The sequence below is a fragment of the Hoplias malabaricus genome, chromosome X2 (assembly GCF_029633855.1).
Source record: "Hoplias malabaricus isolate fHopMal1 chromosome X2, fHopMal1.hap1, whole genome shotgun sequence".
Classification (NCBI taxonomy): Eukaryota; Metazoa; Chordata; class Actinopteri; order Characiformes; family Erythrinidae; genus Hoplias; species Hoplias malabaricus.
Genome location: NC_089819.1, coordinates 28849711 through 29093503, shown reverse-complemented (window position 1 = coordinate 29093503; position 243793 = coordinate 28849711). Strand labels below are relative to the sequence as shown.

The window sequence follows — 243793 nt, the reverse complement described above, 5'->3', positions numbered from 1 at the left end:
GTTTAAATCTATTTTCACTATATCTGAGACTGGGTACGTGTGTTAGTTGTCTACTGACGTGTGTGACTTGGTGAATGTGTGACACTGTCCACTGGTGTGAGTGTGACAGGGTGAATGTGTGACACTGTCCACTGGTGTGTGTGTATGTGTGTGCGTGTGTGTGTGTGTGTGTGTGTGTGTGTGTGTGTGTGTGTGTGTGTGTGAAATTGTCCAAAGGCATTTGAAGGAGATATTATACCGTGGGAATGAGATTTCTGAATACCTCATCACACATTATTAATTCGTTCCCATGCCTTATGAAGCAGTTCCCACGCATTCTTTATTCGTTTCCATTAGTTCGCTTTATTTGAACGTGAATTGATGGCCCCACCAGTGCTCTGTACCCTACTGTACTGGGTGTCTGTCCATAAACGTCATAGAGTGGACTCGGACGAGGCGCCATTTGGGACATGGTAGGGAAGAGTCGATTTAATGAACCGACTCTTTTATGAACAACCATGCCTACGGTGAGGAGCCGAGTTGAACTTTGACCGGATCAGCGGCAGGATGAACCGAGCCAGGAAATGGCGGATTTTGAGGAGTTACGGGTAGGCGAAAGTGTTCTGATCGCTGCCAGCCGCTTTACACTTCTCTCAGGCTTCAAAAAAACAACAGCTCTATCCGCTGTCATTTTTTAATAACCACTCAGTCGCTTTAACGCGGACTGGGAGTGTTCTTTGTAACAAAACACCGATATACTTCTCGGTCTTAGGCCGAGGAGCTAGAGACGTTAACGTTACAGCTGCTTCGGTAACGGAAGATTATTAATGGCACGTCTGTTTATCTTTGTTCCTGGCCCAGAGCTCTCTGTTTTTTTTGCATGAGAATTATGTAGAATGCTCTTTTAGTAGCTTTTCACGCCCAGACACAGGTAAAAAAAAAAAAAAACACACACTTGTCTCTTCGCGACTGTTTTGGCTTTCCTTTTGTTGTGTTGTGCCAGGATCAGCCCTCTCAAATAAATCCAACTTAAACGTTAGCTGCTCAGTTGAGACCATGTAAATTTACACAGTTCTGACCTCAGAAGTATTATAATTATTTATATGTAAAAGAAACTAAAGTCAGTTTTGCTAACAAAGCTGAAGTTGGCCGCATAACCGAAATCCGAGGTCCACCTTAAATCCTGCAGACGGGTCTGTGACCGAGTCTATTTACGCTGCAGCATTTAAGGTGGACTTGAGAAATCTTGAAAGAACTTTTGACGACGCATAAAAGCCCAAGTCAGTCGGTAGCTGCGGTGTGTGAATGTGTGTAGCCTGTTATTTCTCATTGTTTGTAGTTATTGATTATTGATTTACTCTAAACCAGGAATCTGCTCAGTTAACTGTCAAATGCAACATGTTCTGTCTTGTTTACAATGCTCATCTAATGGGTTCTGGACTTATTCCCAACGTTTTTAGATGCATTTCGCTCACATTTGTAAAGGATTTTTAAAGAAAAAAGGATTAACAAGTAAGAACAATCAAGCATGGACCATATGTTGAAGGGTCAGTTGAGATTTTCTTATTTCTCTGGGGAATTTTTGGTAGGGGGCATATTTGGGTGGGGTGTTACTACAGTTACTACACATTTGGGTTACAGTGTTTAGACATGTATCTAAAAAGTGTAAGAGTAACTTAATTATATTTATTGACTTTATTTTGATGAATGTGCTTTCTTTTCTCATGTTTAATTCACATTAATTCTATAATGGTTAAAGCTTGCACACACCCTACGCATTTGGAACTGATTTTCACCACACGTTCTTTGCTTTATCTCCTGTGGCCAGCCTGCACCTTGCACTGCTCAGATTTCCTCAGTCTCTTCTCTTTACCGCTGTCTGTATTTGTTTTGCAGAATATGGTATCAAGTTTCCGTGTCTCAGAGCTCCAGGTGCTGCTAGGTTTTGCTGGAAGGAACAAGAGCGGTCGCAAGCATGAACTTCTTCTGAGAGCTTTGCATTTGCTAAAGAGCGACTGTAGTCCTGCCGTGCAGATTAAAATCAAGGAGCTTTATCACCGGAGGTATCCCAGAACGTTCGACAGCCTCACTGAACTGTCAAGAATTAAGTCCTACTTTCAGACGCAGGACCGGTCTGCGGTCGTGTGTCCGGATCTTTCTCTTGGTGCTGTTCACACCGACTTGGTGCATCCACACTTGGTGACCTGCGACTCTTCGGTGTTTCATGAATCCAAACCCATGATGAACATGCAGCAGCCGAACTCGCTAATGCCCCCCGTCCACCCGGACGTCCAGATGAAGCCCTTACCCTTTTATGATGTGTTGGATGTTTTGATCAAGCCCTCAAGTTTAGGTAATGCTGGATTTGATTTATCATTGTAGAAATCCTTCTTTGAAAACTGGGCTGTGTTTCACTGTGACTGTACAGAAAAGCTCATTTAAGCCCAAGCCTGTCTTTGCATGTATTTCTTCTTTCACCCAGGACCCAGCACTGTTCAGAGATTTCACCAGGAGAAGTATTTCATCTTTGCCTTGACTCCACAACAAGTGAGAGAGGTTTGCATTTCACGGTAAGGATTTAGATCAATTCCCTTTATTGTGTAGTTTTCCATGCACTGTTTTTCTTGGATTGGTTTATCTCTCTGTTCTGCTGTGTGTTTGGTTTTTTCTCATCTGTTATTTGTTGTTAAAGGGATTTCCTTCCTGGTGGCAGAAGAGACTACATGGTTCAAATACAGTTACGGTGAGGTTGTTTGTGAGTTTAGCAGTGTTCGTTAGTTCAGCTTCAGTGAAATGGGTGTTAATGTGGGGTTTACTTCTGTTTTGTCGACAGGTTCTGCCTTTCAGAAACAAGTTGCCCTCAAGAAGATAACTATCCCAATAGTCTTTGCATCAAAGTCAATGGGAAGCTCTTTCCTTTACCAGTAAGTGTTTAATGGCATACGCTGCTGAAATATAGGACACTCAAAAGTCTTGTGGTTTCAAAATGTTAAATGGGGGCTCCTGAGTTCTTGGCGCCATCGTTGGGAGGTTGCCAGTTAGCTGTGTACTCTTGGTGGATGGCAGGGCGCCCTACCTCCCCTCATAACAAGGCACAGTGCCGGCCAACACAGGTGTCTGTCAGCTGATGTGATGAACCTTCAGTTCCGCTAACGGCTAACTAAAGGGGTGTAAGTGGTGATCTCTAATAATTGGGTAAATATTTGTGAAAACAAAGAAAGTAGACCTTTAAAAAATATATTTTCTCTTTGATTCCTTTAATCTATTTATTAGGAGTACAGATAAGATCGTGGTGACTGTTGTGTTGTATTAAAAATGACAATTATCATCATATTCAACAAAAAAAATAACCTTAAAATAAAGTAGTGTAAAAGTGGCGACTGAAGGATTCATTGGTCCCTGTCAGGACCGGAGTGGGCCCCTTTTTCAGCCCGGGAGTTTCATGCCCAAACCCGACCCACTTTCTTCATGGAGCATTGGTAAATTAACAGAAAACACTTCACTTAAACAATCAGTTTAATTCAAATTTAAATCACATGAACATTTAAAAGGTCAAAAATGTGGTAAAGATGAAAATGTATTTCCCTCTGTACTGGAGCAATACGTTGAAATTAAAATGGCATTTTAGTAGGGGTTTGCTCAGACGCTACAATAACATTCCATTAAAGAGTTCGGTGATTTAACGTATTACACGTCTAAATTATGTTTATTATTTTCAGCTTGAAACAGGATATTTGTGATTTATGGTGTGAAAAATAAACTACGCTAAACTGACCTTACACGTAGACCTGTCGCGATTATTACGTAATCACATGATCACGATTATTTCAGCTGACCGCGATCATATTATATTTCATTTCAATCCCAACAAACAGAATATCAGTTACGTGTATTACTAAATAAATAGTGTTATTAAACGGTGGCTGTAAAAAGTGCCAATAAAACAAACCTGAGAAATCGTCTGTGGATCCACCACCGCACTTCGCTGAACTTGGGAAGACAGCGGCATCAACAGATTCTTCCCGGCAGCTGGGAGTATCTTAGGCTACGTTCACGCAGCAAGTAAAAGGGACCAAATCTGATTTTTTAAAACTGAGCCAAACGCACAAAGCCCGATGCTTCAGGCTCTGAGCAGAAGTCTGTTTCATACAAAGACCTTTCATTTTTTAAATGAAGGAATCGGACCGGACCGATGATTTACTGCAGCGCTGTGTCCCAGAACATCCCTCTTCTTTACTCCAAATGAGTTCTGTGTTAAAAACAGAGTATTAATTAAAGACTCTGTAGAATATTAAAACGTGAACTGATTTTTCTTTCACTCTAAGCACTAATTTCCCAGTTCTCTCACGAGCACGAGTCTCAAAAGAGAAGACGACAAGCGCAAGACATAATGAGTTTAATATTTCCAGGAGCCACATTTATACAGTTTCATACACGAACAATATCAGACTGATATAGAACGAATAAATAAGGTCTTCACCTAAGGTCTTTTATTTAAAACAAACCCACCTTTATACAAATTTCCACGTGTTTTATTTTCTCGTAAAAGACAGGAGTTTCACAGTTTTTTTGTTTCCCAGTATTTTTTACAAAACGGAAATCCTTACACTTGGCCATTTCCTAAACACCTCAAATAAAAAAAATAAATAAATAAATAAAAGCTTTGGCCCGTAGTCCGGAGAGTATTCTCAGCGGCCGGAGTGACGTAAAATTCACATAAATTCAGACCTGGTCTTTCAGACAGAGTCGAATTTCCACAGAGGGACGTGGATCATATGAAACTCCCCAAATCTGAGGTGGAAAAAGTCAGATTCAATGTGAATTTGTGCTGTTCACGCAGCCACATGAACGACTCGTGTCACGTCTGACTGGGCCTCTGTACCCCGCGGTGTGAACATAGCCTTAGTCCCAGAATTCGCCGAGACAGTAAACAACCGATGTTAAAGCCGTAGTACATTTGATTGTTTTGCTTATTTAGAGAATTTTCAAATATCAGTTTCAAACACACAATTTTAATTATAAACAGGAAAGGGGCAAATATCTTCACACATCTTTATGAATAAACATTCTTTACCATAATAGTGTGTGTACCTTATGTTTTCATTAAACACAAAGGCCTATTAAAATACTGCGGGTGTAAAAAAAAACAGACAATTAAATCGTTAATTGTAATTACTTGTATGACAAATAATCATCAGTTAAAATTTCATGATTGTGAAAGCCCTGATTGCAAGCGCTGTGCAGTAGCCTTACACTGACCATGCACAATTATTTCCCTATCTCTCTTTACTGGCTTTAACTGGGGTGTGTCCTCTGGAAACAGCTCTGTTAATTTCGCACATTTGGCAGCAGCATCTTCCAACATCTTTTTTTTTTTTTTTTTTTTCCCCCCCGACCTTTTCGGTTTTCCCCTGGCATCTTCCTGCCCTCCACCACCACCACCGAGTGACGTTCCGACTTCCCTCAGGTGGTAGAAAAAGTGCTTACAGACAATGAACGAAAAAATACAAACTGTCATTTTTAATGCTTTGCAATGCTTTTTTTCGTAAAATGACAGAAGAGCGGGGAAATGTTTTTATTTTTTATTAAAATAATATTACACAAAAATGCTTTAAAACTCATTTGCACACCTAATATTTGTTAGTTCTTGCTGATTTCTCCTTGATTTCAAATTAAAATCTTTGTGTAATGCCATTTTGGTTAAATACTTGACCCTTCTGATTAAGTGCAGAAACGTATTCAAATAAACAACATCAGCTGTGTACTGTTTGTATGTGAAAGTGATGGTGATTCTCTGATGTCTGTTTGTATCTTAGGGCTATGCACCACCTCCTAAGAATGGTGTCGAACAGAAGAGACCGGGGAGACCTTTGAATATCACTTCTCTCGTCAGATTATCATCTGCATTACCCAATCAGATATCAGTCACATGGGCGCCTGAAATTGGAAAAGTAGGCCGTGCTCCTCAGCGTTAAAACAAAAGTTTAAATGTTAATTTCGTGTTGATATTCCTGCGGTTTGTTCACCGTTACGTGTTTTTCAGACTTACTCGATGTCCGTTTACTTGGTACGACAGCTGACATCCCCGCTGTTACTCCAGAGATTAAGAATGAAAGGAATCAGGAACCCTGACCACTCCAGAGCACTGAGTAAGATGTCAACTAACACTTTACGGAAGTTATAAACGGACTTGTGTCTTTTGGTTTTAAATAAATCAGTGTAACGGGGAGTACAGGGAGTTTTTTAACTTGCACTGTGTGCTTGATGTGTACAGGTTAATATAGGTACCACTTTCATCTAATCAGTTACCCCCTCTCTTTACTTTGTTCTCAGTAAAAGAAAAGCTCACAGCCGACCCGGACAGTGAGATAGCCACCACCAGCTTGAGGGTGTCTCTTATGTGCCCAGTAGGTTCTGAATACACTTTATAATATTTATCTCACTCTTGTGTTTTTTTATGCTACACTCATTTAAAGTCTGCTCATGTTTCACACAGCTTGGAAAGATGCGACTCACAGTTCCCTGTCGAGCGGTTACCTGCTCTCACCTGCAGTGTTTCGATGCTGCGCTGTACCTGCAGATGAACGAGAAGAAGCCCACCTGGATCTGCCCTGTGTGCGACAAGAAAGCCACATATGAGAGTCTGATCATAGATGGGTGAGTACCTTTCCCGTCTCCACTGTGGTGAACCAGCTCGGAAATGTGGCCACACACTTGCCCAGTGTTTTCTCTGTGATGTTAATGAGGAACAGTCTCTACTCTTCTTCTGTGAAGGCTTTACTCTAGCTGTTGGAAGATTGCTGTGAGGATTTAGCAGCGTGTAGCCATGAGAACGTTAGTGAGGTCAGGTGCTGATTAGTCCAGGATCCACTGTGACAGCCCAGTCCACGGGGGCTTTACAGTCCTCTAAAGCTTTGCGTTTCCACTGCATGGTACGTAGACTACTAGACTCTACTGCCTGTTTGTTTACTGCTTCACTTTTCACTGTCACAGACCCCAATGAAAAATCCGGTCTCTAATGCCTGGCCCCCACAACAGGAAAGTTGTGGTGATTTGCTCCTCTCGACAATCACAAGAGGTCTCTTGATTTTAGGGAGATCGTAAACAATTATCTTCTCATGTTCTCCTGTAGTGTGGGGAGTCCTTAATCCAATCCTTACTCCTGTGATCTTCTCCCAGAGCAGCCACATGTTCAATATTTGCAGTGTAGGGTGGACACCAAGAGACTGCTGTGAAACGCAACATTAACGTTAGGCCTGAAAGACCGCAAACAAATGAGAGCTTAGCTGGTTTATTTCACTGTCATCCGCTGTGTTTGTTTACATCCAGGCTGTGTCTGACATGACCAGAGTGCAGTATTTAATGCTTGTTTAAAATGCTGCCTAGATCTGGCAGTTCCAGACACTTCCACCCACAGTGTGGGACGAAACAGTACAGAAGCGGTACGACAGGTGCTTCATCCCATCTGCTATCAGACTGTTTAACAGTAACTTACTGTAGCACTTTATTTCTCAAACTAGTTTCCACATAGACATCTAAGCTGCTTGCCGCAGTGCTTAGTATTATTAGTCTTTCTCCTCAACCCATATGCAGTTTACTTGAACTGTGTCTCATCTTTGTTTTTTTTACCACTCGAATATTCTAACCATGTCAATTTATATTTATTACATTTATTCAAGTGCAGTGTTCTCTCTGCGCAATTATAATTACACACACACACACACGCGCACACATATGCACGGAACATCTAGTGCCACACAGTGTGTGTTAATGTGTGTGATTATTGATTGATTTTTGTGTTTGTTTGTTTTTGTATCTACCCCGAGGGGATCAAAAAAGTCTTATCCTTTGCTTTATTCTACAATTTCATTTGTTATTTCAGGCTCTTCATGGAAATATTAAATGACTGCACAGACGTTGATGAAATCAAGTTCCAAGAAGATGGGACGTGGTGCCCAATGAGACCAAAGAAGGAGGCGCTGAAAGTGTCATCGCCCTGCATTCCCAAAATTGAGTGTAAGACTTATTAGCTGTGTTTATTCGTTGCTGCTGGGGCTCGTCACAAACTCCGCTGTCTGCTGATGGAACGGGGGTCCTGTGGTCTGTAGGGCTGTCTGCAACAGACACTGGAGGGGGGAGGGACAAAACGCAGAGCGGCCAACTGGGCTAAGGCATGCCTCACTTGGCCGCAGCTGTTCATGTTTAACATATGGCTAATTAGGGTTGTGTGCTGTACTGGTTTGTTCTGTATACGTTTTAAAATTCGTCCTATGGTCTGCATTTCTTATGTAATATAATACAGAGTTATTAGTAAACAAATACAGCACAGAACAAATATATATATTTTTATAAAATAGAGAGAGAGAGCCCTGTCTACATTGAGGGGTTATTATATTTTATATTGTTTTGTTTGACTTTAGTTGGATGAATTCAGAATAATCTGAGAATAAAGTCTGAATAATGAAGAGAAAAAAATTCTTTAAATATTTAGATAATGATCATAACCCAAACGGTGTTTCTCTAATTAATTAATTAATTATTTTCACAGAATCATTCTCACATTAACCTCAGAATTCAGAATTTATTCTCTATTTTTTATTTTATTTTTTATTTTTTTTTTTGCAGTGGTCCTAAAACCATTACATTTGTCTTCAGGACTAACGTTTTTCTTTACACTTTTAGGTGCTTCTCCCATCCGACCGAGTGCAGTGGTTCCACACACAGAGCTCAGCAGCACAAAAAAGGCAGACGTGATTGATCTGACCATTGAAAGCTCTTCAGATGATGAAGCAGAACCAGATCCTCCTCTGAAAAAGCGCTGTGTCTATATGGTTAAACCAGAGGAGATGCACAGTAAAGGGTCAGTGGGAGCTCTCCCTTACATCTCTTCTCTTCTGAAAGTTGGTTTAATTACAAAATATGGAATCTTCATCAATCAGGCAACATGTAAATTATACTGAACAAAAATATAAACACAGGTGTGTTCTCCCTGTGTCTGCGTGGGTTTCCTCCGGGTGACTGTCTGTGAGGAGTGTGGTGTGTTCTCCCTGTGTCTGTGTGGGTTTCCTCCGGGTGACTGTCTGTGAGGAGTGTGGTGTGTTCTCTCTGTGTCTGCGTGGGTTTCTTCCGGGTGACTGTCTGTGAGGAGTGTGGTGTGTTCTCTCTGTGTCTGTGTGGGTTTCCTCCGGATGCTCCGGTTTCCTCCCACGCTCCAACAACACACGTTGGTAGGTGGATTGGCGACTCAAAAGTGTCCATAGGTGTGAGTGTCTGAGTGTGTCTGTGTTGCCCTGTGAAGGACTGGCGCCCCCTCCAGGGTGTATTCCCACCTTGCGCCCAGTGATTCCAGGTAGGCTCTGGACTCACCGCGACCCTGAACTGGATAAGGGTTACAGATAATGAATGAATATCTATGAATATGAGGGGAAAGCTGGGGGCAGAGTACTGCTTGTTTTCATGTACTGAATCTGAATTATGATTTACGTTCAAATCCCCACTTGTTATTTCGGTGCTGTGTTTTCAGTGCATCTGGATCTGGAGCCCACCAACTCACTGACTATAAAACAAGACCAACCAGTTTTCGTGGGCAGCTTAAGTCCGAAAGCACAGGATAAAACAGACTGTTCTAAAGTGTGCTGCCTTTTCCGTAGAGTGCTGAAACTTTAAAATTGTACCGCGAGAGCACAAAGACAAGGTTGAACGCAGCAAAACAGACACAGTGAGCGTGAGAAATAAGAGCACTGAGTAAAAACAGACCACCAGGTGTCAGTATAAATAAATAATATATAGATTCTGAGACTCATCTGAGAAGACAATTTCTTGCTCCTTTCAGTGAAGTTCCAATGTGCAAGGATTTAGATGTGTGTGTTGTGTGTGAATTATTCTGAATAATTTTTGGTGTATTTCTGTCTCCCTCAGGGTGCTGACCTACCAGCCATCAACGGTTCGAGTGCCAAGCGTACAGACACTAGACACCTCATACTTAACCTCCTCCATAGCGGACTATGCAGTTCCATTCCACCATTCAACACTGTCCACTATTCCCACAGATATGCACAGTATGTCAGTTTTCTGTAATGGAGTCTGTCTGTTTCTTCTCAGGCCTAGTGAGTGTTTGAATTGATCTCACTGTGACTGTTAATCTCTTGCAGGTCTTGATCTATTTACATTACTTCAACCAGACCCACAGGTATGTGTATAAAAATGTTATAGAAATCTTTTTGTAACACCAGCGATCTAAGGTTTAAGGTTTTCCAACGCTTATAATGATCCAATTTTCCCGGATAATCAAATCCCACAAAAATCAGATTTTCTCACAGTTTTTCAAAACATATTCAAACTGGATAAAGTTATTCCAGGTCACACAGCTCCAGAGACCTGGAGGTTGTGGGTTCGACCCACTCCCTGTGAGGAGTGTGGTGTGTTCTCCCTGTGTCTGCGTGGGTTTCCTCCGGGTGACTGTCTGTGAGGAGTGTGGTGTGTTCTGTCTGTGTGGGTTTCCTCCGGGTGACTGTCTGTGAGGAGTGTGGTGTGTTCTCTCTGTGTCTGCGTGGGTTTCCTCCGGGTGACTGTCTGTGAGGAGTGTGGTGTGTTCTCTCTGTGTCTGCGTGGGTTTCCTCCGGGTGACTGTCTGTGAGGAGTGTGGTGTGTTCTCTCTGTGTCTGCGTGGGTTTCCTCCGGGTGACTGTCTGTGAGGAGTGTGGTGTTCTCCCTGTGTCTGCGTGTTTTTTGTTTTAAACAAATTATGAAAATGTTTATTATTTTTGCCAATATATTTAAGTAAAAGTAATCAACTTATGTTACGTTGTCTAAAGATCTTTTAAATGAATTGAAATAATTTTTTAATAATATTTGAGTGTCTCTTAAATCACCTTCACAGAACACAGGCTAGTTTTAAAGACATTTCTGTACAAAGTGTGTCCTTAACACTGTCACTCCACCTTCAGTCCACCTCTCAAGTTGTGATAGAAATCATCCCGGTATCAAAAGGTTTCTGCGTACAGTTCTGAAAAACCCAGTTGTAGCATTTAATCCTACTTAAAGTTTGTACTGGATTACAGAACGTAGATCCAAATCTTCAGGATCAAACGGCTTATCTGTTTTTACAGATCCCAGCTTTCAAGTTTAATCCAAATAGACTGCTTTAATTTAGTCAGATACCTTTTAAAAAACCAGTCACAAGTTCAAATCCAAGTGATTCCTTACTGCGTGAGATCTGGGAAATTCAGTGACAGTGTGGAGAAAATCCAGCGAAAACTGGGGTTAATACAAAGGGTATAAAATATTCACTTCACAAAGACTACTTTTTATTAATCTGTTGTTGTGATGTGGAGGGGGAAGTGGATTCTTTTTCAAATTAATTTATATTGTGTATGTTCATATACCCAATAATATATTTAATAAAAGAATGTATTGTTATTAAAACATTTATTTATTTTGAAATAATACATGTAATTTATTACATGGAATCTAAACCTCACTGTGTCTGCACTGACAAGTTAACACGACGCCCCCACAAAGCTTCAGCTCAAGAATAACTAATAATTTTAATAATAACAACAGAGCTCTGATAATGACATATATGGAATATATGACTTTGACAAAATGACACCCCACAAATGAGCAATGTTTACTGTGTTTCAGCAGCATTACCGGAGCCCTGTGTTCCTCGACAACCTCTCCAGCAGCATCCAGAGTGCCACCACCAGCGCCGGCTTTGTGTCCTCTTCAGTCCCATACGAGACCACCTCGCACAGCGGAAGCTCCAGTCACGAAACGGGAGTCATCACTGGAGGGTCCTCCAGCCTCTCAGACATTATCTCTTTGGACTGAGTCAGTGTTTCTCTATTCACAGGCCAGCGATGCACAGTCTACACAATCACAGAGAAAACTGCCATGGCCAACGGTTCCGCACACCGAAGTTAATCGTGGTTAAATGTCATATTTACCCTTTTGGTGTGCATTATGTAACGGACACAGATAATTGCAGCCAGGGGAAACGCATGTTCTGCGTATAGATGTTGGTAGCACCAGACTATTTTGAAAAATCCAGCCCTTACATGTGCTCTCCCTCTGAAGATGATACTCTCTTTATTTTTAACGTTATAACAGTGACTCATACCCATTGCCTTTTTTAACGGAACAGACCGAAGAAGCGGAACGGTCAGTGAAATGGTGGACTAGGAACGGTGAGGATTAACTGAGCATTGAGTCGGATGTTTCCGAAAAGAAGCGGAGCGGTGTACCATGAGGAAATGATGCGGAAAGCACTCTGGCAGCTCTGTTTTTATCGTAGTAACTAACAAATTCCTGCGGTGCGATTTTATTTCATTTCAAAGGTTCTAAATTAGCATCTAGCAATAAAAACGAGCTTCATATATATTATGTCGCACATCATGTCGTATGGTTTATGAATTATAGGTTGTAATTGAGTCTCAGCGAAAAACGTCAGCAGGTCGGATCTTGTGTTTGTTTTTTTTTTGTTTTGTTTGTGAGTTTTTTAAAATCATTTATAATTGTTTTTTGCACATTTGCGTTTTATTAGGGGGCTGTCAGATGATCGGTTGATTTATTAATTAACAAACCTGTTTGTGGACCTGCATTGTATTTGTATGTGGGAAATTTGTCCTCTTTTTACTATTTAAACTGTGTTTTTTGAATATTCACCTCAAAACCACTGACCCCCAAAATATGTTTATAATTAAAAAGAAAAAAGAATAAGAACTGTCCCTGACATGTCGTGTATTGACTGTTTGTCGCAAACGGTGAGAGCAGAAGAGAGTTGTTGAGCTCTTTGGGCCAAGTTCACGAAGAAGACGATGACACACCTGTATTGATCACGTTGGGGAAATTGTTTCTCTGCATTCAAGCCCTTCATGACTGAACACACAAACACACACCAGTGAGCAATCCTTCACATGCACTAGGGGCAGTGAACACACACACAGCCGGAGCAGGGGGCTGGGATCGCCTCGGGGAGCAGTTTGGGGGTTAGGCGTCTTGCTCAAGGGCACTTTAACAGGGAATGAATTTTTGGAAAAAATGGGTTTACAGAGTGGTGACTGGATTTTAGAAATAGATTCTAATTCTGTCGCTGAAACACCGTTCTGTTTTAAAGCCGTCGCTCGTGTTGAACACATGCTGCAGAGGCTGGCTTTTACAGGAATATCAGAAACAAAAGGATTGTTCATATTAGAGCTGTGTTTTCCTCCTTCAAACTGGTGAAACTTCATGTGCAGCTCAGGAAAATACTCAGACGTGTTAAATATATTTGTGCTGTTTAGATTTGTTTAAATCTGTGTTAATTTGTCTTTTTTTACCAAAATGATACTAAATCTCTAATGTTGCTGAACTGTTTTCACAGAAGAAAACTGCAGATCTGAATATTTAGTTCATAAAAGTTACAAGCTCCTCGTGTCATGGCGAGCCCCTCTCTGTTTGCGAGCAGAACCCCAGCCCGGAGGAGCAGGGCAGCCATGCACCGGGAGCGTCTCACACCCTGCTTCCCCCTGAATCCCCAGATACAACCATCAACTCACCAGAGACGGGAGGCAAACCCAGTTGGATCAGTTTCTCATGATGACCGAACGTGGTTTGCGTGTTTGTAAGAGTTTGAAATGATTGTAGCTGCTCCTTCAGACCACCTCCCCTCTGAAGCACTGAGCTGTAATAACTCGAGACTGTGAAAGCACAGCTGTAGTAAGTGTGTAATTAGTGTTTTGTCTCCTGTGAACAGAGGACACGGTGCTGAAGGTGATGTTTTAAAGTGATGAAATACATTGATGGATTGGAAAGATCTACTTCTATTTGAGTCAAAGGGCAGTGTTTGGGTGTTTTTTTTTTTGTATTTGGAATGAATACTTTAACCCATTTCACTCTTCTGTATTTTAACTTCTGCTTTTAACCTGATGTAGTGCATATTAATGAATAACTAACTTCATTTTTCAAACCAGATATGAACCCTACAGCACTTTGTCATCACCGCTGTGATGTGAATGGTATAGTTCTGTTCAGTGGAACCTACAAATGAATTACCAACAACTCAATCTCTAAATCCATCCTGTGACCCTCCCTCCCTCCATAACAAAATGCCAGCAACACTGGGAGGGTGAGGACAAGCAGGTGCTTCCTCTGAGAAACATGATGCTCAACAACCCCCTCATAAATAAATAAATAAATATATATATATATATATATATATATATATATATAATTACACACAGTACTGTGTAAAGGTTTTAGCGCCAGAGATTGAGATTTAAAAAGCTATTGATCTGAGCAGTGAGTGTTTATTTGTGAATAAACTTTAGAATAAACCCAGTCACATTCCTCCAGTGTGATCCTCTGTGTGTGACTGTGTTTAACTTTGTCCAAGGCTCTCTTCGTGGAGTGTGTATTATTGGAGGTCATCATCCAGTGCCTAGTTTTAGTGGTGAATTAATAATGATTTTAAATAAAGTGTGCTGTGGATTTAACAAATTCATGTGAATCAAGGAGAATCTGAACAAAACACTGTTCTTCAAACTCACTCTCACCCACTGCTTTATAGAGAAATATATATATGTGTGTGTTTTATATTATTATTAGTCTGTGTTTACTGTGATTACATATAACTTTATACCAGCCCCACACTCACTGAGAGGCTTTAGTTTAAATATATATCACTATCTTAGGGGCATAAGACTTCTGCACGGTAGTGTGTGTGTGTGTATTAGGTGTACAAATAAGATTTAAAGCACTTTTTTTGTAAAAATTCAAGCATCCTGTTCTTTTGTCGTAACTGTTGGGTAGCATTAAAAATGAAGCAGTATGAAAGCGGCGAGTTGAGAGTTTATTGGGCGCTGCATTGGTTCTGAGCTCCATCAGGAAAAAGCTGGAGAAGACTGTGATGGGTTTGTTCTGTTCTTGGGGACAATACTGTGTCCAAACGTCCGTGTGAGTGTGGGTTTAGACCAGTTACGGATGGGGATCATGAGTAGGGCTGTGCCATATCATACCTTTCACGATAATATCATAATTCTTAAAATGATATATAAAAAAAATCAATATTGTGATATTGTGACTTGTTGACTGTCTGTGAGGAGTGTGGTGTGTTCTCTCTGTGTCTGCGTGGGTTTCCTCCAGGTGACTGTCTGTGAGGAGTGTGGTGTGTTCTCTCTGTGTCTGCGTGGGTTTCCTCCGGGTGACTGTCTGTGAGGAGTGTGGTGTGTTCTCTCTGTGTCTGCGTGGGTTTCCTCCGGGTGACTGTCTGTGAGGAGTGTGGTGTGTTCTCTCTGTGTCTGCGTGGGTTTCCTCCGGGTGACTGTCTGTGAGGAGTGTGGTGTGTTCTCTCTGTGTCTGCGTGGGTTTCCTCCGGGTGACTGTCTGTGAGGAGTGTGGTGTGTTCTCTCTGTGTCTGCGTGGGTTTCCTCCGGGTGACTGTCTGTGAGGAGTGTGGTGTGTTCTCTCTGTGTCTGCGTGGGTTTCCTCTGGGTGACTGTCTGTGAGGAGCGTGGTGTGCTCTGGACCCACCGCTGCCCTGAACTGGATAAGAGTTACAGACAATAAATGAATGAACAAAAACACTTTAATACTTATTTGTACACCTAATAAAATACACCTGAGTGTCCCACACCTTCTGTCATGTCTTGCTCATTCAGTTCATTGATATTGAGAATATTAGAGGATGTGCAGTATGGAGATGTCTCAGTTTAGCAGGATTAGAAGAAAAAAAGCTGAGGGATGTAGTATCGCCTCAGGTTTTGGAACAGATGGTACTTGAGATGTCATTTAATGATTTCAAAACAGCTCTTATACTTTTAATTCTTATTGTAATCCCAAACTCTACAGGCCAAGCATGACTTCTGTGGAACTCCGTACTGTAGTGAGGTTTGTTTTTAAAGCAACTGCTAAAAATTCAGCCGGAGCCGTAGACTGTTCACGTAACTTGAGGTGCTTTGTTTTTTATTTGCAGTGAAGATTGCGCAGTGTGAGAAACTCAAGCTCTGTCATGTCTCACCATTTCATTGTGCTCAATGTAAAGATATTGTACACTTTAGCTTTATCACAACATTGATAAGGAACACCGCGAGTGTGAGAGCTAACGGTTGCTTAGATGTTAATTTTTTGATCGTCCGGGAAAATTATAATTTGTCCAGGAAGTTGTCTAAAGCTGGGATTCCCTCTTTCAGGCCTTTGCGCTTGCGGGTCTCAGCCACGACCTGCGCGGGTCTGCTGTTGGCGTCGTAGGGGTCTCCGGGGAGAATCTGCCAGTGATCAAACACACACTGAGGAAAGGCCTGTCCTCCGGTGTTGGACCTCAGGTCTGCTGTGAACCCTGGACAAAGGAGTTGGGCGTTAGAGAAACAGACGTGTGGATTGTTAATGTCCTCCTCAGAGGAGAGTGTTTGTCCAGGTAACGTGACTAGACAGAGACCACATTTCTGTATCCAGACAGCTACGGACTGAATAATTACTAAGAATATCACTGAATGGTGTTGGTGTGCCCAGTGAGTTGGTGTCTCTCTGAGTTTTTAAAGAAACACTAGGTAAGGTTTGGGATTTTCTGGCTCCCCCTAGTGAAATACACTTTTAAAGCACTGTGCTGAAATCAAAGGGGGAGTGGGAGGGAGGCGGGTGGCTTGCTACCCTTCTCAAATATTACATAGTACAGTTTCTGCAGTGCTGTGCCCAATGCTCTGTCCTCCCTGTTACAGCTCAGTGGAGCGTCACAAAGATTTTGAGGCTGTAATTTTAAGGTAAAAATTACATACTGCTCCTTTAACTGCACATGGGACAAAGATCAGGCTGCAAATTGCTTCTGCTGGGTGAGTGTTTGAGTGAGTGACTGGGTGAAAGCAAAGTTGTCCAAAGGTGTGAACGGGATTGAGTGACTGGGTGAATGTGTGAAAATGTCCACAGGTGTGAAGGTGTGAGTGAATGAGGGTAAACGTGTGAATGACTGGATGAGTGTGTGAATGAGTGCATGTTTCACTTACCAAATGATTCGTTTACAGGGAGGTACGCCTTCACAATGAATATAGGTGTTCCTGCCACTTGAGACTCTTCAAAGACGTGTCCTCTCTTCCTGTTCAGGACGCCATAGATACCTCCCACCACCTGCTCTGGACACTGGACCCAGTGTTGGTGATGACAGATTTCAGTGTGACATTCTTCAGTTTATTACGTACGGTTCAGTTTATCACGTATGGAAGTTTGTGGACACTTGCTCATACAGCATTTCAAATAACAGTATTCAATCTGATGCTGCAGTAACAGCTTCTGGGAACGCTTTAGATAAGCTTTAATAATATCTCTGTGAGGATTTGATTGCAGTCAGCCATGAACACTTCACAGAGGTCAGATACTGATATTTGAGAATTAATTCTGGATCATAAATGGACATAAATCACCCGGACTCATCCCAAAGGCATTGGATGGAGCTCCATCACTCCAGAGAACAAAGTCCCAATGATGGGGGAGTGTCTACAAACCTCTGAATGTATAGAGTACGTGTTTGAAGTGTAGCCTAAGCACTAGGTCATGTCCTTCAGCAAGGACATTAACTCACCTGAATCTCCACCAGGTAAATGGGCTCCATGAGTCTGGGCTGTGCGGTCAGAACAGAGGCGTACAGGACCCTTCGAGCGGTGGGAATGATCTGACCGCCTCCTCTGTGGATGGCATCAGCGTGCAGCGTGACGTCATGGATGTCAAACCTCACTGACCTCATGTTCTCCTCGCACAGAGCTCCCTACAGAGGTACATTTAAATCATGTCCTTGCAGTTAATTATTTGAAGGAGACATGTTTTTAAAATACATCACTTGTTCAGTGCTTGTGCACATTATTTTGGGGACATGGAGCCCTAAAATGTGGGGGATATGTTTATGTGAGCACTCAAAGACAGGGTTAATCCGAGTGAAACACACAACGAGTGCGGAGAGAGTGGTTACAATGATGGCTGAGGTAGTTATTCAGTGGGTAAATTAAGAGCCACTTTATTATGGACTATAATATTTTTGACTGATTATTGAATATTAAATTAGACTAACTACAGCAATGGCTCTGAAGAATGCCTTTCCTCTAGAATCTGCACCAACAAATGGGATGTCCCTTGGATTTCCATTGAGCTGTTCCTTGCCTTGGATTAGCTGCCCACCCTCCACTGAAGTATTCATGGACTCCTAACTATTACTGCTACCGCTACTATGTGGTATGAGGGTAGGGTGTTTTCTTCCTCAGCTCTGAGGGAGTTTTCCTTGCCACTGTCGCCCCTGGCCTCTCTCATCTGGGGGTTTTACGTCTCATCTTAAACGTTGTCATCCCTGGAATTCTGTGAAGCTGCTTTGTGACATCATCAGTTGTAAAAAGTGCTTTACAAATAAATTTGATTTGATTTACAGCTTGAATTAAAATTCCTGTCATTATCCAAACGCTGCACTGGATTGGTGTTTCGGTGCCTGACATAAGAGCCGTGCAGAACCTTGTGGGCTTCCTCACCTCTTTGGTCGCCCACTGGAAACCAGCCACCACGCTGTCCTTGATCTCATTCAGATACTGGACTCCCTTTGTGATATCCACCAGGATGTTGGGTCCCGTTCCGTCTGGTCCGAAGCACCAAATCTTACGGGCCTCGGCTACCTCCCACTCGTATTTCTCAGCCAAGTATCGTGCTCTCTGCTTCAGCTCTTGCCTCGCCGTCACATCGCCTTTATCCACGTCCTCAGCCAGGCCGTCCGTCAAGGGCCGAGCCTTCATGTACAGACGGTTGTGCTTGTTCGGAGACTTGGACAAACAAACCTGATCAGAGTCATCGCTCACTGTCTCACGATATGACACGACTGGATCGGATTTCTGTAAAAAAGCCAATCGGTGTTTAAGAACCGCGTCACAAACAAGGAAACAGTCAGTGCTCACCCAGTCACTCACACACTCACCCAGTCACTCACATCTATGGACAGTTTCACACACTCACCCAGTCACTCACACACTCACCTAGTCATACACACACTCACCCAGTCACTCTCTCACACTCACCCAGTCACTCACACCTATGGACAGTTTCACACACTCACCCAGTCACTCACACACTCACCTAGTCACACACACACTCACCCAGTCACTCTCTCACACTCACCCAGTCACTCACACCTATGGACAATTTCACACACTCACCCAGTCACTCACATCTATGGACAGTTTCACACACTCACCCAGTCACTCACATCTATGGACAGTTTCACACACTCACCCAGTCACTCACACCTATGGACAATTTCACACACTCGTCCAGTCACTCACACACTCACCTAGTCATACACACACTCACACAGTCACTCACACCTATAGCCAGTTTCACACACTCACCCAGTCACTCACACATTCACCCAGTCACTCACACCTATGGACAGTTTCACATACTCACCCAGTCACTCACACCTATGGACAATTTCACACACTCACCCAGTCAATCACACCTATGGACAGTTTCACACACTCACTCAGTCACTCACACATTCACCCAGTCACTCACACCTATAGCCAGTTTCACACACTCACCCACACACTCACACCTATGGACAGTTTCACACACTCACCCAGTCACTCACACACTCACTTAGTCATACACACACTCACCAAGTCACTCTCACACACTCACCCACACACTCACACCTATGGACAGTTTCACACACTCACCCAGTCACTCACACACTCACTTAGTCATACACACACTTACCCAGTCACTCACACACTCACTTAGTCATACACACACTCACCAAGTCACTCTCACACACTCACCCAGTCACTCACACCTATGGACAGTTTCACACACTCACCCAGTCACTCACACATTCACACAGTCACTCACACCTATGGACAGTTTCACACACTCACCCAATCACTCACACATTCACACAGTCACTCACACCTATGGACAGTTTCACACACTCACCCAGTCACTCACACATTCACACAGTCACTCACACCTATGGACAGTTTCACACACTCACCCAGTCACTCACACACTCACCTAGTCATACACACACTCACCCAGTCACTCTCTCACACTCACCCAGTCACTCACACCTATGGACAGTTTCACACACTCACCCAGTCACTCACACACTCACTTAGTCATACACACACTCACCCAGTCACTCACACCTATGGACAATTTCACACACTCACCCAGTCACTCACACACTCACTTAGTCATACACACACTCACCCAGTCACTCACACATTCACACAGTCACTCACACCTATGGACAGTTTCACACACTCACCCAGTCACTGTCACACACTCACCCAGTCACTCACACCTATGGACAGTTTCACACACTCACCCAGTCACTGTCACACACTCACCCAGTCACTCACACCTATGGACAGTTTCACACACTCACTCCACAAGGAACCACAGGAAACCCACACAGACACAGAGAAAACACACTACAATCCTCACACACAGTGACCCGAGGAGGAACCCAGGACCCTAAGACCCTGCAGACCCCGCCCCTGAAGCCCCAGTGTGTCACTCTGACTGAGAATCATTTTAACTGTCAGTCAGAAAAAGCTGTGGAACTAAAACTACCACAACATATAAAGGTATATCGTCCGCCATGTTACATATGGAAGACTAGGGTTCAGTTCCCAGCTTGGGTAGTAAAGGACTTTACAGACAAGAACTAAAGATATAGTTTTAGTGTCTGTGCCTGACCGACGAGCTCTACCTTCAGAGGGATACAAGCATGATCTTCTTCCAGGTCTTTTAGGCAGATTTCCAGATGGAGCTCTCCGGCACCAGCCACAATGTGCTCCCCAGACTCCTCAATAATGCACTGGGAAAGCAAACAGAAACTGCAATATCAGAGAAAAGCCCTGTGCAGGTAAAGTGTTGTTAAATAAGGTACAAAGGGTACAAACTGTGAATGTAGCTTAGAAGGTACCAGCACGGTCCTGAGGTCCAAATGTGTGTGTGTTTTGTTTACATTCTGAAAGACGTATAAGGTGTGAAAAGAGGAGTCAGTGCCATGGCTGAGCATTTCCGTTTAGAAACTGCAGCTTTCCAAATTTCAGATTCAGACCAACAGGTGTTCTTAAGTGTTAGGAGAAGCCTAGATGCTTATAGATTAGGTTTTAGCTAGACACTAGACTTCCACAATACACACTCCAGCCACTGGGGGGGGGGGGGGGGGGTCTCACTCATCTTGAGATCCTGAAGTGGATCCTTTAAGAGGGAGGGCAACACATAGTCCTGAGGCTAGGTACCCTAGTTAAATGACCTTTCTTCCTCTAGACAGATCATTGTGTAAAGGGGTTAGCTAGTGTTTTGTAGCATAGGGCACACAGCAAAGGAACCCTGGAGGGTAAAGTGGAGCTAGAGGTGGAGACTAATTACACATTCATAGATCGGGGCGTACTGAATGAATGCAATGAGTTACATCAAAGGCACCTAATGGAACACTATGTAATATTTCTACCTTAAAATGACAGCTTCTAAAAGCCTGTAATGTTCCACAGAGCTGTAACAGGGAGAATAGAGCCTCTGCGGCCGCTACGCTGGGTCCTCTGCTGGTTGCTGGACTAAGCTACTTCTGAATCACGAGGCCGAGGGCTCTTGTGAGAAATGCGTAACGATTTATGGCACATATCTCCTATCTACAAAAAAAATTTTGCTCGGTATTCACGGTACAGACATTATATGGCACTGAGCACTGAGCCAGGGTTTGCAGCAGCTAACTTTAGCCGGATTAGCTCACTTCTGGTAATAAGTGCTTTACTGTTGGTTGCTGTAGTTATAACGGCAAGAGTACCACCCAAGTTACACTTTATGGTTGTAATAACATGGTACAGTGTGTATTTTGAGTGATATGAGTTTTATCATGTAGTCCACATTATTTTTAATCGATTACACCCAGTCCCCCGGCTCAACATCAGCTGGAGCCCAGAGAGCCGTTCGCTACTTATGTAAACATCACTTGGCGAGTGAATATGTAAGATAGCGAGAGAGAGAGAGAGGGACACAATAAAACAAATAAAGCAACACTAGAAAATATTCTATATTTTTGGGCTCCCCAAGTGTAAGAGTGTAATTCACAGATTTCTTCTGAAATCATGAAGGGGTAGGTAGGGTTGTTTCCTATCCTCCTCCAAAAGTTACATAGTGTAGTTTCTGCAGTGCTGAGCCTGGAGAAGCATCAACAGAGGCCCTTTAACAGCTCAATGGAGCATCACAATGATTTTGAAGCTGTAATTTTAAGGTAAGAAATACTACTCAGTGTTGCTTTAATGCATTTGGAGATTTTGTTCTTGGAAGTAACTTCCGCATCTGTAACATTGATAAACAGTGAGGAGTTGCAGGAGTAGCAGATGAGATTAATCAATGACCTGAGGGGGACCTTAAGAATTGCAGAGGATTATTGTACAATTATGTGGCTTCATTGAAAGGTGCTCAGGACCACCCCAGTGGAATTTCATTGCCTTTGTTTTTGCGAGTGAGCTCTCAGTGTTTACCTGAACCATGGGGTCAGACTTGGCCAGGCGTTTAAGGCCTTCCACCAGCTTTGGAAGATCTGCTGGGTTTTTGGCTTCCACAGCCACACGCACCACAGGACTAACACTGAACTTCATCACACGCAAGTTGTGAGCATGTTCAAAGGTGCTGATGGTGCCAGTCTTCACTAAAAACTGATCAACGCCAACCAGCCCCACGATGTTCCCACAGGGCACGTCTTCAATGGGTTCCACATAGCGGCCCATCATCAGGATAGTTCTGCAAGGAAATAAAAATGAATGTATATATTTAATAAATATTTACCTGTGGTGCAGCAGGTCATGTCTCTGTCACAGCTCCAGGATCCGGTAGGTTGTGGGTTCAAGTCCCCTCCCGGGTGACTGTCTGTGAAGAGTGTGGTGTGTTCTCTCTGTGTCTGCATGGGTTTCCTCCGGGTGATTGTCTGTGAAGAGTGTGGTGTGTTCTCCCTGTGTCTGCGTGGGTTTCCTCCTGGTGATTGTCTGTGAGGAGTGTGGTGTGTTCTCCCTGTGTCTGCGTGGGTTTCCTCCAGGTGACTGTCTGTGAGGAGTGTGGTGTGTTCTCCCTGTGTCTGCGTGGGTTTCCTCCGGGTGATTGTCTGTGAGGAGTGTGGTGTGTTCTCCCTGTGTCTGCATGGGTTTCCTCCGGGTGACTGTCTGTGAGGAGTGTGGTCTGTTCTCCCTGTGTCTGCATGGGTTTTCTCCGGGTGACTGTCTGTGAGGAGTGTGGTGTGTTCTCTCTATGTCTGCGTGGGTTTCCTCCGGGTGATTGTCTGTGAGGAGTGTGGTGTGTTCTCCCTGTGTCTGCGTGGGTTTCCTCCGGGTGACTGTCTGTGAGGAGTGTGGTGTGTTCTCTCTGTGTCTGCGTGGGTTTCCTCCGGGTGACTGTCTGTGAGGAGTGTGGTGAATTCTCTCTGTGCCTGTGTGGGTGTCCACATGTTTGTAGGTGGATTGGCAACTCAAAAGTGTTCATAGGTGTGAGTGTGTCGCCCTGTGAAGGACCGGCACCCCTCCTGGGTGTGTTCCTGCCTTGTACCGAATGATTCTGGCTCCCGACCCACCACGACCCTGAACTGGATAACGGTTACAGACCCTTATGAATGAATGAATGAATAAATAACTGCTTTTTATTTTCAGGCTCCTCTCAGATACATTTATTTATTTAACCTTTAATTTAACCAGGCAAGTCATTAAGAACAAGTTCTTATTTACAACGGCAAGCAGCATGAGCTACGTGAATACACATACATACATACAGACAATAAAAATGATGAAACAAACGTTTAGTTAGTGTTAAAGCAGGTGCAAGTATCAATACAAATCTTTATAATGTGATTTTTAAAATTAAAAATTGAGATTAAAGATTCCAGTTTGAGAGTTATTTTTTAAGTGTGTTCCAGCTGTGAGTTCATTGAAATGAAGAGGAGCCATAGCAAGTGTATGTTTTAGGGATTTTTAGCTTGATCTAAGGACAAGACTAGACCTGGGGTTGAACAGATTGTTGTCAACACAGATTCAGAGGAAGTACCAGTAGCATATAAGATGGTGTCATCAGCATATAAATGAATGAAAGCATTACCAGCGGCAAGGGGAATAGAATTAATATATAGAAGAAACAACGTAGGGCCTAGTATTGACCCTTGAGGGACACCTTTTGTAATTAACCGAGGGCAAGAAAGAGTATCATATAATTTTAAATACTGTGACCTTAGTGAATACATACATGGTGAAAGGCAACTTACCTTTGGATTGGCTTCAGGTATAAGTCCTCCTTCTTCCCTGGTGTATAGTTTGGGCCCATGATGCGCACCTTTTGCCCAGTGGCAACAATTCCAGAGAACACACGACCAAAAGCGTAGAACCTGCCCTTGTCGGTGGTAGGCACCATTTTGGAGACATACATCATCAGTGGGGCTTTAGGGTCACAGTTCTTGATGCCTGAGAGGGGCATGTGTTAGAAACAAGGTTAGAAGTGTCTCTAAATGTAGCCGCTACAGTAAGAAAGGGTTGTCAACAAATCTTCTATTGGCTTTGAAGGGAACATCCATTCTTCAGTTCATGTGCATATTAATAATAAAACCCAGTCAGCTTATTTTGGGCTGCCTATGAGCCATGTTTCTTACATAGTGTCGACTCTTTATTATTGTCCCGCCCCCTTTGTCTGAGCCTGTCCAATCACAGTGCTGGACCTGTGTTTATGTGAGAGTGCAAAGACGAGATTTAACACAGCAAAACAGACACAACAACAAGCGCGGAGAAATAAGCACTGAGTAAAACAAAGAAAAAAACCAGAGCTTCTGCTCCTCGCTCCTCACTGCTGTGCGCTCGGGGTCGGGGTGAACAGCGAGCGGCTCATTATCATTTAAAGGAACAGGCGCTCTGAACCGGGCCGTTCAGACAGGGGGAGGATGCTGCTGTGGGGTTTAATTCTTGTGGTATTTTGACCAGTGCAGGTCATAGATGTTTCAGTGAGAATCTGAACTATGTTCCCTTGTGGAAAATGTGAGAATATGACCCTATTAAAATAAAGAACAGTGCATTTATTCAGCAGATGCCAGAGACTACGTTTTGCCCTTCCAGCTGGAGAACAGAGGCTGATGGAGACAGACAGCTGCACTGGAGCGTTGTATATTATCATGGCTGGAAACCATAAGATCCTCACAGAAATGTAACTAACCCATGGCTGACTCGTCATCCCCAGGGCCTTCATACAGCAGCTCACAGCGGTATCTCTGAGCCGTGACGGGTGAGGGAAGGTGGATGGTAATCATCTGCAGCAGAGCATCACCTGCTGGCAACCAGCGCCGCATCACAGCCTGGACCCAACACAAACTCGTACATACAGTGGGTACAAATACGTTTTCTCAAAATATTGTACTTTTTCCTTAAAATCTTGACTTTATTCTCAAAAGCGAAAGGTCTATATTTTTGGAAAAAGTGATAATTTTTACTTGTAACTGAAAACCTGAGACTTAAAAGTTAATTTCACCTTAAGAAGTTGCTTCCCTTCCTTCTCCTTGTCCTCAGTGTCAAGTTTTACATTCAGTTTTTCAATTAGTTTCTGTGTCTCCTCTTTCCTGAAGTTCATGATGGCGTCAAAGACCTTTACAGAACATTTAAAAAGTCACCACTGACGGAATAAAAGCTTTTAATACATGTTCGTTTTAATGAAATAACTGTTCGGCGTTTTTAGGCAGAGGTGGCTCTGTTAATACACACCTTAAAGATGGGATCTAAGACGAGTTGACAGAAAGTGCGTGGGAGCTTCTTGCCCTCTGCATTAGTTGCTGTTTTGCTGAATTTTCCATTGGAAGGGTCAAAGAACCTGAGGAAACCAAAATGATACACTGAATTAAATTGAAAATGTCCTGATATATTTTTAAAATTCAAAAACAGAACATAAATCTCAGATGCTGAATACACTCTGAAGTAAGTCTGCTCTCACTTGTCTCCCCACAGCTTCTTCATCATCTCTTCCACCTTCTTACAGCGCTCCGCTGGGTTGATATCACCTTTCTTCTTTTCACCTTTGGCAGCAAACTTGGCCACATACATCTCAGCAAACTGCTTGAGGGTGAAGGCCCAGCCGTGGAGACCAGAGCCAAACCCTACTGTCCCCACAACTGGATCCACCTGAGAACGCAGTGCAGCACGGGTTTACAGCGTTACACCGGGCCATGATCAACAACCTGGGCTTTTGTTCGGTAACTTGGCCATAACTGTCACTTAGTGTTCTCCTCACAGCAGAACACACATCCCCTTGTTTTTGTTTTGCATTCAGAAGCTGTGCATCTTTTAAGGTGGAGCAGTGTGTGTGAGTAAAAAGCGACTGTATCTTGTTGTTTCATTTTTACTCATTTGTAACTCAAGCTGTTTAGTTTTGTAGCGCTTTCACTCTGTGTTTACTTTCATGGACCGTTAGACTCCTGAAGTTGGGAATCTCTTTGAGTCAGTCCCATCTTAAGTAATGTAACTGTAACTCAGCCAGCCAAGCAGAGAGAGACCTCTATTTGTTTGTTCCCTATTTACTGAGCTAGCTCTGTGTACAAACACCAGAGCTTCTTCCAGTGTGCGGACAGATCGGAGAACTGTGAGGAAAACTTCTCTGAATTTTATAAAATGTTTGTGTTTAATTAGTGATTAAGATTATATTAGGTGATTAGTACCATGATGTTGCCCATTGGTCCATGTTCTCCTTCTCCGTAGGTGGAGATGATGACGTTGACGTTCTCCACGATGCGCTGAAAGGTCTGAAAGAGCTCGTCCGGCTCCAGCTGCAGCTCCAGCAGGGCACGGTCCATCTTGTTCATCATCAAGACGGGTTTGATGCGTTCTGCAATGGCCTGCCTCAAAACGGTCTCCGTCTGCACACACACACCTGCGGCACACATTGAAACACATAGCATCATTCATTCATTCATTCATTCATTCATTATCTGTAACCGCTTATCCAGTTCAGGGTCGCGGTCACTCAGCATCAGCACGATGATAAACACTTTACTGCAGGTATTTATTTATAACGTCAGTGTCACCTACGTAAACAACACATTTTTACACATACAGCAGTGTGCAAAAGTTTTGTGTGTGTGTGTGTGTCTGTGTGTCCTCCTCGTGACAGTCTAGTGTTATTTGAGGTTATCCTCTAGTCCCAGTTTTTATGGGTTAATAATTACTTTATTGAGTTAAATGAAGTGTGCTGTAGATTTAACGAATCCATACGATCAGGAGAAACATCTGGAATCACCCTTTGTCCTTCACTTACTCACAACTGCTACCTTTTAGAAACAAAAAAATAATATATGTTTTTTATTTATTGTAACTCCATATCAAGCCGTACCTGACACACAGTCTACTACGACGAGAGCCCCGTCTGTGACCCTCAGAGCAGCCGTCACCTCCGACGAGAAGTCCACGTGTCCTGGAGAGTCGATCAGGTTTATGAGGAAACCACAGCCGTCCTTGCACTGCTTGATGAAGGCCAAGTCGTTCTCGCTGAGCTCGTAGTACAGAGAGATAGCTCTGCCATGAAGATAACACATGAAGGCTTTTAATCATTCATTCATTTGGAATAGAAATTGAGGGCACAGTTTATCAGCCCAGGAAATCAGCTCTCAGGACTCATGACGGCAACTTTTACAAACACAGAAACACACTGCGCAGCTACGTGATCATGGTTTCACAGCATCAGTAAATAAACATGAAGCCAGGGGGCAGATTTACTAACATTTAGCATCACGGTTTAGTCCCTGCTCCGCTCGCTTGGAACCACAAACAAGCAGGTACTAAAAAAGAACCCGTCTCCATGCGCCAGGATCAAATGTAGCTAGTGGCGTAGGTGGAGCCAGTTTGGCCTCATTATGGGATAAAATTGTTGTTTTCCCAAATTATGTTATGGGGTGGTTACGCCAGATTCTATGTTAAATGCTCGCTCATACAGGGGTTGGACAATGAAAGTGAAACACCTGGTTTTAGACAACAGTAATGTATTAGTGCGGTGTAGGGCCTCCTTTTGTGGCCGATACAGCGTCAGTTGGTCTTGGGAATGACATACACAAGTCCTGCACAGTGGTCAGAGGGATTTGAAGCCATTCTTCTTGCAGGATAGTGGCCAGGTCTCTACGTGATGCTGGTGGAGGAAAACGTTTCCTGACTCACTCCTCCAAAACACCCCAAAGTGGCTCAATAATATTTAGATCTGGTGACTGTGCAGGCCATGGGAGATGTTCAACTTCACTTTCATGTTCATCAAACCAGTCTTTCACCAGTCTCGCTGTGTGTATTGGTGCATTGTCGTCCTGATACACGGCACCGCCTTCAGGACACAGTGTTTGAACCATTGGATGCACATGGTCTTACTGGTGCAGTGTGGAGTTAATGAAGATTGTCCACCAGGCTGCTCCAGTTTAGCCCTGAAACCTCCCACACTACAATGACAGGTGTTTCACTTTCACTGTCCAACCCCTGTGTTGTCTCTGCAGCCCCTGCCGTTTTCCTCTGTACAGTGGAAACAGGATTTCATGCACAAAGCGAGTCTTTCAGTTGGTAGCTACATTAATTATGTTCATTTTCATGGATGTTTTCAGTCGATACTGAAGTGACCAGCAGCTCTTTTAATAACTCTGCTGTGAGAGAGAAGGCGCTGGTCCTTGGTGTTGACCTCGAGGCAGGTCGGAATACCTACGTTGACTTGATGGTGATGCACCTTTCCTGTTCGTCTTTTCTCGTGTCTGTGAATCTGGTCTCTCCCGCTCGAGCAGAGGCGATGATGCCTGCCTTACACACGAGCGAGTCGGTGAGAGTGGACTTGCCGTGGTCCACATGGGCGATCACAGACATGTTCCTGATATTGGACTTTTTGTCCATGATCTCCCTGATCTGGTCTACTGTAAAGTTCACCTGGGGGTGGGAGAGAGAGAGAGAGAGAGGGAGAGATTTTTAGATCTGAGTAGCTTTGCCAAAACGAGACTCAAGGAATTCACAACAAACAAATGCTCTATTGATTCATTTTTCCACTGAGCTATATTTCTCTTTAGGTGTTTCAGATGTTTATTGACTGAAGGCATCAGCAAATAAATCAACGCAGAAAACATCTCTCTATGAAGAGATGAAACCATCGGATCTGGAACAAATACCCTTCACGGCCTAAAGATTGTGGACTCCTCCTCGTCCAGTATTTCCTCACCCCCACCCCATCCCAAAATCACTTTACTGTAGTAATAACTTCTACTTTTATGGGAAGACTTTACACCTCATGGTGAGAGAAAAATCAGATGTAGAGATAAGTTATAAAGTGTTTTTTGTTCAATTCAAATATTAACTTTTGTTATTTTATTGTAAATGTTTCCTAGTAGAGCAGCACGGTGGTGCAGCAGGTAGTGTTGCTGTCAGGGTCCTGGAGGTTGTGGGTTCGAGTCCCGCTCTGGGTGACTGTCTGTGAGGAGTGTGGTGTGTTCTCTCTGTGTCTGTGTGGGTTTCCTCCGGGTGACTGTCTGTGAGGAGTGTGGTGTGTTCTCCCTGTGTCTGCGTGGGTTTCCTCCGGGTGACTGTCTGTGAGGAGTGTGGTGTGTTCTCCCTGTGTATGCGTGGGTTTCCTCTGGGTGACTGTCTGTGAGGATTGTGGTGTGTTCTCTCTGTGTCTGCGTGGGTTTCCTCCGGGTGACTGTCTGTGAGGAGTGTGGTGTGTTCTCCCTGTGTCTGTGTGGGTTTCCTCCGGGTGCCAGTGTGTGAGTGAATGTGAGAGTGTGTCGCCCTGTGAAGGACTGGCGCCCCCTCCAGGGTGTGTTCCCGCATTGTGCCCAATGATTCCAGGTAGGCTCCGGACCCACCACAACCCTGAACTGGATAAGGGTTACACATAATTAATCAATGAATGTTGCATAGTATTAAAAATGACAACTGTCATTTTATTTAGCAAAAAATAACCTAAAGATGAAGTATTATGCCATGTTCACGATCACTAACATAACATCAAAATTGCCATCTTTAAATCGTCTAAACCAAAAGTGCTCATAAGGAATGGAACTCATAACGAATGCAGCAACCAAAAGGTTCCTCACTCGCCATTTTTACACTATACTATTTTTAAGTTATTTTTGTTGAATAAAATGACAATTTTCATTTTTAAAACGACAAAACTGTCATCGTAAAATGACAAAAAACAGGAGAATGTTTGAATTTTAAATTATAATCATACTTTACACAAAAAATGCTTTAAAATCTATTTGTACACCTGATATTTAAAGGGGACTGTTTGTGGAAGCTGATGTTCAGTTTTGTCGACAAAGCTCATAGGATCTTCATAGAAAAGAATGGACTGAAATCGCTTGCTCAGAAGCTACCCATGTGTTTAATGTCCCTCTGCCCACTGCCCAGTGTCAGCAAGAGGACTACACAGTCCCACAGCAGTCGCTCTGTGTTCGCTGGAGAGATGGAGCATCATCCAAAATCTTTGGGGTGAGTTGGAGTGGCGTTTGTCATCAAAAACCAATGATCCAACACCAGTCCCAGACCTCACTGATGTTCCCGTGGCTGCAGGCCGTTTAATCCTCAAAGAATTGCTCCGAATCTAATGTGAAGATTATCCCAGAAGAGCAGAGACTGTTACTGCAGCAAAGAGGGAACCCACACCCTATTAATGCCCTTGATTTCAGAAGACGTACTGGATCAGTCTCTCTATCTATAGAGGTGTAGAAACCCCCACCCCTAAGATCAGTGCACACGAGGCTGCATGTGAGTGGGTGAGTTTCAAGTTCACGAGGTGATCTGCAACTAAAAATAGCTCCATTAGATCGTGTAGTTTGGTGTTCACTGGCTTCACAGAATTTTGCGGTTCATCTAGAAACCTATTGGATTAAGTTATACTTCACTTGACTTTCTATGGCTCTGGATACTGCCTTTTTTATTATATTAAACACAACTACAACAACCACAGAGACGTTAATCACATTAGTGTTAGAATCACCGACTGAGTCATTGGTACATGCCTTTTTTATTTTTATTTTTATTGTAAATTTGTGATATTTTGTAAAATGCATTGAAAATAGGAACCTGTTATTTATTCATTCGTTTGAACCTTTATGTAACTTTACTGTAAAAAAAACTCCAGAGAGTTCTCAGTCTGTGTCACACAAGGATAGAAATCAATGTAGAAACAGTGTGACCTTCTAGCCCTCAGACTGCACTTCATTAGAAACTGTCGTGCTACTGCTATGAGAACACCCACATTGTGTACTTTGGGAGTCTACTGTCAAAAAATGATTACGAAATGAAGCCTGACAATCCATTGTGCAAAGATCCAGGGTCCTGGGGCTGTGGCTTCAAACCCTGTTTCGGTTCACTGTCTGTGAGGAGTGTGGTGTGTTCTCCCTGTGTCTGCGTGGGTTTCCTCCGGGTGACTGTCTGTGAGGAGTGTGGTGTGTTCTCTCTGTGTCTGCGTGGGTTTCCTCCGGGTGACTGTCTGTGAGGAGTGTGGTGTGTTCTCCCTGTGTCTGTGTCAGTTTCCTCCAGATGACTGTCTGTGAGGAGTGTGGTGTGTTCTCCCTGTGTTTGCGTGGGTTTCCTCCGGGTGACTGTGTGTGAGGAGCGTGGTGTGTTCTCTCTGTGTCTGCGTGGGTTTCCTCCGACTGACTGTGTGTGAGGAGTGTGTTGTGTTCTCTCTGTGTCTGCGCGGGTTTCCCCCGGGTGACTGTCTGTGAGGAGTGTGGTGTGTTCTCCCTGTGTCTGCGTGGGTTTCCTCCGGGTGACTGTCTGTGAGGAGTGTGGTGTGTTCTCTCTGTGTCTGCGTGGGTTTCCTCCGGGTGACTGTCTGTGAGGAGTTTGGTGTGTTCTCCCTGTGTTTGCGTGGGTTTCCTCCAGGTGACTGTCTGTGAGGAGTGTGGTATGTTCTCTCTGTGTCTGCGTGGGTTTCCTCTGGGTGACTGTGTGTGAGGAGTGTGGTGTGTTCTCCCTGTGTCTGCGTGGGTTTCCTCCGGCTGACTGTATGTGAGGAGTGTGGTGTGTTCTCCCTGTGTCTGAGTGGGTTTCCTCCGGGTGACTGTCTGTGAGGAGTGTGGTGTGTTCTCCCTGTGTCTGCGTGGGTTTCCTCCGGGTGACTGTCTGTGAGGAGTGTGGTGTGTTCTCCCTGTGTCTGCGTGGGTTTCCTCCGGGTGACTGTCTGTGAGGAGTGTGGTGTGTTCTCCCTGTGTCTGCGTGGGTTTCCTCCGGCTGACTGTCTGTGAGGAGTGTGGTGTGTTCTCTCTGTGTCTGCGTGGGTTTCCTCCGGGTGACTGTCTGTGAGGAGTGTGATGTGTTCTCTCTGTCTGTGTGGGTTTCCTCCGGGTGACTGTCTGTGAGGAGTGTGGTGTGTTCTCCCTGTGTCTGCATGAGTTTCCTCCAGGTGCTCCTGTTTAATCCCACAGTCCAAAAAACTAACAAAATGTCCACAGGTGTGAGTGTGTGAGTGTGTGATGCCCTGTGATGCACTGGTACTCTGTTCAGGGTAGTTTTCTGCCTAGTGCTTTGGCTGAGACTGTTTTTTTTTTTTAAACTGTTTTGCGTTTACATTTGACTTCTTTTTGTTCAGTGTTTTTTAAATTAAAGTCAAAACACAACACGTCCAAACCACAGACGTCTTTCTTTGGTACGAGCTCGAGTCGCTCGGTTGGCCTCTGCGTTTAGGTTGCTTCCATTAGGTGTAGAATCATGTGACTACAGCTTGGTAGCTTGGTTTTAAAGGGACAGTACATGAACACACAGTGGGTACATAACAGAATAAAAATAATCTATAGAATTGATACAGACAAGATTGTGTTGATTAGAAGTTCTGAATGTTGATTTCGATTAGTTTTCAATTAATTGCCCAGCTCTAGTTCTGCCCTTGTGCCCAATGTTTCTGGGCAAGGCAAGTTTATTTATAGAGCAGCTTTCATACACATTGGCAATTCAAAGTGCTTTACAGAGAAATACAGAAAGATTACAGTAGAAGAATTTACAAAATAAAAGATAGTAAAAACACTTAAAAAGCTATTAAGGGAGAATTAAAACAAAAAATCAATGTTTGGTTAATCTCAGGCAGGGTGTCAATTACTGTCATAGAACTAAAACAATATCAGAGTGCTAACACAGTTAAACTCACTGTGTACACGAAAATTCTGCTTGTGTCAATAGACGAGGCTTCTTCCGCCTTTATTGTTTGGGGAAACCAATGCTTTGTTTTTGTATCATGAAATGGCCATCAAAGGATTATAAGTGAAAGATGAAAATGCCAACGTCTGCCTCCAATGGTGTGGAGGGAGCATTAGTGCCCACTGCATGGCTGACTTGCGTATGTGTGCAGATACCATTGATGTGGAGGCCTATGGTGAGTTTTAGAGAGACATATGCTGCCATCAAGACAACGTCTTTTCCCAGAAAGTTCATGGTTATTTCAGCAAGACAATGTCTGGCCTTTTTCTACACGAGCTACAACATCATGGCTTTGTAGACACAGAGTGTGTGTGTTGGACCAGCCGGCCTGCGGTTCCAGATCTGTCTCCTGTGGCACATCCTGAATATAAAAATGCGCCCACAGACTGTTGAGCAGCTGAAGTGGTGCATTGACTGACAGTGAGTAAAAATTCCACTCACAAAACGCAGTAATTAATCTCCTCAGATCCCAAACACTTACAGCATCATATAAAAAGGAAGAAAGGAGCACCGCATGTATGTATGAAACATGTATGTTTCTAAACTTTTTTGGAGTGTGTTGCAAGCGTCAGACACTAAATGTACTTATATTTAAAAAATACAACTGTGTTTTTTAGTGACAACATTAGAAATCTTCTTTGGCTTTTGTTGTTAAATAGAGCTTCAAGATAATTACTTGTTTTTATTGGATTTTTAGAAAATGTTCAAATTCTTCTGGAGAATAGGTTGTAAATATAACACACATTTGAACAGTATGATTTACTATAATAATATGTAATAGTGTCCTTTACGGTAATAAAATATAATATTGTATAATATGTACTATGTATTTTAATTCTATAATAAAGTACTGTAATATAATATTGTATTAAATACTGTACTATAATTTAATATGATACATTATCAAAGGCTGTACTATAAAGGTATATAATACCACATAAATTAATCTGTACTACAATAATATATAATACTGTAATAAAGGCTGCACTATGGTATAATGCTGTGTAATAAACTATAACATCATGCTTTATTAATATAATACTGTGGATCATATTGTTCTATAATAATAACAATATATAATTATTATAATAATATTATTGCTATATTATAATATGAACATTAAATATATATATGCTTTACGATAAGATAATGCTTATAAAATATATAATACTTTGGTACTACAGTCACTGATGCTCCAGATATGTCCATATTAACATTTCATACCATACAAGCAACCAGTTCAGCGCCTGCGCAGTGGTGAAGCGGTGGTTCATGCTGCGTTATTTGTTTTCTACCCGTATTCCAACATGCCACGCCCACTGCATCGTGATTTGCGAGCAACAGTTCAGTAACCAATCGCAGCGCAGAAAGCAGTTGCGCTTTGACCAACCGCAAGCTACGCTTGGAAAAGTAGGCGGGGCTTATACTGAAAACGGGTGGGTTGCTTGTCGGAATAGAGGTGGGATAGAGACGCGGTATCAACCACTGCCAGGCGTTCGGACACAGTGCCAGGAAAGCCGACGGTGGGCGATATGAGGGGAAGGTCGAGTTTAACACAAAAACACACACTTTTATTTGCTCCAGCGCGTTTAATTATCACTAAGGATAATCAATAACAAGCCGCTGTTGCTCAAGCTGAGCCTATGAAACTTTAATGAACGCGGTGGGCGTGACGGTGCTATTTATAACAGCGAAAGGTTCTGAAGGGAGGGGGGACTTTATTCCAATTTCTGTCACAAAAATAACGCAGCACACTTGTACTCCGAGTACTTAAAGGAAACATTTATACACCCACCTCAAAAAAAGCCTGTGTATGCTGCCTTAGTCATTATAAAACATTATAAATAGAGAAGTCAATACATATTTATTGGGTATTACTATCCGTGAGGGGACTCTGAAAATACCCATGCGTCATAGCCACTGACAATATGCTTAGTAATAAAAAAGTAATAATAAAAAAATAATAATAAAACGATATGAAATCCCCTCGAGCAGACCGTGATTACGTCACTGACATGAAATCAAACTAGAAATCATAATATCGTCGAAGCTATCACACAGCACCTGCTATTCCTGTCATTATGAAGTATACGTGCTCTTTAAAGTCGGGTTATGGTGGTCTGTAGTGATTAAAGTCAGTGTTAATGTCCTCACCATGATGGCGGGTGTCCTGCGGCGCTGTGTCCGGCCTCTGAGCTCCTCTCTGCGGCTGCTCCTCTGCTCCTCTCCGCTGGAGGACTTTGTGGGGAAAGAGGCAGAGGGTGACGTCGAGTCTTAGTTTATGCAGCAGTGGAGAGTCATGTGGAGGAGTCATATGGGTCCAGAGGAGCTGGACAGGCTACCTGAGGCTCTCCTGCGGGGAAATAACCAAATGAATGTCCAAAGGTTTGTAGACAGATTCAGAAGAAATTCAGAACCCAACTAGATTCAGCCAGGCACACAGTTTACAAGCTACAGGCTCTGGAGAAAAACTGGAAATGTAATGGGACGCTCTGGAGCAGATAAACATTAGCATGTCCAATGCCAAGTGTAAGCCAGAGGGGTTTAAAGCCGCACAGGAGCCATAGACCTGTGTTTCCTGGAGTGATAGAGCCCCATCTATTACCTTTCGGATTCCTACTGGTATTTGACACACTCCCCTTGACCTCATTAGACCTCACTAAAGTCCTTAACCTCCATCAAATCCTTACAGAAATGTTTCAACACCTCTGTGAAATAGCTCATCCAAAATTACCCTGTCTCCTTCTCGCGGCCTTCTTGCGGTCCTGGGGAGGATTTACTAAACATTTTGGACCATTTACTGTGAGAATTTGATGTTGGACGATTAACTGTAGATCTCCAACTCTTCCCAAGGGCACTGTTCATGTAATAAACACAATGATATGTGTTTACTAACAGTTTCAATAGTGATATTAATGTGTGGAACAATTTACTACAGAAACTTAACAAGTGAATAAAATATACAAAGTCATTTTTTGTGATATGCCTCAAAGACATAATGAGAACAAAACTCATTTAAGTATTTATTACACTCCATCACGGTATGTCACATCACACTGCATTACATCACGTTACATCATATTACATCATGTTATGGTACATGACATCACAGCAGATTACACTACATCTCATTGCCATTGACCTTCCATTACATTATGTAAACTGCCCCATGGGAATCACAGTGGATTCAATTCAATTAAATTATGTCACGCAATGTACCATTACATTACATTAAATCATGCTGAATTCCATTACATCATATAACCTCACATTAAATAGGTGTGTCATTTTCAGTACGGCAGTGACACTGACCTAGTGGTGGTGGTGGTGGTGGTGTTAGTGTGTCTGCTGCAAACGGTGAGTGGTCACAGTTTTAAAAACTCCAGCAACACTACTGTGACTGATCCGTCCAAACAGTGCCTTTGATTCAGTTTAACTGCAGTAATACAGAGAGCACGCGGTCGGTGGAGCTGATAAAATGGAGAGTGAGTGCAGAAACATGGAGGTCATTTTAATGTTATGGCTGATAGGTGTGTATTACTATTACATATGAGCAAATTGTTGTAAAATAATTGTAGTATTATATGGTATGTTCATATGGGGTGGGACTTTTATTGGTGTTTTTGAGGCGCACCCAGCACAGCAGGGGGCGCTGAGAGCTTATGTTTACAAGAGGCGGAGGGAAAGTTCAAATTAGGAGCTCGGCCGTTTTCGGCACATTTCTGTGTCTTTATTTCTTATTTGATCAGTTTAAAGTTTATTGTATGTGGAGTTGAAGCGGATATGTCTATAACCCCGTGTCTGTTTGGCAAATGGAGCGAGGACAACAACAGCATCGTCAGAAAGTGGAAGGTAACACGGGCTGTGTTCCAAGCTGTTTTTACCCCCTACAAAGTGCACTATATAATTCTAAAAATAATAGCCCCCCGCACACAAACATAAAACTGAACGGTATCTTATGTATAAAACAGTCATTCTGAAACCCTGCTGTGTGTAGATACTGTTTTTGGTGAGAAGGACCAGAGTTTCTAACTCACCTAGTGCCCTATTTAGGGAGTAGGGAGCTTTGTGAGACGCGGTTCTGCTAGCGTTTTGATTAATAACCAATTGCTGTTTTAGTATTAAAGTTACAAATTATCACATGAAGTATATTTATAATTATTATATATTTCAGGAATTTGAAAAACGACGCCAGCCAAATCGAGACCTAAACAAGCAGTGTTACACCGAGCTCCTTAGACTACAGAAAAAAATACAAGGTACAGGACTTTTATTACTTTTTTGACAATATAAATTGACCTGTTGTGGTCACCTTCTCATCTAGCACTTCTTCTGAATTTATAGGTGTTAATAAAGACTTGGTTAACCTGTTGCTGTGAGGATTTTAAAGTGTTCAGCCGTATAAACATTAGTGAGATAAACCACTCCAGCTCACTCAGAGTACAGTCATTACAAGGGGTGTGTTAGTCTTTAGTATAATTCCCAGATGAAAACCAGTAAACACACACACATACATACATATATACATACAGAGGTTGGACAGTGAAAGTGAAACACCTGGTTTTAGACCACAGTAATGTATTAGTGTGGTGTAGGGCCTCCTTTTGTGGCCAATACAGCGTCAGTTGGTCGTGGGAATGACATACACAAGTCCTGCACAGTGGTCAGAGGGATTTGAAGCCATTCTTCTTGCAGGATAGTGGCCAGGTCTCTACGTGATGCTGGTGGAGGAAAACGTTTCCTGACTCGCTCCTCCAAAACACCCCAAAGTGTCTCAATAATATTTAGATCTGGTGACTGTGCAGGCCATGGGAGATGTTCAACTTCACTTTCATGTTCATCAAACCAGTCTTTCACCAGTCTCGCTGTGTGTATTGGTGCATTGTCGTCCTGATACATGGCACCGGCTTCAGGACACAATGTTTGACCCATTGGATGCACATGTTCCTCCAGAATGGTTCGGTAGTCCTTGGCAGTGACGCGCCCATCTGGTACAAGTATTGGGCCAAGGGAAAGCCATGATACGGCAGCCCAAACCATCACTGATCCACCCCCATGCTTCACTCTGGGCATGCAGCAGTCTGGTGGTACGCTTCTCTGGGGCTTCTCCACGCCGTAACTCTCCCGGATGTGGGGAAAACAGTAAAGGTGCACTCATCAGAGAACAATACATGTTCCACATTGTCCACAGCCCAAGATCTGCACTCCTTGCTCCATTGAAACCGACGTTTGGCATTGGCGTGAGTGACCAAAGGTATGGCTACAGCAGCCCGGCCGTGTGTATTGACCCTGTATAGCTCCCCACGGACAGTTCTGGTGGAAACAGGAGAGTTGCACATTTAATTCTGCAGTGGTTTTATGTGTTTTGGACACAATCCGGGTCAGCACCAGAACATCTCTTTCAGACAGCTTCCTCTTGCGTCCACAGTGAATTCTGTTGGATGTGTTTGGTTCTTCTTGGTGGTACGCTGACATTACCCTGGATACCGTGGCTCTTGATACATCACAAAGACTGACCGCCACACAGCCTCGTGGTCCTGGGGTTGTTTTGCAGTCCCTGGCTGTGTTCATTGTCTGTAAGGGGCTTGGTGTGTTCTCCCTGTGTCTGTGTGGATTTCCTCCTGGTGCTCTGATTATATCCCACAATCCAAACACACTTTGGAAGGTGGATGGGCTTTGAGAGACTGGCCACGCTTGTGACTGACTGGGACTGTGTGTGAAATTGTGCACAGGTGTGAGTGAGTGATGGACTGCCACCCTGTCCTGTGTGTGTTCCTGTCTTGCACCCAGTGATTCTGGGTAGTGACTGTGAACAGAATTGTTGTGTACTTTAAAAAGTGTTGGTATTGATAATTGAATATCAGCCGTGGATATCCTGTGTGTCCAATTGAAAAAGGACAATAATACGGTCATATATTCTCTTATTTGTGTCACCGTTTGTTCTGTCTTCTCTAAACACACAGGTTTACCAGCAGCTGCAGAGCAACTTCGTCTTGAAGTCACTGTTTCATACAACGCCTTGCTGTTTTCCCTGAGTTTCTCCAAATCAAATGAGACACAGGATAATCTCACCCACAGCCTGGTCAGAGGTACTCATCTGATTCATCTGTAGTAAAGTCGTACAGAGCATTTCCAAAAGCTCCTTTTGTTAATATTCATGCGTTCATCCGTTGTGTGTAACACAGAGCGTTTAATGTAATGCTTTCTTTATAATTCTACAAACCAGAACCAGAACAACCAGAAGTTTGTTTTCCACAAATATGTGATTTGCAGTGGATTTTTAAAAAATGGAGATAGAAGGTTATGTCCTGACAGTGACGACATGCTTTTCATCCTTTGTGTTTTTTAGCTTTAGAAGCTGTGGGTGCTCGGGGAGCGTGTTCTGACCCGGCCACGTTGTGGCAGCATGTGCTGAAGGCTCTGGGTGGTACGGAGTTTGTGCCTTGGATTGAAAAGTTGCTGCTGATCCAGTGGACGATCTGGCTCTCGGAAAGTCACCTTGAAGGAACCCTTCATCTGCTTCAGCAAATTCATTCCACAGTAAGAAGGGGCTCACAGAGGGTTCTGCTCTGGAGGCTAGAGACAAAGTAGTGTTTGTAAATAATAATATTACCCTGAGAAATGCCTCACAATTACAGCTTCAAAGTCATTACAGCTCCACTGAGGGAGAATATAGCCAATGTCGTTGGTACCTCAGGTTCAGCACTGCAGAAATAGCGCTATGTAACTTTTGTAGGAGGGAAGGAAACCACATCTGCTCACTCCTCCCTTTAGGACAGTGCTTCAAATGTGAATGACACTCTGCAGCTTTAGGGGAGCCCAGGAGAAAAATACCAAATCTTACCTAGTGTTCCTTTAAACAATGTGGTTATGATTGTGGCAGTTTTAATACATAGTGGAACTCACATTGTCACACAGCGTCCTGTGTCACTGATGAAGGACTAGAGGACTAGCGACACACATTGTGCAGCGACAGATGAGCTACTGTCTCTGACTCTACATCTACAAGGTGCACCAACGAGGGAGGAGTGTCTCACAGAGTGGACAGAGAGTGGACACAGGGTTTAAAAACTCCAGCAGCACTGCTGTGTCTGATCCACTCTACACCAGCACAACACACACTAACACACCATCACCACGTCAGTGTCACTGCAGCGCTGAGAATGATCCACCACCACATCACACCTGCTCTGTGGGGGTCCTGAGCGCTGAGGAACAGGGGGAGAGGGGGTATAGAAAAAAATGCAAATGCAGCAGGTTTGCAAAGCAGCTACTCTCAGTTTCTGATTGTTTCATGGCCTTGTGCCATCTGTTTTATCTAAAGGAAGTGAAATGTACTGTCAGTGTGGTTCATTTTTGAATGACTAGTCAGAAGTGTTTTAAACAGGGAAACCTCTGTAGTAGCTTCAGTGGCCTGTTCTATTAAAGCAGTGTTTCTGAACACTCGTTCACTAATGCTGTGACTGGGCTGATGCTCTCAGCAGTTATATCACCATTAAATATGCATTGGAATTAATTTTGGAGGAAGTGTTTGATGAGCAAGCACAACATTTGACCAGATGGTTTAGCATCATGTCTGCTTCCTTTAGAGACACCGATCCTTACCGAGTCCTCGTGCTGCAACAACAACAGATTTAAAGAGGAGGATGTTCTCCCCCTTTTCCAGTGACCTGTTTTGGTCAAAGTACCACAAGGATCTAACCCCACAGCAGTGTTCTCCCACTGTGTAAACAGCCCTGTTCAGAACGCCCGCTTTCAGCACCTGTTCCTTTAAATGATAATGAGCCGCTCGCTGTTCACCCCGACCCCGAGCGCACAGCAGTGAGGAGCGAGGAGCAGAAGCTCTGGTTTTTTAGCCGTTTTCACTCTGTTTTCTTTCTTCTCCGTTTTTACTCACTGCTCTTATTTCTCTGCGCTCGTTGTGTCTGTTTCGCTGAGTTTAACCTCGTCTTTGCGCTCTCACATAAACACGGGTCCATAATCCGGAGCAGAATCAGAACCGCTTTCCTGACTTAGTGTTTTTTTTCACAGTGTAAGAGTTGGTGGGCTCCAGATCCCAAAAAAATGTGCACATGCACTGAACAGAGGATTTCCTTTTTAAAATGTCCCCTTTTAAGATGTAAAAGCCACCTGCACAGAGTAAACCCTTGTTATGATGTTAGCTCTCTTATGGAGGATGCAAAAAAATAACAAAAACCTGTCATTCCCTGTTCTTAATAAGGAGCTTGCGTACTGAGAAGCAACAACCAGTTTTCACTTCCCTTTGCACCATAACATTCCCTTTTTTATTATTATTTACTGATCAATGAGGGACCTTCCTTTCTCTGGTTCCTTCTCCTCAGAATAAGACCTCATCTGCAGGGGATCTGCTTGCGGAAATCCGACACCTCACCTTCTCTGTCCAAGAGGACGCCTCCCTGCTTGTTGCCGTGGCAGCCAAGGACCTCAAGGACCTTCTACTTATCTGCACTTTTATTTCCAAAGGTACGCTACCCCCAACACCCTCATAATGTGGGAACATCAGCTGCTTTAAAGGAACACTAGGTAAGATTTGGTATTTTTTATCCTGAGTCTCCCCCCGAAGGTAATTCGTTTTTACAGCACTGTACTGAAATCAGTGGAGAGGGGGTGTGTTTTCCTACCCTCTTCCAAAAGTTACATAGCTCAGTTTCTGCAGTGCTGAGCCCAGAGAAGCAACAACAAAGGCTTTATTCTCCCTGCTACAAGTCAGTAATGCATCACAGCCATTTTGAAGCTGGAATGTTTAGGTAAAAATATTACGTAGTGTTCCTTTAAGGTGCATGCACTCCACAGAAAAGCACATGAAATTGGGATGTGAAATTGTGTTCTCTGTAGTGAAAGAGCACAGTCCAGATGTGAGTCCCTAACATATATCCAATGTCTGTGTGGCTGGATGCCTTCAGATCCTCACAGAAATGTTCCAACATCTTTCCAGAGTGGTAGAAGCTGTTCCTGTAGTAAGGACTGTCTCCATACTAATATCCTTCCTTCGAGAAGGTGTCCACCAAACATCATGTCTTCACTGAGCACTTTATGGACATTAACACATTGAATTCACCTGCTGTAACAAGTAAATAAATGATCTGTGTTTCAGGGGTGGAGCTGATGAAGGAGGAGAATTATGCTGAGGCTCTTTTGGCTTTTCAAGAAGCGTCCATTCTCCCTTCACCCAGAGCTGCGCTGGCTCACGTCCACACTCTCACAGGCCTTAGCTTCACTAAGCTGGTAAGAAGTACAGGGATTAATAAAGTCCCTCGTTTACTGTACGCCGTTAAAGCAACAGTAGGTAATATTTATACCTTCAAATTACAGCTTCAAAATCTCTGTGATGTTTCACTGAGCTGTGATAGGGAGAATAGAGCCTGACTTTGTGACTTCAGGGTCAGCACCTCAGAAACTGCATTCTGTAACTTTTGGAGCAGGGTAGGTAACCACTATCTTACATTGCACCCTGCCTGTCCAACAGTGTTGGATTACACTCTAGAACTGTAGGGGGAGCTCAGGAGCAGAAACACCTAATCTTTCTTGTGTTTCTTTAAGCTTCGAGTTAAGCACTGATTACCCCCCACTCTTTTGGAACCACTGGACTAGTGTGTGTTTCTGTGTACACTATCAAGGATGGGTTAAAAAGTCCTTGGGGCTTCTCTGGGTGTGTGTTCACAGCCCCTTGTGTGTGTGTGTGTGTGTGTACATTATAAGGTGATTAATAAAGCTTCTCCTCCTCAGTGTGTTTTCTTTAACTGCTCTGAATGCCGCTGTATGTCCAGGGACGGCCCCAGTCTGCTCTCCAGTGTTATAGGAAGGCCTTGGAAGTGGACTTCAGCTGCCATAGGGCACTATATCAGAGCTCACTGGTGTACAGACAACTGGGCAACAGTCATGCTGAGATAGAGGCTCTGCTCCTTCTTCACTCTGTAAGTGATCTCTACCAGATTTCATTCAAGCTGATTAACCCCTAAGAGCCCAGACTTAGTTCACCATGAAGCCAAATGATGAGAAATATAAAACAGAGCAAAGAAGAAACATGGAGCACATTTATTTCCCCCACATTTCTTGCCTTATTCTGTAATTATTTAGGGGTTAAAAACCCAATATAACAAACATCACTTCAACCATTTTGTAACTTGTATTTCAACGTGTTGTTCCTGAAACAGGACCAGAGCGTGTCGTGTGTGACACAGGAACAGCTGAATAAAGCATTTGAATTATTAAAAACGTTGGAACGCACATTTTAGAAACAAAAGTATACTTTTAAAATGAGCATTTCTGTGATCTCCATGTCCTCATGAAGCACACCGCCACGCTGTAAATAAAGCCATGCATACACACACTCACACACACACTCACACACTGTCATGTGACTACACCCAGGATGTTCAGCACATGTCACTTAGGGACATCAACATTTAAGGTGAAGGAGTGTTTGTGACACACACGTCACCACGAGCTAATTCTGTATCGCTGTTAGGGCTGTGCCTTATTGTATCATGCGCAATAATATCGCAGCATGATATTCTGACTTTTTATGTAATGATGTCATGCAGTTACTCGTAATATGGCATACCTTCATTGCACGAGTCATTTACACATAGAACTCTGCTCCAAAAGACGAGTGACTTCAGTCGTGTGGAGGTGGTTTGGAAATGGATTATTAATATTTTATATATGTTTTTTACAATCACCAAGAAATATAATTATCACCAGAATACCCTGAAATATCATGATATTATTTTAGGGCAATATCGCCCACCCCTAATCGCTGTAGATTCTCACTCTAGTGAACTGTACTATTTTTACTGAGATTCAAACATATTGTGACCTTTTACAGTCGGTTCTGAAGCCCATTTCAGAGATACAGCCAGTGAATATTTTTCTTATTGCCTGTTTTTGTACACATTTTAAAATCTGCTGATTACATCAAGATCACTCGGGTTTATTTCCGGTACGGACTATAGTCCGAGGGCAGCACAGTGGGGCAGCAGGTTAGTGTCGCAGTCACACAGCTCCAGGGAGTGGTGGTTGTGGGTTTGATTCTCGCTCCGGGTGACTGTCTGTGAGGAGTGTGGTGTGTTCTCTCTGTGTCCGCGTGGGTTTCCTCCGGGTGACTGTCTGTGAGGAGTGTGGTGTGTTCTCTCTGTGTCCACGTGGGTTTCCTCCGGGTGACTGTCTGTGAGGAGTGTGGTGTGTTCTCCCTGTGTCTGTGTGGGTTTCCTCCGGGTGACTGTCTGTGAGGAGTGTGGTGTGTTCTCCCTGTGTCTGCGTGGGTTTCCTCCGGGTGACTGTCTGTGAGGAGTGTTGTGTGTTCTCCCTGTGTCTGTGTGGGTTTCCTCCGGGTGACTGTCTGTGAGGAGTGTTGTGTGTTCTCTCTGTGTCCGCGTGGGTTTCCTCCGGGTGACTGTCTGTGAGGAGTGTTGTGTGTTCTCCCTGTGTCTGTGTGGGTTTCCTCCGGGTGCTCCGGTTTCCTCCCACAGTCCAAAAACACACGTTGGTAGGTGGATTGGTGACTCAAAAGTGTCCGTAGGTGCGAGTGTGTGAGTGAATGTGTGAGTGTGTGTTGCCCTGTGAAGGACTGGCGCCCCCTCCAGGGTGTGTTCCCGCCTTGCGTCCAATGATTCCAGGTAGGCTCTGGACCCACCGTGACCCTAAACTGGATAAGTGTTACAGAGAATGAATGAATGAATGAATGAATGAATGAACTATAGTCAGAGCTCACTTTATAAATACCTAACAGTTGTGGTCTATAATTGAGAGAAGTGGGCTTCATTTAAATCCCCTGGACTGGCTGGAAAAATGTGTGCAGGTGGAGTGCTGCACCTGGAACACTGGAACAGCACTTTCCCATGAATCATGAATCCCTGCTCAGTTCAGTAGGAAAAGAAAAGTGACTGTGTTCTTCTTGTGTACTGTTCACAGGCTGTGTTATTGCGCTCTGAGAGAGACTCATCAAGACCACCACCCCCCCTCATATCCCTTGACAGGCTGCTTGGGAGTGAAAAAATGGCTTCCATTAGCCAAACCCCCTCACCTCTTCTGATACTCCACACTCTGGCACACAGATGTGTTCACAGTGACAGGTAAGATTACAGTCAGACACATCTGGAAGAGACTGATCTGTTTATACTGATGAGTTAATCGAGGAACAGCTGGTTATTCGCCAATGTGCTTTTTTTTCTTTAACAGGAATTCAGAAGCTGCAGAGTTTTATCTTGACCTCTTGGCCTGTTTACAGTCGGACGCCAGACCCTGTGTGAGTAGGAATATGAATTGTAAGCTCATGAATAGACGTGCTGTCAGTGTCTACATTAAGCCTTTATGATGTATCCATAGGTATTCAGTGGTTTGGTGTGAAAACATTCTTATTTAGAGTTTAATAAAACATTCCTACAGTTTTATAAATAATTTGCTTAAACAAAAAATAATAAATTATTCATTCATTCATCCATTATCTGTTTTTGGACTGTGGGAGGAAACCGGAGCACCCGGAGGAAATCCACGCAGACACAGGGAGAACACACCACACTCCTCGCAGACAGTTTCCTCCGGTGTGTTCTCCCTGTGTCTGCGTGGGTTTCCTTTGGGTGACTGTCTGTGAGGAGTGTGGTGTGTTCTCTCTGTGTCTGCGTGGGTTTCCTCTGGGTGACTGTCCAAAAACACATGGTGGTAGGTGGATTGGTGACTCAAAAGTGTCCGTAGGTGTGAATGTGTGAGTGTGTGTTGCCCTGTGAAGGACTGGCGCCCCCTCCAGGGTGTATTCCCGCCTTGTGCCCAATGATTCCAAGTAGGCTCTGGACACACCGCGACCCTGAGCTGGATAAGGGTTACAGATAATGAATTAATTAATTAATGGGGCTGAGGAGTACGTCGCTGGGTTGGTCTCGGTTTGATTTTCTCGTTTTCACTTTGCCCTTTTTGCAGTAAAGTCCTAATCACTCACGTCTGTCTCTAGCCTTTGCTAGGGTTCAGTAATAAGCTGAAACTGGGCTTTCTTTAGACGTTTTTCACAAACACTGGGAGATCGCGTTCCCTCCCTGGAAATAAGAAGCGGGGGAACGCTGCAGCAGCCCTTCTCTTACAGACTGAACTACTGTAGCCCGTGTTGTATTTATTTATTTTTAAACACAGTTATTATTAAAGCTTAATTATAAAAACCGTAAAACATTATGTAGTTTACACGTGAACATTTCTCAGTTGCAAATGTTCAGTTATTAATTAATTTAAATAGTAATTTTTTTAAGGTCATCTGGCATCCTACCACTCGCTGCTTCACACCACAGTTTGAGAACCACTGGTGTAGCACCTCTCAAATTTGGTTATTGAGCCTGGCAACGTTAGAGGCTTGTACAGTTACTGCAGATCACCTTGTTCCATTACCAGAGCACTGTGTCTGAGCGCCTGTGGACATAGTGGGTGCCCTATATATTAGCCCCAGTTGTTTAGTTATGAGGGGTGTCGACCAACCTTTGTTGTAAAGTACATTTCACCTCCTCTGTCTCTGTGAACACTGAAGCCATCAGGCCCCAAAAACCAGCGCAGAGTCCGACTCCACTCACAGACCCTAATCACCTTTGTTTATTTGTGTGATGCAGGTTTCTACAAGCGATGACCTGCCTTTCCCAAGAATCCCAGTCGTCTACCTAGAAGCAGCATTTGCAATGTTAAAAGCCCAAAGGTCTTGGGATGTTCTTGCTATTTGTGATGAGGTCATTGCCAAGACAGCAGACCTTGTCCCAGAGAGACTTCTCCTTGAGCCGTGTGACCGTCTGGGACACACTACTATGAACCTGGAGTCTGATCCTGTGGGGGACAAGCTGGACTGTGTGCTCTGGTCTGGAGCAGCTTACTTCCTCCAAGGACATGCACATCTACAGCTCAAAGACACGAAAGAGGCACTGAGCAGTTTCACCAGGTGCAGCACATTTTACCAGGTCCAGCACACTGATCTTGCAGACTGTTTATTTCAGTGCTCTCACCTGAAACTCTTTTCTGTTGTCCTACATTTACAGAGCCATCAATCAACTGGTGAAAGTGTTTGTGAAACAGGAAGGTCAGTATTTATTGTCTCCCATCAGCTCCATTTCTCTTCTCTGCTCTTAACACTTAAGTTCAAAATATTGCAACAGAGCCACAGTATTTAGATCTGATTTTAACAAATATGCTTTTAGATGTAAAGTTCATAAAACAGCGTAAAACTCACTCACTCATTCATTCATTAATTGTCTGTAAGAGCTTATCCAGTTCAGGGTCGTGGCGGGTCTGGAGCCGACCCGGAAGGGGTGCCACTCCTTCACAGGGTGACACACACTCTCACATTCACTCATACACTCACATGGACACATTTGCGTTGCCAGTTCACTCATATGTACTCACTTAAACATATACTACATGTTGCAAGTCCCTCAGGACCCCCACAGAGCAGGTGTGATGTGGTGGTGGATCATTCTCAGCTCTGCAGTGACACTGACGTGGTGGTGGTGTGTTAGTGTGTGTTGTGCTGGTGTAGAGTGGATCAGACACAGCAGTGCTGCTGGAGTTTTTAAATAATCTGGATTGGTATTCTCCTCTTTCAGACTGGACAGTGCACACTCCAGGAGAGGCAGCAGATCATAAAAATAAAGTGAGGACCCTGGAGGTTCTGAAGGGGCAGACACTCGGAGGCAGAGGATTGTGTTTTGCAGAGAGAGGCCAGTTGAAAGAGGCTCTGAGGGACTTCCAGCTCAGTCTTCAGTCTTCTCCAGGTGTTCAAGCTGCTGACTAATTTTTCACTGCTGTAACATACACCTGACAGTCCACTGTAATGTAACTCCTGTCATATTTCAGTGCCGTCTCCATGTGTTACATTCAGTTTTGCTTTAGATACCAGCAATTACAACCCGGATTATATGACTTCCGTTTGGATGGGTGTTTATAAGTTTCCTTTCTGAGATAAGATTAAGCCTTTAGTCTGTTTGTTAACCTCAGCACAATTAAAAGTTGAGTGTCGTTACATACAACTCCAGCAATAGCTTCATTAGATTCCAGTTTATAAATGATAACCCGTTAACCCATTACTGTGCACTGTACAGTGTAAATGTGAATGACAAAGTGTCTGTCTACAGTGTGTTGGTCACTCTGATTTCTTAGATCAGTTTGGAGTCATTAAATGTTAAATCCGATAAAGAGATCTGGATTGTGACTGATTAATGGGTTTACTTTTCCTCTGATTACTGATTCCCAGAAAACTCTAAACACTAAATGCTTATTTTAGCACTTCAACTGTGAAATGGTGACAAATTACACTTATTTAAATGGGACACGCTGTACCCCTGTTTCCACAAGTGAAGACAAGATGAAACAACACAGCGATTTCTCTCCCTGTGCAGGTAAACTCAACACTTCTTTTGTTTACAGGGGGTAGGAACACTCAGATGTGGCTGGTTGAGATTTTGTGGAGGCTGGACCGTAAAGAGGAGGCAGCTGCCGTGTGGAAACAAACCAGCAGTTCCTCAGATTCAGTCACACTAGTGTAAGCTACTGAATCAGATTAGTTCTACAGATGAATATATAGTACAATGTAAATGTCTCTGTTTTTTAAAGATAAATAACTCCTTGAGTTTTTGTTTCAGAGACCTGCCCCTCTATCTCCAGGCATGGAAAGAGGATGCCATGCACCTGGACCACAGCAGCCTCAATAAGAAACTGGAGGACTTCACTTGTAGCTGTGATGTAAAAACACAGACGTGAAACATATGAACAGTCCGTTATCTGTGTTGCCTCTGAATGTTCTCCTGTCTATTCTGGTTACACATGCACTTTTTCTGTTGTTTTGTCTGCTGTAAATACTGGAGAAATAAACATTTGTATGAAAGATGTTTTCCTGACAGATATTTGGTCCTGTTTTATCGTACTGTAAAATCTGTTTTCTGACCCATTATAACGTTGCTATGGGGGTTAATTAGCAAGTTAGTAAGTCATAATAATGACAATGATTCTCGTTTCAAACTAAATAGTTACAATCATGAGAAACTTCCTTACTAAATGATTGTACATGAAATATTACACTCAGTAGTCCATCTGTGGCTTTGCATATTCTTTTTAGCCCCTTTCACCTTGTTCACTCAGGACCCCCACAGAGCAGGTGTGATGTGGTGGTGGATCATTCTCAGCGCTGCAGCGACACTTATGTGGTGGTGGTGTGTTAGTGAGTGTTGTGCTGGTGTAGAGTGGATCAGACACACGAGTGCTGCTGGAGCAGCAGTTTAAACACTTCATTTTCCATCAGACACAGCAGCTCCTCTATCGCTGCACAGTTTGTGTTGGTTGTCCTTTAGTCCTTCATCATTGGACGCAGGATGCTGCCTATAGCAAGATGCTGAATTGGTGGACTATTGTTTAAAAAACTCCAGCAACACTGCTGTGTCTGATCCACTCTTATCAGCACAAAGTCAGTGTCACTGAAGTGCTCAGAAAGATTCACCTCCCAAATCATACCTGCTCAGTGGGGGTCCTAAGCTGAAAAACGGTAAAAGGGGTCTGATAAAGTATGCAGGGCAACAGATAGACTACGGTTTGTTATTGTAGAACTACAAAGTGCTCTTGTATGGTCAGTAAAGCTGATAAAATGGTGTCACGTCTTCTTTAAACCCTGACTCTGAAACCTTTAAACTGGGACTTTCTTCTTCGCCAAGGATGTCGCCTCTAATTGGTCGGATTGGTACTCAGAGAGCTCCGTTGCTTGTTCTGATTGTCTGGAGCATCGCAAGTGGAGCTCCGTTCCTCGCTCTGATTGGTTGATCGGTCGGTGGGCGGGCCGTTGGTTTCTCCGCAGAAGATGTTAGCAAGCTGAGCTGCCGTTTGAAACTCAGTGCGGAGGTGAAGCAGGTTGAAGTCCGTTGGCGGAGAAAGTAGCTCTTTATACGCTCTTATTTATATCATTTTGAGGGGGGAGAAACATGGCTTCGGGTGGAGAGTAAGTACAGCATCTCTATTTTTTAACAAGGGTGTTAGTATATGTATTTTTTATCTCGGAGTTTAGAGCTTTAGTGGCCACCATCGCGGAATAGGGTTCGTGACAGTTTGGTGATGTTTAACGGAGATTAAAACGAATTTACCCTCAACGCGGCGTCAACAAATTAACATATATAACGTTAATCCTTTTCTCTTTGGTTTTCGACGTACCCTTTCTCTTCAAACAATCATAAAAGCTGTGTAATTTATTGTGATATTGGCTCGTTAGCTGCCTGCTAACTGAGTCATTCTGGCTTTGGCCTACCGGCATCAACACCGAGTTGAACTTGGCTCCGTCTATCCGAATTCTTCCGTTCCACCTTAAATCACGCACCAATTAACGCTTCATTGGCACTATTTAAGGTGGAACGGATAATTCGAAACAAGAAGCTGGCGAATGTGAAGCCAATTTTCAGCCTCATTGCCCCTGAAAGAGTCATTTGTATAATCTCAAAGCTTCTCATCAGACAGCTGACTTAATGTAAGTCACGTAATTTGAAGGAATATAGTTTAATATTTAAACTTTATTTATTTTTTTTTTAATTTGTAGTTACACTACTAGCTTAGCTGTTAGGGATGTTTCGTTAGCGAACGAATCGGCACTTTGAGCCGACTCTTTTTTTTTTTTTTTTAATGTTGAGTCGACACGCCGATGATACTTTTAATCAAACCCTTAATGATTGATATCTGTTCAGAATGAAAGATATAGAAAAATCCCATTATGTCTTTAAAAGTAGCTTGGATAACTACACCTGGGCCTCCATTCAGCGCACAATCTATGAGTTGTGAACGAGTCCTCGCATCTGTCTTTAAAAGCCTACTTGACAGGATTGGTTTCTTGGTTTAATAATGGTTCAAACCTTGTCTGTCTGAATTTACATGTATAAGACTTTTATAGACTTCACTTTCACAATGGAAATGCCCAGCCTTGATGCTGGCTGCTTATTTCACTCATGACACACATTTGTAGTGTGTAAACAGCACACAGACACATTTTAACACTTGATTTTCACAGAAGGGTGTCTTTTTTTTTTTTTTTTTTTTAAGGGGAGTCAGATGAAAAATGTATAATGGAGCCCCATTTGAACTAAGAGCATTAAATGTTTCTTTGGTGTGAAGTATCTCATTTAAAGGGGTAGTAACTCATATACTCACTCGGCTTTAACCAAGTGCTTCACAAGGGGGCGCTGTTCAGTGCTATGTGTCATTGACATGGTGCCTTTTAATATGCCATGCTGGTTATGATTCCAGTGTGTTCACCTCCAAATAGAAGTTACAGCTAGATTAACTGTCAAATCTGCACATTGCCCACTGATACAGTGACACTTTTATTCAAAGTGCATCTTATGAGACTTCTTATCCATAATTAATACTTACACCTACATCCTCGATCTCTCACAAAGTGAATGTTTGATTTAAAGTGTGAAAAATGGTGAATAATTATATTGGTTCTTTATTTAATGCTGAATCAAATTAAAACTGCTATCAAACCAAGGACATGGTGATTTATAAGTTTAAAAAGTTATGTATTGTTAAGTTTTTGCTATATCGCCATGCTTTACATTGAATTCCTTTTTCCAAATGGTACAGAATATACATATTACAGAGAATAGGTGGCCTCTGATGCACAATTCACCAGTCAGTGTTTTGTATAATACAACTGGTAAAATAATAGTAATAAAATAATATATTTCATCTTTTATGAACAACTTATAAAACCAGCATCAGCTCAGGGTTTTCCAGAAAGCTCAAAGTTTAGAAGTACCAAGTCATAACCAAAAGAGCCAAATGAATTGATTCTGTGAACCGACTCCATTTAAATGACTCGCTGATAAGAGCTAGCTGGCTAACGCCGTAGAGTCTGTTTTTAAGACCTCTGCTTTTCGTGTTCGCAGCTCGTTTTGTGTAGGATTAGACTTTATAATATAAACCAGATTTATTCTAGTAAATGTTTTGAAGCGGTTTAGAAGCGGGAATAAGCGCAGTTTGGGGCTGAAGCGTAATTTCTGCTCGTTAGCTTGTTATTGTTATTGCTAGCGCGATGTCGGTGCATTTGCTGTGTCATTCGGTCATCTGTCCGAGCTCATATAATGATGTAACTGGAATTTAGCTGGACACTAGTCCCTCTGTGTGTCGAGGGATTGTGTTAGAGGGATGAACAACATATAAGCACTTCAGTTTTTCGTTACCGTTAAATTAGGCTGGTCTAATTCTGTGTCTAACTCTAGCACAGGGGCTAATGTTATCCTTATGGACTCATGGAGCCCGTTGTGGCCTTTTTAAAAAACACACGAAACCCGTTCCTCTGAGTGGTTTGTAAGCGGTTAGAGCTGCGAAAGTAGACATACAATATAAACCTATCCAAGCTTTAGGTCTGTCCATTTTAATGTACGCTAATTTAACGTTTGTGAGAAGCAGGATAGCGCCGCCTCTCGCCCCGGACCTCCACCGTCTTCTCTAGAAAGCTCTAGAGGCTCAAACGTTAGAGCAACATCTGGTTAGATAACCCTCAATACTGACTTAACTCGGGATTTGTCCCCTTTAAACAACAATGTTCTCAAAGCAGCGACGTGTTTACTGAGTTACCGACATACCTTTCACTTTCGACTTCTCAGGAATGTGATTTCCTGCTAACGACTATTTATATTTATAAGCCACTTGTGCACAGACGTTTAGTAAAGTCCCTGAGATTCACTTATGACTTGCTTTGCCCTTAACATCTCCTAATGATCTCCACCCAACAAACACTGTTCACTGTACGTAGGCACGTCATAATAACAAATGTGTCTCATGAAGGGACATGGACAGGTCCTCAGTTTTGTGTTGTCCTGTCTTTACTGAAGCCATACAATTTGTAATTATACACAGGATAAGATGTAAAACAGCCTGTGCTGCTTCATTAGAGCTTCACATAGGGCTCAGTTCACTATCTTCCTATGAGCCACCACCACAAATAAAACATGAGAAACTTTCTCAGTGTAGTACAGAGCCCCTAATATGGCGAGGGGGAGGAAATTGATTTAAAGCTTTTAAAAATAAAATGATTTCACTATTACATAATTCCCTCAGTTTAGCTAACGTAGCTCATTTATTTATTAATTATTTTCCTCAATAAAGCATCACTCGCTCCAATCAGACACCGGTCGTTATTCTTGGACCACTTTGTCAAACTGTGTGGTGATTTTTATTAAACAGAGGGTTTATTAAATTGAGAGAACAAATTGTTACAGCTGTTGAATTTAGGGAGTGTTTTAAACCTCTGTTCTTTAAAGCTCTATTTTATGATCAGTAATAAGTAGTTTAATGGCTGAAGATGTGTTACTGAAGGTAAATGTGTGTATTTATATTTGAGAAACAGGCTTCATTTTATTGATGACTTATAATTTTTGAGCTTTTTTTTCCCTCCACTTTCCGCCTCTTAATTTTACACAGATCCAAAAATGATGATCTTTCTACTGCCATTCTGAAGCAAAAGAACAGACCTAACAGGCTGATTGTTGATGAGTCCATTAATGAAGACAACAGTGTGGTGTCCCTCTCTCAGGTATGACCTCCATAGTCTAGGTCTGTTTTTTGGGGTGTTTTTGTTCTCCACTTGTTATAAGTGCCGTGTCAGAGAGTGAGGAGTTGGAGGACACATTTTAAGAGCTTGTATCAGTTATTCATGTTTTTGCAGAATTTCAGGTGAACAGTCTGTTAGGAGGTGATTAGTGTGAGATCAGTCAGTGTGGATTCTGTTCTGTTCAGCAGTTACGTGGAAGTAACACATTTGCTTCCAAAATGATTTATAAATTATAACAATGTGCCTCCATTTGTCCCTCGCACTCCCCTCTTGTGTTCCCTCATGTTTCCACACTGAACAGAAAAGCTCAGAACCTTGTAGTAATTCTTTTTTTTGTTCAGTCCAAGAGGATAAGCCCTAACAGTTCATATCTGACACACACAGGCGAAGATGGACGAGCTTCAGCTTTTTAGAGGGGACACCGTGCTGCTAAAGGGAAAGAAAAGGAGGGAAACTGTGTGCATCGTGCTGTCCGACGACACCTGCTCTGATGAGAAGGTGCGCATGAACAGGGTGGTCCGCAACAATCTTCGGGTTCGCCTTGGAGATGTCATCAGGTAACCCGTTAATTACCTTGTCTTATTACAGTTGGTTCCTGTGTCAGACTCGTTTGGAGTTACAGACCACTTTATACTTAGTGTAGCGCCTTAAGGCACAGTGTAAAAGAATCAGTTGAGTAATCAATAACAGATAAACAACACTTTGTCTTTTCTTTTACTTTAAAGCAGGTTCTGAGCAGAAAGACTGACAACTTTACCTTCAAACCAAACTCAGTCTGAGGTCATAAGCTCTTAGCGAGGTTGTTTTTTGATAGTTATTGTAATATGATTGACGGTAGGAAAGAGAGTAACCAAGAGGAAGGAAGATGTCACTTACAACGTTGATTTCCTGGTTGGAAGAAATGGTGTGTAGAGGCGATTTACGAAAGACCTATTATGGTCCAAAATATTATTTTTGAAACCCCCAAAATGAATGAACTGGGCTGGATAAAGAGCCACAACTTGTCCCTATGCCTGGTGCTGATTGCATGCACTGAACCACTTTTCTAAATCATTCTGTTTGCAGCATTCAGCCCTGCCCAGATGTGAAGTATGGGAAACGCATCCATGTTCTGCCCATTGATGACACAGTGGAAGGGATCACCGGAAACTTATTTGAGGTGTACCTCAAGCCATATTTTCTTGAGGCGTACAGGCCAATCCGCAAAGGTAAACACTTACAAAGTGTTCTAGCTTCAAAATATAGGTTAGAGCACATCACCAGGAGGTAGTCTGTTTGAATCTAAGAGATGTCTGAGGCGGAGAGTCCTAAGGAGCACAGTTGGCCTTTGCCTTCTGTGTGGGTAGGACAGCCCCCTCCCTCCCAATCACTGTCGACTGTCTGTTAGCTGATGTGACAGATCTGGACACTTTGCTTTCTCTGAGTTCAGCTCTGCTGTGATGTTGCATGTGCTCACTCATATAAAAGGTGCAGTTAGAGATGACTGAATACAGGGGAGAATTTATGAAATCAGATTTTGCTAAAAAAAAATAAATAAATACTAGTTGGTTTTGTGGTTACACTTCTAGCACTTTTTGTTAATCTTTTTATTCCCTCCTCTCCCCTGCTGTGTGACCTTTTGCCCCCAGATATTGTTCATTGCAGCAAGTCTTCTTATTTGGTCTGGGGCTCAGAGCTGTCACTCAAACATTAGTCAGTGGGGCTCCACTTTGTCAGAACCGCATGTAACAAGTCAGAAGGGGATCTTTTTTTTGATCATTTGTGGCACAAACCCAATTCCTTTTAAAATTAGACTAAAACTTCAGGGTAAACAAACCTTTTAGAAATTGTTTAAAAAAGAAGTCTGTTTAATTTCCTCTGTGATAAATAGTTTTTCAAGTATCAGCTTCTAAAGGTTGTATCACAGTAACCCAGGATCTTTAATGTCTCTCAAGGTAAACGGGTGCAACCCTGCTGATTCTTCTCCACAGGTGATATCTTCCTGGTGAGAGGAGGCATGCGTGCTGTGGAGTTTAAAGTGGTGGAGACTGACCCAAGTCCCTACTGTATCGTGGCTCCAGACACCGTCATTCACTGTGAAGGAGAACCTATCAAGCGAGAGGTTTGTGTCGAGTGTAGATCACATTTATAGACACAACTATCCATAAGGGGACTTAAATTATGAGTTTTCTTGGTTGCGCTGAAGTCCCTCCCAGGTTTTGCAGAGTTGCAGCATTTGCCTAAACCCTGCTCCCCTGCTCCTTGGTGATAGCACTTCTTCATAAGGTTCCCTGTGGATACTTAAAGGCTTTAAGGATGTTTCAGAAAAGTCCCTCGTCTTGTAGTAATTATAATGTTGTCCCAGTGGAAGAGTTTCATTACTGAGGAGATGTGTGAAATGTTACATTACAGCCGTCCCTGTGATAAACTCCTGTACTCCAGGCAGGGCTTTAGAGACGGAGTGTGCTGGAAGGCAGCATGTTTATCGAGGTGAATGATTTCAGCATGTTGCTATTTCTGTCTGGTTCTGTGACATACCTGATGCCATCTGAGCCAATGTTAGCTCCGCCCACTAAAATACAACACAAGAAAATTGGAAGTAGACTATGGGAAGATATTTTTTTTTTATTATTATTTAAATCCTGAGTTTAAGAAACAGAAGTCCATGTGTCCAGAGTGATTGTTTTTCCACTGAAATCTCTGAGTCTATTGCACAAAAATGTACATTTATGTTAATTACTGCATGCTCATCGATTTTTGCTTTCAAACGATTGACTCCTGGCCGTCGGAACTGTTGTTCAAGGTGTCGGACGGTCTGGTGGTGAGTGGCATTTGTGCAGAGAAGCCCCCGACTACTAATAAGAACTCAAGTAATTGCTTGGATATTATAATTATTCTTGGTGACTATAGGCACTTCTAGTGCTTTGTATTTTTTTGCTGTTTGAGAATAACACAGACGTCACAGCTAGTGTGAATCTTTACTCAGGGATGAATATTATATGGACACAACTCGGTTCAGAAGCCCACATTATTCTCTGGGCTCCTTCAGAAACTAATAATCATTAAACTTTGAGATAACTGTTGATAAATGAGATAATGGTGGTTATTATTAATAAAATGATTATAGTAATAACGGTAATTATGACATTTATAAAGTGCTTTTCAATGATCCAATGATGCTGAAATGAGAAGTAAGAAAATGTGTGGACAGTTGCTTTAAATGTATATAATTTACACTCTGGTATGTATGATGTCAATGTAAATATATTGTTGCTGTCCGTGTTTAGTTTAATACTTCGTTTGAACATAGCTGTCCTTCACACTGTGTACAGCTCCATGACAAACGGAACAATAGAAATGCTCAAATTACTTGAAATTAAATCTTTATACATTGATATCCACTGAAAGTTAAGGCTTTCTCCTGTTACTATTTTGGGAGATGCATGTTTTTAATTGGACAGTGAGGATATACATTTGCCCCTTGCTGTGTATGGGATGTCAGAAGTGGTGTATTTTGAGTATGGTTTATTAAGGGTGAATGACCCGGTATCTATTCCTGTACATTAGCTTGCTCTTTATATAATAAGGTGAAGCGTGGTCATGCATCATCTTTATTTGATCGTCTATGCTTTATTTCCTCGAGATTTTGGATGTTCAGGCATTAGCTAGAGGCATTTTGCAGTCTTCCCTGCTGTCACCCTGGTATAGGCCAGCGACACTTTATTATTGTGCGGCTCTGCTTTATTCTCATGTTAATCAAATGTGATTCCTACTGACAGGATGAGGAGGAATCTCTGAATGAAGTGGGCTATGATGACATTGGAGGTGTCAGGAAGCAGCTGGCCCAGATCAAAGAAATGGTGGAGCTCCCGCTCAGGCATCCAGCTCTCTTTAAGGCCATCGGTGTGAAGGTAAGTGGTTACTCCTTGTTACGTTGAGCGTGAAATGGCGGACCTGTTGAGTGAGGCGTAACCTTGTGGTATAACCTTGATTTTTTTTTTTGTTATTCAGCCTCCACGTGGCATTCTGCTCTATGGACCCCCAGGAACTGGAAAGACACTAATTGCTCGTGCTGTCGCAAATGAAACTGGAGCCTTCTTTTTCCTTATCAATGGTGAGGGGAAATTAAATGTGCTGCTTTAATAAACTGAGGGTTATATTTCCTTTATGGCTTTATGGAATGGCACTGCATATAAACATGCCGTTTTATCGTGGCATTACCTTTAATCCCACAGGTCCTGAAATCATGAGTAAATTGGCTGGAGAGTCAGAGAGCAACCTGCGCAAGGCTTTTGAAGAAGCAGAGAAGAACGCCCCTGCCATCATCTTTATTGATGAACTGGATGCTATTGCTCCAAAGAGAGAGAAGGTGGGAGACTGTCCATGTGCTTAATTTTACACAGTTTGTTGCTGGGATTGAATAATAAATCGTTAATAGAGTATAATTGCCGATACATAATACATTTGGTGAACTGCTGAGGGCACACTCGAAGGTCAGGTGAAGAGCTCTAAAATCCGAGAGGAGCTCTGCGTTGCTGTGGATAATACCCCCTGGACACCTGCTGTGGAGGTATTCAGGTCACTTTCCAGCAACTGGCCTAGGAACACCTAGGGTCCCCTTCAAATGGCTAGGAGAGGTCATGGGGGCAGAGATGTCTGGGGTTTCTTTACTAGCCCTTTTGCCACCGTCATCCTGAAATGGATCAAGTGGTTTAAGAAAATTTTAACTTAATGTATCTCAAAGTTTTACAGGGAGAGGTTTAAATGATCACTTGTTAGTATTTTCATCATACAACAATAGCTTTTAAAACCATGGTGAAGCTCCACTGAGCTTTAATACAGAACAGAGACCCTGTTTTTGCCACTCTGGGCTCAGCACTTCAGGAACTTTACCTATAACTTGGAGGAGGGTAGGAAACCATTAAACCCTGATTTCAGCAGAATGCTGTAACAATAAATGACTCGTAATCTTGTACTAAAGTGTTCAAGCGTCAAACCTCAATAAAAATATTTCCTCTGGTGTTCTTGAAGGCTTAATCAAGTTGCATCTACATTCCATTTCACACCTTTCCACAGATATTTGGTTGTGTAGCTCGCTTATGTATTCACTCAGAGATAATTGGGTCCCTTTGGTAACTGCTGTGTTGTGTGTAATGTATTCTGAAATGAGTGTCTGCAGTGCTGTAATCTGTTTCTCCCTCCGCAGACTCACGGTGAGGTGGAGAGGCGCATCGTGTCTCAGCTGCTCACTCTGATGGACGGCCTGAAGCAGAGGGCTCACGTCATCGTCATGGCAGCCACCAACAGACCCAACAGCATCGACCCGGCTCTCAGGCGATTTGGTGAGTTTCTGCAGCACAGGGTTGGTTTTTTTTTTTTTTTTTTTTTTTTTTTAAATATATATATATATATATATATATATATATATATATATATATATATATATATATATATATATATATATATATATATATATATATATATAAACAGTTCACATTTGATGAGAGTGCCTATTGTCATCGAGTGAGGGGGAACTTTCACAACATCCTAACTGATATCAGACTCTGCATTTGTAGATTTTCTCAGCTGCTAAAGCACTGTTACTGTATTATTAAAAGCCACTATGACAGAAAACTTTATTTCCCTTAAGGGAATGTGTTGCACACAGAAAAAGCCACATTAAATATTAACACACAACACCAATAAATGAACACCTACACTCGTGAATTGATTGGCCCATGGCCCAAATGATGAACTTGGCAGTTTATTTTGGTCAATTGAAACCTGCATCCGAAGGAGCAAATGTGGGTGGGATGCGTCGTCCGATATCCTCAGAGCAAGGTTAATAATTTACTGGGAAATGCTTTTAACATTAGGTCTGGTGACTTTTCTACTGACTTTTGTGTCTTTAACTTTATTTTCCCCCTGATCATGTTCTGTTCATGGTCTGTTTTAATAAACAAGATGACGATCTAGCTTTAATTTTGAGTACCGAATGTTGAAAGCCAGCCTGTCGTTTAGTTGTGGCTGTTATATAAAGTGTTTGGTTGCCTATGATTGATCTAACTCAGTCTCTCATAAAAGGTAAAAGTCCTTCACGTGTTGTTTTTGATAATACAGGCTGCCACTGCCCCGAACAGATTATTAAATTTTCTGATTATGGTTTCCTAGAATGGATGAATGTCTTTAGCAACTTGCTCACTTCAGAATGCTTGGGCTACGATCGTGCAGTAACTGCCACAGAAATTGGCTCCGGATTGAATGGGTCCGGAGCCTGCCCAGAATCACTGGGTGCAAGGTGGGAACACACCCTGGAGGGGGCACCAGTCCTTCACAGGGCGACGCGACACTCGCACCTACGGACACTTTTAAGGTCTCCAATCCACATACCAATGTGTGTTTTTGGAGTGTGGGAGGAAACTGGAGCACCCGGAGGAAACCCACACAGACACAGGGAGAACACATCACACTCCTCTCAGACAGTCACCCGGAGGAAACCCACGCAGAAACAGGGAGAACACACCACACTCCTCACAGACAGTCACCCGGAGGAAACCCACGCAGACACAGGGAGAACACACCACACTCCTCACAGACAATCACCCGGAGGAAACCCACGCAGACGCAGGGAGAACACACCACACTCCTCAGACACTTGAACCCACAACCTCCAGGACCCTGGAGCTCTGACAGAGACACTACCTGCTGCTCCACCATGCCGTCCCAGAAAGAAATTGATGATTTAAATTTGAGTATATAATGTGATCGTAATGTAACATTGTGTTTTGGACTTTTGTGAGGTTTTGCACAAAGCCAGAACCTTTGTAGTTTGTCTTTGTCTGCATGACTCATCCACAAACAGAATAATGTAATTTCCTCTCATCATGGGTTTTTCACCTGAAAAATCATTATTGTGGTGTCTGACTTTAGCACAGAGAGCTCAGCCTGTCAGAAATTGCTTGAACTCTGCTGTTATCACAGAGTATTTTGAGCTAGACCTCCAGAAATAAGCTTCAAGTAAAACCAGCAAACAAAGCGTAAGCTTAAGTAGTCGGAAGCCTGCCGTGTGCTGCCCTGACTTTAAAGTAGCCCGAGTTCACTCCATGCTCAGTCTGATTAGCGTGACTGTCTGGGAAACAAGCAAGAGTAGAGTAATTAAATATCCCCTCTTCTTACAGGGCGCTTTGACAGAGAGGTGGACATCGGCATTCCTGATGCAACAGGCAGACTGGAGATCCTGCAAATCCACACCAAGAACATGAAGCTGGCTGACGATGTGGACCTGGAGCAGGTATGGGAGTTACACTTCTGCAGTGCTTTCCTGGAATCCAATGCACTTAGCCTTCTCTGGGACATTAGCATCAGCTTTCACCAATGCACAGCTTCCGCCTGCATGATATGATGGAAGCTGATCTGCCTAAAACACCGCACACCAGCTGTTGAGTAGAGAGATGTGAGAGTGTGTGCGAGAGTTCTGCGCTTATTTGTGATTATTTAAGGCGACGCGTGATACGGAGAACAGAAGTGACCATAGTAGTACATTGGCTGGACGTCTTGGTCAAACCTTAACTGTTCTCAAGGAAAAAGACACAGGATCTTTTTAAATTTAAATTCCAAGCAAGCTAAGCAGGGATTATAATATGTGATGTGCAAACCTTGCAGAGCACTGATTGGTCAAAGAGAGTCGTCCCTCCACGCTGAGCAATGCAGACGTCCAGCGCACACTCTCGTCTGTAAAATCTCCCAGCTACAGCAAAAATATCAATTGTTTTTATCCACTTCTTTCAAAGTCTACCTGAGTCTTTTGAAGAGTTCAAACGCTGCAGCAAGGAAGAAACAAACTGCTGAACTGATGACGGAACTGTGTTCAGTCTCGAACAAGGACACCACGCATATAATGTTAACGCTGCTGTGTTGTGGGAACGCGCTGTTCCTGTTAGTGCCCATGTTTTGTGATGTCTCGGTGGGAGCTGTGGTAGTGGAAAGTGAGTCGGTTACCAAAGCGAGTGGTGTAGGCACCACACAGTTACAAAGTGCAATAATGCAACCAGGGCACGAATGAAACCCACTGAAATGATGCATTTGCAAAGAGGTGCTTATGATGTATAAAAACTACTGATCACTGCTTCCTTCCAGGTTGCCAATGAGACCCATGGCCATGTGGGGGCTGACCTTGCCGCTCTGTGCTCAGAAGCTGCTCTTCAAGCCATCCGCAAGAAGATGGACCTCATCGACTTGGAGGATGAGACCATCGATGCAGAAGTCATGAACTCTCTGGCGGTCACAATGGATGACTTTAGGGTATGGATATTACATGTTCTTGACTTATTACTTCAGACTCAGGTTCAGTCGGAAGCTAGAGCTTACGGAACTTGTCTTACTGCCAATAACTAAGTCTTTGTGTTGCTTTGTAGTGGGCCCTGAGCCAGAGCAACCCATCTGCTCTTCGCGAGACTGTGGTTGAGGTGCCCAACATCACCTGGGAGGACATTGGTGGGCTTGATGATGTCAAGAGAGAACTTCAGGAGCTTGTGCAGGTAAACGGCTTTTCTTCCTGAGTGTACCTTTCTATAGGATTTATGTCTTAAACCTCCTAACTTTTATGACTTGTGCATTTTGTTCTGTCTGTCGTGCAGTACCCAGTGGAGCATCCAGACAAATTCCTTAAGTTTGGTATGACTCCATCCAAGGGTGTGTTGTTCTACGGTCCACCAGGTTGTGGTAAAACTCTCCTGGCTAAAGCTATTGCCAACGAGTGCCAGGCCAACTTCATTTCCATCAAAGGACCTGAACTGCTCACCATGTGGTTTGGAGAGTCTGAGGCCAATGTCCGTGAGATCTTTGACAAGGTAAGAGGAACCTGCAGATTCCTGCACACCCCCAGCACTTTTGATGCAGCTCAAAACGGCAGTGAATGGATATGTCCGAATATCTTAAAATTCCCTTCACCCTAACACCTTAGTCTTGAACTCCAGCTTCAACAATGCCTTACCTCCATTGGCCTCAAAGTGGAGGCTACACATTTTTAATCAAATTTAAATCATTAACATGTAAACAGGCTGATTAGCAGCACCTGACTTTTATCTTCATCATTACTCACTACCTTCATCAGTGACACAGGACGCTGTCGGCTGGATGTTTTTGTTCGGTGGACTGTTCTCAGTCCAGACACTGAGGGGTTTAAAAACTCCAGCAGCACTGCTGTGTCTGATCCACTGTACACCAGCACAACACACACTAACACACCATCACCACGTCAGTGTCACTGCAGTGCTGAGAATGATCCACCACCACATCACACCTGCTCTGTGTGGGTCCTGAGCGTTGTAGTCTACCTGGTTCTCCTGTATGGTCAGTGGAGCTGATAAAATGGACAGTGAGTGTATACTGTTCTTCTGTAGAGAAGCCATTTTAAACAAATCAGAATTGCTCTTGTGATCACACACACTACATAGTATTTTTACATTACAATTATAGCTTCAAAATTCTTACTCCACTGACCTGCAAGTGGGAGAAAGAGCCTCTGTCTTTGCTGCTCTGGGCTCAGCACTGCAGAAGCTGTGTTATGTAACTTTGGAGGATTCCAAGAAACCCTCTCTCCCCTCCACACAGATTTCAGTAGGGTGCTGTAATTATGAAGTACACCAGGGGGTGCCCCAGGACCTTTTTAAATCACCTTGGTTATTTATTTTGTTCGTTAAGTGTCAGACGGACATGGCTGACTCCTTGTTATCTCGCTCTAAAGGCTCGTCAGGCTGCGCCTTGTGTGCTGTTCTTTGACGAGCTGGACTCCATCGCTAAAGCCCGTGGTGGGAGTGTGGGGGATGGTGGTGGAGCAGCGGATCGTGTCATTAACCAGATCCTGACCGAGATGGATGGCATGTCCAGCAAGAAAAACGTCTTCATTATTGGAGCCACTAACAGACCAGACATCATTGACCCTGCCATCCTCAGGCCCGGCCGTTTGGACCAGCTCATCTACATCCCACTGCCCGACGAGAAGTCTCGCATGGCTATTCTCAAGGCCAACCTCAGGAAGTCTCCCATCTCTAAGGTAAATCAGCAAGAAGACTAGTTTTTGTGTTTTTCCCCCTCAGGTTATGCACTCAGGTCACACGAGACATTCACTTATCAAAGTTTCACGAGCCTTATCCCATTTTTGATGTTCAGTTTCGTGAACTTGTCTTTAGTCAGTGCCCCATCATGGGCAGGGGTCATGGCCCTAACAAGCATCATTCCTTTATCCTGCTTTGTTCTGCTCCAGCTCATGTTCCTCAAAGCAATCTTTATTGTAAACGAACTGGAAGAGGTGCAGTTTTGTGATCCTTATTTCTTTCACTCAAGGACGTGGACCTGGACTTCCTAGCCAAGATGACCAACGGCTTCTCCGGTGCCGACTTGACAGAAATTTGCCAGAGGGCCTGTAAGCTGGCCATCCGCGAGTCCATCGAAAACGAGATCAGACGGGAACGCGAGAGGCAGACCAACCCCTCGGCAATGGTATGTTTTCCTGTTTTTAATACAGTAATTGTTCAGGGCTTAATCCAACAGTGGCTACAAAAATCAGACTGACTTTTAGTTGTGGGTTTAAGTGCTTCAAATAAAAATGCTGTGAGAAGGCCTTAATCTTGAGTGGGGTTTTTGTCTCTGTGTTCAGGAAGTGGAGGAGGACGACCCTGTGCCTGAGATCAGAAAGGACCACTTTGAGGAAGCCATGCGCTTCGCCCGCCGCTCCGTCAGTGATAACGACATCCGCAAATACGAGATGTTTGCACAGACCCTGCAGCAAAGCAGAGGCTTTGGCAGCTTCAGGTAATGACCTAGTGGTGAAAGAAACGGCTCATTCTCAGCAAAGTTAAATTAGCTTAAAGAACATTTTTAATTACTCTTTAATGAAATTTACTCATGTAAGGAATCTGATTAGTTAGTGTGACACACTGAATTACGGTGTAACCACAGACACTCGTGGTGTATAAATGGATGGTAAGATCAAGACATTGTTGCACAGAATGATGTTTTCGTTCCCCGTGGCCGATCAGTGTCACTCACCGATACGATGTTACGCTCATGATCTCGACACACAGTGAAAACACTGGTGTTCCTCTCAGAGCTGCATCCTCTTCACTCGAGGTCTTTAATACTTTTTATTACAAAAAAGACACTGTTTTACTCTAAAGTGGCGTCCTCAGAGCCGGGTTTCTCATACACGAGATTTTAAATGTGTTTTATTAATGAAACGGGGGCTGTGGGTGTGATAGCGTTCTTTTAAACAGATTTCTTACGGCTGAACGTGTACGGGTGTGTGTAATTATACCACAGTTAGTACCGACCCTGCAGGTATCACTCCGCAAAACACATAACCTAGCAACGACACCAGCGCTTACAAGACAGAGCTGTGCATTTTCCATTTTCGGACCTTATTTTGAACAAAGTAAAGTAAATATATAAAAAACAACGATCTGAATCTTCTGTAAACGGTGATTAAACCATGACGGATTTACACAGAGAGCAGCTCTGAATATTGCAGCCTTGTTTTCCAAGAAATTTGTTGTGAACACGGACTGGCTCCTGGAGAGAACCTGAGTTCAGAAATCCTGGACGGGTCCAATATCGAACAGTTTAAAAATCCAGAGTTCATTAAAAAGAGCAAAAAACAAATGTGTGACGGAATGGAGATGTTCTACTTCACGGAAGGTTGATTTTTACAGTGGTCTTTATCTTAAATCCTAATAATAAAAGGCGATAATGAACTGTGCTATGATCACAATAATACACTAATAAGCACACCTCCTAGCACCAACCTCGAGTGTGTTATTGCGTAAACATTTAAGTTATAAGTTAAAGCCGCGTTAAAACTTGAACACAGCTGCAGTTTAGTTTCCCGTGGGGCCGTGTGTAGCCGGTGCAGCTGGCCACTGAAGAGCTATGAAAAAGACCAGATGGTTTTATTTGGTTCCTTATTTCTACTGAATCCTCCTCTTGCAGATTCCCCTCCAGTAATCAGACAGGAAGCGGACCAAGCCAAGGCTCTGCTGGTGGCAGTGGAGGAAACGTCTTCAACGAGGACAACGACGACGACCTCTACGGATAAACGTGACCACATCTGACACAGGCCACGATGTACAAACAAAACCAACCGAAAAATTCCACATTTTTAGGACTCTGTGCTTCTTTAATGGATTTGTTTGTTTTCTTTCTTTTTTTTTTTTTTATTTTTTTTTTTATTATCCTCCTCTTTTCCTCCTCTCCTCCCTCTCTGTTGTTGGAGAAAAGCATGTAGCTGCTTGTATTTTGCTCCGGTTTGTGAAAGGATGATTATTGCAGAACCTTGATCTTAACGTAATGTGGGTGGGGCGCGTATAAGTGAATAAACACACGGTAGAGTGGCTTCATTCTTAACTTTTCACAACCTCTACAAGCAGCTTTAGTGATGGGGTTTAATGCTAGCCTGTTGGAAGAATAAAAAGAGAAAATAAAAAAAAAAAAGAATTGCTAATGACTTCATTTTTTTATGAATGTAGCATATAATGTATTACAAGTTTGAAAAAAAAAATGTAAAAATAAAGTTCACAAAATGGGCCCAACTTTAACTGTGCCTCAGATCTCTACTGAGCTGTAGCCTGGAGGAGTGTGTGTGTGAAGATGGTGTGTTATTCTTGTCTTCATTTATCAAGATACACTTTGAGAGAGATGGATATTGCAGATCTTTTAAAGAGGAGTGGTTACATTCCTTTAAACTCTTCATTTCAGGGAGAAGTTTTGTTTAAGTTCTTTTAGATTAAAGGTGCAAATTGAACATATTTTTATTTCACGAATGGCACAAATTAATGGTAAAATATGGTGAACATGATTTTTCAAAAGTGTATAGCAGTGATATTTGCATGAGTTAAACTCCTGGAAAAACCTGTTTGGACACCTGTATTTGGCACTGGAGTGACTCTGTTGTTGTGGTTCACCACCTTGGCCACTAGAGGTCACACTTGAGTAATGCTGCAGTGCAATGTAGTGCACACAATTATTTCCAGAGGCTAAACTCCTCCCAGCAGGGTCTAAACCTCAGAATCTGCACATTTCTGCTCTTGATTAAGGCCGTGCTTAGGGACCCTGTAATAACCATTGGAACTAGAACCAGCCGCAGGAGAAATGATACATGGCAAAAGTAGCTTGTGTAAAACTTTTTATTTTAGGTTTTACTTTCACAAAAACCACCTTCCTTTTCAAAACAGTTTGTAATGAGTTTAAATGTGTGAACTGTTTCAGTTGTAATCTGTTAAATGGGGACAGGTTATGAAAAATATATGTATTTAATTTGTTCAGTGTAAGTTCACATTAATATGGAGATCTGTTGCCCACCAACCTCCACACTGTGGAACAAGCACCCCCCCCCCACACACACACTCCCGGTCAGTTGTCTGTATTGTCTAAGTCAGAACACATGGGATGAAACAAGTTATGATTCTGCTCCATTTCTGATGTCAATGGCCCCGCCCCCTCATCTGAGTCTGTCCAATCACAGTGCTGGATCCGTGTTTATGACGATGTTAAACGCAGCAAAACACACAACGAGCGCGGAGAAATAAGAGCACTGAGTAAAAACGGAGAAGAAAGAGAACGGAGTGAAAACGGCTAAAAACCAGAGCTTCTGCTCTTCGCTCCTCACTGCTGTGCGCTCGGGGTCGGGGTGAACAGCGAGCGGCTCATTATCATTTAAAGGAACAGGTGCTGAAAGCGGGCATTCTGAACAGGGCTGTGGGGTTTGACCCTTGTGGTTTGTTGACCAAAGCAGTTCACAGAATTTTCATTAAGAACCAGAACTTGAGGAAAGGTGTGAGAATGAGTCCCCTTCATGTGACCGCTACTGAAATTACTTAAAATCTTTGTGAAGAGAGTGGGGCGAAGAGAGACGAGAAAACTCCAGATTCCAGTGTTTTCTGCTGAGGGCTAATTCTGCTGGCGCTGGTCATGCATCATGAAAAGGAAAATGAGGATGGCTGGCATCCCTCCACACCTTCTGTCCATCCTTCTGCAGAGAGAGAGAGAACACAATCAGCCACACATCTCACGCCCAGAATCTTTTTATAGCACTCTTTATTCTTAAAAAAACGGTGGAGAACTCACCTCTGTTTTGGGAATGATGAGTCTCTCGTTTCTGTTAAAGGACTCCATTTGCTTCATGTCCTCATCACAGAGCTCAAAATCAAACACCTGCAGCGAGGGAGGAAGAGACGTGAGTCGCCAAAACCTTGGTGGACACCTGCTTTTGTTCCAAAAACAGTTTCTACTCTCATTAGAAGGCTTCCCACTAGCTGTGGCATCATTTCTGTGAGGATTTAATGGCGTTCAGCCATGAGAACCCTATAGTAGATAGTAATGGGGCAGCCGTGGCCTGGTGGTGAGGGAACTGGGCGTGTAACTGGTTCGATCCCCAGAGCCAGCAGGTCATAACTGAAATGCCCTTGAGCAAGGCACCTAACCCCCAACTGCTCCCTTGGCGCTGTGGCTAGGGCTGCTCCGGGCATGTGTGCTCACTGCCCCCTAGTGTTCACTAGTGTGTGTAAATGTGTGTTTCGCTGCATGGACTGGGTTAAATGCGGAGAACAAACTCCTCTGTGTGCAGCACTATGGCCTGAACTGATAGGTCACTTTCCTGTGTTTTACAGAGTGAGAGACTTTCTGATATATTGGGAATGGCCACCAGAGGGCGGTAATGTCCAGGTGTCGTCAGTTTTGAAATGGAATCACCCTCCAAACCATCACCCAGTCCGCAGCTTACCTCAATATTTTCTTTAATCCTGGATGGAGTGACACTTTTGGGAATACAGGAGACTCCCCTCTGTACATGCCACCTGTATAAAGGTAAAACATACACCATATAAACCATAACATAACCACCGCCTTGTTTCTACACTCACTGTTCACACAGAAGCACTGTGTAGTTCTACAGTCTGTTGCTCTGCATACGTTGTTAACGCCCTTTCCCCTTGTTCCTCAGCGCTCAGGACCCCCACAGAGCAGGTGGGATGTGGTGGTGGAAACAAGGTATGCAGAGCAACAGGTGAACTACAGTCTATTTTTTTTTTTTTTTTTTTTAGTTCTAATTGTAGAACTACGAAGTGCTCTTGTGGACCTGAGAGAATGGACAGCGAGTGTAGAAACAAGGAGGTGGTCATAATGTTATGACTAATCAGAGTATACATCATTATTAAAAATGATGACCAGTAAATACATAGACCCAAAATAAAGTTGCACACACTAATCTTCTGTATTTTATCAACTCCACTGTTAATAAACATGCACTTTGTAGATCTGCAGGACTGGAGTCCATTAGTAGTCCAGTAATGTTTAAAATACATTTAGTACTCTGTCACACCATGACATTAGAGTCTCTGACACACCATGGCCACTAGGTGTCAGTGTAATGACTGTATCATAACCTGAAGAAGAGTCACTGGAGACAGTGATTGAGTGCTCCTTTAGCATGTCGCTAACCTGATGATCTGGGCTGGGGTTTTGTCGTAGCGTTTGGCCATGGACACGATTCTGGCGTCGTCCAGCAGCAGTGGCTCCTCCGAAGAGGCCCAGGGTCGATCAGGGGAACCCAGTGGACTATAGGGAGTCAGAACCAGGCCTCGACTCCGACAGTGAGACAGCAGCTCAGACTGGGTCAGGTACGGGTGACACTCCACCTTAAAAAATGAGGCAGAAGGAGAATTATCAGTTTACACGGGCAGAGGTGGAGGAGTGTGGAACCCTATTCTTAACTGTTTCTTCAAAACTGCAAAATTCGACCATGGGCAGCACAGTGGTGCAGCAGGTAGGTGTCGCAGATACACAGCTCCAGGGTCCTGGAGGTTGTGGGTTCAAGTCCCATCCGGGTGCCTGTCTGTGAGGAGTGTGGTGTGTTCTCTCTGTGTCTGCGTGGGTTTCCTCCGGGTGCCTGTCTGTGAGGAGTGTGGTGTGTTCTCTCTGTGTCTGCGTGGGTTTCCTCCGGGTGATTGTCTGCGAGGAGTGTGGTGTGTTCTCTCTGTGTCTGCGTGGGTTTCCTCCGGGTGACTGTCTGTGAGGAGTGTGGTGTGTTCTCTCTGTCTGCGTGGGTTTCCTCCGGGTGACTGTCTGTGAGGAGTGTGGTGTGTTCTCTCCCTGTGTCTGCGTGGGTTTCCTCAGAGACAAAGAGAGAACACACCACACTCCTCACAGAGTTTTTTCACCTGGAGGAAACCCATGCAGACACAGTGCAGTTACATATTTCCACCACAGGGGTCACCAACTCACAAAAAGATCTATGCTCTGAATGTTTTTCTGAATTGTCTTCAGATTGCTGCAAAAGATTGATTTAGAGGTAGGTTTCGGTGAGTCATTTCCAGGTGAATCTTGTTTGGAAGAAATGGATGAATCTGGAGGGACCTCATTTAAATCAACACTTTCAGGTCCTCACTCCAGGAGAATGGACATATGTCTCTGAGGTAAAGCTCTGGCACTGACTGTACTGATGTACATGATATTTTTAAATGATACCTGGTTGACCACTGGTTTGTGTTTTCCAACACTGAAGATATCATCAATCTGTCTGGCGTTAAAGTTAGACACACCGATGGATCTGACCAGCCCCTGGTCCACCAGTTTCTCCATGGCTGCCCATGTGTCTTTATAGTGGGTGTCTGAGTATCGAATAGAGCCGTCAGGTCTCCTGGGCATCAGCTCAACTCCCCTCCTGAAAACACGAGTACAGACGACACCGTGTTACAGAACAATTCATTAAAAAATAATGTCAGCAAAGCCACCACAGCCATTTCAACATTGCGTCAGTAGGGGGAGCATCAACCAATACCTACATAAACTATAACAAAGAAAAATTGTGTTGATTTCATAAGCCTCGTTTTATCTCCAGGACTTTGTTCCTTCCTTTTCAACAGTTCTAAAAGGGAGGGGGGTGTTTTCAAGATCGTGTGAAGGCTATAAATATTGGTAGATGTGGTGAAGCACGAGATTGGAAATTGATGGTAGTTTTAAGAAAAAAGCTGCGGGTCCCAGAGTGCATCGTGTCAACTACACTGAGGCCAGACATGGGGCTGTACTCTGAAAGTAAACGGATAGTTCATTCGAAGCATTCGAAAGGAAAAAAAACAGAAGTACGTGGACTTGGCGGCTGAGGTGAGGGAATACGGGTGGCAGGCACATGTTAGACCAGTGGAGATAAGTGTTAGGGGATATTTAGCCAAGTCTGCCACATCCCTGCTTGTGCATCAGGGGCCGGAAACTAAGGGCAGCTGTGAAGGAGTTTTCAGAAACAGCAGAAAGGCCCAGTGAGTGGTTGTGGATAAGGAGAGCACAGATTACTTGGGGAAAGTACACCGTAGAGCTTCTGTTGTGATTGTTGGTTGTGTAGCATGTAAAGATCACATAGAAATGGTGGGACTGAATATGCATTAACGGTGCCAGTGGGGCTAGGTACAGTCTTAGTCACCAGTGAGGCCAGTGTGGATTTACGGTTGTTGATAGTAAAGGGTAAGGTAGGACTGTATAGCTGGCTTGGAGGTGGGTGGGTCTGGAATGGCAGACTTAACTGCTGAGCCTTCTGGAGGTGTTGTAAGCTGGTTAACGAAGGCGGAGGCCAGACGGGACCACAGGGTCAGATTATTCCAGACACTAAGGTCACACTCTGACTCTTTTCAGGAAATGCCCTGGGATATTTAATGACCTCAGAGTGTCATGACCTTGATTTTGGATCTCATCCAGAGGATGGGAGTGTTTATATTAATCTAGAGGAACTCTGGAGGAACTCCGGTACAGTGGGAAATTATCTGTGTCAGACGTGCTCTTGCAGTGCGAAATGTGCCTCATGCTTTAGGCATGAGATGGTGACTGTGCAGTGCATACAGAAGATACACAAGAGACTCTGATTCTTTACTAAGGTGCCAGGAGTATAAAGTCCACCTAAAACCTGGGTAAACTTGGGAACATTTCTGGGCGACTGTGCCTGTGTGAAAGGGGCTTAGAAAATCTTACCCTTACAAGTACTGTCCCAGACCCAAACCTGCTTAGCTTCAGTGGATGTGCACGTTCTAATGTTCAAGTGCTACGGCAGAAGTGGTTACTGAGCTGGGAGGAAGGATCAGCTCAGCCTTTTAGAAATCCACACTTGAAAATTGGAGGAAAAAAAAAAAAAACAAAAAAAAACATCCAAACAACATGATTGTGAGTGGCACACAGTTTGCCTCTAACCCGGTCCCGGAGATTACTGGTTCAAATTCTGATCCGGACACTTTTGGAGAGTTGTAGATGGCTGTGAAGTCCTGAGGCCATGGTTATCTCTAACAGAAAGATGGCATGCTCTCTCCAAGTAGGGGGCGAGAAGAACAAGAGAGAGCTGAACCATTAAGCAAAGCTCTCATCCCTACTTCCACTGCAGGTCAGAAAGAAGGGTTTGTGGATACAGCTGGATTGCATTTAGCCCCCTAAGCATCAGTGAAGTCAGGTACTAATTTACCAATCACTGTCTGTTTCAGTGGTGAATACTGTTTTTTTTTTTTGGCCTGACTTGCGTCTGCACCTGTGGTATGTCATGATGGCGTTATAATCTCGCGAGTGCAAGGCTGCTGCTGCTCCAGAGCCAGCCACTGCAGTTGCTCTGCAGGAGCTGCGGGAGATGAGAGGCAGCCTGATGATGACAGATCTTAATCCTCATTGGCTAGAAGCTCCACTGAAACGTTTCTTTTAGTTCTCAAATGTAAGTCTCAGTTATCTCTCTTAAAGACCATGTGTGTAAAGTAATAACGCCATGATCTCTCGTAGAGTGAGTTTATTTACTTTATTATTTTAAATATGATGTAGTACATGTCGTGAAATGCCGTGAGATCTGCCAGAGCACACGTGGGCTGCAGGTGGCTACTGTCCCTGTTGATGGCACTTTTCTACCCTCCCCTCCAACTGCAACCAGCTACTCTCACTGACCACCAGGGGGAGGTACATTTCATCTTGTACATGCCTATTTTTTCAGTACTTCCTACTTGGCTACTTGTATTTATTCACAGTCCAAGTTTACCTCCCTACTGAATCCTAGAGGACGGAAGGAGGTACTGTACAAAACTGTCCTGAGCCTAGTTCACAGACAAGAGCAGCAAGTTTAAGATTTCACTTCTTTTTGCATTGACATCTGTTCTCAAGGGTTGAAAACACTCAAGGTTATTACTCTTTGTGTAATTATGGTAATATAAAGATGTAGAAAACATACTCAAATGCCATTGGCCAGTGCATAAGATACAGGTCCATAAATTTAAGCCCGAGGTCAGATAAAGTCTTCTTACAGGCTGCCTCCACGTCATCAGGGTGGTGCTGGGTGTTCCACAACTTTGACGTCACAAATACATCTTCTCGTCTCAGCGGCTGGAGAGGAGAGAACATCACATCCAGAAATGTTGGGATGTCACAAACAGCACAGGATACAATATCCCCACAGGACCCCCACAGGGCAGGTATGATCTGATACCTGAATCACGCCTGCTCTGTGGGGAATAAAGAATGGAGGGCTACAGAGTGCTCCTTTGTGGTGAAGTGGAGCTGAGAGAATGATCAGTGAGTGGAGATACAAGGAGGCTTTTTAAAAGTTGTGTAATGATGCAAATTTGTTGCCTGTAGCATGTTCCAAACGCCTGGGACAGGAGACTGTGTTGCATCATATTTCCTTTTAACAGCTTTCTAATAATTATTATAAAACTGCTCCAGTTTGAAAGTTATTCAACGTTTCTGTTCATAAACAGCCCCCGTCCAATCGAACATGTATTTATTCATTCATTCTGAAACCACTTTATCATGATCAGTGTCGTGGTAGTTCTGAGTTTCACACACTCACCCAGTCACTCACACACTCACCCAGTCACTCACCTGTGGGCAGTTGACCTATAGGGACAGTACAGCACCAGCGTCTAAAGGTTAGGGGCTTATTCCCCATCTCGGGTGAGTAGTGCGTCAGTGACTGGGTGAGTGTGTGAAGCCTTGTGATGAACTGGTGTTTTCCTACTTTGCACACAATGAATAAAGGCCTGATTTATTAACTCCTGTGTGGATAGCACCCTCAGTTTGTTACCTTCCCTGGTCCGACTCGGTCAGCTATGGCCTGTCCGACCTCCTGTTCGTTACCGTACGCCGCAGCACAGTCGATGTGTCTGTAGCCACAGTCCAGTGCAGACAACACTGCTTGTTTCACCTAAAAACACCAAGACACCAATTCAGAAATGTCACAGACTCATACAGCAGCAGTATTAGGGTCTGCTCCCATCTCCCTTATGTTCTCTTCTCTCGCTCGATCCTGCGGTGGAAACGTGGCAGGCAAAGAAACCCAGAGGTCTCTGTCCCATGCAACCTCTTGTAGTTCCTCTTGAGTTTTTCCCCGATAACCAAACCACCTTAGCTACCTCCTCTTAATGTGAAGGAGTAGCAGCTCTCCTCCAAGCTCCTCCCAGAGTTCAGAGAGTGTGTCCAGCAACCTGCTTCTACTCGTGATCTTGTTCTTTCAGTCTTTACCTAGTGCTCATGTTCATAGTTTGGGGACATAGATCCACTGTGAGTGTCTACCGTCTCCACAGTGTTATCTACTCTAGGCAGTAAAGTGCTAAACCTGGGGCAGACAGGAGGACAAAAAAACAACAATGTCACTTTAAGACATGTTCACAAAATTCAACATCACACATTAGCTTTGATGAGCTCGTAGAACTCACTCTCTCCATAACACTCAGCATGATGCAGGCCAACATGGGTTCTGGAAGTGGGTTTTTGTTTAGTGGCTGTTCTCTCGTGGTTCAGAGCGAGTCAAGTAGGGACTAAACCGTGGCGTGTAAACCTTGCAGAGCGCTGATTGTCCAGAGAGAGTCGTCACTCTACGCCACGCAACGCAGACGACCAGCACCAACTCTCCATCTGTAAAATCTCCTGCTGCAGCAGAGATCACGTTTGTTTTTATCCGACTCACGACGGCAGCTCGTAAAATTACTTTTGAAGAGGTTCAAACGCTCCTTGGATCGGTGGCTGATGAAAGAATCCAGCGAGAGCTGGACGCTGCAACAAGGAAGGAACAAACTCTACTGATCTGTCTGAACTGATGACGGAGCTGTGTTCACTCCCAAACAACAACAACACGCCGATACACCATGAGTAAACACCGCTTAACGTTACCACCGCCGTTGTTGTGGTTTCCAAAGACCACTCTTCCCCTTAGAGATGGGGGTTAGAGACAAGATACATTTCTGGAGGGAGCTGTGGGAGTGGTAAATGAACCAGGGACCAAACAGAGAAGAGAGTCCAGCAGAGTGAAAACCATGCAGTGGATAAGCATCATTAGTGTACTTTATGTTTGGGGTCCTAGGGTCAAAAAACCTAGGGTTACAGTTATTTCCCCCAGTCTAATAACTAGGACTAAAGGGTCAAGTTGAACTGATCTACGTAATAAAGATTCTCCCCATAAAGTTAAACATGTGAGAGTGAGCCCTGGTTTACTTTGATCTGATCGACATGGTTCCAGCTTCTTTAGCTTCTCGGGGGTGATAACCTGTGGATAATTTTAAACAGCTTTTCTATAAACTGGTTAGAGACTAAGACTTCCTCCCGCTTGTTATACAAAATCACCATGTTAAAATATCCCCATTAAACTGGGGAAGAAGACGGGTCTCTACACCTGGTCATATTTACAAAGACAGTGAAGTCTGATGAGATTTAAGGTCAGTGTAAGTTTCACAAATCTGTGACTAGATCTGGTTAATGGTTAATTCTGGAAGCAGTGTCGGTCATTGATTTCAGACCCATGTTCATACACACCTGACCTGCTGCACTTTTCCACGTTCCCAGCCCCAACACTGGCATCTGCTGACCATTGCTGAGGGTCGTGGTAATCAAAGCCATTATCATTCGGGGTGTTTCCTCTCAGGAAATATAGGGAGGGACCTTCCTTCTGCAGCGATGGAGTTGTAGGTCTATAAAACAGTGAAATATGACAATGCAAATAGCAAAATTATTCTCCAGTTTCACTGGTTCACTTTCAGCATGGAGTGACGACACCTGAGCAGACTCCTGTCTCTTGTCACGAGGGCCACGTAAACATCAGATCAAGGTCCTGTCAACAGAAGTCACTGCTTGTGCTACTCTTCTCTCACAAAGTCAGCACCGACATATTCCTTCCACAGTGGGCGAGGAGTGTTTTAAAATGTGGATCAAACACGTTTTCAATATGGTTGCTGTCCAAAGAAAAACGTTCACTCATTCATTGTCTGTAGCGCTTATCCATTTCAGGGTCGCGGTGGGTCCGTAGCCTACATGGAATCACTCGGCACAAGGTGGGAACACACCCTGGAGGGGGCACCAGACATTCACAAGGCGACACACACTCACACATTCACTCACACACACACCTACGGATGCTTTTTTTTTTTTTTTTTAGAACTGTGGAAAAAAACAGAGCACCCGGAGGAAACCCACGCAGACACAGAGAGAACACACCACACTCCTCACAGACAGTCACCCGGAGGAAACCCACGCAGACACAGAGAGAACACACCACACTCCTCACAGACAGTCACCCGGAGGAAACATACGCAGACACAGGGAGAACACGCCACACTCCTCTCAGACAGTCACCCGGAGGAAACCCACGCAGACACAGAGAGAACACACCACACTCCTCACAGACAGTCACCCGGAGGAAACATACGCAGACACAGGGAGAACACACCACACTCCTCACAGACAGTCACCCGGAGGAAACCCACGCAGACACAGAGAGAACACACCACACTCCTCACAGACAGTCACCCGGAGGAAACCCACGCAGACACAGAGAGAACACACCACACTCCTCACAGACAGTCACCCGGAGGAAACCCACGCAGACACAGAGAGAACACACCACACTCCTCACAGACAGTCACCCGGAGGAAACCCACGCAGACACAGGGAGAACACACCACACTCCTCAAGACAGTCACCCGGAGGAAACCCATGCAGACACAGAGAGAACACACCACACTCCTCAAGACAGTCACCAGGAGGAAACCCATGCAGACACAGAGAGAACACACCACACTCCTCACAGACAGTCACCCGGAGGAAACCCACGCAGACAGAGAGAACACACCACACTCCTCACAGACAGTCACCCGGAGGAAACCCACGCAGACACAGGGAGAACACACCACACTCCTCACAGACAGTCACCCGGAGGAAGCCCACGCAGACACAGGGAGAACACACTACACTCCTCAAGACAGTCACCCGGAGGAAACCCATGAAGACACAGAGAGAACACACCACACTCCTCAAGACAGTCACCAGGAGGAAACCCATGCAGACACAGAGAGAACACACCACACTCCTCACAGACATTCACCCGGAGGAAACCCACGCAGACACAGGGAGAACACACCACACTCCTCACAGACAGTCACCCGGAGGAAATGTTGTAGAAAACAATTTTATTACTTTGTGTTTGTTGACAAATATCCTTAAATGATGATTAGTTAAATTAGCATACTCATTGTGTGAAATCCTGTACCTTATATACATTTATATGAATGACTAACCAGCATTTACATTATGTATTACTTACACATGTAGTTAAACATTTTTGCTTGATTCTGCACTACTAACTCATATGATAATTACTCCTAAAGACATATTATAAGCTAACTTCATTATAAGGCATGATAACTTGATATTTACACATTCTAACCTTGAACAGATGTGCACTCCAGGATTGTAACACACTGACATCTTAGTGTTGGTCACGGAGGCGCTGATCTGTAGCTTCTGTTTGTGGCCTTGAAGTGTATTTCTGACTCCCTAAATTTTAGTCTCTTGGGAAAAGAGGACTGGGAAGAGAGGCCCATTGTCAGCCTGGCCAAATAAAGAATGTCTTCAGGGTCACAACAGGCACCTGAATATTGCACGTGAAGAGCTGGGTACTAACACGTGAAATTATGCATATTAATGCATAACCCACACAGACACAGAGAGAACACACCACACTCCTCACAGACAGTCACCCAGAGGAAACCCGCGCAGACACAGAGAGAACACACCACACTCCTCACAGACAGTCACCCGGAGGAAACCCACGCAGACACAGGGAGAACACACCACACTCCTCACAGACAGTCACCCGGAGGAAACCCACGCAGACACAGGGAGAACACACCACACTCCTCACAGACAGTCACCCGGAGGAAACCCACGCAGACACAGGGAGAACACACCACACTCCTCACAGACAGTCACCCGGAGCAGGAATCGAACCCACAACCTCCTGGACCCTGGAGCTGTGTGACTGCGACACTAGCTGCTGCACCACTGTGCCGCCCCAAAGAAAAACATGTATCTCCAAAATAGTAACTTTACAAGAGAAGGAAAAAACTAACTTTCAGCGGAATCAATGTAAAAAAATTAATTCCCAAGGAATTTTGAAGCATTTCTATTGTTCCATTCATCGTGAAATGTTCACACAGTGTGAAGGACAGCTGCTGTGTTCAAATGATGAGGTAAACTAAACATCACAAACACTGAGATGCATGTTCTTTAGACAGAGACGATATGTAGACCACGTGCAGTTCACATGCAGTTTACAGCACCGACATTAGGCCACTAGCACCGTACCTCTGCCAGAAGTCACCCAAATGCATAATCTATCTGGGAATGCAAGCTTCTACAGCTAGTCATGGGACTGTTTGAGGAAGTCATATCTGGATTGCAACACCTTTTTTTACAGTCGCAGTCCAAAGAAAAACGTGTATCTCTAGTTTTGTGGATGTTTAGTTTACTATATCAGGTGAACATCGCAGCTGTCTTTCTTCTGTTGGTGAGAATGGCTCCTGTCCTTACTGATTTGTTCACCTTTTACATCCAACACAGAGTCTACAACTTTGCATTCCTTCATGAGCTGCATTTAAAGATCAGTTCTGAAGCCAGAAGCTGCATTTTTTAAACTGGATTTCCAGTGAAAAAGGGTTCAAAACTCAGTAATCAAGTTTTATAATCAGAAACATGAAGGTAAAACATAAACCTGATTTTATGGTCAGTGCACTCTAGTACAACATAAGTGTACCGCTGCATAGCAGTAAACAAAACACACACATACACACATACACACACAACTAGAGCAACAGGTTGCCGACTCAGCCCCCACAAAGCAGTTGTCTTCCTCATGGGCATCTCAGCTGTGGATGTTGAGGGAGGAGACAGTGCTGTTCCCCCAATGTTCCTGCTGGCTGAGGGGATTAAACCAGAGACGCTTCAGTCCTAATCCCATTTCCCTAACGGTTATGTCACGGTTGCCCTGTGCCAGTCAATTCAGCTTCTTTAAGGTGCACAGCTTGTGTTTAGAGGCAGTTGTGACCTGTGTATGTGTGAGGGGGTGGTAGTGAGGTCTCCTCCCTCAACATCCTTTGCTTTCGTGGTTCAGAGTGAGTCGAGTAGGGACTAAACTGTAGCGTGTAAACCTTGCAGAGCGCTGATTGTCCAGAGAGAGTCGTCACTCTACGCCACGCAGACGACCAGCACCAACTCTCCATCTGTAAAATCTCCAGCTGCAGCAGAGATCACGTTTGTTTTTATCCGTTTGTCCCAAACAACAACAACGACGATAACACGCCAATACACCTTGAGTAAACACCGTGTAACGTTACCTTCCATATCATTGTAATAGCACACATATGTTTGGCTGCTTTCACTGCTCTAAGACTGGCTGCCACACTGTTTTCTCATTACTGAGTGAAATGATGTAGGTCATTTCTTGCCTGACTTTGTGAGCAGGACAGAATTTCATGCTCCTTTTAAGCACATTGCAGAGATATGGCTTTACACCACAGCACATACAAACAAATAAACCTCTTTTCCCTATCGGCTTAAACAAGCAGTGTATTTTTAGAGCACACCGGCATGTTTTCATGGGTAAAACATCTCCTCTCTCTCTCTTTTCTGGTGTGAAGTTAATGCAGATCTTACCTTCAGAGCTGCTCCTGTTCAGAATGACTACGGTTAGCACGGCACACAGGTCAAAGTCTTTGTTTATATATCACTCAAACAGACAGGCTGTATATGAGAAAAGTGACTGGGTGAGAGTGTGAGTGACTGGGTGAGAGTGTGAGTGACTGGGTGAGAGTGTGACACTGTCCTTATGTGTGTGTGTGTGAGTGACTGGGTGAGTGTGTTATGCTCTGTCCAGTGTGTGTTCTTACCTTGCCTCCAGTGTTTCTTGTCAGGCTTAGGACCCACCAAGCCTCTGCAAAGGTTACAGAAGGTGAATGGATGGATGAATGAATGGATGAATGTCCCCCTATGGAGGACCTGCTCTATTGGGGCATAAACTGGTTTGTTTAAAAATATATATATATATATATACAGTCATGTCCAAAATTATTCATACCCTTCTCAGTAACTATTTCAGCAATCAAACACTTCCTGTAATTGCTGACATGCTTTTTGCATGTCTCCACTGGTATTTTTGCCCATTGATCATTAGCAGTGAGCTCCAACTCTTTGAGGTTGCCATCACCCTGATCTTTAGCTCCCTCCACAGATTCTGCTAACCATTTCTTCACCACTTTTGCTGTGTGTTTTGGGTCGTTGTCGTGCTGAAATGTCCACTGGTTCCCAAGGCCAAGTTTCTCTGCAGACTGCCTGATGTTGTTGAGAATCTTGATGTATTGCTCTTTTTTCAGTTCCCTGGTCCATGGGCTGAAAAACACCCCAAAACATTAGGTTCCCACCACTGTGTTTGACAGTGGGGATGGTGTTCTTAGGGTTGAAGGCTTCTCCTTTTTTACGCCAAACGAAGGACACGTCATTGTGGCCAAACAATTGAATTTTTGTTTCATCTGACCATAAAACACAAGACCAGAAGTCTTCTCCTTTGTCCAGATGAGCATTTGCAAAGGTTAAGTGGGCTTTTGTGTGCCTTTTCTGGAGAAGTGGAGTCCTCCTCGGTCTGCGTCCGTGGAACCCAGCTGTGTGCAGTGTCCGTTGGACTGTCTGCCTTGAGATGTTGCCATCAGCAGAGCCCAGATTCACCAGGATGGTGTTGGTATGAAATTTTCCACAGTGCGGAACTTCTTGTATCTTTTAGTAATTCTTTGCACTGTAGCCACTGGAACTTGAAAACGTTTTGATACGGCCTTATAGCCCTTTCCTGACTTGTGAGCGGCCACGATGCATAGCCGCAGGTCCTTAGTGAGCTCCTTAGTTTTAGTCGTGACTGTCTGCAGAGAGCTGCTGTTTTTCACCTGCTGAGTTGATTAAAACAGCTGTTCCCAATGAATCAGGGTAATTAGGACGCTTTAAAACAGCTTGGACAATTTGGAATGGTATAGAATTGGATTTTCTCATAGACTGTGACAGTTTGAGAAGGGTATGAATAATTTCGGGCTTGACTCTATGTATATATTTATTTTATCACTTTTTTGTGTAAAAAATGACTGATCCCTTCTTTGATTCTGCATAAAATTAGAGAAATTTGACTGACCACTCTTCAGTGTAATCCAGGAAACACACATCTCTGCCACAAGATGGCAGTCATGATCTGACCTCTCTGAAGCTTGCTCCATGTGTGAGCCCAGGGAGAAGGAGAAGGGCACGTGTTCTGGTGGAAACGTGCTCCTCACTGCAGTGTTGAAAGATTTCAAGCTCAGATGTAATTAAAACTCTGATTATAACCGTGTTATAATCTCAGTACTGAGTCCAGTGTGAGATGCCGCTGAGACCTCCACTCAAACTCCAGAGGAAATTTCTGGACACACTCTCTCTCTCTCTCTCTCTCTCAAGAAGCATCTGAGCATGAAGAGACACAGGCTACAGACTCCACCCTCTCTCCATCTGACCTCAGTGTTGTCCAGGCCATATTAAAGAGACACTACAGAGAAACTAAGGAGAAACTACAAAGATGTTAACCTAGAACTACAGATATTAAGAAGATATTACAGAGATGTTAAGGTGGAAGTACAGAGATATTAAAGTGGATCAACAGAGGTTTTAAGGAGACGCAAAAGAGATTTTAAGGAATAACTACAGAGATTATTAAGGTGGAACCTTTGAATTATTAAAGAGCATCTACATAGATGTCAAGGAGGAAAAAAGCTAAACGTTAAAGAGATGTTAAGAGGACAGTACATGGCGGTTCGAGAGATATACTCTCCAGTTGTTTTAGTATGAGTTGTCATACAGTAAGCTGTCAGCAGGTTTACCGATGGACTCCTTGCTTTGGGACTCCGTGGTATAAGCTGTGAGCATGGAGAATGTTCTAGAACTTGGCAGCTACAGTGTACTGGCCTTTAGGATTTGGATTATGCCCAGAGCAGAGCTGATTCACTGTCAGAGACACAAGCCCACAGCTCTGTGTTATTGTAATCGCTGATTAGTCACGAGTCTCTATGTTTTTGCTTTGACAACAGCTCTCTGAACATGTTCTCGGCTCCTAATCTCAGCTCTGACGTCTCCATGAGTTTGTGTTTCCTTACGCCACTTGATTACAGTGAAAATCTCCATTCTCACAGTCCCGGACGGAAGGCATTACATCATGCATACCATTCACACATTCCCAAAAGCCCATTTAAACATGTTTTGGGAACAGATTTCTATTTATTATTCCATTATACTGACATTTCTCCATATTTCTCATAGCCGCTGTCATGGACAGGTGATAACAGATCTGGAGAAGCATAGGCTTCCTAAACACGGGTTCTTTTCAAACTGCTTCTAACACAGTGTCAATGAACTTCAACACACTTGGAGGAGAACACTATCAGCCCAAAAATCTAAGGCTAACAAACACCCATATTGGTTCATATCAAGGCAGGGCCATCCTGCCCAAATCTAAGGGGATTTTAGCACCGTGCTTATACACATTCATTTGGTGATCTGTAGCCCACCAACCCACACACTGTGAAACAAGACCACTATGTCAGTTTTTGTGGCCTGCTTAAGTCTGAAAATTTTGTGCTGTGTCTCATGTCAAGTGCAGACACTTTAGAATGGCCCCGCCCCCTCGTCTGAGTCTATCCAATCACAGCGCTGGACCCGTGTTTATGTGAGAGCACAAAGACGAGGTTAAACTCAGCAAAACAGACACAACGAGCACGGAGAAATAAGAGCACTGAGTAAAAACGGAGAAGAAAGAGAACAGAGTTAAAACGGCTAAAAACCAGAGCTTCTGCTCCTCGCTCCTCACTGCTGTGCGCTCGGGGTCGGGGTGAACAGCGAGTGGCTCATTATCATTTAAAGGAACAGGTGCTGAAAGCGGGCGTTCTGAACAGGGCTGTTTACACAGGGGGAGAACACTGCTGTGGGACTGGATACTTGTTAAATTGTGACCAAATCAATCACTCAATCAAAGTTTATTTATATAAAATTTTCACAACAGAATGTTGTCACAAAGCAGTTTTAGAGAGATCCGGGTCCCAGCCTCCTATGAGCGAGCCAAGGGCAACAGTGGCAAGGACAAACCCCCTCAGCGCACGAGGAAGGAACCAAGACTCATAGGGGGAACCCATGCTCCTCGGGTCGACACCGGAGACACAACAGAGAACAGAACAGAAGTAAAAGTGAAGTGACGACAGATGAAGGGGTTATAGTAATGTAAATGTAGAATATTAGTGATGTATGAGTCTGAGGAAGGAGGAGGTGGTCAGTTCTGTGGGAGGTAAAGGCAGGTGCAGAGTTAATTTGAGATAAAACTGAAAAAATCAGGTCACAGACGTTTCATTAAGACCCAGAACTATGCTTACTTTTAGAAAATGTGCTCCCTTTAAAACCCGTACAGTACATTCCCATCACTGTGACTTTCCAGTAGTTAATCAATAGAGCAGCTGTCAGTTTCTCACTCTGCTCCACATTTATCAGCACCAGTCTCACTCAAGCACTGAGGCGCCGAGGCCAACATGCCGCACTTTTCTGTGAGTGACAACCCACTGTCCATCCTCTCAGCTCCACTGCCCATACAGCAGCATGCTGTAGTTCTAGAGCTACAGAATATTTTGCATATGTTGCTCTGCATACTTTGTTTGCCCCCTAACAGCCTGTTCTTTAACCATCAGTTCCCCCACGAGACCACAGAGCAAGTATGATGTGGGTGCTGGATCGTTCTCGTCCATTTAAATAGACAATTACCCACATTTCACCAATCATCCGTCATCTCCTTTTCCTCCCTTTTAGCTTTTGGCTGAACTCCCTCATCATACACAGGGCCACCAACGCTGTCCCAGAGAAGAGCGCCTACAGCCCATATCACATTAGCTGATGTTCTGGCTGCCACCATGTCGTGTGATAAGGAGAGGGACGGGACCATGGCATCAACCCAGAGAAAGAGAAGCCAGCTGTACACTGTAGGACTCCCAGCCTCAGAGAGCTGAGCAAACAGTGGGGATGCAGTCATCTATTTCCCAATAATCCACAGCCTTCTCTTTAAATGGCGGTGTCTCTCAGCCCTATGTTTTTACATGAATGTTGCCATTTGAGTGTTCAGTAATGACCTGGTAAATGAGAATATTAATAAATGAGTTCTGTGCATCTCCTGTGAAGGTACGGAATAAGACGCTGACCAGCTTTGTATAATTACCTTAAGGGAGACCTTCCCAATTGTTAAGGAATTATTTCCAAATTACCTGTTTAAATTTTCTCATTCCATCTTCAACAGTGCAGGTGCCAAAAGGTAGCATCAGCACAATTTAAAGTGGAAAGGGAAAAACAGAACAAAAGGCTGGGGAATAAGAAGCTGACAGTATATGAGTTTAATAACATTCAGAGAATGTTTACTCATCAATTAGCTGCACTCTGCTCCGCTGTTTGCACTGGAAAAAGGTTCAGTGTTTGTACGCAGCCCTGAATCTGTAAATGGGAGACATGACACTGTCTGAAAAGGCTCAGGGTTGCTCTCTCTCTCTCTCTCTCTCTCTCTCTTTGAGGCATGGTCAAGAAACAGCATCTGGAGGAGCTTGGACAGTGATGAGTTCTTTGAACACTGAAAAGCATGAAGAAAAGATGCAGATGTTGCTCTATTTTTGAATGTTACATAAAGAAACACTATGTAGTATTTCTACCTTAAAATGACAGCTTCTAAAAGCCTGTGATGTTCCACAGAGCTGTAACAGGGAGAATAGAGCCTCTGCGGCCGCTACGCTGGGTCCTCTGCTGGTTACTGGACTAAGCTACTTCTGAATCACGAGGCCGAGGGCTCTTGTGAGAAATGCGTAACGATTTACGACACATATCTCCTATCTACAAGAAGAATCTCGCTCGGTATTCACGGTACAGACATTACATGGCAGAGTAAACAAGGAGGAGAAAGAGAGCGAGATAATGAGCAGCTGTATATATATATATATATATATATATATATATATATATATATCAGCTGACTGATATTAATATCCCTCAGTGTGTGTGTGTGAGTGAAAGTGAGAAAGAGAGATAGATGAGTGTTTAAAACATGACTTACACTCAGCAGCAGGTAGAGGGAGCTCAGGAGACAAAAAAGCCAATTCTTACATTCTATTCCTTTAAGGAGAACTGACTCTAAATTCAGGAGAGCGTTAACTTCAGGAATGTAAACACACAGCAAAAGTGCTACAAAATTAAACAGCTTGAGTTACAAATGAGTTTATGTTATAATTCACACCGTTTCCTCTTAAAAGAGTTTGTTTTTCTGTGAGAAAATTAGTTCTCCATAATCCTCCATGTTGCCTTTAAAAATGGTAAAGTGTCCATTACAGTGCTTAAATAAAGCACTTCAAGGCTAAAAACTGCTGTCGTGTCCTGTTCACTACATTTCACGTCATTTTGTAGTAGCGTCCAAAAACATAGTGGACAAGTGCACTTAAACAATCCCATAATGCACTGCAAAAGGAAGTGTACAACCCATGTACACCCCCTGACACCTGCAGATAGAGAATACCCATAATGCACTGCACTGTTTGGTAAAAACCTGCTTGAGTTAGTGTCTGAAGTCATTCACTACTGAAATCAGTTCCCTATAATAGTGCACTATATAATGAGTAATATGGAGAATAGTGAATAGGGAGCCATTTCAGACATAGCGTGTTTCTCAGGTAAACACAACCTTAGGAATCTTTGCTTTTTGATTGGCTACTCAGTGTGCAGCGCACTGATTGGCTAGTCAGTTCAAGTGTCAAAAATCTGCAGTTGCAAAACTGTTAAAAAAACAAAAGTGTCTCTGCGTATGGTTTTGTTCAGTCACATTTGAAACCTCAAAAAACTGTCTATATTCATTCATTCATTCATTATCTGTAACCCTTATCCAGTTCATTGTCACTGAACCACAGTCACTCTTCTCAGTGGAAGCGGCAGAATGGTGTGTCCAGGTAATGTTAATAAAAATAAAAATAAATCACGACAACATAGTCCATGTAGTCAAGATATTTGGTTTATTAAGTCTTTGTAAAATCATTTTCCTTTACACCAAAAAGGGTCATCGTATAATAACATTGTAGCCTACTTCACCCCAGCACATTCAGAACGAGCTTTAGCCCTGCCAAAGCACTAGTCCAGAAGGCCTCGACACTGAAATCACAGTGAACTGACACACTGCTTCCTCCCTCCTCAACGTCACTTGCTTAGCAAATTCCACACACACTTCAACCCAGTTACAAAGCTGGATTTCCTTAAGTACAGGAGTTCAAAGACATGTTACAAAAACCGACATATCCAAAAACTGATCAGGGACACAGGAGCCAAGCGTCAGAAGGTTCAATGTCCCAGATGATCACATTATATTGCAGAAGACATAAATAATGTGTAAAAACTATATAAAATAAATAGGACTCCTAGCAACAAACACTACGAGGTCGTCCCACGTCGGGAAGCCTCCCACGGCGACCGACAGACTCCGCTTCTCACGCCGGTTTCGCCAGGCCCAGCTGTGTGGACACGTCTGGTTCAGTGGAGGCTGAGGACAGATTCTGACTGCGTTAGAGACGACCTGATAGGTTTGGAAGTGTGGGCTGAAGCTTGATTGTCTGTAGAAAAGTCTAGCACTCAAATGCAGTCTCTATTGCAAAAAGGCGATAAATCTTTGCGAGGGAGATACAAATGCATATAAACCTTAGTCTTGTGTCAAACTCAAAGCTGTAGCTAATACTTCACACATCTAAAATCGTAAAACGTCGAGTATCAACAGTCATACTAAAACCGAGAGTATAAACATCTTTTAGAAACGTGTATTTCCATGAGGGCGTGGCCCATTTCGCAACAAACATATATTCGGACTACTGCTGTGCGCATTCTCCACGCTGTTTGTGGAGCGAGGACTAATCAGGTGTAAAGATACGTTTTAAAGTGTTTTTTTTGTGTAGCGTATAATTGTAATTGCGAAATGAACAATTCTCCTATTTCATTATTACCTTATGGTAACAGTATCGTATTAAAGATGACTGAAAAAATTGAATCATTTAATAAAAATGAAGTGTTTTTATGATACGTTCACCGTCTCCAACTTTGAAATCTGTAACTCGTCTCAACCCAATCTCATACTTTTGGATACAGTATTATCCCCAGGAACAAAACAAACCCATCACATTTTTCTTGAAGCAGCCCATGTTTAGGGTTGTTTTTTTGAATAAAAGGACAATAGTAATTTTGAATACTACACAACAGTGACCAAGAAATGACGAGTAGGAGAATGTTTGAATTTTAAATTACAGTTATACGTTACACACACAAAAAAAGATTTAAAACCTATTTGTGCACCTCACACATCTTCATCTTCTGACTTCACAGATTTCAGAAACAGACACTCAGCATTTGCTCAGACACATCGCACACAAGCCTTTTATACAGAGTTCATAATGAATCCTTATGTAGTGAAGCTCCACTGCTGCAGGTGGACTATATACACCGCTGTATGTTGACATTCAAATCTCCCTCCGGCCCCGGCATGAAGAGGATGCATGATTGTCAAAAATCTACTATAAATAGACCTCCTGTTCTGCATCTGTTACTAAAATAAAAAAATAACACTGATTAAAAAATACTGACTTCCTAAAAATACTGTAATACAGTGCTGAACAAACCCGGTCCTGGAGGTCTACAGAGTCTAATTCCAGCCACAATCCACCACCTGCTCCGGCTGATTTATTTCCTCCCAAGACCCTGATTGGCCGGGTCAGATCAGTGAGAGGGTAAAGAGGGTGGGGTACAGGGGCATAACAGTTTTCTGATGAGTAAATTAAAAGTGTCATCAACGTGAAAACTGTGTGTGTGTTTAAAAAAAAACTAAACAAAACAAAACAAATAAAAAAAAAAAAATGGCCTGTTTGGGGAACATCATCAGTGATTTCTCATAAATTATCATGGCCACCTAATTTGACATAAAAGGTGAATTTGACCGGCCTTATTGCTATTTCCATGTTATGTCTATGATGAATTTCAAAATAGGGCTACAACAAAAACACACCCGAGTGAAACAAACTGTTCTACGAGCACAAGGAACCCCCCTGAACTACTGCTGAATATGTTAAAGGACCTTATTTTACCATCTGTATGAGATAAGGAGTGCTACATCTGAATCTCGAAGAGCTATTTAGGAGAAAACAGGTTGGTTGATCTATGCATCTGCTGTGAATCAGTTCAAGTACACGCCACAGCCTCCGCAAGAGCCCTATGCTGTTGTGCGTGTTTATATTTGTGTGTTGGTGTGTCTTTGTTATTCTGCAATTACACCGCCAAAACACTAGGGCTGAATCTTATATAACCTTCCTCTACCCTACGTAGTGTGCAGTGTGGGTCATACAATGTGTGGATTGGAGACTCAAAAGTGTCCGTAGGTGTGAGTGTGTAAGTGAATGTGTGAGTGTGTGTTGCCCTGTGAAGGACTGGCGCCCCCTCCAGGGTGTGATCCCGCCTTGCTTCCTGTGATTCCGGATAGGCCCCGGACTCACCGTGACCCTGAACTAGATAACGGTTACAGAGAATGAATGAATCATTATTATATTCTTGACCTGAATTGAACTGATGAAGAACACTGTTTGGAGAGGTGTGTTTCTTGGAACTAAACTCTGTAGGAAAGTAGATCTCCAGGAGAAGGCATTGTGAGCGCTATCCAATTCTACCAACAAAACATCAGCATCTAAATGTCCTCTCAGTTACAGCACATGACCAGAACCCCCTCTCAGAGCATCTGCACATGAACAAATACACTCTGAAACACAGGACACATTGATTAGGGTTTCTTTGCCTCCCACTACTGGGGAACAGAGACAGTCCTAGTGGAAAAACATAGTGTACTTACATTATGTTAATTTGGAACCATTCATTTGTACTAAACCACTACTAATAAGTAATTTAAATGATATTAAATTATAAATAAACTGAGTGTAGATTATATGCTTATTGTTGTATAACACTTTTAATTTATAAATGTTATATATTCTTCACACTCTTAAAAATAAAGGTGCTACAAAATGTCCTTGGAGTGATGCCGTAGAAGAACCACTTTTGGTTCCATAAAGAACCAAATATTTTCCCTTATGTTTAAATTGTTAAAGACCCTTAAGACCGAGTGATGGATGTTTAAACCTTTAAAAGGTTCTTTAAACACACATTTCTAAAACAAACATGTTTCCTCATGGAACCATAAGTGGTTCTACTAAGGCATAGCTCAAAGAAACCTTTATATTTAAGTGTGTGTCATTGTATTTTGTGTTATTGCTTCCTTTTTATTAGTAACTATTTTGACATGTTTTTTGTTTTTTACTGACCTTTGCTTTATATTTTAATAATAATGTAACCACAATTCGGATTTCAGTGTGGCAGTTAGTACACTCATTCATTCATTCATTCATTCATTCATTCTAGTATATCCACCCATCCATCCATCCATTCATTCATTCTAGTATACTCATTCATTCATCCATTCATTCATTCACTCATTCATTCATTATCTGTAACCCTTGTCCAGTTCAGGGCGGCGGTGGATCCAGAGCCTACCTGGAATCACTGGGCGCAAAGTGGGAACACACCCTGGAGGGGGCGCCAGTCCTTCACAGACTAGTATACTAATTTAAATTACATATTACTAGTGACAAATAATACAAGTTATTGGTTCCAAAATAACAGTTTAAAAACAATCTTTTCCACAAAGGAGGGTCATGAATGCAGAAGCATTTAAAACCTGTGCTGACGTAATCTATGTAATGGTTTTTGCGTATTCAGTGGAGCGTACAGTACCATAATAGGCCTTGGTTGAGGTGAAAACACTACAGTCCTGTGATTACAAACTGTTTTAACAGTGCGCTTGAACCTAGTGGGAAAAAAAACGAAAAGGACTGTTAGTTTGAGCCGTGTTAAGGCACTCAAAGATTCTGAGATTGGTAAAATGTGGTAAAGACCTGTAATAAATGACAGCACCTAAAAATCATGTCACAGAGAACAAAGCACCTTTAGACCGCTGGGTTGGGTCTGAGCTTAGAAAAGGATCAAGGCTTTCTCTCCAACTCGGTCGTGCTAAGGCAGCCCATCACTCTAAAGGACCCAAAGGCTTATCCCTAAGCTCTGCTCTATTCCAGGTTCTAAGTGGACCTTCGTATGGTTTAAACCAGGGGGCAATAAATAAGCACGACTGTCTTTAAAATCAATGCAGAGTCCATCCGGCGTGCTTTTGAAACCAAGGTAGCAACTCTTTCAGTTCTAGGGTAGGTTCCAAGTGTTGTATTATATCCATGTTGCGTTATCCAGGTGTGTTATGGAAAAATATCTGAGGGAAACCAAAAAGGGGAAGCTCAGGATATTCCTAAAAGTGAAAAAGGAAAAATCCCAGAAGCTTTATGGTGTCGTAGAGAAGGAGAAAAAAAAACACACACAAAAAAAAACAACATCAATTCACCTGCTCACAGAAATTTAAGAAAACATGAAATGGACTTCAGCTCCGGCACATTCCCTCCTTCCTCTGAATCAAATGTTAGTGTCTGTGTGTGAAAAGACTGGCTGAAATGTTCCTTTAAGACTGGGGTAAGTGCTGCTTGATGATCTCTTTGGACTGAGGAGGTATCCGGTCTGGAAATCGAACATGGAATTCCACTATCATGTCCCCGCGCTGGGAGGGGCTCTTGGGGAAAGGCAAGCCCTCGCCCCGCAGTCTTTTGATGGTGCCAGGTTTGATGATGTCATTACAGGGAAGTGAGATCACCCGGTTCTCCATCGTGGGAATGTTCACTGTGCAGCCACACAGAGCCTGGGGACAGAGGGACACACAGCGAGAGTCAGGTCAAGAAACACAAACTGATCTGGAAAGTTTAGTGGCATCATAGCTTTCAATCTCATGATTCCTTTTGTGTTTTGTAACTGATAACAGTTGAGTGTTCTACAGCCACCAACATGGACTGAGATGTAGTTTCATTTCAGTTGTTTACCTACAGCACTGTGCAAAGGTTTAGACACCTAACGTTGTTATTGTTAATTCATTCATTCATTGTCTGTAACCATTATCCAGTTCAGGGTCACGGTGGGTCTACCTGGAATCACTGGGCACAAGACAGGAACACACACTGGAGGGGGCACCAGTCCTTCACAGAGCAACACACACACTCACACTTACGGACACTTTTGAGTCACCCATCCACCTACCAACGTGTGTTTGAAGGAGGAAACCCACGCAGACACAGAGAGAACACACCACACTCCTCACAGACAGTCACCCGGAGGAAACCCACACAGACACAGAGAGAACACACCACACTCCTCACAAACAGTCACCCGAAGGAAACCCATGCAGACACAGAGAGAACACACCACACTCCTCACAGACAGTCACCCGGAGGAAACCCACGCAGACACAGAGAGAACACACCACACTCCTCACAGACAGTCACCCGGAGGAAACCCACGCAGACACAGAGAGAACACACCACACTCCTCACAGACAGTCACCCGGAGGAAACCCACGAAGATACAGAGAGAACACACCACACTCCTCACAGACAGTCACCCGGAGGAAACCTACACAGACACAGAGAGAACACACCACACTCCTCACAGACAGTCACCCGGAGGAAACCCACGCAGACACAGAGAGAACACACCACACTCCTCACAGACAGTCACCCGGAGGAAACCCACGCAGACACAGAGAGAACACACCACACTCCTCACAGACAGTCACCCGGAGCGGGACTTGATCCCACAACCTCCAGGACCCTGGAGCTTGCTAAATCATGTTTAGATTTATGTAAATGTTTTACACCTGAACACCTGTGTCAAGAGTTTGTGAACATTAAAATATAGAAGACCACAAATACGTGGTTGTGTAATTCAGTGACTGTTCTAATATTCAGTGTGTGTGTGTGTGTGTTGTGAGGGGTCTTTGTTGTTCAGAAAATCTGCTTCCGATGCCTGCTTTAAAATCCTGAGTCTGTGCTGCAGCTCCCGCTAACTCGTTCCCTAACTCACACACACACTGTGTGGCTAAGGGCACAGAGCTTCGTGGAGGTGGTATCAGAACAGCCGAATATTCAGGGCCAGCCCTCGATGATACAATGCATTTTCATCTCAGTGTATATAGATAAAGAATTAACACATTAAGGATGAACAATGCTAAAAAGCTCATGTGATAGGACTCCATTCATCCTTGATCCCTTTCCCCGACAAATAATATGACCATTCATCACCTGGAGATACATCGGCAACCCCCAACACGGCTGTGAAGGTGAGGTCAAGGCTAAAACAGTGCAGTCTGCGTGAGGAAATTAGCATCAAAGCACAGCAGTGGGAGTAGTTAAGTGAGAATGACTCAGTAGAGGAGGATTTGTGATGCTGTGTCTGTGAGAGGGTTTTAAGGCTGGACTTACGTAAACGTGGATAAGTGACTGTCTGATGTCTGTTAGCTAAGTGAGTGTGTTGGCTGGTGGGAGCGCGGGCTAATGGTGCGCACTGAAAGCTAATTTTAGCCGCTGCTCTCATTTTGCAGTGCTGATGGTGTAACTGAAGAATCAGCAGAGGTCATAAATAGTTGGCAAGTTTGTCAGAGAGGTTTAAACAGATCTGTGACTACAAAGAACCTTCCTCAGAGTTGGGCTCCTGGCATTTTCCATTCATGGATGGCAGGCACATAATGGAGCAGACGGCAGGGTTTAAAATGAGGGGTATGAATCATAATCATTACCTGGCTGACGTCGAGGACAAGAGAGTGATACAGAATTAACTTTTATTCTGGGACATTAATAGTTTATATTCAAGGCCTGATCCAAAGACCACCACCCACCAATTCTTATGGTACTTTTCCACTGCATTTTACTTACTCCACTGGACTCTACTCTCTGATTGGTCCCTGGTTGGTTTTCCACTCCCACAGCCCCCCCCCTCCGAAATGTATCTGGTGTCGTCTCTAACCCCGTCTCTAAGGGGAACAGTGGTCTTTGGAAACCACAACAACGGCGGTGGTAACGTTAAGCGGTGTTTACTCATGGTGTATTGGTGTGTTGTTGTTGTTTGGGACTGAACACAGCTCCGTCATCAGTTCAGACAGATCAGTAGAGTTTGTTCCTTCCTTGTTGCAGCGTCCAGCTCTCGCTGGATTCTTTCGTCGGCCACCGATCCAAGGAGCGTTTGAACCTCTTCAAAAGACCACGGCGTCATTTTACGAGCTGCCGTCGTGAGTCGGATAAAAACAAACGTGATCTCTGCTGCAGCTGGAGATTTTACAGATGACTAGACTCTCTCTGGCAAATCAGCGCTCTGCAAGGTTTAAACGTCATGGTCTAGTCACTACTCGGCTCTTTTGGAACCATGAGAGAGCAGCGACTAAAAAGGAACCCAGTTCCAGGACCAGGACCAAATTTACCTAATGAAAAAGCATAAAAGCAGAGTAGAGTAGTGTGTGTTGTGCAGTTAAAAAAGTGCAATTACTTTCTCCACCATCTTCCAAAGTCAGGTTACGGAAGGTACACCAGTTAAATCCGAGAAGTTCAATCTTTGACAGCTCATTACACATCCAGCTTCCAAGAGTCTGCATTCTTCCACCATTAATTCATCTCAGCTTTAGGAGGGACAGCTTATCTTGGGCTTTCTCACCATGAAGGCTACTTAGCAGCTGCCCCCAGAGAGAAGGGAGATGTGTTGGCAGTGACATCAGCTCCTTCCTTCAGGCAGCAGCAGCAGCTACATGAGGGGGTGGGAGGGGGATTCATGAAAAGAAGGCTGTGGCTGAGGCTAACACAAACATTTGGCCTTGACCACATGCCAGGCCTCTCCATGGCTGACCTAATGTGGAACAACTGCTGAGGAGTGGAGGATTCCCAAATGGTGCTAAACGGCAACTAGGCCATTCGCTGAAAGGAACAAACTCTGATGTAGATATGGTGCAATTACGGTTAGGACACAGTGTAATTAAGCAAACGTATAGAACCACAGTCAGCCTTCAGAGACAAATTTAACACCAAGTAGCCAAGGCTTCTCTGAGGTCTGTGAAAAGATGGCTCTAGAACAGGGTTCTCAACTTTCCCCACATCTGGGGCCACACAGTTATCACTAAACTATGAATCATAAAGGGGCACAAGAAAGCAAAATGATCTGCTTAAAAATATAATATTGGGAATGATAATTGGGATGCGCTAATGTCGCTAACAAACACTGGAAGTGAATAGTCACCGAAATAGCTTTCATGAATGTTCATGTTTACTTCAAAACATGTTGATAAGCTTTGTTAACTTGTTTTTAACTGCAACGTTTTAGTACAATTGCACAAACTGACTTTATTTACACCAAGACATTTCATCACTGCTATTTAGACTTATGTTGTTTTTGGACAAATTTTCTCCTCAATTATGAGTTGTCTCCAATTCTGCTTTTTCAGTGAGTCTCCCACAATCGTACAGAGTGCCCCTAGTCTCGGGTAGGGGGAGGTAAGCATGTGCTTCGTCAAAGACCCGTGAACGAGCCTAGCTCTTTGCTTCTAGCTGCCACTAACACAACGTCACTGAAAAGTTAAGCTCTTGGGAAGAAAGCACAAATCAGACCTGGTGTATCAGCTGAGAAATGCCCATCTGGGAGCGGGCGCCGTCGTAACCACACAAAGAGCAGTGCCAATTCTGCTCTCTAGGACTCTTGGCCTCGGAGGGTTGGTGCAAGACCAAGGCTCAAACTTGCCATATCCTGATGATAAGGCCAGTGTTTAGGCCGCTGTCCCACTCAGGAGCACTTAGGCTAAAGCGGTTTTACACCAGAAATTAAGCAAGACACTCATTGTGTCAGAAACTGCACCCTATTCACTACATAGTGAATGAGTGTCTGAAAACCTAGTGCAGAATTTTCAGTGCACTCAAACAATCCCACAGTGCACTGCAAAAGTTAGTGTACAATCTATTTCCCATGTCTGTGTGTCCTTCTGGTTCTCTCCTTTTAGTTAAAGCTGTCATAGTCAGATCTGCCGAAGTCATTAGCCACACTCTGCTCTACATTCACCCAAACAGATCACAACTAACTCCATCCCTCTACCTTTTTCTGAGTAAACAATCCCCACTGGACACTGATGGACGTCTGTCGGTGCTCCTCCTCCACGCTTCAGAACAGCTGCCCACGCTCCAGCCACCACCACTGGCCTTGGAGCTGCCCCTACACTGATGTTTTTCACTGACTCCTATCTATTATTACCAGTAGATTCAAATGGAGCTTTTCCTTTCACTGGATTCTTTCATCTTTTCAAAAGACCACAGCGTCATTTTACGAGCTGCCGTCGTGTGTCGGATAAAAACAAACGTGATCTCTGCTGCAGCTGGAGATTTTACAGATGGAGAGTTGGTGCTGGTCGTCTGCGTTGCGTGGCATAGAGTGACGACTCTCTCTGGACAATCAGCGCTCTGCAAGGTTTACACGCCACGGTTTAGTCCCTACTCGACTCACTCTGAACCACGAGAGAACAGCCACTAAACAAGAACCCGCTTCCAGAACCAGGACCTGATTCACCTGGTGGAGGAGGAGGAAAGTAGAGTCAAATAGAATAGTGTAGTGCAAACATGCCCTGCAGATCAAGTTGGTTGTGGTAGGAATTGATATATCTTCATTATTTTCAAGTAAAATATATTTTCTCACTTTACAACAATTGAACATGTCTACACCACTATGGACACTTGTTTACCCTCAGTGTTTGCCTGAGGACCACTCTTAAGATGCTTTGCAGCCCACATGGCCCAAGGCTTGGTGGCCAGAAACCAGGGAAGAACCTTCTGCAGACACTGTGTTCCTGAAACAAGTATAACCTGCCTCCAGTATTTCTCTGAAAACTTGTTTACGGCTCACAGACAGACAGAGATTTATGAGCTGGGTCAACACGGCCATGAGAGAGCAGCAGATGGCAGAACACTTTATTGCCTCCGTGATATTATAACTGCACTAATGTCTCATCAAGTTCCAAAGTGGGCATCTAACGAGCATGATGAGGAGGAACGGCATATCTGTGCCATCCTCTTGGCCAGTTATTAAACCCTGTCCCAGATTAGCAGTGGAACAAAATGAAAACATGTTTTCATTGCACTTTGGCTCTGAAGACCACATCAGAATTAAACTAAACGCAGTGCTGTCTATTTTAGGTAAAGTCTGGTATGTTTTTTTAGAGGCTTAGAGGCCCTGCAGATGTTGCTTTAAATTAGACAGCTCGAGAGATCCTCCAGCTTTACTGGGCTGGCGTTGTCATATTTCCCCTTGACTACAGCAAATTGTTGAGCTTTCCAACGACCAAGTGAGGGAGGAATATCTACTTTTTTATTAACGTATCTCATATGCGCTGACAGAGACGCTCTGAAACACATCAAGGAGAATCGAGATGTGCATTAAATCTATTCTGAGCCTGTGGCCGATGTCTGATGTTGTTTTTTTAGGTCAGAAGCAATCATAGAAAGATTACATGTCACTCAAACAAGGTTAGCCAATCACTCCTTCTTTTACAAGTCTTACTAATCTGCTGGGATACAGTTTGGAAGCGTTTTTCTTGGGTCCACTCCACAGTCTCACTCAAGGTCATAAAACACTCTCGTGGTGTGTGTAGTTCCATGATGTGACTGTGATGTTCATTCATTCACTCATTCATTCCTGTAACCACTTCATCTTGATCAGGTGGGCAGTGGGTACAGAGTAGGGTTGGACTTTAAAACAGCACTAACGTACACCACAGCATTTAAATTAGGGGACGATATCTCAAAATGAAGGCATTTCAAAATCACAATGTTTCAAAGTTCAGTCCTGTGTCTGATTGGTTAGTTTGGTTACGCAAAATCGAGCGTGACCACAGTGACAAATTTAGCCACCTTCAAGTTTGGCAGTGCTGAGTCCAGAGCAGCAAACACAGGCTCTACTCTCACAGCTCAGTGGAGCTTAGGAATGAAATCAAATGTGCAATTATTTGTCATTGTGCCATCTGTGGCAGTGAACACACACACAAACACACGCTAGGGTCTGTGAACACACAAACACACGCTAGGGGCTGTGAACACACAAACACACGCTAGGGGCTGTGAACACACAAACACACGCTAGGGGCTGTGAACACACACAGAGCAGCAGGCAGCCATCACTGGCACCTGGGGAGCAGTTGTGGGTTCGGTGCCTTGCTCTGAACTGAGGGAGGAGGACAGTGCTGTTCTTTCACTCCCAGCAACCAGATGTAGGATTCGAACCAATGACCTTTCAGCTCTAAGCCCTCTTCTCTAACCTTTAGGCCACGGCTGCCCAAGGCACCTGCTTTAAGGAATGTGTAAGTGCACCCAAAGTGCATTTGAAAGAAGGAGCAGAGACATGTTTGTGGTGTACCAACTGATTTGTGTGTTTCAGTTTGTAAATGCATACAATCTGATCAGGATACAGTCTGGACACTAGTCTCATAAAGCAATCAGGTAGAAACAGGCTCTACTTCCACTCCTGGGTAACTCTGCCTCTCTCAAATGAGCTAATTCCAGATTGAGTGTTAATTAACCCCCCCTCCCCTCCCCGGCACTAACATAGCTTTCTTTGTTGGTACTATTTCCTACTCTGATCTTTCCTTCTCGTTTGATTCAGCAGAATGTTGCTTCTGAAATAGCATTCGCAATTAAACCTGCCGCCAGAAATACTCAGCACTCCTCGTCTGCTGCAGTTGCACGACAATCTTGTCTGGTGGCTTTGCCTTTTCAGAGCAAGGAGCACATGACACCACACCACCACATTCCTGGTCCCTCACACTGTAGTGGGAGAGGGTAAATCATGCGTCCGGCTCGAGCAGCGGAGAAGGAGCTGCAGTTAAAGCAGTTCATAGCCAGGAGATGATCCACAAAGGTTTCTAGATCCTCACGCATTGATCCCAATGACTGTAGAATCCAGAGTACCACAGGAAAAGTTAACTGCAATGTCCACTGCTATTGTGTCTAAACATGGACAGTCTCACCTATTCTCCTGAGGCTGACCTGCCACGATGTGATCGGTGTCCTGAATGTGCTTCTTTGGAGCTACAGCTAAGAGTCTGCAGGTAAAGGAAGTTTGTTTGGACTTCCCTTGAGCCCAGCCTCCATGATCACATCAAACTGCACGGAGTAACCCAGCTCATCGTGTCAGACCCAGTAGACCACAGGCCATTTTTGTGGGTGATATATTGACACAGAAATCATTGGGATGAATGATATTATTGTCATTTTAAGATTATTTTATGTTACTGACATCATGATAATATAATAGCATAATAATGCAATTACACCTCTTTAAAGAGGACTGAACTTATGGTATGTACACGGTGGTGCAGCAGGTAGTGTCTCTGTCACAGCTCCAGGGTCCTGGAGGTTGTGGGTTCAAGCCCCACTCCGGGTGAATGTCTGTGAGGAGTGTGGTGTGTTCTCCCTGTGTCTGCGTGGGTTTCCCCTGGGTGACTGTCTGTGAAGAGTATGGTGTGTTCTCTCTGTGTCTGTGTGGGTTTCCTCCGGGTGACTGTCTGTGAGGAGTGTGGTGTGTTCTCCCTGTGTCTGCGTGGGTTTCCTCCGGGTGACTGTCTGTGAGGAGTGTGGTGTGTTCTCTCTGTGTCTGCGTGGGTTTCCTCCGGGTGACTGTCTGTGAGGAGTGTGGTGTGTTCTCCCTGTGTCTGTGTGGGTTTCCTCCGGGTGACTGTCTGTGAGGAGTGTGGTGTGTTCTCCCTGTGTCTGCGTGGGTTTCCTCCGGGTGACTCTCTGTGAAGAGTATGGTGTGTTCTCTCTGTGTCTGTGTGGGTTTCCTCCGGGTGACTGTCTGTGAGGAGTGTGGTGTGTTCTCCCTGTGTCTGCGTGGGTTTCCTCCGGGTGACTGTCTGTGAGGAGTGTGGTGTGTTCTCTCTGTGTCTGCGTGGGTTTCCTCCGGGTGACTCTCTGTGAAGAGTATGGTGTGTTCTCTTTGTGTCTGTGTGGGTTTCCTCCGGGTGACTGTCTGTGAGGAGTGTGGTGTGTTCTCCCTGTGTCTGCGTGGGTTTCCTCCGGGTGACTGTCTGTGAGGAGTGTGGTGTGTTCTCTCTGTGTCTGCATAGCTAACAGTAATAGTAGAGGACTGAATTTGGATCTGTATGTTGGTCTATTGTTGCACTTGCAAACCTGTAATTCACCAATTCTTTCAGAAGCCAATGCTGCTGTTTCCATATTGCCCACGACCACCCTCTTCTTCTGAGATTTATTAAGAATTTATTCATCTTTTCCAGTCATTCAAAAGGGAGGATAATAATACGTTTTAAAGCATTTGTGTGTAACATAACACTGTTCTTCAGAATTCAAACATTCTTGATTTGAAATGAACATAAGAAAATATAAAGAACGTTATAATGCTGTTACTGAAACTGAAAACTAGTCCTCCTTCACATCGTGTGGAAACAAGCACTGGAAAAGAAATCCTTTTACATTAAGAAGTCACATTGTTCTCCTCCTGTAACGTTACCATTCTGGAGATACGAGGAAATGGGATGAAGAGGAATGCCCTGCGGTGCCTGGTGGAAACGAAGGTCACGGTTTTGGTAAATTTAGTAACCAGCGAGGTTAAAAGGGTCAGATGTTATTTTGGACACAGTGGGCTGGTGCCAGCTAAGCCCTGTATTTCATTCCTTGAGTCGATGCAAATGAGGGGACAGTTGCCAAATGGTGGTCCGGTGATTAGACCGCAGTAAACCTGTCTAATCTCTGTCTGCGCCTCATTGATTCACGGGACTGCAGCAGCCAATTGATAAAACAACTCTGGCTCTGGCTCTGTCTCTGTTTTAGAGGCTCATGTGGGTTTAGGTCAAATGTCATGAAACGTAGGTGTAATTCACATTCCAGGATATTAAAGAGACTACAGAGCTGTTAAGGTGGAACTACAAAGATATTAAGGAGGAGCTACAGAGGTTTTAAAGTGGAACTACAGAGATATTAAAAAGACTACACAGCTGTTAAGGCGGAACTACAGAGACATTAAAAAGACTACACAGCTGTTAAGGCGGAACTACAGAGACATTAAAAAGACTACACAGCTGTTAAGGCGGAACTACAGAGATATTAAAAAGACTACACAGCTGTTAAGGTGGAACTACAGAGATATTAAAAAGACTACACAGCTGTTAAGGTGGAACTACAGAGATATTAAAAAGACTACACAGCTGTTAAGGTGGAACTACAGAGATATTAAAAAGACTACACAGCTGTTAAGGTGGAACTACAGAGATATTAAAAAGACTACAGAGCTGTTAAGGTGGAAATAGAGATATTATAAAGTCTACACAGCTGTTAAGGTAGTTTACAGAGATGTTAAAAAGACTACACAGCTGTTAAGGTGGAACTACAGAGATATTAAAAAGACTACACAGCTGTTAAGGTGGAAATAGAGATATTATAAAGTCTACACAACTGTTAAGGTGGTTTACAGAGACGTGAAAAAGACTACGCAGCTGTTAAGGTGGAACTACAGAGATATTAAAAAGACTACACAGCTGTTAAGGTGGAACTACAGAGACATTAAAAAGACTACACAGCTGTTAAGGTAGAACTACAGAGACATTAAAAAGACTACACAGCGGTTAAGGTGGAACTACAGAGACATTAAAAAGACTACACAGCTGTTAAGGTGGTTTGCAGAGACGTTAAAAAGACTACACAGCTGTTAAGGTGGAACTACAGAGATATTAAAAAGACTACACAGCTGTTAAGGCGGAACTACAGAGACATTAAAAAGACTACACAGCTGTTAAGGCGGAACTACAGAGACATTAAAAAGACTACACAGCTGTTAAGGCGGAACTACAGAGACATTAAAAAGACTACACAGCTGTTAAGGCGGAACTACAGAGACATTAAAAAGACTACACAGCTGTTAAGATGGAACTACAGAGATATTTAAAAGACTACACAGCTGTTAAGGTGGAACTACAGAGATATTAAAAAGACTACACAGCTGTTAAGGTGGAACTACAGAGATATTAAAAAGACTACACAGCTGTTAAGGTGGAACTACAGAGATATTAAAAAGACTACAGAGCTGTTAAGGTGGAACTACAGAGATATTTAAAAGACAACACAGCTGTTAAGGTGGAACTACAGAGATATTTAAAAGACAACACAGCTGTTAAGGTGGACCTACAGAGATATTAAAAAGACTACACAGCTGTTAAGGTGGAACTACAGAGATATTAAAAAGACTACAGAGCTGTTAAGGTGGAACTACAGAGATATTAAAAAAACTACACAGCTGTTAAGGTGGTTTACAGAGATGTTAAAAAGACTACACAGCTGTTAAGGTGGAACTACAGAGATATTAAAAAGACTACACAGCTGTTAAGGTGGAACTACAGAGACATTAAAAAGACTACACAGCTGTTAAGATGGAACTACAGAGATATTTAAAAGACTACACAGCTGTTAAGGTGGAACTACAGAGATATTAAAAAGACTACACAGCTGTTAAGGTGGAACTACAGAGATATTAAAAAGACTACACAGCTGTTAAGGTGGAACTACAGAGATATTAAAAAGACTACAGAGCTGTTAAGGTGGAACTACAGAGATATTTAAAAGACAACACAGCTGTTAAGGTGGAACTATAGAGATATTTAAAAGACAACACAGCTGTTAAGGTGGGACTACAGAGATATTAAAAAGACTACACAGCTGTTAAGGTGGAACTACAGAGATATTATAAAGACTACACATCTGTTAAGGAGGAACTACAAAGATATTAAAAAGACTACACAGCTGTTAAGGTGGAACTATAGAGATATTTAAAAGACAACACAGCTGTTAAGGTGGAACTATAGAGATATTTAAAAGACAACACAGCTGTTAAGGTGGGACTACAGAGATATTAAAAAGACTACACAGCTGTTAATGTGGATTACAGAGACGTTAAAAAGACTACACAGCTGTTAAGGTGGAACTACAGAGATATTAAAAAGACTACAGAGCTGTTAAGGTGGAAATAGAGATATTATAAAGACTACACATCTGTTAAAGAGGAACTACAGAGATATTAAAAAGACTACACAGCTGTTAAGGTGGAACTATAGAGATATTTAAAAGACAACACAGCTGTTAATGTGGATTACAGAGATGTTAAAAAGACTACACAGCTGTTAAGGTGGAACTACAGAGATATTAAAAAGACTACAGAGCTGTTAAGGTGAAAATAGAGCTATTATAAAGACTACACATCTGTTAAAGAGGAACTACAGAGATATTAAAAAGACTACACAACTGTTAAGGTGGAACTATAGAGATGTTTAAAAGACAACACAGCTGTTAAGGTGGAACTATAGAGATATTTAAAAGACAACACAGCTGTTAAGGTGGAACTACAGAGATATTAAAAAGACTACACAGCCGTTAATGTGGATTACAGAGACATTAAAAAGACTACACAGCTGTTAAGGTAGAACTACAGAGACATTAAAAAGACTACACAGCTGTTAAGGCGGAACTACAGAGACATTAAAAAGACTACACAGCTGTTAAGGCGGAACTACAGAGACATTAAAAAGACTACACAGCTGTTAAGGTGGAACTACAGAGATATTAAAAAGACTACACAGCTGTTAAGGTGGAACTACAGAGATATTTAAAAGACTACACAGCTGTTAAGCTGGAACTACAGAGATATTAAAAAGACTACACAGCTGTTAAGGTGGAACTACAGAGATATTAAAAAGACTACACAGCTGTTAAGGTGGAACTACAGAGATATTTAAAAGACTACACAGCTGTTAAGCTGGAACTACAGAGATATTAAAAAGACTACACAGCTGTTAAGGTGGAACTACAGAGATATTAAAAAGACTACACAGCTGTTAAGGTGGAAATAGAGATATTATAAAGTCTACACAGCTGTTAAGGTGGTTTACAGAGACGTGAAAAAGACTACGCAGCTGTTAAGGTGGAACTACGGAGATATTAAAAAGACTACACAGCTGTTAAGGTAGAACTACAGAGACATTAAAAAGACAACACAGCGGTTAAGGTGGAACTACAGAGACATTAAAAAGACTACACAGCTGTTAAGGTGGAACTACAGAGACATTAAAAAGACTACACAGCTGTTAAAGTGGTTTACAGAGACGTTAAAAAGACTACACAGCTGTTAAGGTGGAACTACAGAGACATTAAAAAGACTACACAGCTGTTAAGGCGGAACTACAGAGACATTAAAAAGACTACACAGCTGTTAAGGCGGAACTACAGAGACATTAAAAAGACTACACAGCTGTTAAGGCGGAACTACAGAGACATTAAAAAGACTACACAGCTGTTAAGGTGGAACTACAGAGATATTAAAAAGACTACACAGCTGTTAAGGTGGAACTACAGAGACATTAAAAAGACTACACAGCTGTTAAGGTGGAAATAGAGATATTATAAAGTCTACACAGCTGCTAAGGTGGTTTACAGAGACGTGAAAAAGACTATGCAGCTGTTAAGGTGGAACTACAGAGATATTAAAAAGACTACAGAGCTGTTAAGGTGGAACTATAGAGATATTTAAAAGACAACACAGCTGTTAATGTGGATTACAGAGATGTTAAAAAGACTACACAGCTGTTAAGGTGGAACTACAGAGATATTAAAAAGACTACAGAGCTGTTAAGGTGAAAATAGAGCTATTATAAAGACTACACATCTGTTAAAGAGGAACTACAGAGATATTAAAAAGACTACACAACTGTTAAGGTGGAACTATAGAGATGTTTAAAAGACAACACAGCTGTTAAGGTGGAACTATAGAGATATTTAAAAGACAACACAGCTGTTAAGGTGGAACTACAGAGATATTAAAAAGACTACACAGCCGTTAATGTGGATTACAGAGACATTAAAAAGACTACACAGCTGTTAAGGTAGAACTACAGAGACATTAAAAAGACTACACAGCTGTTAAGGCGGAACTACAGAGACATTAAAAAGACTACACAGCTGTTAAGGCGGAACTACAGAGACATTAAAAAGACTACACAGCTGTTAAGGTGGAACTACAGAGATATTAAAAAGACTACACAGCTGTTAAGGTGGAACTACAGAGATATTTAAAAGACTACACAGCTGTTAAGCTGGAACTACAGAGATATTAAAAAGACTACACAGCTGTTAAGGTGGAACTACAGAGATATTAAAAAGACTACACAGCTGTTAAGGTAGAACTACAGAGACATTAAAAAGACAACACAGCGGTTAAGGTGGAACTACAGAGACATTAAAAAGACTACACAGCTGTTAAGGTGGAACTACAGAGACATTAAAAAGACTACACAGCTGTTAAAGTGGTTTACAGAGACGTTAAAAAGACTACACAGCTGTTAAGGTGGAACTACAGAGACATTAAAAAGACTACACAGCTGTTAAGGCGGAACTACAGAGACATTAAAAAGACTACACAGCTGTTAAGGCGGAACTACAGAGACATTAAAAAGACTACACAGCTGTTAAGGCGGAACTACAGAGACATTAAAAAGACTACACAGCTGTTAAGGTGGAACTACAGAGATATTAAAAAGACTACACAGCTGTTAAGGTGGAACTACAGAGACATTAAAAAGACTACACAGCTGTTAAGGTGGAAATAGAGATATTATAAAGTCTACACAGCTGCTAAGGTGGTTTACAGAGACGTGAAAAAGACTACGCAGCTGTTAAGGTGGAACTACGGAGATATTAAAAAGACTACACAGCTGTTAAGGTAGAACTACAGAGACATTAAAAAGACAACACAGCGGTTAAGGTGGAACTACAGAGACATTAAAAAGACTACACAGCTGTTAAGGTGGAACTACAGAGACATTAAAAAGACTACACAGCTGTTAAAGTGGTTTACAGAGACGTTAAAAAGACTACACAGCTGTTAAGGTGGAACTACAGAGATATTAAAAAAACTACACAGCTGTTAAGGTGGAACTACAGAGACATTAAAAAGACTACACAGCTGTTAAGGCGGAACTACAGAGACATTAAAAAGACTACACAGCTGTTAAGGCGGAACTACAAAGACATTAAAAAGACTACACAGCTGTTAAGGTGGAACTACAGTGATATTAAAAAGACTACACAGCTGTTAAGGTGGAACTACAGAGATATTTAAAAGACTACACAGCTGTTAAGCTGGAACTACAGAGATATTAAAAAGACTACACAGCTGTTAAGGTGGAACTACAGAGATATTAAAAAGACTACACAGCTGTTAAGGTGGAAATAGAGATATTATAAAGTCTACACAGCTGTTAATGTGGTTTACAGAGACGTGAAAAAGACTACGCAGCTGTTAAGGTGGAACTACGGAGATATTAAAAAGACTACACAGCTGTTAAGGTAGAACTACAGAGACATTAAAAAGACTACACAGCGGTTAAGGTGGAATTAAAGAGACATTAAAAAGACTACACAGCTGTTAAAGTGGTTTACAGAGACGTTAAAAAGACTACACAGCTGTTAAGGTGGAACTACAGAGATATTAAAAAGACTACACAGCTGTTAAGGTGGAACTACAGAGACATTAAAAAGACTACACAGCTGTTAAGGCGGAACTACAGAGACATTAAAAAGACTACACAGCTGTTAAGGCGGAACTACAGAGACATTAAAAAGACTACACAGCTGTTAAGGCGGAACTACAGAGACATTAAAAAGACTACACAGCTGTTAAGGTGGAACTACAGAGATATTAAAAAGACTACACAGCTGTTAAGGTGGAACTACAGAGACATTAAAAAGACTACACAGCTGTTAAGGTGGAAATAGAGATATTATAAAGTCTACACAGCTGTTAAGGTGGTTTACAGAGACGTGAAAAAGACTACGCAGCTGTTAAGGTGGAACTACGGAGATATTAAAAAGACTACACAGCTGTTAAGGTAGAACTACAGAGATATTTAAAAGACTACACAGCGGTTAAGGTGGAACTACAGAGACTTTAAAAAGACTACACAGCTGTTAAGGTGGAACTACAGAGACATTAAAAAGACTACACAGCTGTTAAAGTGGTTTACAGAGACGTTAAAAAGACTACACAGCTGTTAAGGTGGAACTACAGAGATATTAAAAAGACTACACAGCTGTTAAGGTGGAACTACAGAGACATTAAAAAGACTACACAGCTGTTAAGGCGGAACTACAGAGACATTAAAAACACTACACAGCTGTTAAGGTGGAACTACAGAGATATTTAAAAGACTACACAGCTGTTAAGCTAGAACTACAGAGATATTAAAAAGACTACACAGCGGTTAAGGTGGAACTACAGAGATATTAAAAAGACTACACAGCTGTTAAGGTGGAAATAGAGATATTATAAAGTCTACACAGCTGTTAAGTTGGTTTACAGAGACGTGAAAAAGACTACGCAGCTGTTAAGGTGGAACTACGGAGATATTAAAAAGACTACACAGCTGTTAAGGTAGAAATACAGAGACATTAAAAAGACTACACAGCGGTTAAGGTGGAACTACAGAGACATTAAAAAGACTACACAGCTGTTAAGGTGGAACTACAGAGACATTAAAAAGACTACACAGCTGTTAAAGTGGTTTACAGAGACGTTAAAAAGACTACACAGCTGTTAAGGTGGAACTACAGAGATATTAAAAAGACTACACAGCTGTTAAGGTGGAACTACAGAGACATTAAAAAGACTACACAGCTGTTAAGGCAGAACTACAGAGACATTAAAAAGACTACACAGCTGTTAAGGCGGTACTACAGAGACATTAAAAAGACTACACAGCTGTTAAGGCGGAACTACAGAGACATTAAAAAGACTACACAGCTGTTAAGGCGGAACTACAGAGACATTAAAAAGACTACACAGCTGTTAAGGCGGAACTACAGAGACATTAAAAAGACTACACAGCTGTTAAGGTGGAACTACAGAGATATTTAAAAGACTACACAGCTGTTAAGGTGGAACTACAGAGATATTTAAAAGACTACACAGCTGTTAAGGTGGAACTACAGAGATATTGAAAAGACAACACAGCTGTTAAGGTGGAACTATAGAGATATTTAAAAGAAAATACAGCTGTTAAGGTGGGACTACAGAGATATTAAAAAGACTACACAGCTGTTAATGTGGATTACAGAGACGTTAAAAAGACTACACAGCTGTTAAGGTGGAACTACAGAGATATTAAAAAGACTACACAGCTGTTAAGGTGGAACTACAGAGATATTAAAAAGACTACACAGCTGTTAAGGTGGAACTACAGAGATATTAAAAAGACTACACATCTGTTAAGGAGGAACTACAGAGATATTAAAAAGACTACACAGCTGTTAAGGAGGAACTACAGAGATATTAAAAAGACTACACAGCTGTTAACGTGGAACTATAGAGATATTTAAAAGACAACACAGCTGTTAAGGTGGAACTATAGAGATATTTAAAAGACAACACAGCTGTTAATGTGGAACTACAGAGATATTAAAAAGACTACACAGCCGTTAATGTGGATTACAGAGACGTTAAAAAGACTACACAGCTGTTAAGGTAGAACTACAGAGACATTAAAAAGACTACACAGCTGTTAAGGCGGAACTACAGAGACATTAAAAAGACTACACAGCTGTTAAGGCGGAACTACAGAGACATTAAAAAGACTACACAGCTGTTAAGGTGGAACTACAGAGATATTAAAAAGACTACACAGCTGTTAAGGTGGAACTACAGAGATATTAAAAAGACTACACAGCTGTTAAGGTGGAAATAGAGATATTAAAAAGTCTACACAACTGTTAAGGTGGTTTCCAGAGATGTTAAAAAGACTACACAGCTGTTAAGGAGGAACTACAGAGATATTAAAAAGACTACATAGCTGTTAAGGTGGAACTATAGAGATATTTAAAAGACAACACAGCTGTTAAGGTGGAACTACAGAGATATTAAAAAGACTACACAGCCGTTAATGTGGATTACAGAGCCGTTAAAAAGACTACACAGCTGTTAAGGTGGAACTACAGAGATATTAAAAAGACAACACAGCTGTTAAGGTGGAACTATAGAGATATTTAAAAGACAACACAGCTGTTAAGGTGGGACTACAGAGATATTAAAAAGACTACACAGCTGTTAAGGTGGATTACAGAGACGTTAAAAAGACTACACAGCTGTTAAGGTGGAACTACAGAGACATTAAAAAGAGTACACAGCTGTTAAGGTGGAACTACAGAGATATTAAAAAGACTACACAGCTGTTAAGGTGGAACTACAGAGATATTTAAAAGACTACACAGCTGTTAAGCTGGAACTACGGAGATATTAAAAAGACTACACAGCTGTTAAGGTGGAACTACAGAGATATTAAAAAGACTACACAGCGGTTAAGGTGGAACTACAGAGATATTAAAAAGACTACACAGCTGTTAAGGTGGAAATAGAGATATTATAAAGTCTACACAGCTGTTAAGTTGGTTTACAGAGACGTGAAAAAGACTACGCAGCTGTTAAGGTGGAACTACGGAGATATTAAAAAGACTACACAGCCGTTAATGTGGATTACAGAGCCGTTAAAAAGACTACACAGCTGTTAAGGTGGAACTACAGAGATATTAAAAAGACAACACAGCTGTTAAGGTGGAACTATAGAGATATTTAAAAGACAACACAGCTGTTAAGGTGGGACTACAGAGATATTAAAAAGACTACACAGCTGTTAAGGTGGAACTACAGAGATATTAAAAAGACTACACAGCTGTTAAGGTGGAACTACAGAGATATTAAAAAGACTACACAGCTGTTAAGGTGGAACTACAGAGATATTAAAAAGACTACACAGCTGTTAAGGAGGAACTACAGAGATATTAAAAAGACTACACAGCTGTTAAGGTGGAACTATAGAGATATTTAAAAGACAACACATCTGTTAAGGTCGAACTATAGAGATATTTAAAAGACAACACAGCTGTTAAGGTGGAACTACAGAGATATTAAAAAGACTACACAGCTGTTAATGTGGATTACAGAGACGTTAAAAAGACTACACAGCTGTTAAGGTGGAACTACAGAGATATTAAAAAGGCTACACAGCTGTTAAGGTGGAACTACAGAGATATATTAAAAAGACTACAGAGCTGTTAAGGTGGAAATAGAGATATTATAAAGTCTACACAGCTGTTAAGGTGGTTTACAGAGATGTTAAAAAGACTACACAGCTGTTAAGGTGAAACTACAGAGATATTAAAAAGACTACACAGCTGTTAAGGTGGAACTACAGAGACATTAAAAAGACTACAGAGCTGTTAAGGTGGAACTACAGAGACATTAAAAAGACTACACAACTGTTAATGTGTAACTAGAGAGATATTTAAAAGACTGCACAGCTGTTAAGGTGGAAATAGAGAGATATTTGTAAGACTACAAAGCTGTTAATGTGGAATACAGAGATATTACAAAGACTACACAGCTGTTCATGAGAGATATTAAATAAATTAGAGACGTTAAGGAGAATCTTCAGCAATATTAATGTGGAACTAGGAGATATTACAGAGTTATTAAAGTAGAAGTAAAGAAATATTAAGGATAAACTACATATATATTAAAGAATAACTAAAGAGATATTGAGGAGGAACCTTCAAGATATTAAGGTCAAACTACAGTGATAAAGAACAGGTTACAGATATATTAATGAGACACTATGTATATGGTAAGGAGGACCTGCAGAGATGTTAAGGAGGAACTACGGGAGGAGATCCCTTCTTTAATCCCACTTTCCTATGGGAGAATTTTCTGGAACACATCCTTAAATGCATGTGTGAAGAAGTAGAAAGGAACACTCACCTCCTTAAGACTGATTTTGGCAGTGTATATGATGTTGGAGCCGTCCCTCCTAAAGTGAGGGTGGCCCTTGTCTTTGAGCACGAAGGCGATGTCAGCCGGAATGTTCTCGGGGGTCTCGTCGCCCTCCTTGGGGAAGGTGATCTTGGTCCCTTCTTTCCAACCTCTCTTGATGACGATGTTGAGGATCTTATCTTCCGTCCGCATCGTCCTCCCGTCTGGGTTGAGTCTGCGCCGAGTGATGCGCATGCGTTTGGTGCAACCATGAAAAATCTCCTCCAGAGAAACCCGAAGCTCGTGGACCACCGGAGGGTCCTGGACCTTCCTCCGGCCGCTGTGCAGAGGCTCATTGCGGTGCCGTCGGCCATGATGGAATCCGTTGATTCCATTGAACCCAAAGTGGCTGAAAGAGCTGAAAGGGTCATCGTCTCCGTCCATATCGATGTCCATATCATGGTCTCCATGATCCGCAAAGCCGTTGCTGCTTCCCCGGTGACGTCCAGAGCCGAAAAAAATATCAAAGGGATTAGAGCCTCCAAAGAAAGAGGCAAAAGTGGCATGTGGGTCCCCATGGAAGGTGTAGTGATATGTAGTCCCCTGTCCACTCGAAGAACCACCTCCTCCAGTTTTGAGTCCTGAGAAAGAAAGAAATTGTTCATTACATCATGTGCTACAAAGTGCAGAGCGCAAGTGCCGGACATCATTCATTCCCAACTGACCACTTGGAAAACTATAATTACCAGCTAAACACAACCATCTTGAAAAGACAAAGCTGGTCAGAGTCTGAACCCAAAATATTTTGTCAGCTATTTAGAGAAACCCCCAGGGAACAGGGGAAAGTGGAGTGGGTGTGGAGTAGCCTCAGCCACAAACACTATGACTAGAAGTGGATGGAGAGTCTGATACCTTCTGTGCTTTAATCTGGCCTTACTGTCAGGATTCACACTTCAGTGTATCATCTGGAACTGGCTCTGGTACTGGCCCAACGTGAATCATAAAGACTGTCTCCTCCTTAACGTCATGCCCAATAGGACACTTGTGATTGGTGCTTCTCTGTGTCAGTTAAATTTCTAGGCAGTTCTTGGCCGCGTTACGTGGCGAAAGGTAGCAGACTCTCTTCAAAGAACCTTGAGTGGAGGTATCATGACATTATTGAACATCAGGCAGTTAAAAACCAGATGGGCGAATATGTAAATATACAAAACAAAACAAAACAAAAAACGTGCTTTTGTTGGGCAAAATGCATAATGAAAGTGCACCTCCACAATGTCTCAGTGAACAGGGGCAGTTATAGGTCACTTCTGAACATATCACCCTCTCCTCCTTCAACATCCATGGCTGAGGTGTGCTTGAGGAATGCGCCTAGCCCTAGAACTGCTCCCCAGGCGCTGGGATGGATGCAGCCACTCCGGGTGCGTGTTCTCACTGCTTCTAGTTCACTGCATAATTTGCCATTTCCACAACATTCATTCATTCATTGTCTCTAACCCTTATCCAGTTCAGGGTCGCGCTGGGTCCAGAGCCTACCTTGAATCATTGGGCGAAAGGCGGGTATACACCACGGAGGGGGCACCAGTCCTTCACAGTGCAACACACACACACACATACACACACACACTCACACCTACGGACACTTTTGAGTCGCAAATCCACCTACCAATGTGTGTTTTTGGACTGTGGGAGGAAACTGGAGCACCTGGTGGAAACCCACACAGACACAGAGAGAACACACCACACTCCTCACAGACAGTCTTCTGGAGGAAACCCACGCAGACACAGAGAGAACACACCACATTCCCCACAGACAGTCACCTGGAGGAAACCCACGCAGACACAGAGAGAACACACCACACTCCTCACATTCTCCTACACAAACAGCCTATCTCACCTCTATTCTTACCCCTCGAAACTTAACCCTTTCCACTCTGAGGACCTATCAGAGGATGTCCATCTGTCATGACATGCCTAACATAGTCGTTTGGTAGTAGGCATGGTATTTTCATTCACAGAGAGTGTGAATAAAGTGCTTATAAACACTGCCCACTTGCCTGGTCCTATGGAAGCCCATGCTTCTGCAAACACCATTAATGTTTTATCATGAATAATTCTTAATTAATTTAATCGATTCCATATTTTATTATTAGGTACACATATCTTTTTGATTTGATACGTAGTGTTAAATATGACAATCGTCAAAAAAATGAAGTTTGAAAATGTATGTGTCAGCCGTTACGTTGTTTTATATTTAGTAATTTATTGCATTTGTTATGAGCTCTATCAGGAAAAAAGAACTGCAGAAGCATGTCATGAATTTGTTCTGTTCCTGGGGATAATATTGTATCTAAAAGTACGTGTGAGTTTTGATTTTATACGATTTACAGATGGAGATTGTGAACATAGTGCATTATTCATTCATTCATTGTCTGTAAAGAACACAAGGTGGGAACACCCTGGAGGGGGCGCCAGTCCTTCACGGGGCGACACACACTCACACATTCACTCACACGCTCACACCTACGGACACTTTTGCGTCTCCAATCCACCTACCAACGTGTGTTTTTGGAGCGTAGGAGGAAACCGGAGCACCCGGAGGAAACCCACACAGACACAGGGAGAACACACCACACTCCTCACAGACAGTCACCCGGAGGAAACCCACGCAGACACAGGGAGAACACACCACACTCCTCACAGACAGTCACCCGGATGAAACCCACGCAGACACAGGGAGAACACACCGCACTCCTCACAGACAGTCACCCGGAGGAAACCCACGCAGACACAGGGAGAACACACCACACTCCTCACAGACAGTCACCCCGAGGAAACCCACGCAGACACAGAGAGAACACACCACACTCCTCACAGACAGTCACCCGGAGGAAACCCACGCAGACACAGGGAGAACACACCACACTCCTCACAGACAGTCAACCGGAGGAAACCCACACAGACACAGAAAGAACACACCACACTCCTCACAGACAGTCACCCGGAGGAAACCCACACAGACACAGGGAGAACACACCACACTCCTCCCAGACAGTCACCCAGAGGAAACCCACGCAGACACAGAGAGAACACACCACACTCCTCACAGACAGTCACCCGGAGGAAACCCACGCAGACACAGAGAGAACACACCATACTCCTCACAGACAGTCACCCGGAGGAAACCCACGCAGACACAGAGAGAACACACCACACTCCTCACAGACAGTCACCCGGAGGAAACCTACGCAGACACAGAGAGAACACACCACACTCCTCACAGACAGTCACCCAGAGGAAACCCACACAGACACAGAGAGAACACACCACACTCAATTTAAAAATATTAATATGGACAAAGCAAAGAGCTCGTTGTTTGATGGTGATGTCGTGTTGCATTCAGTTCTTGGCTGTTTTTCTGTGGCTTTTTTATTGTTCATATTGATATCGGGATTATATCGTATTGACCCAAATAAAGAAATATATTGTGATATAAATTATGGCTGAATCGTCCAGCTCTAATTACACTTTACATTCAAACTCTTTAAAACGTATTCATACATATATAATAGTTTAAACAATACATTTCATCACGTGTTCCATTTCATTATAAAAATATAAATAAAGATGTATTTTTCAAAACATAAATCTATAAAATGTATAAATTAAGGTGAATGCTGCATTAACCGGTGCACACCTTGTGTGGAAAACACCACAGTCCGGGTGCTTTGAGGGATGAAGGACGTACCTTCATAAACACCAGTAGAACATAACCGTTCCTTTAGTCCCAGTAATAATCCGCACATCATCTAAACATTTATTTAATGTTGGAGAGGACTGCCTCAGAGCCATTAAAGCACAGACACAGAGCGACTGCTCCCTGGGACTTATTCTATTGTTACAAAGTTGTATCAATATACGCGAGTTGTATGAACAGGCTTTGTGTTATAACCTTGCTATTTTTTTGCATTAGGTCTATGCTTTGTTCTCTTGGTATTATCAACAGTGTTTATGTCGTGAGAATGAAATAAAATAATTTGTTATCTTCATAAATGAAGCGGACAACTGTGTAAAACTATGGCCTTTAAGGGCTTCTGTTTGTTCAGTTACAAAGAGCCTGATTAACTACATTTACACTGAGATAAAACAGGTCTGTATTCATTATTGTTGTACGCTGTGCTTTTAATGTAGCCGACAGTGAGGTGGTCAGAGTGAGTCAGACTTCCCCCGGGTGGAGGGCCCAGGTCTCTCAGGGTCTTGGTCATTCCCTGGTGATGGACAGAAGGAGCGTCAGCTCAACCATTAGGAAAGGGCAATGGCTGCAGTACTTTCTCTCAGACACACACACACACACACACACACAGACCTGTGCACTGTTTCACAAACTCACACCCGTGGACAGTTTCACACACTCACCCAGTCACTCACACACTCACCCAGTCACTAACACACACCTCTGGACACTTTAACAGAGCCTATCCACCAGTTTAACCCTGAACAAACTCTTTCTACACGATCCTCCTTTAAGAGATAAGATGTTGATCCTCTGTGGACTGACATCTTAGACACAAAGCTTAGCTCCACTTCTTCAAAGGAAGATCTAATCTCGAAATGGTAGTCTCTGTCAGAGGTCTGGGATTGCAGGTCTGTGGAGACAGCACTGAGTGTTCCTCTGTGGACTCGTGCAAAATTAACACCCGTTTGTGAAGTCGGACGATTGATGGTTTGTAATAAAGGCGAAGGCACACCCTGCTGTGTCTGAGGCTGAGTCATGTGGGTTTGCACCTCCTCTCATGTACTATATAGGCCACTCTGCATGTTTAATACAGCTATATCATTAAATATGCATCATCCCCACGGTTCTGCAGATACCTCCAGAACAGACCGAGCTCCTCCGGCCAAAACAGAAACTGGGAAAACCGTCATTAGCTCAGAAAGTGGGTCATTTGGGAATTATCATATTCCCATGTGGTTTGAAACAGACGCAGTGTTTTGAGGGTGATATCTGAGAGACGGGTTGTTGTTTCTCAGTGGTGTAAAGTCTGAAGGCTAACTTTTGGCTGCACCATAAGGCATAAAGGTGTAGTTCAGGATTGTAATAAAAAACACCTTTTATAAAATTCAGAAGCTGCTTCCTCACCATGTGCTGCTCTCCAGTTGGTTTGCGCTTGAATCCGCTCTAATGTGTTTTTACGAAGCTCCACTGTCTGTAATTAGGTAAAAAACAAAGTGTCTCAGTCCGTTAAGCTAGGCACCCCTCCCTCTCTCTCTCTGTCTCTCTCTCTCTGCTTGTGGCAGAGGCATCTGGAGTATTTTAGACAACGGAGAGACATCCAAACGTTGAAAGGCATGAACCGAAATGAGGATGTTGCTCTATTCTTGTTCCATAGGTGGGTAATATTGACTGAAGTTTTGCTGTTTCAGATCAGTTAAGGTGGAAATGTCTCCAGACTCAGGAGACGGCTAACCACATTAGCGACAGTGCTACAAAACTAAACAACTGTTACACATGAGTTTCTGTGGGAATTCAAACAGTGAATAAACACTTACAAACGAGTTCAATTTCATCCATGTACGAACAACTGTTGTTTTTTCTCCTCAAACACACCATTCCACCTTAAAGAACGCAGAGCTTAGAACTGCATTTCTTTGTTGTTTCCTTTAAAGTCTTTGGACATTTCTTGTCCTTTTTTTCTGAGATGAAAGGCATGACTAGGGAGTTCTACAGGGAGTTTCTGGATGGAGCTCCGTCACTCCAGAGAACATCTTTCCACTGCTCCACAGCCATTTAAGCCCTTTAGCTGACATTTGGCACTGAGCATGAGCACCTTGGTGCAAGCTGTGTGTACACAACTGAACGTCAGTGTCAAATTTCGGTGCACATTAATGTAGGAGATGTCACTGATTTAAGGAGTATCTACAAATCTCTTTAACTGAGTTTAAACAGCTTCTGAGCCAGAGCTTGAGCCTTGGAAGAGCTCTAATCTATCAAAGTGCTGCCTTGCATTACCTTATATATTCCGCAGCTCTGTATCAAACCCTCAGTGCCTGAAGGATTTGCACGGCTTTAAGGCTGGGGAGGTTTAAAAGCGAGGCAGCCCTCAAAAGGAATCTGTTTCACTGTGGTCAAATCTGCAAGCTGCAGCCACGACTTCTTGGAAGAGTCTCAGGCTTTCTGTCAGCTCGGTGGAATCTGTGAAATGGTGCAGCGTATAGGATCCTGGAGACGAAACATCAAAGCATTCCTCACATAACCCAAACTCACAGATGAAAACCAACAATATTGCTGTCTAAAACAGATGAGTCACGCTGGCACATGGTCTGGAGGGTACGTTGTGTGGCCAGATGTTTGTAGACAATATTTGGAATGAGTGAAGTCATGTCTTTTAAAGTCAGTGTGATTTTAATCTGATACACTTTCTGTACAATTTTATAGAATGCTGTGTTTGCGTTGGAAAAAGGTCCAGTGTTTGTATGCAGCCCTGGCTCTGTAAATGTAAGTGTCCCTCTCTAGACAGTGGAGAGAACTCAGGACATTGAAAAGCATGAACTGAGATGAGGATGTTGCTCTATTCCTGCTCCATTGGTGAGTAACACTGACTTATTTCTGTTTCAGTTGCATTTTTTAAGGAGGGACTGACTCCAAATTCAAAGGAGCGCTAAGTGCATGAAAGTAAACACAGAACTAAAAAGCTACAAAATGAAACAGATCAAGTTACAAATGGGTTTCTGTGGTAATTCAAAGTGGATAAAAACAATTTACATTTCAGACAGATCCCTTTTCTCCTCAAACGCACCATTTCACCTTAATAGACGCAGAGCTTCTGAACGTAATCAAACCCGAGAGAACTGCAGTTCCCCATAATCATAGACGTTGCCTTTATATGGAACCTGTACACAGAGAACATCAGAATAGCCCTGAGTGTGGACGCTTTTAAAGAATTAAAATTCTTTTATTTCAGCAGCATACAGCGCAGTTTAAAACACTGTTTACTTTTTGTTCTGTAATTGCACTTTAGTTCTTGCACAGTTTATATATTTATTATTTTAACTAACTCCCCTTTTTAAATGTATTATTTTAATTGTAACCATCTGTGCAAAGGCCTTTCTGAGGCTTTTTATTTATTTAATTCTTAATGAATTGCCTTTTACTGTTTCTTTTGATTCTATGAAGCATCGTGTATGAAAGGTGCTCTTTAAATCAACTTCACTAAGAAATCAACTTAAATCCTTTGAGTTAGACCTGTGCCTCACTGTTTGAAATGGTGGGTCTGGGCTTGGAGAGGGTAATAATCAGCTGTGGAGTCACATGGAGAAGGAGATGATCCTTTTATGGAGCGAGACACTGTTTCTTTTTCGCTCACGTAAATACACTGCTATGTTTCTGTCGATGAAACTGTGCAGACTCCTCTTAGTTGGGAACATACTGAACCGGACACTCCGATACATTAAAGGAGACATGTCATAGTCCTTCTCCACAAGGAAACACAGGGTCCTGGTTTAAGCCCCACAGCGGTCTAAACAGCACTGTTCAGAACAGCTACTCTCAGTGCCTGTTCCTTTAAATTAATTCATTCATTCAGCCATAGTCTGTACACCCTTTCCCAGTGCAGAGTGGCGGTGGGTCCTGAGTCTACCCGGAATCACTGGGCAAAAGGCGGGAATACACCCTGGGGGGGGTGCCAGTTCTTTGTAGGGTGACACACACTCACACATTCACTCACACCTACGGACACATTTGAGTCGCCAATCCACCTACCAACGTGTGTTTTTGGAGCATGAAAGGAAACCGAAGCACCCGGAGGAAACCCACTCAGACACAGGGAGAACACACCACACTCCTCACTGGCAGTCACCCGGAGGAAACCCACACAGACACAGGGAGAACACACCACACTCCTCACAGGCAGTCACCCGGAGGAAACCCACACAGACACAGAGAGAACACACCACACTCCTCACAGACAGTCACCCGGAGGAAACCCACGCAGACACAGGGAGAACACACCACACTCCTCACAGACAGTCACCCGGAGGAAACCCACTCAGTCACAGGGAGAACACACCACACTCCTCACAGACAGTCACCCAGAGCACGACTCAAACCCATATTTTATACTTGTGTATATATCATACACATTTAGGCATAATCTATGCCACTTTTGGCTCTTACAGCTCAGTTATGGCACTGGCAAGTGTTATGAAGGCTGGACATGGGCCAACATTCAAGAGCCAGGCTTGGCTTCGGTTACTGTGGGCCAGATGTGGACCAGATGTGGAACTCGACAATTGACCTAACCTTGCTTTTAAAAAATATATAGATTTTTCTTTTAATTCTGTTCATCCATGTGTTTTGGTGTTATTCTGTTAATACGTCCCCCACAGTTTGTTCACGTACTGTCTCTTTAAAACCACACCACCACTCTGCAGTCACATGACTCTGCCCCATCCAATCGCTCACATGGGAGGAACGTGGAGGAGAACCTAAACACGGAGGCGGACCGTGAAATAATCAGAAATATTTATCCCAGCTTTAATACTGGGGCATATTTACAGACTCACCCTGGTGTGGGCCATTAGAGAACTGCAGATGTGCCACATTTGGGCCAAACATTCACTGCTATCGAGGTTATACCTCAACATCACTGGGAATCAAGCTCCCAACCTCCTGCTAACAGGGCCGACACTGACATGACTGAACCAATTGAAAGCCCTTCTTTGCATTGGCTCCTTTATCCAAAGAAATCATCACCAAGTTTAAGGCAAAGGCAGTGACTGCCGTCCTAAAGAGAGCATAAAAAAACACATTTCACGTACCATCCTCTCCGTACTGGTCATAAATGACCCTCTTCTTCGGGTCGCTCAGGACTTCGTAAGCCTCTGCTATCTCTTTGAACTTTTCCTCAGCATTAGGATCCTTGTTTTTATCCGGATGGAACTTGAGGGCCATCCTCCTGTAGGCCTTTTTGATCTCCTCCTCGTTGGCGCCAGACTGAATGCCCAGGATCTTATAGTAATCCTTTCCCATGGCGTTGGCTGATAATATCCTTATGGAACCACCCTTCCTTCTGGGACACAATGGAGAACACAGGTTAGTCTTACAGCAAAGAAAGAGCAGGCTGGAAGTGAATGACTGACAACCAGGCAGCTATTCAAAAGACAGCTATTATCTGGGGAAAGAAAAGACAGTGTTTTGCCGCCACTGACAAAATGTAAACTTGAATACATAACGAGAATAAAAACACACCGGTGACTAAGCAGGCGAGAGCTTTTAAAAAGCAGTATGTGAAAGATGGCAATGTGGAGAATAAGGTGTGGGCTAAATTAGACTTGAATTAGAGGCTGAAAACTGTAGCTTATAAAGTGAGTAACATCTCAGTGGTTCACCTTGAAGCAGTGACAGCTTCTTTCAAACTCAACAAATTATTCTGAGACAAACGTCACTCTCTCTGTCAGAAGAACTGTCTCTGAGGTGGTACCCTGAAGGACACAAAGTCTGTACCTTTAATTAGAGAGAGACAGAGAGAGAGAGAGAGAGGGAGAGAGACAGAATGAGACACAGAGAGATAAACAGAAAGAGCAAGAGAGAGACAAAGAGAGAATGAGACAGAGAGAGACAAACAGAAAAAGCGAGAGCGAGAGAATGAGAGACACAGAGAGAGAGAGAGAGAGAGAGAGAGAGAGAGAGAGAGAAAGAGAGAGAGAAAGAGAGAATGAGAGACGGAGAGAGAAAGAGAGAGAGAGAGAGAGAGAGAAGGAGACGGAGAGAAAGAGAGAGACAGAGAGAGAGAGAGAAACAGAGAGAGAACTTCTGAGGTTGCTACTCTGGGCTCAGCACTGCAGAAACGTCACTATGGATGAGTGTAGGAAACCACCTCTGCCCACTTCCTACTCCCTCGTGATTTCAGGACAGTGCTGTAAAAGTGAGTTACACTCTGCAGCTGACAGTTCGTACACTTCTGGGCCACCGCTGCCACTGGGTTTGGCACCTTGTGTTCATGTGCAGCTGCTTCAATCAGTGCCATTCAATTAATGAATGCCATATTTGGGGGCTACACCAGCTGCGAGCAATGGGTTCACCTTAAAGTAGCTGAATTACTCACTGGGACTGTCCTCCACTCTCTCAATAGACATGCATCACACAGACAGCCTCATTTCCACGTATGTGCTCCCTGAGGCTTAAATAGAAGTGATCTAATGATCTCCAGTCTTGTAATGTCCGAGCTGCCAGGCTAAATCAGACGAGAGATGTCTCAGATCCCCTCCCATGAGACTATAGCTCAAAAAACATCTTCAAAATAACCACTCAAGCAAAGATCAAGCACACGCTAGGAACGATATCATGAGTGAAATACGTGTTTTATTTCTGCTTTGAAACGACCACATCTTGAAACCGCACACACAGACAGTCAGGGTTTCTTATGTCACACACCTGAGGAACCAATCACATACAGTTGAGGAGCTGCAGGTGTGTGTGGAGGGAGACAGAGGCAGGGACTTATTGCATATTCATACCATAAATCTGCATAAACTGAACTAAGTCTAAGGACAGAGTTACACCACTTTTTCACGTATTGGGGGACTTTTAGTCTGGAAAAGAAACTTCTACAACTGCAATTCTGGTGGTTTTAGGGGTTTAACTGATGACTGGTGGTGGTCTTTAAAGAGCCTTTCTTCTAAAGCATGCCACTGCATTTCAGCAATTAATTTTTCAGCTCTTTTAAGAGTGCACACACACACACAGCTTGTATAATCTCTATGAAACGATGAACTAAAACAGAACATTCTGGAGCGCCAAGCTCAAGATTGTGGGACAGTGGGACTCGGTTTTCTGCCATCAAATCCTCACAATCATTCAAATATCCAGTCTAAGCCTCCCCAGAAGCGCAGAAGCCGTTACTGCAGTGAAGGAGGACAAACTCCCTCTCATCACCCCTCCTTCACTGCAGCAGAGACGTCCTTCACCTGTAGAGACGACATGTGTTGCATGAGCAGGTGTCCACACACTTCTGGCCACGATGGGAATGGATGGTGGAGATCAGCAGGAGAGAATGAGGAAGACACCGCAGTTCGTGACAGCGACAAAAAAATAAAATAATAAAACCCACTCTGTTCAACAGCAGTTAGTCCCTCACTCGAACGCCGCGTTCCACCTTAAACTGCCGCACTAATTAAGGTGGAACGGAGAATTCGAGCCTGAAGCTTGCGGACTGGATCGGAACCGGTGCTTGCCGCAGCACACAGTCTCTGGGTCTCCCTCGGTTCTGTTAATGATCGACATGAGGAAATATAGAACAATTAGAGGGAAATCACTCGGCAACGCGTCTGTCTGACGTCACAATCGCTTCAAACGGAGACCACCGAGGTCCCCTGGCATTCCACCTATATATAAATAAACAGATAAATCAGCACAGGAACTGAGCACTGAGTTACACGCTGATGTCACTCCATTTATATTTCTATCTGCTGTGATATCGGCGCATAACACCGTCACAGACCGATGTGTAATGGTCAGTAATGCTTTTTAATCATGGTTTGTGTAAATACAATTACACACAATACATCATTTTTATACTGTTGTCTGCTATATGTTACCAGTAGAGATCACCTACCTGCTACAGACTATATATATATATGTACTTAATGGGTTATAAAGGTGGAATATATATATATATGTGTGTGTGTGTGTGTGTGTGTGTGTATACAGAAAATTGATGTCTCTTATGACAAAGGATTCCCCCCAAAGCAGCACACACACGAGTCTAGTCTATGAGGAATGGTCTAAGTTGTACCTCCTAATCCCTATTTCTCAATAAATACTACAGAATAAACAGCATTTCCAACTAAAGCCGCTGTTACAGCCTCCTCAGAGTCGCTGCCCTAACAGCGGACAGAGCACCGGCTAAAACCCTGTCTGAGTGTGAAAGCCTCCGCCTTTTCACCGCAATTACAGCGGACTTCACACAGCTCTGTCAAAGACACGGAGTCCACACACTGTCTGTGTAAATTCTAGTGAAGCACGAGCTTATACATCCATCCAAGGCTCTTGGGAGGGAGCAGTGTCCAAACCTTAATGTCCCCCACAGTGAGAGACATTCAAAAAGGCTGTGAAACCTACACCCTCCGGATCCGAACTCGTGTGTGTAATGTGTAATGAACCCAGAAAAATCGGTGTGTACTGAAACACAGAGAGAGAGAGGGTCTTACCGTGTGTGAGTATCTCCCCCGCTGACTGACTGGCGCTTGCTGCTCGCCTGCCTCCCAGCTTCTTTAGCCACGCCCACATAGCCCCAGACCACGCCCCCAAACCATAACATTAAAACGACCTCCTTGTTTCTACACTCCTCGTCTATTTTATCAGCTCCTCCGCTGACTATAGCCCACTGTAGGCCATCTGTTGCTCTGCATACTTTGTTAACCCCTCTTTCCCCCTGTTCTTCAGCGCTCAGGACCCTCACAGAGCAGGTGTGATGAGGTGGTGGATCATTCTCAGCGCTGCAGTGACACTGACGTGGTGGAGGTGTGTTATGGCTTTTCCACTGCATGGTACCTACTGGACTCTACTGGACTCTGACAGGAACAGAGGGCTTTGGAAACCACAACAACGGCGGCGGTAATGGTGTTAAGCGGTGTTTACGCATGGTGTATTGGTGTGTTGTTGTTGTTTGGGACTGAACACAGCTCCGTCATCAGTTCAGACAGATCAGTAGAGTTTGTTCCTTCCTTGTTGCAGCGTCCAGCTCTCGCTGGATTCTTTCGTCGGCCACCGATCCAAGGAGCGTTTGAACCTCTTCAAAAGACCACGGCGTCATTTTAAGAGCTGCCGTCGTGAGTCGGATAAAAACAAACGTGATCTCTGCTGCAGCTGGAGATTTTACAGATGGAGAGTTGGTGCTGGTCGCCTGCGTTGCGTGGCGTAGAGTGACGACTCTCTCTGGACAATCAGCGCTCTGCAAGGTTTACACGCCACGGTTTAGTCCCTACTCGACTCGCTCTGAACCACGAGAGAACAGCCACTAAACAAGAACCCGCTTCCAAGAAGAGGACCAAATTTATCTAATAGAAAAGCAGAGTAGAGCAGAGCCAGTTAGGTACCATACAGTGGAAAAGCATTAGTGTGTGTTGTGCTGGTGTAGAGTGGATCAGACACAGCAGTGCTGCTGGAGTTTTTAACCCCTGTGTCCACACTCTGTCCACTCTGTGACACAATAAATATTTCCAAGTCAGACAAAGTGATGATGCCTCATAGTTGTATGTTTTGGTTATAGCTGCTGCTTATCATCGTAAAAAGACATTAAACTAGAAAAGGCATCTGTTACATTATCATGAGCTTGTAAAATAGATATAACACAAGCTAAACACCTGAGATTCATACAGTTTCTGTTTGTCTTTCTTCTAAACAGTGCACATAAAAAATGACTGCAATGAGAAATGTCTTTGGTGCTAATTTGTTCATCATTTCTCATTCGTAGCAGAGTAACACCCACTTTAGTGTTAAATCAATGACTCTATTTAGTGTTGAATAGCCACAGCTGTGCCCCTCTCACTGATTTACGAGCAGATGGGTACAGCTTCATCCTGTGTGTAAATGCTCTAGCCTTGTGCCATTACAGTTAACAGACCCTCATTTCTCTAACCTGTCTGTTACCTGCGCTTCATTCACTTGCTTCATGTCCTCAAGCCATTGGACAATCGAAGAAGGAGGAGGAGGTGGAGGAGGAAGCTGAATGAAGATTTACAGTACAAACATGGCTCTGTGTCTTCTCTCCTCCGAGTGCTGATGTTGAGGAAGCCCTCCGGAGAGGAGGAAACAAAGACAAATTTGGATGGGTTAGCTATGGTTCACGTCACAGGGATACCTCACTGCAGAGAGGAAGCGCTGAGAAAAGCATCAGAAAGAATCATTTAAGGAGAGTTCCTCTGGACCACGTCTCTTCCAGCAACAATATCTTATACGATACCTGAACACACGTTTATAGACACACCCTACCTCTACGTCTCTTCTGGAATCAAGAATATCTGAAAGGATATGTGCTCTATTTGCTGCACTAACATCAACAATCATCACTCTACTGAATTCCACACTACCTCATACACCCATACACTGTCCTCATACTGTATACACTGGACTTATTATATCCTAGTATTATATCCTGTATGCACACTGTGAACTATGTACATATTTATTTGACACATTGTGTATATATTTATTCATTTATTCATATTTATTCATTCATTCAATGTCTGTAACCCTTATCCAGTTGAGGGCATCGGCAGATCCGGAGCCTATCCGGAATCACTGGGTGCAAGGTGGTAACCAATCCAATCCACCTACCAACATGTGTTTTTGGAGTGTGGGGGGAAACCGGAGCACCCGGAGGAAACCCACGCAGACACAGGGAGAACACACCACACTCCTCATAGACAGTCACCCGGAGGAAACCCATGCAGACACAGAGTGAACACACCACACTCCTCACAGACAGTCACCCGGAGGAAATTCACGCAGACACAGGGAGAACACACCACGCTCCTCACAGACAGTCACCCGGAGGAAACCCACGCAGACACAGAGAGAACACACCACACTCTTCACAGACAGTCACCCGGAGGAAACCCACGCAGACACAGGGAGAACACACCACACTCCTCACAGACAGTCACCCGGAGGAAACCCACGCAGACACAGGGAGAACACACCACACTCCTCACAGACAGTCACCCGGAGGAAACCCACGCAGACAGAGAGAGAACACACCACACTCCTCACAGACAGTCACCCGGAGGAAATCCACGCAGACACAGGGAGAACACACCACACTCCTCACAGACAGTCACCCGGAGGAAATCCACGCAGACACAGGGAGAACACACCACACTCCTCACAGACAGTCACCCGGAGGAAACCCACGCAGACACAGGGAGAACACACCACACTCCTCACAGACAGTCACCCGGAGGAAACCCACGCAGACACAGGGAGAACACATCACACTCCTCACAGACAGTCACCCGGAGGAAACCCACGCAGACACAGGGAGAACACACCACACTCCTCACAGACAGTCACCCGGAGGAAACCCACTCAGACACAGGGAGAACACACCACACTCCTCACAGACAGTCACCCGGAGGAAACCCACTCAGACACAGGGAGAACACACCACACTCCTCACAGAGAGTCACCCGGAGGAAACCCACGCAGACACAGGGAGAACACACCACACTCCTCACAGACAGTCACCCGGAGGAAACCCACGCAGACACAGGGAGAACACACCACACTCCTCACAGACAGTCACCCGGAGGAAACCCACTCAGACACAGGGAGAACACACCACACTCCTCACAGAGAGTCACCCAGAGGAATCCCACGCAGACACAGGGAGAACACACCACACTCCTCACAGACAGTCACCCGGAGGAAACCCACTCAGACACAGGGAGAACACACCGCACTCCTCACAGACAGTCACCCGGAGGAAACCCACGCAGACACAGGGAGAACACACCACACTCCTCACAGACAGTCACCCGGAGGAAACCCACGCAGTTTCCTCCCACACAGGTGTGTGAATATGAGCAACTGGGTGAGTGTGTGACATTGCCACGTGTGTGTGTGTGTGTGTGTGTGTGTGAGTGAGTGACATTGCTGCAGGTGTGTGTGTGTGTGTGTGTGTGTGTGTGTGTGAGTGACATTGCTGCAGGTGTGTGTGTGTGTGTGTGAGTGAGTGACTGGGTGAGTGTGTGACATTGCCACAAGTGTGTGTGTGTGAGTGAGTGACTGGGTTAGTGTGTGACATTGCTGCATGTTTGTGTGTGTGTGTGTGGTGGGGGGTGTTTGTGTGTGTGAGTGAGTGTGTGAGTGAGTGAGTGAGTGACATTGCCACAGGTGTTTATGTGTGTGTGAGCGATTGGGTGAGTGTGTGACATTGACACTGTATGTGTATGTGGGAGTGTGTGACATTGCCACAGGTGTTTATGTGTGTGTGAGCGATTGGGTGAGTGTGTGACATTGACACTGTATGTGTATGTGGGAGTGTGTGACATTGCCACAGGTGTGTGTGTGTGTGTGTGTGTGTGTGTGTGTGTGTGTGTGTGGCTGTGTGAGTGAATGAGTGACTGGGTGAGTGTGTGACATTTCTGCAGGTGTATGTGTGTCTGTGTGTGTTTGTATGTGTGTGTGTGAGTGAGTGAGTGAGAGTGAGTGAGTGACTGGGTGAGTGGGTGACATTTCTGCAGGTGTGTGGTGTGTGTGTGTGGGTGTGTGAGTGAATGAGTGACTGGGTGAGTGTGTTACATTTCTGCAGGTGTGTGTGTGAGTGAGTGAGTGAGAGTGAGTGAGTGACATTTCTGCAGGTGTGTGTGTGTCTGTGTGTGTTTGTGTGTGTGTGTGAGTGAGTGAGTGAGAGTGAGTGAGTGAGTGACATTTCTGCAGGTGTGTGTGTGTGTGTTTGTGTGTGTGTGAGTGAGTGAGTGACTGGGTGAGTGTGTGACATTGCCACAGTTGTGAGGGCCAGGGTGAGTGTGTGATGCCATGTGGTTATAAATTAAGAAATGAATGAATGAATATCCTTTTTATAATGAATTAATTTAACTTCATTAATGTACAAACTTTGTGCACATAGATGTTCAGTGGAACACAGCTTGTATTGTCTCCAACACTGGAGCAGCTGCACATGTGCTTAAACCATCTCAGCTGACTGTAGTCTGTTATTGAAATTACATAGTACGATTTCCGCAGTGCTGAGTCCGAAGCTGTATTCTCTCTATTACAACTCACTGGAGCGTAACAACGAGTTTGAAGCTGTAATTTTAAAGTAAAAATACTACCTAGTGTTGCTTTAAGTGTCAAAAAGAAGAGGTCACAGCGCCCTCTACACAGTGTTCTGGACCCTACAGCCAGTGTGGTCAGAAAAACCCAGTCTTTGGTGGAAACACGAGACGTCTGCTGAAATAAAACTGGCCTCAAGCTCAAGTCTAATTTGTCTCACTTCTGATGTGCCCCAAGGCACCCTGTTGTCAAACTGCTGCTGTGGTGATATCCTGTCCTGGGTGCACTGCCCTGGACAATATTCCTACCGTCCTGAGCCAAACAGGGCTGTGATTAAACCCCTATTAAAGTGAAGGCCCATAGCAGATGTCCTGAGCTTTGTATGCTATTGCAATTAGACAGTGTCCAAAAACAGCTTCATCATTAATGCTGACCAAACAATTGTCCAAATGTCATCACCCCCACAGTCAGAAGGGCATGATACAGTGTCCAAATATTTGTAGACACCACTTGCAAGATGTATTCAGCTTCTTTACAGTGATATTAGGTAATGTTACAGCATTTACAGCCTGTGTCCACTCTCTGTCCACTCTGTGAGACGCTCCTCCCTCGTTGGTCCACCTTGTAGATGTAGAGTCAGAGATAGTAGCTCATCTGTCTCTGCACAGTGTGTGTCGCTCGTCCTCTAGTTGGGGATAGGTTTAAAAACTCCAGCAGCACTGCTGTGTCTGATCCACTCTACACCAGCACAACACACACTAACACACCACCACCACGTCAGTGTCACTGCAGCGCTGAGAATGATCCACCACCACATCACACCTGCTCTGTGGGGGTCCAGAGCACTGAGGAACAGGGGGAAAGGGGGGTAAGAAAGTATGCAGAGCCACAGATGGACTACAGTCTGTAACTGTAGAACTACAAAGTGTGGTGTGTTCTCCCTGTGTCTGTGTGGGTTTCCTCCGGGTGCTCTGGTTTCCTCCCACGCTCCAAAAACACACATTGGTAGGTGGACTGGAGACTAAAAAGTGTCCGTAGGTGTGAGTGTGTGAGTGTGTGTTGCCCTGTGAAGGACCAGGGTGTGTTCCCACCTTGCCCCCAGTGATTCTGGGTAGACTCCGGACCCACCACGGCCCTGAACTGGATAAGAGTTACAATGGTGAGGTGTAAACAATAGTGAGACAATGAATGATTAAATATTTTATTCTTATAGAGCGAATTTCCAGGAACCCAAAGATGCCTACAATATGTAATACACAATTCAAAACAGATAAGAAGAACCCTGGAATACATAAACATCTCTATCAGGACAGGATCTGGTGGAAGAGCTGATTAGGTTTAGGTTTAGGGAAACTGTGCAGACTGCAGTGTAGACTATGCATTGCTTCAACACAGAAGCATGAATCAGCCGTTAGACATTTGTCCCAGTGATGTCCTGATGGTAGGATCAATGCTGAAAACTATACACTGAACAATACACTTTACAACACAACCCTGTGATTTACACGAAACAGCAGCCCTTTTAGTCATTAACCATTAATTATAGGTGGAAGTTGTTTATCATCTGTGCTGCAACAAACGGGCAATAGCCCCCACCCTCATTCGACCCGAACTCCCTCGGTGATTGATCCAGACCTCGGGGAGCTGTCTGCACTGAGAGAATGAGAGCATCTGGGAATCAAGGGCATTATTGACCAGGAAATCGACAGTCAGCTCAGTGTCTTGAAACTACAAAGAGCACTGGGTAAAGTGAGAAAGCCCTGAATATCCACAAGGAGGGGTCTGTCCCTCCCTGAGGAGTGTAGCTCGGAGGCCCCAGTGAAAGTGTTGTTACTTGGGTAAAGAATTGACTGCAGTAGAAGTAAGAGAACCTGATCATTGTACAGAGCTGTGTGAGTGAATGGGTGAGTGTGTGACATTGTCACTCACACACTCACACCTGTGGACAGTGTCACACACTCACCCTGTCACTCACACACTCACACCTGTGGAGAGAGTGAGTGTGTGACATTTTCCACAGGTGTGAGTGTGTGTGACAGGGTGAGTGTGTGACACTGTCCACAGGTGTGAGTGTGTGTGTGACAGGGTGAGTGTGTGACACTGTCCACAGGTGTGTGTGTGTGAGTGACAGGGTGAGTGTGTGAGTTTGTTCCCATTTCACATTAAAAGTAAAGAATTAGAAGTAAATATGTTACAGTCTAAAAACACTGTCATTAGTTAACATCACCTCCAGGTCCAGCCCCTCCCCTTCATCAGATCTCACTTCCTGTGTGTGGCCCAGCACCTGTTGTGGAGATGAAATGCAAAAAAATCCCTCACTAACACCCTTCCCTCTCCTGTTTTTACAGTTAATGGCCATTGTCAGTGTGACTGTGTCCCTGTCAGAGCTGTGAGTAAAGCCGCATTTATCCTTTCACACCAAAAGGCCACCGTGACTCAACCCAGACAAGAAGAAGAATAGAGGGAGAGTGGGTGAGAGTGCTGCACGGATGCAGTAAACGGTCCTTAGGATTTACAGATAATGTACCCTTAGAAAACATAAAAATAAAATAGATCACCTACTTCAAAATCCAGCAACCCCCTCGTGTGAGACGGAGCTGCCGGGTCTGAGTGCTCACTGCAGGATATTGAGGATCAGACAGAGGCTGAGTCAGAATTACTGCTGGATGCTCAAGAGCTGTTTAAGGATCTAGTAGTTTGCAATAAAATGATGCAGAAGAAAGAAGCGAGAACAGAGTGGTGATAGATTATGTTTTACTGGAGAGCTTTCAACGATGCTCCCTCCTTCCCCCTCTCCACTGCTCACCTGTTCCTTGTACTTATAGGGACTATATCAGCTCCCTTCGGCAGGCGATTTATTCCTCGTTAAAGCCACGGGGAGTCAGACTCGTTCCCTGCTGATCCTGTTTTCATTCAAGGACATAAGCATAGCTTGTGGACACTCCTCCTAATTAGGGACTTCTGCTACTTTAGCCTTCACACATTGGATGCTTTTCCACCGCATGGGTCCGGCTCTACACGACTCGACTCGACACGGCTCCGCTCGCTTAGCGCTTGTGGTTTTTCCACTGGCAGGGCAGTGATGCTGCATAACCCCGTCTCCAACAGGAATCGCTGGCTTTGAAAACCATGACGACAGCGGCAGTACAGTTAGGTGCTGTTTACTCATGTGTTTGCATGTTGTTTCTGTTTTTGGACGGAACCCGGCTCTGCCCCCCGTTCTCACAGATCAGATTCACTTGTTGCACGTTTAGCTTTCACTGGAATTTTTTGTCGGCCATTGACCCAAGGAGCATCTTCAAAACACCTCGAGGTAAAGGTACGAGCTGCCGTTGTGAGTCGGATAAAAATAAGTGTGAAAGCTGCTGTAAATTAAGAGATTCTATAAGCGGTGGTTTGTGTTGGATTTGAATGAGCTCTGAATTTTGTGGTGATTGAGGTGGCTCTGGCCATCAGCGCTCTGCAGGGTTTACACCTCACCATTTAGTACCTACTCAGCACGGTTGGAACCCAGAGTGAGCAGGGACTGAAAATGTACCCGGATCCAGGGACCAGGACCAGATTTTGCCAGTGGAAAAGCTAAAGAGCCGAGTCGAGTCGGGTAGGTTCCATGTAGTGGAAAAAAGCTATTTGTGGACTCAGGCGCTCAGCTGTGCACCTAGAGTTTGTATAACCTCCATATACATGAGACCCCAAGGTCTCTATTACCAATGCCAAATGTCAGCCAGAGGGGTATAAAGCAGTGGTTGATGGAGTTCGTTGCAACACTTTCGAGATGAGCTGGAGTAATGTTTGTATTCCAGCACTAATCCTCCACAATCAGGACCTGACCTCCCCAGGGTTCTTGTGACATTCAGATGAGGAGGTGCCCACAAACCTCTGTAAGCACTTCATCAAATTCAGTGGCATGTTTGGTCGATTCACTTTCAGTAAGCACTTCATCCAGTTTAGGATCATGGTGTGTATACTGCCCATCAGGATTCATTTATCCATCCATACATCCACCTTCTGTTCAAGTCCCGCTCCTGGTGACTGTCTGTGAGGAGTGTGGTGTGTTCTCCCTGTGTCTGAGTGGGTTTCCTCCGGGTGCTTGTCTGTGAGGAGTGTGGTGTGTTCTCCCTGTGTCTGTGTGGGTTTCCTTCGGGTGACTGTCTGTGAGGAGTGTGGTGTGTTCTCTCTGTGTCTGTGTGGGTTTCCTCCGGGTGACTGTCTGTGAGGAGTGTGGTGTGTTCTCCCTGTGTCTGCGTGGGTTTCCTCCGGGTGACTGTCTGTGAGGAGTGTGGTGTGTTCTCTCTGTGTCTGCGTGGGTTTCCTCCGGGTGACTGTCTGTGAGGAGTGTGGTGTGTTCTCTCTGTGTCTGCGTGGGTTTCCTCCGGGTGACTGTCTGTGAGGAGTGTGGTGTGTTCTCTCCCTGTGTCTGCGTGGGTTTCCTCCGGGTGACTGTCAGTGAGGAGTGTGGTGTGTTCTCCCTGTGTCTGTGTGGGTTTCCTCCGGGTGACTGTCAGTGAGGAGTGTGGTGTGTTCTCTCTGTGTCTGTGTGGGTTTCCTCCGGGTGACTGTCTGTGAGGAGTGTGGTGTGTTCAGGAGTATCTTCTCTCTGCTGTTGTAAGGGCATCGACAGCAGCTGGGTAAAATAGTGCAGAGGAGTTCCTCGTATCAACATTCGGCCAATGATTCAGTGTTAAATCTCTTGAAACGTCTTCTGCAGTGAGTTTGAATGTAAAATGTTAATGTTAAATAAATGCAAAATGTATTTAAACAAAAAAGTGGCCAAATTCCTTCCATTATCTTGGATTTTAATGTATTTCTAACAGTGACTTTTTAAGATATTTTTTATGAAAGTTACTAATAAATAATACCCTCTAAAATAGTAAAACCTTTAAAATATACATGACTAAAGGCAATTTTTTTATTTAAGGAACTAAAACTAGATGGAAATGTTTTTAGTTTTCACCAATTAAATATATTCCAAACCTAACACTAATTAAAAAACTAAAATGAAATGAAAACTAATACTCATTTTTAGTCAAAAGACTAAACCAAAACCAGCTGCAAATTTTAATCAAATCTGCTGCAGCAGAGATCACATTTGTCTTTATCTAACACACAATGGCAGCTTGTAAAATTAAGGTGTTGTATTTTCACGCGAATATACAATGAGTAAACAACACTTAAGGTAACTGCCACTGTTACTGTGGGTTCCAAAGCCCACTGATCCTGTTGGACGTTTTGAGGCAACACCATCTATATTTCGGGGGGGGGGGGTGCTGTGCAAATGGAGAAGCTACAAGGCACCAGTGACCAAACAGCGAGTGGAGACAAGCAAAGTAGGGTAGGTACCAAGCAGTGGAAAAACACCTTTACCCTACATGTCCAAATGTCCCAACATCTCCAGCTGTGGACACAGGGCATTCACAACTACTTCTACTGTCTCCACATGTTCTAGAGCAGCTGCACATGAGCCTAAGGTCAAATTTCTCAATGCCATGCGTGGGCTAAAGGGGATCAGAGCCTCGCAGCACAAGTCTGGAGATACGGAGTTCCATTCAATATATTTGGGATGAGCTGGAGTGGTGATAAATGGAGGAGTTATTTTAGATGTCATCATTGGGCCATGTTTTATAGGTTTATGGCAGGGTAATACTTGTGATTCAGCTCTGCAGCTAATTAGCAAGACTCTGAAGAGTTGAATCATACGGGTCAGTGTCCAGTAAATCTGGACCCTGTGGGTTTAGAGCTACCCATCCCCAGAGGCCATTAGGAGAGTTCAGGGATGAGTGGGTGTCTTTGACATGTGTTTCTTCACGGGCGCTTTGCACTGGAGTCTGCGTTCTGAGCTCGGAGAGAGAATCTGAGGAACACATCCTGTGCCTGACCCCTTCCTTTAACTATTTTGAAAAGTCTGACATGAAATCAATCAATCAATCAATCAATCAATCAGCCCTGTTCTCCTCCCAGCGCTGGCTACCTGTAACATTTCACATCGACTAGAACATTCTCCTGATGGTATTTACTTCTCTAAAGGGTTTAAGTGTGCAATATCTCTCTGAACTTCTCAGACCCTGTCACTCATCACATACACATCGCTCACAGTTTACTGGACGCCAGATTCATTCATTCATTCATTATCTGTAACCCTTATCTAGTTCAGGGTCGCGGTGGGTCCAGAGCCTACCTGGAATCACTGGGCACAAGGTGGAGCCAGTCCTTCACAGGGCAACACACACTCACACATTCACTCACACACTCACACCTACGGACACTTTAGAGTCGCCAATCCACTTACCAAAGTGTTTTTGGAGCGTGGGAGGAAACTGGAGCACCCGGAGGAAACCCACGCGGACACAGGGAGAACACACCACACTCCTCACAGAGAGTGACCCGGAGGAAACCCACGCAGACACAGGGAGAACACACCACACTCCTCACAGACAGTCACCCGGAGCGGGAATCAAACCCACAACCTCCAGGTCCCTGGAGCTGTGTGACTTTTTCCAAAAAGCTCCTCAGCTCTAGATTAGCTTCCTGTTACTGTTCAAGGCTCAAACACACTCTCAATGTTCAAATCGAGACTGAAAACCTAACATTAAACACAGGCTTTTGGGCAATCACCCACTGTTTGTAAACAAGCTACTGTTTCTTTACTGTGGTTCTAGTGCTTTATTTCCTTTTCTGGTGACCACCAACCAAACTGCATTATCTCAACCTCTCTCTCTCTCTCTCTCTCTCTCTTTCATTCTCTCACTTTCTCTCTGTCTCTCTCTTTCTTTCTCTCTCTCTCTCTCTCCCCCTCTGTCTCTCTTTCTCTCTCTCTCCATCTCCTTCTCTCTGTCTCTGTCTCTCCATCTCCTTCTCTCTGTCTCTCTCTCTCTCTCTCTCTCCTTCTGTCTCTTTTTCTCTCTCTCTCTGTCTCTCTCTCTCTCTTATGTAATGAGGTGCCTTGTTCATGCTGCTTTCCCTGGTGATCCTCTGATCCAGCTCTAAGGTCATCGTACCTAATGCCAAGAATTGACCAGATCAGTATAAAGCCCCAGAGCAGAGGTGACAAACCACTGAGTAAATCCACTGATTAAAAACAGGTGGAATGAGGTGTGGCCTCTGCTTGGTTGGAAAGAAAACCTCCATGGATCTGGCTTGACCCCTCTGCCCTAGAGCACTGAGAGCTGTGGAGCAGTGGAGCTGTGTTTTTTGAGAAATGAGAAGTTGAGCATAATTCAGTATCTCTGAGACGAACTGGAGCGGTGTTTAAGATCCAAAGCTAATGTTCCAAAATCAGCACTTGACCATGGTGGATGGCCATCAAATCCTCACAGACATGCTCCAGCACCTAGAAGAGTAGGAGCTCTTACTGCAGCAGAGGGGAAACCAGTTGATCTTTAAAAATCCCCACAATGCCCTGCACTGGTCGTCCCCTCAGACCACGCTGCCAGGCTACGCTCTAGAGTTAAAGACAAAAGAAGGGAGGGATAGAAGTGGTGCACTTCTGTAGATGAGTGTGGTCATCCTCCCATCGCATGAGGGTGGAGAAGAGGTGGGAAAAAAGGAGTGATTAACTGAGAGGAGAACATGCGTTTAGCTTTTAGAGCACTAGGCCAAACATCCTTCTGTCCCCCGAGACGCCGGACGTCCTTCTGTGCACCGAGACGCCGGACGTCCTTCTGCGCACCGACACGCCGGACGTCCTTCTGCGCACCGACACGCCGGACGTCCTTCTGCCCACCGACACGCCGGACGTCCTTCTGCGCACCGAGACGCCGGACGTCCTTCTGCCCACCGAGACGCCGGACGTCCTTCTGCGCACCGAGACGCCGGACGTCCTTCTGCCCACCGAGACGCCGGACGTCCTTCTGCCCACCGAGACGCCGGACGTCCTTCTGCCCACCGAGACGCCGGACGTCCTTCTGCCCACCGAGACGCCGGACGTCCTTCTGCGCACCGAGACGCCGGACGTCCTTCTGCCCACCGAGACGCCGGACGTCCTTCTGCCCACCGAGACGCCGGACGTCCTTCTGCGCACCGAGACGCCGGACGTCCTTCTGCGCACCGAGACGCAGGACGTCCTTCTGCCCACCGAGACGCAGGACGTCCTTCTGCCCACCGAGACGCCGGACGTCCTTCTGCCCACCGAGACGCCGGACGTCCTTCTGCGCACCGAGACGCCGGAGGTCCTTCTGCGCACCGAGACGCCGGACGTCCTTCTGCGCACCGACACGCCGGACGTCCTTCTGCGCACCGACACGCCGGACGTCCTTCTGCTCACTGAGACGCCGGACGTCCTTCTGCGCACCGACACGCCGGACGTCCTTCTGCGCACCGACACGCCGGACGTCCTTCTGCCCACCGACACGCCGGACGTCCTTCTGCGCACTGACACGCTGGACGTCCTTCTGCTCACTGAGACGCCGGACGTCCTTCTGCGCACCGACACGCCGGACGTCCTTCTGCGCACCGACACGCCGGACGTCCTTCTGCGCACCGAGACGCCGGACGTCCTTCTGCGCAACGACACGCCGGATGTCCTTCTGCCCACCGAGACGCCGGACGTCCTTCTGCACACCGAGACGCCGGACGTACTTCTGTGCACTGACAAACTGGACGTCCTTCTGCTCACCGAGACGCCGGACGTCCTTCTGTGCACCGACACACCGGACGTCCTTCTGCACACCGAGACGCCAGACGTCCTTCTGCGCACCGAGATGGTGGACGACCTTCCTTCTGTCCACTGAGACGCCAGATATCCTCCTACCCACCGTGATGCCGGACGTCCTTCTGCGCACTGAGACACAGGTGCACCACTCCAGCTCATCCGTATAGAACAGAAGCAACTCCACACCTTCCTTTGCTGGTGCTCAGTTCCCTGCGTGGGTAAGCACACTACACTACAAAGGTAAGTGTCCTTGGGCAAGACTCCTGTCACTACATTTGAGTTGTGCTGGCAGGGGTCCGAAAGCAGCGTTAGTTGTGTAAATAATTCTCCGTCATTAATTCACAAGTTACGATGAGTTTAAAAACCTCATGGACCCCCACCTCCTCCGCTGTCACCGCATTTGTTTTTGTCCAAAACGTTTGACTCTGAGCTGCACCCTCTAGTGGACGTGTGGCTTAACATCCGCGCCTTCGTGAAGGTAGCATCGTTTAAAAAGGGCAAGAAATGAGCTTTAAGACACATATTCAGTAGAACGTAAATAAGCTAAAACACAACGAGGAAACGAGGGGGGTTTGTCCCTGGACGGCTCCACACTGACGCCCCCTCTCCGCCTTTGTTTGTGAGAAGGGACGGAAGGTTCTCTCACACTGGAGACGTATGAGACATCTCTACTCAATGTTCCTCCACGTTCTCCTTTTCTACCTCTCTGAATTTCCCTGCAGGCGCACAGAGCTCATTCCAGAAATACCCAGCCTACGACAGGATGGTCTTGCTGTGGAAACAAGCCTCATCCTCTCTTCACTCCCCACAGCATCCCACTCACTCGTCTGAGACAGTGACCTGAGTGGCATTGTGGGGGAGAGAGAGAGAGAGGGGAGACAGACAACGAGAGAGAGAAAGAGACAGAGAGAGAGAAAGAGAGAGAGAGGAGACAGACAACGAGAGAGAGAGAGAGGGGAGACAGACAACGAGAGAGAGAGAGGGGGGGGGGCAGACAACGAGAGAGAGAGAGAGATAGGGGGGGGCAGACAACGAGAGAGAGAGAGAGAGAGAGAGAGAGAGAGAGAGAGAGACCATCCACAGTTATCTACTCTTAACATCAATAACAAGCCTCCCCACAGTACATCACTCAGCAGGATGAAACACTTGACTTTATTATAAACGATCCCCTGGTGAAATCCCACAGGTATCACACTGTATCATTATTATGTTTATAGCCAGCATCATCAAACAGTGTTTTCCTAACGGTGTGGCTGTGGACTGATGAAAAACTATTATTTATCACATAATTTGCTGCAATTATACATTCATTCATTCATTGTCTGTGACCCTTATCCAGTTCAGGGCGGCGGTGGGTCCGGAGTCTACCCAGAATCACTGGGCACCAGGGGAGAACACACCCTGAGGGTGGTGTTCAGGGTCGAGAACAAGCTGTTGATGCTCTTGTTCTCGTGAGCAAATCCTCAACAGGAACATCCTCAGTGGTAGTTTCATGACTGCACCAAGGCTGTTGTTGGAATCACTGTTGGAGATACGAGTTAGACCTGAGTTTATCAGACGTAATGGCTCTGTTGTGTTTACAGAAGACAGTGTGGAGCTGTGAGGTTCAGCTCAGGCCAAGTTACCCAGCTCTCTCTCTCTCTCTCTCTCTCTCAGCAGTGAGAATCTCTCTCTCTTTCTCACTCTCTCTCTGTCTCTTGCTCCCACTTTCTCTGTCTCTCTCTCTCTCTCTGTCTCTCTCTCTCTCTGTCCCTCAGCAGTGAGAATCTCTCTCTCTCTCTCTCTGTCTCTCTCTCTCTCAGCAGTGAGAATCTCTCTCTCTCTCTCTCTCTCTCCCTCTGTCTCTTGCTCCCTCTATCTCTGTCTCCCTCTCTGTCTGTCTCTCGCTCTCTCTCTCTCTCACTGTCTCCCTCTCTCTCTCTTTCTCACTCTCTCTCTCTCTCTCTCTCTCTGTCTCCCTCTGTCTCTCTCTCTCTCTCTCTTTCTCTCTGTCTCTCAGCAGTGAGAATCTCTCTCTCTCTCTCTCTCTCTCTCTCTCTCCCTCTGTCTCTTGCTCCCTCTATCTCTCGCTCTCTCTCTCTCTCTCACTGTCTCTGTCTCTCTCTCTCTCTTTCTCACTGTCTCTGTCTCCCTCTGTCTCTCTCTCTCGTTCTCCCACTTTCTCTCTGTCTCTCTCTCTCTCACTCTCTCTTTCTCTCTCTCTCTCTCTCTCTCTCTCAGCAGTGAGAAACAGGGCATCTCCTGCACTCAGACGCACTCTGAAAACACTGCCCTTGCGCATAATAATGAGCCTGAGAAACGTGCTCGAAAAGAAAAAAATAAAAAGTGCACGAAGGGAAAGCAGACTGAAACCCCATTTGTTTCATTTGGATTTGTTCTGAATCGTTCAGTCTGCGATGCACAGAGACCCTTCATCATGAAAGAAAAGGACAGTGTGGAGGAGTACACTGTGTTTTCACCGTGAACAAACAGCAAGCAAGAGCTGCAGGAGGCCAGGGGCCGTCACGTACAAATTAATCTGAAACATCCAGCGTTTCTTCTGAATCGAAGGGTAAAAAAAGCCTCCGCACCCCATTTGCTGCAGTAACGGCTTCTACTCTTCTGGGAATGTGTTAGAGCTTTTTTATTCAGCACATTTGCTGTGAGAATTTGATGACCTTCAGGCATGAGAATGTTAGTGAGGTCAGTAACTGATGTAGGATGATTAGTTCTGCCACTCCACATGCCCAATGCATTTCTGCTCCACAGCCCAATGCTGGGGGCATCACAGTGGCACAGCAGGTGGTGTCTCTGTCACAGCTCCAGGGTCCTGGAGGTTGTGGGTTCGAGTCCCGCTCCGGGTGACTGTCTGTGAGGAGTGTGGTGTGTTCTCTCTGTGTCTGCGTGGGTTTCCTCCGGGTGACTGTCTGTGAGGAGTGTGGCGTGTTCTCCCTGTGTCTGCGTGGGTTTCCTCCGGGTGACTGTCTGTGAGGAGTGTGGCGTGTTCTCCCTGTGTCTGCGTGGGTTTCCTCCGGGTGACTGTCTGTGAGGAGTGTGGCGTGTTCTCCCTGTGTCTGCGTGGGTTTCCTCCGGGTGACTGTCTGTGAGGAGTGTGGCGTGTTCTCCCTGTGTCTGCGTGGGTTTCCTCCGGGTGACTGTCTGTGAGGAGTGTGGTGTGTTCTCCCTGTGTCTGCGTGGGTTTCCTCCGGGTGACTGTCTGTGAGGAGTGTGGTGTGTTCTCCCTGTGTCTGCGTGGGTTTCCTCCGGGTGACTGTCTGTGAGGAGTGTGGTGTGTTCTCCCTGTGTCTGCGTGGGTTTCCTCCGGGTGACTGTCTGTGAGGAGTGTGGTGTGTTTTCCCTGTGTCTGTGTGGGTTTCCTCCGGGTGACTGTCTGTGTGTCCACAGGTGGGAGTGGGTCGCCTTGTGAAGGACTGTGTGTTCCCGCCCAGTGATTCTGAGTAGGCTCCGGACCCACCGCGACCCTGAACTGAATAAGACAATGAATGAATGTTATGAATTAATTATAAAACATGACTCTTTGACATTAATCTTTAGACAGAATAAAGAAGCAGGCACAAGCTGAGCTCCCCTCTGTTACCCTTTGTCCCCTACACCATATGGAGAAGTCGCATGGGGAAGTTTACACTTAACAAGGAAAGATGCAGTGACTGTGCTCCCAGGGGGAAGGAGGAAATGGTACTTTGTCTGAAGACAAGGGGAACTTTGAATAACTCAAAGGTGGGTAAGAAATTTGGACGCTGACAACTGCCACATCACTGTGAATATTACACTAAAGCAGAGAGTACAGTGAATGCTTTGACCCAGAGTATTCATTCCTCTAGCGCCCCCTTGGGCTGAAGTGTCTTACACTGAGTCAGTTTTCTGGTAACATTTAATTAACATTCTTTAATAGCCATAAAAACTTCAGTGAATATAAGGGGTGTCTACAGGTGACTGGACATTAGTCAAATGCTCTGAGAAGTGTCTCTCTCCAGATCTGTGACTAGGTTCTAATCGAAGGCCCTCGCTGTAGTCGCCTCCTGAATGGAAATGTTAGGACTTCAAGGACTCACACCTTTTAATTTTATTTCTCCTTCAATAAACAGAAAACACTGACGTAGACGGAGCTTGTCAGTGACTGCAGCCATTTGGCTCTCACTGTAGGGAACAGATGAAGGCTTGAAATCAAAGTCTGCAAATGGACTGTTAATGCAACTGCCACAAGCTAAAGCCCAGCAGGTGAAGCCTGTCTTAAAGCCCCAGCACCGCAACGAACAATCCTTAGACACACGCCTTCACCACACACACACACACACACAGACACAGACACACACACACACAATTAAAAGCTATGTTCACTTTCTATAAGATTCAAAGAACGTTTCTTCACCATGTACTGCTCTCTGCTCTGGAAGTGCACTGGAAAAAGGTCCAGTGTTTGTACATAGCCCTGGCTCTGTAAATGGGAAAAAAGTTAAATGTCTCGGCCTGAAATGACTGAGAAACGGCTTCTGGAGGCACAAACCTGCACGCACTGGGGGAAGGTACTGGAGAGGTTGCACATCGCACAAGAACACCAGACCATGCAGATCCACTGCTGCTGAGCCTATCTGGGGTGCTGGAGGTAGTGTTGTTGGGGCCAACAGTGGGCGCTGTGCCTGTGGTCTGTGTGGATCCCAATGCCTGGGTGCATCGACAGGGACACTGCACAGAACAAACAGCACCATGCTATGGATGTAACTCTCTGACCTTCTGAGTTTGTAAAAGGTCAGGGGGCAGTTTCTGGAAAACAGTGTTTAACCAGATGTCCGACATAAACTGCCACCTCTGTCCTCCTGATCGTCCCCATCCTTAAACAACTCGGGTCTGTCCTTCCCTCCCCTCCTCTCACTACCTAATAGCTGATGTGTGGCGAGGACCGGCTGCGGTGGCATCGTCCAGGTGGAGGCTACGAGCTGGTGGTTGATTGTAAAGCGCTTTGAGGGTCTAGAAAAGCACTGCAGAAGTGTAGCCATCATCACCGATCCTCTCTGGAGCTTACAGCGGGCTGGCAACTGTTGTCAGTGTTGTATCTGAAGCAGAAAGCTTGCTTCTCCTCTGACAGAGCCTTGCAAATTGGACACAAGCATATGTTTAGGGCCATACTGCTGCCATCCGATGGATGTTCACTGAATCTCACGTTCCAAGGCCACGTCTCACTCGAGTGCGCCGAATGTACAGAGGACAGCTCTGGGCCCGGTTCTCCTCAGGAGCAGACAAAACGCCATGTGTTTGAGTGTTTGGGTCTCGCACATCACAGGTTCTCAGGCTCTCGCCAAGCTGTCCGCTTCACACACGGCCGAGTGCCGCAGAGTGCAGTCAGGAGCGAGGGGAGGGTGGGATTCAGCAGGCTCTAAACAGTGAGAAAACAGCAGTGAGGACATACCTCCTACTTATCAGTACATGCATCCCACCCTCCCATCTGCTGTCTGCTTTCCCTGAGCCCGTCCTCCCTGTGCTGCCTGTCAAACTGCTGATAACCATAGCAACAGCTGAGGAGGTGTGATCAGTCACACAATGTCCCCAGTGCAAGACTAGCTTCTGACATTTACAGACGAGGATGTGGAAGTGAGACGTTCTGTGAGAAGAAGGCTGTACTCTTTACCATCTCCATCACTCTCCAACACTCTCTAATACTCAGCACGCGGCTGTGGGGCAGGGGACCTGTGTTCTCAGGAGTGTTTTAGCTCTTTCCAATAGCACTGGGATGAGTCGGAGCTGTGATCCAGAACAACTCCTATCCTTCGATCTTCACACCGTCACTGAGCTGTTGAGGAACTGTTGTTTTAAAACAACAATCGCAGCTTTAAAGATTTAAAACAAAGACACATCAGGCTCCGACACGCGACTCCGAATGATCATAGAGCAGTCTGTGGTCACTGAGAGAGCAAAACAACGCAAATAACACTGTCCACAGGGGTGTGTGTGTGTGTGTGTGAGAGAGAGACATTGTCCATAAGTGTGTGTGTGACTGGGTGTGTGACATTGTCCATAAGTGTGTGTGCACGTGGGTGTGTTAAAATGTCCACACTTGTGACTGGATGAGTGTGTGAAACTGTCTACCTGTGTGTATGTGTGTGTGTGTACGAGTGACCGAGGGCGAATGTGTGAAATTGTCCACAGGTGTGTGTGTGTGTGTGTGTGTGTGGTGTTCTGTCCTGGGTGTGTTCCTCCTTGTGTCCAGTGGTTCTGGGTAAGCTCCGGTCCCACTGTGACACTGAACAGGACGGAGTGGTTCCAGCAGAAAAACTGATGAATGAATGAATGAATAAATTAATAAATTAATGAATGAACATAAACACACTGTTGATCGAAAGCAAAGCTGAGCCCATCCTCAGAAAAGAACAGACACCAGCACTTTGTTCTTTGTGAGTATTGTATTGTAGTCAGTGGCTGTTCACATCAGTATCGCACAACAACAGCGAGGTCTGGAGCCGGACCACGGCACGATACAAAACAGCCACACACTGCAACATATGTTCACGCTTGTTTTAAGGCAAGAAGAATACGACACGGCTCCCTCTCATCGTCAGTCCCTTTCAGTGTCCTAGGCTCCTGTGAGAGGAGAAAGTGAGTTTGTGCTTTAAACAACAGTTTCCTGGATTCTGACACAAAGCCCCAGTGGATTAACCAATGGATTAACAACAAAGAGCATCAGTGTAAATACACACTCAGGTAATAAAGCATGTTTAATTAAACCCACATACCAAGCTAACAGCAGGCTCTCGCGCGTGCGCGTGTGTGTGTGTGTCTGTGTGTGTGAACACAATTCATGAAATCTTTAAAAGCATCCATCCATAAAAGATCTGCTGAATGAACCTTTGAAAGTCACTGCTTCAATAACAGCATGGAAACGAGGGGAAAGAGAAGTGTCTGGGAGAGAGAGAGCAGTATGAAGGCCGGTTGAGTTCTGGATGTGACTCTGCAGCCCGTTCGGTCTCTGTATGTGGAGCCAGTTCACGATGATCCTAGAAGAGTCAGTGGTCACTGACAGAGTTAAACAGAGCGAATGAAGCTTACAACAGGAACCTGTGGCAACTTTGGGAAATGCAGCCTATGAAAGTCCCTCTGGATTATAACAGAGACTCTCCCAAACCTCAACCCACCGACCTCTAAAATACTACATTCATAAAACACAGACATATCAAGAATATTTAGATGTTTTTGTCACCGCTGATGTCTCTCCTCCAAACACACATTGCTACCAGGCTGATGCACACGTTTCCTCAGAGACACGAGAAGCTCCACTGCTTTTTTCAGACTGCCACCTACTGGAGCTCCTCGCTGAGAGGAGAACACTAACGGCCCGACTCGGCTTTATTCGGGAGCAGACGGAACACAGGCCAAGGTTTAGGAAATTGGCCTCTTCTCAGTGAAACATTTTGACAAATTTAGCCTTTGGCTCAGGTCACACTTGGCATTAGAATCAAAAATGACTGTCGAAACGCACTAATGTTCACAACTGGCACTTTAAACACACTAATGTTCACAACTGGCACTTTAAACACGTGCTGTGAGCGCTTGTGATTGGACTGGGGGAGGGGTAGTGCACACAACACTCACAGTTTTTGTTCTAGAAATATAATAAACATAACCAAGCCGTGTTGGCTCACCAATTTACACACACAAACACACACACACACACACACACACTCCGAATGTGGTTTGGGTGATGCCTTGTACCCCGTACACATCCAGGATTTGTTCCAGTCACTGGAGATCAGATTGGATGCCTGTCAATGCCAGGTGTGAACGGGGTCTCGATGCGTCTAGAGCTCAGTGACTACATTTCCACTGTTTACCTGTCATTCATTTGCCTCAAAAAAACTCCCCAAAACTTAAGAACCAGTGAGGTTTTTACCCATGTACAAAAGAAATGACACACCCCACATGCTTTTCGTGTTTGAACCTTGGCTTGAACATGTGCTGTATTTTTGAAGAGTTGAAGATGTACTGTTTGCCACTGCTTTTTTAAATATTCAAGCTTCTTGACAGAGGTGAAAGTCTAGAGCCGAGTCATTGATTTGCTTCTCCCGATCCAGAGGCTCCCCTCCTGCAGCCAGCCATGCTTCCTTCTCCGGGTCCTCGGTGCCGTGCCTGAGGCCAGATAACAGACACATGGCCTTGGCGACCAGTCGTGATCCAGGGCTCTCTAGCGAATGATGTCCAGGTAGTGGAGCTCAGTGTAGAGGGAGTTGATGAGTAGGGATAAAAGGCGGTTGCTGTCGCGTAGGCAGTGTCCGGGGTACTTGATGAACTGAGAGGCTTGGCTCAAAATCTGCTGCAGCTCTGAGTACTGCTTATTGCCCGGCATGGCCTCCAGCACCGCCAAAGCCTGAGGAAAGAAACACAGAGACAGCAGACTTAAAAATAGAGGTCATACTTAGCCCTTTTCGACCAAATGAGCTCTGGTTCTTGACCTGGTTTCTTCGACCCAGTGAATCAGCCCAGTTTTAAACAGTAACTGTTGTAACCAGGAGAGCACCACAGCCAGAGGATAAAAGAACAGAGTGAGGACAGAGTAATGGTTCAGCCACTGTTTACAGCGCAGTCAGATCAGAGTGTGGCTCCTGTGGAGCTTGTGAACAGTGAGCAACAGCAGAGAAAAGTAATGGTGAGTCAGTGTGACCACAGCCCCAGGAATCACACACACACTGTATTTTCCTGCTTTTCTGTTTTCAGATCAGTGCTCCTTACTGAGCTCCTTTATCCTGACACATCCACGGACGTCATCACGGTTTGTGCTGGAGAACCTGGGTCTGGAGTCCAGGTCTGGAACCTGTTTATGTTGATGGAAATAGAGTTGGGCGGTAGAAATATAACACTGTATACCACAGTATTTAAAATGTGGACGGTATCTGAAAACGAGGGAATTTTTTATGATGTGTGTGTGTTGTGTAATTCGTTAGGTACAAGGCCAGTGTTCATTCATGTGCATTTAAGAGAGCCACAGAGAGGGGGCACTGTGGGACGGCACTGACTGGTGATGTCACACTCTGAAAACGTGTGTGTTTGTGTGTGTGTGTGTGTGCGGGGGGGTGAGTTTGGGGCTGAGTTTGGGTTAAAAGAGAGAGGATTGAAGCTAAAACAGACAAAACACTCAGAAGAGCCTTCACTCAACAGCTGTGAGGCTTTATCTCTAAATGTGTGTTATTTGAGCCTCAGTTTCACTGGAGAATCATCTGCTGTGGTGTGTGTTAAACCACAAGTGTCTGTTAGCTCCAACTGTGCTTCTCTGTTCCTCCAGCAGCAGGCGCTGAAACTTTCAGAAACTGTTTTTTATCGTCAATGTGTGTGTGTGTGTTTGTGTGTGTAGTGTCGAGCTGTGCTGAGCTACAACACACAGCACCTTGACTTTGTGCTCACAGATATAAGCACAGCCCGACACCAATGAAAAATGTGGGTAACGCCCACCCCCAGGTGACAATGTGCTAAACCTTTCAAAATTAGGCGCACGAACGGGAACTGAACCAGTCCCTCACTGGTGGAAAAGGGCTACATGACATGCGTCAGATGTGAAGATTCAAGGGTGGAGCTGGAGCAGTGAGGCTCTGACCTGTTGGGCTTTAGCAGACAGCTGCAGCTCTGTCCCTGGATGAATGCGTAGCTGATTTTCAGAAGGCACCTGCACCAGGAGGAATGCTGACATGCAGCGAGCAACAACTCGAAACCTGCAATGAACATGAGACAAATTCCCTATGTATTAGTAGCCAGTTAAATATCTGTTGTTAGCCGCATGTCCCCTTAAAAAAGACTATATTTATAAAGACATATACATGGTTTGAATGCCTGTTTATTGCATGGTTACTAATTAGGTTGTAAACACTATGAATGTCATTAATAATTCTTTGTAACACAGAGAAAGGAAGTGCGGCAGTGACCTCTTTGTTTGTCTAATACTGAAAGTGTGAGAATGTACAGAAAATATCAAGCGAAAGAATGAGCTCAGACCTGAGAAGGTGAATTTAGTCATTTCACGTGTTAAAGTCCACACCACATTTTCACTGATGTTTAAAAAGACACTCTGCTGGTGGTTAATTCATTAAAGGGTTAAACTCATTAACAAATCTGTGCTGGAGCTGACGGGGTTAATGTCGACTGATGGAGGAGGCACAGTGAGGTCAGTATTCGGCAAGATCTGAGGGTTAACAGTGCAGATGGATGTGGGTTCATTATTTGGCAAACAACAGGTCATTGTTGATTATTAATGACTATTAATGTATTAACACCATAATTAATAACTATAAATGAACAGATTTTATTACATTTATAAACCTTTATAAGTGCAGTCTTACAGTCTTAATTCTAAAGTCATACAGCAATATTTAAAAAACGTCTGCCAAGTTTAAAAAAGCATCACACTGAGTGAGTAAAAAACAGAGGAAACTGCAGTCTTTCCGCACGTGTACAATATTACTTTTGTGGTTCTGCACATTCAGTTAATCACAGGAGCAGATTCTGTAGATGGTTCTTGGGAAAAGTAAGAAGGGCACTGATAACATTATGTTATTAACAGAAAAGACTACATTAAACTGAAGAAACAGCCATGGGCCTTAAAGGGTTAAAGTCAATATCAATGAATGTTAAAGGCTGTGTTCTGAAACACGAGTCCAACTCATAACTTCTTTTCAAACCGACTCGAACCGACACATTACTGAATAATTTAGCGCATCAGAGGAGAATGCAAACAGCCCAGATCTGTCACATCAGTCACCCACTCTAGCTAGCACTGTTGGCAGTGAATGGGGACAGAGGGCCGTCCTACCCCCAGAGGAAACGAGGCCAAAAGGAAATATAATATTAGAAGAAATGAGTGTCTCTCACCTGTTAGAGAGCGGAGACTTCTTCCCCAGGCCAATGGCTCCCAGGATCCCAGAGTTCAGCCTCTCTTCACCCAGCTGAACAAGGCTTGTCTGGAAGGCCATCAAAGCCCGAATCACAGTGTCCAGTCCACATGGGTCACCCAGATCCACCTGAACCTGGAGCAGGTGCAAGGCTTTGTGCCACCACAGGAACAGCTTGGCCTCGTCTGCTGGACCACTGCAGTTAAAGACACAATCACAATGAGCAGTTCATCTCAGATCAATGTCGTCTACTGGGTGGATTCTGCAGAGCACTAAAGCGGCCAGAAAATCCCAAGCATAACATTTAGAGAACTAACTGTTGGAAGAAGGCAGATGATCTGAGTCTCATTCACGTTTGCCAAGGCACAATTGTAACAGAGTAACACCTCCTCAGGGTGTTCTAGAAAAACTGGATCGGTGGGCGTTTGAAATTAAAGGAGACATTCACGATTTTAATCAAAAACACTTTTTATACATTTCTGTGAATGTCTCCTCTCCATGTGCTGCTCTGCAGTCGGTTTGCACTGGAAACAGCACTAATGTGTTTACGAAGTTTACGGCAGAGAAACACCGTCTGGGGGTTTTTAGACAACGGAGAGACTCCAGAAGTTAAAGAGCATGAACCGTGATGTGGATGCTGCTCTATTCCTGCTCCGTAGGGGGGTAATATTGAATTATTTTTTGCAGTTTTAGATTACTTAAGGTGGAACTGACTCTAAAACAGGTAGAGCGCTAACGGTGATAAAGTAAACACAGAGTGAAAGTGCTACAAAACAGAACTCGAGTTACACATGAGCAGATAAACACCCCATAAGAGGAGCACTGACGCCCTGTGAATTATCAGCGAGACACAAAGAAACCCACAAATGTCAGTATTTTCTATAATCTCTATAACCACTGGTGTATTGTCTTAGTTTAATGCAGTGGAGATAACAGATGATTGTGGAAATATTCTGAGGCCCTAAATTTAACCTAAGTCTAGCGGCTCCTCTGACATCACTGCAGACTGGCAGAGCTGCTTCAGAGCACCGCTAGTTTCCTGGGAATAAAGCGCTGCTCTGTATAAAAAGCTACAACACAAACCTGGGAAAGACTTGGTTGATCCAGGAGCTGAGCAGCACCAGAATCCTGTTCTCATTCAGCAGGGTCTGCTCCATGTTGAGCTTCTGGAGGATATACACATAGAGCGTGAGGTAGCTGCCCAAGGCCAGGCTCTCCTGAATGAAGTCCTCCACAGTCAGTTCAGGAACCTGCAGAGAGACGAGGATGGGCCCCCAGCCCGAGTACTGATCCACAGAGCCACCTGAGAGAGAGACATTCACAAACAAGCGCTTTCAGAGAGCTGGACACGTCGAAACGGCTCGGAGACTAGCACCAAGGTCCTAGAATATTACCGTCAGTGAAGTAGGACAGCATGCAGGCCTCGGTCGTGCGCGTCATGTGGCGGACAGAGGCCAAACAAGTGCAGGCAGCGGTGAGCAGTGGTAACACCAGTGGGCTCCGGGCCCTTTTTTCCACCCAGGAGTGGAGCTTAGCTCCGAGTCCCTCTGCCGTGGACACACTCGCTCCATTGAGCAAAGTCAGCATCTCTGCGAATAGACTGCACGTGGCCATGTGCCTCTGCTGCAGGTCTGTTTCTGGAAGTGGGCAGAGAGTATTAAATGATCATGACATCATGCTTCTAAGCATTACCGGTAAGTATTCTCACATGTATACATTTATTAACTCTTTCTTTTCCTACAGGGTTTACCCACAGAGGACCCGCTCCCTCCCTGAAAGAAGCTGCCCCAGTTCCCTTTACCTCCTTTTTGCCCCATACCCATTTCTACAGAGGGATTCCAGGTCAGTATATCAAAGCTGCCTCATACTACCCTTTGTGAGCGTTGCATTAGATAATTCTGGTGCTAGCTGGGCTAGCTTGCACCATCACAGTGCTGTAATGTGTTATAACACCACCCACCCAGGCCTACTGTGCTCTCTTAGGACTACCGGCTTTGGATGGCTGAGGTATCACCAGGGATTGTCATCTCTCAACAATAGAGAATAGTTTTGTATTCTGATTTGTACTGTTTCTTGTTATTGCTCCCTAGGTCATGTGATACCCTTCTCTTGTGTTTCTAGTGTCACGTGTCTTAATTAGTGTCCAGGTGTTTCTTGTTCGAGTTGTCGTCTTGTAGTCAATGTCTCTGTTTCCTGGTTGTGGGTCGTTGTGGTTGTGTGTGTGGATTCTTGTATGTTTGTGGTCTGTGCTTCTTGTCCAGGTTTCTGATTCCTGCTGGGTTCTATGTTCAGTGTTTATCTTCTCTGTGTTAGTCTCTAGCTTCTGTTTAGTCTTTAGCCCCTTTTTCTGTCCAGTGTATTTAAGTTGTCGGTTTCTTGTTTAGCCGTCTGTGTTTTACCTTCTGTTTTATGTTCTCATCGCTGCTTTTTAAAATAGATCTTCTGCACCTACCTCTATCTACTCCTTGTACCGTGTCCTTAAACAGACATAGAGCAAACACTGAGGAGCATTGTGCTGTTTGGTGAAGCACTATTTAGTTCACCACGAAGATCTACAAACACAAGTGACTTTGGACACTCCCACTGTCTGTGGTATAGTCACAAAGAAACTCGCAATGCATCATGGTCCACATCCAGCTCATGTGGTGTGTTACGATGTTCACTATAAATTACCAGTGCATTGTGGGAGATTGTACTGCCCACAAAATCATGATCGCATTTCACTTTAGGCTTTGGACACTCAGAGAAAAATGGCAACTCACTCAACAGTGCCCTTAACGTAAATAGGGGGCCATTTTGAAAACAGTATTAAGGCCTTTTCACACCAAAAACGGTAGGGAAAAAAAAAGGACGTCAAGTTTTGAAAACAAACACATGTTTATTAACGCTGTCCTTCTCGCCGAGTCCGAAACTGACGGGCTGCGACACTGAATTAGAACCTGTACTATTTCCTGCGTTTAACGGATGCATTAAATCAGGCCGACCAATTAAAGCACCGTTGTCATGGTTACATACCAAACAAATGAGCAGGAAGATGATGGCTGAACAGCAGAACACAAAGCTGAAATGCAGAGGTTAAAGAAAAAACCCCTTTTAATGAAAGAAACCACAAGCAGAAACAGAGCCTTAAACTCCCCCAGTGAGCTTCGGAAACACTGCTGAACTCTCGTGTTGCTCTGGAGACGGGGGGCGGGGGGGTGTATGGGGGGGTTCAGAGTGGCCTTTAGCTGCAGTGTTTACAGTAAAATGTCAAATTCATCATTGTTCCTACTCAATAAATCCATTTCTTCATTTCTTTCTCACAGTGTCTTCCTGTGGTTTCAGAGCTGAGATCGGAAATGCGTCGGACCCGGTGTGAAGGTTAAAAATCACATCCGTTTTTTAAGTGCGAAAAAAAAAATCATACTCTGTGTGAAAAGGCCCTCAGAGTGCTGCCAGCCTCCTACTTTTAGCCCCCATTCTTGAAAACATTACAGAAATCCTGTATATTTGGTAACTAAAGACTGGCATAAATGTATCTGACCGGAATGACTCAAGTGTCTCAATGATGTTCGTTTGCTGACAATCTGTGACATGACGCTTCTGCAGAAGCAAAATAGCCAAAAGAAATCAGTGCTCTCTCACCAGGAGGGTTGAAAACGACGATGCACTCCAAAAGTCTCTCCATCTCTGACTCCAGGGAGGCCAGACTGATGTTTCCGTTTTGATCCAGGGACGTCAGAAACTGTACCATCAGACGTAGAAAGGCCTGACATTTTAGAGTCATATCCTATGAAAAGAGCAGAAAGGACAGGGCAGGTCCCAAAGGTCCATATTAAAGACTAAAATAAAAATAAATCTTTAGTTTCTGTGCGTTTCCACCCTCGGGGATGCGCCGCGCTAACCTTGTGGTGTAATCCGTCTAGGTTGGATCCAAAGCCAGCAGCCATTTTGAGGAGTTTAATAACAAGCTGTGAAGACACGTCTTGGTTGAGGACAAGGGAAGCTGGGTAGTGTGTGTTCACGTAGGCGGTAACGTTTTGGTAAGAAGAGAAGTCCACCAGGTGCCAGGGCAAAGAGGTCGACTGACCGAGCAGATTCAAAAGAGAGGATTCCTGGAGAGGAAGAATGACCTTGGTTATTTCACGTTAAGTGATCTGAACTTTCTAATCAACCGTGAGGACTGCTGCAGAGCATCCAGGAGATATGAGCACATTTGAAGTGTAACAACACAAAATATCATTGATGCAAAAACACAACAGCACCCCCTTGAGGAACAGTTCTTAAATGAGAAATAGAGCCTCTTTTGATGCAACTCCTAAGTGTATTTGTGTGAGTTAAATGTATGTGACAGTGATTACAATGTGAATATGAATACATTTAAAACTGTAATTTCAGTGAAAACCACTCCCTTTTCAACAGATGTTTTATCTCTGGTAGCGTGTAAAAGCCAATTGTTAAAAAAAAGATACGATACAAGATTCATTTCAAGAATAAAAGTCCTGTGGACTACTACATGTCAGTCCTGAGCATCGCGGTCACGCCTTCTGCCAAGGTTTCCATGTGTGTGTCTACACTGGGGTTTACGGTAGGTGTCTGAGCACGGAGGGAAATCTTCTCAACAAAAAAATAAATAAATAAATAAGTAAAAAAGAGGAGACTGAAAATTCAAAAATTAGATTCTGCAACAATATTACATTTACTCTACTGAGGTTTCATCACAAAAACACACACTCGAAAGCGTTATAGACCTACACTTGAAACAGGACCCAAAAAAAAGCCCAAAATATGAACTGAATTCAGTCCTGAAATTAAATTTAGAATTTTTGACTTGTTTCTTGACGTATTATGAATTAATTCTGTAAAACGTCTCTTTAGTTTTCTGTAACGCGTCCCTAAAACACTGCTGTACATAACACGAGTGAAGAAGAGCTTTAGCTGTGCTTTTATTTTAAAGACCGTGCATAAAATAAACAAATGGTCCCCATCCTAAAAAACTGACCTTCTTTATTGAAACTGATCAAATTCAGCGGAGAACACAAAAGCGATAAAGGCTCCTGACAGAACTCACAGGCTTGTTCAGAAGGTGGTCCTCTTTCGCCAGGAAGACCATCAGGTAGAGGAGGTAGACCACCATCGTGTGGGCGCTGGCGCTGGGCTGAGGGCTCAGAGCATCGCTTAATGAACTGACCCAGTTAACTTCACACAGCACCTCTCCCATGAACAGGAAGCAGCTCTTTGGACTCCCTCTTTCCACCTGGAGGACACAGACTGACGATTAGGACGGAAACCACAGAGGACAAGGATCCACGTTTTGTACTGAAGACTACACGACCCTACAGAGCTCTGACCTCACCATTCCTCATTAACTCACCTATACTCACATGGGTAAAATCAAATGACGAACCATCTGACCATTCTGTCTGAATCTGTGGCTAATTTGTAATAAATTAATGAGAATAAATAATGTTCCTGAAGCTTTTTTTCCCCAGGCAGTAAGTCGTGGAAGTAATGAAACTGACCGTTGACCCAAAGTGGCTGGTTCACTAGAGAGAGTGAGTAGGATGCTCTGTTGTTATTTTACGGTGACCGTGTGTCGTATTAAAAATGACAATTATCATTTTATTAAACAGAAAAGAACCTAAAAACAAAGCAGTGTGAAAAGTGAAGAGTTTATTGAGCGCTGTGTTGGTTCTGAGCTCCATCGGGAAAAAGCTGCAGAAGACTGTGATGGGTTTGTTCTGTTCTTGGGGACAATACTGTGTCCTAAAGTCTGTGTGAGTTTGGGTTTAGACCAGTTACAGATTTATTACAAACATTAAAGTGGACATTTTCTCCCTCTTCTTCACAGTGGAACTCTTAATGTTCTTAAAGTTTTTTAATGAAACGTCTGGAGCAGAAGCTATGGTTTTTAGCCGTTTTCACTCTGTTCTCTTTCTTCTCCGTTTTTACTCAGTGCTCTTATTTCTCCGCGCTCGTTGTGTCCGTTTTGCTGAGTTTAACCTCGTCTTTGCGCTCTCACAGAAATACGGGTCCAGCGCTGTGATTGGACAGACTCAGACGAGGGGGCGGGGCCATTCTAAAGTCTCTGCCCACTACATAAAATGCAGAACTAAATAAGAATGGCTCATTTTATGACATAGTTACTGATGTTAGCAACCCACAGAATACTGGGTGGTCTTGTTTCACAGTGTGTGGGTTGGTGGGCTCCAGATCCCAAGACTGACATGCACAGGCAGTGAACAAGGGATCTTTTTCATGATATATCCTGTTTAAATGTTGAAAGCTGCTGTATTAATAAACTTTCTATCCTACTGTTACATCCTCCTATAACTGTGTAATGAGAAAACAACATTTAATTCATTTGTGATCCTCTATTTACTAACTGCAGAATTAAACAGAAGATCTGGCACTGACTGTTTAATATAAACTGCTTTAACATCCCATATCTCAAAGAACGATTAAATCAGTAGGTGGCTGTGTATGTGAGACATTTCCAGACGGCACTCAGACCTGAGAGACATGTCAGGTGGTTCGAGAGGTTAATGCTAGGTCTAAAACACAGCATGAGTGTGTGTGGGTGTCTCACATTAAAGAACTGGCTCATGAGGGCCTCGTCTGGGTAGAGGTCCTTCCACGGCAGTCGGCTGTACTCTGTGTGATAGGTGTAGAGAAGGTACTCTGGCATCTTGGGTGAGGTACAGGTCTCACAGTAGTGCATCAGATGCAGCCACATAGCTCCTCTCTGTCCTGGCAACACGCGATCTGCTCGGATAAACCAGGGATGAGTAAAGATTATACACACATACAGGAAATGTGATGCTCATACAACAACTGCTCATTCAAAACCGCTTCTGGAATGACAGGGAACACGGCTGTTCCTTTGGGAAGTATTTAAACTAGACAGTGTAAGATTTCTGTGAGGATTTTGATGTAATCCAGCTAAAACAACATCAGCGAGGTCAGCTGCTGTCAGATGCACGATGGTGCAGCAGGTAGTGTCGCAGTCACAGCTCCGGGAAGCTGGAGGTTGTGGGTTCAAGTCCTGTGTTCTCCCTGTGTCTGCGTGGGTTTCCTCTGGGTGACTGTCTGTGAGGAGTGTGGTGTGTTCTCCCTGTGTCTGCGTGGGTTTCCTCCGGGTGACTGTCTGTGAGGAGTGTGGTGTGTTCTCTCTGTGTCTGCGTGGGTTTCCTCCGGGTGACTGTCTGTGAGGAGTGTGGTGTGTTCTCTCTGTGTCTGCGTAGGTTTCCTCCAGGTGACTGTCTGTGAGGAGTGTGGTGTGTTCTCCCTGTTTCTGCGTGGGTTTCCTCCGGGTGACTGTCTGTGAGGAGTGTGGTGTGTTCTCTCTATGTCTGCGTGGGTTTCCTCCGGGTGCTCTGGTTTCCTCCCACGCTCCAAAAACACACGTTGGTAGGTGGATTGGAGACTCAAAAGTGTCCGTAGGTGTGTGTGTGTGCCGCCCTGTGAAGGACTGGCGCCCCCTCCAGGGTGTTTCCCTGCCTTGCTCCCAGTGATTCTGTGTAGGCTCCAGACCCACCGCCGCCCTGAACTGGATAAAGTTTGCAGCACCGATCCATATTCCATTGAACCTGCTGCAATCTTAGTATGTAACTGAGGCCCTGACAGGAGAGAGAGAGAGAGAGAGAGAGAGATAATGGGCAATACTGCAGAGTGAGAAAAAAGTGGAGAAAGTAAAACAGAAAGAAAATAAACTGGAAAAATGTGGATCGGCCCGTCACTATCACAAACACCACTCCAACTCATTCCACTGGTAACCAATGGAGCTCCATCACTTCACAGAACACAGCTCTACTGCTCCACAGCACAAAGCAGGGGGGTTTAATACCTCTCTAGCCAACTGTTGGCATTGAGGATGGTGAGCTGAAGCTCAAGTTCAAATTGTGCCTGAGCTTCATTTTCATGCCTTTCTATGTAGATTATTCCATCTTAACATCTCACAGTCTAATGGATGCACCTTAAAGTAGCAGAATACATCAGATACAAGGGGTACAATTATCTATTAAAACATGTATCTCACAAAATACTGACTTTACAAATAATTCCAAGTAATTTTGTAGCGTTTCTATTGGTCGTTCGTCATGAAACTCTCACCCAGTGTGAAGGAGATGCAGTAACCAAACATCCACAAACATGGAGACACATGGTTTTAATTGGACAGTGACGATACTTGATTTATAAGGCACAAGAGTCTCTTTCCCACCTTTGAATTTGTCATGCAAGGTCTCCGCCAACTGTGTGTATAAGCCGACCAGACTGACGGCTACCGCGGTATCAGACTCAAGCCAGGGAGAACAGCGAGGGCTGCTATGATTAAAAAGAAAGCATTAAAAGCATATGCAAGAAAGTCATTATATTAGTCATCGCTTCATTTCTCATTTATGTAACTATGAGTAAGCACAAGTAAGGCTTACCTTGCGTCATCCGTGTCCAGAACCAGAATCCAGGGCCTGAAGAGCTGAGCCGTTTTTGAGTGGAGGTCCTGAAGAGCTGAATTAAATAAAAGACACACGGGACTCAGGACTGGGTAAATACATTAAGCTCATATACATCTGCCCTTGAACAGCCCATTTCAGGCTCAAAATTTTAAAACTGGAACAGGTGATTTGTCTTTAGAAAGGTTTGTGTTATAGTTCTTGCAGCACTTTTTAAATCCCGACAGCCGTCAGTGAAGGAAACACCCTGACGACATAAATACAGCCCTTTTTTATATCAGCCACAGGACTCTGAACACCCTGTTCAATCCTTTCATTCGGACTGATCAAAACAGACAAAATGTCTATCAACTACATCGTTCTGTCCTCACCATGCATCCACAGCACTGAGGGCACAGAGGGGTGCAGCACTGCTAACAAAGACAAGGAGGACAGGGGTAGAGAAGGCTTCCAATAAAAAGAGGCTGGACAAAGCCAGAGGGTGAACGTCAGAGTGTTTTCTACATGTGAGTGTGACATGGGGAAGGTGGATGGTGTCTGAAGGCGAGGCTTTGTGCTCCTCTGTCTCCCATGGCGTTCTTGTGTTTTAGGGGCGTGGCTTTGAAGCAAGGGCTGAATGTAAGGGGTGGTACTTTTATGGTTGGATTTTTTCAAAAAACGGGCTTCTACCAAATCACTTACTCCGGCTTTAACATAAGGAGCGTCTACAAACCTTTGGACATGAAGTGAACACAGTCATTCGAAGCAGCAGGAAAGTTTATTATTACTAATTTTACAGGTATTTTACGAATGTTAAACTTCACAATGTTAAGAAAAGTTTAAAAATCTTCAAGTCAAATATTAAATAAATATTTTTTTTGTTTCACCTTTGACCAGTCTCGCACTGCCCTGAGGCTCCTTGCTGCAGTGGTTCAGCTCCAGATCAATGAGGAACGTGATCAGAAACTCAAAGAGCTGCTTGACCTCCTCAATGTACGGCCTCCATTTGGAGAGGAGGCCAAAACTGCGGAAGTCCCCTTTGGAGAGGCGAAGCTTGAGGAAGTAGTTTGAGAGCCACTCTATAGTTTCTTCAACCTGGATGAAAAGGTGCCGGGCTTGGATTAAAGAGATGATGTGATGAATATTTACACTGTGCTTCTCAATGCTGTTTATTTAATGAAAAAAACAACAAAAACGGGGGGATAGTACACACCGTAACCACAGTGGAACACAGTTCTGTGTCTTAATGAAATGTCTGTGAACTGCTTTGGTCAAAATACCACAAGGACCTAAAGCAGCATTCACCCACTGTCTAAACAGCTCTGTTCAGAGCGGCCTGTTTCTTTAAATGATAATGAGCCACACACTGCTCACCCCCAAGCAGCAGCATCAGGCGAGGCACAGAGAATCTCTAGTTTTCAATATGTTATCTCATTCCCCGCAAATTAGCCGTCACGTGTCAAGCGCTGTGATTGGACACACTCAGACGAGTGCATGTGCACTGAATAACGAATTTTAATATTCCCCTTTAACTGTATTGTTTGGGCGGCACGGTGGCGCAGCAGGTAGTGTCGCAGTCACACAGCTCCAGGGACCTGGAGGTTGTGGGCTCGATTCCTGCTCCGGGTGACTGTCTGTGAGGAGTGTGGTGTGTTCTCCCTGTGTCTGCGTGGGTTTCCTCTGGGTGACTGTCTGTGAGGAGTGTGGTGTGTTCTCTCTGTGTCTGCGTGGGTTTCCTCCGGGTGACTGTCTGTGAGGAGTGTGGTGTGTTCTCCCTGTGTCTGCGTGGGTTTCCTCCGGGTGTATGCCTGTGAGGAGTGTGGTGTGTTCTCCCTGTGTCTGCATGGGTTTCCTCCGGGTGACTGTCTGTGAGGATTGTGGTGTGTTCTCTCTGTGTCTGTGTGGGTTTCCTCCGGGTGCTCCGATTTCCTCCCATGCTCCAAAAACACACGTTGGTAGGTGGATTGGAGACTCAAAAGTGTCCATAGGTGTGAGTGTGTGTTGCCCTGTGAAGGACTGGCGCCCCCTCCAGGGTGTATTCCCACCGTGCGCCCAATGATTCCAGGTAGGCTCTGGATATGGGTATTGTTTTATTTTATACAACAGTTAAAATATGAATAAAGACCCGTACCTGTTTAGGTGAGAGTAAGACTGAGTGTGTGGAGGAAGGTCTGGATGCATTCTTTTTCGAATGAGAGCAGCAGCCAAGCACTCGCAGAGAAGCCCTCCAGCAATCTGCACTGAGAAGCTGCTCCGAGGAACCTTACACGGAGATAAAAAACGGTCAGGTTTACACTTTGGCCCTGATTACACTTAACATTGTTAAAACACACACACCCCGAGTATGAATCTTGTCCCTGTGCATATTTCAAAACCAGAGTAACCATGCTTTTAAATGGGATGGTTTCAAGTCAAGCTCATTCTGAGGGATCCGAGTAGGCACTGTGATCGAGTGGAGCACTCACTCTGTGTGAGGAGTCGGAGAAAGTCACTGTAGTGGTCAGGAAACTGATAGACCAGCAGCTGTGTCCAGTGTTTGCAGAAGAGGTTGAAAGGCATGAGGACCTCCGGCTCAGGCTCCAGGCTGCAGGCTGTGAGCGCCAGGTGAATGAGCTCCATCAGTCGACTTCGTTTGGGAAACCGAGGCTGAGCCACAGACAGCCACTGGCCCAGGTCAAACTACCAGAGGAAAGAAAGGGTTAATACTGGATCAGACTTCAACTCTTTCTGCTCTACGTGTAAACATCTGACCATAGGAACAATCTAACTGTTGAAAGCAGGGTAGATACTGTGTGATTTCAGAAATCCTGTGCGTGGATGACAGCTCAGATGGCACATTAGAATCCTCCGTCGTGTACGGCCAGCGCTCCTGAATCATCTGCTCGAAATGCATGAAAAGTACTGGGTCTGAACGGCATGAGGCTGCGTGGGTGCTGAGCAACACAACCAGAGAAGCTCTACCTAAAAACTTCTGGCCAAGTCGTGTATACGGAGGTGTGCTATGTTTTGACCACACTTGGCATTGTCATAAACCACATTCATTCTGCAGTGTGTGTGTGTGTGTGTGTGTGTTATTGTGTGTTTTACGGCTCACAGACAGCTGTGTGTGAGATGCTCAGACTGCGAGAACAGCCTCCAATATCTCGGACCCATCAGACTCTTATGTCCAGCATCTCAAAGTTAATCTCACATCACTCGAAATCCCGCTGTTTGTGTTAAAGACGGGGTTTTGTGACATTATCAGCTATGTTTCAAGAGGAAGCTGTGGTAGCGAAACCAAACAGCGAGTAAAGCCGAGTGGTGGAGGAGCCATGCAGTGGAGAAGTGCCATAAGAGAGTGTACATATCCCGCTCTCTCTGAGACCCAAGGTACCAAAGAAAAGTAGACTGCCCTGGGTGGGTGCTGCATGTTTTCCGGTGATACGTACACACGATGCTTTTTGATGGTACTAGGTTTGTACGAGCTTTTTAAACTAAATAAAAAAAATCATGATTAAGAACTGGCTCTTAAGAACATAGGAAGTGGTTTATAGAAGACTTTGGACTATTTCTCCGCTCTGAAAAGAGAAGTAAATTAACTGGGACTCAAAATAAGTGCCAAGGATCAAGTGAAAATAATATCTGACCTCTTTCTAAAGCTAAGATCGCTATTTCAACAATCTCTAATCGTACCTGATCTACACATAAAAACACCCCTCCATTTGACAAACATCAACTCTATATAAACACTGCTGCACAGGTATAAACACCCCTCAGCACTGGACATATACAGTCTAATTACTTTTCTCTTCTTGTGTAAGTCTAATTAAGCTTTTAATGAACAAAAACTGATATAAACAGAGACGTACTTTGGTGAGGAGCATGAAGATAACGTCTCCACTGTCGGCATGGAGCGCCGTCACCACCTCCTCGTACAGATCCACCAGCTCAGACGGAGAGGCGTTGGGGGTGAAGTAGGGAGACAGCAGGTTGCACAGACGCCGGTTCAGGAGGATGGTCTTCAGTACTCGCCTGCACTCTGTCTGAGTGTCCCGGATAAAGACCTGCAGCCCCGTGAAATTCATATGATTTAGAAGATGTGCAAGGAGTTCATCTTTCAGAACACAATCCTAACCCTGTGCTTTTACTTAAACATCTGCTTGTGATGAAATGACAAGGCTCCCAGGACAAGATGTGTCCTATGGTCAGAAACATTGGCTATTTTATTTTACATTATTTTCTCATTTGTATTTGTATTAAATGTTTGACCACAGATAGTAGCCCACAGCTCTTTGTGAGTTCTTCAGAAACAGTCCCAGGATCTGTCACTGTTTTCTGTGTTTTGTTCTCGTGTTTTACCATGTGACCTTCTTCACTAGCCACGCCCAGCATCTGTGATAGTCATGTGACCTTCTTCACTAGCCACGCCCAGCATCTGTGATAGTCATGTGACTGAGCTCACAGGTGCATCCTATTGTTTCTAGCTACTTAAGCCCTGTCTTTCTGTTCTTACACTGTGTCCGAAATTGTGCCCTAGTCACTATATAGTGCACTATTTTCAAGTTCAACAATCCCACAATGCACCACAACAAGTAGTTTACAACCAATGTACCCTTGTGGATAGTGGATACACGTTTAACACTGCTATGTTTGGTTAAAAAACTGCATGATGTTAGGTCTGAGATTGTTCTCTCCCTCCTGAATTCACCTCATTATATTAGTGCACTATATAGTGAGTAATGTAGGGAATAGTGAGTAGGGGGCCATTTTAGACACAGCTGTAGTTTGTGGTTAATTGTGTCTGTTTCTACACTGTTGTGTTGCTCACACCCCTAGGTTTCTCTTTGGGTTCCTTAGCCTTGTTTTGCACAGGTTTGTGTTACTGTTTAATAAACATCCACCTCAACATATCGTCGCTGTCCAATTAAAAACGCATCTCCATTATTTGTCGATTTCTAATTTCCTACGTCATTTGAACAGAGCTGCTGTCCTTCACACTGTGTGAAAGTTTCATCATGAATGAAACAATAGAAACGCTCCAAAATGTCTCTGAATACAATAATTTTACCTTGACTTCCACTGAAAGTTAAAAGGTTTTTTCCGTCTCCTGTAAAGTTACTGTTTTGAGAGATACACATTTTTAATTGGACAGCAACAACATGCTTGTGCTTCTCAGACTCTCCACACACAGCAAACAGCAGATTATAGTTTATACGCAACTGTCCTTTTCTCCAAAAAGTGAGAACTCAAATTCTCATAATTAACAACAAAGTGTTGGTTGCTAAAGAATACAGTGACGTAACGACAGCATATTATTTTAGTTACTTTTCCTTTAACAACATTATAACGGCATATCCCCCACGCACCAACTTCCACACAGTCACACGTATGTACAGCAAAACCTTACACACACACCCTGTTTATTACAGAAGTGCTTCTTAACCCTGGCCCTCAGGGCCCTCCTCTGGGGTCATTACGCACTGATCTGAGTTTGCAGATTTAAAGTCAATATTGTATTCCACACCTGTCCCAGAATCTCCACGCAGGAGGTGAAGAACTGCCGCGTGGGGGGGTGCCTCTGGGTGTCCTCACAAACAAAAGAGACAATGTGATAAAACGCTGAAATGCCCACTTTCTGGACGCCAGGCGATGGGTGTAACTTGTAGACATTGACTAGGGTCCTGGAGAAACATGGAACAAGAACATTCGTAAAAATACGTAGAAATCATTCGTAGAAATACTAAATACAACACAAACACTGAGTAAATAAAAAAGTAAAAAAGTAATAAAAAAGTAAAAGTAAATAAACAAATACATCTGTAAACTCGGGCTGAACAATTTGGGGGAAGTATATTTTTGGTGTTTGAAGAACCAACTTCAAATAGTGAAGTCCACAAAACAGCAGTACATCACAGTTTATCCTGTCTGTGACCGTGAAAACACACACACACACCCAAACACACACACACACCCAAACACACACACACACACACACACACACACACACCCAAACAAACACACACACACCCAAACAAGCACACACACACACACCCAAACAAGCACACACACACACACCCAAACAAGCACACACACACACACCCAAACAAGCACACACACACACACCCAAACAAGCACACACACACCCCCAAACAAGCACACACACACCCCCAAACAAGCACACACACACCCCCAAACAAGCACACACACACCCCAACAAACACACACACACACACCCAAACAAACACACACACACACACACACACACCCAAACAAGCACACACACACACCCAAACAAGCACACACACACACCCAAACAAGCACACACACACACCCAAACAAGCACACACACACCCCCAAACAAGCACACACACACCCCCAAACAAGCACACACACACCCCCAAACAAGCACACACACACCCCAACAAACACACACACACACCCAAACAAACACACACACACCCAAACAAACACACACACACACACCCAAACAAACACACACACACACACACCCAAACAAACACACACACACACACACACACACCCAAACAAACACACACCCAAACAAACACACACACAGTCTACTGGAAGTGAACACACTCAGACCCAGGCACGAACCTCAGGACCAAGGGAGTAGTTGAGTAAAGTGTCAAAAGCACACCAGCTGTGGATTTTGAGGGAGGAGAAAGCACTGCTCTTTCACTCTCTCCCCCTACCCCTGGTTTTCCTGCCAGTGTTGAGGATCAAACCAGTCCACGTCTCTGACCTTTAGGCCGTGACGGACCCCTCAGCAACTGTGCTTTAATGGACTCGGGCTGAACAATTTGGGGGAAGTATATTTTTGGTGTTTGAAGAACCAACTTCAAATAGTGAAGTCCACAAAACAGCAGTACATCACAGTTTATCCTGTCTGTGACCGTGAAAACACACACACACACCCAAACAAACACACACACACACACACCCAAACACACACACACACACCCAAACACACACACACACACACCCAAACAAACAAACACACACCCAAACAAACACACACACACACACCCACCCAAACACACACACTCAAACAAACACACCCAAACAAACAAACACACACCCAAACAAACACACACACACCCAAACAAACACACACACACACACCCAAACACACACACTCAAACAAACACACCCAAACAAACAAACACACACCCAAACAAACACACACACCCAAACAAACACACACACCCAAACAAACACACACACACACACCCAAACAAGCACACACACCCAAACAAACACACACACCCAAACAAACACTCACAAAGTCTAGTGGAAGTGAACACACTCAGACCCAGGCAGCAACCTCAGGACCAAGGGAGTAGTTGAGTAAAGTGTCAAAAGCACACCAGCTGTGGATTTTGAGGGAGGAGAAAGCACTGCTCTTTCACTCTCTCCCCCTACCCCTGGTTTTCCTGCCAGTGTTGAGGATCAAACCAGTCCACATCTCTGACCTTTAGGCCGTGACGGATCCCTCAGCAACTGTGCTTAAATGGACTGTGCTTTTGTTGCTTCTGATTGGTCGATCTACAGACTGTTCAAGGGCTGTGTTACGGGGTTAAATTTCCCAGTTTAAAACTGCACCGCTTGCAAAATACATGACTCCTTCAGCCCCACTATGAGATCAGTTCAGCTCTGAAAGCCCCACGAATCCTGGAGAGAAATCCAGCGTCAGAGAAAAAGAAGAGAACGAGGTACTGACGTGATGAAATTCTCTGTGTGCACCGCTGCCTCGGCGAGGCTCTGAGGGGGAGCTTTTACTGCATCTCCCTGGAGCTGCTTGAGGTCACTCTTCAGAGACTGGATCTGATTCTGGACCGGCTCTAGTTTGTGCATGCCCTCATACTGTAAAGAGGCAAGGACAGGAAAGACACATCAGAAAGGTCTGTACAGGAAGACGACAGAAATCTGACAGAGAGCCTGGGCCAGAGAGTGAACTCTGACCCCGATACTTTCAAACAGTTTCACCCCGTTTCTGTGTTTTGACTCTTTTAAGGAGCACACACTGTTTATAACATTTCCAAAGAAAATGGTATCAAAACCAATATAATGGAACACACTGGTGCAGCAGAGCCCCAGGCTCAAAGCCAAGCGACGGCTGGAGCGGTGTAAAGACCCCAGCATTTCACTGTGGACTGTGTGTTCTGTGTAAAGTATGTTAATGAAATATGGTTTAGTTCTATATTTAAAATGATATTTATTTCTATTTCAAGGCTTTGGGAAGGTTTAGCTAATAGTCCACTGCAGCATTAAGCCGTTTTTAAGGTCCCTAGTATTACACATTTATAACACATACATAATGACTTATAAATAAATAAAATTAATATATAAATGTAATAATATTAATAATATAATATACTTATTTGGTATAATTGTTTAATGTAATATAATATTCAGAATGCTATAATATTAGGGTTAATGATTGTTTTTCCATTATTAGTATTAATGTTATCATTGTTATGACTCACTTTGACGGTTACGTGCGCAGGGCCCTGACACGGCTGCCCTCCTCTCCCTCTGCACTCCAGCTGCATGGACAGCTGCTCCTCGCGGTTGGCGTAGAGTTGAGGCAAAACCTCCAGCAGCTCGTTGTCCAGCGCCACCTGCTGCGTCTCTCTCACCGCGGCGAGCCTGAGACACGGATCAGATCATTATAACAGCAACAATAATAATAATAATATTGTTATGTAATATAATTACTATAATTATTATGTAATGTAATTTAAAATTATTGTTATAAATAACAGGTGTGTGTGTGTGTGTGTGACTGGGTGCGTGTGTGAAACTGCCCACAGCTGTGTGTGTGTGTGTGTGTGTGTGTGTGAGTGAATGCATGGGGATGTAATGTATATCTCACTTGGCTTGGTGCTGTAGCTTGGTGAGATCCTCCTGGATGAGAGCAGCAGATGTTTTCTCATCAGACAGACACCCTGTGGGAATATCAGGCACCGGGGCTTTCATAGGAACCAGCAACAGCGCCCCCTGGGGAGCATCGTGTTTCTTCAGGTTGTTGAGGATTCGCTCTCGTGCTGTAAGGAAACCAGAAGAGTTTTATAGTGCCATAATACCACCTACAAAACAATATTAAACTACAGAGCATTTGATCACAGCACCCTCTTAGTGTCATACACACTCTGGCCAAATGTGTGTGGACACCCCTAATATCTTTTAATAAAGCTCATTGTGTCATTTGCTGCAGTAACAGCCTCTGCTTTACCCTACGTGTGGATCTCATTCAGCTTGATAAACATTACTGAGGTCATGTACCGTCCAGAGCCTGAAGACATTCTACCCCTTTGGGGAATGCTCTAGGAAGAGCATGGCGACCTTTGATCTTGTGGAGCTCCATTACATATGATGCTTTTCTGTGGGTGCACCTTAAAGGGTACAGTTTATATCTATTTTCCACAGTTATTTCGTCTTAATGAAACGTGTGACCTAATTTGGTCAGAATACCACAAGGACCAAGCCCCACAGCAGCTTTCACCGCCTGTCTAAAGAGTTCTCTTGAGAGTGGTCAGTTTCAGCCGCTGTTCTTTTAAATAGTTAATCAGTTTTAGCTCAGTTCTCTTCCTTCTCCAATCTCATTTTCACTGTTTTAACTCGGTTCTCTTCCTTCTTCACTCTCGTTTTCACTGTTTTAACTCGGTTCTCCACTTTCGATTTTACTGTTTTATCTTTGTTCTCTTCTTTCTCCACTCTTGTTTTCAGTGTTTTAACTCGGTTCTCCTCCTTCTCCACCCTCGCTTTTACTGTTTGAGATGTGTTACTGTTTTCTTTATTCTCGGCTCACGTTTAGTTTTTTAGCGTGGTTTTGTCGTTACTTGGTTTTGCTCAGTTTTCTCCTTTCCACACCTTGTTCATGTCGGATTTACACAGTTTTACCCATCATTGCTCACATAAACGTGGATTAGAGTTAGTGAGTCTGCACTTGTCATGGGAAGTATAGGGCTGAATCAGAACGGCTTGTTTATCGTATGTTTCTAACTTAGGCAACCCACAGACGACTGACTGGGGATCTGGTTTCACAGTGAGTGGGATGTTATAAACTCCAGGTACCCACAGATGCAATATGTTCACTTTAAAGTAGGAATGAACTTTAGGACTAATACTGTATTTATGTTTTGTCTGATCTCCACAGTATATTAAATATCTGAATGTGAGAACAGGTGAACGCTCAGTAAAACAAACTGTAGCTAAAGACACAGTGAGTCTGAACCTCTTGAGCACTACACCATGTACAAACTGGAAAAACTCTTAAAAGACCTCAACAATCAGACGCCTCTTGAGGAATGATTTGTGAATGAAGCTGTACACACCAGCCTGAGGGTTGATGAAGTCAGTGAAGATGGAGTTGCTGTTGCTCTGAGAGAATGAAGGCTCACTTTTGACCTTTACCCACAGACTCAGAACTTCATTTAGCTCGTGCTGAATTCGCTCAATGTCCACAAACTCCATCCACAGCTCCTAAAAGACACATTACCATATTAAAATTAGTTTATTCATTATTAATTACCAGTAAAAACAGTCAAAACTATTCACTAATTCACCATAAGGAAATGATCAAAAGCATTTATTTAAAGCAGAGACTTTTCTGGGTTCTTAACAAATGACCTGGTTCTGTCAAAACACCACAAGGACCCAACCCCACAGCAGCATTCTATGACTGTGTAAACAGTCCTGTTCAGAACGCACACTTTCACCACGACCCGAGCGCACAGCAGTGAAGAGCGAGGAGCAGAAGCACTGGTTTTAGCTGTTAATACAAGGGACTATTCAATAAAATATACAGTTAAGATCAAGTGAGTGTTTATTTTGAATGCACAGAGGGGACCTCTGTAAAGATCTTACCTGCTGCCCCTGCATTATTTTTGCCAGGCGATGGGTGTCATACTGCTTTGGCAACGAGGGCAAGTACACCTCCTGTTTCTGAAGGTTCTCATCATCCATCCACATGGCAAAGGCACTGAAGAGTCTAGGAAGTAAGATAAAAAACCCACAGTTAATCTGTAGTACATTAGTCAGCTATAATCTCCAACTCATGGATGGACGTATGGACAGCGGCTAATAATCAGAGCAAAATCACACCATAAGACATTCACACATTATCCAAGATCAAGACAGAGACGTTTTTATTCTCTAACCCTGAGGTAAGGCACTTTCACATTACTCCAAACTGTCAAAACACAAGTCAAATAATCAGTAGTAATTAGTAATCAAGTAATTAGTAGTAATAAGTGTAACTTATTAACTCTTCATTTTTTTAAATACTACTTGGCATAACAGGTAGTGTCTTTTTCACAGCTTCAGGGTCTCACTCCGGGTCACTGTCTGTGAGGAGTGTGGTGTGTTCTCCCTGTGTCTGCGTGTGTTTCCTCCGGGTGACTGTCTGTGAGGAGTGTGGTGTGTTCTCCCTGTGTCTGCGTGGGTTTCCTCCGGGTGACTGTCTGTGAGGAGTGTGGTGTGTTCTCCCTGTGTCTGCGTGGGTTTCCTCCGGGTGACTGTCTGTGAGGAGTGTGGTTGTGTTCTCTCTGTGTCTGCGTGGGTTTCCTCCGGGTGACTGTCTGTGAGGAGTGTGGTGTGTTCTCTCTGTGTCTGCGTGGGTTTCCTCCGGGTGACTGTCTGTGAGGAGTGTGGTGTGTTCTCTCTGTGTCTGTGTGGGTTTCCTCCGGGTGACTGTCTGTGAGGAGTGTGGTGTGTTCTCCCTGTGTCTGCGTGGGTTTTCCTCCGGGTGACTGTCTGTGAGGAGTGTGGTGTGTTCTCTCTGTGTCTGTGTGGGTTTCCTCCGGGTGACTGTCTGTGAGGAGTGTGGTGTGTTCTCCCTGTGTCTGCGTGGGTTTCCTCCGGGTGCTCCAGTTTCCTCCCATGCTCCAAAAACACAAGTTGGTAGGTGGACTGGCGACTCAAAAGTGTCCGTAGGTGTGAGTGTGTGAGTGAATTTGTGAGTGTGTGTCGCCCTCTGAAGGACAGGTGCCCCCTCCAGGGTGTGTTCCTGCCTCGCGCCCAGTGATTCCAGATAGGCCCCAGACCCACCATCTCCCTGAACTGGATAAGGGTCACAGACAATGAATGAATGAATGAGAATTGTTATTTTTAACACTACACAACAGTTCCCATTAAAAGACAAAAGAGCAGGAGAACATTTGAATTTTGAATACAATTAAAATATTACACAAAAATGCTGTATATCTAATTTGTGCACCTAATAATTTAATGCTGATACGTGGACATACCTAACCATTTCGGTGTGGAGCTCAGGAGATGTCATAAAATGGTCTATAGGGGTCACAGGAGTAGCCTCCCCCTCACCAGCTGTGTCACTGGACGGACTCTGCACTTTCAGGGCTTTACCGGCCACATGGTGAAAGTCACACACCTCCACTAGTCGCTGCCTCAGATCCTTTAGCAGAGCGATGTGGGCAGCGCTGTGGAAGTAGCGCTTCCCAATGCAACCTTTAGCATCCAGTCTAAAAGCAAGAAGAACAGAAGATGTTAACGAGGAGAAACAGCTCAGTGGACAGACGCTCACTGAATATTTCTTCTGTAAGAAGAGGGTACTGATCTGTAGCCTGTCACTGTTTGCTGAAGTAGATCCTATCTGTGAGGATTTGATGAAATTCAGCCACTTAAAAACATGAGTAAGGTCAGGTGCTGATGATGGAAGATCACACCACAGAAATCCGTTGCACTGATGCACAGTCCAGTTGTGTCTAGCCCTATCCCCCTCCAGTCAATGCTTCGTACTGAGCATGTAGACCTTAGGCTCATGTGCAGCTGCTCCCAGAGGGTCCCAGATAATTTCATGCTTTCTGATGTAAAGGATACAGCTGGAATTCATACTCTGATTCAAATCTAATGGTGGCATATATGGTATACTGAGATTAATTAAAATCTGAATTTTGTATATTTCAATTGTATTTAATAGAATAATGTATGAGTTTTACTTTTTGAACTGAATTACTGAAATAAATTTTTGATTATATTCTAATTTACTGACATGCACCTGCATGTGAAATAAATTTATGTGACATTTTATCAACATATTTGAATTTTTTCTAAAATATATTTGTGTGTTTTGAAATATATCGTGGATCATGAAATATTCAGATAAAAAAACAACACATTCATAAATTCAAGTCTTAAAAATGGTGATCTCAATATTCAGGTCTCAAACTGAGATCTAACCCAGAGGTCAACCACTAGGCTTCTCAGGAAAATTAAATAAAATAAATAAATAAATTAATTAGTAACCACTTTACACCAGCGATCCCCAACCACCGGGTCATGACCTGGTACCGGGCTGTGGGCCATTGGGTAGCGGGCCACACAGAACTTTTGGTTTTTTCTTTTTTTTTTTTAATTGATTATAGATCAGTCTAAATGTTGATGTTTTATTTTGAAAAGTGACTTCTGTGTTGAATGACACACAGACTCATGCGTAACCCACGGACGGCAAAAGAATGGATCCGTGACCCATTTGTAAACAAACCTGGTGAATGGAGCCTGTCCGTGCTAGAAGAGGATCAACTGCTGGACATTGCAAATGACGGTGGCTTTAAAAGTATGTTTCAAACAACAACTGTGCCAGTGTTCTGGGTTAAAATAGAGGCAGAATAACCCTGAGATCGCCCAAAACGCATTGAAAGCCCTGCTTCCATTTCCAACCACCTCTCTTTGTGAAGCAAGATTTTCTGCAGTGACCGCAACCAAAACGAAACTACGGAACAGACTGGACGTACAGAACACACTTCGGGTGTCACTGTCTCCCATTATTCTGAGATGTTACCGGCTCGTTGCAGAGAAACAAGCTCAGGGCTCTCACTAATTGACATTATTATTATTATTTGATTGACGTGTTCACCCTTTTATACAGAAATGACCAGGTACTGTCACTGGAATCGAGTTTAGTTTTTAATTATAATTATTTATAATTTTATTATAAATATTTTCGTTTACAGAGATGTTGTTGATTATTAATTTCATGAACAAAAGGTTGTTTATTGTCTGTTGATGTTTGCATTTGACATAAGACCACTGCGGATGATTTATTAATTGATTACGTCTTTAACGATTATCGAGCAAGGCCTGAGCATATGAAACCAGTCCGTGAACATATTGTCTTAGATGAAACCGGTCCGTGGCGCAAAAAAGGTTGGGGACACCTTTACACCACGTAAGTGTAGTTTCAGTGCAGTTACAGTTTAAAACTCACCCAAACTCAGGCCCAGGTTGGCGGAGGTAGAGCTGCAGAAATTTCTGCCAAATAAGGGGCAGCAGTGGGTGGTCTGCTGGTGTGGCCAGAGCCTGATGAGCCCATCGATAAACCATCATTCGCTGCAGAGAGGGAACCACATGAAGCTTCAAGCGCACCTGAGCTTTCTGATGAAGGAGAAAAAAGGAGCGGATGAAGAAACAATGAAACAATTTAGTCACTGCCAGTTCCACCCACTTGCTACCCCAATCACAGGACCACCGAGCTAGGACGGCAAAACACATGCTTCCTCCGAGACGTGAAGTTACCCATTGCTTATTTTCCAACTGTCGAGTCAACATCATCTGACAACTCAACATGCTTGGAGGAGAACTTTAATATCCCAGGAGCTAAACAGTACCAAAACAAAGGATGTGTGTGTGTTGTTCTCTGCTCTTTGTTTTCATAGATGGGACATCCAAAGGTATGTTAGTCCCACCCTCTGGAAAGGTTGCCCTCCCAAATAAACAATAACATACATTCAGGTGAAAGTGAGCATATAAACAATGTTTTCCACTAAATCTTATAAAAAACATTCCTCAACTGAAAAAATCGAGCTCCTCAGTTTAAAACTATGCGTCTGAAAAATAATTATAACTACTCCATTGTGCTTGTCTGTGTCTTGAGGCCACGCTCTCTGGGCTCCATGCTCAGAACTCGAAAAGACGGAAAAAAGCTTGGCTGAAGTGGAGGACGTGGCGTACACGAAGCATTTGTTTTGGTCTGAGATGCTGGTGACATCCAGTGGCAAAATGTCAGATTTATCTCTTTTAAAATATCTTATTGTTTAGTGAATATTTTATTCTAAGAGTTTGAATACATTCATCCTATGTAAAGAAATATAATATGGAATCGAGAAGTGATAAGTACCTTTAGAGCCTGGTCTGGGGTGAGGGCACTGTTGGAGAGGAGCTCGTGCTCCAAGCAGCGTCGCAACTGAGAATCCTCCTCAAAGATGGACTCCATGTTTAAAACAAGCCAAGCAAACCACACCTAAAGACGGATAAAAATGTATGGTGAGAAAAGGTCGTTTTCTTAAGGGAAAAAAGGGATTTCTCAGTTATCAAAGACTAAACAAAAGCACAAACACAGGTGCACATACCTCACCAGACAAAGCATTGCCCTCGATAAAAGAAGGAGTGATGTTTCCTGCCACAATCCACCCCATTAAAGATGACAACAGACCTTTGTCTCCATGATAACCTAGTGCATTCTGTGAGGAGACAAACAAACATGACAAAACAAAGTCAAAGGCCCCTCTACGAGTGTGATCTCGACCCTTGGGGATGGGTTACAGAGTGCGGTGGTTAAAATCTTACACATTTAATGTTTAACTGTCAATTTACTGACTACAGAGGCATCAGCATACTTCAAATGGAGGGTTATGAATTCCTACACTCGCCCAAAACCTCTCCCTACCACTCAATCCCAACACGAACTAACACCCCAGTGTTGCTGTGCTGTAGTCTGTCACCTTGTGCTGTTGATAAAGGAGTTTGTGGAGACATTCCTCCTGCTGGTGGAGAAAAGCAGCACGGCACAGATGGTCCAGGAGATACAGAACGGTTCGGTCTCTGTGCCAGAGGTTCTGCTCGGTCAAAACATTCAGCCAGAACTCCAGAACCGCTACTGCTCCAACACGGCCAACCGGCGAGCTCTCCCAGATGTGGGCCTAGGACACGGACACCTTGAGTTAACTTGTGTTAGATCATGTGTTAGCTATGTATCTGGATACATTTCGGCCAAACTGTCTATGCACTTTCATGTACAAAACGGTCTGACCAAACGAGTCTGAGGGCCTGTTTACACTTGGCATTAAAATGCGTTTTTGGTGCCTGGATCATGTTTGAATTTCACTCTCCACATGAAAAGCCAGGTGTAAAACACCACAGGACACACAGTGACAGCCACGTTCAGAGGTGATGAGAGACTGATCTCCTCCACAATTAACACAAGTGTAAACAGAATGTCTTTTCCTTGTCTGGACCGAGTTGTCAGTCGACAGCAGGGACAGTGCAGTCTTGTTTTTCAGGAGATGAGTGGCCTAACTTTTTCACAGATTACTGAAATTCAAAAACAGGACGCAACTCCTTCCCAAAAGGTCTTGACTTCCCGGTCATGTTCGAACATTCATATGGAGAGTCGTGGCACTGAACACTGTGAAATCCCAGTGGCTTTCTTTTCCTTTTCCTCGACCGCCGCAGATGATTCCCTGCCCGTTATAAACGGGGACTGGGGACACATTTTAATGACAAGTGTAAACAACAGAATGCTGGCAAAGTAAATCCAGATACTATCCGGATACAAAACACCTGTTAATGAAAAGTGTAAACTGGCCCTGATGTTAATTTCCCCTTAAACAGCACATCAACACACACACATCATCGTTTCCAAGACCGCCTGCGTTTGTGGTTTGAGAGATCAGACTTTAATTTGCATCACAATGTGTTCTGGGGTTTTAATCTGATCAAATGACATCCTAAATAGGTCCATTCACCAAAAGGGCATGTTGTAATATAAACAGGCCAAAGGTCAAAGAGGATCTTACATATTACAGGCGACTGTGTTTAGATAAGTGTGATAGATTTCTTAACTGTTAAAATAAAAGCTACCTACCTGGATCACACTGTTGAGGAGTTTGATGTTCTCACAGCTGGAGGTGCCTATGAGATGCTGGGTGACTTTGTGTGTGACCTGTTGGGTCACACCCTGCGGCGTCCCACTGTCCAGCTGCAAAAACTGCTGGATGCAGTTCAGGAACCTAAAAGGATACACAGCGACAGGATATATTAGGATAAGGACAAAAAGTGTGCTAGTCGTCCCACCTGTACTGTCTGCCACTGTCTAATGAAGTTAGCCTTGTTTGGCAGGAGGCTCGGAAACTGAGTGAAGTACAGGATGCGACGGGATGCAGTCGAGACGTCAGGCCGTGAAAGCTGGCAAGAACAGAACTGAATGTGGGCCAACAGCACTGTAAGGGAGGTGGTAAGGGAAAGTACAAGCACAGTCTGGCCTCCAGGAAACGACAAACCAACACTTCTGTCACCAAAACATATATGTGAAAGTTTACAGACACTTGCTCATCCAATATTTGTTCTGAAACCAAGAGAATCAGTGGGAAGTCAGTCTCCTTTTGCTGGAGTAGCAGTGTTTACTCTCCTGGGAAAGCTTGACACCAGGCTCTGAATGCCATCAGATACTCACAGAAATGTTTCACTGAGAGCATTAATGAGGTCAGATCGTGGTGTTGGATGATTAGATCTGAATCCAGAAAGCAACAAAAACTCATCCCAAAGGTAATTTATAGAGCTTCCACACTCCAGAGGACTTTTTCTTATTTGTGTGCAGGTAAAATGATCTGGATCATGTGCAGGTAAAAGGATCTGGATCGTGTGCAGGTAAAAGGATCTGGATCATGTGCAGGTAAAAGGATCTGGATCATGTGCAGGTAAAAGGATCTGGATCATGTGCAGGTAAAAGGATCTGGATCATGTGTAGATAAAATGATCTGGATCATGTGCAGGTAAAATGATCTGGATCATGTGCAGGTAAAAGGATCTGGATCGTGTGCAGATAAAAGGATCTGGATCGTGTGCAGATAAAAGGATCTGGATCGTGTGCAGGTAAAAGGATCTGGATCGTGTGTAGATAAAAGGATCTGGATCGTGTGCAGGTAAAAGGATCTGGATCGTGTGCAGGTAAAAGGATCTGGATCGTGTGCAGGTAAAAGGATCTGGATCGTGTGTATGTAAAAGGATCTGGATCGTGTGTATGTAAAAGGATCTGGATCGTGTGCAGATAAAAGGATCTGGATCGTGTGCAGATAAAAGGATCTGGATCGTGTGCAGATAAAAGGATCTGGATCGTGTGCAGATAAAAGGATCTGGATCGTGTGTAGGTAAAAGGATCTGGATCGTGTGCAGGTAAAAGGATCTGGATCGTGTGCAGATAAAAGGATCTGGATCGTGTGCAGATAAAAGGATCTGGATCGTGTGCAGATAAAAGGATCTGGATCGTGTGCAGATAAAAGGATCTGGATCGTGTGCAGGTAAAAGGATCTGGATCATGTGCAGATAAAAGGATCTGGATCATGTGCAGATAAAAGGATCTGGATCATGTGCAGATAAAAGGATCTGGATCATGTGTATGTAAAAGGATCTGGATCATGTGTATGTAAAAGGATCTGGATCATGTGCAGGTAAAATGATCTTTGTTCTCCTTGCTCTTGAACTTATTTGTCTTTGCACAATGCAACTATTTGCACGTCTGGTGGATGCTAACTGCACTTTGTTGCCTTGTACTTGTACTGAGCAATAATGTTGAATCCTGAATCCATTTATCTATATATACCGGAAAGGGTTAAACCAACACATTCACACAGAATATCACACTAGAATAATGTTATTTGTTTTTATTCTAATATAAGGTTTTTTTTTTTTAATAAACCGTTTATACTCAGATAAATAGCTTCAAAAATGTGCAAAGTACCGTATAGTAGCTGAACTATAAAGTTGCGTCTACAAACTTTTGGACATATAGTGTATGTGTGTTGACATAAAGGGTTCCTCACTGTTCGTTCTTCAGCAGGTAGAACTGGCAGTGGTAGGCCAGTGGAAGAATGTTCTCCAGCACATGGACCACAGCTTTGAGATGGCGGGATTGAACCAAGGTCTTCAGCAGAGGAATGCCTTCACTGCAGAACTTCTCCAAACTACAACGAGGAAAACCACAGCAAGCATGAGGCGAGCAGTTAGAAAAACACTGTACAGGTGCATCTTATATTTAACCATGTGGACATTTAGAAAAATACTCATTTAACAGTTTACCATTCACACAGAGAAAAGTCATATGATCAGATAACGGTACGTCTGTGAGAGAGAGTCTATATCAAACTTACAAATTTTATTCAATGTGGTTTGGGTCAACTTTCTAAAAAGTTTATGAATGAAGTCTGCACTGTGTGGTCATGCCAGACCAGTGTGCATAATCTGTCCTATACCAACAAGCTGGAAGGGTTAAGGCTAGTAGTACATCCATTCTCTGACACAAGTAAAGCCAGCCACAGCTTCTTTTTGAACACCACTTGCTTAAAGGAGAACATTACCAGCCCAGTTCTGTTCTATTAGGTAACAGATGTCCATGCTGGTTACCATTACATTAAGAAAGAAGGGAGAGGGAGGGTCATCCTACACTATTCAGAGCAAGTGAGACAGTTATGCTCTCATAATAAAGCAATAAGATTATTTATATAGCGCTTTTCAGGATACTCAAAGTCGCTTTGCATTCATGAAAACAAGCACAAGATATTAAAGTGCACTTCACTTCATTAGAGCTAGTTCTAATACTGAAATCACAATTTGAAAGTGCAGTTTTAAATTAAGTTAATAACAATGAGCTTGAACTCTGACTCAAACCCTGTGCTGGTCTTGCTCTTGGTGGAATAAAAGGCCTGGAGCTTACTTAATAAAGACAGTCACATTTTAACCTCAGTTTCAGTAGTGGTGGGAAAAACTCTGCGATTCGTTATTGTCCCCAAAACTTTCTGCCCCGTTTACACAGCTGTGGCACTCTGGAGTCATCAGATTTCAAACTGCAAACCAGTGCTTCTCAACTCCCAACCTGTGCCCGATGGTGGTCATGTCGAGGGCCAGGAAGCAGCCGATGGGGATGCCAGCTTTAACGGCTTTGAAAACCGGGTGCATGGTGGGTGTGTCTGAGATCTCAGGGATAGAGGGACCAGAGGAGGACGGCAGTGGACACCAGGAGTCCTGGGGATTCTTCTCGTTGGTGTGAAGCTTCAGACGCAGTGCCAGGTCCCACGCCCACTGGTTAAAGGACGTCTCTGGAGTCTGGCCCAGCCGCATGATGTTGGCCAGGTAAGACACCTAGAGAAAATGAAAGGAGAAATACAGAACAAGGTAGATAATGATTCAAATAATAATTCGAAATCACTGGGCGCAAGGCAGGAAAACATCCTGGAGAGGGCGCCAGTCCTTCACTGGGTGACAAACACTCACACATTCACTCACACACTCACACCTACAGACACTTTTGAGTCTCCAATCCACCTACCAACGTGTGTTTTTTGGAGCGTGGGAGGAAACCGGAGCACTGTCTGTGAGGAGTGTGGTGTGTTCTCTCTGTGTCTGCGTGGGTTTCCTCCGGGTGCTCCGGTTTCCTCCCACAGTCCAAAAACACACGTTGGTAGGTGGATTGGAGACTCAAAAGTTTCCGTAGGTGTGAGTGTGTAAATGAGTGTGTGAGTGTGTGTGTTGCATTATGAAGGACTGGCGCCCCCTCCAGGGTGTATTCCTGCCTTGCGCCCAATGATTCCAGGTAGGCTCTGGACCCACCGCGACCCTGAACTGGGTAAGAGTTACAGACAATGAATGAATGAATGAATGTGATTGTTCAGTTTCCGCAGTTAAAGTCAAAACTTCATCTCTCTATTATGTCTATTATATTTAACAAATCAATTATTCCTGGAAATCTTAAACATATAAAAATAAAACCCATCGGAGATCAACTCACCCTGTATGGGCTTGGAAAGGATCGAATTTGAATCCAGATGAGGTGTGGGCTTGATTTACAATGAAACACACTCTTTTTGTTCATTTATTTACTCACTAGGAAGATCACAGCGTGCCTGTTTTAAAACATTACCTGTTTGATGCCCTCTGAGATGATGCCAGCGTAGGGTTTATCAGTGAGGTACTTCTGATAGGCCTCCACCACCAGGAGCGCCACTTCACTGTGTAACACAGCTGGCAGAAACAGGCAGCCATTCTGGAGATAAAACAAGATAAACATGGTCAGTAAGGGGAGTCACACGGAAGTCATAAGACCAGTGCAATAGCTTTTGCCACCAGCAGTTTCCCCCTCAACAAGACCTGCTTTAACCTGGCGTAACAAGGTAAATATATTTGTAATAGACACAGAAAATCTGTTTATACCACAATATAGTGAGTGTGAGTTTTTCAGAGCTGCACTGGAGAAAATCAGTCATTGCTCACTCACCGCTTGGAAGTCCCAGTTGAGGCCCTCCAGGATAATGCAGGCCAGCTTGTTCTCGACTGTAGACAGGTTGTAATCAAGAAGCCAACCTCGGATGACTCCCACTTCAGCTGAGCTGGGGCTCCAAAGGTGCAGAGGCAGCTCTTTAAATAAATACAGTGATACCTGGGACGATACAGAACATGAAAAAAAAGGAGTGAACACAGATGTTTAAGAATGCAAGACTGGGGATTTAGAGACCAGGACTGCGTCTCAGTTGTGAACTACTCATTAACACTATACAGTACATACACTGATCTTAATAGTGTGAGGTTGGCTAGTACACCGTTTATTACTCACAGGAAGTGATGAAACATTGATTTCATGTGATAGGACACATCCTCCATTTCTTTTTCCCGTTTGATTGTGGGAAAATAGTGTCCTTGGATTCCGTACTCAAAAATCGTCCAATCGTTTAAGAGCAACGTTTCTCAACGTAGAGTCGAGGGATTTCATCATCTACAGTCCATAATATCGTCAAAAGATTAGAGAATCTGGAGAAATCTCTGCAGTAAGAGGCGAGGCAGAAAAACCATCATTGAAGCCCGTGACCTTCGACCCCTCAGGCGGCGCTGCATTAAAAACTGATATTGTTCTGTAACGAATATTACCACATGGGCTCAGGAACACCTCAGAAAACCACTGTCAGTGAAGAACACAGTTCGTCGCTCCATCTTCAAGTGCAAGTTAAAACTCTACCCTGCAAAGCCTAAGCCATATATCAACAACACCCAGAAACACCGCCAGCTTCTCTGGGCCCGAGCTCGTCTGAGAGGACTGACGCAAAGTGGAAAAGTGTCCTGTGGTCTGACGAGTCCACATTTTAAATTGTTTTTGGAAATCATGGACGTCGTGTCCTCCAGGTTAAAGAGGAAAAGGACTGTCCGGATTATCAGCGCAAAGTTCAAAAGCCAGCATCTCTGATGGTATGGGGGTGTGTTAATGCCCACGGCATCGGTAACTTGCACATCTGTGAAGGCACCATTAATGCTGAAAGGTACATACAGGTTTTGGAGCAACACATGCTGCCATCCAAGCAACGTCTTTTTCAGGGACGTCCTGCTTATTTCAGCAAGAAAATGCCAAGCCACATTCTGCACGTGTTACAACAGCGTGGCTTCGTAGTAAAAGAGTGCAGGTACTAGACTGGCCTCCTGCAATGCACATCTGTCTAACATTGAAAATGTGTGGCACATTATGAAATGCAAAATATAACAACGGAGACCCCGGACTGTTGAGCAACTGAAGTTGTACATCAAGCAAAAATGGGAAAGAATTCCACCTCCAAAGCTTCAACAATTAGTGTCCTCCGTTCCCAAACTCTTACTGAGTGTTGTTAAAAGGAAAAGTGATGTAACACAGTGGTAAACATTGCACCTGTCCCAACTCTTTTGGAAGGTGCTGCAGGCCTCAGATTCAAAAAGAGTGAATATTAAAAAAAAAGTTAAAGTTTATCCGTTTGAACATTAACCTATTGTCTTTGTAGTGTATTCAATTGAATATAAGTTGAAAAGTATTTGCAAATCATTGTATTTTGTTTTTATTTATGTTTTACACAGCGTCCCAACTTCATTGGAAGTGGGGTTGTATGTCAGTCACATTTCTTTTCCTGCAGCAGCAGGTGGCTCTTGGCCACATTACAAGGCCAAAGGTACCAGACCCTCCGTAGAGAGTCTGTCGATGTGAGACTAATCTAGGAGTAACAGAGGACATTAGCATTCTGGAAAACAACATCACCCACTTCCATATCACTGCTGTCAAATGAAAAACAAGTATCTCCCAAAATGGCAACTTCACCTTTGTTCTGAGGATTTTCTGAGGGTTTCTATTGGTTGATTCATCACAAAACTTTCAGTGTGAAGGACAGCTGCTGTGTTCCAATGGTGTAGTAAACCAAAATGGGAGATACATGTTTTTAACTGGACAGCGACGAAATGCAAAGGAAAGTAATATATGATGTGAATATCCGCTACAGACTTCAGATACACATTAGAAAAAGCCGCTATACAGGATGAATATGCGTCACTCACCATTCCAACTTTCTCAATGGTCTCCCTCAGCCTTTCCAGCAGCACAGAGATGATATGGGAGTGAGCTGTGGCTATAGCAGCCAGCAACTCTCTCCCCACTTTGGAGAAGATCTCTCGAGTGGCCACACACACATACGACACCTGGGAGAGGTGGAACAAAACTCAGTCAGCCTTACAGTGTTTCATATATACACACACGCACACACACACACACATACGCACAGACACTGGTACCGCATTTAATGGTAAGAATGGATTACAAGAGCAATGAGAAGTTTGGAAAAGGACTGAACTATGACCCTAAGACAGCGACATAAACACTGAACTCTGAAAGGTGCACAGGACAGTTCATGTGTTTCAGATCACGGCTTGCTGTAACATACAACACATCCAGCTGTTGATCAAAGTATGTATGCTTTCAAATAATTAGTAGAACATTTGGGAGCTACAAAGATAATAGTCTAAATGTTGGCCCCATCATTAAAAGCCTGCTAGTTCAATCCCCACATCTCAATCATCCAGACCCATGAGTCCTAACAGAGCACAACTGCCCCCCATCCTCCCTCCCCTCATAACACAGTACAGTGACAGCCAGCACGGGCATGTTTCAGCTGATGTTACAGCCCTGGATGTTGGGTGATCTCCTGCTGTGCTTCGGGCGGCCTGGTCACATTAGCAGCACTGTGAAAAAAGGTGGAACTGAATCTGGGGCTTGTCCTCTCACTCCCAGTGCTGATGACACTGTGACGGGGGAGGTTTATCTAACAGCTAACAGGGCCAAACTGTAGATGGCTAAGATCTGAGTGAAAAAATAAGTGGGTATAAAATAAGTAAAACATAAAATCTATTTCAGCTCAGTAGGTTATTACATTTTCAACATTATTGTACAGAGGAACCATGAAATTTGTCAGTGAACACACACTCTCTCACACACACACTAAAGCTTTATATATCAGCACTACTGCTCAGGACCTGCTACACACACCTAAACAGGTACACACACACACACACACACACACACACACACACACACACACACACACACGATTAAGGACAATGAAAACACCTAGACCCTAGTGAAGGGCAGCCACCCTGGGACCCGTGGAGAAGTTGGGGGTTAGAGGTCTTGCTCAAGGCTGTGGATGTTCCTGCAGTTCCAGGGGATGGAACCAGGGACCTTTTGGTCACTTTTAGTCTTGCGTCTCTAAACTTTACCCCTAAATAATTATTCTACAAAATAAAAAACAAACAAACTCATGGATGGTGTTTTTAAACCCTGTGGTCAATGGATCCTCAGCTCACTTTTACAGGACCATGAAAGCACCTCGTATATCTCCAGCACGACGGTCCTGACAAACTCCGGGTCGGCGTCGGTGCGTTTCGGCTGAGCCATGTGAGCGAACGTGGTCAGCAGGCAAATCCCATCGGAGCTATTTATCTCTGCGAGCCAGTCTTTAAACTTTTCTCGGTGAGCTGCTTCTAGAAAAGCACAGAGAAAACACGGTGCCTTCAGTTTGTACAGAATTCATCTGTGAATTATTAGATTCCATTTATTATTAGCTTAACTCTGAGGCCAACCATGTGGCCTCAAGCTCATCCAAATCCTCTGAATCCAGGGTGGATTATTAACAGGTCGTTTCCCTCTTTACTGCAGTAACAGTCTCCACTCTTCTGCCAAGGCTTTACACTAGATCTTGGTTCACTGTTCACAGCCTAATGCCAAGGGATTACTACAATCTGGCCCACACTTGGCATTGGGCACAGTGACCTTAAGCTCATATGAACAATGCTGTTGAGTGGAGATTATATTAGTAATCGGCTCGTACAGTGGACATTTGCTTCTAAACTAAAGAGGCATACATCAGACTCCAAAAACGTCTCGGCTGATGGGCACCTTGTGGGTTTAGTGAAAAGCATTGCCTCTGATTCACCGCCCTACAGCTTTTACAGCGGTCTCAGGGTCCATGTGCTTTCCAGGGGCTAGATTCACAAAAGCTTTCCTTAGAAAATAGGATCTTATGGTAAACTCTAAAACGTTCATAAGACTGCTCTTAAATAAAATGCTAAAAAAATCATTATTAATTAAATCCAAGCTACCTTTACAGTCTTATCTTACCCTTTACCATCAACAACCATAAATCCACACTGGCCTCCCTGGTGACTACGGCTGTACCTAGCCCCACTGGCACCCTTAATGCATGCTCAATGCCACCAGTTCCATGTGATCTTTACGTGCTACATCACCAACCACCACAACAGCACCTCTACAGTGCATTTCCCCAACTACAAGTAAAATGTTAAGAAAAATATTTAAGAGTTTTTTTCTTCTTAAGAATTCTGTGATGCCAGTTCACACAGAGCCACTGGCTGTGAGCCTGCTCCGACTCTCAAACACACTCATCAAGGCATCATGCCATTTATCAAGGCATCATGTTTAAAATTAGCCCTCTATACACTTCCCCCTGTTTCACGACCCGCAGAAAGAGCAGTGCTGAAATGTTGTAATAATATAATGTAAAGAAAATTAAAAGTTATTAAACAAAAGATATTCTGCCAAAAGCTGTAAATGCAAGGAAAATATGTTTTTATTTAAATAGACTTTATTCCTTAAAGAAACTATCAGACCTTTCTCCTAAGATTCTTCTTTACAGTATGCAATGTTTTGCTGTTACGCTGACACCTAGTGGTCTGGGTGTGTCAGAGATTTACACTGAGTAATAACAGTATAAAAATAATAATAACTTTTATTTGTACAGCACCTTTTATAGATAAATGCAGCTCTAAATCTTAATGAATATAATGTTTTAGAGAAAGTAAACAATCAAAATGAGAAGCATTTAGCAGACTTTCTTTTCCAGAGCAACTCCAGGTAAGAATCTGTATTTTGCTCCTGCCCCCCCCCCCCCCCACAGTTGAAGACTGTAATTCACTTTTACAGCACTGTCCTGAAATCAAGGGGGAGGGAGTTGCGGTGATTTCCTACCTTCCACCAAAAGTTAAATAGTGCAGTTTCTGCAGTGCTGAGCCTGGAGTGTATTCTCCCTGACACAGCTCTGTGGAGAATCACAAAGACTTTGAAGCTCTGAAGAATTTTGAAATAGAAAAACTGCCTAGTGTTGCTTTAAAAATGCAACAATCCCATGTAGGTGACCCACCCTATGAAACATAAACTGTTTCACTGACTACAAAGACTATTGATCTCATTGTAGCTGAACATAATATAAAAGTAAACACTAAACTGAGAAAATACAAAATTACTTTCATTTGTACTGTTTTTTTTTATAAATTTGTGGTGGTAAAAACGACCTGTCGTTCCTTTAAGATGCTTTTGTGAGGACAGGAGCATAGACTTACCTCGGAGGCCCTTGATGCAGCTCTCTACACTGAGACTGCAGCCCAGTCTGTCCAGCCCATCCGTCTCCGCACACTGCATGATGTAGAAGATCTTCCAGAGCATGGCACTGGACAGTGTGCCGTAAGGCATCTCTGACATGAAGAGCCAGATGCCAAGCCTGGAGACGGCGAAGGAAGAAAGAAAACAGGATTCATGGGTGAAGAGGAGGAGCCACAGAGTTGGGAAATCCAGGACACAGGGTGAAATCGGAATCAATGATCTCCGGCTATGGGCTTCAAATCATACGTGGAATTAGTATTAGGTGAAAAAATAAAAACTTCTTTTTGTGTAACGTATAATTGTAATTCAAACTTCAAACAGCCTCTAAAACTGGCATTTTATTGTAATTACAACATAGTATTTCTTTCGCTCAACAAAAAAGAACCTAAAAACAAAGCCGTGTGGAGGGTGAAGAGTTTATTGGGCGCTGCGTTGGTTCTGAGCTCCATCAGGAAAAAGCTGCAGAAGACTGTGATGGGTTTGTTCTGTTCTTGGGGACAATACTGTGTCCAAAAGTCCGTGTGAGTGTGGGTTTAGACCAGTTACAGATGGAGAATTCGACGTTAGAGATCATAAATATTGTTTCAGATATTCGCTACACTTGCCCAATGCTTCTTCTGAAATTAACTGAAATTATTTAAGAATCATTCACAGGAAGATCGTCCTGTTTTGCTTTAGTAACTGCCTCACCTCTTTTGAGAAGGCTTTCCACCACATGGTGGAGGATTTAACGGCTTTCACACCAGAGAGGTCAGGTGACAGCTAATGATGGATGACTAGCTGTGGATCACAAACTCCACTCCACCTTACTCCATATTTAATGGATAGTGTGTTCTTTCACTCCAGAAAATGCATTTCCACTGCTCCACAAGCCCAAGCTTTACACCCCTTTTAGCCAATATTTGGTGTTGAGTACTCTGCCCTTAGTTTTTCATGCTTTTCTGTGGATATTATCTGGTATTATATGCACCTGAGATTACAAAAACGAGAAGCGGGCTCACCTCTTGGCTTTCAGCACATGCAAGACGGCGCGAAGGAAGAGGTGATCAAACTCCACCTGCAGTTTCTCCATGGAGAAGGACTGCTCCTGCATGGTGGTCCGGCTCACTCCAGTTAGACTGATGTACTGCGCCCAGTGGTCACTCACATAACACAGCGTCATCCTGGAGCACAGCAGAGAGAAACATGACCCATGAGTCAACGGCAAAGCAATGGTAGCAGTGTTTTAAAGTATAAAAGTGTTTAAGTTCATCTTTAAAAGGTATGCCACAGAATAAGCCATTTTCAATGTTATATTCAATCTATATTAATACAGTAATGCAGTTTATTAGCTCCGACAGCTCTCTGCTGCTGCGCTGAACTGTGAGGGCGGGTCAAATCGCAGAATGATTGACAGTGGCAGTCCCATTTCTTATTTTTACCCCTACCCCACTTTTACAATCATTCATTGTGTGTAACCCTTATCCAGTTCAGGGTCACAATGGGTTCGGAGTCTACCCGGAATCACTGGTAGCAATGCAGGAACACGACCTGAAAAGGGCACCAGAGTCTGATGCATCAGCAGAACAACAGAGACACCAGCGCTTCAGTTTTGCTCTGCTGCCGGTCAGCAGTGACATCAGAGAAACTCTGCAGGACTTTGGTTAAATTTAGGGCATCATACGCTTTCAAAACGTCCCACAATCCTTTATTATCACACACTCGTAACTCTCTGTGATACGAAGCTGAATTCAGCTGTTTATTCAACGTTTTTTTTTTTGTTCAAAACTTCCAGCCGGCATCTGTAACATAAATAAAATCCACAGCCGCTATGGAAAATATGTAAATGTAAGAAAAGTAAGTTTATATAAAGAGACTTAAATTATATTCCATAAAGAAGCAATCAGAACTTTCCCCACATTTGTTTCTTCACATTCTGAAATTTGATGCTGTAATACTGACACCTAGTTGCTTGGATGTCTCAGAGATTTACAGTAAGTAATAATAATAATCTTTACATTTTATAGCACCTTTCAAACATGAATGCAGCTTACAATGCTTTATTGACATCTGTAGGTTTCTTTGGAAACGTATGTGGCCAATTTACCAGAGATTCACAAGGCATTCATAGCCCTTCGTTTGAAGAGTGCCCCTGAAAAACCTCAGTTTCAGGAACTATACAGCCGTACACCTTGGCCCTACCCCTCCTTACCAACAAGACTTAAGAGCACCCCACTCCTAGGGGTAGGGTGAAGCGGTGGGGCAGTTGGGAATTGGGGATTCACCCAATAGGAACAAAGTGGTGTCAATATCAAAGCAAAACTACCAGTGTACAAAACTCTTTGGAAAAGAAAACGATATCTAGTCCAGTTAGCCTGGGTTTGGACCCCCCTGAAGCTGATAAGAGAGGAGAGGCAGTGACTGTAGTCTCCGATAACTAAACCCCACACATACACACACACACACACACACACACACACACACACAGTACCCATGTGACATGTGGACTTAGAACCTGCACTATCCCAATACAACAAACCCTGGGCAGAAAGTATGCCATGCCGGTGTACCTCAACTTCACTGCAGTGTCCGACCGAAGAGACTAGGCTTTTAACCAGTGCACAACACAAGGTACATAAAGACACAGATGATCGAGTGTGATGTGAAAGGACGTGAGGGGCCTGCAGAGCCCTAACCTAGACCCAATAGATTACCTCTGTCAGGAATTAGAGTGGAGACCTCGTCAATCAGTGTCTGACCTCACTAATGCGCTTCTGGAAGAATGGTCAAAGATTCCCATAAACACACTCCTAAACCTTGTGGGAAAGTTGAAGCTGTTACAGCTGCAAAGGTTGGACCAAGGTCATATTACACCCCATGGATTAAGAATGGGATGTCACTCAATTTCACGTGTGTGCTACAACAGTGAGCGGACACTTTTTTTTGCTGAATATGAGGAAAGAAAGTGTTTTATCATCATCATGTGTCATATTCTAACGCCTGACCTAAATAAAACTAACACACAGAGGTGGAACATTTTGCACCAAGAATGTGAAGTTACTGTTGTCCCTGGGACTTTAAAATGTCTGGTAAACATCAGAATAACAAGGCCGCAGTTAAAAGGGTCAACATTTAGAAGGGTCTAGTGTCCAGCAACAGAGAAAAATTATTCAGGAACTGAGGGAAATCAGCTGACCGGATCATGTGGCCGATCCTCTTCACAAACTGCCGATAGCGAGCTCGATTGTAGGTCTGCAGCCCAACAGCCAACAGTTCCACCAGAGACGAGGCAAAGGCAAATATCTTCATCATTTTCTGACTGGTGGTGGCTTGAGGTTGGTAGATACCTGAAAATATGTAGCAACTCGGCTGAATAAATGTAAACAACACAATGCTGTTTTATGGATGAAGATAACTGTCTTACAGACTCACTGCCCTCTTCTTTATCTTCAGAAGTTTTAAAAAATATTAAGAAACCAAATTAATGAGAGCAAAGGTTACTTGGTGAGGGCTTTAAATACCCAAGGAAACACAGTGCTATTTAAAGGTGTGTAGGAGTCTAAACTCAAAGGGCTGCTACTTTTTACCGTATTTTAAAAGAAAAATATTTAAAAATGTTGTTGTGTGTATTTTCTCAGATGTCAATCCAGAACAATGGGCTGGCAGCTGGCAGCATCCAAAATGTACTGTTTTCTGCTTATTCAATTTGACTTCGGAGGATTAAAAGGTTCATTCTCACTGCTGATAGGAACTCAGAAGCTGTAGCCTATGTCTGTCAACGTTTGAGTGAGCTACTACTGCAGGAACTAAGGATTATTTCCTCTAAAGTAGTGTTGTGTAAACTGCTGAAGTTAAACTTTGACAGTAATAAATCTATTCTGACAAAAATGATTCTGTCCACTTTTTTGTTCATAATTAACTGCCGCGATTTTAAACAGAAATATCTCAACTTTAGGGTCAAATATGAGCAAATAACTCACGCAATTTAACGCATGCACTACTAAGACCAACACTGATTTTACACGCAATAAGGATCATCCTCATCACCACACACACTTTGATGCTACCTCAATGCTTTTTTCTCACCTGTTGAGGACATTCCCAATAAGTGTTTGAAGAGTTCGTCAAAAGGAAACTGAGAGAGCAGAGCAATGAGGTCATCTTCTGATAGCAGCATCCAGCTCGTCTCTGGATCTTCATCCTGAGAATGATGAATTTAAGTGGTCTTTTAGGAAAAATAATAGGAAGGGGCTCCCAAGTGGCCAAGACGTCCAAGCATTGATCCCACAGAGTCTTAAACATAAAGGTACTACAAAAGGTTCTTTGAGCAACGCCATAGAAGAACTACTTGTGGTTTCATGAAGAACCATTTTTGTTTAAGAGATGCGTGTATGAAGAGCCTTTTAAAGGTTCAAAAATCCATCACTCGGTCTTAAGGTTCTTTACCCATTCAATGGTACTTTACGGAACCCAAAGTGGTTCTTCTACGGCATCACTCAAAAAACCTTTGAAAGCATCTTTATTTTTAAGAGCGCATCCCCTGGAGATTGTAGATTCAAATCCAGGTGAGGTCCCTCCCAGCCACGACGACCTGCTCTCCCCACAGCACTGCCCATAGTGCTAGCGACTGATGTGACAGATCTAGGCAGTTTGTGTTTTCCTAGGACACACTCAGATGTTCAGTGGCACTGCATTGACAGTGGTTTGAAAAGAAGCTGTGGGTTGGCCTTAAGTTTGCCTTCACCCTCCCGAGGCTGGTGGCCCTGTTTGAAATTTGGGGAGACTCACAGGATAAACAAAATGTCCAAAAGACAAGATAGCGATATCCCTACACTTCTTAACCAGACATTTGAATACAGCCCTCATTACGTTTTAAACAAAATGTCCAAAAGACAAGATAGCGATATCCCTACACTTCTTAACCAGACATTTGAATACAGCCCTCATTACGTTTTACTGATGCAGAACTCTATAGAGACTTCAGTAAAGGGTTATACAGACTTCAGATCAGGTGATACAAGCCACATGAGCCAAAGCCTGTGGACATTTGCACCACCAGAATTTCCTCTGAAATGGAGGGTAGTAACAGTCCCCCACTTTCTGCAGTAACTGCCTCTACTCTTCTAGTTTATGTTCAGTTTATCTTGGACTCAATGAGGATTTGAAGGTATGCAGCTTCGAGAACATTAGTAAGGTGAAGTCCGAGATCATAACAGCCCAATGCTGCCCAGTGCTAGTGGTCTTTATACTGCTTCTGGGTTAGGGTTAGAAAAGATATTGTGGCCTGATTCCCCAGAGGTGGCGTGGACTTGTTTGGAGTGGTGTCTCGTTTAAGACTCACCACTGGCCATGCCCTGCCTTAACCTTGTTGGAGAAAAAGTAATGACTTTGACCCAAGCAGCACAGCTCAAAGCCAAGCTCCTAGACACACAAGCTTAGTCTGGGCCGAGGCCACATGACTCACCTCGCTCGGTTCCAGGTCTGAGCATAAGCTGAGCTGACGGTATAAAGGGCTGAAATGAGTTGAGGAGAAATAGAGGAAAAGGGATGGAGGGAGAGTTTTGGGGGATGTGTAGCTGCAAGGCTGTGGTTATTTTCAATAATTTTTTAAATGTTCTTAAATGGCCAGAGATACACTGCTATGAAAAGCAGGTCTTATTTACTTTATTTCTCTTCCATAAAAAATGATGTCATTCTAGGAATCGTCACATATCTCCACACCAGTTCACGTGGGAAATGTACTTCTATCAAATCAAATGTTTGAAATTCTAAGCCATAAGTAAAAGCTAAATGGTTAATAGCAGAAAAGTCTCACTGTTTTAAATAAAGTTTTCAATTCAAGCCGTTTTTCAGCTGCAAGTGTTGCACAATAAAAAGGCAGGAAGTCGTAATCGTGATGATCTCGTGGCAGAAATGTGGTTTTATAAAGAGTCACCGGCTATACTTAGAACATCTACAAAGAACTGCTTTACGAACAGTGCTGCTGGCCAAAAAACAGCAGGTTCTGGACCCACCGCGACCCTGAATCGGATAAACGATTACAGATAATGAATGGATGGACAACGTCAGCTCGTAAATTTACCCAGAGGTGCTTTAAAGCTTCTTGAGACAGTGGTCACTGATAATCTCCAGCGAAAGCTGAGTGTGCAACAAGGAAAACTGATGTGTGAGAACTGGAGAGTGGAGACAAAACACCACACGAATACACGAGTAAACAGTACCTAACTTTACTGGCGTTGTTGTGGTTTTCAAAGCCCGTGCTTCCAGTTAGAGACAAGGATTTTGGATATCACTGCCTACGTTTTGTGATAAAGCGACCGGCTAAAAGTGAGTCGAGCCGAGCTGAGCCATGTCGAGTCGAGCCAGTCCCATGCAGTGGAAAAGCCAGGGACACTGTACTGAATAAATAGCACCATCCTTTGAACGAGTTGTGAAACCAAGGTCCTGACTCAGAGGTCATTAAAGATCCCTGGGTCAGTTCCCGGAAAAGTGTTGGAGTGTGACCCTAAATCTGCCCCTGTGGTAACTTCTGGCCTCCTGATCATCCCCATCTTCATTAAAAAGCCTCGGTTACTCCCTCATTCCTCCCCTCTCCCTAATACCTGAAGTGTGGTGACTGTTTGGCTGCGGCACATTGTTCAGGTGGATGTTATACATTGGTGGAGGTTGAGGAGACTCCCTAACGGCGCTGTAGAAGTGGAATTATCAGTCATCTTTCATTCACCTTACTTTAGTTTACTTTAGCGACTGACCTCTTCTCCACCTTCATCCACCAGGGTCCAGTTGGCAGATGTAGGTCCAGAAAAGCTGCTGTTACTTTTCAAATCACTGGGCTTCATATGGCAAAGAAACTCAGGACGGTCACTGAATATCACAAAACATACCACAAACAAACATCAGTGTCACAAACAATCACAAACACTCTGAATAAACACCTCATGACCTATTTATTAAATATAGATATCTCACTAAAACACAGTCTATTCGGTTACAAATAAGTTGTGAAAGGTGTTTTTTGTGTGATGTATAACTGTAATTCCTAATTCAAACTCTTGTCATTTGATGGCAGTCGTGGACCGTAACAAAGTAAATGTAATTCGTTACTTTATTTGAGTAATTGTTTGGTGTATCTGTATTTTACTGAAGTATTTCCATTTTGGGCGACTTTTTACTTTAACTTCACTACATTTCTATCGTTTCTTTTGTGTCATGTGATGAATAAAAATATTTAAATTTCAAACTGAAAGGAGCGTGTAATCACACCAATCAGGTCAGACATGTACTGCTGGGTGGGTGAGGAAAGTTAAACTATACCAAACAAATTTCTGTTTTTAAAAAAGATATCATAGACTTGTTTGGGGTGGGGTCTCTGTTTCTTCTGAGAGCTACTTGTTTGAGGTGCGCTGTTAAATTGCGTCCCCACAGAAATGGTGCTGGCAAAGCAATGGTGGGGGGTGGGGAGGTGGCCAAAGATTAATTTATGGGGCCCTTGGCTACCACCGACCACCCCCTGGGTAGGAGCCATAGCGCTTGAACACTAGAACATGCAGATCCACTGAAGGTCAGCAGGTTTGGGTCTGGGACAGGACTGGGGATTTCCAAGGAAAGCTTGTCTAACTGTTGGAGGTGGTGTTACGGCCCAGACAGAGCTCTCCAGTTCAGCAGCATCGAGAGCCAGCGGGGGAGCGTGTGCTGAAAAGACAGAGGACAATCTGAACCTTCTTCAGCAGCCCAGGATTACGAGCCCAGCCCAGTAATGTGCCAGTAAATCTTAAACCAAAACCACGTGCTCGAAATCGTAATTTCACAGCAGTTGGGTTCTACCTGATGGACAAAGTTTGCTCTCAGTGTATTTTTAACAGAGGTCAATCTCAGACTGAATAATGACACTGTATTAAAATGTTGCTGAAACCAAGAGTTTTACATAAAACGAATCGATTATTCAAGAGTCTTCTACTGAGAGCGATAATAGGACGTCAGAGCCGTAATAAATCATGATATTTTTACTTTTGATACTTTTCCCTTTGAAGGAAAACACTGTTGTCTTTTACTCGAGTGGAGATCTACAATGAGGACTTTGACTTTTACTGGAGTAATATTTTACCTTGGTTTCTGTTCCTCATCCACCACTGTTTAATGGTGACTGCTGCGTGTTATTACACATGACAACAGTTGTTTCATTCAATAAAATATAAACGAAACATTTTTATTGGTCGCTGAATTCGTTATGAGTTCCATCAGGAAAAGCGCTGTAAAGCCATGTGTATTATATTTGTCCTGTTCTTCAGGTTAATGCTGTGTCCGAAACATGTTCTGGTTTCAAATGATTTAAAGACAGTGTTTCAATTATGATTCTTTTTTTTTTTGTTGTTGTTGTTATTTTTAATACGTTGCAACAGTTATAATAAAATGACAAAAGAGCAGGAGGATGTATGAACACTCATCTGTACACTTCATACAACATCATTTCACATGAATACTTTGAAAGTTCATCATTCTCTCAAGGCGGCGGTCCTCACCTGACCGGAGACATGAGAATAGCCAGTGCCTGCATGAAGTGATAAACTCCAGAAGGGTTGTCCAGCACTTTAATCTAAGAGGAGAAACAGATGCAGTCAATAACAGTAGCATTGAGTCCATGTCAGTTCCCTCTAAAGTCAAATGAAAATGAACTGCATTTCCTCTGTTAGCCCAATGTCCTTGGTCTTGTAAAGTATAAATCTTCATGTCATTTACAAGATACATTCTTTTTTTTCTTTCATTTCTGTTAACGATGCGGAATGGTGTTTTATCTACAACTAAACATTTAATAAGCCGTTAATAAGCAGAGGAGTGAGCCGAGTCCTGTCCGACTTTAACGTCTATATAAAACACTGCCTGCACTGCGTTCTGGAATCTCCAAAGCTGTAACTATTTCGGCGAGCCTACGTTAGTGTTTCTTCATCCTGGCAACGTTGTGACCTATTGCTGCCTTTGAAGCATATCTCAAACACCCTCTGGTTCAGACACAGCCCGGCTCGGCTGAGAGGACAGTGAACTGTGCAGGACGGTGGGCTTTGAAGATCAGGGCTCCAAGGTCTCTTATCACCTGTAGAAAGGGCACAGCCCATTTCCCGACCCCTGCGGGGCAGCGCAATAGGTGGTTGAGGATGTACAGATGTTCTCCAGCAGATCCTATTCGCTGCAGCACACAGACCTGCCCAAGAAACCAGAAAAAGATCTGAAATCAGTCAATGAAAAGACTGTGTACTGTGATTCTGGTAAATCTAGTAAACAAGCAGAGAGCTTTGGGTGTCAGCAGGTGACCAGTGGCGGGTGAATCGTCTAAAATAAAGAAGTTATAGCAGAAAATTGAATTTAAAATCCATAGGTTTATCACATGTAAATGTCTCGAATTAGAGCAGGGCCATATGGTTAGAGACTAACTCAGTATCTCCCTCATTCATTCACTGTCTGTAACCCTTATCCAGTTCAGGGCGGCGGTGGGTCTAGAGCCTACCTGGAATCATTGGGCACAAAGCAGGAACACACCACAGTCCTTCACAGGGTGACACACACTCACACATTCACTCACACCTACGGACACTTTTGAGTCACCAATCCACCTACCAACGTGTGTTTTTGGAGCATGGGAGGAAACCGGAGCACCCGGAGGAAACCCACGCAGACACAGAGAGAACACACCACAGTCCTCACAGACAGTCACCCGGAGGAAACCCACGCAGACACAGAAAGAACACACCACAGTCCTCACAGACAGTCACCCGGAGGAAACCCACGCAGACACAGGGAGAACACACCACAGTCCTCACAGACAGTCACCCGGAGGAAACCCACACAGACACAGGGAGAACACACCACACTCCTCACAGACAGTCACCCGGAGGAAACTCACGCAGACACAGAGAGAACACACCACAGTTCTCACAGACAGTCACCCGGAGGAAACCCACGCAGACACAGAGAGAACACACCACAGTCTTCACAGACAGTCACCCGGAGGAAACCCACGCAGACACAGGGAGAACACACCACACACAGACAGTCACCCAGAGCGGGACTCGAACCCACAACCTCCAGGACCATGTGTGACTGTGACACTAACCTGCTGCGCCACCGTGCCGCCCTGTATTACCCTCTTTTTTTTTTTAATAAATTTTCATTTGATTTAAACTTTCAGAAAAGGCATAACAAGACTCAGAAGTGTCCAGCTGGTTGAAACACACAAGGATGTGTATAAGAATAATTCTCATAATGATGAAAACAGTGCTGCTACTGAACTTTTCCTGATGAAAGCATGACTTTTACCAGTTTCTGCAGCCACAGGTGGATGTCATTCTGGAACTGAGGATCGTCGAGGACGCGGCGGGTGAAGCTGAACAGGACACTGATGCTTTCCTTCAGAGGCTGCATAGAAGACACCTGGGATTTGGGGGTGCCTGAAAGTCCAAGAGAAACCAACGTCAGAAGTAAGATCAGTGCTGTTTTACTAATAGTCTTCGGGCTGGATGGTTGCGATGGACCCTTCTCTCCCCTCATCACATGGTATAATGTCATGCAACACTCTCAACATCTGTCAGCTGCGGTGTTAGACCTGGGGAGTCTGTGCTCTGCTCCTGTGCGCCACCCTGTGAAGTGACTGCATTAGTGTCAGTGCAATAAGTTGTCAACACGTGTCCTGACTGTCTCCGTAGAGGTGATTTCATCAGGTGCAATGACTAAAGCTTAGAAAGCTATAGAAATACATTACCAGTCAAAAGTTTGGACACTCGACAGTTTCCCTTGTTTTGGGCCGTTTTCCACATGTTGTGAATGTACAGAACCAGTCAAAAGTTTGGATACAGCCTCATTCAAAAGTCTTTCTTTGTTTTTTATTGTTTTCTTCGTTGTAAATGAATGTGGAAGACATTAAAACTATGAAGGAACACATATGGAGTGATGTAGTAAACAGAGAAGTGTTAAAGAAAGCAGACTATGTTTTATTCTTTAGACTCTTCACAGTAGCCCCCTGTTGCTTTGACGACAGCTTCACACACTCTCTCCGTTCTCTCAGTCGGCTTCGTGAGGTCATCACCTGGAACGGTTTTCAGTGAACAGCTGTGGCCTCGTCGAGAGTTAATCTGTAGAACCGCTCCCTTCTGAATGTGTCTGAGACTGTAACTGGGGCTGTGCAGAGGTAGGGGCTGGTACACAGCTCTATAAAGTGACTAGCTCTACTCCACCAATCACTGATGAGGAGGAGGTGTGTCCAGACTTTTGACTGGTGCTGTGTTTTTAAAAAGAGAAACCACACGCTCAGAATAAACACAAAAGCACTGATATAAAATGTGATCAATGCTGAAGGAACCTGTGAAGTTTGAGCAGCAACAAAAAGATATGTTCAAATCTGCTACATCTTTTTGGAGAAGCTATAAAAAAAAGGCTGATGCAAATCTGACCTCAATATCAATATACTGTGGCCGGGGGCCGTCTCATCAATCCAGCAGCTCCATGCCACGCCAGCCATCGGCCCCTCAGGGCGGGGTGAGAAGCCACCCGCGCCTGGCAGTTACGGGGCCCAGCTCCTCCTACTTCCCAGGGCGGAAGCGACGACATAAAAGACCACCGAGGGATCTCCGAGGGGTGAGAGAGAAAGGGGTAACTACTGGTCGACACGAGAGATTGACTTTTGCTGATCCGCCTAATCATTTCGCTCTCGTCTTTCTCCCTCTTTCCCCGTTTTTCTGTTTTCTCTTCTCTGGAGCAGACTGAGCTGGCGCGGACGTGCAGCCGGACGCCGCCCCGCTGTCCTAGAGAAGGAGAAGCCCTGGCGTATTCACTGGCGTCGGCGCTCGTTGCACGTGGTTCTTTTTGAACGCCTGAGATTTTCGTTGTTAATTCTTTATGTTTTGAGCATTAAAAGTAATGGCTGAGTGCTGAACTCTGACTTATGTTCTCCTGTGGTCCCTCGCCACCGTTTAGAGCGTCACAATACACACACACACACACGCACTCACACAGAAAAAAGACAACATCCATTACATTCTGTATTATTGCAGCAATCTCATGAAAACCGTAGCCCACATGTGGCGGCGTGTTACAGCGCTGTTACTCTGTGCCGCGTCGTATTAAAGGAACACTAGGTATGTTTATACCTCATTAGTACAGCTTCAAAATCATTGTGATGCTCCACTGAGCTGTAAAAGGGAGAATAACACCTCTGTGGGGTGTTATTATTATTTTTATTTTTTTTTTGGGCCCTATGCACTATGTAAATTGCACTATGTAACTTTTGAAGGAAACCACCTCCCGCCTCATCCTCCTCCCTCTTGATTTCAGGACAGTGCTGTAAAGGTGTATTACACTCAGCAAATGTAGGGGGAGTCCAGGAGCAAAAATACCAAATATTACCTGGTGTTGCTTTAAAGCTGGGACTTTTCAGGGCCACACTGGGATTTAAAAAGTCACAGGTGGAGGCACAGCCGACAGGTGAGGGTCTAATTAATCTGATGATTTAATTCAGATGTAAAGGTTTATGGCGAATGTGATTTTGTAATGTGTTTTTTAGATTCATCTTCTGCTTGGTGCATCTTAGTCTAAAAAAAACAACAATACAGCGTCTAAAGCAGCACTTTCAAGAAACGTTAATGGTTTAACTTTAGCCGAGTGGTGAGATCACACTGGCGTGATCTGTGACTCCAGAGGGCTAGTGCAAACGTGACGAATGAATGCCTGTAGACCTACCAGACTCGGCTTTATCAGAGAAATGAACGCGGTTATAGGACAATTTTGTAAATAGTCAGAAAATCACTGTTTCTCACTCTAGGACCACAGATAAAACAAAAAATAAAACCGAGCCAGAGAGCAGTGTGGTTCACCGATTTCAGAGGAAAACATCAGCCACCGCCATCAAAAGTACATCATAATTGTTGTGCAGTCAGATGGGGTGTTGTTTACACTCTCTGGTACATTGAGTAATGTCTCAGTGTGAACCGGGATTACCTCACTCTATTTGATGAGCACATATTGCAGGTAAAACTGTAAACATTGACTTGCCTGAACCTGCGTCCTGTACAGCCACGCTCCTGGTGACGGGGTTAGTGCTAAGCAGGCGGTAGAGATAAGACTCCACTTGCAGGCGAGAGAGCACAGAGGTGTAGGAGTGCAAGGCCACAGTCTGATGAAGCAGCTCAGCTTTCGCCTCAAACAGATGCCTCAGTTCAGCCACCGCTGCCTCGTTTAGCACCACCTGCTGGAAACGATGGTAACCGCACACCTTCGCCTGGTCTGCGCATACACCCTGAGAGGGGCAAAAAGCCAGGGTTATACACAAGAACAAAAGAATAGGGTTATGTTTCTCTGATGTAGGGGCAGGAGAGAGAGACCGAGACGCATTCTCCTTCACTGTCACAGACAGAGGAATATCAGAGAGGAGCATTAAACCAACACTAGGTAGCATCGTTACCTTAGATTTACAGCTTCTGAACCATTGGGATGCTCCACTGACCTGTAATAACTATGTTGTTGCTACTCCATACTATACTCTACCATACTATACTCTCTATACTCTGTAACATATGGAGGCGTGTTATTTTGACAAAAAAATATTCATTGACAAAATCTTGACAAGAACTATATAAATATATACATTTACAGATGGGAACGACAAAGTGTTTTACAATTTTCAATAAAAAAAACCAAAACAAATGTGAAAGACTTGTAAATGACTCGATATTTCTGATTTGAAAACAGAATATTGGAAGGAAATGAAAAGAGAAAATGTTCCGTGTGTTTTTGTGAGAGTGAAAAGAGCAGCAGGTCGAATACTGAAGACGAGTCGACTCCAAAAGAATCGCCGCTTCGAATCTTTGAGTTCTGGTCGACGATTTATAGTCGAACGAGTCTCAGTTTGCGATGCCTTCTGCAGTGTCTCTTTGAAATTAAAATGCTGACGTTAAATGAAGGCAAAATTCATTTGAAGAAATAAAATTCATTCCATAAACTTTTAAGCTGTTGTTTATGAAGTTTGTTATAAGTTATATCTATATTCCTAATTCCTAAATGTCCCGCGTTCTGCCCTTTTCCTTGTTTGCCATGAGCTCCTTAAGCACATGACTTTGTTTAGTTATGGTTCCAGTCTCCTCCCCCGTCTCCACCTTGGCCCCACCTTGTGATTAGTGTTCCCTGTAGTTATCCTTCTCAGGTGTTCCTGGTCTGTGGTCATGTGTAGATACACCCCCTTGTTCTCGGTGCTCAGTTGTCTGGTGTTGTGTATGTTTGTGTCTGTCTCTACCGGCTCATGGCTGTTTGCTTTTTGTTTCTATTTAGTTCTAGTTAGTGTTATAAATATTCCTTGCGTGTACATCCACCTCCTCGTCCTCCCTTCAGCTGTGAGAGTAAAATAGTCAAACTTTCACAGATTTATAGATAAAATTAGGCTCAATTAGCTCAAATATTTCTGTTTTTCTAGATTAAAACTTACTATAAATATCAGCTGCCGATATAAACACCATCCGCAACTCTAGAGCAAGCCCAAGGGCAAAAACACTACATTTGACATAGTGTTGGTTCAATCCTGAGTTTGTCCATTTTATGCAAATGAGCATGAAGTCATTGGTCAATGCCAAATGTTCGGCTGGAGATACCTTTGGGAGATACCTGTGGAGCAGTGGATCTGTGTTCTGGGGATTGATGGTTACCTACCGTTAACAACGTTAGGGTGATATGGATTGTCTTCTGCGATCTAGAACTAATCATCCTACCTCAGTAACTATTGTGTACATGGCTGAATGCCATAAAATCCTCACAGAATTTTCCAACGCTATATTTTAAAGCCTTCTTAGAAGAGAGGAGACTTATGACAGCAAAAGGGGAGACAAACTTTGCTCCTTGTCTCACCCTACAATTGCAAAGGGTGGTCCCCACCTTCCCTCCTAAAAATGTTACATAGTACAGTTTCTGCAGTCCAGTTCTGAGCCCAGAGTAGCTTTAAGGAAAAAATGCTACCTAGTGTTGCTTTAACAGTGTTTACTTTAACAGTAAAGTCAGACCGTGTGGTGATCTTCACCTGTAGCGTTAGCTGCTCGTCCCTGAAGCTCCACACACGATTCTGGGTGCTCTTGCAGTCAGAGTTTGCCGCCTGTAGCTCAGCCTGTGCCTGGCTTAGCTGCTTGCGGCACCTCCAATAGTTCAGGAGAAGCTCGTGCAGCTCATGGCCGTCCTGGTGAGCCAAGGTCTGGAACTCGGAAGCGTGAAGCTCCACGTTCTCCAGCCAAGAACCTGGCTCCCACATCCTCAGCTGCTCGGTGGTGAAGGCCTGGATTACCTGAGATTGCCGGGGCAGCTCGGGGTACAGCCTTTCCTGCGGTCTTTCGGCTTCTGTTAGTTGTACAGGGATCAGGCTCGGGGGTGAGGACTCCTGGTCAGCCAGAGGAAGAACAGCTGGAGCTGGACCCAGCTGTCTGGGCTCATTGGCAGCTTCAACCACTAACGGCATAAGGGATGCCTCCACCAGACCTGAGCTAAGAGAAGAGGGACCAGCCAAAAGCTGGGCTTCCACCGCCAAAGAGGACAGAGGAGGGTAAAGAGAAGAAACACTTAAATGCTCCACTTTAGAACCAAGGACCTTCTGATCACACCGGTTAAGCTGAGATGGAGAAGATTGGTCCGCTTCAATCGGCCGGTCTTGTGACGATGGCTCATGTCGCATGTCTGCGGTGCCAGAGGGTTCCTCCGAAACCTCTGTCCTATCACATGATAGTTCTTGGTTTTGGTCCTTCTCCACCGCCTCAGGTTGGTCTCCTGAAAGCTGGGGAACTGGTTCCTGGACAGAAGCAGGAATCTCTGGAAGACTGAGAGGAACATCTGTAAATTCAGCAGAGAGCTCAGGAGCAGGAGAACATGGTACCGCAAGTGCAGAGGCTTTCCTCACAGCCTCAAGCTGCCTCTGTTTTTTTTCCTAAGGCAGAAAAAGGAACGCAAGCAAGTAGGCACATCACTATAGGAGTTATAAAAGTATGAGTTTCTACAAAATGATTTAATTCAAAATTCAAACAGTCTCCCACTCTTTTTTTATTTAACTGTGGAATAGTATTAATAATGAATACTGTCTTTTTATTCAAGAAAATAATAAAAATGGAGTATTCTGAAAGCGGCGAGTGAAGAGTTTGAGCGCTGCGTTGGTTCTGAGCTCCATCAGGAAAAAGCTGAAGAAGACTGTGATGGGTTTGTTCTGTTCTTGGGGACAATACTGTGTCCAAAAGTCCGTGTGAGTGTGGGTTTAGACCAGTTACAGATGGGCATCTCAGTGCTCGTGATTGTGAAAGATTCATTTTTAGAATTTGTTTAAACTAAAATGATCATTTTGATTTTCACTGCTACGCAAACGTCACTATAAAATGACAGAAGAGTGGGAGAATGTTCAAATGTTTTATTACAATCATATGTTACATTAAAAATGCTTTATGATGTTTGTACACCTAAATATTTATGAAAATAAGGAACAAGAGTGAGGTCCTGATACTCTCATTCTTATCACACCCAGAGGTTTAATGTTCAATATTACGGAAATCAATATATTTCTATAGTTACATTGTTTATTACTTAGTTATCACATTGTTAACTTTACTTCTAACACTTGGCACTGAGCAGCTGCTCCAAAAAGTCCCGTTTCATTTCATGATTTATTTATTAATTCATTGTCTGTAACCCTTATCCAGTTCAGGGTCACGGTGGGTCCTTCACAGGGTGACACACACTCACACCTACGGACACTTTTGAGTCGCCAATCCACCTACCACCATGTGTTTTTGGAACGTGGGAGAAACCGGAGCACCCCGAGGAACACACCACACTCCTCACAGACAGTCACCCCAAGGAAACCCACGCAGACACAGAGAGAACACACCACACTCCTCACAGACAGTCACCAGGAGCGAGACTCGAACCCACAACCTCCAGGTCCCTGGAGTTGTGACAGAGACACTACCTGCTGCACCACCGTGACACCTTCATGATTTATTAAAAAGATTAAATGACTGTGGGTGCACTTTAAAATGTGTGTCTATAAATTTGTGGCCATATTGTTATTAAGATACAACAAACATTTTACCTGTGACTTTCCAGAGGACTTTGTTTTTGATTTCCTCGGCCTCACCGCTTCAGCCATCATGTTTTCATTTCATTTTAATGACACAGACCCCTACAATAATAAAATACATTTCTTAGATAGCTCATATACACAAAACATTATAAGTACCTTATGTTTCTACACTGACTTCTATCAGTTCCACTAACCTTATTTGTGCAATTTTTGTGTTTGTAACTACACAATGCAGTCCATCTTTTGTTCTGTACACTTTATTACCCCCTCTCCCCCTGCTCTTCATTTCTCAGGACCCCCACAGAGCAGATATGATTCTGGTGGTGGATCATTCTCAGCGCTGCAGTGACACTGTCCAGTGGTGGTGGTGTGTTAGTGTGTGTTGTGCTGGTGTAGAGTGGATCAGACACAGCAGTGCTGCTGGAATTTTTAAACCCTGTGTCCACTCTCTGTCCACTCTGTGAGACACTCCTCCCTCGTTGGTCCACCTTGTAGATGTAAAGTCAGAGACAGTAGCTCATCTGTCGCTGCACAGTGTGTGTCGCTCGTCCTCTAGTCCTTCATCAGTGGCACAGGACGCTGTTGGCTGGATGTTTTTGGTCGGTGGACTGTTCTCAGTCCAGACACTGAGGGGTTTATAAACCCCAGCAGCACTGCTGTGTCTGATCCACTCTACACCAGCACAACACACACTAACACACCACCACCACGTCAGTGTCACTGCAGCACAGAGAATGATCCACCACCACATCTCACCTGCTCTGTGGGGGTCCTGAGCGCTGAGGAACAGGGGGAAAGAGGGGTAATGAAGTATGCAGAGCAACAGATACAAAACTACAGTCCGTAATTGTAGAACTACAAAGTGCACATATATGGGACTTACAAGGCTATTTCTGTGTTTGTGTATTTCTTAAATTAATGTAATTAACACTGTAAATACCCGATAATATTAATAACTGTGTGATATGACCTCACCTCAACCGAAATAAAGACAGTTTCATAAGTAGAATTCTTCAATAACAGAGGACAACTCTTTTGTGTTTTGGAGAGGTATTACATCCTACTGTAAATCAACCGGTACCTGTATTGCGTAGACTAGCATTATACAAACGTACTAAGGTGTTTAAACCGATATTCCCTTCTATATATCTATAGAAAAAGGCTGGTTTTCTAAAAGTTTTTGCCCAGCCTTCGGAGTTCCTGCTGTCTCAGGCTGAGGTGAAAACAACAAGCCTTTGCCCTTAAAGCTCTATTGAACCCCTAGGTTTCGCTTTTAAAAACACATCTGTCAAAGTCGTGTCGCTCCCAGAACGTCCCAGAAGCGTTTAGAGAGGGAATAATCACGAGTACTCACAGTAAAGGTGTGTAAAATGTGAAATAAAAGCCTGTAAAAGCTGTAAACACCGTGGTCTGCTCGGTTTGTTTTGGTTCGGTCCTGGAGGTCTATCTCAGATCTGCACTGTCACATGACGCTCCGCCTTTCTACGGCAACTCGGAGAGGGCCAGCCCACAGTGGCGGTGGTCCGATTGTGTCATTGAGCCCTAACACCCTCGGTGAAGTGCACACTTTTGAGATGGCAACGAACGAACTGGATAAGGCTCACAGACAACGAACGAAGGAATGAATTACTAGGTTAAAACATTAATTCTTACGTTTATTTATAATAAAAACAATATGAATTTTACCAATAATATATTTATTTAAGCTAATGAATGTTAATTATATATTACATGACTGTGTTGATGGCTAAAATAAATAGAAAATGATCAATAATATGTTTATGTATGAAACTGTAATAAAACCACATGAAAGCATATATGGCACTTCATTGTATATTGTCTGATAAGCAGTGAGGTAATAGCAAGAGTTTCAGTAATATTCCGGAATATTAAAGAACAGTGAGCGTGACGTCACAGTCCCCGCCCCTCGCTCCTATAAAAGAGCGGGAGAGTCGTTGTGATGTCATTTCAGAGCGGAACGTTTTCGAGTGAAGGTGAGTCTCCTTTTCTCTCTTTCTCTGATTCTCTCACATTTTCCTACAGCTGAAGATTTAACGGAGGTTCATTGTTTTTAAAACTCTCCATTTACAGTGTAAACGAGAAAACAAAATGCCTGAGCAAACGATCAACCCTATCACTGCTGTGTGTGAGGAGACAGGAAGGTGAGTTTTCAATGATAACGCTAACGTTTCCAGGTATTTGACTAATTTAAGAGTGTTTTTAAAATGCCCTGTTAGGCGATTATGACAGGATGGCCAGGTTACAGCGCTGAAATCTGGACCTGTATTTGTCCTGTTTTGACCGGACATTTGATCATTACCAAAATCCAAATGTAGTACACAAAATGGCAGCGAGAGTGTTATTGCAGAGACCAGAGAGTGTACTATAGCCACCATTCATAACTAAATAAGCATTTCTACATGTGTAGGAGCGCGGCTGGCGAGGAGACACCGGGCGGCCGTGACGACTTTCTTCAGCAGAGGATTCTGCCAGGAGTCCTGTTCTTGCTGAACAGTCGACTGGTGGAGTCCCCAACTTCAGATGTCTCCAGGAGGGATTTTAATGAAGGACTCGCCCTGACCATCACAAACGAGGTAATCCAGGTCATTAAGAACACCAAAATGTCTCTTTGTGATGGTCGTCACTGTCCAGTCAGTGAGGGCGAGGACACTGTGAAAGAGGAGGAAGCCGCGGAAGAAATGCAGAGAGAGTCCTCAGAGGAGATGGAGGAAGAGGACGCTTGGTATGAGTTTTTGGAGAACTGGAGCCCAGAACTCAGGCAGGGGAGAACAGTCCAGAATGTGCTGGACTGTTCCAGCTGTTGCCCAGGCCTCAGTAGAGTGTCTGCTGCCATCAAAAATAGGATGAGGAGGATGTTCAGAAGAGCTGCTCAGTTCTTCAACAGACGGACAGCTCCTGCTCCCTTTGCTCCCCCACACTTACCACAGCAGGGAGCCAGCGACACCTCAGAGAGCCTGTCTACTGCGTCCTTTCCTAGCATGGACATTATTCCTGCCTTCAGACAGTCCCGGATCCTCCGTATCAACAACATGGCCGGTGGAGATCCCAGTGTTGAAGGGGAAGCTCCCAACAACTCCCTCCTGAGGGCTATGGAGCCTTTCACTGAGGAGTCAGTGAAGCGCTTCCTTCAGGAGGTGTTGGACTTTATGGCCAGCAGAGGCCGCAGAGCAAGTGTTGATGAGATGTACGATCATCTAATGAGCATGGTCGGCTCTCTAGAGCGTCTGCGGGAGATGGCGGAGAGACCAAGCATGGAGCTGCACGACATCATCACCGAGGCCACAATAAGGACCACCTTTAACGTCCCACCTAATGCTCTGGTGATCTGGGGATGTCCGGAAGGGCCCTTGCCATACCCAGAGATTCCAGAGTCCTGGGAGCGTGAGCCAGTGGTGGAAGCTGAGAATGAGCCCACTAGGAGAACAAGGCTCCGCTGGCCATTCAGGTTCCCCAGAATCAGATTCAGCCAGGTGTGTGAGACTTTTTATCGACACTAAGTCACTAACATTACAGTTAAGGTGGATTTTCAAAGCTAAACAACCTTTAAAATGATAAAAATAATTAGACAATTTGAAGATAATTTGGCATTTGGATGATGACAGGTAATGATTGTTACTTTTCTGCAGAGTGCTCAGGTGGTGTACAGCTGTGATTTTCTTTAACAGTTTTTCAGGAGGCGCAGACAGTGAGGTTTGCGATGTGCTCGTGGAAACACTGAGCACCGAACCTCAAGAATCAGATCTAAACCGAGCCTGGAGGTGAGGCTGAGAGCAGAGGTGGTGGTCAGAGTGTGGGGGGGCTGCTGCAGCTCAGGATGTCTTCCAGTGTTTGTGGTGCGGAGAGAGGGTGAGGACGCTCTTCACTAGCTAATTTTACGTGTGTGTAGTTACTCAGTTACAAATTCTGTTACGTTTGTGAGTATTGTTTTACAAAGTCAGTCTTTTTGACCCTTTTGTGACTCCGTAGATATCAGTTATACACTGTGCTGTTCGCTCTAGTGCTCAGTTGGTTGATAGTTGTGATTTTTCTTTCTTTAGCGGTGGCTGAGGAGGTGCAGGATGTGACGGAGTACTCCGTGGGAAACAGATGCAGTACTAACCCTAAAGGTATGTGAGATTTCTTTGTATTTACTGACAGCGCAGGTCACTATTAGATTAAAACTAGATAGCGAAGGATGAATTTAATGATGATTGAAGTTTAACTGAGTAAAATAATCTGAGGGACAAAACAACAACAACAGTAAATAATAATAAAACACAGCGGTTCACTGGAAAGAACCAAGGTTCCAAGAATCAGGAACGGAGTTCTCTTGGTGGAAAAGCGTTACATTGAGTGAGTCACACATTCACGACATTTGATTTCTACACTGTGCTGTTCTCTCTAGTGGTCAGTTGGTTGATAGTTGTGATTTTTATTTCTTTAGCGGTGGCCGAGGAGGCGCAGGACGCGAGGGAGGACTGTTACGGTGGTAAGGTGGTAAGACTGGGCGGCACGGTGGCACTGCAGGTAGTGTTGTTGCCACACAGCTCCAGTGGGTGGATGGTGGGTTCAGTCCCTGCCTCTGGTCACTGTCTGTGAGGAGTTGCTGTGTTCTCCCCGTGTCTGCGTGGGTTTTCTCCGGGTGCTCCGGTTTCCTCCCACAATCTAAACACATGCTGTAGGTGGATTGGCTGTGACACTGTCCACCGAAGTGAGTCAGTTTCGGACCCACCACGGCCCTGGTGAGGATGAAGAATAAATGCGAGGACTGGTATGTCCTCGACATTCAGAACGCTCCAGATCTACAGAAGTGAGGATTGATTACAGCTGAGTGGATCTGTCTGAGCAACTTTATGAAACTGATCTGAAATAAAACAAAAATAGAAGTAAATACTTTGTTTCAGATATTTTTTCCTGAGACAGAGACATTTTACATGAAGACTGCATTATAACTGAACAGTGAGGGGGTAAATAAAGTAGTGGTGCCATAAACGAGACGTCAGAAAAATCAGTGAGTGGTAAATGAGTGAATAAAAGGTTGAATATGGAACTAAATTAATTAAATACATTGATTATTGGAAATATATTTTTCTGAAATCTTAGGGGTTGAAATATTCAGATTTTCAAAAATATAAATTCAAGTCTTAAATCCAGACTGAGTTCAGCTGTGAATTTACCCAGTGGCCACAGGTCAGTGGAAGTGACGCTGGAAATAAGGTTAAATTCGGACGATTTTTAGACGTCTTTTTCCTGATGTCGGTGTGACGTCCTCATATTTGTTGTTTACAGAAGTTCATTTCAAGTCATTTTCACGTCGCATTTCATTTTAATAAGTTTTCTTTCAAACCACACTTTAGTCACAAACAGCGCTGTGTGTTTAATCTTTCCTCTCAGGAACACGTCTGTAGCCACAAAATCACATTGAAACAAAGAATAAAGGATCATCGTCATCTTTGCTGCGTAATCCATTTCAGGGTCGAGGGAGAATTAAATACATAACGTCTAAATAACTTTTAAAAAAATATGTGAAAGTGCAGTTTTCAGTTATAAATAATATCTATTTACATCTATACACCACATTTAAATATAATTAAGTTAATAAAACATTTAGATTAGATTCAACTTTATTGTCATTGTGCAGAGCATTATTACATAATTTAGATAAAGTGCAGTAGTGATATGACATTGTGATTATGGAAGTTAAAGTAACCATATATACATATTGAAATATATAACATGTAAACAAAGTAACATTGTGTAGCATTGTTTACTGAAGGATGAATGAAATACAGCTTTACAGAAGGTGCAGTGAAATGATTGTGCAATGTTTGTTTAAAGTGCCTGAATGGTGTTCATCAGGATAACAACCTCAGGAAAAAAAACTGTTACGAACTCTGTTAGTGCGGGAACGGAGGCTCCTGTAACGTCTGCCAGATGGTAAAAGGCTGAAAAGTCCATGATTTGGGTGGGTGACGTCCTTGACGATGTTTCTTGCCCTGCCCAGGCAGCGTTTGTGGTAGATGTCCTCGATGGTAGGTAATTCGGTGCCTATGATGCGCTGTGCTGTTTTTACCACCCGCTGGAGAGCTTTGCGGTCTGCAGCACAGCAACTGCCGTACCATACAGAGATGCAGTTGGTAAGTATGCTCTCGATGGTACAGCAGTAAAAGTTCACCAGTATCCTGGGAGACAACTGAGCTTTCTTCAGACTCCAAAGAAAATAGAGGCGCTGTGTCTTTTTGATGAGGACGGAGGAGTTCAAGGACCAGGTGAGATCATTGGAAATGTGGAGACCAAGGAACTTGAAACTGGGCACCTGATCCACTGCGGTTCCATTGATGTAAATGGGGGCGTGAGCTTGGTTCCTAGTCCGTCTGAAGTCCATGATGATCTCCTTTGTCTTGAGCGTGTTTAGTACCAGGTTATTGTTGTGGCACCACAAGGACAGATGCTGTACTTCATCCCGGTAGGCCGTTTCATTATTGGCTGTAATCAAGCCTATCACCGTGGTGTCATCTGCGAATTTGACTATGGTGTTTGAACCATAGGCAGGTACACAGTCATGGGTGAAGAGAGAGTACAGAATCGGGCTCAGAACACAACCTTGTGGAACGCCAGTGCTCAAAGTGATGGTTGATGAGTGAAGGTTGCCTAATCTAACAGATTGGGGTCTGGTAGACAGGAAGTCTAAAATCCAGTGGCAGAGTGATGTGCTGATACCCAGTTGGTTGAGTTTGGATATCAGCACAGACGGAATCACTGTGTTGAAGATCATTTATATTTCAATCAATTTATAAGATCAATCCCCATAACATTAAAACCAGTTTGTAAATACACAGTGGAGAAGAACAGTCCTGGATGGCCGTACTGAAGCGCACATTAACTCAGTCAGGTTTGGTAACCATCTCTGAGTGGTTTTAATGTTATGGTTGATCGTTTTATAACGTACTAAATGACTTTATTTGAAATCATAACTTCATTTTTAATCACCAGGTGTATAATATTGTTTGTTTATTTTATACAGTGGAGGACAGAGTACACAAACCCTGTGTTTGAGTAAAAGTACAGAAACTTTGTATCGACCCACACTCGGGCCGATTACGGCATGCCGGTGTTGCACCGAATTCTGTGACTCCAGAGGACACTACTTCATAGCTTTAGCCACTGAATCTCCATATAAACCTTATAAACATTCAGGTTTCAGTACATTTATGTAATTAATATTCAGTGGAGTCACAAATTCTGATTGCAGCTGTCAGAAACTGTGTCCCCTACGCTGGACATGAATTAGCACCCTCTGGGGTCAAAGAATTTGGTGAACCCCCTAACTAACAAAGGAGTCATATGTTTGTGGAATTATATTTAAAACGTTACACCAAAAACCAGCACTGAGATTGAAAATGTATTTTAAACTATTTATTACTTTGTTGGGCGGCATCGTGGTGCAGCAGGTAGGTGTTGCAGTCACAGAGCTCCAGGGTGACTATCTGTGAGGAGTTATTTTCACATAAAATTATGAGATATCTATGAGAAACCAAAAACGTGTTTATGAATGTGACTGTATTTGTACAAACTGCAGACTGTGAGACACAGAGTGGGATGTGTTCATTTGTGGATTAACATTTACACAGTTGTAAATTACTTTGAGACTAATCTCTCCTTACGTTCCGGGCACTGGAGATTCCTGATAAGATGCTCGTCCCAGCGGTGTTGCACATCACGCACGATGACAAGGTCCAATTATTCAAAACCATAGCAAAAGCACAGAGGTTTGCCGAGGAAATACAGAAAAACAAAACATGAAGGTCAAATGTAGTACATAGTCTCACTATCATCTGTTGGCTGCTACATTTGGTAATTACATTAATTAATGTCAAGCGGTCTTACGATTGAGTTTATCATACATCCAGTATGCCTCAACAAACAATTAACATTGGTGAAGAGATCACAGGTAACTACTATTGCATTCCTTATTATATGCTGTAGTGTAACGACTAGAGAGAGATACATTGTACATATACAATCTCTGAAGAATATTCTTATATAACGCCAGGCCTAGGGAGCTCTGTTCCATCCGACTAATGATTGTTTAGTTGTGTAAAGATGTTAGAAGCTAAGAGGTTTCTCATGTCCCCTTCAGATAAGTTAAAGCCACAGCAGGTTTGTTGTTTTTGGTTTTTATTGTTTAAATCTGTATCTAAATGTGTTTTGTTACACAGTCTTTATAGATATCCAGAGCTTAACCAGAAGGACCCCAGAAAAGGGGGTAATAAATAGACGTAAGCAATTATTAGATGTCAGATACAAACAAGGTTAAATTTTGTACATTTAACGTGAAAGGGATTCACCACTCAATAAAACGGAAGAAAATAAAAAAGAAAAGGCACAGATATATGGTGACCAGACATCCTCTGTTTTAGACTTAAAAAAATGTCCGGGCAGAATTTCACAAACGTCCGGGATATTGTTTTTCTAGAGCTTACATAGAACGTCGAGAAGTTTCGTTCACAAACTAGTCCCGCCCTACCCTACTCCGATTGGTTCGCTTGAGTGAGAAGGGGGCATGGTGAAGTAGCCTAAAATCTTCTGATTGGACAGTCTGACTGTAGAGCTACCGTTATTGGTCGATAACCTTCTCTGTAAACATTTAATTGGTCAGTCTGCACGTCAGTAGTCCTTGTTTACTTTAGTAAAGGTGCAAATAAAAGGCGAGAGCTCATCTCCTCTCATGTCCTCTTTTTCACCATCGCATATCCGGTCGACCTACCGAGGGGTGGCCATATTCATTTGCAGGAATATCCCATTTGTACTACGTGTGTTTACTAGGGACCCTGAAGGTAGATACCTCCTTGTTAATGGTGTTAATTAATGGTGCATGTATCACAATGATGAACATATATGCCCCCAATTCACCATCCCCTTTATTTTGGTCTACAGTAGCTGCAGTTTTGGAGGAATATAACTGCCCTTGTACAGTGCTGGAGGGTGACTTTAACTCACAAATTAGACAGACTTCCAGTAGGCGCGCACACAGAAAAAAAGAGAAGGTCCTTATCTTGCTGAAATGCTTAAAGACATTCATTTTATCGTTGTCTGGAGAACTCTGAACCCACTGACATCAGACTTCACATTCTGTTCTCACCCACACAATACCTATTCCTGAATAGACTCTTTTCCGATACCAAAACAGAACATAGGGCGGGTGACCAAAAGTAGTATAGGATCTGTCCATATCAGCGGCCATGCTCCAGTTTATTTGGAACTGATTATAAGTGAAACTACAAACAGGACACAGAAATGGAGATTTCCACCATGCCTAATTAAAGATAAGGACTTTAAAAGAAAGATGGAGGCAGAGATAGACATTTTTTTTTAATAATCGATAACGGTGAAACAAATCCAGAGTTTCTTTGGGAATCTGCAAAGGCTTACCTTAGAGGGTTTACAATTTTATCCACAGGAGCTGGTCATAAAATTAGAATATCATGAAAAAGTTGATTTATTTCAGTAATTCCATTCAAAAAGTGAAACTTGTATATTACACTCATTCATTACACACAGACTGATATATTTCAGGTGTTTATTTCTTTTAATCTGATGATTATAACTAATGAAAACCCCTAATTAAATTTCTCAGAAAATTTGAATATTATGAAAAGGTTCAATATTGAAGACACCTGGTGCCACTTTAATGAGTGAATTAACTCAAAACACCTGCGAAGGCCTTTAAATGGTCTCTCAGTCTAGTTCTGTAGGCTCCACAATCATGGGGAAGACTGCTGACGTGACAGTTGTCCAAAAGATGACCACTGACACCTTACACAAGCAGAGCAAGGCACAACAGGTCATTGTAAAGAGATGGGGCGTTCACAGAGCTGTGTCCAAGCTCATTAATAGAGAGGCGAAGGGAAGGAAAAGATGTGGTAGAAAACAGTGTACAAGTGATAACCGCACCCTGGAGAGGACTGTCAAACAAAACCCATTCAAAAATGTGGGGGAGATTCACAAAGACTGGACTGCAGCTGGAGTCAGTGCTTCAAGAACCACCACCACACAGACGTATGTAAGACATGGGTTTCAGCGTCGCATTCCTTGTGTGAAGCCACTCTTGAACAAGAGACAGAGTCGCATTCCTTGTGTGAAGCCACTCTTGAACAAGACACAGTGTCTGAAGCGTCTTGCCCCTGGGCTGAAGACAAAAAGGACTGGACTGCTGCAGAGTGGTCCACAGTTATGTCTCTGATGAAAGTAAATTTTGCATTTCCTTCAGAAATCAAGGTCCCAGAGTCTGGAGGAAGAGAGGAGAAGTACAGAATCCACGTGTTTTCTGAGGTCCAAGGTCAACTGTCACGCCTTCGTCCTGTCAGTCTGTTGTCCCCGCCATGTGCTTTATTTGCACATGGCTCTGTTTTGTTTATGTCCTTGTCTCCGCCTCCTCGTCCGTGTCATCTGTTAACCCGTCCTTCTCGTTATCTGTCTCAGGTGCGTCTCGTTTGTGTGAGTATTTAAGCCCTCTTGTCTCTCATCCGTTTGTCGTACATTTCTCATTTCTCTTTTCTCATGTCTAGTCGGTCGTGTTTTCGAGTCTGTCCGTCTGTCTCCACAGTTTCTCCGTGTTTGTTTCCCTAGTCGTTGTTTCGTGTCGTAGTTTCTTTTCCTCTCTCGTTCCTTCGTTTACTCTTTAGTCTGTCAGTCCCGTTTGCCCTGTTTAGCTCCCCTTGTTTAGTTTAGCCTGGTTAGCTCCCTGTTTGTTTTCGTTTTGTTAAGGTCTCTGTTTTGTTGTTTTCCTTTATTAAAAAGCTGTGTTTTAGCGAGTGCGTCCGCCTCCCTCAATCCGCCCCTCGTTCCTGACAGAATGTACGACCCCCAGGACGCAGCTAGCACAGACTATTATCTCAAGGGATGTGCCGTTCGCCGGACTCCATTCCGCACAGGCCCCAAAGATCCTGTGGGGGAGGCTTTGAAAGCGGCCTCGGAATGGAGTCGCCGGCTCCAGCTCCTGCCTGGCGCTGCTCCGGATCCTATAGCGGAGGAGTCGACTCGGGAATCGAGTAGTTGCGCCAGCGGGAGTCGAAAGAGTCGGCGGAAGAAGCGTGCTGGAGTTCCCCCCTCGCTGGAGGATTACCCCCTCAGGTCCGGGGAAATTTTTGGGGGGGCGTTAAGGGTAGGGGCTGTTAGCCTCACCTCCGTACCTCTGAGGTCTGAGGCTAACAGGGGCGCACCTCGAGGTGATCTAATGGGTGCGCCTGTGAAACCCCCTAAACCCTTTACAGCCCCAGCGCGAGCCCGGCGAGCAGCACAAACCCCTGTCCTCGAGAGCGCGGCGCGCGCCTCTCCTGTCTTCAGGGACGACGTCGCTGCAGGTTCCCCTGCCTCCGTGGACGACGTCGCTGCAGGTTCCCCTGCCTCCGTGGACGTCGTCGCAGGGTCTCCAGTGTCCGTGATGGCGGCACCCGCCGCTCCAGTGTCCGTGATGGCGGCACCCGCCGCTCCAGTGTCCGTGATGGCGGCACCCGCCGCTCCAGTGTCCGTGATGGCGGCACCCGCCGCTCCAGTGTCCGTGATGGCGGCACCCGCCGCTCCAGTGTCCGTGATGGCGGCACCCGCCGCTCCAGTGTCCGTGACGGCGGCGGTGCCCGCCGCTCCTGTGTCCGTGACGGCGGCGGCGCCCGCCGCTCCTGTCCCCGTGACTGTGGCTACGGCCTCTTCTGTCCCCGTGACTGTGGCTACGGCCTCTCCTGTCCCCGTGACTGTGGCTACGGCCTCTCCTGTCCATGTCCGTAGGTCGGCCCGAAGGACTTCAGGGCCGATCCCCAGAACTGTGCCCAGGCTGGTTCCTCAGACTGCCACACAGACATTAGCCAGTCCTGGGCACCGCCCTGTTATTTTGGTTCCCTTGTCTGTCCCTGTCATGGTTCCCGTCTCTGTCCTTGTCCCAGTACCCGTGTCAGCCTTTGTCTCTGTCCCTGTACCTGTTACTGTATTCATGTCTGTCCCCGTAAACGTCTTGGTCCCTGTTCCCCTACCAAGTCCAGTCCAGTCACCTGTCCTGCCTCATGTCCAGTCCCCTGTCAGCCCTGTCCAGTCTCTGTTTCAAATCCCTGTCCAGTCTCAAGCCCCGTCTCCGTTTCAACCCTCTGTCTTGTCTCATGTCCAGTCCCCTGTTAGTCCTGTCCAGTCCCCGTTTCAACCCTCTGTCTTGTCTCATGTCCAGTCCCCTGTCAGCCCTGTCCAGTCCCTGTTTCAACCCCCGGTTCAGTCCCCTGTTAGTCATGTCCAGTCTTCGTATCCGTCCAATGTCCAGTCACCCGTCTTGTCTCCGGTCCAGTCTCTGTTTCAAATCCCTGTCCAGTCTCAAGTCCCGTCTCCGGTCTTGTCTCTGTTTCAACCCTCTGTCTTGTCTCCTGTCCAGTCCCCTGTCAGTCCTGTCCAGTCCCTGTTTCAACCCTCTGTCTTGTCTCACGTCCAGTTCCCGTATCCGTCCAATGTCCAGTCACCTGTCTTGTCTCAGGTCCAGTTTCCCTTCCAATCCCCTGTCCAGTCTCCAGTCCCGTCTCCGTTCCAGTCTAGTGTCATGTCACCTGTCCTGTCTTCTGTCCAGTCACGTACCCCTGTCCAGTCTAACGTTCCTATCCTGTCCAGTGTCTTGTCACCAGTCTCTGCTCCCGTCCAGTCCCAGCACCAAGTCATGTCACCTGTCCCGTCTTCTGTCCAGTCCCTGTTTCCATCCAGTGTCATGTCCAATGTCAAAAACCCTGTCAAGTCCCATGTGTCCACTCCTGTCCTGTCCAGTCCGTTCTCGTCTCTTGCTGCCTCCCTTTGTCAGTCTCCTGTCATGTCCCATGTCCCGTCTCGTATATTCGGTCCTGTCGTGTCCCCAGCTCCTGTGTCTGTTCCCGTCCTGTCCTGAGTCCTGTCTTGTTTTCCGTACCCTCTCCAGTGCCAGCTCCTGGGGGGTTTAGGAGTACGCGCCCGGGAGTTGCGCGTTCTTGGGGGGGGCATCTGTCATGCCTTCGTCCTGTCAGTCTGTTGTCCCCGCCATGTGCTTTATTTGCACATGGCTCTGTTTTGTTTATGTCCTTGTCTCCGCCTCCTCGTCCGTGTCATCTGTTAACCCGTCCTTCTCGTTATCTGTCTCAGGTGCGTCTCGTTTGTGTGAGTATTTAAGCCCTCTTGTCTCTCATCCGTTTGTCGTACATTTCTCATTTCTCTTTTCTCATGTCTAGTCGGTCGTGTTTTCGAGTCTGTCCGTCTGTCTCCACAGTTTCTCCGTGTTTGTTTCCCTAGTCGTTGTTTCGTGTCGTAGTTTCTTTTCCTGTCTCGTTCCTTCGTTTACTCTTTAGTCTGTCAGTCCCGTTTGCCCTGTTTAGCTCCCCTTGTTTAGTTTAGCCTGGTTAGCTCCCTGTTTGTTTTCGTTTTGTTAAGGTCTCTGTTTTGTTGTTTTCCTTTATTAAAAAGCTGTGTTTTAGCGAGTGTGAGTGAGATTCCCTCAATCCGCCCCTCGTTCCTGACATCAACGCAGCCATCTACCAGGAAGTTTTAGAGCACTTCATGCTTCCTGCTGCTGACCAACTTTATGGAGATGCAGATTTCATTTTCCAACAGGACTTGGCACCTGCACACAGTGACAAAGCTACCAGTACCTGGTTTAAGGACCATGGTCTCCTTGTTCTTAATTGGCCAGCAAACTCCCCTGACCTTAACTCCATAGAGAATCTATGGGGTATTGTGAAGAGGAAGATGCAATATGCTAGACCCAATAATGTAGAAGAGCTGAAGGCAACTATCAGAGCAACCTGAGCTCTCATAACACCTGAGAAGTGCCACAGACTGATCGACTCCATGCCGCGCCGCATTGCTGCAGTAATTCAGGCAAAAGGAGTTCCAACTAAGTATTGAGTGCTGTACATGCTCATACTTTTCAGTCGGCAGGCGTTTCTAAAAATCCTTTTTTGTACTGGTCTTAAGTAATATTCTAAATTTCTACAAACCGGATTCCAAAAAAGTTGGGACACTAAATAAATTGTGAATAAAAACTGAATGCAATGATGTGCAGGTGCCAACATCTAATATTTTATTCAGAATAGAACACAAATCACAAGTTTAATCTGAGTAAATGTAACATTTTAAAGGAAAAATATGTTGATTCAATATTTTACAGTGTCAACAAATCCCAAAAAAAGTTGGGACAAGTAGCAATAAGTGGCTGGAAAAAGGAAATTGAGCATATAACGAACAGTTGGAAGACCAATTAACACTAATTAGGTCAATTGACAACATGATTGGGTATAAAAAGAGCTTCTCAGAGTGTCAGTGTCTCTCTGAAGCCAAGATGGTAAGAGGATCACCAATTCCACCATTGTTCAGCAGAAAGATAGTGCAGCGATACCAGAATGGTATTACCCAGCGTAAAATAGCAAAGACTTTTAAGTTATCATCATCAACTGTGCATAACATCATTAAAAGATTCAGAGAATCTGGAACAATTGCTGTGCGTAAGGGTCAAGGCCGTAAAACTCTACTGGATGCTCGTGATCTCCGGGCCCTTAAACGTCACTGCACCTCAAACAGGAACGCCACTGTCAAGGAAATAACAGAATGGGCTCAGGAATACTTCCAGAAAGCTTTGTCAGTGAACACAATCCACCGTGCCATCCGCCGTCGCCAGCTGAAACCCTACAGTGCAAAGAGGAAGCCATTTCTAAGCAAGCTCCACAAGCTCAGACGTTTGCACTGGGCCAGGGGTCTTTTAAAATGGAGTGTGGCAAAATGGAAGACTGTTCTGTGGTCAGATGAGTCACGATTTGAAGTTCTTTATGGAACACTGGGACGCCATGTCATCCGGACCAGAGAGGACAAGGATAACCCAAATTGTTATCAATGCTCCGTTCAGAAGCCTGCATCACTGATGGTATGGGGTTGCATGAGTGCTTGTGGCATGGGCAGCTTGCATGTCTGGAAAGGCCCCATTAATGCAGAGAACTGTGTTCAGGTTCTAGAACAACATATCCTCCCATCTAGGCCCAAGACGATTGAACAGTTAGAGGCCTGTATTAGACATGAATGGGAGAGCATTCCTATTTCTAAACTTGAGAAACTGGTCTCCTCTGTCCCCAGACGTCTGTTGAGTGTTGTAAGAAGAAGGGGGGGTGCCAAACAGTGGTAAAAATTGGCCTTGTCCCAACTTTTTTGAGGATTTTTTGACGCAATGAAATTTTGAAACAACATTTTTCCCTTAAAATGATACATTCTCTCAGTTTAAACTTTGATCTGTGATTTGTGTTCTATTCTGAATAAAATATTGACATTTGCCACCTCCATATCATTGCATTCAGTTTTTATTCAATATTTGTTTATAGTCCCAACTTTTTGGAATCCGGTTTGTATATAATAATCTAAATATATTATACTTCCACAGTAAAATTTCTTAATTTTCAGGATATTAATTGTCTGTTATATTCTATCTTCAGTGAGCCTTTCAGATTTTTGAGACACTTTGAAAATTGAGATAATGTTCAATAAATTTAGCTAAATGTGCAATTTCTCCATGTTCTCTATGTTCACAGGGCCATTGCAAAAAATGTCCACAGTAAAAATCTGTGTGTAGATTGTTTGAAAGAAAATGTTTTTTGATAAAAGTTTAAGTAAGTGCCAGTACTGCTAAGATTATTAGCGCCCCCTAACTTCAATATTATTTAGATATGTGATTTTTTTTTTGCTAGACTGATGTGTAAATGCCCTACTAAAGCACGAACTTAAGTTTTATTGTTTTACTCACTGCGACTGGCGAAGAGAGAGAGAGCGGAATCGCACCGTATACGGCAGTGGCCGGAAATAGGGGGGCGGCCGGAGTTAGAGGGAAGACTGCTACGTGGTTCTATGGTGAATTTTACAAGACGATGTGATCATTTTTGTGGGCTTGACTTGCTAAACCCGGTGGCTCAGATTATACTCGGCTACGTAGCTGCATTACGGAGGTTTATAGTGTCGGATGAATTCGAGTTCGACTTCGATCACATTTACAAGAATAACGGTACCTCTAAATTTGAGTTTAGCTTATTGCTAGGCTATTGTCATGAATAATGTTGTTTTTGAGATAAGTTCATCAAGCCATTAAGGAAATATTGGACAAGAACTTCAGTATGTCACCATGTTTACATCTTTTAAAGTATAGCCCTGATGTGGTTTTAAATGAAAATCTGAATATTTCAACCCCTTAGATTTTAGATAAATATATTTCCAATAAACAATATATTTAATTAATTTAGTTCCATATTCAACCTTTTATTCACTCATTTACCCCTCACTGATTTTTATGACGTCTCATTTATGGCACCACTACTTTATTTACCCCCTCACTGTTCAGTTATAATGCAGTCTTCATGTAAAATGTCTCTGTCTCAGGAAAAATGTCTCAAATAAAGTATTTACTTCTATTTTTGTTTTATTTCAGATCAGTTTCATAAAGTTGCTCAGACAGATCCATCCATCCATCCATTATCTGTAACCGCTTATCCAATTTAGGGTCGCGGGGGGTCCAGAGCCTACCTGGAATCATCGGGCGCAAGGCGGGAATACACCCTAGAGGGGACGCCAGTCCTTCACAGGGCAACACAGACACACACACATTCACTCACACACTCACACCTACGGACACTTTTTGAGTCGCCAATCCACCTGCAACGTGTGTTTTTGGACTGTGGGAGGAAACCGGAGCACCCGGAGGAAACCCACGCGGACACGGGGAGAACACACCAACTCCTCACAGACAGTCACCCAGAGCGGGAATCGAACCCACAACCTCCAGGCCCCTGGAGCTGTGTGACTGCGACACTACCTGCTGCGCCACCGTGCCGCCCTCAGACAGATCCACTTAGCTGTAATCAATCCTCACTTCTGTAGATCTGGAGCGTTCTGAATGTCGAGGCCGTACCAGTCCTCGCATTTATTCTTTATCCTCACCAGGGCCATGGTGGGTCCGAAACTGACTCACTTCGGTGGACAGTGTCACAGCCAATCCACCTACAGCATGTGTTTAGATTGTGGGAGGAAACCGGAGCACCTGGAGAAAACCCACGCAGACACGGGGAGAACACAGCAACTCCTCACAGACAGTGACCAGAGGCAGGGACTGAACCCACCATCCACCCACTGGAGCTGTGTGGCAACAACACTACCTGCAGTGCCACCGTGCCGCCCAGTCTTACCACCTTACCACTGTAACAGTCCACCCTCGCGTCCTGCGCCTCCTCGGCCACCGCTAAAGAAATAAAAATCACAACTATCAACCAACTGAGCACTAGAGCGAACAGCACAGTGTAGAACTGATATCTACGGAGTCACAAAAGGATCAAAAAGACTGACTTTGTAAAACAATACTCACAAACGTAACAGAATTTGTAACTGAGTAACTACACACACGTAAAATTAGCTAGTGAAGAGCGTCCTCACCCTCTCTCCGAACCACAAACACTGGACAACATCCTGAGCATCCTGTGTACCCCACTGCTTTTGTTACCTTCTTCTCTGCTTTATTTACGTCGTTATTTACCCCTCTCTGTATTATGCACTGCTTTACTCCAACACTGTTGTTTATATATCCTTTACTGCTTTATTTACATTCTCCTCACTGTATTGTTTACCTGGAGGAAACCCACAAGGACAGGGGGAGAACACACCAAACTCCTGTTTTCTCTGTGCCTGTGTGGGTTTCCTCCAGGTGCTCCGGTTTCCTCCCACAATCCAAACACACACAGTAGGTTGACTGGCTTTCCAGAAGTTTGCATACGTGTGAGTGGCTGGGTGAGTACGGGACGCCCTGTGATGGATGGGTGCTCTCTCTTGCCCTCAGTGAATGTAGCTTGGCTCCGGTTCCACCACATCCTTTAACAGGATGAAGTTGTTACAGAAAATGAAACTGCGAATCAATGACTGAATGATAATTAATGTTGAAAAAAAAATTGTAAATAAAGGGTGGCATGAAAACTCCCAGAAGCTGTTAATAAAATTGAATAATAATAATGTTTGATAAACGTTGTGACATATCATTATTTATTATTTGATAATATAGCTAACATTAGCCAGTTGGCTTTAAAATAGAACTAGGACTTAATTACATTCAAGTTTAATGAATGTAGTGGCACTCTTCTGTGAGAGAATCTTTGCCGTTTCAAAGCAATGTGGTTAATCTACAGTTATTAGGTATTTGTAACTACCATTTTAACCTCAGAGTCGCAGCTTGGTATGAGGCGCGTTGTCATAGCAACGGTTCATCAACCGCTGTTAGTAAGATTTGGTGTAGTTTGTTAATATTTTTTTGTACTAGACTCTAACACTTTTTCACACTATTTATTTTACTATGCGCTGTATTTTCTGCGTAGTATTAGTGTGTAGCAAAGAGGCGGGAATAGAACAGAATAGAATAGCAAGAGTTTCAGTAATATTCCGGAATATTAAAGAACAGTGAGCATGATGTCACAGTCCCCGCCCCTCGCTCCTATAAAAGAGCGGGAGAGTCATTGTGATGTCATTTCAGAGCGGAACGTTTTCGAGTGAAGGTGAGTCTCCTTTTCTCTCTTTCTCTGATTCTCTCACATTTTCCTCACATTTTCCTACAGCTGAAGATTTAACGGAGGTTCATTGTTTTTAAAACTCTCCATTTACAGTGTAAACGAGAAAACAAAATGCCTGAGCAAAAGATCAACCCTATCACTGCTGTGTGTGAGGAGACAGGAAGGTGAGTTTTCAATGATAACGCTAACGTTTCCAGGTATTTGACTAATTTAAGAGTGTTTTTAAAATGCCCTGTTAGGCGATTATGACAGGATGGCCAGGTTACAGCGCTGAAATCTGGACCTGTATTTGTCCTGTTTTGACTGGACATTTGATCATTACCAAAATCCAAATGTAGTACACAAAATGGCAACGAGAGTGTTATTGCAGAGACCAGAGAGTGTACTATAGCCACCATTCATAACTAAATAAGCATTTCTACATGTGTAGGAGCGCGGCTGGCGAGGAGACAGCGGGCGGCCGTGACGACTTCCTTCAGCAGAGGATTCTGCCAGGAGTCCTGTTCTTGCTGAACAGTCGACTGGTGGAGTCCCCAGCTTCAGATGTCTCCAGGAGGGATTTTAATGAAGGACTCGCCCTGACCATCACAAACGAGGTAATCCAGGTCATTAAGAACACCAAAATGTCTCTTTGTGATGGTCGTCCCTGTCCAGTCAGTGAGGGCGAGGACACTGTGAAAGAGGAGGAGGCCGCGGAAGAAATGCAGACAGAGGCCTCAGAGGAGATGGAGGAAGAGGACGCTTGGTATGAGTTTTTGGAGAACTGGAGCCCAGAACTCAGGCAGGGGAGAACAGTCCAGAATGTGCTGGACTGTTCCAGCTGTTGCCCAGGCCTCAGTAGAGTGTCTGCTGCCATCAAAAATAGGATGAGGAGGATGTTCAGAAGAGCTGCTCAGTTCTTTAACAGACGGACAGCTCCTGCTCCCTTTGCTCCCCCACACTTACCACAGCAGGGAGCCAGCGACACCTCAGAGAGCCTGTCTACTGCGTTCTTTCCTAGCATGAACATTATTCCTGCCTTCAGACAGTCCCGGATCCTCCGTATCAACAACAGGGCCAGTGGAGATCCAAGTTTTCAAGGCGTAGCTCCCAACAACGAGTTCCTGAGGGCTATGGAGCCTTTCACTGAGGAGTCTGTGAAGGATTTTCTCCAGGAGCTGCTGAACATCACTGTCTGCAGATGCCGCAGAGCAAACGTTGACGAGATGTACGATCATCTAATGAGCATGGTCGGCTCTCTTGAGCGTCTGCGCACTATTACAGAGACACAAATCCCTGAGCTGTACAAAATAATCAGCGAGGCCACAATAAGGAGCACCTTTAATGTCCCACCTAACGCTCTGCTGATCAGGGGATGTCCAGAAGGGTCCATGCCACACCCAGAGATTCCAGAGTCCTGGGAGCGTGAGCCAGTGGTGGAAGCTGAGAATGAGCCCACTAGGAGAACAAGGCTCCGCTGGCCATTCAGGTTCCCCAGAATCAGATTCAGCCAGGTGTGTGAGACTTTTTATCGACACTAAGTCACTAACATTACAGTTAAGGTGGATTTTCAAAGCCAAACAACCTTTAAAATGATAAAAATAATTAGACAATTTGAAGATAATTTGGCATTTGGATGATGACAGGTAATGATTGTTACTTTTCTGCAGAGTGCTCAGGTGGTGTACAGCTGTGATTTTCCTTAACAGTTTTTCAGGAGGCGCAGACAGTGAGGTTTGCGATGTGCTCGTGGAAACACTGAGCACCGAACCTCAAGAATCAGATCTAAACCGAGCCTGGAGGTGAGGCTGAGAGCAGAGGTGGTGGTCAGAGTGTGGGGGGGCTGCTGCAGCTCAGGATGTCTTCCAGTGTTTGTGGTGCGGAGAGAGGGTGAGGACGCTCTTCACTAGCTAATTTTACGTGTGTGTAGTTACTCAGTTACAAATTCTGTTACGTTTGTGAGTATTGTTTTACAAAGTCAGTCTTTTTGACCCTTTTGTGACTCCGTAGATATCAGTTATACACTGTGCTGTTCGCTCTAGTGCTCAGTTGGTTGATAGTTGTGATTTTTCTTTCTTTAGCGGTGGCTGAGGAGGTGCAGGATGTGACGGAGTACTCCGTGGGAAACAGATGCAGTACTAACCCTAAAGGTATGTGAGATTTCTTTGTATTTACTGACAGCGCAGGTCACTATTAGATTAAAACTAAAAAGTGAAGGATGAATTTAATGATGATTGAAGTTTAACTGAGTAAAATAATCTGAGGGACAAAACAACAACAACAGTAAATAATAATAAAACACAGCGGTTCACTGGAAAGAACCAAGGTTCCAAGAATCAGGAACGGAGTTCTCTTGGTGGAAAAGCGTTACATTGAGTGAGTCACACATTCATGACATTTGATTTCTACACTGTGCTGTTCTCTCTAGTGCTCAGTTGGTTGATAGTTGTGATTTTTATTTCTTTAGCGGTGGCCGAGGAGGCGCAGGACGCGAGGGTGGACTGTTACGGTGGTAAGGTGGTAAGACTGGGCGGCACGGTGGCACTGCAGGTAGTGTTGTTGCCACACAGCTCCAGTGGGTGGATGGTGGGTTCAGTCCCTGCCTCTGGTCACTGTCTGTGAGGAGTTGCTGTGTTCTCCCCGTGTCTGCGTGGGTTTTCTCCGGGTGCTCCGGTTTCCTCCCACAATCTAAACACATGCTGTAGGTGGATTGGCTGTGACACTGTCCACCGAAGTGAGTCAGTTTCGGACCCACCACGGCCCTGGTGAGGATGAAGAATAAATGTGAGGACTGGTACGGCCTCGACATTCAGAATGCTCCAGATATACAGAAGTGAGGATTGATTACAGCTGAGTGGATCTGTCTGAGCAACTTTATGAAACTGATCTGAAATAAAACAAAAATAGAAGTAAATACTTTGTTTCAGACATTTTTTCCTGAGACAGAGACATTTTACATGAAGACTGCATTATAACTGAACAGTGAGGGGGTAAATAAAGTAGTGGTGCCATAAACGAGACGTCAGAAAAATCAGTGGGTGGTAAATGAGTGAATAAAAGGTTGAATATGGAACTAAATTAATTAAATACATTGATTATTGGAAATATATTTTTCTGAAATCTTAGGGGTTGAAATATTCAGATTTTCAAAAATATAAATTCAAGTCTTAAATCCAGACTCAGTTCAGCTGTGAATTTACCCAGTGGCCACAGGTCAGTGGAAGTGACGCTGGAAATAAGGTTAAATTCGGACGTTTTTTAGACGTCTTTTTCCTGATGTCGGTGTGACGTCCTCATATTTGTTGTTTACAGAAGTTCATTTCAAGTCATTTTCACGTCGCATTTCATTTTAATAAGTTTTCTTTCAAACCACACTTTAGTCACAAACAGCGCTGTGTGTTTAATCTTTCCTCTCAGGAACACGTCTGTAGCCACAAAATCACATTGAAACAAAGAATAAAGGATCATCGTCATCTTTGCTGTGTAATCCATTTCAGGGTCGAGGGAGAATTAAATACATAACGTCTAAATAACTTTTAAAAAAATATGTGAAAGTGCAGTTTTCAGTTATAAATAATATCTATTTACATCTATACACCACATTTAAATATAATTAAGTTAATAAAAGATTTAGATTAGATTCAACTTTATTGTCATTGTGCAGAGCATTATTACATAATTTAGATAAAGTGCAGTAGTGATATGACATTGTGATTATGGAAGTTAAAGTAACCATATATACATATTGAAATATAAAACATGTAAACAAAGTAACATTGTGTAGCATTGTTTACTGAAGGATGAATGAAATACAGCTTTACAGAAGGTGCAGTGAAATGATTGTGCAATTTTTGTTTAAAGTCAAATCAAATCAAATCAAATTTATTTATATAGCGCTTTTCAACTCATGTTGTCACAAAGCAGCTTCACAGAATTCCAGTAAGACAAAGATTTGACACGAAATGTAAAAACAAATGTAAAACCCTCAAGTGAGCAAGCCAGGGGCGACAGTGGCAAGGAAAAACTCCCCCAGCTGAGGAAGAAACCTTGGGAGGAACCAAGGCTCACAAGGGGTGACCCATCCTCCTCTGGTCAATCTACTGGTGATAATAGTTAGTAGTCCGTGAGAACTTCAGTGTAGGGGCAGCTTCAAGGCACTTGGTGGTTGCTGGAGCGTGGGCAGCTGGTCTGAAGCGTGGAGGAGGATCTCGACAGTCATCCATCAGTGTCCAGACAGACAGGTGGGCAGGTGTTTACTCGGAAAGATGTAAAGGGATGGAATTAGTTTTGAACTGTTTTGTGTTTGTAAAGTAGAAAATATAAAAATTTCCAGAGTGTGGCTAAGGACTCCGGCAGATCTGACTATGACAGCTTTAACTAAAAGGAGAGAACCAGGAGGACACACAGACACGGGAGCATCCTGAAACACTGGCATCCCTCCGCTCCACCGTCAACAAACCTGAGTGATTGCGAGAAGCGGCGGGACGACAGCACCAGCGTCTCAGTTTACTATAATTCCCTGTGTCCATGGACCCCCCGAATCTGCCGCCTTTATCTATGGGGGAGCATTCACTACCAATAGATAAACTAAACAAATGAGTTTTTAGCCTACATTTGAAGATTGCGACTGTGTCTGAGTCCCGAACATTTTCTGGAAGATCATTCCAGAGTTTGGGGGCTTTATAAGAAAAGGCTCTTCCCCCAGCTGAGGCCTTCTGAATTCTGGGAACAATTAAAAATCCAGTATTCTGTGATCTGAGTGAACGTGGAGGCTCATAATAGGAAATTGTATCTTGAAGATATTCAGGAGCGAGCCCATGTAGAGCTTTATATGTTAATAACACTATTTTGTAGTCAATGCGGAATTTAACAGGCAGCCAATGAAGTGATGATAAAACTGGGCTGATATGTTCAAATTTTCTAGTTTTAGTGAGGACCCTAGCTGCAGCATTTTGAACTAGTTGAAGTTTTCTTAAATTGCTGCTGGTGCATCCTGACAGTAGTGCGTTACAGTAGTCAAGCCTTGAAGTAATAAAGGCATGTACTAATGTTTCTGCGTCCTGAAGGGATAAGGCATTTCTAATCTTAGCAATATTGCGAAGATGTAAAAAAGCTGTCCTAGTGATTACTACCTATGTGTTGATCAAATGATAAATCCGGGTCAATTATGACACCAAGTTTTTTTGCTGCTGAACCAGGTTTAAATGGAAAGTCAGCGAGATTTAAAATTAAATCTGATAATTTATTTCTTGCCACTTTTGGACCCAAAAGCAGGACCTCTGTTTTGTTGCTGTTTAGAAGGAGGAAGTTACGCAACATCCAGCCCTTCACGTCTTTTACACAGTCCTCTATTTTCTTTAATCTGTGTTTGTCATTGGGCTTGGCTGAAATATACAATTGTGTGTCGTCTGCGTAACAGTGAAAGTTAATGTCATGGTTTCTTATAACTGTGCCTAGCGGTAACATGTATAATGTAAATAATAATGGTCCTAAAATAGAGCCTTGTGGAATTCGAAATCTTACTTTAGAATAATTTGAATATTGATAACGTTCCGTTAAGTAAGATTTGAACCATAATAGGGCTGTCCCTGTGATTCCAACCATGTTTTCTAAACTTTCTATGAGAATATTGTGGTCTATTGTATCGAAGGCTGCGCTTAGGTCAAGAAGCACCAACAGGGATACGTGGCCTTGATCAGAGGCAAGAAGATCATTTGTTATCTTGACAAGAGCTGTCTCTGTACTATGATGTTGCCTGAATCCAGATTGGAATTTTTCATATATATGATTCTTATGTAGATATGAACTAAGTTGTTGGGCCACAGCTCTTTCTAAGATCTTGGACAGAAATGGCAAATTAGAAATAGGCCTGTAATTAGACAGTGCACTAGCATCAAGATTTGGTTTCTTGATCATAGGTTTAATAACTGCTAGTTTAAAAGCTTTGGGTACATGGCCCAGACTAAGTGATGAGTTTACTATAGTTAGAAGAGGATCAATAATAGCTGGTAGTACTTCTTTGAGCACCTTTGTGGGAATTGCATCAAGTGTGCAAGTTGTACAGTTTGCGGATAATCTTCTCTAGTTAATTGTGGGAGTGGGTAAAAGGTTTCAAGTCTTTCTTTTAGAGTTACATTATGTTTTATATCATTCACATCGGGTGGCAGCCAGGATGGATTTGATCCTGTGGCTTGAGTTTGTTGTCTAATATTCTCAATTTTATTATTAAAAAAGTCCATAAAATCTTTACTGGTGAGAGTTGCTGGAATTAGTTGTTCAGAACCTGCTTGATTTTTTAAAAGCAGGTTAAAATAACGATGTGACGGGGTAAAGAGTACAGTCGGGGGGCAATGAAAACATAAATGAAGCAGTGAGGGGTAAATAATGATTGTTGTTATTTAGAGCGGTTGTAGTTGTCTCTTCCAGCCGCTGGGTGGCGGTAGTGTGTTTCTGTCCTCTTGCGGAAGGCGCTCTCTCTCTCCCTCCAGTTCCTGGGTGCTGAAGGTGGTCCGTGCGCGAATTGATTGATCGGTTTGTTCGGCAGATTCGGGTTTAATCGATAATTCTGATCGGAGATGAGGCTCCTGGTGTTAGTGACGGTGATGCTGTGTGTGCTGGTGGCGGAGGGAGGGAGGAGCCGCCGAGAGAACAGCGGGAACAGCGGGAACAGCCTCCGGAGGGCGGCCAGCACACTGTACAACACCCTGAGTAACACACTGGGAGAGGACAGCACCAGAGCCGTGCACAGGGTACACACACACACACACAGAGCACCAGAGCCGTGCACAGGGTACACACACACACACACACACAGCACAAGAGCCGTGCACAGGGTACACACACACACACACACACACAGCACCAGAGTCGTGCACAGGGTATACACACACACACACACACACAGCACCAGAGCCGTGCACAGGGTATACACACACAGCACCAGAGCCGTGCACAGGGTATACACACACACACACAGCACCAGAGCCGTGCACAGGGTACGCACACACACACACACACACATGCATACATATAGAGCAGTGCACAGGGTACACACACACTGTGTACAGTTTCCCTATGGATCAATAAAGTGTTATCTTTTCTTTGTAGAATGTGATTATTATTAATGATGTATTAATACTATAATCTAGTTCTGCTGCTAATTGTGTGGTAATTATATGATAATTGTGTTAGTGTCGGGGGAAATGCAGACTGTAAGGCAACAATGTTCATTCCTAACTCAGTTTAGATCCTGATTTCATTGATTAATGCAGTAACTGTCCAAACGTCCCTTAAAGCCCAGGTCTCCAGAGCGTCAGGAGAACAGCGAGAGTGTTGTAATTCTGCAGAATCAATAAGATCTTTCCATTCTTTTCTCCTCAGTTCTTCTCCAAAACCACAGAGAGGTTTGTGCATGGAGTCGACTCTTTTCTGGAGACGCTGTGGAAGCTGTGGACAGACCTCCTGGACGTTATGGGGATTGACTGTGAGTTTTTCTGTTTAAATCCGCTTCTGTGAAGAGACACCACAGCGGATCAACCATCTCCACCTCACTGTGTCCCCTGTGTGTTCTCACACCAGCAACCGACATGTCACTGCCTCCTTCATCACATCCACCACCACCACCCTCCTCTTTGGCCTTCCTATCCATCTTCTGCTTTCTTCTCTCATTTACACCCCTCCTCTCCATTACACCGCTCTCGTTTACACCCCTATAATAGTTATAATAATTACTTATACACACCTTTCTAAATACCCAAGGACTGTGGTGTAACAGAAACGGCTCAGATTGCATCACACACACACACACACTGTTTGAGAAAGTCGCAGATGAATGGAGTGATGGCTGTGTTTCCTCCACATTTAAAACTGAATACTGGAGTCTGTCGCTCTGAGGTTGATTTACTGCACGATTCCTCCTTCAGTCTCTGTTCATATGAGACTCGAGGCCTCACACAGATAGAGCTCTGTTCTCCACTGGCTCCAGAGTGAACGCCGTGGCACCGTATTTACAAACCGTACAGTTCCTCCACACACTCCGTTCACGTGACACAGCTATGTTTTAACTGAACACTTAAACACTTCTACAGCTGCAAACCATTATTTCCCATTTCCAAACTTGAACTTGTGAGAAGTATTTTTCAAACAAAATCATTGTGTCACAAGCTCAAAGTTGTATTTAAATACTGTTTGTTTCTATGCTTCTAACTGTCTCCTTTCACTCTTCAGACACCACACTTTAAAAGCCACACGAGCCACTGCTGCCACACTCCGTTCCTTTACTTCTCACACACTCTCTATTATTTTACAAAGTTCACACGTCATTTTCTGACATTATTCATCGTTCTGTTTAATACTTTAACCAATGATTCCCTTTACTCCAGAGGTCACTGTTGAAGCATGTCGTGGTTGTTTAAGATCTAAGGTGTTTAATTATTATTCCTGTTTCGAGGACAATGTTTTCAGAGCACAATAACGAAATATAAATTATAAACCTCAAAAAAATATAAGAGCAATTAGAACAACAATGAAAAGTGTAGTTGTGGGGGGTCAATATTTGAATTCGACTGAAAATTCAGTATGTGATTCTATTAAGAACTAGTAGTAGAAGAAGTGCACTAGGGGCAATTTAAAGTGTATTTGTGCTGTAAACGGTAACTGGATGGAACCATGATGTAAACAGGACATGTGTAAACAGTACACTCATTTTCAGTCCAACAGACCAGTGTTTTGTGAAGTTGTGTGTGTGTGTGTTTGTGTGCGTGCGCTTCTTCAGTCCAGTCTCAGTCTCTAGGTGTTCAGGAGTCTGATAGCATGTGGGAAGAAGCTGTTACGGAGTCTGGATGTGAGGGCTCGAATGCTTCGATACCTTTTTCCAGACGGCAGTAGGTTGAGGAGTGTGTGTGATCTCCCACAATGCTGAGTGCTTTGCGGGTGCAGCGAGTGGTGTAGATGTCTGTGAGGAGTGTGGTGTGTTCTCCCTGTGTCTTTGTGGGTTTCCTCCGGGTGACTGTCTGTGAGGAGTGTGGTGTGTTCTCTCTGTGTCTGCGTGGGTTTTCTCTGGGTGACTGTCTGTGAGGAGTGTGGTGTGTTCTCCCTGTGTCTTTGTGGGTTTCCTCCGGGTGACTGTCTGTGAGGAGTGTGGTATGTTCTCCCTGTGTCTGTGTGGGTTTCCTCCGGGTGACTGTCTGTGAGGAGTGTGGTGTGTTCTCCCTGTGTCTTTGTGGGTTTCCTCCGGGTGACTGTCTGTGAGGAGTGTGGTGTGTTCTCCCTGTGTCTGTGTGGGTTTCCTCCTGGTGACTATCTGTGAGGAGTGTCGTGTGTTCTCCCTGTGTCTGCGTGGGTTTCCTCCGGGTGACTGTCTGTGAGGAGTGTGTTGTGTTCTCCCTGTGTCTTTGTGGGTTTCCTCCGGGTGACTGTCTGTGAGGAGTGTGGTGTGTTCTCTCTGTGTCTGTGTGGGTTTCCTCCGGGTGACTGTCTGTGAGGAGTGTGGTGTGTTCTCCCTGTGTCTGCGTGGGTTTCCTCCGGGTGATTGTCTGTGAGGAGTGTGGTGTGTTCTCCCTGTGTCTTTGTGGGTTTCCTCCGGGTGACTGTCTGTGAGGAGTGTGGTGTGTTCTCTCTGTGTCTGCGTGGGTTTCCTCCTGGTGACTGTCTGTGAGGAGTGTGGTGTGTTCTCTCTGTGTCTGCGTGGGTTTCCTCCGGGTGACTGTCTGTGAGGAGTGTGGTGTGTTCTCTCTGTGTCTTTGTGGGTTTCCTCCGGGTGACTGTCTGTGAGGAGTGTTGTGTGTTCTCCCTGTGTCTTTGTGGGTTTCCTCCGGGTGACTGTCTGTGAGGAGTGTGGTGTGTTCTCTCTGTGTCTGTGTGGGTTTCCTCCGGGTGACTGTCTGTGAGGAGTGTGGTGTGTTCTCCCTGTGTCTTTGTGGGTTTCCTCCGGGTGACTGTCTGTGAGGAGTGTGGTGTGTTCTCCCTGTGTCTGCGTGGGTTTCCTCCGGGTGCTCCGGTTTCCTCCCACGCTCCAAAAACACATGTTGGTAGGTGATTGGTGACTCAAAAAAGTGTCCGTAGGTGTGAGTGTGTGAGTGAATGTGTGAATGGGTGTGTTGCCTTGTGAAGGACTGGCGCCCCCTCCAGGGTGTATTCCTGACTTGCGCCCAATGATTCCAGGTAGGCTCTGGACCCACCGTGACCCTGAACTGGATAAGGGTTACAGATAATGGATGGACAGTTTATGGGTTTGATTAATTAGGTCTCTGTGTCTGTTTCTCTGGTTTGAGCTAATTATCTAATTACCCCTTTCCTTCTCTTTCTCTCTCTCTCTCTCTCTCTCCCTCTCTGTCACCACTCTCTCCCCCTGCCATCTCTCACTCCTCCAGCCTCAAACTTGACTCAGTATTTCAGCCCGGCGTCTGTGTCCAGTTCCCCTGCTCGAGCTCTGGTGCTGGTGGCGGCTGTGCTGGTGTTGTACTGGGTTCTGTCCCTGTTCCTGGGGGGATTTTTCTACCTGCTCCACATCATATTCGGGAGGTTTTTCTGGCTGGCTCGGGTGTCCCTCTTCGCCCTGTCCTGCCTCTACATCCTGCAGAAGTTCGAGGGTGACCCAGAGAGGGCTATTCTGCCCCTCTGCCTGGTCATGGCGGTGTATTTCATGACTGGCCCCGTGGGAGCCTACTGGCGCAAATCAGGCCCCAGCTCCCTGGAGGAGAAGATCGATCACCTGGACACTCAGATCCGCCTCCTCAACATCCGCCTCAGCAGGGTCATTGACAGCCTCGAGAGGACCACCGACCAATGAGGTCGCTGCTTAGGCCCGGGGGCGGGGCCTGTCCTCGTAGGGGGCAGGGGTGGAAAGGAAGTAAAGTCAAATAATATTTTACACAGAATGAACTGAAAAACAGGTGAAAACATTGCCTTCTCTTGTTTTTCAATAAATCACTTAATTTATCATTAATATGCATTATTTAATATTATTATAATGTGTGATTTATAATATCCAGGATATATCACGTATACAAACGCTATTACAGACTTCGGCCACGTCACCACTCCCTCCTTGTCCCCCAAGAGCAAAATGACTGGGGATAAAAACGTTAATCGAAAGATAAATGTGATGTTTTTTCCATAAAACTAGACCCTTATAGAGAAATGTGTTTATTTTGGCTTTTTCATTTTCTTTGTGAGTTCCAGCAACAACAACTTTTCTGATCAAAGACCAGTTCAAAGAGCAGCCACTGAAACACATTTAATACCAGTTTAACGATTAGAACGATGAAATAAAACGATCGGCCACCGTTTATACCGAGTTTTTACACTGGATTCGGTTCCTGTTTCCATTCCATTCTGTGAATAATATTCCTCCTTCTTTCTGTCTAAGATTTTGTCTAAATCTCAAAAGGCTCCCTACTTCCTATTTAGTGCCCTAGGTCTTGAAATAAAGGCTTTCTGCACTGACAGTGAATTACAGACCCACCGTTGAGCCATTTGGGATCAAGCCATGACTAGCAGTGCCCCCTACAGGACACACTGTGCATTGTTTGAGTGCAGTATGATAACATCCAAAAGTTTGCCCACTTAATAAGGAGCGGGGAGTCATTTCAGATTGAGTTTTCAGTCAAAACACTGTCTGCATTTAAAGGTGGATTCCTCCATGATTCAGTGTCTCAGATGTAAACAAAGTGGTGCGGAGTGTTTTGGCGTGAAGTGGTTGATCGTAGAGAATCTGCTTTTGTTCCAGCGTTGCTGAATGGAGCGAGATGTCTCTCTGTCCTCCACATCAACACACACCATCACCGCTCCAAACCGTGACCATGAAGGTGATGTTGGAAAACTGCTGTGAAATCTCAGAAGGTTTTCCTGCAGGTGCCTGCTCCAGGAAGGTATTTAAAAACCGACGCCTCGTCAGAACTAGGGTTTACCACCAGTTAATCACATCACGTTCTGTGTGGAGTGTTTAGAGGAGGACGTCTGGTTCCATTCACCCTCACTGTCAACTATTCGAACTCTGTACATTTCTGTAAAACACCAAACCAATTTGTTTACATCTTTATCGCTTAATTATGCAGGAATGTTGGTTACTGGGGAACTGTCCTTTTATGAATAATATCACGAGATGTCTGCCTTTTCTAACCTCTTGTTGTCCCTACCTCCTTGGGATTTGATGGTGATGTTGTGGCTAAAGGAGAGTCACGTCAGTGTCGTTTATGAAAATAATTTAAATATTTATCATCAGTGGTGAGGACGCATTTCCATTTCCAGCTTTTTTTCAAAACATTATTATGTTACAGAACGTTAGTAAAAATACCAGAGCTGTATAAACACACGTTTGCGGACAGAAAGATGGTATTGATTATTATTATCATCATTAATGCTGTATAAGAGCGCACTGGAGTTAGTTTCTTAACTGATACCATTCCTTTATAGCAATAGACCCCTCTGGTGAATATCAGGACTTTTACTTTGCTTTACTTCTGTGTGCGTGTGTGTTGTTAGTGTGTGGGTGTGTTTGAAAGTTGTGAGCATGTTCACAGATGAATACTCTTTTATTTTCAGCTTGATTTTAGCATTTGGAAAATCTCATACTTTGTAAAGACTTGAAGATCTTTTTTAATTTTTAAAGTTAAAAGTTAAACCTCACACAACAGGAAAAGTCTGAACAAATGATTAGTTAAATTTAAATAAAAAGTAAGGGAACACATTCTCTAAAAGGAAACGTTTCGTTGTAAAAATTCAGTTTATTTGCTGAGTTTATCGTATTTGAGGGAAAAATAGTAATTTAAACATTTCAGGAATAAAAGTAACCTTCTTTTAAAGATGTGAACTTATGTTCAGTTTTAAAAACCGCTTCAGACGACATTAACTTAACACTGAATATCAGTAAAGTCTGGATACTGAGGCGCCACGATATTTACTTTAAGTTAAACACTGATTTCCATTTTTAAAAACAGTGTGTTTGTATTAATATTGACTTTGATCTCAGTGTGTGGATTGAGCAGAAGAGCGTAGTGCAGCATAAGCACCATTAAAGGAGCAATCAGTCGTTTTTTTTGTTCATAAAAAATTACAAAATCCGTGAGGATAGTGGCCATAGTTACCATAGATTTATTACTGAATCCCTGACACATCCAGCCCAATAGGTGTCACTATAAAGTCAAAGGATAAAAGAGCAGGCCTGGGTGTATCAGTGGTGGGGGGGCCCTGCTCTGTTGGGTATTAACTGATAACATTAACTTGAAGGATCGTCATTGGAGGAAATGACTTATTGCTCCTTTAAAGATGTTCCACTGTAAATTGGCATATAAATACTCAGGGAGCATGTGAAGTTGAGCCACTTTCTCTCTATCCATCCATCCATTCACCCATCCGTCCACTGCTAATGCTAATTTCCACCATTCCAGCTTTAAATCAAAGTCCGCTGAGGTCAGTGCTGGTGTTATTTGGGTCAGCATCTCTGTGGAAATCAGTTTATCAGTAAAACTGGAGCCTGGCCACGGTCCCTGGCGCAGTGTTATCTGCCAGACTTCCAGGTTAAAATGAACAGTTTGGTGAAATATCAGAGTTGCACAGCTTCTCTCAACCTTTTATTAAAAATAGAGAAGAATAATGATGAGAAATATATACTGTGGTGGAGTAACAGTCTCTGCTTTTCTGGGAAGGCTTTACACTAAACAGAGTTTTACTGAGGTCAGGTGCTAACGTATGAAACACCATTTCAACTTGTCCCAGAGGTACAGGCTGGAGCTCCTTCACTCCAGAGAACACAGAGCTGAATGCCAGTTTTATGCCCCTCTTGCTGGCACTTGGCATTAGGCATGGTAAACTTAGGCTCGTGTGCTGCTGCTCCAAAAGCCCCATTTCATATGTTTTTTCTGTGGTATAAAAATAAAACGGTGGAATGCCTAGCTAGAAAAATGTGGGAATATTCTGAAGAGCTAAAGCTTTACCTAGTTCCAAAAATATGTATTGTTTTTAACTGTTACTATCTGAGTTAATTTATTCATGAGCTTAGTCCCCAGTTTATAAAAGAAATAACTGGATAGAAGCGTTGTAGCATTTTGAGTGAAATAGTGTCTGTGAGAGGGTCTGTGTATTATTTCCTCAGAAAATCCTTTTAGTTTTTTTTAATCAACTAAAGCTGTTTATGTAACGGTTATTAGATATATAATTTAAAAGAACTAAATATTAATAATACTTTGAATGAAACATGACATGGAAAGATTGTCATAAATTTTGAAATGGTGACCAAAACAATTCTAATTTTCATTTTTCCTAATTATCCCAATTGTTGCCTGTAGCTGAGACTTTTTGAAATTATACAGTTATACAGTTGTATTTCAATTTAAATACGTTTTGTTAACTGAAGTTAATTTGAAGTTATGAAGTTAATAACTTAACCAAATGCACTCTGTACTTTGTACCTTGGTTTTACACTGGAACTATGAGGCTAATGCTAACAAGCTTCGCTAAAAAAGTAGCAGCCAGTTTGATGGTAGAATTTGTGTGTTTATGTGTGAAATACATTGTCTGAGACCAGACAATGAAGATAATGAATTAGAGGTTAATTAATAAAGCTGTGGTTTGAGGCAGTTTTAGCCATGCTAAACTGTTTAGAAAAGCTAATATTCTATTCTTGATGCATTAGCCTCGTAGCTGAAAGCTAATGACATTTGGGATAAAATTGGAAGCTGTGTACATTCATTTTGGGTTGGGATTATGTTAAACACTGAAGATTGTCCCAATAAACTGCAGTCGGCCATCGTTACAGATCACTGCAGCTGTGCGTGTGTTTTTAGTGAGTGTTTATTTTTATATTTTAGCACGTGTCTGCTTGCTTTTTTAATATAAACTTCAGTTATATTTTTTCTATTTCTCTCAACTGTTCTAGTTGTTGGCAAGCGGTTTATTCGTAATAGCGTGTTTGAATTATTATTAATTGCTAAACATTTTTGAAGGTAAAAAAAAAATCATTGTAATGTGTCTGTACGACTTTGTTTTGTGAAGAGTGAAGTGTTGTAAGTTGTCAGTATTTAAGAAAGGGTGCATCAGTGCTGTTTATTTTATATATATATTACAATTGACCTCTTGAAGCTCCACCAAAAAAATTGATTCTCCATAGTTACTGTTGCTAGGTTGGACAAGCAAAACCTAAATTTAGACTAATTTTATATCACAATACTTATATTTACACTGAATCTATAACAAAATACCTCAAATTAGACGTTAGTACCATTTGTCTATAATTCGTTATTAATTAATCAAATATAAACAAATGAGAAATTATTAATTTTTTATGAATTATCTACAAAACAGAGCTCAAGTCGGTAGTGTTGGTGTTTCAGGATGAAGCGCACTCCATATATTGAGAACGTAACCCAGTGAATCATTTATATTTACTCAGAAGGGTGTAGTGCTAAAATGCTACGTTAGTTTGTAAAACTAGTATATAGGTATTGTGATATAAACAGAAATGGCGTTTCTCATCAAGCTGAAGGGTATTTTTAGCTACAGATGAACGTATTTGTGGGTGTAGCATGGATTGGTCAATTCTGTAATTCTGCATTCATCTCCTTTAATTTTTTTATAATGCTGTTACTGGGTCATTTATCGAAATATCGAAGCAACGTTGTGTCAGTGCGACCCTACATTAACGTGTCATTTTGTGACATGCAGTACATTTCTACTCTGTGTTTGTAATGAATTATGATTTGAGATTATGATGAAGAGAATTGTCTTGTGTTGTGTTTTTGCGCTGTGCGTGTACCTAAACGTCTGGAGCTAATGCTGTTTTTCCATGTTACGAAGTTATGAAGTCCATTACCAATTCTTTACTGCACTGTTGGGTTACATTATCCGCATCCCCAACCCTCCCCTTTTTTTCTGACATATCTGCATTTTAGTATTGTCATGAATCTAAATAATTATTGAAAGAATGGGTTTGTATTGTTTTTGTATTTTGATTTTACCATAATTTCTTTAAACTAATGTGGAGGTGTAGTCTGCATGTGATTAGCAAGATTTGCTATTGGCTAAAAAGTTGCATATACACTCACATGACATTGCACTGTGGTACATATTTAACTGCTGTCAATATAAATGCTAATCAAATTGTTTTGCTGCCTCAGTTTTGTAGCCCCAGTTTATGCTCTGTAGAGCGGGTCACCCACACAGGGGCAGCAATATTTTAAATAGGGTTTAATACAGAATGAGTGGCATATATAGTCTATTAGGTGTCAGTTTATCCGGCTGTTTGATAATGTGAAAAACCTCACAGGAGAAAACTGCGCATTTTATTACGTTGTATACTAGCTAGACAAGTCTTGCTAACCACTAGTCACTAGGCAACATCGCTGCTATTTTGGAACACAACAGCCAATCAGGGTTCAAATACTTACAAATGTGACTCAACTGATGAAGCAATAAGTGTCATCCACCTGGATGTTAAAGTGATAGTTTGGCAGAAAATCAAAGGTTTATCATTTTTGTTCTTGTTTCAAATGTATTTAATTAGCAAAGAGGTGTTTAGCTAAAACTGAGACATCCTTTAGTCCATATTTGTAGATAATAGTGTGTTGTAATAATTTAAATTCGCACCTTATTATGATGTTTTACTTATTTATTTATAGGTCAGTTGTTAGCTACATTAGCTTCAGTGCTAAGGCTAGCTTTAGCCACCAACCATGTTTTTGCTAATTGACTACATTCAAGATAAAACCCATTTTTGTGAAACTGTCACTTTAACCGTACCCATTTCTTATATTTCAAATAGAGTCATATGCATCTGTAAAAATATACATAAGGTAATCAGAGGACAGTTTGAGACTTTTACTTTGTCACTGTCCAGTCTCTCCATTCCTCTCCAAAACAAAAAAAAAGTATCTCCAAAGTAGTTATCGAATTGATATTTATTAAATGTTTTTTTTTTTTTGCTTTTAATGCAAATTAATGCAAAGATATTTTGTTCTTATATTTATATAAGAAGCCCATTTTGGAGCATTATTTTTGGTCTTTCTATTGTAATATTTTCATACAGCCTAATAATAATATTAATAATAATAATTATAATAATAATATAACAATATATATATATATCATTGTGTTTAATAGGAAAAACTATGATTAATAATATTAAGAATAAACACAACAAAGTGAAATACAATTAAAGGGTAATAAAAACGTGAAGAAAAAAGAGCCAGTGATGTGTTTGAATGATGCAGAACAATACAAATCTGGACAAATATGATGGAGATGCGTGGTTTTCTTTGCCCAGTGAGATCCTCCTGACGACACGTGCCAGTGCCAAATGCTGTTTGTAACTGAATGTGATTTGAGTTATTGATTTATTGATTTGACCGTGAATCTGAATTTTATCTGATGTTTAAAATGATAGTAGTGTTTCCATCTGTGAACTCTTTAACAGGTTCTAGATCAGGTTTAGTTTTCTAATATATTATTATTATTATTATTATTATTATTATTATTAGTTTTATTTTTATGAATTGTATTTTCTTATTTTTAATCCTCACCCATAATGTTGTTACTGCTGTTGGCTTAATTTGCTGTAAATATCCGTTCATGTTCTAATTAAAGAGTTTCTTTGAGACAAAACAAAGCCCTGAGACTTCAGTGAAATGAAAAGTGTTGTAATGATCCAGTGAGAGCTTTTTGGGGGTTTTCTTTAGAAAAAGGATTCGTGAAGAATTGACCCAAGGGTCTGTGCACATTTTGATCATTCTATTTTCATTTAAAAAACATATTAAAAATGAAAAACAGATGGTTATTTGATTTTTATTTCTCATTCCAAATCCATGTGATGTAAAAGCGAGTAATATTTCTAGAAGAGTCGTTTGAGTGAGTGACTCTTATTGTTGAAAGGTAAATGTGCGAGTAGGAACTGTTAGTTCAGCCGTATTTCACAGAGATAACTTAAGGAGGCGCTACTACAGGTTCTCTTGTAAGGTCAGACATATTTCACACTAAACTAAATTTGGAGCAGTTCTGCGTTTTTCCACCAACAAAAAACAAAGAACAGTAGGTTCTTCAGCTCGAACCATGGCTGAATAATAGGAAGTAAGCAGGAACACGCTCCATTTGTGTGTGTTTCTGGGGCTGTGTTTGGCTCGTTGGTTAGTTCACAAACTCAGCAGGACGCCTCTGAACTCAGCAACATTTCCACAGTGTTATTTCTCACAGAGAGAGGTGCACTGCTGAATCTTATTTCACCCGAGTGTGTGTCTTTGTGGTGGAGAGACACAGCCACATTAAACCTCACATGTTTGAACCTGTTTCACTGAATAAATAAGTAACTGTTAACTCTTAAATCAACAAACCGTTCTTGGTCTTTGTTCTTTTGGTGGTAGATCGTCTAGTGTTTATCTTTAAAGAAAACGAAGAAGAAAAACACTGATGACGTTGTTATATTTTATGAACAGAACTTTGTGCTCCTTTTTTCATTTCTGCATTTATTACCTGCTCTGTTTTTTCTGTAAAACACAAGGATCACAGAATAAACACCAGACATTGATATGAAGCACCAAAGCTTCTCCAGACCTTCCAATGACAAGGGGATGTACTTTGGGCTTTTCCTGTTTTTGAAATGACAGAAACCCCTCTGTGACAGCGGCTATGTGGCTAATGGCTATGTGGCTAATGGCGGTCCGGCTGAACTAAGCTTTCCCAGTTTTTCTTTGCTCTTGTTTTCTTTGAAATAAAAACAAATTCGCAAAGAATAAGAAACTGATTCTCCATAGTTACTGTTGCTAGGTTGGACAACAAAACCTAAATTTTGACTAATTTTATATCACAATGCTTATATTTACATGGAATCTATAACAAAATACCTCAAATTAGACGTTAGTACCATTGTCTATAATTCGCTATTAATTAATCAAATATAAACAAATGAGAAATTATAAACATTTTATTTTATTTTATTTTTTATTTTTTTCTCCTCAAACTGAAGGTTTTTATGTTTGCTCCTGAAGACATATATAACGGAGGAATGGCCAAGTCAGCTTTAAACACTGAGACAGCTCATGTCTTCAGTCCTCTGTTATGAAATGTGGATCAAAGGGAGGGTGGTGAACATGCTCCTGTCTCGACATGGCCGCCATGTGCTGATGTCATCACCTCTGGATAAAGGTATATTTGCACAAATTCACAGACGTTCATAAGGAAATACATCAAGGACCGAGGGCTGTTTTTGGAATGAGAGAATTTCTCTGTCATTGCTATCACTGCTTTTGCAAGTATTTGAATGTCCCAACTTCTTTGGGTTTGTGATTTGTAATAGAGTAAACACTGCTGTGTGGTCCAGTGCTTCCCAAAGTGCGCTTTGCACCGCCACAGGAGCAGCAAGTTAATGAGGTTCACAATCATTCCACTCTAAAGAGGAAGAGGCACTTGAAGTTTTGTATGAATTTCATTCATTCATTCATTCATTCATTGTCTGTAGCCATTATCCAGTTCAGGGTCGCGGTGGGTCCGGATCCTACCCGGAATCACTGGCTGCAAGGCAGGAATACACCCTGGAGGGGGCGCCAGTCCTTCACAGGGCGACACACACTCACACAATATGTATGAATTTCCGCGTTTAAAATAAATTCCAGTCTGGAGTCTGGAAGTGAAAGGTGTGTTGTGTGGCTCCAAAAATATTCTCATTCACAGAAGAAGCAGTGCAAAAAGTTTGGGAACAACTGGTGTTGTTCTGAATGATTTTGTGACCTGTGCAGGGTGTAGTGATGTCATTAGAATCACTTTATTGGCCACTGTGCTGCACACAGAGGAATTTGTTCTCTGCATTTAACCCAATCTGTGCAGTGAAACACACATTTACACACACACACTAGTGAACACTAGGGGGCAGTGAGCACACGTGGGCGCCCAGCGAGCAGTAGGGGATTAGACGCCTTGCTCAAGGTCACTTCAGTCATGACCTACCGGCTTTGGGGATCGAACCAGCCACCTTCCGGTTACACGCCCAGGCCACTGCTGCCCTCATTATTTTAATAGAAATAGATAGCTGCACCCTTCTCAGGCCTAGAGTCCATATGAAAACCTGAGTCCTGTTGAGATGTGTGGGGTCTGCAGGTCAAACAAGTGCCTGTCTGTACCTTTGTTTCTAAATAAGCTCCTTTCTGAATCTACAGGGACTCATCAGACTGCAAACACAATGCATTTCAGTGAGGAGTTTAGTTAATAAACAAATGCATTCGCATCTTAATCCCTTGCTCTCTGCCATGTTGATCATCCTTGAACAAAACCGTCGGTTCTGATTGGTCCTTTCCGTTATCTCAAGGAATTGTGTGTAATAGGCCTCAGTTGAACCTTCATCTTCACAGTCCTCCCCAAAGGCAGCAGTGACGATGTGTAGAGGGCACTTGTTATCACCCCCTGATCCAGAGAATGAGAAATGGACACTCTACAGCTTCGCTGTCCTCGTGTACACGTGCAGTTGTAGACTATTTATGAATTATTTATTACAAACACTAATTCCAAAAAAAAAAAAAGGGTCTGGGACACACCTCTAAACACTCCTCTCCTCTCTGGACTCATTGCATAAAACGTCTGTGTCCACGTGATGTAATGGTGATAAAAGGACATGAAATCCTGGCACCGTCGGTCCACTGTAAATAAATTTAATAACACCAAGGGGAGGCCTTGTGAAACCAGCCCTCAACCTCATTTCATCTGGAACAGTGTCCACTGTGAGGACATTTATCGAAGGGCTATATTACTCTCTGTTATTAAATACACATTTAAATGGTTTACTCATTCTGTGTGTTACTGTCTTTTTTTTTTATTTCTTCTAACATTATAGAAATACTATTATTATTATTATTATTATTATTATTATTATTATTATTATATAAGGCTTGGTCATTTGTACTCCACAGTCATTCAAATTGCTGAAACAATGAGACAATACCAAGAAAATTTAAATTAAAATGTAGCATGTAGGAGAATAAAAATGAAGTATGAAAAGTGTTACCTGCACACTGCTGAAAAACAGAGAAAAGAAATAAAACGTGTAAAATTTGATTAAAACTATATATTTAAAAGAAAGAAAATTCAAAAGTATCACAAGTATTATTATTATTATTATTAGTCGTAGTAGTAGTAGTTGTAGTAGATTTTAATGTACATGCTGAAATAATAGTAATCATTTTAGCAATAGTAGTAAATGTAATATATTTATGTAGAAAAGAATTAAATGTTTTCTTATATATGTATCAGGTATCTATATATATATATATTAATTAGTACTTAATACGTATATATGATATAATATTACATATATTATCAACATTACTAATTAGAATATAGATAGTTGGTAGTATGATAAGCAAATGACAAAAAATATTTTCTTAAAATTCATATCATATGTTATACAGTATGTCTGAAGGAATATTGTTAGTTTTTATTTTTATTTTTGTATTTGCTGTTTTTTAATATACCTGATACATCCCTTCATGGAACAAACAAAACAGATAAATCTAACATCTAAATTTAGCCATATATTTAGACGTTAACTGCAGTTGTTCAAAATCTGCATATTATAACATAATCATAAACATTATCAGAGGTCTGAATGAATACTCGTTTGTTTTTAAACTGACTTTTATTTTGAAATTTGGCAGTTTAAGCTCCCGTCCGTCTGCGTGTTTACGAAGCTCACTGAATACAGCTTTCTGATTGGTCACACCCCTGAATCACTCCCCCAGCCTAGCGTTTCTATTGGCCGTTGGCTTCTGACCACAGCGCGAGCCTGGCATAGCCGTACCTACGGCTCTGAATCGTGGGTTCTGATAGGCAGATCCTTTCTGTCTGTACACGCTCGTTTGCATAACAGCGTGCAACTCGGCTGATGTGAGCCGAGCTGCTGCAGCCAATCAGACTTCGATATGCTAATACGCGCTACGCCCCTCCCTCCGCCTCTGATTGGGTAAAACCGATGAATATCTTACGTAATTGACTCACTTTTCCATTGATTCTGTAAGGGGGCCTTTATTATATAGATTTATAAGATAGATTTTATATTTAAATATAGATAGATGAAAATCATTATTATTATTATTATTTTTTAATTTATTTATTATTATTATTATTATTATATGCACATTAATGTATTGTCATATTTATGTCAGCCCATAAAAATATATTACGTAAACTGTATTTATGTGTATATCCATTTTATATATACATTTTTGGCACTATTTGATGTTACTTTTGCAATATTTGATGCTGTGGTTTGATTGGTCACGCCCCTGAACCACCCCTCTGTCTCTGCATTTCTGTTTGTCTTCCTCATAGTCGTTATTTACTTAGTAATATAAATAAATATTCTCCGTACTAAAATTTAAATCCTGTACACTTTAAGGTATCGATTATTTAATTTCTTTTACACCCCCTACACACGTATTAAGTCATTCATTCATTCATTCTCGTTTCTTTGTGCTGCTCGAGAAGGGACTACATTCAGCGCGGATGAAGACAACCGCTCGGTCTGTGGGCGTAAACTGTGGGTGTGGCCTCGTAGTTTTCCTACCGTGTGTGGGCGTGGTCTCGCAGTGCCTTCTTGGCTTATGTGCGCGTGCCCGGTGAGTTCGTAAGTGAGTGAGTGAGCGAGCGGGTGACAGCGGACGCAGAGGGTCGCAGAGCTCGGTGTGTTACTGTGTGTGTTACAGGGTGTGTGTGAGAGAGACATGATGTGTGAGAAAGTGGAGAAAGCGGAGAGATCCGAGCGGATCCTGGAAGACTCCCAGCCACTGTGGACCCCCAACAGCAAACACAACACACACATGGACAAGTTCAGATTACACTGCAACCGGCAGCACGGGCTCAACACAGGTAACACACTCACACACACACACACTGCAATAAGGGATCAGAACAGGTAACACACACCACAAGCTTAGGGGATAAAACACACACACACAGGAGAGGATAAGCTAAGAGCTAATACACTTAGAGCATTTTCTAGAGTCTGTCAAACAAACACAGTCCGGGATCTAAATGGCAGCACAGTGTTGTGTAGTTCCACCTTAAACATCACTTTCTGTCTCAGACTCTTACAAGATAACTTCCTCTTCCACCTTAAATATTACATCACGTCTTGTGCCATTCACTCTTGTTCTAAACGAATGGGCTTCTCATTCCAACTGTCCATTCCTCCTTAACACATGTAGTATGTAACAAGTTAAACTTGACCCCTTTTATTTTCCCGCCCCACCTTAAATTCTACATTTCTAACAGCGTCTAGAGCAGTGTGATGCTGTCAGGGTATTTTCGCATTTCACACTAAAAATTGTGACACCTTAAATTATCTGGTGGAGGCTGAAGCTGTCATCTTTACTCGATTTCTCCGGTCCACCTTAAAATGTCTGATCGTGGCTCATACATTGCAGAAGTTTACCTCTCATTCGAGGTTTAAATTTCTTCTTAAATAATGCATTATATTAGAGATCTGCTTCTTACTGCGATGCTCCTTTTCCACCTTAAAGTGAACAGTTATTGATGATGATGATGGGTCTGGCCTCTGTTTATATTTCACACCTGTGCAGTTTTGGCCTTATGTTTATGATCATTGTTCCACCTTAAATGGTGCAGCAGTTAAAGTTAAATAGACAATAAGAAGCACGCTTGAAGATGTCAGGATGTAAATGAGCTGTAAGTGTTTAAGGTGGAACAGAAAATTGAGGATAAGCCAAAATAAGCCAATTTGTGTCTGATCTCGGCTGCATCATTTAAGGTGGAAAGGAAAACACCATATTGCATGGTTCAGTGAGAACACAGTACTGATGTGTTCAGTCTCTCTCTCTCTCATACACACACACACACACACACACACACACACACACACACGTGTATCTGTGAATTGTGGGGACATTACGTAGACTTCATTTTGTGGATCTACCCTTGTCTTCACCTTAACATTGTTTCCACTGTGGGGACCAAGAGAAGCCCCCACAGCGAATCAGTCAAACATTAACTGCTAATGAATCTCTGTATTTGTTGCTTTTTAGTAAACTATAATGAGCTGTACCAGTGGTCTGTGGAGAATTATGCCGAGTTTTGGGCGGAGGTTTGGAAATACTGTGGGATCACCTGCTCCAAGACGTACGAAGAGGTAATGTGATACATTTATATGGCATTTTGGTACAGTCCCAGTGCTCTGATTGGACAAGAGACATTCCATGAGTGTTGATATAGGCCTTGTTCACACTTGGCATTAAGATCCGTTTTTGGTGATCGGATCAAGTTTGGATTTCATGTGTGAACAGAAAGTGTTTTTTCCCTGTGTCCGGATAAAGTCACGCCAGCAGAACACACCACACTCCTCACAGACAGTCACCCGGAGGAAACCCACGCAGACACAGGGAGAACACACCACACTCCTCACAGACAGTCACCCGGAGGAAACCCACGCAGACACAGGGAGAACACACCACACTCCTCACAGACAGTCACCCGGAGGAAACCCACGCAGACACAGGGAGAACACACCACACTCCTCACAGACAGTCACCCAGAGGAAACCCACGCAGACACAGGGAGAACACACCACACTCCTCACAGACAGTCACCCAGAGGAAACCCACACAGACACAGGGAGAACACACCACACTCCTCACAGACAGTCACCCGGAGGAAACCCACGCAGACACAGGGAGAACACACCACACTCCTCACAGACAGTCACCCGGAGGAAACCCACGCAGACACAGGGAGAACACACCACACTCCTCACAGACAGTCACCCGGAGGAAACCCACACAGACACAGGGAGAACACACCACACTCCTCACAGACAGTCACCCGGAGGAAACCCACACAGACACAGGGAGAACACACCACACTCCTCACAGACAGTCACCCGGAGGAAACCCACGCAGACACAGGGAGAACACACCACACTCCTCACAGACAGTCACCCGGAGGAAACCCACGCAGACACAGGGAGAACACATCACACTCCTCACAGACAGTCACCCGGAGGAAACCCACGCAGACACAGAGAGAACACACCACACTCCTCACAGACAGTCACCCGGAGGAAACCCACGCAGACACAGGGAGAACACACCACACTCCTCACAGACAGTCACCCGGAGGAAACCCACGCAGACACAGGGAGAACACACCACACTCCTCACAGACAGTCACCCGGAGGAAACCCACACAGACACAGGGAGAACACACCACACTCCTCACAGACAGTCACCTGGAGGAAACCCACGCAGACACAGGGAGAACACACCACACTCCTCACAGACAGTCACCCGGAGGAAACCCACGCAGACACAGGGAGAACACACCACACTCCTCACAGACAGTCACCCGGAGGAAACCCACGCAGACACAGGGAGAGCACACCACACTCCTCACAGACAGTCAGCCGGAGTGGGACTCGAACCCACAACCCTCAGGACACTGGAGCTGTGACTGAGACACTACCTGCTGCTCCACTGTGACGCCCTGGAACAGAAAATTAGCGATGATTAAATAAACAAACACTTTATAATCTGTGACACTTTGTTATCGACTAATAAGCTGTGTCTCACTGAAGTTGTCAGGGCTGGGTTTATATTCCTATGACCCAATCACAGCTGTGCTGATACTCAGCAGAACAGCGCCACCTTCTGTGTTAATGCCTAATGAATATTCACTAGGATCTGTTGTATATATTTATATTATAACTGACACAGACATTGCAGCGGTAATGTTTATTTTGTTATAGTCAGATATGTTAAATATGATATTAGTTATATGCATTTCTGTCAAGAGATGAGGAAAAAGATCAGGCAACGCCGTGTTGTGTAATTTAACCCTTCCAATTATCTCCATGTGAATTTACCTTTATTTTCTAAATATTGATGCCCTGAGTAAAAGCTCTGTGTCCTTTATTAGGCAGGGTCACATTAAATGTTACATGAAACATAACAGATGTCACACACACAGGACTTTACCCACGAGTTGTTGACGCTTTTTACTGAATGGTACCTACAGAACTCGACTTAGATTTTCTAGTTCTCCACCAGGTGAATCAGGTCCTGGTTCTGGAAGCGGGTTCTTGTTTAGTGGCTTTTCTCTCGTGGTTCAGAGCGAGTCGAGTAGGGACTAAACCGTGGCGTGTAAACCTTGCAGAGCGCTGATTGTCCAGAGAGAGTCGTCACTCTACACCACGCAACGCAGACGACCAGCACCAACTCTCCATCTGTAAAATCTCCAGCTGCAGCAGAGATCACGTTTGTTTTTATCCGACTCACGACGGCAGCTCGTAAAATGACGCCATGGTCTTTTGAAGAGGTTCAAACGCTCCTTGGATCGGTGGCCGACGAAAGAATCCAGCGAGAGCTGGACGCTGCAACAAGGAAGGAACAAACTCTACTGACCTGTCTGAACTGATGATGGAGCTGTGTTCACTCCCAAACAACAACAACACGCCGATACACCATGAGTACACACCGCTTAACATTACCACCGCCGTTATTGTGGTTTCCAAAGCCCACTGTTCCCCTTAGAGACGGGGGTTAGAGACGACACCGATACATTTCGGAGGGGGGGAGCTGTGGGAGTGGAAAACCAACCAGGAACCAATCAGAGAGTAGAGTCCAGTAGAAAAGCACTGTATATGTCTCTCAAGGACCCACTCGAATGACTGCTCCCCAACACTGGAGTATGGTTCAGCAGAACTAGACTCTCCTGATGGTGTTGCTGCCATAATGGCTACTTATTGTCTGGTGAGGTGTTACATTAAATGTAGTGGAAGATTGTTGTGAGGATTTGATGGCAGACACATGGGTGCTGATGACAGCTGATTAGTCCTGGATCAAAAATCCCCCTCTAAAG

General features: G+C 43.8%; 12 protein-coding genes across 18 annotated transcripts in view; 8 read left to right on the top strand and 4 right to left on the bottom strand.

Moving 5' to 3' along the window:
- The first annotated feature begins 530 nt into the window (after positions 1-530).
- On the top strand, positions 531-12923 carry LOC136677055 (E3 SUMO-protein ligase PIAS2-like). Of its 4 annotated transcripts, none has more exons than XM_066654431.1 (15): positions 539-587; positions 1440-1526; positions 1876-2332; positions 2462-2549; positions 2672-2722; positions 2813-2903; positions 5796-5930; positions 6023-6128; positions 6313-6386; positions 6476-6636; positions 7862-7995; positions 8662-8839; positions 9898-10037; positions 10131-10168; positions 11623-12922. In XM_066654431.1, exons 3-15 carry the CDS (start codon positions 1879-1881, stop codon positions 11809-11811), a joined length of 1839 nt encoding a protein of 612 aa, XP_066510528.1. In that variant the 5' UTR covers positions 539-587; positions 1440-1526; positions 1876-1878; the 3' UTR covers positions 11812-12922. The 4 variants fall into 4 exon arrangements, with proteins under 4 accessions (XP_066510526.1, XP_066510525.1, XP_066510528.1 ...); XM_066654430.1 differs by having other exon boundaries at positions 552-910; XM_066654429.1 differs by lacking the exon at positions 1440-1526 and having other exon boundaries at positions 531-587; positions 11626-12923.
- Positions 12924-15369: 2446 nt separating this feature from the next.
- LOC136676798 (elongation factor 2-like) lies at positions 15370-35421 on the bottom strand. The gene is made up of 15 exons (XM_066654025.1): positions 35310-35421; positions 28675-28889; positions 27331-27512; positions 26660-26871; positions 25939-26126; positions 25713-25818; positions 25483-25596; positions 25171-25309; positions 24236-24431; positions 22476-22734; positions 20693-20800; positions 18459-18812; positions 17528-17710; positions 16956-17088; positions 15370-16294 (listed from the first exon to the last, which is right to left on the bottom strand). Exons 1-15 carry the CDS (start codon positions 35310-35312, stop codon positions 16101-16103), a joined length of 2586 nt encoding a protein of 861 aa, XP_066510122.1. The 5' UTR covers positions 35313-35421; the 3' UTR covers positions 15370-16100.
- Positions 35422-36818: 1397 nt separating this feature from the next.
- On the top strand, positions 36819-49053 carry LOC136677129 (Fanconi anemia group G protein homolog). 2 transcript variants are annotated; one of them, XM_066654550.1, is made up of 14 exons: positions 36819-37007; positions 37330-37414; positions 39119-39244; positions 39505-39695; positions 41498-41639; positions 42271-42401; positions 42944-43090; positions 45090-45250; positions 45357-45423; positions 46763-47082; positions 47180-47220; positions 47744-47911; positions 48564-48678; positions 48779-49053. In XM_066654550.1, exons 1-14 carry the CDS (start codon positions 36939-36941, stop codon positions 48894-48896), a joined length of 1881 nt encoding a protein of 626 aa, XP_066510647.1. In that variant the 5' UTR covers positions 36819-36938; the 3' UTR covers positions 48897-49053. The 2 variants fall into 2 exon arrangements, with proteins under 2 accessions (XP_066510647.1, XP_066510648.1); XM_066654551.1 differs by lacking the exon at positions 42944-43090.
- A 913-nt stretch (positions 49054-49966) lies between these two features.
- LOC136676699 (transitional endoplasmic reticulum ATPase) lies at positions 49967-66283 on the top strand. The gene is made up of 17 exons (XM_066653883.1): positions 49967-50121; positions 53592-53703; positions 54106-54278; positions 54787-54929; positions 55692-55822; positions 57480-57611; positions 57712-57814; positions 57936-58069; positions 58907-59042; positions 60879-60991; positions 61837-62001; positions 62115-62237; positions 62337-62549; positions 63446-63754; positions 64045-64200; positions 64358-64512; positions 65686-66283. The coding sequence occupies exons 1-17, from the start codon at positions 50105-50107 to the stop codon at positions 65789-65791; spliced, it is 2421 nt and encodes an 806-aa protein (XP_066509980.1). The 5' UTR covers positions 49967-50104; the 3' UTR covers positions 65792-66283.
- Positions 66284-66950: 667 nt separating this feature from the next.
- On the bottom strand, positions 66951-80205 carry LOC136676708 (aldo-keto reductase family 1 member A1-A-like). The gene is made up of 10 exons (XM_066653894.1): positions 80102-80205; positions 79914-79957; positions 75508-75662; positions 73784-73903; positions 72932-73083; positions 70216-70411; positions 69190-69386; positions 68474-68546; positions 67819-67905; positions 66951-67723 (listed from the first exon to the last, which is right to left on the bottom strand). The coding sequence occupies exons 3-10, from the start codon at positions 75595-75597 to the stop codon at positions 67661-67663; spliced, it is 978 nt and encodes a 325-aa protein (XP_066509991.1). The 5' UTR covers positions 75598-75662; positions 79914-79957; positions 80102-80205; the 3' UTR covers positions 66951-67660.
- A 9813-nt stretch (positions 80206-90018) lies between these two features.
- Positions 90019-120959, bottom strand: LOC136677075 (dnaJ homolog subfamily B member 5-like). The gene is made up of 4 exons (XM_066654465.1): positions 120871-120959; positions 118723-118973; positions 109918-110549; positions 90019-90910 (listed from the first exon to the last, which is right to left on the bottom strand). The coding sequence occupies exons 2-4, from the start codon at positions 118931-118933 to the stop codon at positions 90677-90679; spliced, it is 1077 nt and encodes a 358-aa protein (XP_066510562.1). The 5' UTR covers positions 118934-118973; positions 120871-120959; the 3' UTR covers positions 90019-90676.
- A 13209-nt stretch (positions 120960-134168) lies between these two features.
- Positions 134169-135405, top strand: LOC136677376 (coagulation factor V-like). The gene is made up of 2 exons (XM_066654899.1): positions 134169-134210; positions 134296-135405. The coding sequence occupies exons 1-2, from the start codon at positions 134169-134171 to the stop codon at positions 135403-135405; spliced, it is 1152 nt and encodes a 383-aa protein (XP_066510996.1).
- Positions 135406-141740: 6335 nt separating this feature from the next.
- On the bottom strand, positions 141741-199875 carry LOC136676585 (ectopic P granules protein 5 homolog). 3 transcript variants are annotated; one of them, XM_066653686.1, is made up of 45 exons: positions 199759-199875; positions 198414-198503; positions 196371-197261; positions 194360-194603; positions 191633-191763; positions 190413-190520; positions 189844-189917; positions 188077-188188; positions 185411-185525; positions 184521-184671; positions 182347-182508; positions 181306-181463; positions 179276-179430; positions 177952-178092; positions 175886-176047; positions 175532-175654; positions 174488-174753; positions 173439-173579; positions 171485-171629; positions 170343-170540; positions 169971-170081; positions 169739-169861; positions 168830-168996; positions 166851-167084; positions 165469-165592; positions 164937-165084; positions 163475-163646; positions 163086-163248; positions 162320-162462; positions 160103-160259; positions 158448-158642; positions 157065-157278; positions 156731-156861; positions 155487-155694; positions 154600-154675; positions 154389-154492; positions 152757-152932; positions 151239-151424; positions 150073-150282; positions 149813-149957; positions 147583-147825; positions 147272-147491; positions 146169-146384; positions 144901-145015; positions 141741-143679 (listed from the first exon to the last, which is right to left on the bottom strand). In XM_066653686.1, exons 2-45 carry the CDS (start codon positions 198471-198473, stop codon positions 143497-143499), a joined length of 7701 nt encoding a protein of 2566 aa, XP_066509783.1. In that variant the 5' UTR covers positions 198474-198503; positions 199759-199875; the 3' UTR covers positions 141741-143496. The 3 variants fall into 3 exon arrangements, with proteins under 3 accessions (XP_066509783.1, XP_066509785.1, XP_066509784.1); XM_066653688.1 differs by having other exon boundaries at positions 154389-154489; XM_066653687.1 differs by lacking the exon at positions 199759-199875 and adding an exon at positions 199380-199415.
- A 475-nt stretch (positions 199876-200350) lies between these two features.
- On the top strand, positions 200351-203285 carry LOC136677287 (uncharacterized). The gene is made up of 6 exons (XM_066654781.1): positions 200351-200398; positions 200496-200566; positions 200833-201895; positions 202091-202271; positions 202463-202531; positions 202849-203285. Exons 2-4 carry the CDS (start codon positions 200514-200516, stop codon positions 202112-202114), a joined length of 1140 nt encoding a protein of 379 aa, XP_066510878.1. The 5' UTR covers positions 200351-200398; positions 200496-200513; the 3' UTR covers positions 202115-202271; positions 202463-202531; positions 202849-203285.
- A 13663-nt stretch (positions 203286-216948) lies between these two features.
- LOC136677479 (uncharacterized) lies at positions 216949-219841 on the top strand. The gene is made up of 6 exons (XM_066655034.1): positions 216949-216961; positions 217070-217140; positions 217407-218469; positions 218665-218845; positions 219037-219105; positions 219423-219841. Exons 2-4 carry the CDS (start codon positions 217088-217090, stop codon positions 218686-218688), a joined length of 1140 nt encoding a protein of 379 aa, XP_066511131.1. The 5' UTR covers positions 216949-216961; positions 217070-217087; the 3' UTR covers positions 218689-218845; positions 219037-219105; positions 219423-219841.
- A 3557-nt stretch (positions 219842-223398) lies between these two features.
- On the top strand, positions 223399-234718 carry LOC136676774 (BRI3-binding protein-like). The gene is made up of 3 exons (XM_066653993.1): positions 223399-223704; positions 224336-224438; positions 227326-234718. Exons 1-3 carry the CDS (start codon positions 223531-223533, stop codon positions 227742-227744), a joined length of 696 nt encoding a protein of 231 aa, XP_066510090.1. The 5' UTR covers positions 223399-223530; the 3' UTR covers positions 227745-234718.
- A 4851-nt stretch (positions 234719-239569) lies between these two features.
- LOC136677374 (acetoacetyl-CoA synthetase-like) overlaps positions 239570-243793 on the top strand; it is a 63175-nt gene continuing 58951 nt past the window's right edge. The window contains exons 1-2 of the mRNA XM_066654898.1: positions 239570-239791; positions 240967-241070. Of these exons, the coding sequence (XP_066510995.1) occupies positions 239647-239791; positions 240967-241070 (249 nt within the window). The 5' untranslated portion in view covers positions 239570-239646. The remainder of the gene's footprint in view (positions 239792-240966; positions 241071-243793) is intronic.

Excerpts from the sequence above, each read along its gene's own strand:
- LOC136677055 (XM_066654428.1), top strand. The coding sequence starts at position 564 with ATGGCGGATTTTGAGGAGTTACGG. Across the intron at positions 5,931-6,022 it reads GGGCGCCTGAAATTGGAAAA|ACTTACTCGATGTCCGTTTA; the intron begins GTAGGCCGTGCT and ends CGTGTTTTTCAG. Across the intron at positions 10,038-10,130 it reads TATTCCCACAGATATGCACA|GTCTTGATCTATTTACATTA; the intron begins GTATGTCAGTTT and ends AATCTCTTGCAG.
- LOC136676798 (XM_066654025.1), bottom strand. Across the intron at positions 25,310-25,482 it reads AAGGGAAGCAACTTCTTAAG|GCTGTGATGCGGCGCTGGTT; the intron begins GTGAAATTAACT and ends TGTTGGGTCCAG. Across the intron at positions 17,711-18,458 it reads TCCAGTGGGCGACCAAAGAG|GGAGCTCTGTGCGAGGAGAA; the intron begins GTGAGGAAGCCC and ends GTACCTCTGTAG.
- LOC136677129 (XM_066654550.1), top strand. The coding sequence starts at position 36,939 with ATGTCTATAACCCCGTGTCTGTTTGGCAAATGGAGCGAGGACAACAAC. Across the intron at positions 47,912-48,563 it reads CAGTCTTCAGTCTTCTCCAG|GGGGTAGGAACACTCAGATG; the intron begins GTGTTCAAGCTG and ends TTTTGTTTACAG. Across the intron at positions 48,679-48,778 it reads TCAGATTCAGTCACACTAGT|AGACCTGCCCCTCTATCTCC; the intron begins GTAAGCTACTGA and ends TTTTTGTTTCAG.
- LOC136676699 (XM_066653883.1), top strand. Across the intron at positions 55,823-57,479 it reads GAGAACCTATCAAGCGAGAG|GATGAGGAGGAATCTCTGAA; the intron begins GTTTGTGTCGAG and ends TCCTACTGACAG. Across the intron at positions 62,002-62,114 it reads TCACAATGGATGACTTTAGG|TGGGCCCTGAGCCAGAGCAA; the intron begins GTATGGATATTA and ends GTTGCTTTGTAG.
- LOC136676708 (XM_066653894.1), bottom strand. The coding sequence starts at position 75,597 with ATGATAATGGCTTTGATTACCACGACCCTCAGCAATGGTCAGCAGATG. Across the intron at positions 69,387-70,215 it reads ACAAACCAGTGGTCAACCAG|GTGGAGTGTCACCCGTACCT; the intron begins GTATCATTTAAA and ends TCATTTTTTAAG. Across the intron at positions 67,724-67,818 it reads TCATCATTCCCAAAACAGAG|AAGGATGGACAGAAGGTGTG; the intron begins GTGAGTTCTCCA and ends CTCTCTCTGCAG.
- LOC136677075 (XM_066654465.1), bottom strand. The coding sequence starts at position 118,933 with ATGGGAAAGGATTACTATAAGATCCTGGGCATTCAGTCTGGCGCCAAC. Across the intron at positions 110,550-118,722 it reads TGACCAGTACGGAGAGGATG|GACTCAAAACTGGAGGAGGT; the intron begins GTACGTGAAATG and ends TTTCTTTCTCAG. Across the intron at positions 90,911-109,917 it reads CCAAAATCAGTCTTAAGGAG|GCTCTGTGTGGCTGCACAGT; the intron begins GTGAGTGTTCCT and ends CTCTGTCCCCAG.
- LOC136677376 (XM_066654899.1), top strand. The coding sequence starts at position 134,169 with ATGAGTGTGGTCATCCTCCCATCGCATGAGGGTGGAGAAGAG. Across the intron at positions 134,211-134,295 it reads CGCATGAGGGTGGAGAAGAG|ACGCCGGACGTCCTTCTGTG; the intron begins GTGGGAAAAAAG and ends CTGTCCCCCGAG.
- LOC136676585 (XM_066653686.1), bottom strand. The coding sequence starts at position 198,473 with ATGATGGCTGAAGCGGTGAGGCCGAGGAAATCAAAAACAAAGTCCTCT. Across the intron at positions 190,521-191,632 it reads ACCTGTGGCTGCAGAAACTG|GTCTGTGTGCTGCAGCGAAT; the intron begins GTAAAAGTCATG and ends TTTCTTGGGCAG. Across the intron at positions 173,580-174,487 it reads ATGACCACCATCGGGCACAG|TTTGGAGAAGTTCTGCAGTG; the intron begins GTTGGGAGTTGA and ends TCCTCGTTGTAG.
- LOC136677287 (XM_066654781.1), top strand. The coding sequence starts at position 200,514 with ATGCCTGAGCAAACGATCAACCCTATCACTGCTGTGTGTGAGGAGACA. Across the intron at positions 200,567-200,832 it reads GTGTGTGAGGAGACAGGAAG|GAGCGCGGCTGGCGAGGAGA; the intron begins GTGAGTTTTCAA and ends CTACATGTGTAG. Across the intron at positions 201,896-202,090 it reads CCAGAATCAGATTCAGCCAG|TTTTTCAGGAGGCGCAGACA; the intron begins GTGTGTGAGACT and ends TTTCTTTAACAG.
- LOC136677479 (XM_066655034.1), top strand. The coding sequence starts at position 217,088 with ATGCCTGAGCAAAAGATCAACCCTATCACTGCTGTGTGTGAGGAGACA. Across the intron at positions 217,141-217,406 it reads GTGTGTGAGGAGACAGGAAG|GAGCGCGGCTGGCGAGGAGA; the intron begins GTGAGTTTTCAA and ends CTACATGTGTAG. Across the intron at positions 218,470-218,664 it reads CCAGAATCAGATTCAGCCAG|TTTTTCAGGAGGCGCAGACA; the intron begins GTGTGTGAGACT and ends TTTCCTTAACAG.
- LOC136676774 (XM_066653993.1), top strand. The coding sequence starts at position 223,531 with ATGAGGCTCCTGGTGTTAGTGACGGTGATGCTGTGTGTGCTGGTGGCG. Across the intron at positions 223,705-224,335 it reads GCACCAGAGCCGTGCACAGG|TTCTTCTCCAAAACCACAGA; the intron begins GTACACACACAC and ends TTTTCTCCTCAG. Across the intron at positions 224,439-227,325 it reads GGACGTTATGGGGATTGACT|CCTCAAACTTGACTCAGTAT; the intron begins GTGAGTTTTTCT and ends TCACTCCTCCAG.